This window comes from Platalea leucorodia (assembly GCF_965183815.1).
Source record: "Platalea leucorodia genome assembly, chromosome: 4".
Classification (NCBI taxonomy): Eukaryota; Metazoa; Chordata; class Aves; order Pelecaniformes; family Threskiornithidae; genus Platalea; species Platalea leucorodia.
Window position 1 is genome coordinate 93,908,447 of NC_138826.1, and position 265,541 is coordinate 94,173,987.

The 265,541-nt window shown below is 41.1% G+C and overlaps 3 protein-coding genes across 3 annotated transcripts; 2 read left to right on the plus strand and 1 right to left on the minus strand.

Annotated features, from left to right (window-relative positions):
• Nucleotides 1-1,769: 1,769 nt before the first annotated feature.
• DBX2 (developing brain homeobox 2) lies at nucleotides 1,770-23,058 on the plus strand (the record flags this gene model as incomplete). The annotated part of the gene is made up of 4 exons (XM_082308121.1): nucleotides 1,770-2,121; nucleotides 14,880-14,975; nucleotides 19,629-19,816; nucleotides 22,738-23,058. The coding sequence occupies exons 1-4, from the start codon at nucleotides 1,785-1,787 to the stop codon at nucleotides 23,056-23,058; spliced, it is 942 nt and encodes a 313-aa protein (XP_082164247.1). The 5' UTR covers nucleotides 1,770-1,784.
• Nucleotides 23,059-30,957: 7,899 nt separating this feature from the next.
• LOC309589971 (prolactin-like) lies at nucleotides 30,958-35,078 on the minus strand (the record flags this gene model as incomplete). Its single annotated transcript, XM_082310745.1, has 5 exons — nucleotides 30,958-31,152; nucleotides 32,903-33,082; nucleotides 34,516-34,623; nucleotides 34,737-34,888; nucleotides 35,048-35,078. 5 exons carry the CDS (start codon nucleotides 35,076-35,078, stop codon nucleotides 30,958-30,960), a joined length of 666 nt encoding a protein of 221 aa, XP_082166871.1.
• Nucleotides 35,079-83,825: 48,747 nt separating this feature from the next.
• Nucleotides 83,826-239,704, plus strand: NELL2 (neural EGFL like 2; the record flags this gene model as incomplete). Its single annotated transcript, XM_082308552.1, has 20 exons — nucleotides 83,826-83,880; nucleotides 84,057-84,185; nucleotides 106,316-106,466; nucleotides 119,871-120,044; nucleotides 120,153-120,249; nucleotides 124,782-124,854; nucleotides 125,032-125,114; nucleotides 126,171-126,299; nucleotides 127,580-127,682; nucleotides 146,995-147,086; nucleotides 149,850-149,952; nucleotides 153,003-153,131; nucleotides 171,134-171,259; nucleotides 197,091-197,213; nucleotides 199,761-199,856; nucleotides 223,104-223,244; nucleotides 233,220-233,413; nucleotides 234,369-234,545; nucleotides 236,690-236,914; nucleotides 239,654-239,704. The coding sequence occupies 20 exons, from the start codon at nucleotides 83,826-83,828 to the stop codon at nucleotides 239,702-239,704; spliced, it is 2,451 nt and encodes an 816-aa protein (XP_082164678.1).
• Nucleotides 239,705-265,541: the final 25,837 nt, after the last annotated feature.

Below are 265,541 nucleotides of genomic sequence, written 5' to 3' on the forward strand. Positions count from 1 at the left end.
CGAGGGGTAATTGGAAAGGCAGCTACTTGCAATGCTCAAAAGCAGGTGCCCTCCTGGGAAGACTCGCTTCCTTTCCTTAGAAACATGATAAATATATATTTCTGCCTCTTAATATTACAATGATGTATATTACCTTCAGATGTACTCTGGGATCCACCAGGCTAGATTCTGTCCTTTTCTATGGCAAGAGGCAACTCCAGTCTCAAAATGCTCACAGGTAAAATACTTGCATTAATATCCTCAGTTTATAAAGATGAAGGCCTTCAGATCTGTAAACATAAGTGCTTAAGCTGTAGAAATCCTTTAAGCTGAGAACAGTTTAAGAATGGGAGTGTATCAGGGCAAAACTATCAGATACGCTCGCCTTGGTCTTATTCTTCCTTGTACTTACAGCCACTGTCGAAGACAGAATATCAGACTATGTGGGCCCCTGGCGTGAAGCATTCTTATCAACTCTCAGGTTCCCCTTCACCAGAGGTAATAACATCTTGGTGCCAATGGAGTAAGTGCCCAAACTCTGGCAGGGCCAATCTACCCAAGGACTTGAAGGAAAGCTTGGAACATCCAACCGCTTAATTCACATCTCCCAACGTATTACTTAGCACTGCAGCAGTTAAACCATCTTTCGCATCTGCTGTCTGAGGACATGGATGATTCCACTTCTCCAGCTGGTTTTAGCTATGAACTACCCTGATGTCCAAGGGGTTATGTCCCTACTGCTATACAGAAATAAGGGGCACACCTGCTCCAGAGGATTTTGCAAGGAATATCCCCGAGATGAGACTGGCGAACAGCTGCTTTGAAATGCAAGGATTTCTCTCCAAAACAAGGAGATGCTTTCAGGTCTTTGGAACAGCATCCAATTTTAACTTTCTGCATGTGTGTCTTAACTGGAAAATGAGACATCTTTGCCACATTACGTGGTTTGTAAGAAAATAAATAAGAATACATGCAAGGAAGTAGAAACGGACAGAGCCACCCCTGCCAAAGGATGTTTATGCCAACAGAAAGCATCGTCCTACATCTCCAGGAAAACATGATTAACAATGCCGCGCTGATCTTAATCAGATTTATTGAGACAAATGTTGAAAATCCAGCATGCGTGTGTATCGGGGGTAACTACAGGAGAGAAAAAAAAAAAAAAACAAAAAGGGCCAGATAAAAATGCCCAGAGGGAGTGAGCTAATGACTATCTTCCCATTACCTCATGGGATCATTAGGTCGACATGATCTCGCCGCGGCCAGCACCGGAGCCACCTCCCCGCCGGGAGGGAGGCCTTTCCCTTCCCCTCCACACAGGTGCAGCCTCACAGCGGGAGGCGCGGGCCCGCCGCCATGTCGGGAGGCCGGGGGCGCCCCCTGAGGGGGCGCCCCCGGCCTCCCGACATGGCGGCGGGCCCGGGGGGGCGGGCGGGTAACGCGGGGCAGCCACCCCCGCGGCAGGACGCGGCCGGGGCCGCTGAGCTTCCCCGCCCTACCCCCCTTCCCCCGGGGGGCTGCCGGGCGAGGCGGCATTGTTGGCCGCGTCCATCACTCCCCGTCCCCCGGCTGACATAATGAATGCGTTTGGACACACCTTCCAGCCCGGCGAAGAGGCGCGCTGCGTCTCCACGGACAGCCCCGCCGAGTTCTCCGCTCCGGTTCCCCTCAGCCCTCGGGGAGGCGTCCCGCAAGCCCGCCCGGCCCCATAGCCCGGCGCCCCGTCCCAGCCCAGTGAGGGGCCGCGGCGGCCGGGCTGGGCTGGGCCGGGCCGGGCAGGACGAAGGGGGTTAAGAGCCCTCGCTATGCTGCCCAGCGCCCTGTACTGGGACCTGGTGGGCTCCTCGGCTCTCCTCAACCTGCCGGCGGCGCCGGGCTTCGGCAACCTGGGCAAAAGTTTCCTCATCGAGAACTTGCTGCGGGCCGGGGCGCCGCCGAGCCCTGCCCAGCTCCGTCCCCTCCCCGCCAGCCCCGTCCCTCTCAAGCTGTGCCCCGCGGCGGAACAAATCAGCCCCTCAGGGGGTCCCTACCCGACAAGATGGGCTTTTCAAGTGCTTAACCCCTCCGCGGCGGACAGCGGCCGCCCGCCAGCGCGGGCTCCGGCGGCGGAGAGAGGCGGCGTCTTCCCGCCGGCGGCCACAGGTGAGCGCCGGCCCCTTCCCGCGTCCCGCCGCCGGGGAGACGCGACAGAAGGGGCTTTGCGAGAGCTCGGCCCCGCGCCTCCGCACGGCGGGGAAGGCGGCGGGGGGAGCCGCGGCCCGTCCCCTCCGCCCCGAGGAGCCCGGAGGCGGCGGCGGGACGCCGTGCCCCGCTGGGTGCCGTACCGCCGGGGCGCCCTCCCCGCGGCGGGGTGCTGCCGGCGGCGGGACTCTGGTCCTGCCGCTGGCGACGGGACCCCGAGGCGCGGGCGAGGGACCGGTCGTGAGGGCAGCCGGGCGGCGGCTTTCAGCTGCGCGGGCCGGCGCACCTGTGGGTGTAGCGAGTGCGGCAGAGCCCTGTGCCGGCAGTGACGGGTGCTTTTAACGGCCCTTAATCGGAGTTCTTCCAGGTCTAGTAGCTCTTCGTAGCCTGAAGGGGTGGTAAAAGCGCGTTACCGCGGCCGGGCGCTCCGGGAAGGTCTGAAATTCCGAGTTTTGGGAGAAAGACGCGCGGTGCCGACCCCCTCGGTAGCGACGGCGCGGGAGGCGGGAGGCAGCAGCCGCCTCCCCAGGTGCCCCGTCCCTGGGGGACACCAAGGGGCGAGGGGCCGGGCTCTTCCTACCAAGAGGAAAATTAATTCAAGCAAAGCAGGCAATTTGCGGGAAGTTTCGACAAAACCAGGGGCAAAACAAACAAACAAACCAAAACCCAAAACGAAGGTGTGTAATTAGCCGCTCGGTGCGGTGTTGCAGTAAAAGCCGGCGCTTTCCGAGGCGGTGAGAGACTGGCGTCGCTGGTGCCGGCCTGACCGGTTCCCCGGCCTCCGCGGGCGAGGCTGCGGCCTCTGCGGAGCGGGCCCGCAGCGAGCTGCGTCCCTGCGCTGGAGACGCGCGGCTATACAAAACAGGTTTTGTTTCCTGAATGTGCCGGTTTTCATATAAATATAATCTGTCTGGACGTGAACAGCGTTTTAAAGCACTTTTAGGAACGCGCACTTTGTCAGTCATGGAACTGTTTGAAGTTGAATTCGAAGTTAATTCATAAAATCCGGTATTAGACTCACCGTGTATATTGTATTTTGCCTTTCCGTTATAATATATCAATTTATTTCAGCCTTGTGTGCTGTCTTCGGATTTTTTGTATATGATCATGCAGTTTTAAATGTACTTAAAATGAAATAAGACAAACAGAATCCTATTTACTGAAGTAAGGCTTTAAGGTATGATGCCAAAAGGCTCGTTTTAGAACCAGAACCAATAACAGTTGTTTTCTTCTCAAGCATAATTTTACTTCAGTTAAATCCTACAAACTGTTCTGCAAAATCCAAGAGTTTTTGATCCTTTAGCATGATGTATTTTAAAGGTAGGCAGGAGAGAGTCAAAGAAGTGTACATTAACATTTATGAATATTCCAGACCTCAGCTGCCATAAGTGTTATCTTAAGCATATCAGTTATTTAAACATGTTTATTTTAACTAACTACAGGCCAGGCCAGGAAAAAGGACAAGTATCATATTTCTGGAATTAGGGGCATGTTCTCCCCCCCCCCAAAAAAAAAAGCTCTAGAGGAAATGCTACATTTATGTGTACAGAGCACGCATAGAAGGAGATAGCAGATGCCCCAGCACTCCTCTCTACAGGTAAACTTTTTCTAAGTATTATAGAAGTTCCTAAGTGCCGAGTTTTTCAAATGCTTGCTTCCAGGATTAGTTCTTTCTTTGATTGGCCTACAGTGGTACTTGTGAACTTAGCAAAGTGTTGCAGGTCTGCCTAGTGATTGGGAGTCCGATCCTACGTTTCTTCGGATCCCACAGCTCCCAGGGATTTCAGAGGGAGCTTTGGGCAAAAGCACCAGGCTCTTCCATTTGAGCAGCAAGAAATAGTAGGTTTCCTCATCCATTATGCACTCAGGAAAAAAGTCTCCTGCAAATGTAGATAATGTACAACAAAGATGTATATATTCTAACAGGGATCTGTTGATTCTGATCTGACTTATGTGTCTTAAAGTGATAAGGGCTCTTAGGTGTCTGAACTTGCATAAATGTAAATTAGATTGGAACTGTCCTGCTGAGCCAGGTTTTTTGGTTTCTGAGGAGTCTCTGCTCTCTAGTGTAAGTGTACGCTGGGGGAACTGTTCGGACTGGACACTTGCATTTGTGAGTTAAGGCTGGGGTAGTCAGGCTGTGTGTTATGTTTCTTGTTTACGCAGTGACAGGGCAAGAGAGTGTTTTGTCAGAATAAGAATTTTAGCCTTCAGGGACTAATGAAGGTATTTTAGCTAAGGAATCCATACTATGTAGGGTTTTTTAATTTACTGATTTTTGTGAGTATTCACTGATTATTGTGAGTTTTTGGAGGAATGAACTCTTTCCTATTTGGACCCCTCAAATCCCATGGCATTTTGGAAAATTTTGGTCTAAGTCTTTAATAAGGCTATTGAACATGATAAAGCAAAATGTTTTTTTAATCTTTCTGAACTAGCAAGTAGTTTATAGATCATGTGGGGACTAAAAGTGCTCTAGCAAACTAGCTTGGCATAATCCAGGATTTTTCAAATTAAAAAAAAAATGCCAAAGAAGAGAGAACTGAAAAATATCAGATTTTAGGAATCAGTAATCTGTATTGCTCATGTAGTCCTAAATCCTGGTGAGGTCAGCAAAAGTTCTCAGAAAGGAAGGAATATAAAATCACACCGGGGACTGAACTGAACAAGCTGAACCTTTTTACAGTTCCAAAACCAACATGTGTCCACAGCACCTATCAAGGAAAGACATGAAGAAAGCACTCTATTTTAGGGTACCTTTTAACACTCCATAAAAGTGCTAAAGAATGAAAATCCTGTATCCTTTCTGTAATAAACTGAAAAACTCTGTGGCTGCAAAAGAGACCGAGTGAGATGGCACTCCTGATCTGTGACATCTGGTCATGGTAGCTTTTCCCTTTGTAACTCCTCGGCAGCAGTTTTATCAGCAAGTTTCCATTCCCATAATCTAAAAGTTTCAAAGGATTTAGTTTGACCATTTAAAGTGCTTGTCTGCATACGTATTTTGAGTTCTCCTCCAAAATTATCATAAATGAAAAACTTAAAAATGTACTTTCAAAGTATCACACCATAAGATATATCATCTAATGAGTAGGTTTGAAAGAAATATATTTGTTGTCTGTAAAAGATTAACTTACACAGATTTTAAAAAATGAAATGTAATTAAATCATAGGTTTTTAGCATTAATTTTGTTTATTTTGACTTAAGAGTACAACTGCATGAACAAGCAGCGTATTACATAAAACTTCAGAAGGAAAAGCAGAAGGAGCATTATTGCTAGACGATAAACTCACTTGCCTTCTGCAGTGGTATGCCGGTTTATACCAGCTTGGGATTCCCGCAGGCTTTCTGGCATCTTGGTCTGAAGCCCCAGTGCTGGTGATGAAACCACTGAACTGGGCTCACCGGCTCCAGCGGGCATGGTGAGCCCTGTGTTTCTGTCTAGCTGAACTCAATTTCTCCTAACCCGTGTGCTATGGGCCTGATTCTTCTCTTTTAAGACCTTTTGTCTTGATAAAATAAATGCGTAATACTGTCTTCTGCTTTGTGAGAACTTTGCATACAACATGTATTTGTAGCCCTGACTAGGTAAAGCATTGCAGAATCTGGTTCTGCTTTTTAAACACTGGATGCCCAGACTGTGTTCTTCCTGGCTAAAAACTTAAAAAAATGCGCTGTTGTAAAGCAGTGTTTTCCAGTGAAACATCTTACAGCTATGCAGCTTATACTTGCACTGCCTCTTAAAGGATGAGGGAAGCTCCAGATAAAAGTTCTCTGCAAACTAATAGACTCTTACGTGTGGAGGAAGGCCTCAATTTCTGCTTGCTAATCTGGGATTTGGTCCCTCTCCTTGTGTTCCAGTTCTGTCATTATCTTCTGGATAAATGAGAACACTTGCCAGTTTTCCTCAGTGTTTTCTGACATAGGAAAACTATGCAGAGGATGCTGAGATGGAATCTGTTGTAGCACAGGTGCTTTAAAGAGGTCCACTCCACATCTTTCCTCATGACTTGGTTTCCAGAAGTATTGGCTGACACCAGGTCAGTGTGACCTCCTTGAGAAATGCGAAGTTACTCTGCTACCTGAAATTAGTTTCTGAAAATCTCTGCTCTTCTCAAGTAGTTTGCCCTGGAGGAGGATGACAGTAAGTGCTTTACAGTCTGGATGTGGTCATTAGTGGTATGACCATGAATACAGTCATACGTGGCAAGAATCTGGCTTTCTGCTTTAATCTTGGCATTTTGATAGGTTGACAGAGAAAGGAAACTGAAGAGTGCAATGAAACAAATAAATGTAACAGTGAGATACTTCCATTGCAAAACTTGCTGAAAAATTGAGCTTATGGGATTTTTGCCTAAAGCATCAGAATACAAGAGAGCAGAATAAAGTACAGTACCTGCAACACAAAAGAAAGCAATTAGAACAAGTGTATCATAAACATAAATTTGACTTAGAATAATAAACATCCATCTGTGATATCGATGTAGGTTTTCTTTCTGTGACATCTGAGTACTTTACATTTTAATGCATTTATCATCACAATGTGCCAGTGAGATAGGAGAGATTTCTACTGTGTAGAGGAGGAGCTGGAACAAAAAGAAGTGAGGTGACTTGCCTAAGGTCATACAGAAAACCAGTAGCATTGCAGGGAAATAAAACTAAGCCTACCTCTGCAGGCTAACTCTTTGGACCAGTGTCAGTTTTTCCCCCCTCAGGTGATGGCAGCGATTCTATCCTGTAACACTCTTATTTTAACCAATATACCTTATTGCCCATTTTTAGTAGAATCTCTTGTGTTTCTTTATGACAACCAGGAGATACTTGAATTACTAATGATTTTTTCCCTTAATTTTTCCCTTAATTTTGGACCCCCTCTTAGTGAATAAATGCCTATCGATTACTGATTTCAAATCAACTAGCAGCCAGAGTGTGTCCTCAAGCGACATGTAACACTAACTTTCAGTAAAATAAAAGGCAGGAAAGAGCTGAGTGTTTCCTCTCAGCTCCCTCTAGGCTTGCACTAACCTCTGGAAAGTGCTACCTTCGCTCAGGCAACAAGTTGACTAACAAGTCTCAGGATTGTCCCGTTTTGTTGGTGTTTTCTGGGGATAGAAAGTTCTTTAGGGTAGGGAGATCTATTTCTCGTCTTTCTTATGCCCTGATTGCCAGGAGCACTGAGACACCTTCATTGTTTTAAAAGTTTGTCTTTGGAGACAGAGAAGTTCCTGTAAGTATCAGAAATCACAGATGGTGTGCAGCATCTTTTCCTGCTTCCAGTTAACTTTGTGAGCCATTTAATAGAATCATTTTGGGGTGCCCAGCATACCTTAAAAGAGTGGCTGCAAAATGGCTTTTAAAGGACAAATCTCTGTTCTCATTGTAAGGTTGCCAGAGCCAGACGAGTGCCAGCTACACTCCAACCCTGCCACTAGTCTGGCAGTCCGGGCTCAGCAGGGCATAGGAGCATTGGCTGGACAGTGCTCTTCCCTCTGGCAACTCTTGCTGTGCCGTCCCTGAGAAAGGACGATGATGCCGAGTTTGGTCCTTAGTAAGGTTTAAGCACTGCCAGAAGATCTCAAAGCTGCACTAGGAAGACCAGAGGTGAGGGTTTGTAGAAAAGCAGTTCACCAAGGGGAAACTGTGGAATCAGTCATGCCTTCAGTTAATGCACTAACTTATGTAAAATGTATTTTGTATTGCAGAATGAGCTGGTCTTCTGAAATCTTGTAGTATATTCTTCATGTTTTTGGAAGACACATGAATGTGATAAGGATTAATCTCATCAGGCAGGTTCTCTACTTGAGTGCAGATTTCAGGTTTCATTGTACTGTGATTTTTTTGCATTAACAAATGCCTCTGAGCTTTGGAAGGCAAGTTCTCTGCCTCCATTGCCTACCAAAGATGTTACGCATTCTTGTATAATGCAGCAGTAATAGCTCTTACTCTAATTTTTCTAAATGGTACTTTTGTGGTCAGTCATGACCCATAGCAGAATTGGGTAGGTAATTTTTTCAAAATGAAAACAAGTGCGGTATATAAAGCAGTAGGAGGCTGTTTCAAATGTCAGATACGTAGACCCTGATCCTTATAAAGTGAGGCATCTAAATATTTTTGGTAACTTGGGCTGTGTTTCTTTGAGGTGAGTCATCATGTTGGAGGATAAGTGGCCTTTGCTTTGTCCTGAAAAGCTCATGAAAGTTTCCTTTGAGAGGCTGCCTTTTTCTGAAGTTATACCACACAATTCCATTGAGGTGTTTGGTATGTATGTTGAGGATTTTACCTCTTCTGCATGAATCTTGGACAATTTGGTGTTGCTGAAGTCCCCGCCCCTGGAATCTTGTGACTTCCCTTGTACAAATGTAAAAAGACTAAAAACCTCATTTGTTTATTAAAAAAAAAAAAAAAAGAGAGAGAAGAATCTACTGTTTGTTATTTTTTCATTCTAACAATGTTAAGCTGATCTTAAGACTTTTGTCTGGCTGGAGCTGGCAATACTGCAACAAGTAGAGATTGATCCAGGCAGGAAATTTTAGCTAATCAGTGCATGCCACTGCAATAATTGGTGCATTTTGGCCTATGGTAAGATTTCTAATTAGGGCTGCAACAATGAAAAAACAGTGACTTCTCCTCTTCCAGCATATGACCCTAATTTTGCCTTGCTTGAGGAAATTATTTCTGCACAAATTGTAATACGTTTAAAATCAAAGAAAATTAACTTTAGTGCCTTTATGGCTGAATTTTATAATTTTTTACAGAGTCTTTATGGCTGTACAGAGGATTGTTTTCTTTTGTTGTTACCTATGAAGGATAAGAGGAATGTCACAGTAATTCAGCTGTTTAATAAAAAATAGGTGTCTTGTCTAATCTAGTTGTCTGAATACCTTGTCTAATCCATAGTCAAGACAGATGCCTCCAGAGGATGACACAATTTATCTTCTTAGATGTCTATTTTAAGGTTATATTATTATTTATATTATCATTATATAGAGCTACTTATCTCTTCTCATTGACGGTACAGGAGTCCCATTCAAGGAGCTTAGACAACACACTGAGCTTGTAAACAGAGAAGTGACAGTAATGCCCCTTTTGACAAGAACTGGTAAGCAGAAAGTGCTGGGGCACGCTAGCGCGTGGGCATCTCCTTCAGGTGAAAGACAAAGCCGGAGACGAAGCTGGTAAATCCACAGCTTTGCAGAACCCCATCTTTCTTCTCAATAGCAAGGCTGTGTACAACGCATGGAGAGGGTGGAATCCACCTTTACTGCTGACACCAGGAGACCCATGGAGTCTTTGGCAAATGGTGTGGGGTTTGGTTGTTGCTTTGGGTTGTCACAGAGGTGAAATCTGACCATGCATTGTCAGCAGTCTGAGGCACCCATGTTTCCCCAGACGGAGAAAAACCAGTAATACATGTACAGCAAATTAATAAGGCATGTGAGAGATGCCTCTGAAAATTGACAGTGATTCGCGTGATCTCAGCTAATCCGCAGCGTGACTCTGTCAGCCACTGCATTGCTATAGATGTAAGGAAATTATGATCATGCTGTTAGCACATTTCAAGCCCTTTTTGGTGTGACTGCTTTTCTGATTTTTGAAAGCCCCGCTGAGACCCAACATAAAAATGCAAGCCCACTTCTCGCATCCGCCTCTTGTGTAGGATTTAAAAATATATATTTAGAATTTCAAAACCCTTTCTATGAAGGTTTGCCAGTATTTTAAAACTGATCTGTGTATCCTGCTTTGGTCTGCCCTTTTGGCTTGACTTCCTTTGAGCGTTCATGCGGTTGTGTTTTACAGGAATGAATGGGAAGCGAATAGACAGTGACTTTGGGAGTGCAGGAAAGCCAGCTCTGAGGGATGCTGTACCAAAGGCTCTTGCAGTAAGTTTTGCCAGGTCCATGTGGTGGTGACTGCCTTTGGTGGTATATTGCAGTGGCTGTTGCTTCCTTCTCATGGCCAGGGGCTCCCCTTCAGCTGGCTTTGGGGGTGCACAACTGCTGCTAGAACATTGCACTCAAACACAGCAACTGCTGGGGACAGAGCCATCATTCATTGTGAGGCCCAGGGCTTGTGGTTCAGGAGCAGAAATGGTGCCATGTGGCTCAGCTGGAACACTAACCTGGCAGAGCCACTGCTGGACTGTTTGCAGGGAGCAATTCATGACATGAAACTTTCCTGCAGCTTTGCAAAAGCCTGCTTTAATCATTGCCAAGAACGGATGTAGGTTGGAAATTGCAGTTTACTTGTGCCCACTTCATGGGCACAAACCATCCAAGGTTCTCAGATGAAATGGGATCATTTTACTGATAACATTTTTAATTTGCCTGCCAGGGCTGGGGCCTGGGCATCACTGTGGAAAGCAGTTCATGTGGGCTTAGCAATACTTGGAGATTAAAGTGTTCATGCAGCTTGAGGTCTGTCTGTTCCTGTGCTTAGTTTGTTGTCAGCTGGCTCTAGGCAGCTTTCTGAATCATTCTTTGGAGGTGTTTCAGCTCTCTTGACAGGTTTATACCACATTTTTATCAGTTAGCTTTAAAAAACCCCAACAAACTAACAGCATGTGGAGGCTTGTATGGGTAATACCAGAAGTTGACCGTCGGTTCACTTCTCCTCAATAGCCATTTTTCCTTTACCCCTTCCCTCTTTCCTGATGGCTAACGGCCTACACTATTTCCTGAGTCATTTCACAACACTAGGATTAGGAAAAGCAAACAGTATCTTTAATAATAAGCCCTTTTAAAATTACATATCCATTTGAATGGAATTGTACTTAGTAACCTTACTCTCAAAATGGTGGATAGTTGGAAGGAAAACTTCTGGTCCCACAGTCAGCATGACTTTTTAGTATGGGAGGGCGTTTGAATTTAGAATCTCTTCAGAGCTGGCAGTATATTTTAAAATGTAGGTATCTGAACTAATCTCTTGAGTTTTAGCGCTAGATGAACTTGAGGTCCATTTGCATGTTTAGTATAATTTTATTGTCTGTAAAATGCTTTTTATTCATAAAGCTGAATGTAAATGAGCATTATTACTAAAATTTTGCATGCAGCAACAGTGTCAAAAGAATTTATGTTTTGTGGGAAAAAAAAAAGTATTTAATTTTAGCTATTTCATCCTTTTATATTTATGACCTGATAAATTGTTTTTAAAGCATATAGTACAATTTTTGGAGTGCCAAAAGACATGTAGACCATACTCTGATATTTTATTTTCATGCATCTGTAAAGCTAAACCTGTAAAATCTGACTCCTGTGAAATGCTTCGTTCCACACAGTCTCCATGTTTATGAAATGGGAATGCAAAGCAGAAAAAGAATTATGTATCTTGAATACAAATTATTAGGATTTGGCCCCTGGTTAATGTGTACTCCACATGGCTGAAAGCAACAGCTGCCTTTTGGTTAGTCTGTACTTCACTCTGGCCAATGAATACAGAACTAATATTCTTCCATTTCAGCAATTTTTAGCCTTATGTGAATAGCAAACAATGTTTGCTTCAGATCGCTTGACCAGCACATATTGGTGGAGTGGCCATGATACATATGAACAGAAAATAAAAACATAGGCAATGCTTTCTGTATATTGTCTTCAGCACTGATAGGTATTGTGTCATTCCTACAGGTACAATCACAGTATAATTCTGAAATACATAGACGTTAAATACATCATTTTTCTCTGAGCCATTTTCATTCTGTTAATGCAGTTTCATGCAGACAGTGGAAGCCATTTAATGTGATGAATATTTTCTGTTGTTTCTATCAAAGACAAAAAATATACTTGGATATGTTAGGTTGAAGCATTAACATTTTTCTCTACAAAGAGCTCCCAAGGTAGAGTTGAGTATCCCTGTATTATGCCAGATTTTTTTACTGATGTAACTCTGTCTAACTGCTACACATTGGTTTGAGTGCAGTGGCTTCAGTAGGCGTGACCTGGGGATGTGGTTTGATATACTTAACATAGAATTCATTTGTGCATCAGTGTAGTTGGAGCACATTAAAGAAGTTTATAAACTAGACGTATGTGTTGGCTATGGGCTTAAGGAGACATAATGCCATTTGTTATTCCACAGGATCTAGAATAAATCAGTCTTGAGAAATGGTCTCGGGAACCACTTGGTTCAGATTTGTATGAAGATATCACCTGCATCTTATTTCTTAAGCAAATGTTCTGCCTTAAAGGGGTATACACCATGCAGGCAGAAAAGACAGCAGTTGGTTGAGGGAATTAAGTAAAATGCCCAAGAAAGCCAGAAGCATGATTTCCAGTGACTTGAGCAGAATTAATGCCAAGATCTCTACTGTTTGCATCATGGTGCTGTGCTAGTGCATTAAATCATTGCCAGCAACATCTATGGAAATATGTGGCTTGTTTGGAGTTTTCTTAAGCAAAATGACTCATGTTTTGACCCTGATCCATCTCATGACCTTTATGCGTGCAGCTCGCTTGTTGAGAGATTTAGTGAATGGAGAAAATCTATCCTTTCGTATTCCTCTATCTTTATTTGCAGGAGCATGCTATCTATCTGAAGCAATAGCTTACTCGATTCTGATTTATCCAGATATCTCCTGGCTGTTTCACATATCATTATGAGCACCACATTATCAAAAAAGAGCAAGGAACTGGAGAGAGTTAAGAAACTATAACAGGGAATATCAAGGACAGGCCAACATGTCTGACAAAAATTCTATGGCATGAATAAGGTGCTGGGGCAATGATTAAAGGGAATAGGGCATTATGGCAGCCAAGGAATATTTGAGACGTGTAAAGGAAGCAAAGGAATTGAGTGCGGCACCTTCTGTATACTAAGTTGTATTTTTAGAAGTGGAAAGTTTTACCTGACTGTATGGGAAACTTGCTAATGGCATGAGGAATGTGGCTCCCAAGGATGGGAGGAAAAGCTCATCACCTGGGAGTTTGGGAACTGCAGCGGATAAAACATGAGCAGCAGATAAAATATATTGTCAAGAACAAGTTCTCATGTCCAGGAGGATGGCTGAGATTATCTGGCAGGTCTTTACCTTCTCCATCTCCTGTGCTTCTTCAGTTAGTCAAAGCCCTTCCAACTTAAGACACCCCACCAGTTGCACTGAAGCCCCTTTAAGCTCCTTAGGACCCAATTCCACAGTTGATGGTCTCGTGTGGAAGAGAAGCTTTAGAATACTAATGCCTGATGTAAATCATTCCTTTTTGTAAATAGTTTGCAAGCATACACCTCAAATATAGGCAATTAGCTCCTCTTGGAGTATATTTATATTTCATTAGAAACAGCAAAGTGTTGATGAAAAGCTGTAGTAATAAAACGCTTATCAATTTGTAATTGCAGTTGAAGAAATTTTCACCTAAGCTTGTATGAATTCAGAAAGAAATAGAGGTAAATATTTTTAAAATGTTTAGAGTTAGGCTTCTGCAGCCTAGTTTGTTGCTTTGGAAGATCAGCAGATTTGATGTTCAGAAAACTTATTATGATGCCCTAAAATGTACTTGGGAACCTAATTTTGAATGATCTTTGTTTTTAATTCCAGTGGAAAAACCTTTAATAACATGGCTTAGATACATTTATCTATTTATCTATCTTCCTGATTATTGATTTCTTAATTTTTTTAATCTACGTGTGCAGTTACTTTTTTTTTTTTTTAATTAACCAGGTTATTTCTACAGATTTGGACAAACTACAGTACAGGCTATAGAGCTGTGTATTTTCTACCTAAACCAAAACAGGAAAGTGACATAAATGTTTTGATGCTGACTGCATTTTACAAGTGTACAGTTCAAGCAAGCATATATCTATTTTCAAAAGAAAAAAATATTCCAAGTTTAATAGTTGACCAGTATGAGCAGAAATTAAAAGGTAATTAAGATTAATGGAAAAGCCCATGGGCTTTATGGAAAAAAAATAAGGGATTATTAGATAATTAAGACCTTTCTAAGATTTGGAAACACTTTTTAGACATAACAGAAACTTGTGATTCATTGGTTCAAAAAATTCTACAGAAATTTTACCAAATATTACCTAATTCTGTGGGATGATCTTGCAATTTTTTCTTGTATTAAGCAGAACCTTCTTCACCAAGTGCCTTAGTTAAGTTCAGAGCACTTTCCCAGCAAGAACGAGTTTACCGTCAGGCTAGCAGAATCAGGCCCTGTAGTTTGTGCCTGTAGAGCTCAGCTGGATCGTTTTACTGCATTTTATAGAATTTATTTATAAAGGTTTCTTATTTTTTGAAGTCCTTACTGGTTTGATAATAACTAAAAACAGCATTGGAGTACAATCAGAGGAAACAGGATTCACTTTTAGATTCTGTTTTTCTAGGATATCACGCTTACTAGAGTTATTTAAAATAACTTTTTCAGATGCATTATACTCATTATTTTGACAATATATTATTTAAACAATGTGTTCAATCCCAATATTGAGGAAAAAACCCATAAGTATAGCAATTAGGGAAGTAAATTTCAAATCTGCAAAGTTTCAGTCTTATGATAAATATATTGAGAGTTTTGCATATTATATTGAAGCTACACATGTAAAATAACCTTGCTAAATTAAAGAGCAATTACTTGGTTTATCATTGTTTGCCTTAAAAATATCACCATCTTGAAAAAAGGAAAAAGAACTTGTGGGGCAGGACTTTACACACTGACTTTTTGGAGGACTGTTGTTATGAATATCACCGAAGCTCAATGGATAATCAATTAGATCTATGCTTTCTTTGCAGCTCTTTCCAAACACTTTTTTCTCCGAGCCCCGCCATTCTACTCAGCATGCTGCGGTGGGTCCTGTCAGCACCCTGCATCCCCCACTGCTTTTCCAAGTAAGTTTTTATGCTTCATCAGTAATGCTTGAGTTATTCTGTAAACCAAAGCAGCAGGATTTAATGTGTTCTGGAAAACTAATTGGTGATGCAATGGCAGCAGCTAATTCCTTAGTAAAATCACAGCAATCCTATTCAGAGGGTTTCCAAAGATTTATCAAACTTAAGTACACTGAGCAATTGTGAGAGGTTTCTAATGGCATTGAGACCCCCAGACAGAGCTAACCTAGGAAAGCTCCTTGTTTTCAGTTTGCTAGAAAAGACTCTTTAAAATCAGTAACTCTTCTAAAAACCTGTCTCAATAAACATTTACAAATAGGAAAAGAAAAGAGCTGAAAGATCTTAAAATGGATGCTGCATTTTAATGTCTGCTAGGGATAAATTATGATTCATGAAGCCCTAGCATTATTTAAATAAAACAGTCATTCTTTTTGTAGCAGTCAAATGCATGCATGTTTAATTTGTTTTTCTTTTTTATTTATAATGTAAAAAAATGAAGAAGTAAGTTGAAGAGAATTTTGGCCAATATACACCCTACATTCAGGATTAAGACCTAGCACATGCCTCCATTTAACCAAATCTAAATTTAACCTTGATTGTGAAGTTTGCGTGCCATAGTGTAAGAGTGGATATTCACAATTTTATGCATTTATGGCTCAGGAATGCAAACGGAAGAGGCATCTCCTAGTCCTTCAAAATGGAGAAAAAGCACAAATCGCCTTGCAAATCCAAATGAAAATTGGAGCGTCTGTGTGCTCTAGCATATACTTTTTTATCACAGTTGCATTCAATCCCTTCCTGACTACGTGCATGCGTTTTATGAATGTTTCAGAAGGGCAGTTGCTAAGTTGAATGATTCTTGACAAGTGAGGCAGCAAATGCTGGCAGTTTAATGAGCTGCAAGTTTCTGAGCACCTCTTTAGGGGGCTGACACTTTCCCACAGAGCGTTTTACATGGCCCTGGCTCTCCCACAATGGCTGACAGCACCATGACCAATCACCACTTTCACTTTACTCATCCACACGCGACCTCACCACAATTTTTCACTGTGCAGATGAACTTTAGGAACCATTTCACATTGAAAGGGCCTGGGCAAGGGTCAGTTGCCCTTTTGTATGGCCATAAAGCAATACTCTATGTGCCAGTCTTTTCTCCTGTCTCACATTCCAAGAGATTTTCTGGACACCATTTAAAGCACTTGACTGAAAAATAAAGCAGTGAATGAAACTGACTTTTATAGACTCATTCTAGCTCATCTTCCCATATAACCCTGTCTACCTGAAAAGGGATTTAGTGGATGAGCTGAGTGTATACAGGGACTTGCTGAATACATAGGCCCATTATCAACTGTGGGGATTGTTTATTAACCAGGACTGATACACTACTATTTTGGAAGTGACCTATTAATTGTCCATTTAACTAGAATGTATTGAATTCAAATGAAAAAATGGAAACCATGACTAAAGCTTTTACTTGCTCCTTCAAGGTGGTCTCTGCCATGAAGGCAAACGAAGATTGTTCCACAGATTAAGAGGACATTTATCACTATATATTAGGATACAAAGGAAAGACTTTAAAAAAAAAAAAAAAAGGCAAAACAAAAATCAAACCAGCAACATAGGAAATAGTTGGTAACAGATTCACATTTATGTCAGCGGAACACTAAACCTTTTCATGCACATTCAGAGCGACAGGCTGCAAACTGACTCATTTCATTTTGGTAGAATTGTTGTAATGTATGAACGAGTGCCTATCCTGAAGTACTGAAAATTCTTTTAATCCACAAACCGAAATTTAGGTTTTGTGTGAACAGTTGGAATGCACTTTGCAATATGGGGTATTCTTAAAAAAAATCTCTAGGCTAGTCAATTGGGGGTGAGTATTCATTATCCCAAACACGAGTTTCAAATTTTTTGACCCAGTGGCTGTTTGCTAATGCTTGTGAGCGTTCTGCTCATCATTAAATTTTGTTTAGTTAATCTTTTAAAATCAGTCACATGTTGTGCCTTAGAGTGTGTAGATTCTTCACTATTAAGTTAGTCTAATACAGGTGTTAAGCTGTACTCTACATACTGCCTGTACGGGAATTAACTGGCGCCTGGGGGCTCCGGCAGGAGGTTGTTTCTTTGCTGATTGACTGTTAACAACCAGTCAGGCAAGACAAATTTTAAGGGGTCACGTAATCTGGCGTCCTCTGTCCTTGGCTGACAACTCCATTGTGGAATGGAGGCCAGGAGGCAAAGACCAGCCCTGTTACGCCTCTTCCCTCGCTGGTGTCTCGTCCCATGGTGGGGATGAGAGAAGATACCAGCTCTTCTGATGTCAGACTATACCTTCCAGTAAACTTGAGAATAGCTGATCATTCATCAGAAACTGCTAGGAGGCTACCTGGAAAAAGGTACCTAAATTCACCAAATTCGAGCAAGAAGGAGAGAAAACATGCTTGAGGAAGAAGGGCCAGTGTTTGCCCCCAGCTTCATGGGCAGGATGGGAGCTCGGGGTGAGGGTCGTGAGGGGGCTACGCACTCCTCAGAGAAATATGAACCTGGCTTGCCCTTTGCAAAAACCTCCATTGTGGCATTTTGACTTTTGTTCTGCAGATAGTTTATTTTGGTTTGGATGGAGTCTGACTGTGTCTCACTGTGTCATAAATATCAGGATAGTAGCCAGTAGGCTATGATTTTTCTATCTGGTCTCAGATATAATTTTGAAAATGAAATACATCTGTATAAATTTAGACTTATTTATACTGTAACATTTTAAATCATAATAATTACTTTTTGCCACAGGCTGTTATGGGGGACAAATATAAAGATGGGTTCTTGAAGTTCAGAAAAATTCAAGAAAGGCACGTCTAGCAGAATGCAACGGTCCCTAAATCAGTAATGTTTGACAGCAGCAGTGTATTTTAGGGAAGGATCATTGTACACTTGCTCAGCTTCTGATATTCTTCCTCTACTGGTCAGAGCTGGAGGCAGGATACAGGGGTAATGTATGTAATATCAAACCAGTCACACACGCACCACAAAAGTATTTAGTCAACTTTGCAAGACATACACATATACACTTTAGTTTCTCATTACATACACACACTTCTACACTATCCTCTGTATATGTTTGTTTGTTTCTCTGTGGGTGTTTGAAGATACACATACCCATGTGTATATATGTAAAATACACAGAAGTTGAAATGTGGTATAGCCCCAAGAAACAGTTTGTGACAGCTGCATCTGGATTTGATTAGTATTTTCAAGACCATTATATCTATTGAACAAATGTATTTACACCCCCCTCGCCCCCCCCGGCTACAGCTGACTAGAATACATAGACTTTTTCATGAAAGAATATGCAATCTTTTAGAAAATCTGCTTTACATGGGAATTTTGCCATTGGCTTTGATATGAAAATGATCCTTGACAGAAATCAAACAGCAGCACACCTTTGCAGCTGTTGTAACTATAAACTGGGACGGCAGTCTTGGCCCATGTAGATGGAAAGGTGGACAACAGGAGGACAGCTCGCACCTGTAGAGTCTAACTTGCACGTGGTACACACTAACGCTATCTTCGTGGCTGCCCTCTCACAGAAAGATGGTAGGTGTCAGTGGCTATATAGCCACGGCACAGGTTTCTGAATCAAAGGGCAGCTCTTCCCTGGCCTGCTTGCAACTGCCCTGTGCAAGCAGCACATCCAGTGCTTGGTGACAGGCCCTATTCAACTGGCCTCTGGTACTGCTCCCTGGGCAAGGAGTTGGGGAAGCCGGGAGTGCTGGAGGCGTACCGAGCCTCACCAGGGACTGCTCCCCATACACCGCATTCTTCTAGGGAAGAGGGAGCATGGGAAAGCACTATGGCTTTAGGCTTTATTGGGTGTGAGGAAGGTGACAGATTTGGGTTTTCTGTGCTCTTTGTGAGGCCCATGAAGGGACAATGCAAACACTTCTACTTCTGCACTGCAGAATTTCCCCCCAAATTTGAGGCTGTAAGGTTCCCTCTAGGCAAGGATCAAGGGGATGTGATTGGATTCAGTGAAAACTGCCCTCCCAGGACTTGCTATGAGATGTCAAAGGCTTAGAAACCAGGCTGAAAGGAGTAAGTTCAAGTACTCCCCAAATCCTGTAATAAAGAAATTGCTGCGGTTTCCAAATGAGTAAGTGAATGGCCAGGGATCTTCTGAGAAATAGTTCACTCTGAAAGCCTTTCGTTAGTAAACAAAACTAAAGAAAGCCTATTTAGTTTCTTTGAATCAGACCACTTTTATCTGGTTCTACATTTCACACAAGGAGAAAATAAACTCCTAGGAAAACTTACTGCAGTTTACTCAGTGATGATAACGTGCAAAGGAAAGTGGAAAAGTTTCTCCCTGACTATATTTGAATTTTACAGTAGCATGGGCCCTGTGTTAATGTTCCTCTATGAACTCATCTGATTTACTTTTTACCATGTCAAGGGGAGACTTTTGACCACTGACAACACCTCTAGATCCAAGTAAGGATTTAGTCCTTAATGAACATGACTGAAGCATTACGACACACTTATAACACCAACAAATCAAAAGTGGGACAGTAGTCTGCTAGCATTATAATTAACAGCACTTAATATTTCTCTGATATGTGTTAGATATTATGTGAAACTCTCATCCATTTCCACTAGGAGAGGAAAGTGTCCTCCCTCTTCTGACCCAGGAGTCTAACTCCAAAGCCCGGAGAGGAATATTAAGAAGAGCTGTCTTTTCCGAAGACCAGAGGAAAGCTTTGGAGAAAATGTTTCAGAAGCAGAAGTATATCAGTAAAACAGACAGGAAGAAACTGGCCATTAACCTGGGTCTAAAGGAGTCTCAGGTAAGGAATGACAGAACATCCGTGAATTTGTGTCTTTTTGAGGAAAAATCTTTAAAATGGCTTTGAAGGAGGAAGATTGAGCAGCACAGGGGCAGCCCTGAGCTGCTTCACTGAGCAAAGACCTCAGTAAACCAATGGCAGTTTTAACCAAGGAATGCTTGAACGGGTACCTGGTTTATTTCCTGAAGGTGTACATTCAAAAGTTGATCGCTCCATTTTCACAGAAACTGGTAGAAACATGACCGCTGCGTTTCATTTCCAGCTCCCATTTTGGTGTCTGACAGAGGCCCCTCAGGAGCTTTGGCGTAGGGAACTATGCTCCATCCCACTGCCTGACAGGCAGTGATCCAGGCAGAAAACAGCAGAGCATAGAGCCCTCCTGCATTCCTCTGAGCACCCTTTGCACTTGCAGGTGACCAGCTAGTGACAATGCAATCAACAGCACTATGAAACCATTCTGCCCCAAGAGACAGGCAACCATCCCTAGAGAAACAAAGTTATCTGGACAAGGAGGGAGATCCTCAGAGCTGAGAGAAACTCTAGAAGGAAAAACTTTGTGCGTTGACCTTCTAAAATGCTCCCACTTTACTTACCAATTCACATTTCATAGGATTTTTCACATGAGTGTGAGTTGGCCTGCTGCAGGACTTTAGAGTTTAGCTGAGGGTCTAATACCTCCAGTGAGCTGTTCTAACTGAACAAGTATGTTAATGGTGGTGGTGAATGGCAGTAGCCCAATTGGGAATCTCAGGCCCTGACCTAGCTGCAGATAAAAACAAAGGAAAAGTGCCTGGCTTGAAGAACACAAAACCTGAAAGAAACTGGAAAAAATGTTTGTGAGGGCATGTAACAGCAGAAAATGAACGTGGTGGCTGCTGGCAGGTAGGATTCTTAAGGTGCTGGAGTAGAGGCAGATCTCTAGAGTACAGCTGAAAGAGAGTAAGAGAGTGACAGTACAGTTTTATTTCTTTGCATCAGCAGGAGTGAAAGTGCTTAAGATATGTATGGCAGAAGCTGTTGGGGGCAGAAAAGCCTGGGAATGGCAATGGGAGCTCTCATCATCTTTATCTTGGAGATTTTCAGAACTTGACAAGACCCTCAACAATTTGATGCACCTTCGCAGTTGGCCCCACTTTGCGTGGGAGTTTAGATTTTGTGGTCTGTAGTGGTTCCTTGCAACCTGAATGATTCTGACTCCATCGCAAGCACTGCAACTATAAACAAAAAAAGCAGCACAGTGTGGTGCGTCTCAGTGTGATGAACAGAGCTGTAATCTCTGCAGGATAAACTACTTCAATGAAAATGTGCAATTGCACTCACCAGTGCGCTGCCTAAAAAATTCCCATTATGTAGTCAAATTCCTTACATTACAATTATTTCCTTGAGTTTTTCTTCTGTGTTCTTGATATTCAAGAGAGCCTGGGGGAGTAAAAAATAATGGAACAATACATAGATAACAACTACCACCGCAGGAAAATAATTTCATGATAATGATAAACCAGATGATACCTGTGTCTTTTTTTTTTTTTTTTTTTTTTTTTTTTTTCCCCTTCATGAAAGGAAGAGCTGTTGCTGTGAAGGTTACTTCTTCAATTTTATGACGAGTTATGCTGGAGAACCTGCCATCTAGGCAATGATTCTCAAACCTTTCGTAGAATCATAGAATCGTTTAAGGTGGAAAAGACCTTTAAGACCATCAAGTCCAACCGTTAACGTAGCACTGCCAAGTCGACCACTAAACCCTATCCCTAAGCACCACTTCTATGCATCTTTTAAATACCTCCAGGAATGGAGACTCAACCACTTCCCGGGGCAGCCTATTCCAGTCCCTGACTACCCTTTCAGTGAAGAAGTTTTTCCTAATATCCAATCTAAACCTCCCCTGGCGCAGCTTGAGGCCGTTTCCTCTTGTCCTATCGCTTGTTACTTGGGAGAAGAGACTGACCCCCACCTCGCTACAACCTCCTTTCAGGTAGTTGTAGAGAGCAATAAGGTCTCCCCTCAGCCTCCTTTCCTCCAGAATGAACAACCCCAGTTCCCTCAGCTGCTCCTCGTAAGACTTGTGCTCTAGGCCCTTCATCAGGTTCGTTGTCCTTCTTTGGACACGCTCCAGCACCTCGATGTCCTTTGAAAGCATAGCCCCTTTGTCTTCCTATCAAGTATCTGAATACTAAAACTAAAAGCAAATATTTAAGGGAAAATAGAACACAATATGAATAATTTGATTGATCCCCCCCATTTCTTCTCTTTATGTAAAACCAATTCCTAGATGTATATTTCCCCAAGCTTTTTCCAGCATTTCATAAATGCCTTTCAACGCTCGTGATCAAGCTTTGCAACTCAAAGATTTTGATTTTATCTCAAAAACACATGGATTTTAGTAAACTCCTGCAAAACAGTAGTCAGGCAGACAAAATGTCTTTAAATCCTCACTACTGTGTCATATGTCACAACATGCATTTTGAAGCTATATGGCTAAGCTGGTTTTAGCTATGCTTGTGAATGGGACAGTCACAGTTCTGAGAGCCTCTTTTAAATAGAAGGCTTCACATCGCCAGTAATATCACTTAGTTTTGTTAATGACGATGCTAATTTACTTTTAGAATCCTTTTCTGTCTAGAAGGATGTTACTATAGGAAATTGCTTTATCCCTAGCCACTGGGCTGTCCTTTTTCCAGTCTAAGCCAAATAATCACTTGTTTGAGGTGGTGAAAGTCAAGGAGAGTATTTGGCCCAGCTGTAGTAAATAGTGATGGGAAAATCCTCAGGTAATGTCAATCAGTCAGCTTCACTGGATCTACTATAACAATGAATAAGGAAGGAACATGAAACTAAGGGGATGGAAATTTAAAAAAACCCTTCTTAGAGCAAAGTTGTTTAAAGAAAAGAATGATAATAAACTCTCATTAACTTGCAAACAGGTGAAAATTTGGTTTCAGAATCGAAGGATGAAATGGCGAAACTCCAAAGAAAAAGAAGTGCTTTCAAATAGGTGCCTCCAAGAAGAAGGTCTTCAGGAGAACTACCTCTCACGATCCACCATGAATTTTACCTCCCCGTGCCCATCTGCGTGGGAAGTGTCTCAGGAGCAGGCAAGTCCAAGGTGGAGGGAGAATTCTCCAGGAAATTCTGACAGACTGACTAGTACACAACCACCTCCAAGAGCAAATTCATCACAGAGCCCACTGTATTTGTATCCTGATCAAGACACTGCAAATAAGGCAGTTACATCATCAGCCTAAGGAAATAGGGGCAGTTTGTAAATTGAGTGGAGAGCACAGGCTTCGAACGAGCAGTCTTCTAAGACTAACAATATTTGGACATTGTAAAGCTAACTAGTTTATGTCTCATAAATTTGCTAAAGTCTAACACCATTAAAATGACAAACAACTAATGATTTAAGAAGTATTCTTCAATACTCAGTCTTTTCTTGTGTCTTTTCCAGTCTTGTACTGACCTTAAAAGTGAAGTAGGAACTGATGGTAAGTAAAATGAAGTGAAGAGCATGAAGCTGAAGTTGTGCTCTGATTTATACATCTGCATTGTATACGATATTCATTAAAAACACACTGATAGAGAATCACTTTTATCTCTCCTTGCAGTCAGACATTAATTTCTTTTCTGCACAAGATAAGAATAACCCTGTTTCCCTCAAGATAGTAAGTTGCTTTGGGTTCTTTTTGAAATTCATTAAATGACACAATAGGTTCATATTAGACAAACACAAGCATTTTTAGTATGTTTTCTCTATCTGTCCTCACCTACATCAGTATTCAGTTAGTTTTAAATAGCATGGTCACAGGTCAGTTCATAAGCCTAGTAAAGTATGCAATAGTAAAAGACAGCCAACCAACCCTATAAAATATTCCATGTTTAAATCACTTTGATTTGAATGCGTACTGGGAAACGCAATTCACTAACTCCTGTCTTTTCTCCTGTGGATGAACCTTCCGGCATTCTTAACTCTGAATTTCAGTGGCTTTTGTCAGACTGTTAGTGCAATCTCTTGTAATCTCTTCTGTATTTCAAAACTGTAATGGCGATATGCAGAATTGTAGCACAAATGCACTAAGCAACAGAACTATAATTGGAAAAACTGCCATTACAGCCATTTCAGAGAAGTACTTGCGGAGATGGCATACCATAGTAGCCTTATTCCTGACTTACTCCTATTTATACTGGTGCCAAAAGTACACGTGAGCATATGTCTGTATCAAAGACAGGACGGTATTCTGTGTAATACAAGTAGCCTGAAATGATAATATTAAAACTGCTTAAAATGATTTGCTTGCTTCATCCACTTTAAGGAATTTAAGTATCATTTTTTGTTTATTTGCAAGGCTTTATAGCTCAAAACATGAGCAGAACTTTTTTTTCTTTATCATACATTTAAGAATGCAGTTGTTGAAAAGAAAGACTAAAGGTATTTTATGTTACAGGCAAAACCTTTTGGAGAACATGATGGTTTTATAGGGACTATTTCATTTCTGGCAGATTCGTACATTTTACAGTCAAAAGAGATGATTATGATAATCTACTCTGGCTTTCCACATCACACATGCCATGGATGTTTCTAATTATTCTTGCCTTGAGCTCCAAAGCTTTTTGAACTGTATTGTACATCTTTCAAAAAGCCATACAATTGTTACTTAATGTTTTACCTTTTGGTAGATGATCTACTATTCCCCTTGTTGCGTTGTATTATCTGGGAGGTGAAGTTTAGATACATTTGCAGCTAAAAAAACTTGAGATTGCAGTGATGAAGCTTTTATCATACATTTTATGCATGATCAGGCGAGTTTTGTATCCCGCCTTGTGTATGTCCTGCCTTCTAAGTGGTCAACTGTGCAGTCCTAGTCTTGCACTATATGTCATTCTGTGCATGTGATTTCCTATGCTTGTTTTAAAGAAAAAAGAAATTACAGAAAAATTAAGAAGTCATCTCTTCCTGTGGTTACAAACCCTCATTAGTGTAAGCTGCCTAGATACCTACCCTCAGAAGGCACTTTTAGGCATACATTTAGTATGCCATGTGTTACATACTATTCAGTGACGTGAGAAGTTTATTCCTATCCTGCAATTGAAGTCTCATATTCTGCCTAAAACCTTTAGGGGTGGATGGACAGATTGTGTTCACATGGGGATGAATTTACATTCTAATTGTCCTGTTGAAGTCATAGTCCTGCTCTGTTTGACTAACTTCTACCTGAAGGACCAACAAGTGTTGGTGGCTCAGATACTTCTGAAATGGCATTTGCTACTGTGCCTACAATGAAAGGCATGCAGGCATTTCCAAATTACCATCAAATGATCGAGTGGAGGTACATGTAGGGGGGTATTCATCAGTGCTTCCCGTTTTGGAGGAAATCGGCATATGGCGGGGGTGACTGGGGTTTTCCCATCTCACCTTTCAGGGAAAGGGGCTTTTCACAGCTGCTCATATTTTTTACTGCAAGTCAGTCGAGCGTCGGTGTTAGAAGCAACACTTCTGGAGAGGGGAGACGGGATTCAGAGCGCTCCCTGGGAAATTCTTTCAGTTGGTGGTGTTGCAAGCACCGAATGTGAACTGTTGTCAAAACTCTGAGCTGATGTGCCAAACAGAATACATCTGAAGGATGTCTCACTGAGGCAAAGATCAAGCAAGGGTCATGCAGAATTTGTTTTACAGCTATAATGTTATATGTGTTTTAAATTGAGCAAGTTCTGGTTTCACTGTAGCCTATTAAAACTTAAAGCATTTCACGGCCCTCCAAATCTCTTAACATCTCCTACCAGTATTCTTATTCCACAGCTAGAATAGTTTCAATATGCCAGATAAAACATTCTTTACTTGAACATGCTGATCAAGCTTTCTTAAAAACCCTAAAAGTATACATGTGAATTTTGAATTATACCTAAAATAGTCTGATTCAATTAGGCAAAATGTATTTAGGCCCATGACACAGATAACCTTGATTCCTCTCATTTTAAGCTATTGAAAGGAGACGTTTCCCTTCAGTCCATACTGTGAAAACTTGGTAAATGAGAAACAGCACCCAGTATGAATACAAAAATGTTATATACTTACAGTGCCAGTCTTTTGTATGTGAAGGATCTAGTAAGCGTTTTCTTCAAATAATGTATGCACACTAGTTACAAAAGAACAAAGCACAAATTGCACGCAGAATCCTCAGCAGGTGTTTGAAGTGCTTCGTGACGGGCATAGTGCAGAGGTGTAAGGCATAGAACGCATCTGGTATTACGGAGTGACATGATGGATACCCATGGCATCTCACAGTTAAAACCAGCAACGTACCGGCTTTGACTCCAAATACATGATCTGGTGGATGACCTTGCAGCATGGTTGTAGGGTATCTATCTGAGGCATTTCCTATGTGTGGCATTTTCAGACTATAGTTCCAGGCTGTAGAATATTATGAAGGACATCTGTTGGGATCCTGGGGCTGGGCAGAGTTCAGGTACCTCAAATTCCAAACTACAATTAAAAAACCGAGTCTTTAGAGGCCATTAACAATGCAGATACTTATACACGCTGGGCACCTCTCTGTTTAGTCTGGCAACTGATCAATGCTAATGTAATACAGAATACAAGAGGGAAAAGGAGAAAGGGCCGAGACTCGGTACTGGCTTTGTTACCTGAGCTGCAGACTCCCGTGCCCTCAGGCTGTGCTGCTGACCTAGGGATCTCCCTGCGCAACCCAGCAGCCTCAGGAACCCGAGAGGCTTCTCTCGCCCCACCTATTGGAGATCCTCCAGACGGGTCTGAATGTGGGTCTCGAACGTCTTTTGTTAAGGTCAGGCACTCCAAGGAGCTTCTCTGATACCTAACAAGAAGGTGCCGATTTCCATTTCTAGGTCTGGCTCTTGGTCTTTTAAAAGGTACCGCAAGTGATGCAGATCATGCCAGTCTACATCAGGCACAGCCACAGTCACGTTTTATTGTGTGTAAACAACCGTGAGACTGTGACCACGAGAGGCCAGCTAGCTCCTCCACAGACCTTGTATAACATTGCTAAAAGCTGCATTCGCTGACCACGCCTGTGTCAGCACTTACACTTCGGTTGTGCAGATTGATAGTATAAAATAATTGTCTAAAAGTTCTCTTGTTTTTATTGATTCTTTGCCAAACAGGAATTAATTGTTACGATCTGCTTAGCAGAACAGGACTGCTTTAAGGCACAAAACTGCATTACTAACTTCAGTGTCAGAACAATAGTACAGCGGTCAAATGTCACTCCTGAGCCGCAGTAATACATCAGATTTGTTTTATCCTCTGTGATTTACTGGTACTGGGTTTTAAATACCAGTTGCCATCACTGTAGCCACACAGCTCCTCTGACGAATATATGTTCCACAGTCAAAAGACCGACATAAATTAAGTACATTCACATGCTTCAGCACCCTCTTGCCAACAAGACCGTTACTGATTTTCACAAACCAGAAGGGAAGACAAACCAATTTCAAGCAAGTTAGCTGTAAATTCAGTACCCTAAAAAAGACCTGGAGAGAAATTAGGGCCAAATTAACTTGAGATTTATTTTTGGGCCATGGGGAGACCAAAAGGCCCCTGCAGAGAAAGGTTCACAGTGGCCAGGATTGCCATGGACTGTAGAAGTCTTTCGTGACCGTGCTTCTAAGTTGTGTGCCCAACGGCTGCTGCTGTATAAGGTAAACCGAGGTACGTAAGCCTGGATCTGAGATGCTCCCCACGTGGGCTTGCACCTAAATTAGCTGCCAGAAAACAGCAGCTCCTACACCTTGGTTTCCTATGGATACTGGTTGTATTTCTAAGCAATGAAGCTGGGCATGGTGGACGGAAATGTCACAAGACATCTCAAGAGTGATCCTCCAGCACTCACCCAAACACACAGACATCTCGCCTTCTATAAACATCCAGCCCTTGAGGAATTCTTAAGTTTTTCCAAGTCTTTTTTTTCTTTGCATGTCAACATTTGAATGTGATATGAAGTAGCTGAAAGTTAATGCATATCGTTCACAGAAGTCTGTTTCCATTTGTTTCTGCTTTGCTATCATGGTTTTAGAGAAGAGTTAAACTACGAGTCTCTCTTGTGACATCAGTCACTTAATCTATCATGCAAACATCAGCACATACCAGATTCAGTCTAAATGGAAGATACACTATCAAAGTAATTTAGCACATTATGAAAGAAAATGAATTTTCAGTCACGGAGAGTGTCTTTGTCATATCCTTAATCGTCCTGAAAAAAATGGAAAAGTTACGACAAGGAAATCTACAAAAGCAGCTTCTAATAACTGAAAAAATGAATTGGACTGTACAAAAATGTCAATATTCTGGGGCTGTCCTGCAACATTTCATGTAATAAGGTCTGAAGAACAATGGAGATATTTTTAATTCTTACATTTGTTTGACTGACAAGGGAAGTTAATGGAAGCATGTTGTTCCACAAACTGAAATTAAACCGTGACTTACCTATAACGTTCATGGTTACAGATTGTTGCACATGAGCCCAGCACTTCACTGGAAGCCAATCCTGATTTTCTGATTTTCCATTCATTTGCAAAGTTGTTTCTCTGAATATTCTCAGATGCAAATGATGCATTCTTAAACTCCAAAGCATTTTATTGTAGCGCACAATTTTACATTTTCAAATACTCCTAACTAGTTTCGCTGCTGTCTTGGAGAGAAATCCTGCAGGAGATGAAGTATTCCCCTGGGGTAAAAAGCAACCATCGGTGGTATTTCGGTTTGAGGCATCGGTGGCCACAGAGAAAACCGTGCCCGTTTCGGCCTGCGGCTCAGCCGTTTTCTCAATCAAAAGAGGAAGCAAGGCGATGTCGACAATATAGGAAGGCTTCCGCTTTACCAACACGCCTCGCTTCAGCCAAAGGCAAATCTTGAAACGTAACAGTAATGCGTATGAGCGACTACGGGTGATAGGTGGGTGCGCTGTTATGCCTCCTGTGGCGCCTGCTTCCGCGTTTTCTCTATTTTTGCCTTTTTCTACAGCAAAACGTTCCCAGGGTTTTTGCTCTTTGAAGACGAGAATTACTTTTATGATCCGCTCCATTTGCAACAGGTATTGCACCTGACCCTCAACCGCAACCCCTGGGGTGTCTTCCCAGCTGGGGAAGTTCCCGGTAGCCATTCCGGTCGGTTTCCGAGTCACCTTGCAACCGGCCCTGAGAGCCACCCCCACCCCCCCCCCCCCGCCCCGGCCACCGCCCGCCCGCGGGCGCCGCGGCGCCCCCTTGTGGCAGCGCGGGGCGCAGCGCGGCAGCCCCGGCGGGGCCGCGGCGGGCGGTACCGGTCCCCGAGGCAGCGGCCCTCGCCAGCCCGGTTTGGCCCGGTAACCCCCCCCCCCCCCGCCCCGTGTCTGTCGCCGTTCCTCTCCGGTGTAGGGTGGCTGGTGCGGGCCTGCTGTGCGCAACGCCGGCTTTGCCGGGATGTAGAGGGATTACACCCTAACACCGGTTTTCTCCTTAATTAATGCACGCTCGCCCAGTTTCAGCGTTGCAGAGACAGGAATAATCCCTTGCTGGCACAGGAGACACACATCAGCGTGCTGCTGAGCTCTGGGGCTATCTACACTAGGTGACGGGATAAATACTAAAACCATTAATAGCTACTGCATCTTCTGTGACTGCGGATGGACGAAGGCAGAGTGGGCAACCCTCTCTGCTTCTCTCCAACCATTTGGAGCCTTTCCTTTACTCTCACGGGAGCTCTGTTTTGTTTCCAGAATGTCTTCAAAATTTGTACACGAATGCTGCTCTTTCCTTAGGTGTTTGTAGTACTTACTGCTTAAGGAACCGCAGCTCGTCACTTCTTCAGGGCAGGCGCTATGTAACCCCTTGCATTTCTACCACACCTGGCACAACGGGGACCAGATGTGCATTGTGAACACTCCTAGCTTCTCGCTGAGAAAGTCCATCAGCTGCCTGCTAGACAGTAGATCTCTGAGGATAGTGGCAGTTACGGTGGTTACGGAGATGTAACTGAAAAAGTTGTTCCTCTGTTCTGCATAAATGTTTCTTTGAAACATTTTCCTGCTGAGTTTCTCAAGCCCAAATCCAGTATCATTATTAAATAATCATCAGCATTTTGCTCTCTGTTCTTGGCAGCCCGAGCTCCCACTACTGTCAACAACCATCAAGATCAGGGAAGGCCAGAAAAGAGCATTCAGGGATGAAATAGTCGAGAATATTAAAGATAAATCCATGTTGATTATAAATGCTCATTCAAACGGCTCATTTAGGATCTGAATGCAAAGCTGTTTTGCTCTATGGCCAGCCATCAGCACCGTCCCACTGCTAGGAAAATGTGATTGCTATAAAATATCTAACAGCTTTCAGATTTTTATTTGACATGGCGTTTGTCATCATTACTGTAAAACCCAAGCCCTGGCTCAGCATGTGTTATGGGAAAGAGACTTGCTGCTACCTCAGCCATACTCAGCCTGAAATACCCTCAGACTGAAATGATATTTGGACCAGAATTCTGACTTACCTTTCATACAGAAACTTTTTCTTTAGGTGTTTCCACTGAAATCAGTGAAGCCATTACAGGTATAAAAGAGCATTCAAAATGAGTAAAAGTACTAGAAACTAAAACTTATGGGGCACATGGGAAAGCCCATAGAAATTCGTAAGAAGCATGATGTGAACATAAAAGTCTCCATGGACCCTGCAGTTCCATAAACTGATCAACACCAATACTACTCCTCAGTGTTTAGCAATATTCTGCAGGTATGCATGTATGTAGAAATGGGGGGAAACATTTTTTTTTACATAAAAATATACTTCCTTTATCGTATGTAGATGTATTTGTACCAAGGGTAAACAAACGGAATTTCACTTTCAATCATGTATATAGCTAAACTGTGTGAATCAGCTATAATATGATCTGTCACAGTCTAACGTGCAAGGACATTTATTTATCTGCTACTAGAGTACTCCTTTTTATCTGGTGCGTTAACCCACATACACACATGATGCTTTATTTAATATTTCAGCTGCATAGGTCAACCGTGTCACATAGGTGCCAAAGAATTTCAAAACCACTTTCCTATTAAAATTACTGTAAATGTGATAATTTATAAATTCTATTTCTCCATCTTTATAAACAACATGCTGAAGACTACTTGTCAAGAGATTACAACTCAACAACTATTTTCTGGCATAATCCTACATTTAAGAATTTTTAAGTAGCTTTGTACTTTATTGGAGTCTCTCCTGAAACAGTGAATAAAGTCAGAGTCACTCATCATGTTTGCTTCATTACTAATTGATAAACCAGTGGCTTCAGAAGATGCCATTCCATTTAATGAATTGCTGATGATCCCCATTGACTGCATCTGTATTGAAAACAGGAAAAGAAGTACACCTCGTAACTGCGCATACAACAAATCTTTAAAATACTAGTGCAGATGGCAACCGAGGCATCACTATGTTGGGCTGTTCAACTCCAGCCCTTTCATGCACATATTGACGATATGTGTGACGCTCCCTTACAGAGAATAACATCATTACCTTTTTATCTTAACGGTGTCCATACAACCTAAAGACTAGCCTGAAATGATCTGATATACTAGTAATGCAACAATACTGGAGTATAACGCCATCTGAGTTTAAGCAGAGGAACCCCTGTTTGGTAATTGTTATTTCCTCTTGAACTAATATCGCAAATTAGTCTTGAGATTTGTAGCCATGTATTTTAATAAATTTTGTCAAGGAAAGCTTCTAACGTGAGCACTCGCAGTGCTGTTTAACCTGGTGAACTCTGATGGCTGTTACCGCCTCTCAGAGGTAAGAGCTTCACAACAGAACCAAGCTTAAAATTATGTCTCACAGAAAAACACAGCTGCAAAATAAAGGGATGCATTTGCATTGTTTGCTTCTTTTTAAAAATTATATGCCTACTGTGTGGTATGTCCATAGTACAGAGAGGTCAAAACTTCAAAGCTTTCCTTCTTAGTAATTCCTTCAAAGGTGTTTTAAAGAAATAAAATCAGGTAAATATACCAGAAGTATGTAGCTAGTTTAGAGCTGGATGGCTTGCTTCAGTTACAGAATGAAGCAAAGGTCAAGCTTTGAGGTTGAATACCTCTGAACTTTAAGGCCATTTTAACCCAGAATCGTGCCTGCACTTGGAAGAGGGACTTCCCATTTGTAACTCTGAGTCACCCTCATCAGGGCTGCATTTTAGAGCAGGGTGCAATTCCTCCGTTCTAGCGATGAGCTGCTTCTCATTTTAAAACTTGTATTCCCCACATGTGTTCCTAAAGCTGAAAGGTGGTCTACTAGTGTAAGAAAGATATTAGTTTATTATTCACTTTTCAGTGAAACAGGCACCTTGGCAGTGTAGGCATTTCAGGGAATGGACACACAGCCCTCATTTGCTTAGCCAAAACTACAAATAAGTTTAGATATGAATGCACAAGAAATACAAAGATCAGGACTTCTAGCTAGTAATGAGAAGACAGAAATGGAAATAACAAAAAATTACATCCAATAATTTATATATGATCTGCCAGAATTTGGAATGGAGTTTTGAAATTGTTTTGTGACTGGCATCTAACTTAAGCAATGCCACTGTTGTCTCGAAGAACTTATCCCAGCATAAAATTGTTGCCTTAGGAAGGAGTTCTTTGCTGCAGACAGCAGTCATACTTGAACTAGTTAGAATGTAAATCCAAATAAAACTGAAAACAATAATTAAGTATTTGTCACAGTCTACCCACATCTCCTCTACTGCCCTAGAAAAGTCAAGTCATTACTGGCTCATATATGAAGCTGTAAATGGCTCTAGTCTTTGTACTTGTGTCTTTCTTCCCTATATTTCATATTAATAAAATATTGCTCTACACATATGGGCATATATAATGCCATCTACGTATCTGCCAATCTGTAAACTAAGTCACATCCTTTGGCTGAAATATTGCTGGATCTGTAACAAAGTCCACCGTTGCTGGATCAGAGCCTCTCTTGGCACTAAGGCTACAGCCCAAGTGAGAGCAGACATTGCGCCCCCCCCTCCCCCCCCCCCCCCCCCCGTCACTCACGCCACATGGCTGGTATAAATAAAAGCTACATTGAAAATCTTGCCTTTTCTGTTACTTTTTCAACTCCAGTCTTCAGCTCATGTACCATGTTGCTGATTTGCTTAGCTTTGCTAAGACTGTCATCAGGCAGCTCTTGATGGTGCTCAATATGCTGGTTAAAGTGGGAAAGCGGTTCTTTCCAGGCTTGCAAAAGTTTCAGTATCAGGTGAGTTAGTTCTTCTCTCTTATAAGTTAAAACAGTAAATAATTTCTCCGTTAGTTTGCAGCAGATCGTAAGAACACTGTTAGACAGTCTCACTGTGAAATCTCAGTGGGATTTAGATTCACATCTTCAATTCAGTAGTTTTCAAATATTCAGAACTTAAGGGCCACTCTGTCTTATTTGCTTAGATTATTTGCTTAGATGTAAGCAACACCCAAAAGTTGTATTTGCCTTGTTTTCAGCTTTCTTAGACTCCTAAGCTCTGTAATACCTGAAAGCATGGAGTACAGCATTGGCAAAATGGTGGCATTCCTGTCAAACTTACTTTGTACTGAAAAAGTTTTTGGGAACTCGTAGATGTCTCAAGAGCCCAAGGAGCCTCACCTGGATATCTCTGTTTGCTGGTATGGAAGTGCAGGTGTTTCCTCCCACCTGCCGTGGTTAGAGCTGTGTCGGTTAGGGGTTCGCTGCAGACACACTTCCAAGAAGGTGCCCGGTGGTCACGGCGGTTGCTTCTCTAACAGAAACTCAATGGCCATAAGACCTCTCTTGCAATGTAAGTTCAGAAATACCGCTGACTGGTTAAAGCCTTCTAAAGCAGGCAGGGCCTCATTCCCTATTGCCCTTCAAGGGAGGAAAGTGGTTTTCTAAACGTCTTGGGGGAAGCCCCTCACTCCATCACAACCAAAGAGCAAAACGTTCACATTTGTCTCTGTCTGCCTCCTCCTAGAGGCAAAAGTTTCTTCCGCTGCTGTATCCTCGACTTCACAATCTGCTTTTTCTCTGTCTAAAGAAACTCTTCCTGCTCTTCTCTAAACTAATAACGATTTTTTTCTCTTGCCATTACATCTGTCTAAAACAATTTGCTGTTCTTTTCTCCTTACCTAGCTACCGATTCAGAGATAATGACTGTTATTTCTTTCTCCTGATTGCTTTTTGTACTTTGCAGTGACGCTGATTAATTTATCTGTCACATGCACAGTTTTCTAAGTTTCTGTTCCACAGAGCGTGCCACAACAAAATCAAAAGGATGTCTGTCTGTCAGTCATTTGGACGAAGTACTACTGCAATACCTCTACTATAACTATGATTTAAGCATATGGAACCATATACAGGTTTTTTAACAGAACAAACTAATGATTCATACACAATATCTCTGTGATGTGTACGTGTTTGGGGTCAGAACTTACCAGCTTCTTCAATCCAACTGTTGATGAAGCACCGGGGGCATAAAATCCTCTCTGCCTGCCTCCAGCCTGACTGGGGTGGGGGACAACCGCAGCGCGATGGGTGAGACATTTGGGGGCTCTGATGGGACGGGGGGTATCTTCCCCTTTCTTCAGGCGGGGGAGAGGAGGCGGTGTGACCCGCGGAGCCCCCTCCCAGCCCCCCGACCCGGCGGGGGCCCGCGATGCCCCCTGCCCGCCCCGTCTCCGCCCGCCGCCCAGCCTTACCGGGATTTTTTGGGCGTATTCTTTGCCGTTGGGGGTCAGCATCCCCGACGTGTGGCACTTCCGAGCGGGCTTCCCCAGCTCGTTGTCACGGGGAGGAAAGTGTTTTTCCTACGGGGCAAGAAAACCTAAAGAGACACCGAGAGCACCCCCCGCCCCGCCGGCAGCCGCTCCCACGGCGGCGGGCGCCCGGTCCGCGGCGGCGGGGCCGGCCTGGCACTCACCATTTCGGCGTAGAGCGCCGTGGAGAGGCTGTGGATCCTGCCCGAGTGCCGGATCACCCGGTCGAAGAGATCGGCCACGGTCAGGAGGCGGCTGCCGGCGTCCCCCGGGGCGCAAACCAGCAGCCACAGCAGCGCCAGCGCCGCGGCGGCACCTGCGGGGACACCGGCGGCGTCGGGGGGCGAGGGGCGTCGGGGGGCGGCCCGCCCCGGCCCTCTCCTCTCTCTTTCCTTCTCCTCTCTCTTCCCCTCTCCCTCTCCTCCTTCTCCTCTCCCCTCCTCTCCCTCCGCCCCGCTCCGGCGGCCGCCCTCACCTGCTGGCCCCGCCGCCCGGGCGGGGGCCATGGCGCCGCGGAGCCCGCTAGCCGGCGCGGAGCGGCTGGGATCGCCCGGCGCTGCCCCCGCATCCCCTATATATGCCGGGTGGGGATGTGCGTGGCGGGGGGGGGTCTCCCGGTCATGGCGGGTCCCTCCCTGACGTGCCCAGCCGGCGGCCACCGTGAGCAAGCCGCCCGGAGCGGGGCTGCCGGCTCGGCGGGCGGGCGGGAGCGGCCCTCGCACCGACGGGACCGGTCCCCGCCCTCGGCAACCCGCAGGACCCAGCAGAAATAGGGTCCGGGGCTCCGGGGGGGGCTGCTGCTGACCCCCGCAGCGCCCGCCCGCCGTGGGGCCAGGGCTGCCCGGGTGTCGGTGTCACAGCCCCCACCCGTGGCGCGGCCAGGTCTACACCAGCGTGTCCGCTGCCCTCGGAGGGGGTGAGGGTGTGGGAACTGAGACCAGGCGAATTGGCTAATCCTGTCGGTGATAATGGGGGCGTTATACAAGGACAGCAATGGGCAACATGAGGGGTAGGAGAGAAGCCTGGCGTGATGACATGCGTCTCTTAGCCATCTCTTCTAATCACATGGTTAAGATCAGATCTGCTTTCCCTGCTCCCTAGCAGCTGGTCAGAGGTAAGACCACTGAAGGTGTGATAGCTGGTGACTGCGTGCTTGGTGGTACAAGCGTGCCTGAAGACGGTTGCTGATGCCCCATATGGCTAAAAGCTTAAGGGAGTGACACAGCAAAGCACTCAGATCAGGATCCCCAAAGGGGTGCAAGTCCTATGGACTCAGTGGCTGTCCTCAATTTATGGGTGTGAGATTCTCAGCAACCTTGCAAGACATATGAGGAAAGTCGAGATGTTTGTCATGAGGCTTACAAAGGACAGGTCAAACCAGAAGCTGCTTCAAGCTGACTAACAGGGGAACCTGAGCACAGGGTCTTTCTGCTGTATTTTCTGGCTCTTGGCAACCTACCTCTTGGAATTCAATGGGAACAGCTCAGGGTCTGGTAGAGCTGGAATCAGGCACCTTCTCTGCCTGTGGGTATTCAAATCTGAGGTTGGCCAGGGGACTGCCATAACTGGTGGCTCTTACGACATGGGGAATGAGTCAGCTCTGCCCTTCTTGTTGAAGTTTTTTCACTGCCAAGGGAGCAGTCTGCTTAGAAATGAGGAAACGTCTCCCATGAAATTGTTGTCTTTCCTCTGCGACTACCCCAGCCACTATGCTGGTCATGTATCTGTTTTCTAGCCCCCCAATCCCCATTTCCTTTATGGAAAATGTGATGACCATACCTCCACCAGAATATTGAAGAACGTCCCTCTCCCCCACCTTTTAAGGACAGCTGGGTGACTAGGACCCCTTCTGGAGGTGGAAGACGTGAGTTTGACTAGCTCTCAGCCAAGGAAGAAATTACCTTGGTCACCTATAGTCTGTGGGGATGCTAAAAAATTGGTACAAAACAAGTAGAGGCAGCTACTTCGCTAGCCAAATCTTAGAAGTAATTGTCACCTGCCACTGCATTCTGCATGAAGTCAAGGGGCATTGCCAAAGGATTCACATTTTGAAAATAAGAGCTTCTGCAAGGAGTTAGGTGTCAGTTTCTAGAGTCTGAGTATGTGTTTGCATGGCTATTTGCTGAACTCCAAGGCCTGTCAAAGCTGACACATTTTGCGATGTGCACAGATTCAAAACATTGGGAGGTGAAGACCTTGAGTGCCGAAAATGCCAGCAGGAGTCACTGCTAAGTAGGGGCCCTCGTTTGCCTGCTTGCGGTCTCTGCCTGGGCTCTGTTTTCCTTGTTTGCATCTGTTTAAGGATTTGGCTTTTTGTTAACGAGACAGATTTTTAAGGAGGAAAAAAAGAGATTTACATGTCCTTTCGCCAAAAGGAAGATTGAAAAGATAGCACATGAGAAGGAATATTCAAATGTCTCTCTCACACAATCTACATCACCTTCATTCATACAGACATCTCAAAGGAAAGTTATTCCTCTCTGAGAGCTACCCACAAATCTTGTGTCCTTCCAGGGAGCTTGTCTTACCATGATGTGCACTGAGCTAGCTAGATTTGATTTAGTTAAGTGAGTGCAATCTCCAAAAAGAATTTACTTTTTTTTCTTGACAGAGTTGGATCAATATAAGCAAATACTAGAAATCTCACTACTGAGCTAGTCCACATGCTCCTCAGCCTCTACCAGCAATACAGCTTAGCCAGCCCTTCCAACCAGTACATCTCTGAACCCAACAGACCAAACTCACTGCTCTAAAATTCCTCAAAGTCACTTCTAAAGTTTGATAGCACCATGGGTCCATAAGATACTTTTCAGCCCTCATTTTTTGGAATTTCTAAAATTAGTTTTAAAAGCAGTTCATTAAGATGTGCTTAATGGTCTACACTATTCAGCAGAGGTTGTTCTCATTCTCTTACCTCTGCTTTATCTCTAATGAATAAAACAATGCAGTTAATTTCAGGGGTTAGAGCTGCTGAGCCAGTTCTTAATGGGGATCATACAGGAAGCCTTGGCAATAGTTCTGAGCTCTTTGGTAGCTGATAAAATACTTCTGACCTGTGGTCCAACTGAAGGCTTGAAATATTAGTATTATTTCTGATAACTATTAGAAAACGACCAATCATGCATATGACAGGATCTGAAAAACACTGGTAGCATGCATATGGGCAGCACATAGATCAATGACTTATTTTTATTGGCCAATAGCCATTTTCTTTTGATTTTCACATGTCTAGGAGAAATTCTGACATATGCAAAGCTTATCCTAGAAGAGGTGCCTTAAAATGTTAAGGCAATTTTTGAGTTATGAAGGAGCTGTGAACTTGTGCTGTGTAAAATGTAAATGACTTGCACAGCAAAAAATGCAGTGCAACTTAGAGGAAAGAATCCACAGTAAATTATGAACTTTTATTTAAGGTTCCAGTTTCTAAAGTGAATGATGTTTTCTTAACCAGTGATATATCTATGTTCAAAGCATTGTTTTTTCCCTGGCTCTTCACTGATATTTTGAGTTTGTAGATGACACCAAACAGGAAGAAGTCAGTTGCATTTTAGAATTTAATGTGATCTTGAAAATTAAAGAAATGGCCTGAAGAAAGTAGGGTACAGTTCAGTAAAGAAAAATGCAAAGTACTATACTTAGACAGAAACTTAGACTGCCCAAATACAGAACCAAGCAGCTGTTGCACAGAAGGGGATCACAACTTGTAAGAAATAACAAGCTGAACTTAAGTCAGTAGTATCTTACTGTTGCTTTGCGTTGTTTATTTATTAATTTGTTTTGCAATCTGGGGTATGTACTTTGAAGAAGAGTTCTTCTGCCTTATGTTGCGTTTGGAAGGTGTCCGCTAGAATACTGTGCTCAGTATTGGACATCCCATTTCAAGAGAGATATGAGCCAGATGGGAAGACCCCAGAGGAGAAAACCAAGAATGATCAAAGTTTAACCCCGCCACCATGGCCTACAAGAGAAGACTGAACAAAATGAGGCCGTTTACTCTCTAGCAGGGATAGACAAGGCAAGGATACAGTTTTCAGATGTGCAGAAGGTAGCAGCAAAGAGGAAGGGAATCAATTATTCACCACATTCATTATGGATACAAGATATAATGGGATTAAACTGCAATAACGGAGATTGAAATTAGACATTAGAAAGAACTTCTTAATGGTTAAGAGAGTTAAGGACTGGAACAGATTGCTCAGGGACACCGTGAAATCTCTGTCATTATCTAACCTTTCTTATAAACTTTCCACCAGTTTTCAGACAGTCAGCAGTGGTGTTCATCCTGCCGTGGGCAGGGGGCTGAGCGGGCAACATCAGACCTCTCCCCCTTCCAGCCTGCCAAAGTTTTATAGTGCAAGACCAACTGGAGTTCATTATGCATTCAAAATCACTCCTAAATTTGCATCATGAAGCAGTAAAAGCTAAAATGAAAATGTTTGTTTCAACCAAATACTGTCCACTGTTGATTTGCTCTTTTCCTATAACATCGCGACAGGCACATTTTATGGGACAAGAAGGGGCAAGTCACACGCTTTTGCTCTAAAAGTGAATAAAGCAATATGGAAATTATATAAACTGGATCTTAGAAGTGAAATGAAAAAAGAGCTGAGTACCCACTTGAAGGAGTCAGCCATTTTCTGAAGGCTGGATCACAGAACTATGGTTTTTCCTAGTTCTGTAAAGAAAAATGGCATACTTCTGCTTTTACCACTTCACATACAAGCATTTGGCTTTTCTCTTCTCACTTCTAGTTTCTCTGCTCTTCTTTCCCACACTGCAGTGGTATACTAATCACTAAACTTACTGGGTTTGTCTTGATTTGCATTACTCTTGATTGTTGCAGCCTTGAAAATCCAGAGATACAGATAATACAATGTAAGTAGGAGCAGATATGTTTAATTGGATCAATGATATAGCTGGAAAAAATGGAAACCAGCTTTTGGGCAAACATGACCTTTTTCAGAGTGAATCTGAAAAATTGTCCATTTGTCCAACTATCCATTTTTTAAAAATGAACTGTTAGCAAACCTTGTCTTGCTTTTGGTTGCATATTTCTTGCCTTTATATCTTTCTTCTCCTCCTTCCTCTCCCTCTTTCTTCACAATATAAACATTCTTTCATCCCCTCATCTTAAGACAACAATCCTTGATTCCATTCATCTCTCTGGGCAAAATCCTTCTCCACCCTCCATCTCTCTGAATAACTCTTCACTCACTGAAAAGTTGTTTACATTCATCAAATAGATTTCTCTCCCTTTTATGCTTTTTTCAGTTGTGTTCCTCTATTTTGATCTCCACTGAATCTGTTTTTGTTTATATCTATAATGACTATTTATAATCAGAGGTCTCAATTGTCATCTCCTATAAAGCCTCCTGCTTTCCTTGTCTTCTCTTGGCTTCTACAACTATACCCTTTACTGTTTCTTCTGCTGCTTCTGTAATTTCTTACACAGAGAACCCTCCCCATCTCTTCTCCAGTTTTATGTGAAGGCTTTACAGGATTCTCTCTCACCTTTTACAATCTCATCAGCAAAGGCAAAAATTCAGCTACTGCTTCTTACTGCCACTTGGAGGCCCGCCTTCCTGCTCCATATTGGTCTCCTTAGGTCTGAACAGAAATCTCAGCTTGCCTATTCAACATGTGCTTTTGGGTGCTTGGCTTTCAGCTCAAATGTAAAAGAGCTAAAGGAAACCACAGCTCCTCTTTTCTTCTCTATAAAGCATTTTATTTTGATTCTCTGTGCACCTCAGAGAGCTTGAACCAGAGATGTGCATGTGTTTGGCACGTATGCTGATGCCGCAGATCCATGGCATTCCAGAAAAGGAGTTTGGTTGAAGATGGGCCTAGGCTGTTGGAGCTGCTTTATGCATTTGCCATGTTAATTTATTTGAGGAAGATGGTTCAACAGAATCAAGTGTAGCGCTGTCAGCTCTCCATCCACAGTCCCGCCTTGTTCTCTCCTGCATTCTCTTTCTTATGCCCTTACTCTGACCCAAGGAATAACATCCATAAAAGATCTGATCCTCCTTTCAGCACTCTGGAAAACCAGGTATTGAAATAAGGATTTTTCCTGGGGAGGGCCAGGCCTTTATGGGACAAACTTCTAGAGGGAAGGATCTTGTCATCCTTCATTTGGAAAATACTGAAGAGAAATGTGTTTTCAGAGCATGCAATGCAATTCTCTTCCAGTCATTCAGGAGAGGATTTCTCTCCTCCAATTTTAGGCATCTAGAGTTTAGAAATGGGCATTTTCTGAGGTTCTGAGACAGGTGCCCATCAGTAATCTCTAGTGGTGCCTGGTTTTGTGTGTTGATTGCCAGAAGAGCTTAGGGTGATGAGTATAGACTAAGTTAGGGCAGAGGAATCTCATTTTCTGTTTGCAAATGTGGACTAGAGCTGGTGGAGCATGTGCTTGACACATCAAGTGCAGCAGAAGTGCTGCTTCTCCTGCTACCCCTCTCTTGGACAACCTGTTACAGATGTTGCATGTTTACCTCCTCCAGGGCTAAAAAGATTATCCTTAGCATCCAGGAAAACATCCTTCTTACTGTTTATGACAGTGACAGTAGCACTCAAGTAGGGAGAAACACGTTTTTTGAAATATCTGCGGTATTCCAACTCTCCAGAGAAGATTAGTTCCTTAGCTGATCTTCTGACTACTCATCAGAATGAACTGCTGAGATGAGATGTCATATTTTACCCGCTACGGATTTTGCAAAATGTTTCAATGGTACTTCAATTTCCTCTAAACTGCTATAAAAGAAGGCAGCCGTCTCAGAACAAGCTGCACCCTAACTATAAAGGTGCATCACCCTCCTTTCTACTCCTTACAGTGCTCATATAGGATAGTCTGTATAGTACATCTGATGTGCCGTAACAATATTAAATATTTCAAGCTTAGTCATGTGTCTCATGATATGAAAAGTGTCACTGCTGTGTCAGTAGGATCAGTAGTAGCATAATAAAGAGGTGTGTTAAATTTTAAAGCAGATGGACTTGTATTTGAGGTAACCTTTTTTGAACATAAAGATAAAATTATACATTTAATGTTTGTAAGTGCATCAAGCAAAAAAGCATTCTTTAGCTCATGATCAGAAATTATTTGGAGATAAATTTCAGGCAAGGCCATTACCCCAGATCTGAGGTTTTTAAGGGTATAAAGATATCTCCATCATACACTGGAGGCAATCTCAACGCGATACCCCAGTGCCCACTGAAATCTCTAGTAGGCTTTGGCTGACTGTAATAAATGCTGGGTTAGACCATCATGCTGGTATAGCTCCACTAAATTTGATGAATTTACTTTGGGTTCACACTGGTGTTACAGAGATGGGGTTCAGGTCCTGAGTCTGTATTATTGATAATCATGCACAGCTGAAAATTAACTGTAACCCCTGGGGTTAGTTCTGTAATACCCATCTGGAGAAAATACATGCCATGTTCTCTGTTTAGGAAATCGAATTATTTAGAGCATTTAGTTAAGTAGGAAAGAAGACACTAGCATTACCCTCTGCACATCTTGTTTTTTCCAGACTGTCCACAGATTTGAAATGATGCTTCATTTAAATTGTGACTTCCCATCTGCCACCATATTGAAATCATCATTGTAGAAGAGAAGCTGTCAGAGGTACCAAAGGTCCAAATTTTTATGAGTGTAGTATGGACATAAGTTAACTGCAGTTCATTTAACATCTGGCTAATGTCAGGTGTTGCCAAGCTGTGTCTTCCCCACTGGCATAATAATATTTAACAGCATAGAGTAGTTGGCAAGATCTCAAGCTTTGCTTTTTTATAGTAGGACTCATGGGAAAAATGACATAAATATACGAGTCCTCCATTTTGTCAAATACTTTGTAATTTCTGCTACGTTATTTTCATGTTCTCAAACATTATAAAGAAATTTGTTATTATAAAATGCTCCTATTATAAAATCCATTCTGAATGCATAATCATTTTCCTCCTGTATTCTCTCTATTGCTGTTGAATATCTGGCTGTTCACAAGCATGCATTTATTATCACAGCATATTCCTGACATGAGGGGATGTATCATACCCATTTTACAGATAAGTGAAGAGGCACAGTGAAATTACATACTTATTTGGATAGTCACTTTGCAATGCAAAGGACATGATCAGTACTTGAGAAATAGCCTCACATCAGATTATGAAAAACTTCATGTAGAAGTACTACCTTTACTGAATTCAGATATAAAAATCTTTTGTTTAGGACCTAGCTCTGCTGTTCTCAAGATTCTTTCTCTCCCCCACTACCATAGGGAAAAAAATATGTAGCTTCACCCAGCTCTGCTTGGAACCCTGAGGTCTGTTTTCAGACTTTTTTATTTTAAGGTGAGAAATAGATAGCAGTGGAAACTTGTCATCCATTTGTGGCGAAAGGGTAAAGATATTTGCTGATGTTAAGAGCTTAGTGACACCTGAGAACATTTTGTTCCATCTCAAGTTGTAAAGGGGCTGTGCTGTAGTTGGATACAATTGATCTCTGTTTCAGTCTTGTCTCTTTGGCACTGAGACACAGACACAATATGACCAACTATGCCTAGCAGCTGGATATTTTCCCCAGTTCTCCCCTGCCTTCTTGTTTTGAGATACCTGTTCAACCTGTTGCATCCTTTCTTCCTACCTCTTCTAGCAGTCATCTCTTCAAACTTAGCTTCTAGTTATCCTGTCTGCCCCATAACCTGTCTTCATTAACCCCTAATCTTAGAATCATAGAATCGTTAAGGTTGGAAAAGACCCTTAAGATCATCGAGTCCAACAGTTAACCTATCACTGCCAAGTCCATCACTATATCATGTCCTTGAGCACCACATCTATCCGTTCTTTAAATACCTCCAGGGATAGAGACTCAACCACTTCCCTGGGCAGCCTGTTCCAATGCTTGACCACCCTTTTGGTGAAGAAGTTTTTCCTAATATCCAACCTAAACTTCCCCTGGCGCAGCTTGAGGCCATTTCCTCTCGTCCTATCACTCGTTACTAGGGAGAAGAGACCGACCCCCACCTCGCTACAACCTCCTTTCAGGTAGTTTCATTCCCTTCCTTGCACCAGACTGTTGGCCCCATTCTATTTGCCTTCTCCCTAGCCAGGCCTGAAGCTTGGTAAGACATACCTGAAGCTTGGTAGGACAAATTCAGGTCCTGCTTTCCGCCACCTGTGCTTCGCAAACTGCTCTACGTGAGACCAGTCCGTATCCTCTCTGTATTTGAATCAGGCAAATTCCTCTTCAGGGTTTCACAGCACAGCATAGAAGCAGAGGCAATGCGGATGAGATGTTGCATATTCTGAATTCAAGTGCCATGGCCAAGGTCTTTAATCCTGTAGTAGCTTAGAGCTGCATCATATCTGTGACAGAGGATGCTGAATGGAGGTGGGATTGCTTGGAAAGTTTGCAGGTAACACCAAGAAGGTTATATTGCATGTATAAAAAGTGTTTTCCTTTTCCAAAGGGTTTACATTTTGGCCGTGTGAGGGTGGATTTGCACAAGAATAAAAAATACCTATCCCAGATATGAAATTAACTCCTGATACCATGTGTCCAATCTCAGTTTTGAAAGAGAAGTGTGGAAGGAGGGTACTGGAATTTCATAAAGCAAATGTTGCCCAATCTCATTGGAACATAAACCAACCTTTTCCCCCCATCTCTTTAGTTGGAAACAGGCCCAACAATTCAGGCTGAAGTCTTTCAGAAAATCAATAAACCTTCACTAGAATTTTGATCATTTCACCTGAATTTTGATCATTTCCATCTAAAAAAGCAAGGCTTGGGAAATTATAAGGAGTCAGGAAACAGGAAAGTACATAGCCTCCTTTGTGATAGGCACTGTTATCTGCCTAGATTACAATTAAAAAATAACAGAAAAAGATGAGAAGTAATTTTTAATATGCAGTTTCCTAAGCATCTTTGAAGGCTGTTGATCCCAGATGCTCTTCAGTCATGACACCTTCCCCACTTTTCCTTTGTTTAAGAGATGGTGGTTGAGGATTTTCTGAGCTGCTTCCATGAGTGGTATTTCCTTATTTAGCCCCACTAAGATGTCAGTATGTGCCCAGTGAGCATGGGTGTAGTGAAAACAAGGTGCAGAAACAATTTCCTCTTTCATGTTCTCCAGTTCTTTCATTCCAAGGAGGAATGCAAGCGAGGTAGCAGGCAGCTGGCCCTTTTATACCTGCAGAACGAAAACCAAGGTGAAAACTGACTTTTTTTTTTTTTTTTTTTTTTAATTTTCCCCAATGTGGGTGGACTAGCCAGGAGTTCATACCTGCATATGTGACAGGAACAGTCTTTCCTATTTTCCTCGAGAAATGTTTTTCCTGGATTTGCATTAATGCTAAGATTCCCTGTCCTGAAGCTTACAGGCCACTTGCGCAGGACAGCTTATAGCTTATAGATGTGCTGTATGTGATTTTTGCTGAACAAATTCTGTTCCCTTAGCTCAAAGGCTTTTCTAGTCCCTGCTCACCCCACTAGCAGTACTCAGGGGTTGGGGGAGGCAGAGAACCAGATCTCTTTCTCTTAGGAAGTACTAACAGTATGCACTATCCTGCTTAGGGGCTAGGAGGTGGGGTTTGGTTATTTACAGATGAAAGAAACACTGAGCCACACAAGTGGCTTATCCAAGGTGGTGCAAATTTTCCTGGCTAGGAATAAAATCCCTGCTTTTCAATTCCTGTGCTCTAACCTCAGGAATCCTTCCCTGAAGAGACTGGGTGCTCCTTGCTGAGGCAGGACTGGTGCATGTGCTTCTAACATTTCTGTTCTGTGCTCTGTAGGAAGTTCCAAATTATACTCTTGTAGCTTATTAATAAATATTGTATAAAGTGACAAATTATTCAGTATCAAAAAAGAAAAATTGCTCCCTCTTGTTCTCTTAATGTTGTTTTTCTAGAAGTTTTTTTGTGTGTTTCCAAATCACTGACTTGTACTTCCATTTATACTCACATGCTTATGGGCTTTATTCTTCTGTCATTCCCTGACCGCAGCCACGTGACAGCATAACGATAGTGAGAAAGCCTGCAGGTTTTCTTACCAAACTGCTGCAAACCATTTAATAGATTGGAATAAGTGGCTAACCTTCCACTTCCTTATGTAAGATGATGAACATAGATTATTTATAGAGGCTGCTGTCTCTAAATTTGTTTACTGTCACATGGAATATGTGTCTGTCTTTCACGTGTCTCTGTCAAAACTCCTTGGGAAAATTCAACCTACCACCAAATGTTAAGAACCCACTGGTCCTGCTGTGTGTTGTAGTTGACAAGGATGAAAAATGACATACAAATTCCAACAAATTGGAATGAGTAATTGTGTGTGTATATATTTAATTATCATGCTCATATGTTTACATCTAACTCATGCCAAAGGAAATCATTAAATATCAAATTACTGTAATGTAAGTTAAGGCTTCGTTTCAGTGTTTCCTAATAATCCTTTATGTTCCCAGGACAGGAATTATTTAAAATGGGTGGTCAGAATATCCTTCCAAAAAGGAGAAGCAGTCATGCAAGGTAGAATTTGCTTTCCCCAGTGTATCTGCTGTAACTGACCTTTGTGTGAAAGTACAGAGAAGTAAAAATCCTCCTACCCTGAACTGGGCAGGAATACAAGATTCTTCCAGTCTGCTCTCCTCATCTTCTTGTGTTTCTGAGAGAAGGAGTAATCATCTTTACTACACTCCATACTGGAACCATAGGATCTGTGCCACTGCAGGGTTCTTCTGGACGGTGCTGCGGGGACCAGTGTGCCACTTGCCAAGATCTCCACAGCTCTTGGAAGCAGCCCTTCTTGCTCCAGCCAAGCCCAGGATGCAACAGGAGTAGGAGGCCAAGCACTGCTCTTTGTTGTGCACCAGTCCTCACCTGGTGCTCCTCATGCTCCATTGGTGCTACGGCCCTGTGTGTATCAGTGTGCCTGGTCCTGTCAGGAGCCAGTGGTATTTGAATGACAGAGTTTAAATCACAAGTGGTGGGAAGAGTTCTTACCCAGAAAATGTTTCTGAAAATGCCTGCTGACATCCCTGATTTATATACCAGACACCCTATCACCTCTTAGTCCATATCTGCTGCCAGGGTTGAGTTGTTCCAGCTGCAAGTAGGCAGGGTAGAGACTGTCAGAAGAAAGGGGAATTGCAGCTTCAAGCAGTCCACAGCCAAGTGCAACACTGGCATGGAGAAGACTTTTCCTCCTCCTGACTCCTCTCTTGGCCTCCCTGACCACAAGACGGAATAGAAGGAAGAATGATGTGAGCAGAGACAAAGTGACCAAGGAAAGGACTGCTATGGAGTGTAATGGTTTGTGTTTCTGATTAACTCCATGATATTACAAGACTCCAAGCCTAACCGGTCTTGTGGTGTTGTGTGGCATGCGGTCTGACCACCCCATTCAGCCACATCCCTTTCTGAGGGGTTTATAAGTCTATCTATCTAAGGTGTAGGTGACTGGCCGTTCAGTAGCCTTAAGGCATATCTGAGTAACACTGAACTCTTTTCTTATTGGGTGTCCAACATAGTAAAGTATATGGTGTTCAAAGAAGGAAAAAAGTGGAAAAAATGGTCTGGAAAAAATTGGCTTGGGCCAAGAGAAAATCTGAGAAGGAAAAAGTAAACAGTGTTACAAAAAATGTAAACCCAGCTGGAAGGAACTAATGGACGTTCCTGCAAAAATGGCTCTAATTGCTTTTCCCTGCAATGACAAAGAAAAATGTGAAGCCTGGAAGGAATGAGAGAAATAGGAAGGGAAGCAATTCTGAGAGTTAGCTACCTTGGTGAAAGGAGGAAGATCCCGAGGGGGGGCAAAATGTTCAGCATTTCAAGCTCACTGTACAGACTGGTCTGTCACTCAGCAGGTGAGAAGTGAGCAAAGTTTTCCTCAGCTCTTAGATAGACCAGAGAAAGCTTTGTGTTCCCATCCCTTGTGATTTACATTTCCCATTTCCTTGACAAGTAGATTGTTAATAGTGTTGGGTTGTGGTTTTTTTTTTTTTTCCAAATCTCAGCTGAGAAGAATTTTATAGGAAGAAAAAAGAGAAGAAACCCCAAGACTATGCTTTTCTCAGCATTGTCCAATGGATGTGTCGTGGGAGTTTTCCGTTGTTCTCAGGTATGCAGGTATTTTAGTTCATGTTTGTACAAAAATGAATGAACCATCACATGATCACGTAGAAAACTGCATGTGGCATTAAGAAATAAGTTATAATTGTGTGTGACCAGCTATCAATGGTCTTTAAGAAGTAACAATTCCTATCAGTGAAAAATTGTCCTAAAGTTTGTAGTGGAACATGTGAACCCTGAAGGAACCATTACAGGCAGACTCATTAGCAAATGCTCATTTCTTTAAACTACAGACAGAATATGTTGACAGTGAAACTTAATTGCCAAGAATGTATTTGGTTTAGAATTACTGAACCAAGTACTAGGAGGCTTTTCCAGGGAAGTACGTTGTCACACCATCTTTCTTATTTAAATGGGGCCATTCATCATCATACTACAAATCTAAAGCTTTAGCAAGAACAGTTGCTTTTTTTTTAAATGTGTATAGATTTTGAACTATAGCTATTTCATCATTCTTCTTTCCTAATGTGTCATCAATATTTTCCTCTCTATCTGCCACTGTCAGGTCTATCATGTAAGTGCATGTAAGTGTACAAGGCACTGAGTGTGAGATTAAGTAGCCATACTGAGTTATAATAACTATTTGCTTGAATAGCAGTATAGGTAAGCTTGTAATAATGTAACTAAAATGGTGCGGTTGTCTGTTTCTTTGTCAGTGGCAGGGTATGTCTTTAGAAGGGAAAAACTGTCAAAGAAAATGACTATAAAGACATCAGCTCTGCAGAGTATGAAAATATATGTGTGACTATGAATGTATGCTAGTTGAACTGATCAGTCTGACAGCTGCAGGATTACTCAAAGTTACACCTGAATACCTTTTGGAATTGAAGCCTGAAATCTTAAGGGCTAGATCCAGATATGACCTTCTGCAGCTGTGGAGAATCCAGCCCCAATACGGTGGTGTGAAGGACCGACAGCAACAAAGAAGTTCTGCGGAACCACCTCTGATATTTTAGGAAATGGCCGCTGAAATGACAGCTGAGATTTTCCTTTTACTTGGGATTCTCATTCACATCCAGAGCTGATATAAAACTAACTCCAGGTGAGATTTTAAAGGAGTTCTTAATTTGAAGTAATGACTATTTATAATACCAGTGATGTGACAAATAATATTAACTAGAATAAGGATTATTAAAGTCTATAGTGCTAGTGAACAGGTTGATTTGCTATGTTCCCTGTAGTGTGCATTGCATATCCTTTAATGGGAGAGATCTGTGTTTTGGATTCACATTGTTGCCTAAGTAGTCTGGCATTTATCAGATGATTTTTCAAAGGCACAGAAAAACAGAACAACAAAGAGATGGGAAAGTCAGTGGGAGTTGGAGTCAGGGTCTTTGAAAATGTTCTGTTTAATTGTTTTTTAGGTAATGTGTAAATATTGTCTGTGAAGTTCAGTCTATTGTTTAACAAGTTAATATTTTGTCTTTGCCCATTAGCAAATATTTGACTCATACAATTCAAATCATTAAAAGTGTGCTTCAAGCATGAACACGTGTGGAACTAATTTTTGACTGGTGTCCTTATCATGTGGTAGATTTTCAGTGATTAGGAGGCATTGAATGAGTCACTTCATAATGCAAGGTTAAATAAGGATGACCTTTACTAGGGTTTATTCTGTCTGGAAGGGAAGGAGGTAACATAACGGATTTTCTTCCATTGCTCTGTAAATTCACTTTAATTTTGACCTACAACAGTAGCCTCTAGTTAGGCAACAGGGAATTTTAGTTTCATACATAATTAATTTTTAGTCGTCCTTTGACGTTGGATGCTGGCCTTACTGCTTTTGTCATAATTTGTGGTATTTGTCAGTTACATGACAAAGTGAAGTTGATTTGAATTAAAGGCTACCAAAGGCCACCAAACTCAAGTCAATTATAAGCAATAAATCCAAAGGCAGTATAGTATTAGTGGTTTTTCTGGTTATAACTAGATTTTTTTTTTCAAAAGCAAACATGCTTCATATCTATTGCACATGGTATGTGTTGCCTTTACTGTTAGTTCGGTTTTTTTATCATAGTTATTTGACACAGCATCACTGACCTCTGTGGGGCTGTATTTGCTTATAGCAGCAGATCTTCCAGCTCTAACGGGAAAGTTTGATACTTTTGCCTTGCCGATTAGAGTTTCTTTCTCTCTTCTGCAAATACTCCATAGCACTTCTGAAACGAGAAAATCAAGGAGGAGATCAGTGAACTGAGCAGAGGTGGGTGTTGGACAGCAGAAAAGTACTTCCACGGAGCTATGGCTATGTATTAGATAGCAGCTAAATCCTGGCCTCCTGTTATCCACACCCCAGTAAGCCCTTGCATCTGGGGGCAAAAAGTGGTGGCATAGCATTTTACACTCAATTTGAAGAACTTAAGGAGGATCAAGGACCAGGATGGCAAGGCTGAAGGTGATGACAAAGTGTCGCTGATGAATCTCGTGTTGGTACTGAGCAACTTGACGGATACAGTGACACTGAAGCTGATGAAAGGCAGCATCAGGAAGATCAAAAACAAAGGGATGCAGAAAACTATAGTGGGAATGGGGAAGGGAGGATGACAAAGTATGACCAGCCCTGGGGAACAGTGTGACTGACTGCCCTGTGGCACCACTTAGCAATCAGGATGCCCTGACACAGGACAGGAGTGCAGGCAGATCTCCTCAGCATGGCCTCTGGTAAGTGGATGGAGGGGACATGATTCAATGGAAACCTGAGGAGGGAAGATGGGGCCATTCAGTCAATTTGTGAGGATATTTGTGGACCGAGTTGGAGAGAAGAGCACTATTAAGAGAGAGCAAACGGAGAAGAGAAGTGCAGGGCTGGCTCACTTATGAGCAGAGCGGGTCACTGAGGGTGTCAGAATTACTAGAGGTGGACAGATAATGTTTGTTTTGGCCTGCTGAAGTCAGTAGGCCATCCGCTTTGATGGAAGTTGCATGACGTATTAATACAAGTGTAAAGCTAACTGAAATTACATGGAATTCAACAGCTGAAAGCAAAATAATTTTTCAGTCCTTCTGGGAGGAATAAATAAAACCCAAATAAATGTGGCAGTTTCCTGATGCAAAGGAAAGATGAGGTCAGTATGATTTCTAAACATCCAAAGATTCATCTGGCAAAAGCAAAAAGCCATTCAAACAATGGGCCCTCAACTGAATGTAAGCGTGCCACGCCTCCATGATATTTGGAGAAGATGTTTTAGTTTAATGTGCATATATATTCTTTTTTTTTCTATAGAAACGTAAAAGGTATGGAGGTAAAGAATTACTTCAAAATAAACACTCTTATTGTTAGAAGAGTTTAGCGTTTATTCAATTAAGAAAAATATTTAAAATTATACTTACAGTCATAAGGCAGTTACTGAAGAAAATATTTTGCAGCTTCCTAAAAACTTCACAAAGCTCCACACTTTCTTCCCTTATCAATTCTATAACCTGTCATTCACTGGAAAATGTCAGGTTTTGGAGGGGCAGCTTTTCCAGCAGTGTGTGTAATAGGGGAAATAACCTGAAATACTTTAAAACATTTGCAGACAGTATTATTACAAGCTGTAAATTGTATGAAATGTTTCTAGAGGAAAAAATTCTTAAACAGTTCAGTGCTCATGTTTCAGTTCAGCTGAATGGCAAAAGAAACAGCGTTTTGATATCTAACTCTGCATTGTGGTCACAGGCAACACTTGCGTTTGCAATCAAGGAGCTAAATGTCAGCACTCTGCTTTTTATTCAGATATGAATGCAGAGGTCCTGGTGAGGGCTCTTTGGAGATGTGACCTACATGTCTAGCATGTTACTGATAATACATTTTTAAAGACAGAAAGGTAAAGGAGAAATTGAGATTCAAACCTATCTATAGCAGTTAAAGCAAGATGGCTGTTGGGAAAAGGGTCATGGCTTCAGGAGCTGCTTCACTGCAAATTTATGCCCCCTGTCTATATATAAAGACATATGTAGATAGTTAACAGAGGGTTGGTAAAAGTACAATATATCCCAGAGTAAAGAAAAAAAACCCAACCTCCCGAACAAGCAAACCCTTCTTTAATGTTGAGGCTTTTTTCTTTGCTGAGGTGAACACTGAAGAGTATTGCATTTCAATCCTCTTTTCTCTCCTTCTTCCTCTAAAAAGATATTGAAAAGAAAAGGAGACAGGTTAATTTTTCATTTGGAAAAAAACTCCAGAAAATTCAGAGCAGAACTTTTTTCCCCCTAAAAGCTGTATTTCTATTAAGACATTCAGTTTTATTTACTTTGGTCTGATAGTTGAATTATGCAAAGTGTTAGGAATATATGTAAATATTTGAAGGGCTGGAGCTTTACTCATTGTCTTTGATTTCTGTTGGACCAACTGGATATCAGAGCGTGAGTCTTTAGACCACTGTTGGTGATGAGAAAATTTGTACTGAAAGAAAGCTTTCCAGGAGAGCCTCTCAACTTTGTTATTACCTTGTTTATCCACCTGTTCTTTCCCCAAATTTCAGTTTTACTCTTTTTTTTCTAGACATGTTTTTTGTCATTAACAAGCTTTCTGCATTACTGATCTTTTAATTCTGACCTGCTCAAGGCATTCATTAATCCAAACGTACTTCTATTCCATGACCAGATGATATACCCTACATCTCCCAAGTCAATGGTTGTAACTGTTGTAAAGTATCAGCAATTTTATCCTCTTGCCCAATTCGTGTTAGTCTAGTCCTGCGATGTTACACTTAGTTTTCACATTTTCCACATTTCCTACCTCTGTTTTGTTTCTTTTCTTTTTTTCTTTTTTCCTTTTCATTATCAGGTATTGCAAATATCTCTGTCTCCAGCACATGTTTAGCCAGCATCATCACATATGCCGCCCTCTTTCATGAAATACCTGTAAGAGGAACTAAGACTGATCTAAACAACTAACATATTGTATAATACTTTTTATCTGGTTGTGAGCATGCTAGAATTAGATCTGACAGCAATTAAATGTTCTCAGATTGTCACACGTGTAAGTTGAACCTAATCTGCTCTGCAATACTTTGTCTCTGCCTTTGAAAATTGATTGTTACTGACTGTAGTGGGCTGGGCAGCTCTCGCTGGTTGGAGCACTCAAAAAAAGCATGGTGTCTCCAGCTACCTGAGTAAAGCTACTGAATATGTAAAGAAAATTTATGATCCTTTAAAACAAAGGATTCAACAACTTGCTTTAATGATTTTTCCACTTTATGCATCAGAACTAATAGTCTGTGCAAACTAATAAGTGACTTTTGTTTCCTTTCTCTCTCATTGGGACTGACTCTTGTTGAGAATATCTACAGAATGGTGACTACTTTATTGAAGCACTGATACGACATATATACTGATATGTGAGATTTTCTAGCCTGTTATGATTAGGTACGGGAACACATACTAGGGGAGCTCAGCAGGGATTTCCAGAGCCTGAATCTATTGAGAGAGATGGGAGGGCCTCTAAACTAAAGATTTGCAAGGAAAGGTTTCCAGATTTCTTCCTGGTGCCAGGGTGGGTTCAAGTGGTAGCTGTTGTAGCAGTATTTCTGAAATAGATAGAATGCTTATTCAGCAAAAAGAAACATTCTTACTAGAAGGAAATGCAACTACAATATAATAGTCAATTTTTCGTGGTTCTTTGCATAACACTCTGTGCAAGCAACTCTATGAGATGTACATTATGGAAATATCATGGAACTTAAGCATATCATCAACATAACCTACCTAAACCAATGCATATATCTGCATCTGTGTGAGGGAAAGAGACGTGGAAATGCTGGGACTAAGGCATGAAGACAGGTTGGTGTCAGGATCACCACACAGAAAAAGATGCTGAGGAGTTTCTGGGCTGGTGTCAGGGACAGATATCAGGTGCTGGGCGCATATGGGGTTGCTTACGGGGCTCTGAAAGCAGCCAGGTTTTCTGAGGGTGCCATGAATGCCAAAAGCACCCTGAAATTGTGCAGTTGGGACTGTTAGTTTAGGGGATGGTACCTCAAGCTACTGATATTGTCAAGAAGTTTGAGTGCTTCCACTGCTTAAAGTATTGAAGATCTTTTATTGGTGGGTTTGACATCACAACTCAATGGAGGAAGCTCTTGCCAAGAAGAGATCACCTTTAAGCACTTGGGAAACCCTTAGTGGAAATGTGGTGAAGAGTGGAGAGAATTACTACCTTCTACCAATTTTTAGAAAACCTCTAACATAGGACAGTTATTCCTTAAATCAGCTCCTCTGCTTAATTTTTAAGGCTTTTTATTTCATTTCCCTCTTAGCCACAAACTGTAGCCTATTAGCAATTTTAGATGGATTTTTCTGCCACACGATGGCACTGCAATCCTTTAGATAACAACGAGGGATGGTGGCAAACCTTATTTTCGCTTTCTAGACACAAACTTTTCAGACCATCCGCACAAAACAACGCTTTGAAGAGACTGTTTCCAGCAGCTTTTAGAGTTTAAGGAAAAAGGGCATGATAGTAGTTTTAACTGTTATTATTCAAAATTATGGCCAAAATAATTCCCCTTATGCCTGAACGCACACAACTGCTGTTTAATTATTGGGCACATAAAACCAGTGCCATTAAATAGATTTGTACAGCAAATGGGGGATTTTTGTGGTGATACACTTTATATGCATCCCAGATGGCTGCAATATATGGATGGCTTATTATAGTACATTTCTTTTGCGTGTGCCTAAATGCAATCTCCTGCTGCCTGGAAGAAAGTTGGATCTCGGAGTGTGCCTAAGTGCTTTGCGGAAACAAGATCTGAGACCACTTTGTAGCTTGATGTCTGGCACTTCTTTAGCTTCCCCAACCTCCCTGCTGCAGTGTAAAATTAACTGCAAGAGCACTGTTGGGATTTATTTTTCTTTTGTCCATGGCCCAGAAGTTTCCATCTAGGGATGAATTCTGTGAAGAAATGAAGAATCCCAGCTCAGAGAATGAATCAAAGATGGCAAGGTAAGAAAATAAGATGAGCCAAGGACCACAGTTCACTCTTCCAAATGCTTCCTCCATAGAGCTGTGGTAAGCTGTATGATTTGGAAAGTTCCTTGAAGGAATTTTCCATTCTTTTGACATACAGCCAAAGGGGCTCAAAGATAGTTTGAAAAGGTTAACTTGAAAACCTGCTTTGTTGTTAAGGATTTAAAAGACAATGCCTGCCATCAGTATATAGTCAGCATATAATAAAGGCAATTAAGGAGACACAAATTTGTCTAATTAAGTATAATAAGATATGCCAAAATGTCTCATTTTTGTTGTTGCATTGACTTGCAAAAGCTGCTTTAGGTAGGACATGGTTAAAGTCTGGGCTTGGCACTCAAAAGCAGCTGAGTGCAATTCTGCTCACTGCCTTGCTTCTGCGTGACCTTGGAGTCAAGGAGATGCAGAGAACAGGGAGAGCAGTTTTTCTCTCGGTGTCTCAGTCCTCATCCTTGAAAGCAGAATTACAATTCATCCCTGCTTTCTCATCTGGATATCCCACCTATTTTGAACATAAGCGCTTTAAGTGCTTCTGTTTCTCTACATTTGCAAAATTTACTCAACTAAATTGTATCTTCCAGCTACTACTGTGATACAGCTAACACTGTAATTAAATGCACTATCACTGTAAGAATTAAACTTGGGTGTAACTTGGCAATCTTGTGATATAAGACATTTTGTAACTTGGCAATCTTGTGAATAAGACATTTTCTCATGGATTTATTATACCAGTTCAGTGTTATACACTGTCCTTATTTAGGTGCTTGCTAATGCGGAGATTTTTTTTCCCCTCAGAATACTTCAACTCACCATTTTTCTCTAACAACAACACATTTCTCTGGCAGTATAAAGTGTTACAAACAGGCTTTTTATTTAGCTGAATTACTATCAACAGTCAGGACAGGTGTAAGCGAGGTTAACAGGAGCTGTGGTGACATGTGCATGAAGGATTTCAGTGTACTACATGCCCTATACTTGATAAAACAGTTCAGCTTTTGGGGAATTGCTTTCATAAAGTTTATCTTTGTTCATAAAAATAATGCACTGTTGATGCATGAGAGCCACAATTTTTTCTAGTTTAAACCTTTCCAGGCAAGCAGGCCACAAAGCTGCCTTTAGTGGCTGGTGAGGGCCAGATGCCGCAGTCCCTGCCACGTGGTCTGCCTCCACCTCCTTGACATATACCCTACAGCTGCCTGGTGCAGTGTTCACTGCTTCTGGATCCACTGTGGGTATGTGCAGGTAAACCCCAGCTGCTGCCACAAGACCAGCCCTGGCAAAGGAGGCAGACAGCAGTGACCTGTTAGTGGCAGAATAATCATAGGGTTCCCTCCCAGCTTTACCCAGTCCACCGGTTTGGGCAGGTTGGAGGCTGTGGGCTGGATGAATTGGTTCAGCTGTGCCTTCCTGGGGACTCCACGCCACAACAGGAGGTGGACAGGACACAGGGAAGACAAGACTCAGGAGAGGCAGCGACCCAGTGCTGCCTCCAGAACAAGGTGTTTGCTCTGGGAGAGCTGCTGGGGAGCATCCAAGGAAGGTCTGGAGGGAGGAGGGATGTGGTTGCTGGAAACACTGGGTTGGCTGGTTGCAGGCTGACCATCTCCACCTTAAGGAAATTGCCAAGTTGGGAATGGTGTATTTGTAAACAGAAACTAAAAATTCTCAGGCTTACAGGTAATAAATGATGCCCCCGTTTTCTTAACAGTCACCTTGTCTCCCTGGTTTGCACTGTATGAGGAAGACCATGAATGCATGAGACCTAGTTGGAAAGAGCTGAGTTAGTGTCAAGAACACCTACATTTGTTAATGAAGCATGAAATAAAACTGTGTGTTGTAGCAAAAGAAAATTAATATTGACCATGAAGCTTTCTGTTTTATAAATTGGAATGCGTGTATCTGGTGCAATATATCACTTTTAATAGATTACATTGCTTCAGTAATTTTAGAGAACTGACTCTTCAGTATATCTGGGGCCTGTAGCACTACGTACCACTAAGCCTGCTTGATTATAAAAGACCATTTTAACCAATTTTTATGATCAAGCTGAAGTCTGTTTTGTTTGAAATTCTCCATATTGAGATTATAGCCTCTCAGCAGAATTATTTTAACAGTTTCAGCTAAAGCAGCCCAGCCATTCATTGAGAAAGAGATTGCTTTGCCCAGCAGCCTAGGGAAGGAGGCCAGAGACTGGGGAGGAAGCAGGAAATCACTGGGCAAGGACATGAAGAGTCTGGATGACTCTAATGTGAAGACAGAGACTGGGTATTACTTGGCAGGAGGAGACAGACTGGAGAGAAATTGAAGGACTGGACTCTTCTAGAAAGAGAATTAGCACTGAGATAAGAAACTTGAGATGTGGAAATACAGATTTTCTATAAAAGAAAACACGATTGTACTGAATGGAGAGGAAAGAGACTGATAAAGAATCTTGAGAGCAAATTAGAAAGAGCTACAGAAATAGCAAAAGCATTTGCACTTGTTAAAGTGAAGAGCTGGAAGGGAAATAGTCTGAGGATAAGGATAGGAGAGCAACCGCTCAGAAGCAAGCTTGGAGGAAATAGTCAATGAAGGTCACATATCCCTCTCTGCTGGAAAGGCAATCTTAAGATTAACAGCAAACATCTTTAGACTACATGTATATGTTACCTGAAACCTGCTACTAATTTTCTAATGTACAGGTTCTTGTTGCACAATATTAATTTCCCTCTTTTTTTTTTTTTAAACAAGAACATAAATACCATACTCCAAAGGAGAGGTTTCTCAGGTTAGGGAAAGAATGCTTAATCAGGGAAGGAGAAATACATGCACGCAGATGAGGTCTAATGCCTGATTTCTTGCACACTCTGAACCTATCTTGGACAACAATTAGTCATGTCCATCTTGGCTTTTATTATCACATCAGAATGTCCCAAACATGGAAAGAGATCTTCACAGAAGTCCTGTGAGATGTGTGGGGGGGAGGTAATCAGGATCCTTTTCCTCAGATGAAGACTGGTACAAAAAGTACCCTCTGGTTCTGAGATGTTTAGGAACTGGTTTTCAGAGAACAAGAGCTTTTCTGTCTGGCAGAGTTTCCACTCAAGAATTTGCCTTATGTTTAGGCTGGGGCATCAAGAAGTTCCCCACGGCCCTGATATTTATGCAGCTCAATTCACAAAACACAGTCCTACCCCTATCAGAACTGTAAACCTTGTTCTTTGGTAAGCCCACACGTCCTAATGCCTGACAGAAGAGGGAAAATTTGGATCCAAGCTTCAGGAGTCTGACCCAAATGTATGAGGTTGCTCATGGCATTTCCTCCCCTCATATTCATAGCTTTCTCTGTGGTTTCCTCACTCTCCAGGTACTCTGACTTTTCTGTTCCTGAAGTATTAGTTGCTACAAATCACTTCAAGATGGTGTTACCTGTGTTTTCTGAGACTTGTCCCCCCTTTCTGACATTTCCTTCTACGTGATTTGTAGGATGCACAGAGCAGCGCGTGTTGTGTATGAACTGCCCATAGATGCTTGGCAGCACCTCACACCCCCTCAACCAACCCGAAGTTCCTTGTCAGGCACTTGAATCAATATCCAGGCATCCCAAATACACCTCTCCTCAGATTGCTCTGTGATTTTCTCAAAAATCCCCTGTGTATATACATTATATGCAGATGATTGAGTCTAAGCAGATGTAAAGAACGGTCATATTCAGAAACTTACTGAGCTTTGAAGATATCTGTTTACTGTGCAGGAAAACACACGCAGAGAAGAGCATTTGATTTAAATAATGTACATTTGTTTTCACTAATGACTTTTCTTCCCTTATGCTTCTACTAAATGTTTGCCAGGCAATAACCGTAAGTTCACCAGGGCCCAGACCACCCCCATGCATGTGATATGATGATCCTTACTAGTTACTGGCCTTTTGTCTTCTCCTCCTTTACTGGCCAGCCTGGGCTGTAAGCTGTGATGCCACCCATCAAACCTTGTACTCTTTCAACATAGCTCTGTGTCACTGGAGCCACACAGATTAAGAAGTGCCTGAAAAGCTCTTGTTCCATTTTGTTTCTTGTCAATCTCTGCTTAAAGTTCCTATAGCCCTAAACCTACATTAAACAAGGTTATTATGACTGGAGGCTGAAAATTCACACTTGGTGACCTGAGTCAGGTTGTTATTGCTTCTCTCACCTGTGAGCGCCTTCTGTGCTAGCAGATGAACTTTTTACCAGGAGCTTCTGGTACCATGATATAAACATGCAGAGACAGTGAGTAAATGTTTCTAAAATTACAAGAGTGTTTTATTGTGCGTCCAGTCATAAAATGGCTTCAGCAATTAATGAACGTGTTTGCATCACTTGGACAGATTTTGCAGGAAATGGATAATTCTTGCTTTAATTTTTCTTTGCATTGTTTCTGCTTCAGTCCAGGAATGTCATTAATTCAGCTTAGCCAATTAAATTCCAAGGAATTGCATCTTTCCTCCCTGAACAAGAGTAATTACACTGCTGCAGCATCGGCTGTGGTCGCCCCTGCTAATAAAAGCCTGGAAAAGGCAGTCACAAAATCCTTGTTGATTATACAATACTTGGGAATCCAGCAATTAATACATACAGCTTTTTTAAATAGGAGGGGGTTGTAAAGAAGAGCGTATTCACCAGCATAATGGAGAAACATATATTTACTTCTGCTTTGCTTTTGCTTAAGCTAGTTTAAAAAAACCCAACAAAATCCATATCTGCAAGCCCTCCCCTTGCATCAGGGCAGCAAAACAAAACTAGGCTCATGGTTAACCATCAGAATGATTTAAAGCAAAAGGCAAAAGCTGGAGAAAACACATCTGACCACTTCACTTTTCCTTTTCTGCACCACTTCACTGTTTCTTTTCTTCAACTACTCTCTTCTCCCATCTCCTTTTGGGATACATTGGGAAATGCATAAAAACCAAAAGGACTGAAATGAGCACAAGTATAGAAAGAAAAGGCAGCTGCAAGCGTACAAATCAGTCAAAGTAAATACACCAGAAGGCAAAGAATTCAAAGAGCATATTAGAAATTATGACATGAATTCAGCTGACAAAGTGATTTATCATTTGGGGCCTTTCACCATTGCAGCTGAGAGTCCTTCACTGAATGAATTATAAGTGTTTGGGTACAGTAGCTGTTACCATTTCTATGGGAAAGGAGATCTTCTGAAAATGGGCCTAGTTAGTTCACAGACGATATTTTCAGTGCAATAAAAATAGCTGGTGTGGGGGAAGGGATCATGGAGAGTGGTAAAAAGCAGGGACTCGTGGGTGTAAGCCTGAAGGACTGGTGGAGAAGCTGCTCTCTCTGCTGCAGCAACCTCCTTCCAAGGTGAACATATGCTGTACAGCCCCCAGAAAAGCAAACAGTTTGTGGGAGATGGTTTTTAAGTCAGATTAAAAGAAGCTTTAGCAAACCTTCCCTGCCAGCAGTATGGTGCACAACCTCCCCATTGGTCTATGACCCAAAAGGCTCCTCAGTGAATCACCACCCAAGGCTAAGAGAAGCTGCAGGCTCTGGCTGAGGCTTTAGCAAGTTGGGTTAGAAGAAGCTGAGGTCTCCAGATGACCTGTCTTTGAAGTGCAGTGTGTATGTATGTGCTCAAGTTTAGTCAGGATTTGACTTACTCACCTTCTTTGCTGAGCCTTGCTTCTACCAGTGCTCTGTGTAGCCAGGTTAATGTTGCCTTTGGTTCAACTAAATGCCCTGCCATTTCATCTCTGACACACTACGGACATACCCTTTGCGAGGTATGATTTCTTATTTATTTCTAAAAGCACTTCTTCGGGAAAGTAGAGCTTTTGGAGATTCATCAGTGTCTAGTGAGAGAAATCTAGTTTCACTTTATCTTCTCTAGAGCTGCAGGGACTTTAATCCTTTAGTTTGCCTGGAAAACTTTGGAGATTTCATGTTAAGAATAACAGAGAGAATGGTTTCACAAAGGTAACTGGGCTGCAGAAGTGACTGTCCAGATCATGGTGCAAAACTGAACAGAATAAGCTCTCATACAGGATCTTTTTGAACTATCACTTGTTACCCAAACTCCAGAGAGATAACAGAAGTTGATACTTGGAAATGAAACTTAGTACTATACTGCTCGTTGACCTCAGTTTAAGGAAATACTATTTCTTAAGACAATTCAGTGTGCTTGATAAAGGTTCCATTTAAGCACTTTAAAATGACTAAGTCTTTCAGAACAGACCCATACATCTCTGGCAAGTACAGATGTCTCATTGCATAAGGCAAAGATGGTGGTAGAACTTGGATCAATTTTCTAACTTGCTTTATGCTGTGAAAAACTTGCTCTGCCTGATAATGAATTGGTACGCATCTAGGTCTCAGCTGGTCATCTAGACTTCTTTTATAGAGAGGAATGGGGTCTTCTATGATACTATTAATCTGACCCTGAAGCCGATACCTAAAGTGGGTCAGATGAATCAACACCTAGAAGCGTGTCCTTCAGATTAAGGGAATTTAACGTGATAAGCTCAGAGAGAAGCATTTGTATTGCAAAGGTCTCAAGTGAGGTGAAATGAATCTACCTATCCATCTTTCTCTCCTGGACTGTCCTGTAGAAGACTGAGAAGCTTTCTCAAGAAGAATTCAATCCGTACCTTACTTCTAATTTCTTTAGTTCTATTGGGCAATGTTTCCTGGACTGTCTGTCCAGGTTGTCAAAGCAATAAGATCTTAATTCTCTAGAGTGTTCAAATCTCAGATATCTTAAATTATTTTCTGCAAGAAACATGATACAGTTTATCCTGAAAAATACCTTGTTGAATTGTAAATCGTTGTCCATATTAATAAAAATCTAGTCACATTAGCAGCTCTTCTGTGACAAAAGAATTGAAGAAAATTAGATGCTTTCCTCCATAGGAAGATAAAGCCACAATCTAATCAAGTGCAGGCGGGGAGGTTGTGTTATGTCACAGTATCTTATGCCCTGGGATGAGGGACATATGTGCTATAGTAGGTCATATGATGGTGAAGTAGGGTGGTTACAGGCCCTCTGAACTTTCCCTTCTCTCCACCCAATAAATCCACACCTGCCTTACTCTCATCAATGGGAAGTCAATCTGAATGAGAGCTGATACCAAAATACAGTGTGCTATTCATCAGTCGCAATGGGGGAAATATTCCTGCCTTCCGGGAAGGAATAATGTCTGTCACCCACTTGTCTTTATACATAACCTATTCACCCCATACTCATACAAACGAAGTGCCAGTCTACCTGTTTCAACTTCCAAGGAGCGCCCCTGTGGCACTCTGGTACCCATCACCCTATTGCATGCAGTGATTATAATCTGATATGAAACATTATAATCTTATACAAGAATACTAACTTTCCCCCCAGGTTTTTAATCAGTTCTATGTCATTTTCCAAGGCACATACTTATTCTCTTTTCTCACATGCAGCCTTTGTATGACTCAGAAGTCTAAGCAAGTAGAAAGCTGGCACAAACAATGGATAATTGTATAGACACTTAGCTGTCAGACAGAAGATCTAAGATGCAAAACTGGACATTCAGGAGATACTGTGATGTGGTTTTCTGAATATTTTTAGAAACAAGTGTACAGCATGTAGAATATATACAAGAAGATGAAACAAAGCTCTGCCTTCCTGAAGAAAATAGAAGTCGTGGAATGTTAACTAAATTGTTCTTGCTTTCTTTTTTTTCTCTTCTGCAAAGGAAAAAAGAGCTTTTTTTCCTGCTCTCCTAAAAATAAAAGATTGATGAAAACGATGCATGACATGCACATCAGGAAAATGCACCCTGACATTTTTGCACAGAATATGCGGTGCATGTTGACAGATTTTTGCTATAAAACTGACAGTTTTGGTGCAAGCTGTTCCTGCCATGACTATAGGGAATAGATAGCAAAAGGGAAAAGTATAATTTACACTATGCACACTTGAAATGAACCTGACAGGCTACAAGGTGGCTCAGTTGTTCCATGTGAAGGTACCATAAGGTATCTAAAACTAGTTCCCTTGCCCTTTATAGAACATCCCTAAACATTATACTTGTAATGTGGTGAACTGATTACAGAAAAATCACAGGTCTCTTTACAGATTTTCGCACGTATTTTGGAAGTATTGGTGTGGTGTGGACCAGTGAATTGAAGTCTTTGTGAGATGCCATCTCTTCCCCCAAACGTTTATAGTGCAAGACCAAATTTCCTTTAAAAATTTGCATGAAACAAGACTGCTTATTTATCAAAAGATTAACAAAGGTGACCATGCTGTGTCTGCGTATTTCTAAAGACTTTACAAGAAATAAAATGGTAGCACTCCTTGTAGCAAATTAAACATTTGGCTGCACAGAATGTATATCTATTAATTTTAAATGAGAGTACAACTAAAAAAAGCTTTCTTGTTGTATAAAGGTTATCATCAAAGCTATAATATATTCAAATTCAATACAAAATGTCATTTTACTAATAAAATCTTATGCTTTGAAATTTCAAAGAAGTGGAAGGATCTTTAAAAAGCAATGATTAAATATGCAAATGCAATCCTTGCAGCCTTTTTTTAAGAGAAATGTACCTTTTAGAAACCTATCTGCAGAGAAATCTTACTTTTTTCTCATCTTATTTTTCTTCTCCGCCTCTTCTATTTTTAATGATGGATTGTTGTACAGTAGGCTGAACACCATATAGCTTCAGTCTTCCCTATTTAGATTAATCTAGGGAGAACATTAGATTTCTAATCTTGGGCAGTCTCACTTCCAATCTCCCATTGCTTGAGGGCTTACCTCCTGTCACCTCAAGCTAAATCCTTCTCATTTATTCACATGAACCATCAACTTTCATGAGAATGCCAAAATAAATAAGACCAGCAGGATATGGCCCCATATTTATTTCAGTAACAGCTTTCTTCAGTGTAACTGCTACACAGAATGACACTAGGGCTCTGCTCTTCACACCCACTAGTTTCTAGGAGAACGGCTTGATTTTTGTTTTCTTACAGCGTGAACTATTTAGTAAAGTTGTAAGAAATGGGTAAGTTAGGCTTATCCTCCAAACCCAACTCAATTTTGAGGTATTTTTGTTTTCCTTGGCATTATGGTCTGCTGCTCTTCTGGACGATACCTCTCAAGGCTCTCTTTTTTTGACTTTTATATGCCTGTTCTAGGTTTGGCTTCTTTCTAGAACTATTTCAACAGGCTATGTTTGGAAAGACACATGATTGATAGAGCTAGTCTGGTGAAGTACTGGGGGATCAAGGCTGAAATTTTAAAGCTCACCCAGGTGAATGATATGATCCTTCAGATGAAGAAGAAGAAGAAGAAGAAGAAGAAGAAGAAGAAGAAGAAGAACAAGAACAAGCAGAAGCAGAAGAAGAAGAAGAAGAAGAAGAAGAAGAAAAAGAAGAACAAGAACAAGAACAAGAACAAGAAGCATCCTTCATATTCAGAGAAGCTGCTGCACACCGGCTAGTGTCAGAGACCCATAAAACAGCTGCAGCTCAGCTGCATCCTTTGGTGCTCATCCCACCTGAGTGCAGGAAATGAGTCCTGGAGTTACGTAGGAGAAAGCTGGGATTAGAGCCATAAAATAATTTAAATGCCCCTATAACAGCTTGTGATCCTCAAGACATCACCTTTTGGGGTCTTTTTATTGGAAATTAACATTTCTCTGGACCGTGAACTGTATGCGTACTCTACTAATCCAGAGATCCTCCTGCACCTAGGTGGCCCAGCAGGCTACTGCGGTCAAGACATGCGACTGTGACCAGCAGCATTGAAGGAAGTGATGTGGCTGGCATATCTGGCCACCTTTCGCTTTCCACCTTTATAGACCCTAAGTCTAAATAGTAAAGGCAGCTACTGCCCAGGGCATGAGGGAAGGCTGAAATGGGGCAGAAAGATATTCTGGGTCAAGCAATAGCAGAGACTCCTGGCATCCCATCTGGTTGTTTTGTTTAATCCCAGAGCAGTGGTTCTCAGTTTCTTTAAACAGCCCATATAGGGTCTGCCTTCCCCTTGCTGAAAGGAACACAGGGCATAATCAGTCTCCCCACGCTTTCTCTCCTCCCCTTCGCACTTTACTGGAGCTGCTGTGCTAAGTCTCCCAGCATTGATGCTGCCTCTCTCTACCTCCCTCGCAATCAGCAGCAGAGCAACTGGACCTGGGCTGCAAGGTGGGGACACAGCAGAAGAGGGAGGAGGTGGGGGAGATGGTGCAGCTGGTCCAGAGTGTGCGAGGAGAGACTTACGCTGAGAAAAATGCATCCTTGACTTTTGCCTTTTCCTTATGTGTCTGGTCACTGTGTAGTGCTGCATCTTGTTAAAAAGGCAGAAGTAGGGCTAGAAAAGCTGCTGCTGCTGTCTATCCCCATTTCTACATTCAGTGTCAGGGTGTCTCACTGCTAGGGGAGACCCTCTGCCAAGGAAGCTGCTGCTAGCTTCGTAAAAGCAACAGCAGTGGGAATGCAAATTCTCTCCCAGTCTATCCCTCTCCCACAGGAGATGATACAATTTGGGGGCAGCTGAAACTTTAGATCTACCATCTGCTTCCACAGAGCTGTAAGAAAGAGACTACTGCTGGTCAAAAACACAGATGACAGATCAGTACAAGACAGAAATGTGCTGAGCAATCCAAAAGAAGACAAGTTTCTCTCCTAAAACCAGAATACAATAATGATTCTGGAGAAAGCAACGCTGTGTAGTAAGCTGTTAAAAAATGATGTGCTGAATGATATTGAACTATGGGATAGTTGGAGAGCTAGAAGTTCATTCCTCACTTTTCTGAGCTCAGCCATTACAGTAGTTTCATCTTGGATACCTTCTCCAAGAGGACTAGAGATCCTCCATGGTTGCCTGCCTCCCCCACAGCATGTCACCTGGAGAGCGAAGTTATCATGTCTCATAGGCTAGTATCCAAATGCATCTTCAATGTGCTACTGATTTGTTGCAGAGCAATCTATCATGGATGCAAGCCAGGAGGAGGTAGGAAGAAGTAGGAGTGGAGGGGAGAGGAAGGAGTGATGCTTATTGTCATGGAAACATTTCCCCACTGTATTGTTGGCCAGCACTTACAGATGTGGCTTACCAAACAGCAGGGCAGACCTACAGAATCCATCAGCAGTGGTACATGTGACCTGGTGTGTGGTGGACAGTTTTGCTATCACTGCATAGCTACTTGTACATTGCAATCAATAAACTACTTGAGCCCGGTACTCCAAGACACTTGCAGTAACCTGGATACTATGCTACTGATGAAGACAAATGTAGGATATCTGCAGACAGCAAAATCTGCTGTGGGGCTCTTCTGCATTCTAATGGTTGATTCTAAGTAATGTATTTTCTGACCTTGAGCTCTGCATTTATTTTTGAAGAAGCTTGAGAATCAGTTTCAAATTATTGGAAGGATCGTTGTAATCTCCATTTTCTTCCAAGTGCATTGCTTTCAATTCCCATCTGTCCTTTCAGACACCTCCTCTATTAAATGGTCACAGAAGATGAATAACAGTGGTGTGAATTCTTCAAAATTGCATTACATGTTACTCTGCCCCTTATTAATGTTCTATGTTGTTTTATTTACGATAACCTTGTGAACGGTGTCATGGTTTAACCCCAGCCGGGAACTAAGCACCACACAGCCGCTTGCTCACTCCTCCTGAGTGGGATGGGGGAGAGAATCAGAAGCGTAAAAGTGAGAAAACTTGTGGGTTGAGATAAAGACAGTTTAACAGATAAAGCAAAAGCCATGTGCGCAAGCAAAGTGAAACAAGGAATTCACTCACTACTTCCCATCGGCAGGCAGGTGTTCAGCCATCTCCAGGAAAGCAGGGCACCATCGTGCGTAATGGTTACTTGAGAAGACACATTCCATCACTCCAAATGTCCCCTCCTTCCTTCTTCTTCCCCCAGCTTTTATTGCTGAGCATGATGTCATATGGCATGGAATAGCTCTTGGGTCAGTTGGGGTCAGCTGTGCCGGCTGTGTCCTTACCCAGCTTCTTGTGCACCCCCAGCCCACTCGCTGGTGGGTGGTGTGAGAAGCAGAAAAGGCCTTGACTCTGTGTAAGCACTGCTTAGCAATAACAAAAATGTCTCTGTATTATCAACACTGTTTTCAGCACAAATGCAAAACACAGCCCCATACTAGCCACTATGAAGAAAACTAACTCTATCCCAGCCAAAACCAGCACATTCTCCACCCCTTATTCCATACCATAAGGCTTGTAAGGCTTGTCCTCCATTGGTTCAGGTGGTTCCTCCTATAATATGCAACTCAAATCATGGGTTACAACAATTTAAAGGTATATCCATTACAATCTCCACCCCGGTCCCTTTGGACCAGATTATAGGGTTTAACATTGCAATGAACTCCTCCCCTTCCTCCTTGCCTGGCTAGCAACAAGGGGTTCCTGCTATAGTAATTCCCATAACATGCAACTCAAGTCCTGGGTTACAACAATTTAAAGGTATTTCGATTACAGTCTCCACCCCTGGTCCCTTTGGACCAGGCCATAGGTTTAACATTGCAATGAACTCCTCCCCTTGCCCCTGCTCCAGCTTGGACTTATTCACAGACTGCAGTCTCTTAGGGGTTTACCTGCTCCAAGTGGAGGCTTATCTATGAGCCACAGTCTCTCCAGGGGTATACCTGCTGCGGCATAGACTTATCCACAGCCACGGTCACTTTGAGGTGCACCTGTTCCAGCACGGCCTTCTCCATTGGCCACAATGCCTTCAGAGATATACCTGCTTCAGCGTGGCCTTACCCATGGCTGCAGTCCCTCCAGGGCTGTATACCTGCTCTGTTGTGGGCTTATCCATGGCCACATGCTTTGAGGTGCTCCAGCACAACCTTCATGCACAGCCACTGATGCTTCAAGGTGTACCTGCTGCAGCATGGACTTATCCACAGCCACAGATGCTTCGAGGTGTACCTTCTCCAGTGTGGAGTTGTCATTGGGCCACAGTCCCGTCAGAGGTACACCTGCTGTGGCACAGACACAATAGTAAGATGAGATGGCAACCACATGGTCTCTACATCCAGCTGAAAAATGACACAAGTGTATTATTCACATCCAAGGATGGGAAAAACAATAGAAAGCAGGAACAAAGGAGAGAAATTAAAGGAAGACTGTTACTGCTATGTGTTTGGATGAGCTCTTTCTTAGTTGCCAAGGTTTTAAAGATCTATTTGTGTAATTCATTTAATTGTCAGAAGTTCACATGCTTCTCTTGTAACACCTACTGTATGCTAATGCGTCTTTTTCTAACAGATTTTATTCAGGGTTATTTAATACACACAAAAATGAACACTGCAAATTTTGTATTGCCTTTACTGGCTCCAAATACAGTGTATCACAGAGAACTTTGAGATCAAGGGAAGAAAGGTTTTGCTTCTACTATATATGTGCTTCATAGATTGCACTGTTCCAGCATTTTCACTATTAAGATGACATGGTCCATGTGGCTTATTTGAAGTATCTTAACAGTATGGTAAACATTCCCTAGATAAGGAGTATATGGTAGTTGATTAAACCATCTTCTACATCATTGCATCTATAATAAAATATTTTAAAGTCTATTACATGTGAAACTATGTTCTGTACCACTTTCCTGGCTGCTTGAGAACAATTTCAGTTTATGAAATCTGCTTCACCTCATGTTTCCTGGTGGCAATGATAGAAGGATATGTTCAGTTTTAATGCAAGAATTGTGAGTCTGCAGGTCCATTCGGTGAGCAGGTTCCCCTTTCTTTCCCACAGTGTGCACAGGCATTGAGCCGGCTCCAGTTCTCTCTCCCTCCATTTAGCACGGTATTGCCACCAAGCTCAATGCTCAAAAACCATGGCTCAGACGCCAAAATTCTTCACACTGCTTACATTGGGATTTTCTGAAAATTCATTTCAGGTATCTCCTCATTTCCTTTCTTAGCTTCAGAGTGTTTAGGTGCATCTGAGTCATAATTTCAAGCTTTTACCTACAAACATGAGTGACGAACGCTTTTCTTTTTTTTTTCTTTAATGAAAGCTGATAGTCTCATGCAATTGCTTGCTGCTAGCTGTGGCCTTCAGAAAAACAGCAAACATCCCAAGAGTCAAAGTAAAATATGAGTGTTGCCGAGATAGCCATCAAAACTTCCCTGCTTTTTAGGCTTTTTATGGGGAAGCTGCATAATCATGAAGGGCAAGAAAAGGTGTTAGTAAGTTGTGCGGGGCTTTATGGTGGGAATAAGAGGTACAGGAACAGAAGCTTTCTGATGAACAGAAGGCACAGAGTAGAAAATATGTTTCTGTCAGAGCCATCTGTTGTGGATCTCCCTAGGCTCAGCTGTGGATACGGGTGGAGATCTCTGTAAGATGATGGAAGAATTATCTGTTGGTAGGAGTTCTTAATGTTTATATATAGATTGGAAAGTTACGCTAGCAGTAATTGTAAAATCCTGGCATTCTTAGATGAGAAGGTCTGCATGTTCTGCTATAGGGTCACTATATCAACCAGAGATGATCGTGCTTTAAACTCAGATCCTTACAGAGTTACAAAGGAACTGGCTGTCAAAAATCATCTTTGATCAGGTGATTATAAATCAGTTAAAACAGGTCTGTAACTAAGGTTTTGGATTCAGAATGGCAATTTTTTGTGTGCATAAAATAAGGCTCAGTGGAGTAAGGAGCTCAAGAATTTTAATGTGAAGGAGGGTTGGAGTTAATTTAAGTCAGAAGTGTGTATTATTTAAGAGTTTTCTTGTGTATCACAAGCACAAGGGGAAAATGGTAGGAAAGGAAACTTGACCCGCCTAGCAAAAATAAGCACCCACAGAAAATGTTTAAGAGTGAGAAGAAACCTGCTTCTAATGGAAAAGGAACTGACAGTTAGGAGAGCTAGGTCTCAAAGGCCAGAAAATCAAAAATGTTCAAAAGCCTTGCTGAGGTGCACCTTATGAAGAAAATTAAAATAAATAGCAGGAGACACTATATCCTCTGAAATAAAAAGAGAACAAGAAGGCAAGAACTGTAGGAACTGCTGACTGACAGATAGCAAGGAAAGGTTAATCCAGGTATGGCCAAACAGTGAATGAATCCCATTCCCAGGATCTGCGAAGGAGATAGTGCTGGGATGTGAATGAGGATGGCAGGGTGATGGAAGTCATCCTTTCCCAAGGCGAAAGCAAAACGGAGGGCACATTTGCACAGCATGTTGCAGTCAGGCGTGAAGCAGCTCTGCCGCTGCTGTGACCTGGCCAGGTGGGAGCCAGCTCCGGAGCAGGCACTGCCGAGCTGCATCAGTGCAGCGCTGGCAGCGAGCTAACATGCCCCACTGCCAAGGCGTATGACTGTGGAAAAGCAAACATAGCTCACATGCAGCCCTTCCACCCAGCACTGTTTGGCAGCTTGAAAGGCCTCATCCAGTTTTGAGCCATCTTTAGTAAAGACCTGAAGTAAGGCTGGCTTCATCGCCCACTCGGAAATGTGGGAAATTCAGTTCCAGCCTGGGCAACCAGCGAGTGACACTTCCCTGCTCCCAAACTGCAAGTTAGGCAGATGGCCTTAAGCAAACAGAAATTTTATTGTAGGGTTTAAACATATTGAGAGGGAAAACCTGAGCAATCTGCCATGAGCAGGGCAATCACTTCAAATAATTTACTGACAATAATCCTGACCACATCTTCTCCTCCACTGTCGAGTGTTGGGTGAGGTGAGAAGTGCTCGCTGGCTGCCAGGCTGATACATAAAATGGGGTAGTGAGGGGCCTGGAGAGCTGGTGCTTCCTGCTCTATAGAAACTAAGGCAGCTGCATATATATTAAAAACTTCACAAGTCCTGAGCTGTCAGAGCCCTGCATGTGTATCTGAAAGGCAACCCAGTTGACTCCCTCGTCCAGCTGAGAAGCCAACGGATGTGGGAGCTGGTCCCTTTGAGCTGCTCCTGCTCATTTTTTGGTGGATGAGCATATCTGTTATTGCTCAGCAGTCCTGCCCTCTGTGCTCTCTAAGTCCATCCTCAGGCTGCAGTTTTACCCCACTTCTGGCATGACCTGGCCTTCAGCCCTGCCTTTTCCAAGAACCCTCCCCTCCATGCCCCAGCATTCATTTTGGAAAAGCTGCAAGGACAGGCAGGATCTATATAGAGCCCTTGCCAGTACAGGGAGATTTTTCTGAATGTTCTTTTGCTTCATTAAGAGTCTCTCAGGCTTTTTGACAGAGATGCCCCCAATACTATTGAACCTGCATGTTTGTTAAACCTATTAAAGATTTAGTGAAAAAAAAACCCAAACCAAAAGTAGGACTGGGTGTTGTGCCAAACATGACCTCTCTATCCTGACACTTCACCTGCTCCCCAGGAGATGCTGGCAGAATGCTTGCCTTCTGCTGGCACCTCTCCTCCTGCCACCTCCAGGGAGAAACATGCTGCTTCATGGCATGAGCAAAAGAAAAAAAAAGAAGTGGAGGAGGGAGATATAGATAATCACAGCTCAGTTGGGTTTTGTCCTATATGGACCCCAGAAAAGATTTTAGGGAATAAATAACAATGCAAAAGCATAAAAAGTGGACTGAATCTATCTAGATTTAAGGAAAATGTTGAGACAGAGTGTGCTTCACGGTAACTAATATTTGAGTAAGAGATGACAGAGGATTAATTCTGACATTGTAGAATAGAGGAGGTTGCTGGATTACAGGAGTAGAGAGCAATAGCTACGTTCCTTGTGAGGGCAGCCTTGGGCCCAGTCTGGTTTGATGTTTTCCTTCGTGACCTTGGTGCAAGAGCTAGACATGCGTTTACAAAATCTGCAGATGACACAAAGCTGGTACGTACAGCTAATACAGACCAGAGGAAGACTTGATTATTATGCAGGAAAAATTAGATGACCTTGTGGAACAGCAGAATAGAAACAGCATGAAATTTAATAATCCAAAGTGCAAAATCATGCCCTTGAAGACTAACCACCAGAACTTTTGCTGGAAAGGGATTCATGAACCGGAGGAAGGAGAGACGAACAAACTGATTGACCATAGGATGGCCATGAGCCCCTCTGTGCTATATGGCTGTGAAAATAGCTAATGTTGCTTCAAAATGTACCTGGCAAGAATTTGCAGCAGACTTGGGAAGGAATAAGTAGCAGGGTAAAAGGTATAGGGCTCAGAAGATCATAGGCATTTCTGCTCACCTGTGTTCAAAAGATACTTTAAACTGTAATAAATGCAGAGAAAGGCAGGTATGTACAAGTGGGAAAGGTCAGACAGGGTAGCAGTGATTACCATTTCTGTGTGCCCTTTATTCTCCTTCCTCCCCCTAAGCTTTCATACAAGATTTGCTGCTCTGTGTTTATGTTGTCCTTATTGAGTTATTCCCATCCCCTAAGGGATATTCCAGTCACCTGAACAGGTGAATAAGTGAATTCCCCTTTCCACTGATGTATAACTTCATTATGGGGGAAGGCGAAATGTTTACCTTCCTTTCATTCATTAGAGGTTGGCTACAGTAGGATATCAAGGCAAGCATGTAGAGTCTTCTCGTAGTCCTGGGAAATCAGCCTGTGCCTGTCAGCTGTACCCTCTTCACCTGCTCAGGGCTGCACTGACCCACAGGGCTGAGCAGGGGTGATGGAGATGCCAGCAGCATCCACATTGTGGGGCTGGGTGCCGCCAACGATGGCTTGGTACCCAAGTGCTGGGCCATCCCCATGCTACTCTCTCTCGCAGCCCTGTTGCTGAGTCATCTCTTTGCTGGGCTTTGCTGAGCTACTCCACATTTACATCAGTGCAAGGAAAAAAAGAGGCTCGACCTCAGCGTAAGGTTTTCAGTGCACCTCTGGCATTTTCCTCCTCTTCCTTCTGCCTTTCATGTTTCCTGGACCCATTTGGGGTGAGAAGGAGGAAAGGAAATGCTTCAGTGGATTGGCCAATGGGAGCTTTCAGCAAACCCCCTTCCATCAGCACTGTAATCTGTGAAAAATATCTTGCAATAAGGACAGGCTGTTCATTTTCCTCTGTGCACAGTCTGGCTCGCCCCGTGTAAGCAGAGGCTATCTTTAGCATGTCGTCGGTCTTTTTTATGAAGAGATATAAAAGCTCCCGCAGCAGGAGTCCTCTGGCTCTGAGACTGGGTGAAGGAATGAGGCTATGACAGGCTGCTTAGCTGGCCCCACTGTTCAGAGCCATCTGCTTGCCAGGATTTCTCAGCTATGAACAGAGAGGCAGACACTGCCCTTCTCAGTGGTGGTATGTCACTGTATGTATTGAGCACTACTCAGAGATTAGGAAGGCTTCAGATAAAATGAAACCCAAACAATTGAAATAGACGAACAGAAGTTACTTTGTACTATCCATTATTTTAAAATAATCCCTCTGGTTGTAAATAAGCAACAAAATGTTCTCCTCTCCCAAATGCAAATCAGCAAGGCTCTCCCATAATTCGTTCAGACCCCATTAATGAGTATAAGCAGTTTAAGCAGTTTGTTTTATAGCCATATCTCTGCAGTTGCTTATGCTGAACATCATTTCCTTTCCTGTTGCTAGCTTTGCAACAAGTCCCGAGAGTTATTTACAGACACCTTAGTTTTATCTAATTTAACAGCTTTGTGTTGTCAGCAGTTTTGCCATCTCATTGTATTCCCTCTCTTCCTGGTCATTAATAAATAGATGGGTCTGGAGAAAGAGTGGAATTAATCCTAGCAGTGATCCTCTGGTACAGTCCCTGTGGCATCACACTCTTACCATCTTTTCATCCCAGTCATCTGCCATTCATCCCCATCCTTTTCTCTCTCTTTAACCCGTAGCAAAGACCTTATCTCCTGCCCCAGAGTTACTGAGTTTCCTTAAAAGCCTCATGTGAATGATATTATCAAATATCTCTGTAAATGCATATCCTGTGATTCTCTTTTAGTCAATATTTTGCTAACTCTTTATAACATTTGAACAGGTTAGGAAAGCACAATTTGTCCTCACTGATAAGTATATCCATTTATCTCTTCTGATCTGTGCTGACTTGCAATTTATTCATCCTGATTTTTTCTCTCTCTCCTACATATCACCTGTAGGTGTTTTATAACTATTTCAAACGATTTTCTCGACTATTTTCCCTGTTAATGAATTAAGATTCTCTAGATTTCAGTTCTGAGGTCAGTCTTAAGAGCTATTTTAAAGATTGCTACAGTGTTGGCCATTTTCCAGTTATCTAGCAGAGTGGTTGTTTTAATGATGAATTACAGATCTTTAATGATAAATTATGGTAGGCTGGAATTGTGCTTAATTTTTAGGATTTCCTCAGAATCTCCAATGAATTCCATTTGGTACCATGAATTATTGGGACATATATTTCTGGAGTTGTTACAGCACTGATATTTTTAATATCTTTTATCCAACAGGGCTTTCAAGTCATTACATGTAACTTCAGAGGAAAGATTCCCCCCAGCCCTTCTTTTCTGACACCCAAATAAATCATTTACCTTCACTGCAATCTTTTCTCACCCTGTGCTTTCTTGCTTTAGACTTATCAATCTAGTAAGCCTACGTATAATAGTCAGCTTTCCATATGTGATTTACTTGCATCACTTACTATTTGTCGTCGTGTATTTGACTGTTTGTGTACTTCCTGAGCTTCATCTTACTACATGAGTTGTATCATCTTACCTGCCAAATCTTCTATTTTATTTGCGCTCCTTTAACTGGGTATCCATTCCAGAAAGATGCTTTGGAGATCAAAATTAATCCTTGAATTTTACCATTTAATTATCCTGTGCCTTCCCTTGTTTCTTTGTTCTGAACTGTGGAGATCTGCTAAAGCACAGGTTATAAATAGCTTCCATTCTAAAGTTAAGAATCACATTTTTAAAATAATTATTTCTCTGGAAGAAAAAGTCCTGTTTTAAATAGGGATATTTTATTTTAAAAATGCTGATATTTTGCATATAGATTCAATTATTTAGCCTGAATGGTATTCTATTCACCCATACTTGTAATTCTATCAGCTTCAAGGGAAATATTCACGTAAATAGGGATATCATAATTATTCTCATCTTAATTATTGTACTTGGGACCATACCCTCTGAACCAAACCCTGTTGTTACTAAGCTAATGAACTCCATTACACATAGTATTTCTTTATGCTTACTCATTTTGATCCACAGGTATGTGGTGTGTTTACAGCCCTGGATTTGTTTTTCTAGGATCTAGAATTTGTGTGCTAACAGTCAGATTCTCCTACACACCCTGAGTGCCCCTCAATGGTTTAGGTGACACACCTTAACTTCTACCTTTTTCCCCCTCTAAAAAACCTGATCGTCATTGAACATCTTTTTATATTCCCTTCTAATAAAAGTTACTTATTCACAGTTGCTTCATTTCTTCTCAACTTGGTACTGGTTTCTCAACCACCAGTAACCCTCTCCTCCTGTATCTCTGTACCTTTCTGTTACTTACACACCTGTGATATAGCATGCCTGGCTCCTTATCCTGGTTTCGGCTAGGATAGAGTTAATTTTCTTCCTAGTAGCTGGTATGGTGCTGCGGTTTGGATTTAGGATGAGAATAATGTTGGTAACACACTGATGTTTTAGTTGTTGCTAAGGAGTGCTTACACCAGTCAAGGACTTTCCAGCTTCCCGTGCTCTGCCCGGTGCACAAGAAGCTGGGAGGGGGCACAGCCAGGACAGCTGACCCCGACTGGCCACAGGGCTACTCCATACCGTATGGCGTCATGCTCAGTGTATAAACTGGGGGAAGTTGGCTGGGCGGCAGTGATCGCTGCTTGGGGTGGGGCTGGGCATTGGTCAGCGGGTGGTGAGCAATTGCATTGTGCATCACTTGTTTTGTATAGTCTATTATAATTACTACTACTACTACTACTACTACTACTACTACTACTACTACTACTACTACTATTATTATTTCCTCTTCCTCTGCTGTCCTATTAAACTGTCTTTATCTCAACCCACGGGTTTTACATTTTTTTTTTTATTCTCTCCCCCATCCCACTGCAGGGGTGGAGGGGAGGGCGAGTGAGCAGCTGTGTGGTGCTTAGTTGCTGACTGGGGTTAAACCACAACACTCCTGAATCCTCCTCCCCATCCAAGAAGAAACCACTGATGTTATTTTAGATGTTTAATTTATTTCTCAGGGTTACATTGTTGTTATATTTCAAAGCCAAGAATGTAAGGATTTCCCAGCTTCTAAAATTGTTTTTCCATCACTGGTTAAGCACCGAAGCTATTGACTGCCACCTGTCCCCATTAACACTCTAACTCCCATAGCCAAGCAGGTATGTTAAAATACAGGATCTCTAGCTTTACATGTGTTTGAACAAGTAAGGAGTAAAACTGCAAGTGATGTTCATAAGAAATGTCTAGTGCTCAGACGTTTGAAAAACAGACCACTTAGATAGGACTAATCAAGCATTTTATGGTGAAATAATTTTCTGCTAGAAATAACTCAAGAGTTGGGTGCTCACTAGCAATAGAGATAAACCAGGATGAAGCATATGTTGTAATCAGACGAAGCAGGTACTTGAACCTGTTCCTCCTAGGCCTATGTGCATTTTTGCTATTAGGGGGACAAGGAGTGGGATCTAAAATATGTGTTATAATTTGTCTATAGATGCTAATTTTTAAGAAAATATGGGCCCAAATCTTTCTCTTCCTTTTGTTTGTTCAAAAAAAGGGAATAATGAAATTTATTTAGTATCATGCTTACTAATGAGTTATCTATATTAATTAATGCAGAATTTTAATTTTGTGGCTTAAAAAGCAATGCTAAAATGATACAAATTTTAAAATACGTGATGTACATGCACACTCTGGAATTGCTGATCAAATTTATTATCAGACTGTTGGTTCCGGCTCTTTGGAATTGGGGTTTCTTTTATTACATCTGTAGGACCCAATGAAGTGTGGTCCAAGGCGCAGCGTGCATTTCTTCTTCCTGATGACGCAAGTCAGGAGGCCTCCCGTCAGCTGCGGGAAGATTTGGTGAGACTGGCACTGGGCATGCTTAGTCAGGGCAGTGAAGCAGGGTTCAGAAATCCCCAGACGTTGCCGCGCCAGAGCGCAGCACTGTTCAGGCTTGCCTCCTCGGGTCCAGAAGCCACCCAGCATGTCCCAGCACCACAGCATCTAAGCTAACAAGTCTTTACGGATCTTCCAGCAAAAGAAGCTGATATGGCTTAGGTGTCTGCACCAGAGTGTAGACAGGCCCCTCACCACCCAGGCTGTTGCCTTTCTTCTACATTTTTCTCTCTAAGCAGTAGAAATCCATGGTCCTTTAAGAATTGCAGTTTGATGATGTGTTAAGGCTACTACACAATGCTACACTACTTAAAGGCCTTCCTAATTACCTGATAGACTGATAGAACCATTGAAGCTATTCCAGTTTGCCCAATAAATATGCCTTTGGGTATGAAAACTGTACAGATCAAGTTTGAAAAGCCTATTATTTGTCAGGCAGTGGAAGAGATCCTGTGATACTTTCCCTGTAGATATTGAAGAAGTAATTAGACTATACTAGGAACTGTTAAATTTGTACCTTTGAGGTCACAAGCACATTTTAAACTATTTTTTCCTCTCTCTACAATGCAAGAGCCAAAATCTGGCTTTGCTCAACTGAAAACTAAATGGATGTATGACAGGTATTAATATTCTGTTCCACTGCAGTCCCACTCATGACACACCAGGCAGACTGGATTTCTTTGAAATTATCTGTGCTGGATATGGGGAATTTGTTGATATGGCAGCTTGTGCACACGAGAAGGAAAGCAGAGCCCAGTACCACAAATGTCTGCCATGCTTTCCGGGTGAGCAGGGCCTGGATCTGCTCCCTGATCCAAAGTTGCCTGGAATCTCTCCACTGACTCCGACCACCACAGCAAGCTGTAAATGTCATCCCCTAACGTCTGTGTCAAACCTGTAAGAACAGCATGTTCTCTAAAATGGCGTCTGCTTTTAATGAAAATAAAGCCTGGAGAATTCATTGAGCCCCTTGCGGTCATTAACAAATTCTGCTGTCAAGTATGGATTTGTTCTGATTTGATTCTCAGCTACTGGATTTTGTTTCCCCTTTGTTTTCTGCAGTAGAGTTTTCTACTGTCAGAAGTCCTCTGTTCACTTTGTTACTTGCAGATGGAATTACCATCTTACATTAGGTGGTGGAAGAAGAAAAATTTGCACCCACTCTCTTTCAGGGACTCATACTCCAGCCAGTGTCTGGCTCCAGTGTGGGCTGCGTAGATTTTTTTTCTTTATTACAAGAGTAAAACATACCAGATTAAAGTCTTTCCATGCCAGCTTTGTTATCACAAATATTTGTGATGGATATGCTGATCCATTTTTTAATAGGGCATAATACTTCAGATGGCAAAATGATCAAAACACAGAGCACGCTAAGGTCAAGGTAATTTAACTCTAATCTTGCCTAATTGTTATTGTGGTCTGGACTGACAGAACTGAGATAATTAAATCCTGATCATGAACTATCCTCTTCTTACTTTGTATGGTTCCAAGTGCCAAATACAACGCCAGCACTCCTAGCTGACATTTTTAGGCATCATAATGTGTGAAGGCTGCCAGCAGGGCAGTCTATCACTTCCACCTTACATCAAAGGGATGTGCACCCTCTTGGAGGAAAAAAATAAAGCTAGTATAAAAAACAAGACTCTAGCAAGGAAGGTTAATGTGGGCACCTTGCAACTTCAAAGATTCAAGGTTCAAATTTGGGAAAAAGAGAGTGCAGCCTGCACTTCCAGCCTTTCTTCCTCACCCTTGAATCAAACAAGAATCTTTGGGAAAACTTCTGAAAAAGACCTTCATCTCTACCTCTCAAGAATGTAATTGCCTCCATTTCTCTTTCTGCCCCCAGAAGAATGTGGTTGTAAAAACAACCTTGTAATTTCCACCACTCCTGGTGCTGCTTCTCCGCTGCTGACTGCACCAGTCCACTTGCCAAAGCTGCAACTTGAGGCGCAAGACGTGAAGTATCCTCAAGTGAAGATGGTATAAAAAAACAGGAAGACATGAAACTTAAAGAGATGTAAAGTGTGTTCCTTAAATAGCTATAGCCTTTGTTTCACAGCTCTGTTTTCTGATGGTAAGTAATTTTTGGAATTACAAGTAGGGCAATATGAAATCTGTATGAAACATTCATAACTGTAACTAAAATGGGTGATGTCTTTTCAGCTGATGCGTGCTTGAGAGGAACGTCTTTGATGCCACGGCATTTTAACTGGGATGGTACTGTCATGGTCGGGTGTGTAGCTTAGTCATTTTGACAGTCTCTGCTGGGTCTTAGCCAAGTGCTGTATTTAAATCCCAAGTTCTTTGAGGCTTTCCTGGTCAGAAAGGCAGAGTGCATTTCTGAGACGGGAAACCTGCAGCGTGCAGGACGCTAACACAGATACCAGCTCTCACCTAGGGGAGGCTGCAAGACTGACAAATTGCAAAGAGACGATGAGCAAAGGAGTGGGTGTGCATGCACGTCTGTGTGTGAGAAAGGGGGAAAGAGAGAGAGCACCTGCGTGAGGGAAAGCTGCTAAAGGGCAGAAAGCATTTGGGGAATCAGGAAGAGAAGACTATGCCGGGGGAGCTGTGAGGAGGCTAACGAAGCAGCAAAAGCAAATCGCCTGCTTTATAGAAACAAATAGACGCGTGTACATGTTGGAGGGAGAGGGTGCCACAGGAGAAGTTCCCAGATCTGGTCAGGAAGCTGGCAAGAAAAAACTACCTAATAAACACCTGAGGTTTATTCAAGAACGGCACCTGAGCTTTGCTCCTCACTGTTGAAGCCATCATTTAGAAAACAAGTGAAAATGAGTTTGGTGGTCTCACCTTAGTCCCACATGGCATTTTACACATCACACAACAACTGTACGGTCTTTACACACGACTGTTTTCGTAGAAGGAAAATCTGGATCATAATGATATAATGGTGCAGACAGAAGTCCACATTGAAGGGTATTAACAGAAACTGCTGCAGCTTAATTTGTCTGCATTTTCCCTGACTGTAACTAATAAAAGCCCTCATCCCCAGCAGTATCAAATTTACTCAAATTAAAAAGCTGCTTCTCTATGACAACAGACTATTCTCCTTGTTCCACTTCAAAAAGTATTAATTATGGAACATCATGTTTTACAAATATTTTTCTGTATAAATGCTGCATTAAAGCACTGTAATGTTGAGTAAACAACTATGTGTGTTTTGCAATATAAGGAAGATTGTTTTCTATACTCTCAGAAAAGAAGTTGCATCAGTGTTTTATAAGTAGGTCAGTGACAATTCCTTATGTATTTCTTAAATTCACATGGACTCTCCAGGTTCCAGCATAGGAATACATGGGTAAGACTACTGTGAATAAAATATTAATGTTTTTCTTTAAAAATAAATAGACCCAGATAAGCTGCAATAAGAGAGGTAATGCTTTCCCAGTGCAGGATTGCCATCTGCATGCTTTAAGAGCTTTACTTGGTTCAGTTTATTAGCATATAATTAATATGAGCGTAATTAATATGAGATTCCCTTTGCAATGAAATCATTCATGAATTTGGGGCTTGTAGCACAGCCCTTAACTCTTCAATTAGCACAAAAATTGTTGTGAATATTAGTCATTATTCAGAAGACCTACTTATGTTTTAGGATCTAGTTGGGTTTTTGGTGAGGGGGGGTGTGCCAATATCATGATATCTATTTAATCCAAAAATCTCATTGGAATTGAAACACTGATGACCAAAAGACTGTTTATAAGTCAGTTGTATTACGGAGCATGAAAGTTGTGTTACAGAGTGTGCTCCTGCTAGTGTGACTAAAGCATGGCGGGCTCACCTGCCTGTCAGGCAGGGACATCACCGCCAAGGCCATTCCCCCTTCCAGGAGATTTGGTGGCTGAGTCCAAGGTCAGCTCCTCAGAAAGCCTTTTCACTTGGACGAACTGTATGTGTGGTACTGTTGACATATCCATTGCTGTGGAATTACAGGATGTCATGTCATCCTAGAGGTTTCGTAAAGAGAAGGCTGTTTCACTGTAGATGTGGTAATACCTATGTCCAAGTGGCATTCTGAAGAAAGTCACGGGAGAAGTCCCACAATCAGTGCAAAAGATGAGCCTTGTCTCCTACAGATGTTTCCTTGAGCAATCCTACCTCTGATGTTTGTAGAGATCAGAACTATCTTAGTAGGGATCAGAAATATCCTAGCTCACAAAAAAAAAAAAAAAAGATACCTCTGAGACATCTAGACTCTGGAGAGCCTTGAAACTTGCTGAGAGCCTTAAAGGTTAGTATCTGGAATGGGCTGCTTCAGACAGAGACCTTGCTTAATATAGAAAGCACTGGAATATTATGCTTTCACCAAAACATGGTTCTTACACGCTGTACCACTTTCTTAGGTCTGTCACCCCTTGCCATGTGTGGAGTAGATTATGGTGAGCCTCAGTGGGATGTGTATGTAGATCTCCTGGCTAAAAGGCATGGTTTCCATCAAAGGGAAGAGCATTCCAGCCAACTGAAGGCATAAACCCCATTTTCTTTTAGATATTTGCATATATCCAGGTTTGAGTAAGGACACGCTCAGAAAGACTGCAAAACTGTGTGTTTCTAGAGTGATAAGAAAGTGATTCCACAGGCAGAAATACATCTTAGGTTTAGCCAGCTATTTGAAAGATCTAATCATCAATATCGTGGTCCTTGTACTGGTAGAAATTCTCATTTTGCTGTTCACTTACTTCTTGGTTAGCTAAAATACGTCACTATTGACATCTCACATAGCAGAAACACAGCTCTGTGTAATGTGTATAATGTCTGTCCTGGGCTCCACGTGGATAAGAGGGAATAGATAAAGCAGGTTGGATGGCTTTTTGAGTCATTTTTCATGTATGCGACATGAAGATGAGTGGCCACTCCCTGGAGATCTGTTGAGAGAGAAATGGATTATCAAAGGGGCGGACTCCACCTGATTTACACGCTTACTCCACTCTGGCAGCCCCAGCGAATGGGAATTGTCAGCGGCTGCTGGCAGATGCAAAGAATTCAAGGCAGATGTTTGCCTCTTTTGGTTTGTTCACTGGCATGCCTGACTCAACTGGCGTGGGGCTCATTATGCACCATTATTGCTCTAGATTTTGAACCTATTTCTTCCCAAATTAATTGCTTCTGGTTCAGTTATCTGTAACCAATGTGATTGAAATAGCATGAAAACAATCACCGACGTGTGGCTGCTGTCCATTAACTCCCCCAAGGAAACACATCGTCCCTTAGACTGCTCTGGCAGCCACTGGGTTTCATGGGTTCAGAAGCACAATTCCACGTCACCAACAGCCTGGAGACAAAGCTTTGGTGCAGAAGAGGTGCTCGGCTGATTAGGATGGGGGTGGGATGTCACTGTCTCCTCTGCCTATGCAAGATATAACACCAGGGACACTGTGTGACCAGTTACACAGCTGGTAGCAGCAGCAGGACTCCTTTTTTTGGTTTTCAGACGAGTTGCAAGCACCTCTCACGGGGCTGTACTTGCTCCACCACCTGGAGAAGCCTGTAGCTCTTGCGAGGGTGACGTGGGTGGTGGGGCACACTGGAGCTGTGTTCTAACACCCCTGTTGTGGATTTGGGTTGAGGGATGGACTGCATTTTCCCGCTTTCATCTTTAGACACTCCTCTCTCCTTTTTTCTTATAGGAAAGAAGGTGTTTGCTTTGTATGTTGCTTAGGATCTCAGTTGGTTAATCTAACCTGGAAAGGACATTTACCATTGACTCCCATGGTCGTCTTTGAAAAAAAAAAAAAAGAAAGGGAAAAACCCCCTCTTCCTTTTAGCCTTTGGAATTATTATTGGGAAATATTTGTAAAGGTGACTTGTAAAGATTTTATTATTTGTAAAGATCATAGAGGATGAATTTGAGGGAGGTCTATAAACAATATTGGAATCATCAGCTGACATCAGGGTCTTACTGACATGCATGAGAAGCTAGAAAAAAAATTTAAAAACCCAATCCTTTATTCCACAGAATTTGACAAACTGGCAACAAGACATTTCTGCCTTGCACATTGGGAGTCTATGAAAGGGAAGGGAAGAATAAGGCTATTCTTAGCCCCCTTTATAGGCACACGAAGTAAGGCACAGAAATGTCACTTGCTGGGCGGAGGAGGGTTTGTTCAGGAACCGAGGACAGGGCTGCTGTGTTACTGTAAAATCGTCCTTCACGACAGGGCGAACGGGAACCTGCGGCTGACAGAGCCCTGTGCTTGCGGCTGTGCCTCCGCACACTCCCATCTTAGTCAACTCCTGGAAACGTCCTGGTTTCTTTTTCACCCCCGAATTATTTTTATTCCCGCTCAAGGACCAGGCTGAGGTTTCGCCAGAGCCTGGACGGCGTTACCTCGGGATGGGAATTCAAGCGGTGACTTCAGCACGGGCGGACGACAACGAAGCGCGGAGGCCGCACCGCCGGGAGGCCGGGGAGCGCCCCGAGGGCTCGTTGCCAGCGCCGCCCGGCCGCTGCCTCCCGCGGGACAGCCCGGCCCTCCCCGCCGCCCCGACCCTCCCCGCCGCCCCCGGCCCTCCCCGCCGCCGCCCCCGGCCCTCCCGCGGCGAAGCTCCCCGGCGGCTCCCCTCGAACTTCCCAGCCCGGAGCCCCCGGACGGCGGGTCCCTCTCCCCTCCGCTCCCGGCGATCCCCCGGCGCACGGGGCGGCGGGGCGGTGCCTCCCCCGGCCCGGCCCTGCCCGGCCCTGCCCGGCCCGGCGGAGGCGGTGGGCGGCTCCTGCGGCCGCTGCATAAACCGGCGGCCCCTCCCGCCAGCCCCGCTGGACGGCGGGGAGGAGACCGGCGCTCCCGCGGGAGCCGGGCGGAGGCTGCGGCGGCTCCTCTCCAGCCGCGGGGCTGCGCCGGGTGGCAGCGGCGGGGCGGGGAGCTGCGGGGCACGGGCGCGCCGCCTCCGCCTCCCGGCTGCCGCGGCCTCGCTCGCACGGTAGCGGCAGCGGCGGGCTCCGGCGGGCTCCCCCCATTGTCTGCCCGCGGGCGGAGGGCTGCGCTGCCCGCCCGCCCCCCGCCCTCGCCTTTGTGTGCTCCGGCCGGCGGCGGGGCGGCGCGGCGCCCGCCGTGATGCGCGCTGCGGGGCGGCGGGGAGTCCGCTCCTCCCGGTGAGAGGCGGGGAGGGACCCAGCCTCTGCCCCGGAGGTTTTTCACCCGCAGCAGCCGGAGGAGGGGGACTATGGACTGAGCGCATCGGGGTACCATGGAGTCGGGCATCCGCTTGAGCACGCTCTGCCTTCTCTTCTGCCTGGGGCCAGGTAGGCGGATGCCGGACCCGCCGGGCGGGCACCCGGGAGCGGGGCCGGGGGAGCTTCGCGGCGGCGATGTCCCGGTCCCCGGGCGGCCGCAGGTGCGGGGCGCGGCGGCGGCGAGGAGGGGGATGCTCGGAAAGTTGCAGTGCCGGCGGGTGGGGTAACGGCACTTTCTGGGTCAGTTACAGGCTTTGGCGTGGACCCCTCGCTGCAGATCGACGTGTTGTCCGAGCTACAGCTGGGAGGCTCTGCGGAGGGCGTGCGCCAGGTGCCGGGGCTGCACAACGGGAGCAAAGCCTTCCTCTTCCCAGGTACGGCAGCCCCCGGCCCGCCCGGCCCCGCTCAACTTCGGCCGCCGCGGTCGGGCCCCGGCGCCGCGCACAGGGGGCTCCCCCGCCGCTCCCTCAGCCCGGGGTTTGCCCGCTCCTGAAGCACCCGGGGTCCTTTCCCTTCCCTTCCTGCCCGCTTTTCTTCCACTCTTCTTCTCCCCCAACACCCCCGCTTTTTTTTTTTTTTTTTCTTTTCTCCTCTCTCACCCCTTTTTTTTCTCTGACTGGTAGACGCTTAATTAAAGTACAGCAGGAACGGGGATGGCAGGTGGCTTATTTTGTGAGTCGTGGGGTGCAGTGATGAATAATAGCACCACCCACTCTTCTGCTTCACTGGGGAAACGCTAAACATACCCCAGTTCCAGCTAAGGAAATGCTCACTGAAAGTTTCATGCGAATCGAGCAAAATGCTGAAATGAAGTGCCCCGGAGGAGTGAGGCAGATGGCTGAAAATAAGACGACTGTTTTTTTACCAAGGGAAAGCGGCCCTTGTGAGCTTCTATGTCATACCCCTCGTGAGAAACAAAGAATGAGTTTTAGTCTCTTTTGGTACTTGTGATTGTTTTTTCTGTTCAGATTGGGAATAGAAATAAAATAGTAGTCTTGTTCCATCTTTCAAAAAATACATTTAGGAGGTTTATTAAAAATAATTAAACTTCCTTATATTGTAATTTGTAAAGAACTGTAAAATAACTCTCAATGGCCAGTTGAATTTATTGGCATAGGTTACATTGCTTACACTTGCTCGTTATCGGTGTATTTTTGAATTACACCTTAATAATGTACTGATACCTTAAATGAAACTGGAGTCAAGAATGTTTTCAGGAAAAAACGATCTTAATTTAAAAAAAGCCTTAAAAATAGCCTTGAAAAGCAAGTCTCTTCTCTGAAAGGTGATTAAATGCTCCTTAGAAACATGACTAAACAAGAGCAAGGAATATGGCTCAACATCTGGTGGAGGAAAAGCAAACCTCCGCATCAGCCTGTAGTTTTAAAATAAGGAGACTTGATTGCTGGCTTCTTGTGTCATGCCAGGAGTTTCAGCTCGGATCTGAAAGCATTGCTAGTGCAACAGGCAAGAGGCTGTGTTTCCCATACAGAAGAGTTATAATTCAAGGGAGATAAGGTCTGGAAAGGGAATTTCTTTTTCATGTTTGCATTAACGAGATAATTTATCAGAAGCTAATAGTTGCCAAAGGCTTTTTTTTTAAGGTGATCTCTCTAGCGGTGTTCTTCCCCGGTACAGCCAGCGTGTGTCACTATGGACATTAATGTGGAGACGTATGGGCATATGCGTTCAGAAACACCGGCACATGCTGGTTTTAAACACCCGTGGTGGGCTTGCGACTGCAGAACAGGGTCCTCCGTCAAGGGGGCGACTGCTTAGAATGGTGACACGATTGCGTGGCTCTGGGGTTCGTGTCCTAAAATAGCTGTGATTTTTAAGGTACGGTTCCGAGTTGAGGCCCCATTGTGCTACAGTGGGTTGGGGTGAGGGGGAAGTCAAAACTCCCTTTGACTTCAGTGGTAACAGGATTAGAGGTTTGTAAGAATAAGTCTTTTTATTGTATATTTTCCCAGTGTTGGGACAAAAAAATTACTGGGTTACTAAAGAATTTTTTCAGGTTGTTCCCTCTTTCTTTGTAATTATGAGAGTACATAGTTCCCCAATGGGTTACCAGTTTAGTTGTAACAAAAGGAGATAAGAGTTGAAACTTTCACACCCACGTTTTCATTTTGTTGAGAGGGATTGGGGGAATAACAAGGACGAAAACACTTGGGTCTAAACGGTGGTTGAAGTCACTCAGTATCCCTGGGGAAGTCTTCAGCGCCCCGCAGGACTGGAGACTTTTTTCCTGCTACTGCATAAAATGACTGCTGATTTTCTTATAGTAAATGGGGTCCTTACTGGGCAGACAGATTTTCATTTTCGAACTTGCCTTTAGAATTAGAGAAATTTCCTTCCTTGATCAGACCACTGGGTTCACTTAGTCATTTTTGTTCTGCTCATAGAGCTCACACTGTAGGAACATTGCTGCAATGTATGCCTCTTAACATATGTATTTGCAGTGTGTGAATTTTCAAATATGTACGTGCTGACTTTAAATTTGGTTTTTGCCTATGTCTTTTTTTCCTTATTCCAGCTAAAGCCTTAGTCCTAGGCACAAATGATTTTGTGAAAAAGACACAAATGACTTTAAATGATCTGTGACCTTATTCTGGAAGCTTTAACTTGTGATCCTTAGCCTTTTGGTTTCTTAAGATATTGAATCTTTTCCTGTACCGTATACATATTTATGACACTTTAGTATATTCCCTTTTTTGATAGGCCACATTCTCAACTGGTGTAAAGCCTTACTTTACATTATGCTTAAGACATACAGAAAGCCTAAATGCTGTTCTTTATTTTAGAAAGAAATTATGAAAGTGGCAAGTTGAACTGCCAACAGGTAACAGACAATTAAAGATATATGATGGGAAAATTGTACATACAGCTAAAGCAGAATAGTCTCTTTCCTTCTGTTCCTAGATGAAAAGTCAGTTTTGACTGCTTAATTAGTTGTAGCATCAATTTTCAATACAAGGGTTTTAGCATCTAATTGGCTGTTCTGACATTCTTCTTTGCGTAATTGATTTTCAAAGGTACTTATATTTCTAGGCCATAGAACACAGTAAGCGGTTACTCTCTGACGGTAGTTTTAGTCTGTTATAGTCTATTCAAGAGCATTTACATTGCTTCTTTTATGGTTCCTGATTTAGAAATAACTCTAGCCATTTGAAATTTGCAGTCACTTGGACTTTCTTTTTGTGTACCAACCTGCTCTGTCACTGTACAAATCTTATAGAAAGTATCAGACTTGGGAAACAGAACTCTTCCCACTGACTTGGGCTGAGGCCAACTGTATGAGGTTCAACAAGGCCAAGTGCCGGGTCCTGCACTTGGGTCACAACAACCCCATGCAATGCTACAGGCTTGGGGAAGAGTACCTGGAAAGCTGCCTGGCAGAAAAGGACCTGGGGGTGTTGGTCAACAGCTGGCTGAATATGAGCTGGCAGTGTGCCCAGGTGGCCAGGAAGGCCAGTAGCATCCTGGCTTCTATCAGAAATAGTGTGGCCAGCAGGACTAGGGAAGCGATTGTCCCCGTGTACTCAGCACTGGTGAGGCTGCACCAGGGAAGGTTTAGATTGGATATCAGAAAAAACTTCTTCACCAAAAGGGTTGTCAGGCACTGGAACAGGCTGCCCAGGGAAGTGGTTGAGTCCCCATCCCTGGAGGTATTTAAAAGACAGGTAGATGTGGTGCTTAGGGACATGGTTTAATGGTGGACTTGGCAGTGCTACGTTAACGGTTGGTCTTGATGATCTTAAAGGTCTTTTCCAACCGAAACAATTCTATGATTCTATGACTTCAGCAGGATTAGATGCTGTGGTCTTGAATTTAAAGCTTTTTAGGTGCCTGATGCTCCTTGGTTGTAGTGGATGGTAGCACCTGAATGCCACTGTAATCTGGCTCGAGTTAGCTGCAGGGACTTCTCTTTCTGGAAAAGTGTGATTTGCAAAGTAATTGTAAAAATGTTCCAGTGTAGCTTGTGGGAAGATACAATTATGAACAGAAAACAGGAGGAAGTCTTCCAAAATGTTAGTGTTGCTCTATGTGAACATCTGCCAGCACTTCCTAGCCAGCAGCAGATATTATTATGTCAAAATATGTTGAGAGGAAAATTATTCCTCTTCTGGTCAGAGCAGCAGAACAGAAGTCAGAATATCTACACCACAAACTTCTCTCTGTTGGTGACTGTTTACATAAGTGAGCGAAATTTTCAATACCTTAGTTTTCCTTTTGCAAAACAGGAATGACACTAAAGGTGAAGCCCAAATTAGGTGGGTGGATTGAAGTGTAATTAATGTGTTTGAAGAAGGCTTTTGGAGAAATACCAGTTGTCATTCTTATAATTGTTTCTCTGTAAATATACTGCATTAATACAATTTGAGGAAGTCAGTAGAGATGAAAGTCAATGTGGCCGTTTTCCTATGCAAACATGAACATCATACTGCTGCGAGAGCCCTTGTTGCGTATGTAACTGCATGGAAATTTGAAAAAGCAGACAAGACCACCAACAACAGAGGCTGGAGGGTGTTGAGGGTTTTCAATGGGTCAGACATATCTGACTTAAGTCTGTGCTCAGGAGACTTAATGTTAAGCACATCCAAGGTCCCAATGAAGCCAGGTATTTCAGCTTGCAATAGGAAATGGTGTTCAGAGGTGTGAGAATCTAAATAAAGGCTGAATGTATATAAATTATATATATACACTTATAAATATGTCCATTAAAAGGTGTATATATGCCTCGAAGAGGAGGCTAAATGGTGGGCAGAAGAGTGCAGTTGATGGTTACAAGCACAGGAATATGTATTTAAGGAAAAGATGAAAAAGGGCATGGCAGTCACGAAAATGTGGGAGCTTGTGTATCTGAATGCAGAACTTGGAATATATTCAGAGGATAAGCTTTTTCTCTGCCAGTTAGGATATGTAACTCTTAATGTGGTTATAAACAATATTTGGATAATTCTCATGAGGAGGGACAGTTCTAGAGGCAAGATATGGTATATTCTGGTGGGGAACAAGATGTGCTGTAAAACACCAAAGAAAGTATTTAATCTGTCAGTGTGATGCGTGAAAGGACTCAGCACTGCTGTTCTTTGAATTGGAGCTTGCTGGCACAAACTGCTGGCAGAAAAAAAAACCCTAAAATAGGCCTCGTGGTGTAAATGATTTGTTACATATTGCTGCATGACTGGATCATTAGCCCACTATTTTAAAATGCTGGCAAGACTATACACACACGATATATGATATGTATCTTGTATCCCTTTGGAAAGATCACTGGTTTTGGCCCATGACATAATCTCTGGACATTACTAAATTAAGGAGCTAAAAATAAAGCTGTAAAACTAGATGCAAGTAAACTTTCTTTCATTATAGGAATAGGATTTACGTTGCCTATGCACTTCACACACTCTTTTTCCTTGCCACCTGTCACTGAAACTATGGACAGATGCTTTCTCCAGGTTCCAGCTGAGCCTGCTGAAAATATTACTGTTCCCAGCTGCTTGTCAGTGCCTGGGAGCTAGAGGTTACTGTCCCCACAACTTTTCCAAAGCAAGAGATCATATGAGCATTCCCATCTCTGCTGATGGCGAAGTCAGCCAGCTTAAGGAGTGAACCTGGCTGACTGCAGTGACATGGATTAGAGAGTCCCGTAAAATCCGCTTTCTCCAGCTGTACTTGAGACTCGAATTGTCTCCCAGAGGAGCAGTAACAGACAGCTGGGGGAGAGGATGCTAATGTTGCCAACTGGCATGCCTGACTGCAGAGTGAATACCTATCTGCAGCTTTTTTTTGTCTTGGAAGCAAGCTGGTTTCTCTCTCAGAATCACTTGAGTCCTCAAAATGTGGGACCTCCAGCATAGAGATCACCTGTAGATAATAAAAATTCCCACATTTTTTTTGTGAGACAAAGAAAACCCCTCACACCTTAGTTTTGGGGAAGGCTGAAATAATAGAGTTTCATTTCAGTAAGTACTGGAGTGTTTTTCAGTGTTAGAAAAGCCTAGTATAAGCAATTACTCTGTGACAATGGGGTAGCCAGAGAGGTCCAGATTTTTGGCGTGCCTGGAACAACAGGTATGGCTTTCCCTCCACTGGCCCCATCCCCTTCCACCTCTGGCACATTCCAAAGTCACCTCTGCACCTGTGCAAGCAGAAACCCTTGTGGTACGGCACTGCCAGGGTGGTGATGGGTGCTGCTGGGGAGCTGGGCTGGATGTTAGAGAGCCCCGAAGAGCTGGGCTGCTTTTGCTGGGGCCTGCAGAGCAGGGACTGCTGCTGCAAGGCATCCCCTCCCTCTAGATGAGCTGAATATTCAGCATCCCCCGCCTCCTGTCAGCAGCGTTAGCAAGAGGAGGTATTTGGAAAGTGTCTGCTGCTTCAAGAGCCTGCCCTAAAAAAAGTAGGAGGTAGTATGTGAGAATCCTGCATCCAGTTCCCATCCTGAACCATGCTGAGTTACCATGCATGGAGAACTAGATGCGCTTACCCACTGCATAACCATACACTGCTGAATAATCATGAATGTACATATTACTGGAGGCTGCGTTGCTTGCTAACTACTGCCACACTGGCTTATCTGTAAAATGGAAGGGGAAAAAGTTGTGGGAAGAAAAAAACCTGAAATATTATGGACTTGAGATTGATGCTTGTAATGGCACAGCAGAGGGTAGAACTAGGAAATGGAAAGTGAATGGGGACCTAATATACTGGAGATACCAAGGAAGCTCAGGTTTCTAGAGAAGAAAAGCTTGTAGTCCCCTGTAGTCATTAGTGCGTAGTTGATACAAACTAATGTTAAGGAATGACAGAAAACTTGTCCTGTGGCATTTGGGGATTGTAACTGTCTTAATGCTGAAAGTTTCAAATAAATAATGCTGCTCAGAGTGTGTATTAGGCATATAAAGCATCAAAAAGGCATAAGTGCAGAGCAATAAAGTTGTTTTAATTATGGCTCTAAAAATGATATCATTGTTTATTGCAAGAAAAGGTATTTTACATAAAATTTTATTTTTTGTCTTTTATCTTTTTTGTTTTTCTACAATGGGCTTTTTGAGGGGAGGGAAAAGAAATAAGCAAAAATTAAACATTCCCTCCATAGACTTTTTTTTTTTTGTACTTGCATCTCTTGCCATGTGTCTTGATATGGGCTCTAGTCACCTTTCAGTCTGTTAAATTCTGAAGAGCATGGATTCTGGAAGACGCTACAGTGTGGGGAGATAAATGATACCTGCTCGCCAGTGTAGGCACCGTACCTTACCTGCCCAGACCCCCTCGGGAGACTGTGCCAAGCAGCATGGCTTCCGTGGCTTTGCCTGGGCTTGGTGGGACAGCTAACACCTCCAGCCTCTGCTACTTCAACCTTTGCAGTGAATTAGTACCTGCATTTATTAGTCAGTGAGGGTTTGACTCCATTTAGAGTAATGTCATATTTTATTGTGTTCTCATGGCCTTGACCTGGTGCTTTTCACAGCCAGGTTGCATCTACTATCTGCAATAAATTGAAGTCCCTGGGGATCTGTTTTCTGTTGGGGCAGTGCTGAGTGTCTAAGGCTTTTTTTTAACAACAGTTTGGTGGTTCAGGTTAATTCAAGTAACCATGCTCTATTTCTACATTCAGTATTGCCCAAAACAATTTATACTGATTAATAACAGACAGAATTGCATTTGCTTGTACCTACCTTTACAATCAGGCCTCTTCTAAAATACTGCAAGTACAAAGCCCTTGTTGATGCTAGTATTATCTCAGGGCTCAGCTTGGCATATTTGTTGGAAAGCTGAACACGAGTATGATGTGCAGCTCTGTGGCGTGTATGGAAGGAGAATACATGAAGACAGTGTCAGTATGGTGATGTGGGGCAGAGCCCTAGTTGGTGCCATGAGAAGGGTGAGGATGGTCAGAGGAGTGGAGGCCTTTCTCCATATCAACATCCCCATCAGGAGCAGCCAAGTGCAGATGGCTTCTCACCAGAGAGCCTCTCCTGGCAGCGTAGCAAGGTGCAGTGGTCTTGGTTGAAGTCAAAGATGTGACGGTGACAGCAGGACAGCATCTGTCCTGCATGCCGGAATGAACCTAGCACCTGCAGCATGGGTGCCCTGAGAAGGGGGGGACAGTGACTTTTCTGGCTAGCTGTCAAGCACATCTTTCCACATTGCTGGGGGAGGATTGCATTAGCAAGGGGTAGTGACGTGGGAAAATGAGGTCTTGCTACCCTTATGTAATTGCTTTTGCTGTGGCATCGTTCTGTAGTCATGAAGCGTGGCTGAGACTAGCTAGGTTAATGGGTTTTTTGTGTTTTTTTTTCCCCCCACTGCAGCACGGTTCGTTCTCCAGTGAGATTTCAGAGAGGACAGCAGCATTTCCTACACATCCCTTCGTCTAGATCAGTCTTAATGTCAGTTTTCCCTCCCATTTTCTCCTTACTGTTTGCTTATATGATCTGGGTTGTGACTGACGTTTCCTACTCTCACCCCCTTGCTTCCATTCTCCCAGTCTGTATCCTCCAGGGCATGTAGGTGCCGGCTTGGAAAAATAACTCCAAGAATGGTTAACTTCACTGCTTCCACAGAGTCTTAAGGGAGGTACAGAACTGAGCTTATAAGTTATTTAAAACCAGTGGATAAGAGCTGGAGATTATATATAGCTGTCACGGGAAACTGTACTTCCATGTAGTTGCTCTTCAGTTCCCTATATTTTGTCCCGTTTGGTTGTGTGCCAAGGGGCAGATCCACAGAGCAGCTCTATTCTCCTGCTTGCACTGCTAAGGTAGAGCTGAATAAGGGGTGAAGAATTATTTTTCGCTGATCTTTTTCTGTCCCTCTGTTTTGGATAAATTCCTCTAATTTTGTCTCAATGTTTAAGGAATACTAATTTTTCCATCTCAGTGTTGTCCAAAAGATTTCTTCTAAGGAAAATCTGAGAAGAAATATGGTAAGAAAGGGTACTTCAGTTTTTCATTTTTTTGCCTGGTCGTGTTTTCCATGATAAATACTCATTATGAATGTTCACTCAGATATTTTAGGTAGCTGTTACTGAACTTTAAAAACTTAAAACAAACTTGTAGCAAATATGTTATTTAAGTTATGGTCCCGTTTAGCGAGTAAATTTCTTTTTTTTTCTCTTTTCCTTTTCTTTAAGCCATGCTTGGATGGAAAAAAATGCTGTAGCCATTTTCAACACGGAAAAATTTTACAGCAAAAATTTCTCATTATTTGTTATGTTAAACAATATTTTGTTTGCTTTTCTTTTTTTAGTGCATACTTTTTGGGGGATGTGTGATCCTGATGACTTCAGAGAGAAATAAGAGTTTAGAAAACTGACTTTTGTGTTGAGCTGTCTTGGGAGCTGCTACTCACCTCTGTGCTGTTGCAAGGTGCTAAACCAATGGGCATGGTATAAAAGAATGAGCAGACTAAGAAAGACTTCTGAAGACAGTGTTCAAAAGAATTTTAGCAGATTAACATATTTGCAGCAGTAACAACATTGCTACGATAGACTGTAATGTTTCCAAAGGAGCCATTACAATCAATACTGCTAGCGATCCATAACTGAGAACTCTTTTAGTGGAATTTGAGTGGCAATTTACCTCTCTAAAAACATAGAGGGAGTATAATAAGAAAAAGACCTCCAGTTGGAGAGTTGGTTTCTCTGTTAGACAGGGCAATGTTTATAAGGTTTCCCCAGCATAAATGCTTATTTAAGTATAATTAGATGGTGGTAACATCCGTATTGTTTATGCTACCAAGAGAAGAAGACACGTGCCAGCCTTGACTCCATGGCTGGAAGTCTACCAGTCTCTAAATACAGCTGCATAATGTTCCAGAAGGGTTCCAAAGGAACTTTTGTGGTTTTGAGGTTGATAATCTGGGTTTTAATAACTCCTAAAATATGCATTTGCGTATTGGGCCACGGCTGTTCCAAAGGCACTCTTAAGATTTCCTCTAACATTGGCTAATGTCCCTTGAACTTGAAACGGGCCCAGCTTTGCTCAGCACCCATTCAAGGAGTGGGGTAGACTTGAGGAAAACACTGTGTACCCTGCTCAGTGATGCTCTTTTTAAGAATCCCTGCATACACCGTTAGCACTTGAAGCATCAGCAAAGTGTACTGTAGGAGGAGATGTGGGAGCTTGAATTTTTTTTAAGCTCAGATTGTATCTGGGTTATTGCATTCACTCTGGGTTTCTCCATTTCAGAAAAATATCAATGAATTGCAGGGAGTGAAGAGAACAACAGCAAACCTGATTATACAGTAAAAAGGACTGGCTTACTAACAAAGCTTTTAAAGAACTTGAGTATGTACAGCTTGTCCAGGCAATGACAAAAGTGTTGTATGGTAAGTGTCTAGTATTAGAAGATTCTAAGAGGTTTAAGATGAAGGAATTATTTAGTATTCAAAGAGCTAGAGGTAAGAGTAATGTAATGATATTGTAAGTGGAGAGGATTTAAGATAAAAGGAGACTTTCACAGTGAACTATTTTAGATTGTGGAATAGCTACCAAAAAGTAGTGGTGGAAATCTCCAGACTTTTGATATTGTAGAAGATAGCATGAAATAAAAAAATCTAGGAAACATTAGCTGTGTTGTAGTCATTGTGTGACATTCAGTTAATATGCTAAGGATGGGGTGGATGACCCTGTAAGTCTTTCTATACTCTGCAAATCTGGAGTGTTGGTGGAATTGTTCCAGTATAGGGAAAGATTTTCAAAGACACAAAGGGGCATTGAACACCTAATACTCATTAAAATCAAACTGGTGCCTTTGCATTCTCCCTAAAACTGTTCTTTGGTGCATTTAAGTATATTTTAATAGTACTCGGTTAAAAGAAGCCTGCAAGAGCCAGGAAATAAGGGTTTGGAAGCATTTCTAATTTTAACTCATCCAAGCTTGTATATTGGGCATGTGTTTAAAACCTGTAGCTGATTCACCGGGGCTAACAGACACGTTCTTAGAAGCATGGACTCCATTAATACCTGATTTAAAAGAAATTTTCTTGCAGGAGAATCTGAAGTCTGGTCCTCCTCAGCTTCCTTGGGACCTCTGGTAACGGTAGCTTGAGTCCCCCGCGTACTTTCTGTCTGTCCGCCCCGCTTATAGCTGAGCTGTGTGTATGGTATTCCTTGGTATAACTTCTCTTTGATATTCCCATTTCAAAATCCTTCTAACGTTTTCTTTTCCTGGCATTAAAACATATCAAGTGAGTAGAGATTTTTCTGAGAATGCCAGTACGGCTGGTGGCTTGGGTGTCCCTCCTTTCTCCTCGGGTGTGGTCCCTCTGGCACGCCCACCTCATTTCTGCTGGTACCTGAATTCTCTTCATGGTTCAATCTCCTGCCTTCTCCTCCCATCTGCTGCTGTTTGCTCAGCTGTTTTCTCACTGCTGGAGAACTGTGGCTAGCAGCAGCGTTGTCGGATGTGTCTGGCATGCTTCAGATGTAATTTTTTTCCAGTGGTGGCCTTCCTCCCACTGCCTTGCTGTGCTGCTTTTGCTGTTGGGATGAAGGTTTGGGTTTTCTGGAGCTCTCTAAGTTGGTGACTGTTGACCATTCTTTAGTGTCAGAAGTTAATCTTCCATGCAGACCACATCATTATGGTCATCTGGGAAATTAAGATGGATCTCATATTAATGATTTCTTAAGCTCACCATTGTGTTGTATGAAAATAAATCATCCTTAACACTTAGAAGTTTGGTGAGGTGAAGGCAATTAACCCTAATGTGGGCACAAAAGCAATTACACCCCAGAAAGCCAGAGGTGAAGGAAAAGCTAGGATGAGAGGTGCAAACCATTGCAAAGAGGGAGAAACAGATTCTTAATGGGGGGAAAAAGCTAAACCCTCCAGGGCATCCACAAATGATTGGGGTTGGGCTAGATGATCTCAAGAGGTCCCTTCCAGCCTAAGGGATTCTGTGAAACAGAGGCTGCAGGTGGTAGGTCCTCAGGAGCAGCATATGGGTCACAGGGAAAGGAGCTTTTGAGAGAAAATGACCAAGCAGAGATCATGAGTGGGTCTTACTGACACTTGCACAGTGAGAACCAAGTGAGGGAGAGATGTGGTCTATTGCTCAGAAGATATAGGAGTATCTACACCCAGCATGATCCTAATCCGGCAGTGGCATGGTGGGTGCTGATCTTCTACTGTCTGTCATCATATGACCCAGTTCACTGCTGGAATATGATATATTTGAGAAGCCTGAATTGTGTCATATCTTCTGGGAGAAGGGTAGTTCATGTAATCCGGCTTGAGCTACACCTAGCATAATCTGCTTGCGTGGTTTATTATTGCCATTAAGTTTGTACTTTATTGTTTTTAATTGATTGGACTTTGTTTACTTTTGGTAGCTTGCTTTTTCATTTGGAAAAGGCTGACAACAGTGCTTCCTCCTCTTGTCCTCCCTCTCAGTGTGACTTGCATAACTTTTTAGATCCTGACCATGCTGTACAACTAGGGACTGGAAATAAATTCAGTCTTTTAGCAGTTCTCGTGTGTGTCATGCCCTTATTACAGTACCAGTAGGGCTGGAAGGCAACGCATTATTTTTCTTGTGCTCTTCAGTCTGTGTCCCAGTGTTAACAGCATTTCTTGGTGTGATATTTTTCTCTGTTGTTAGGTCAGTTTGACACAAAGTGCTCATATGACAGTATGCAGCCAAGCATAACTAGGTGCATATGCCACAGATGGCAGTAGCAAGGAAAACAAGACAGGCTTGATTTTCTCCACAGATTTCAAGGTGTTCTCAAAGCAGCTTCTAGAAAACTACTTTGTGCCTAAAGGAGTGTGAGTGTGTGCATGTATATATACACATATATATTTATAAAGCTACAGTAGCTGCAACCTTTTAAATGTAGCTGGAACCTGTCTTGAAATGAAGAAGCAGACAGAAATCCCACTCTACGCTACCTCTGCATCCTTGTTCAAACATAATAGGTTTTATAGTGGCATTGGCCATGGAGAAACCTAAACAACATCATTTTAAGTAGCAGCACTTAGTACTACCTATGAGGAAGCAAACACAAAGAGTCTTCAGAATTTAAAGAGGAATTGATAATAGTGGTGCAATATAGACTAGGGAAAACTAGTAATCAAAAAAGCTATTGCATGGCATAATTGATAACCTGGAACCTATCAATCACCAGAAAGAATTACAATAATAAATACCTGGGGCAGAGCATGCCATACAGCACACATTTTAATTTCCTAGGAGTGGAATTTCTATAACAAGAACAGAGGTTGTCTTTTATCTTCGTCATTTTGTTGACATGTAATAGGTCCCCACTGAGTAGCACCCTCTCTCCTGGTGATAGTATCTTGCATGATGACATAGTTACAGTGAAAGGGGTAGTATTTCTTGTGGGCAAGGAACAGTAGTTTTCTGTATCATGTATGCATGTAAAAACTCCTGATAGTACTTTTGTGTGGTGCTCCCCCCCGCGCTAGATGCACACATTCCTTATATTCCTTTCAAATGTTCAGGAGCGCATGTTCACATTTTCTTTGGCAGTTTGGTGGGAGTTGTTTCAGTAACAATCTAGTGTGGTGAGATCTGTATTGTTTATTAAGCAAATCATCTGTTTCAGCCTCCTGTGCTAAGAATACTGACTTATAATCTGGAGCCCTACACATTTAAAGTTCAGGTTTTCCTACAATTAGGTTTCTTATCCTTTCATTTGCAAAAGATTTGAAAAATTGTCAGAAATATGCTATTGTAGATAGAGTCACTAGAACCTTTACTGCATTTATTTACCTCTACTTATTTACTTTTTGCCTACTGAGTCCAAAAGTCATGAAACCCTCCGTCATGGACCCTACATATTTTTGGAAGAGTGCACCTGGCTTGTTGCAGTGCAGCCGGGCTGCTTTACCTTACAGTAGATGGCTCCCACTTGTAATCCTGGTGTAAATTCCTTCTTTGCCAAAGGGACCACAGCCAAAGGGAGGATAAGAGATGTCCAAGTGTCAGCATTGTGGTCTGGCAAATTAAGCCTGAGATTGAGACAGCTGTGATACCTAGTCCTAATGCTCAAATGGGTGTTTGTAGTGGTGTAAACCCGCTGCTCGTTCTCTCTGCATCTATTTCTCTGTGTTGTATGGATCTACTAACCGAGCAAAGGTGCTGTCTGTGGCTGTTTGTATTGTGCTACTGATGCACACCACCATTGAAAGGACCTTTCCCTGATCTGTAATCCAGGTGAGGAAATCATGCCGAGCAGCTGTACCGTTCATTTGACAGCTTCACCGAAACAGTTGGATTCTGCTTGTGTAGTAGGTGGCTGGGCTGGAAGGAGAGATCCACCTTCCCCATTCCACACAATGTGATCTAGTTAAGTTAGGTGTGTGCCACAAAGAATTGTTTCACAGCTGAAATCCCAGGATCATCTCAGGGGTTTGGCCATGTTTTGAAGGAGCATGATTGTATTTTAGTGGCTAGCACCCGAACAATTGTTTTGTAGACTCACAGGGACGCAAAGGAGGCTGTTTCAGCAGGCAAAATCAGTAGTCGGGCTGTGGGAAGGTAAGCTTAGCATTACAGAAAGATTCAGCTTGATGTGACTTTCCTTGGTTTCTAGAAGCAGCCAGTACATAAGCTGAGAGGCTTAACCCAGCCGCTAGTATACTCGCTCTCAAACTAGCATTGTATCATCTCTTTTGCAGAATGCTCCTAGACAGAAACAGATTTTTTGGTGCTATAATTGTCAATTTACAGTGAATGCACAATATATTACAGCCGTAGTTTGCCCCAGAGAGTCTTGGGTTTGCAAACTCTTTCCTAAAGAGTCATCCAAGTCAGTGCCAGGAGCTGGCAGAAATGGTTGAAGGCTTGCTGCCACTCACTTATCCCATTCTGCCATGTCGAGTGGAGGGTTTTCCCCCTATTAAATATGTTCTGTTTTAATTTAATTTGCATAGTTGACAATTTTTAATATTCCTTTAAAAAGTGTTAAAAAAGGAAACAAGCTTAGCAGACCAAGCAAAAATTCCCTTGGGACTTTGACCATGGAGATCAAACCATTACAAACAAAGCACTTTGCAATCATAATTACTTAGGCAAATGCACAAACTACACAGGCAAGTTAGGTTCTTAATAATGGTTTAGTTATTTCAGATCAGAAACATTGCAGCTATATTCAAGCATACGTGTCCAGGCTCTCAGTACCTTTCCCCCCTCTTCTTCCACTGTGGATTTGTGTTCTCAGCTATGCCAAAATGACTTCAAACACACAAGTATGTAGCTTGTAGATGAGCCAGAGTTTTGGCCAGAAGTGATATGATTAACATTTTTTTAGAATATGAGTATGAACAGTCGATATAATTGGGGAACAAATGTGTCTGTTCAGAGACAGGTCCTTCTTCTAGTCTCCTGCGTCAGTCCATTGTGACTCCTGGGACTTGGCATATGGTTTGAGCTGGAGGAAGGCCCTTGCTGGATGACACACCAAAGCTGTAGCTGACATTCAGAATAGAGAAAGCTACAAAGCAAAGGCAATTGGAACCTCCCCAAATGCTGCAAGAACAAACTGTGACATTTTTCCCCTTGTTTTTATTTGATTTAATGATTTGGCTTCAAGTCAGTTTTTGTTTCGATTGTTTAGTTTCAGCTGAAGTGCATTTTGCCCTCCTCCTTTTCTCCTTCCCATCCGTTGCAGTTCTTTCTGCATACATCCTTCTTGAGCCATTTCTTTAAGGGAAATAAGAAGGGAAGCACACAGAATTGGTGGTCGGTGTGGTGGTGCCTAAACTACAAGGGCAGTTTGTGGGGTATCCCCCCTAAACCATCTGTAGGGTATCCCAAGGTCCTGATCATTCAACTTGGGAGATTACTAGAGTCCTTGCTCCCAGCATTCGTGAGTTTTTGTTCTGGTGAGACCAGGTTGTACCCAGTTTATAAGGAGCACGTGGGTGCATAAAGGTCTAGATGTACCTGGTTGGATCCTGACGTATGATTAGATTGTAGTCCCAGTGTTCACCCAGACTTGGGAACTGGGCAGTGCTCCTGGACCCTGCAGGTCACGCACACCCTTTGGGAATAGCTCCAGTGGGAGTCTGACAGGGTCAATGTTTACCCTATATCTTGTAGTCTTGTAAACTTGAGGTGGAACTGCAACACATTCCCCCAGACTCCCATGGAGCTCCTTCCTACGGCCTTGGAGAAACCAAGTCAGGTTCGTGTGGGTTTGGAAAATTGTAGATGATCCTGTTTTGCTATTCTCTCTGAAACCATTGGGAATCTATGAGAAGGGAATGAACAAATGTATAGGAAGCATAGCTCAAAATGTTTTATCAACCAGTATCTTATGTATCAGTTCAAATGAAGTGTCAGGTGTGTTTAAAAAAAAAAAAAGGGGCAAACCAATCAACCTTCCCACTGAAGCATCTAAAGCATAACATGTCTGGCAGGGTTTTGATCTAATAAAGGTTGTTTTACTTCTTTCTATCTTCAGTTTTCATTGAGGAATGCAACTCCTGAATTTGAATGCATCGTGCTTCACTTAAAATCCTGCTGTACCTTTCAACTTTGTAAAGATTCTGCTTTTGGATTGGCTTTGCATGCTGCCCCGTTTGCTGGGAGCAGCTTAGCCCACGGTGGTTACTTAAATAAAAGAACAATATAAAGTAAACAGTCTCAGATATTGTTGCCCTTTGTAGGCTGTGTGAAATACCTAGTTAAGAAAAAGATTAGCCAAAAAATGTTAATATGGGGAAGTGACACAATGTGAATATATGCTTGTGACACTGATCCCAACTAGTGTAGGAAAATGAAACAAAATTGAGTTAGCCTTATTATATTTTTCAGACTCTTTTTAGCCTGCAGTCCTTCTCCTTTTTCTCACAAACCACTAGAATTTAATTTGGGTAGTTCAGCAAACCTGCAGACAGATGCAGAATTGATTTATAGATGCTGCTATTAAAAGCTGATTATGTGCACACGAAACAAACTGTGGAGCTCAATTAATTAGAATGCCTCCTTCAGAGGCTCTTCTGCAGGAGTTTGTTTTATAATTCAGCTCATACTGTATGTTTAGCTTTAGATGCACTTCAGAAACTCAAGAGCACACCCTTTGCTAAGACAAGTTATCCATTCCACTTAATAACTCTTTGTTTTTATTGTGAACTGGAAAACATCTGTAATGAACGGCTTGTCCTAAACTGTACTTGCATGTATTCTTTTCACTGTGCAATTTAGTATGCTGCTGGTGCTGTGTATGGAAGTTTTCCTGCTTACCTCCAGGAGCTTGTTCATGGCTGCTTCCAACACCTTTTTTTTTTTTTTCCAGGGGGGAGCTCAGCTAGTAATAGCTGGATCAGTTGCCTGATACGGTTCCTCGTATGTTTGCATGAATGCAGTTGTCACCATAGGGATGAGGAGAAGGAATTAAAGGCTGGTGGCAGAGTAAAGGGTAGAACCACCTCTTTCTGCAGCACCAGTTTAGACTGGTGGAAGTGCCTTTGGGCCTGTGGAGTGAGTACTGTTGAAAGTTAGACTTATTGTCTTGGTTATAGTGTAGTAATTATCTTATGAGCATGACTGAAATAACAATGTCTACACTTGACACCTCCAGGAGACACTTGTGGCTTTGGTGTTTGCTGCAAAGCTCTGACTGCAGATTGTCTCTGAGAGGGAAAACGTGTCCCAGTTCTGATGGCTGTTGCAAGTGCAGGGTAGAGGCAGCCACTAAGTTTGTCCTCTGAAGGGCTGAGTTCCTGCAGGTCTTACGGTCAGCGGTTTTCTTCACTAGGTTTTCAGATTGCTTTGCAATGCTAGATCTTAAAAGACTCGGTTTTCTGTGCCTGTGGCCAGCTGATCACCTCATAACTAGGTGTAGCAGCTGAAGGTTGACCACCACCTGCTGTTTGTCTGTGTCCTTATAAATCGTTATCATTGTCAACCACAGTATGAGTTAATTCTCCCTTCCTCCAGCCTCCTTCCCCCAGTCTGCTGTGTTGTTTTCAGTAATTTTGCTAACTTGCGTGTCTCAAACCAGCCATGTGTGTTATCACATGAGCGTTTGTGTTACCACATGAGCGTTATTATTCCTTCTAAAGGCGTTTCCATGCTATAACCTTTGACTTGAACAAGGAGTGCGACATGCTTTGAGTTTGGATTTTTATTTCTTTCATTGTCACTTTGCACGTCATTCTTCTATAAATTAAAGATGCAGTGTTGACACTATGGGTTTGTGAGTTGTCATGGCGTGGTCAAACCAAACACATGCAATATTCTACAAAAGTAAACCCAATCAATAGGTATCGTGGCTAGAGGCAAATTTCTCATTCAAACTAATAGTTCTCTCCTTATTTTTGCACTGTAATATCACAAGATTTATGCCTTTGGTTTTGTGTGTTAGAAATGTTCACGGTATGAGGTTTCATGTAACTGTTGAGAAACCACAAATTATTATCTGAGATATACCAGTTTGATTTTCCAAGCTATTATGCAAGAAGTCCAGTTCCAGTAAAGTATTTTCCTCAGGTCTTAAAATGATTACTAGAAGCCAAATGTCAAGAACAAGCCTGAATCAGTATTTATTGAGCACAGCTGGTGATCGATCAAGTACCTACCACTAGTGTTCAAAGCCAACCGGAACGAGGGATTTGCACTGTTGTGTTAATGTAAAAAGAATGGATCTAATGGATCACAGACCTTTCAGTGGTCTTTCTTTAAGAAGTCCACCTGATGCCTGCCCTGAGCAAAGGGTACTATGCTTCATCAGAGTAGTAATAATTCAAAAGGCTGTGTAGCTCTTTGGTACAGCAAGTATGAACTGACCTATTTGCAATACCAAAAGTGAGTGGGCATGTGTTTTGGCAATTTAATACTCTAGCAGTTAATGTGATGATAATCTTAATATACAGGCCTCCAGCATGATCTAATCAGGTCTTGATACTTTCAACTATATACAAGAAGGTAGTGTAAGGGCATGGTGAATGATTATAGGGTACCCAGATAAGATTTTATAGATAAAAGGATGGAAAACTCTTGTCCAACCTAGTGATCGGGTAATGATTCACGGGGGTGACATGAGTAGACTTCAAAACTGATTCATCTGTTGCAGGTGTAGAGGCAGCTCTGTCTTTCCCTCCCTGTCTCAGTGCAGCAATTAGGACGGGGAGGGCTCTGGAGAGCTCCACTTGACTGTGAGGTTTTGTTTCCTTGCTAAAGCACAGGCCATCTGTAGCACAGTGTTTGCATCCCAATAGCTCCCATTAGAATAAAAGTGCATGTAGGAGGGGGAGATAATTATTTATGTGTGATTGGAACTGGCCTTGTATAATGGTAGGGGTGTTATGCATATACTTTCTTTCATCAGTTGCTAATGAGAATATCATAGGAATTTGGTAAAATTGATATTTCTTTCTAATTGAAAAGCTGTGGATTTTATTTTTGTTAAGTAAGCATAGTCTCCATGGACTATTTTCCACGTCAAGCACAGAGCGTTTATGATTTCCACTGGTAGGGTGTGATAGTAGTTAAAACTAGAAACAGTGCAGAGGGATAAACCAGACCGTAACTGGGATGGAGAGGCACCCTAGCATCTTCCAGGGTTCAGAGCTGTGCAGGGAAAATCTGGATTCTCGGAAAAAGGTGGTAGTTCTGCATTTCTCATCTTCTTTCTTACTGCCATTTCATTGTCTTGAGGGAAACCTGAACGAAGTCCATTGGAGACAATGGGAACAGAACAAGAACAGCCAGGGAATTTTCTGCAATTCTACTATTTCCCACAATTCTGACATGACTTTATCTTTTTTTGTCTTGCTTGACTTTTTTTCCCCTCCAACCCTCTTCCTATCTCCTGTCTTCCCATCGAATTCACATTTGATATGTATACCTCCTATCTTTTTCCTGCTGCCATATTAAACCATAAATACTCTGTGTCTTAACTCCAATATACATCCATGGAAATTGATAGTATCTATTCAGTACCTTAATGCCTCTATAGATTCCTGTGTGCTCACTCTCTAAATCAGAGTGAGACTGAAGTGAGCAGACACAGAAGCTGTTGGATGAAGGACCTATGCAGCTTCTTCACTATCACATTCACATGGATGTGTACCCTGTATAGGTGGCAGGGAGGTGGGAGATGATGATGTGGCAATCAGCTTCATAGCCCTTTGTCTCCACCCTTCCCTTTTCTCCTAGCAGCTCCTGCAGTGTTTCAGGTGAGGGGGAATCAGCCTGAATTTACGTGGCTGAAAAAGCATGGAGTGTTCATGGTGTATACTCTATAGGCTTGGTTTCTATAATCTCATAGTCTACTGAAGTAAAAGTGAAATATCACTACCAAGAAAGTTTAAAAGTAGTTTAAAAGGTTGTTGGAGGGACAAGGGTGTTGTTACAAAGCAATAACAATTATTAATATGTAAGCGAGATGACTTCCCACATTCCAGTGGTCTCAGCTTGCTCTGGGTTTTGTTCTCCTACTTTTATTTAGTTTAAGTTGCACTGCTGATCCTGACTGAGGCTTCTGAGGCTGCAAGCCCTTCAGGCAGGGGAGCTCCGCCCCTCAGGGCAGGCACTCTTTTGACTACGTACACAAGCATGCAAATATAGTTTGATTATACTTCATCAGCTCATCTGTCATTAATCAAAATGAGATTGTTCTCATTTCAGTGTAAACATGTAATATGTTTGTGGGCCCCAAAGCAGACTCTGTAGATGCTCTAATGATAATGAACTTGCAATAGAAGAGGATGTCGGCTGGGCTTTCTAAGCTGAGAAACCCAGCTCCCCCTCTATGGCAAACAGGGTTGGAGGATGTGCTTTGCATCTAGGAATCCGACTCTATAGGCTTTTAAGTGAGTTCCGCATCTGTATTTTCCCGTATTCTTCTGTATCTTGGTAGGAAAGCTGCTACTGAGAGCTGCAGTGCATGAGGATCCTGTGATCATGATTAGAGAATATGTTCCTTGTGTGTCCTTCCTCTGCTCTGTCTCTTGGGAGTAGATTGTTTATATTGCTAGAAATTGTTGATGCAGTTAAACTATCTTCCAGCATGCAAACCTATGTCATTCCACTCTCTTCGTGTCCCTTGGCTAAAAATGAACGCTTTGATGTAATTGTATTTGAGTTGCCTTATGATTTATTAACAATTCCATTAAAATACCATGGATGTCTGCTACAGTGAGGGAGTTACGCAATCCACAGTAGAAAAGACCTGAAGTTTCACAAAAAAAGCTTTAAATGATCTTTTCTTTCCCCCCCCCCCCCCCCCCCCCCCCCCCCCCATGTTTGTCTTTTGGATTCACCTTTGTAAAAAATGAATCAAATTCAGCTTGGTGTGACACTGTGCAGGAGCTTGGTTAGGACTTCAGGGTTGTACAGGTTGTTGCATTTCTTAAACACATATTAAAAAATAGTCCCGGTCCATAAACTACAATAAACTGTTTGCTGTTAATACAGAGTAGCATCTTCATAGGTACAGCTTAAAGAATAAACCTGTTTTTAAGAACAGCAGTGTAAGTTTACTGGAGAGTTCAGCTCCAGCGCTGCCAAAAGAAATCCCAGTTTCTATTGCAGTTAGCTCTCTGCTGCTGTTGCTGTCCTTGAATTAGTGTCCCTGAGTTAGAGCAGGGTGGTCAAATTGCAATGACAAGAAGCTTGTGAATTGATTTAGTTCTTACACAGTTGATTACACACGCTAATGAATTGATTTTGTGCATTAAAAATATATATTAATTTTTCTAGTATAATGTATTATGGAAAACCTTGGGAATTGTTTTTTCTAGCATTTGACATCTTATTTTGTAAACTATCTCTCTAGAGGACTTAAGGTTAGGCCTTTTTATTTTCTATGCATGTTCCATTCAAATTCAGCAGAAACATTGCTTCAGTCTTGGTTGCGTGTGGGTTTTTAAAAGCAAAATCTTTATTGTGTGTGTGCAGTTACTCTAACAAATGTTCATGACATCCTGCGCAAGAAGCAGCAGCAACATACTGCACAACTGGAGTATGTAGTGATTAATTAGCAACAATATATTTTGAAAGATGGTGAGTTTTTAAGTTAATTTATAACTATTGCTTAAAGCTGAGTAAATTGTCCCTAAAGAGATGCTGCCCTTTTTTTAAATTAATTGTGCATAGCTATTAAGCATAACATTTTTGTAGAAGTCATTAAGAAGTTACTCAGGTCGCGCTTCACAACTTAGGCTCATATCCAGTGTTGTCACTCTGTGCTTCACTGCTAGTGAGTCCATATTTTGGACGAGACATTAAAGGTACCATCTGGCCATCCATGGTGAAAGTTATGACCCTGTCTTAAAAACAAAACCAAACCCCCCCACCCAGAATAGAATGTGTGTCCTAGAAAATGTGTTCTCTTTCATTGAAGTAGCTCTCATTGCATGTGGAAGCTGGGGTTTAAAATACTTTGGTCCCTGCTTTTGCCTGTCTGTTCAATTGTGCTCCCCAGAAGTACCTTGTCATTTTGTGAACTCTTTGAGTTGAGGATGTAAAGCAAAATAAGATTTTATACTGAGTGTTTTTCTGTTTGTTTTTTTTTTTTTTTAGATACTTCAAGAAGTGTAAAGGCATCTCCAGAAACAGCTGAAATTTTTTTTCAGAAATTAAGAAATAAATATGAATTCACAATCCTGGTGACCTTAAAACAAGCCCATTTGAATTCAGGGGTTATTCTCTCTATTCATCATTTAGATCACAGGTAAGTGCTGCTACCTGTATGCTAGTTAATAAAAGTAGATGTATTTATGCAGTCAAAATTTGAACATAAATTAGGGTAAAATTGTTGTATAGCGGGTAATTTGCAAATATTTATAGTGTTTGGGTAGGCAAATTGTGCAGATTCATAAAAAAAAATCACAAGTCCAAATTGGCCAAGGGAAAGTGGAACAGCTGTTACTCTTTAAATGTCTCTTGCCATGAAGGGCATGAAAAGCCAGTTCTCTCTTGTCATGCATAACCATAAGGACCAGATGCTCAGCGGGTGTAAAACTGTCATGTCAATATAGCTACACTGATTCACAAAGCCTGGTCCTATATGTCCACCTCTTCACCAGTTGGTTTTTAACACTGCAAGCAGTTTAAAAAAAGGCAGAAAAATCCTCCAGTCATGGGCTTACACCTCCCATGAATGGCAGAGCGTTTTACTCAAAATGTTGTCAACCTTAAAAAACTAAAGTGAATGACATGGAGCATTTAAGGATTATTCCTTTGATAGGATAACGACTGCTAGAGAAATAAGATATTCTTTATATATCTGGCTGAGTAATGGCTATTAAAGATAACGGCCCTATGATTCCGTGACAGAATAAAAAGGAGTTTTAAAATGTGCACTTTCTAGGCAGTTATTAGCACAAGCAACAGATGATCTCTGCTTTAGCTTCATAGTCCTTTTTATTTTCCTGTGTGCAATCCCATAATTCTTTCTTGACAGTCTCACTACAAAATAAGAGAAAAAAAAAAAAAAGAAGAGGTAAAGAGAGATGTTCAGGCAAAGCAAAATATCTGTTTCTTTTTTGTGAGTGTACAAGTTTTCATTAGCAGGCATGGCATCAATTTTGTGCTGGAAGATGGTCCAATTCTACTTTTATTCTATTTCCCAGAGGCCCCATCTTCTGCAATTCATCTATTTAAAAAAACAAACAAACAAACCAACCAAACAACCCCAAGAAGAAGAAGCAAGAAAGGGAAAACATTCCAAGGATCATTATACCAAGTTTATAAAAGCATCTTTAAACGTTGCAGAGGGGTGTTTGAATGCCTCCTAGATGATGCTTACTGATGTTATATCAGAGACGAGCCAAGGGGCTTCTCTGTTAACTGTTACCTACTTCTCATCTGCAGGAGTGAACACTGTGCAAGGGGCAGAACTGGGCAGCTGTGATTGTTGAGTTTTGAACTCAGACTGTACCATCATATCTGCAAATCATCCCAGATGGAAAAGTTTATTCTGTCTCGAATGAGAGAGTAGGTCTGCAGAGCCAGCTGTGCCCTGACAAAGCTTATTTCTAAATTTACAGGAAGAACTTGGATTGCATGGGCTGGTGATAGGGCTTATTCAACTATATTTGAAATTTCAAAATGAGAGATGAAACCTTCGTGTGCCAAAATAGTTGCAGAGGTGGGCAAAGAGGTCACCAATGTGAAACTCTCAGACTCTGGAAAAGAGAATAACCATAGCCTTTCTGAAAGGAGGCAATGTTTGCTAGAAGACCTTTCCTGGCCTCAGGAATGGCATGAAGAAAGAGACATGCCATAGAAGATCAAAAAAATGGGTAGTGTATAACAGCAAAACTTGACAAACATTAACTTGGAGAGTGGCCAACTGGGAGAAAACACCAAAACACCGCCACTTAGTGAATACAGGGGGATAAATAAAAGTACAAAAAATAATGTGTAACGAACTTTCATTGAAGGGTTCCAGAAGAACTTGAAATATTCTTTGGGAAAAGAATTAATTCTTGAAGTGAGTAAGGCTGGGCAAGCAGACCTGCTGTTGGTCTTATGGGAACAAGAATGCATTAAATTGATTCTACCCAGCCATAGCAAAGAAAAGGAAAGGTTAGAGCAGTTCTGGTGTCCAGGTCACATGGCCGTACAAACATAATGCTGCTTATCTCATTTGAATCTGGTTCATCCATGTCATCTGCCTATGACTATATAAAATATGGTTGTAAAAGGGTGACAAACAGGACTCTGAAAATCCTATTATTTTATATTGGTATATTTTTAGGGATGGGTGATTAGCTTTTTAACAATATATTGATAGCATTTATACTTTTTCAAGAAATTTCTCTCATACCTTAAATATTTCCAGGTTTTATTGTTACATTTTTACCACCTTCTGTTTATCTGCATATCGGAATCTGAACTAACTGCAATGGAAAGCATTTGTCAAGGTTTCTAGCTGAAATCAGGTTTGCATTATGTGTGTAGGTAGTTTAACTACGGATGCCTAGCTTAGTGGCATTGCTGAGCGTTTTTGAGGCCCTTTTTCTCTTAACCGTGGAAATCTTTAGTACTCTTACTCTAATGTTACAATGTTAGAGGTATGAAAAATGAAGATAATACCCAGTTCACGCCTTGCTGAAAAAAACTCCTACCACCATTTTAGCCAGTGTGACCTCTTTTTCTTACTATGTCCTCTTTAGTGATGTGTCTAGTGTTTACAATTTTTCTGTAGGGATGTATGCTTTATGTTTGTTTTTGGGGTCCCCTTGTAAGCCTCTGGATAATCAAAGAGGAAGAAAAAAAGCCTTCTAGGTTATTTAAGCAAATAGTCACTCATCAGGTCAGCTTTGGATGAAGCAGCTGAAGAACAATCTACTTGTGAATATTTCATCACTTTCTTTGGAAGAATATTAGGTAATCTATTTAAAAAGAAACTTGAGGAATTTGTTTTAAAAATGTTAGGCCTAATCTGATCCCCTTATAGTCAGAGAAAATCTTTATCTTCAGCGGATGTAAAATCAGTCTCAACAAAAGTATGGCCAGAAAGAACTTGTGGCTATTAAATTAGATGTGCCCACAAGCTTTTAGTAAACACATTCTGGTCTATCCTGTGCTAGGATGTACAGAAAGATGTCTGTGTGCCATAGTAGTATTTGTTCAGTTTAATTGTGCTAAAATGAGGGTGACTTAGGTGTGGATAATACTGGAATTAGGCTAGCATCTCCGAGTCTCTTATAGTATCTCTTATCGTTTTCATTTTCTTTTATGATGAATGACAAGAAAGACAAGAGAATGTAGAAGTTAAAAGGAAGCATTTGGATGGGTTACATTAAATAACTGCTTCTTCAGTGCTGGATTTCCATCTCTCTCTGACCTTGCCCACGTCTGACCAGGGACTTGTCTGTAACAATCCTTTAGTTCTTAAACAACTCCTTGTGAGCTCTCTGTCACAGCAGTCATCATAGCTGGTAGGAGAAGTAGCAATGCCAGACCTGACTCCACTCCTTTGCACTAGCTTTAGCCTTGTATAGCTCCCCTGATGTCAAAAAAGTCGTGCTAGTATTGAACTGCTGCCTTGTGGGATAGAATCACACCTGGCTATATTCTTAATTTACAGAAGTCAGTACAAGCTTTTACTTTTCTGCAGTGAGGAGTGGAATGGTGGTGAGGAAGGCTGGAGGTGGCAGTAACTGAAGGATATAATGAGTCATCACACAAGTAACTTTTCGTATGTTTTATTTTACAGAGGTTTCATAACAACTAGTGGTTCTAGGGTAAAAGAATTTCTAGGGTACAAGAAAATCAAAATGTTTATTTAAAACATAGAAAAAGGTATGCTCATTTATTCAGTGGCTTGGGAAATATTTTATGCATTTTTGAAAATAAATAAGAGTAAAAACTCATCCTCTCTGTGTAGGTCTAGGGACTTTGGTGCAAATATGCTAATGTACAACAATTGAGGATGTTTCCTAAATGGCAGTTACTTTTTAAATTTTATAATTTTCTTTAAAACTATATAGTTAAAATAGCTTACATGATTTAGAGTTTACAGATTCAGTTTGTGTTGTCTAGTTTTATGGGGTTTTTGTTTGTTGTTGTTTGTTTTTTTTTTTTGCTTGTTTCCTTATGAGGAACATCAAAAATGAATACTTCCACTGAGATATGGTCATGCAACTACTTAAGGCTTTGAGTCTTAAGAAGTTGACAGGACTGCTCTCCCAAAGTTTCCTCTCTAACGTCATGTGGTGAATGCTGTCCCTGGGCTATCAGATAGATGCAGAAGTTGTCCATGTCAATCTGAGGCTTGGGCATTTGCTGAGCCTGGGCTGTTGCTGTCACCACAAAAAGTAGCTCCTGAATGGATTTTCTGCAGATATAGTCACCTTTCTCTACTCTATTAAATGCTTTTATTTTTTTTTTTTTTCCTAGTTGGGTATCAAAGCTGTCTTCCCCTTTTATAATGATGATGCTTTTCTCTAGTATTTAATATATTCAAATCTTTTAAAACTGATCTTAAAGTGAAAGAATCTAAAACGATACCTGTAACTATCCCTTCCTAGTTTGCTCATATTCTTCCACAGAGATTGCTTTTTTCCCCCGTGACTAGAGCAGCCGAGGAGTTCAGGCAGTAGTAGTTCTGGGTACAGCTTGGAAGTGATACTTTCAAGAAAACTCTTCTGGTGTCAGGGAAATTGCACATCAACTCGTTCAGATGAGTTTCAGGCAGCTGAATGCAGATTTATGTATGGCATATATCTGAAAGGTAGAAGTCACAAATGTTTTCTTGACTTAAGAGGATCGCCTTGACCACATAGAGTACCCTGCCTAAAAAGCATTGTACTTTACAGTAACAAGGTAAAAATTTTGAATGATGTTAATGAAGTGATGCCTTAAGTCCGAGTGGAAGCACTGTTAAACACTGATTGCTGTGTGCTTGCACTCAGCCTTCAGTTTAAGCTGTATTATCCTCCTCATTTCACTTCTGAATTTGTCTCAGCTTCTACTTGATGGAAGAATCAGCAGAGAGATGATTTTAATCTGCGATGGGGTTGTAATATATGTTAGGTCTCACTATTCCATCATATATTTTCATTTAATTGGCAACAGTGGAGTGATGTAATAAAGCTTTTTTCTCCCTTCATGGTTAGATGGCTTTATGCAACTAATGTTATATTCGTATCTCTTGAGATACTGTGTATTAGGGCCCTTAAGGGATGAAATCACTGGATTGTAGTTTAACTATTCTTTCCTTTGGTTAATGCTTCTTATATCCTGAAACGGAGCACTGAAATCAAAAGAATATTGTGGACAGGCATTCCCTACACTTAATTGTGTATCTCTACTAATTTATTCAATTTCTGCCTTATTTAGCATTTGTTTTCACAGCTGCTGGTGTCTTGTGATTATCTGCCGTCAAACGGGCTGTACTGTACAGCAGTTTCAGACCTCTTTTGGTGTCTAGGAGGAAATTATCTGCAGCAATTTCTCTCTTACAGATTTAGCTGGACAAGGAGAGAAGTTGCCAGAGGTGAACTCCTGATGCATGAATTTTGTTCTATCATTTGACCATTGTATTAAAATAGAGGTGGAACTGTACGTTCCCTGCTTTTGATGTATGAGTATGTGTATTTCTGGACTGCAGTGTGAAGTCTCCTCTTCTCTCCAACACCACAAAATCTGCTGCAAACACATTACACTGAGAAAAACTTCCAGTATTTACCACTTAAGCCAATACTGTAGAGTTATGTTGGTTTTGTTTGAGGGGTGCTCTCCCCCTCCCCATCAATAACTTGCAGAGTAGGTGTTAGGTAAGAATAACATGGGATTCATTTTCAAGCATTAAAGCTGTATGTGGCTGTTCCCTGTGCCAAAAGAAGTAGTAGCTTACTTCTGCTTTTTAAACCACTTTGTGCTATTCTTTGCTGGAAGAGTGGACGGTTGTAATGTTCTGTATGTTTGTTGTTTTTTTTTGGTGGTTAATCTTAGTTGCTGTTTCTTACTACTCTGACAATCATTGTGAACCCTCTTAAATTTGTTCATAACAATCAATTGCTTTTGAATTGACTTCCCCTAGTGATTTAAATCTACTCTGGTGTCAGCTGCCTTTTGATGCAGTTTGCATGTTTCATCAAAGGTATAAAAAAAAAAAAAAGATATTTTCTTACATTCATTCACTGCTTTTCTAGTTCATGAGAAGATTCTGTGGGACAAAGGATTGTCTGTGTAGCCACTGACCATTTGGCTGGGCTCTTGCCTTTGCCCCAAAAGCAAAAGATTCCTTGCTTCTGTTGGTTTGGGAGATTAACTTCTATCCCCGAGTGTGTGGTTGCAGGGGAATATTTGTAAAGCAGCAATTTTGTGTTATACTCAGTTTAATGTCTTCATAACGTTGGGAATGACCTGTTTCTTTAAGTGTTGGTTATAAGGGATGTTATTAAATTGATTGATGCCTTGTCACTATTGCCTGGATTTTTTTGCTTCAGTTTAGTTTATACTTTGTGACCAGAAAAAAAGAAAACAAAAATTGCCAATAGGGTGTAAATTCTTGTAATGCACCCACCTTTAAACCACCTTCCTGTAACTTCTGTTAAATCAAGTCAGGTTATCCTGTCTGCTGATATAAATCATTGCAGTGCCAACTAATCCAGGGTGATTTGGTTGAGAACTTATGAGCCCAGAGTTTGAGTTGAGCCTAGTGGCAGATCTACTTGAATAAGAGACAAAAGATTTGTCCCTGCCTATGACACTGAAAATCACCACTGAAATAGTTGAAATGTGAGTTTTGACAAATATAGTTATTCTTCTCCTATTGTTCGAAAGGGTTTCTATTAACAAATAAATTACAAAGAAATCTGTATTCTGTCAGGGTGGGAAACGAGAAGAGTTAAGTTGAAACTGACTTTTGCTTTTACTAATATATATATTTGGGAGTTGTTTATTGTATTTGCAGTCCTCTTGCTCTCTGTGGAGAACTTCTGTCAAGAAAGGGAGTGAGAGGGATGGTTTATGCCATTTGTTTTTACTATGTTTCATCTGGGAAAGTTTCTTCCCTCCTTGATTTTTAGCAGAAAAGGAAGCTTCAGGTAGGCAAGATTGATATTAGCAGGCCTGTGTGATAGTGAGAACAAAATGGGAATAAATATATTGATAAATGGGGTTAGTGAGAGAGATGGGAGGCATGAGAGCAACTGCTCAAAGGCAAGAATTGTGTTTCAAAAAGTATTTCCGGTTTTGGGAATTTGATTTCATATTCATAACTCAAACAGGGATGGCACAGACAATGTGCCAAACACCAGGTTTGAATTTTTGCAAGGCCAAGCCAGCACCTTTTGGGAGAATAGCTCTTCTCAGAGTGCTTCGGGGAGCTTGGTGGGACCTCAGCTCTTGCTTCTAGCTCCTGCTGAGCTCTCGCAAGCACTGCAGGAGGGCTGGCTGGGAGCCTCGCCTTGTCATCAGCACTGTTATTAGAGGGTCTGGGATATCTTGCTCCTGTGATGGTCAGGGGTTCTTGGATCATAGCACTAAGCTCAGCAGAAGCTGTGCAGACTCTGCAGGTGGGGGAGGCAAGATTTTGCTACCCTGATTTAGGGACATAGCTGAGCTGAAAGTCTGGGAGGTGAGCAGAGAGATCTCTCAGGTGAGAGGCAAGTTTTTGCCTTCAAAGCCAGCAAAGTCTTCCAGATCACAGCAGCCCCACTGAAGTCAGATGAGAAGCTGCAAGATGTTGAGAGAAACAAGATCTTATTGACATATATTTTTCTCCCACATGCCTTATTAGTTTGAGTTGGGTACAGACATGGTGTCTCTCTGCTCCTCCAGTCATCTGTTGCCTGGCTGTTCTCTCCCATGAACATCCTGATGTGGAGGGCGTTCCTCGCTGCATGTCACAGCATGGGGCTCTTTCTCTGGTGCACATCAGGAACGCACCTTCCTCCTTGCCAGCTGTCCTCCATAGCTGTCCAGTGCGATGACCAGTTGTCATGCTGGAACAATGCTGAAATGGTTGACCTTTTTTGTGGTAGAAGAAAATAAACAGCAGAAGAGATGTAAATGCCAGAATGATCAGTAGCTCGCTGGCTGGGGTACTTCAGAGGCATTTTCCTTGCACCATTAATCTGCCTGATTTGGAGCAGGGACTTGAACTTGGTTCTTTTCCATCTGAGACAAGTGTCCTGAGGAGTGTCATTCTCTCCCCACCCCCTGCGCCTTGATGCAGTAAAAAGCTTTGTTGGCAGTGCCTGGCCAGGGCTATGCTAGTAAACCAAACAGCGCCCAGACTGGAGCACTGGCTTGCTGTTGTCCATTCTGCATAATTGTTAGCATCTTCCTTGGCATGCTTTTGTCTCCTGCAATTAGCACGGTTGCAGATGATGTGAGGGCAGGGCTTGTGGAGTAGCATTGGCCAGGGACTGTTCCCAACAGGCAGCATGGAAAAAAACCACCCATTTTGGGGGAAAAAGTGGGAGAGAGCACCCATATGGGCGTGAATTGTAGTGGAGCACCACTGTTAATCTTTGTCTTCAGGGCCAGGGAATGGGCCTTGCTGGCCTTTATTTGTTAGTATAGACATAGGACTTGAGATCAACTTATTGAATTTACGTTGTTCTTGTACCTGACTTACTCTTTTTGATTGATGAATTCTACGTAATGGAAGAGCCTCATCAGGTCGACGTGAGAGACTGGTTTTACTGTCTCGTTGTTTGTGCAATCTGTTTTGATATGGGAAACACCCTCTTCTGATTTCGACCTCTCTTCACTTGGGATCTCTGCTTTCAAATAGGTAATAAGTGTGGTATTAAAGAGTATTTGAGAAGATCTTTTGGAGAATCTTAGATTCCTCTCTCTGTCCCTCATTTTAACAAGCATTTCATCCTGGACCCCACAAGCCTTGCTGTGAGAATGTTTGTTTCTATCAAAAGATTTGGTTTTAATGAACAGACTAGCATTTTTTAAACAAAAATTGTTCTGTTGGAAAATTCTTATCTGGCTCTAAAACTGTATTCAGCAAACGAAAGGGACAGAAATGGAATTGGTGGCTTTCCTGCCCACTGTGCACTTGCACTAAGTGCTACCAACTTCTCTAGAAAAGTAAAGACCATTTCTTTCTTTATCACCCCCTGGCAAAACTGCCAGTTATCTCTTGCCTAGGTAGAGCTCTAGATAGTCAGGGAAGAGGGTAAAGCCAGTAAGGCCAAGCAGTAGTGTAAATGAGAAGCGGGGACTAGTTTTTTACAGGTATAGTGCAGTTGCCATTTGGCATTTAGAATCCATCTGGGGATATTTTAATGCCGTATTGTTCTAGGGCATGCACCAAGCAGTAAAACCTCCCAGTTAATGTTTCAGAACATTTTAAGTGTTACTTCCAAATAGAAGAATAAGGTTCACATTCCTGACTGCCCAGTCATCATACCATGGAAAATAGCAAATAATGCATTGCTGAATGTGGCGGCTGTGTGGCGTGAATTGCTTTTACGTATTCATAATCTACACCCAGCAGAATTGCTTAATGCTATTGTAGCCATAGTTTGTAATGAATATGGTCTACTGAGTAGGATCTCTTCTTTTTTATGTTTTATGTAATTATACCTAACAAAAAAGCCAGAACTTTTTATCTGAAGATTTTTGATGCAAGATTTTTATAAGTAATGGAGGTAAGGATTTTGATTTTTTTTTTTCTAAGTACATACTCCTCTTTAACTTTGTTGGTTTTCTTTTTCTTCTTAGTGTAGATCAAAGAGCCATGAAGAACTCTTTTAACACTATACCTATAAATGTGAGTAGTAAAAGTTTGAAAAATACCCCACCCTGTAATAAATTCGTAAGCAGCAGACATGATATCTTGCCTTTAGCTTCCAAAATATTTGTCTACATGCTGTAAATTGAAGTCAATTTTTATTAGTTGCCTGGAGCAAGAGTGGGCAACTACAGTGTGTTTGCTGTGTGAGCAGGGATGCCAAATGAGCGAGTGAGCCATCAAAGACTTGGCGTTACCAATGCTGGCCCTTAGCTGGAAGGACCGTACCTCCCTCTTCTCAAAGACTGCTACTGCATATACCAGGACCACTTGGCGTTTCACGCCCTAAATCTCCAGCTTTTTGCTGTACATCCTGACTTCTTGTTCCACAGTCTCCCCCGCGCTGGTTTGTCGCAGCCTGAAGAGCAGGTCCTGTGCAGGCTCGTGCAGACCACGTGCCCTTCGCCAGGATGGGCGGTAGCAGCTCCGCAGCTGAGCAGATCTGCTGACTCTCAGCTCTTATCCAGCAGTTACAATGGATCAGTGCTGGATAGCAGAGAAAATAACGCTGCTTTCTGTCTCAAATTCCTCTGGGGCGTTTGAGACAAATTTCTTCCTCTTACAAAAATAAGCTCAGCCTTAGTCAGTACATAAGGGATCACTGTTTGGCTGGTTTCCAAGCAGAGCAACTGATCTTATGGTGGCCTTGGCTGTTGCCTTTGCAATGATTGTGCATGCACAGAGTGATCTGCGGAGATGTAACAACCTTTTTTCAGGTTGGTATTTTCTTCTCTGTATGGCAAACATAGTAAACCTAAGCACGTATCGTCTCCCTACTAAGTTAAATCAATCCATTTGACCCAAAGTGTGTAGGCTGGTATTGATTAAACAACCACAGAGATCATGGACATTAGTAAAGGCAGAAACAGCTTCTCCTGTTATACTGTGTTTCTCATTGTGGTTTATTTTTTACTTGGAGCCATTTGCCTTTCACAGCATAGACAAGTGCCTTGGAGCTGTTGGGAGAAGCGGTAGTGATGTTAGTAATGGGAATTTGTCTGATGCTCTCTCTGCGATGGATGGGCTGGGCTGGGCTGGTGTAAACAAGAAACCAGTGATTCAGCTGATGAGGTTCCCCTGAAACTTTTCAATAATGAGTTTCTTGGTTAGGAGAGGACTGCAGTACGATGCAGTTATTGTTTCCTTTGGGAGTAAGTCCTTTAGGAAACGAGATCATCCTCTTTTCTCTCTCAAAAGATGAGTAATCCTGAGCATATAGAGAAGTGTAGAGTATTTTTGTCACTAGAAATGAGTTTTTAAAATCCAGGTGTATTTGTTAATGCTTAGCTTACTTTCTCAAAGATGTGTACCCAGATGTGTGCTTTATTACAGCCTCACAGACAGCACGAGAAGCCTCACTGCAGGCAGATTTTGCATTTCCACCCATACCTGTTTGTCAGTTCTGAGACTTTGTCCCATTTTCTGAAGCTCACGAGACTAAGCCAGAGCTGTTTAAGTCCAGGCAGTTAAGCAAATACAGAAAAGTGGAATAGCAAGCACAGTATTTTGTAAAAAATGAAGTGAAAGTGATTAACTTTTGCTTCCCTGTGTTTCAGTGTCATGGCGTTAGTTCAAGCTGAAGGGAATATTGTTCCAGCTATCATTCTACTTGCTTTTCCAATTGTGTTTTCCTGCTGCCTCTACAGATTATTAGTAAACCGTAAATTATTCTCCAATAATTCTCCTAATGGCTATTATTTTCTTTTTCATTTTGATGCACGTTTTCTCTAGCAATCATCAAGCCTTTTAGAAGGTAGATGTACTTGTTAGTTTACCAAATGGAAGAACAAAAGAGATTGCTTGTGGATCTCAAAACAGTTAATCACAGTTAAAACGAAAACCCAAGTGTCCACAATTTTTGCACAGCTTTGTGTAGGAAGATTTCCTTGCTTATTGCAGTGTCATCGAATGTCAGCATCCTCTCTGAGCACTTGTTAATTCCTGAAATTTTTAGAGATGTCTTTTTTTTTTTTTTATTGGGAAATCCATGTTTCATTCTCAGAGATTTCATTATCTCACCTGCAAAAGGGGCAACGTGAGTGTTCATTTTATACCTTCTGTACTGACTGTCTGTCTGCTGTTGTAGTTTGTTCTGTGCCTGCCTGCATCTCTGTGTGCTGGCATCGGTTCTGCCACTGACTTTGAAGAGAGTAGGAGCTAGCCGTTGGTTCTACCAGGACATAATGGTTCAACATATCCATCCCTTTCTTTTTTCCAGATTGTATCTGTAACTGAGTGGAGATACTTGAAAGTTGCTGGAGGAGTCCAGTTCTGCAATGTTCCTCTTCTCTGTTAGGTTGAGAGTGACCTTATTTTTATCCTTGAAGCTTTAGTTATGAAGGAGGTTATTAAGTTGACTGATGTCCTGCTGCTATTGCCCAATTTTTTTCCAGCCAGGCCTTCAATTAGTTTACACTTCTTGCCAATGCAGAAGTATTTTTGGGCTATGAGGAGGTAAATTATCTCAGATTATAAAATTTACTGCTGACTCTAGTTAACTGCTTTGTTAATACTGGGGAGGAAGAAGAAATTGCCCTTTGCCAGTTTTGCAAAAGGATAATTGTTTTTGTGCTGTTGCTAGGCATGTTCCTCCGTGAAACACCCTGAAGGAATGAGAGATGTGCAGTGAGCCCAACCTCCTCCTAGGCATAATGATTGTACAAGATGGTTTTGATTTGGTCTCATCTTCACCCTTGAGAACTGCAATCATTGTCTTGTCTGTTCTTTAATATAGATAGCCTGTTAAAATAAACGACATCACCCAAAACACATGTGCACTCAGATTACAAACCACTGTCATGCCTGATTGCAGATGTAGCAGCAAAAACAGACAAAAATGGATTGTCTGTTCTCCCAGTTGTTGTGCATCTCACCACACACTATGTTATTTTCCTTGCTCTTTAGCTGTAGGTTGCATGTGGTTATTAGAGAATCTCCATTTCTGTTTTTCTTTCCTGTTTTAAAAGCATTTTAGGGGGGGGACTTTAAAATGAGAAACTTAGTACTTAGAGGACACATGGTTTGTCAAGCTTGTTCCCAGAAGAGGTCCAATATGCAAGAAATAGGCTTGTCTGACTAAGTACCATGTTTGGTTATGGGCTGCTTTTTAAATTGATCTGCTGGAATTTCACCAGCAAAGCTTGTGTTTGCAATCTGCAAATCTGGTGTATGGTGCACTTATCTTGGTACAGCTGCAATGCTGTTTTTTTACCATGTATGTACATATATGTGCATACATATACATACATGTGTATATACACACACACACCATAAATACACATAATTTAACAAAGCAAATATGTACACACATATAAAGTGTTGGGAAGAGTTAGCATTTCTTGATTTTGTATTTCTTTGGACAAATTTCAATATGAAAAATGGAAGGAGATGTTAACAGTACATCCGAAAGCTAACAAAGCAGTGTCCAGTCTCAGTTCTTGCTTACTTCCCTGGTTGGTAATGGCTAATGATGTCCCTATCACAGAACTTGGTGTTGTCTTTTGTGAATTCATGCCTTCAGAGTATCCTTACTGTGCTTTTAGGATATGAGGCAATTATTCATAATAGAGTAATTATATTTCCAATCAGATCGTGTTATGGAAAATAGTGTTCCTAGAGGAAAAAAATATTTGGCTTGGGATCTTGTGTACTTACATGAAAGTTGGAATCTGCTATTCTGTGTTATTGAGAAGAAGAATGCAGTGCAAATCTGGAAAGTGTCTACTTTCATCTTTGTATCTCCTTGCTTGTCTTTCCCCTTCTTTTAAACAGTTCCTGCATGATAATGAGAAGTTGTGTTATGTAAAATGTTGCTGTGCTGATAAAAATGGTTCGTGACATGATGGTGCATTTATGGTACAGGTACCTGGAGCTGGAAAGCAGTGGTCATCGAAATGAAATCAGGTTGCATTATCGTTCAGGCAGTCATCGCTCCCACACAGAAGTATTCCCATACATTTTGGCAGATGATAAATGGCACAGGCTTTCCTTAGCAATCAGTGCCTCTCACTTGATTTTACATGTGGACTGCAATAAGTAAGTAAAGAGTGTTGTTTTGTAAGAAGTTTTCACATTTGAAACATTCCAGCTCTGAGTAAATGAAATGATAACAACTTGGGACTTTATTTTTCCCTTCCTTTTCAGAATTTATGAAAGAGTTGTGGAGAAGCCCTTCATGGACTTACCTTTGGGTACAACCTTTTGGCTAGGACAGAGGAATAATGCACATGGTTATTTTAAGGTATGCATTCCCTGCAAGGAAAAGAGTGAACGTAAATAAAAATTATGAAGGGATTGGAGCATCTTTCATATGAGGAGACACTGAGAGAGCTGGGATTGTTCAGCCTAGAGAAGAGGAGGTTCAGGGGGGATGTTATCAATGTGTATAAACACCTGAATGTGTGGGGGAAATGAAGATGAGGGATCCAGACTCTTCTCAGTAGTGCCCACTGACTGGGCAAGAAGCAGTGGGCAAAAACGGAAACACCTGAAATTCCATCCGAACATAAGAAAACAGTTCTACTGTGAGGTTGGTCAGAGTAAGACTGCTATGGAGATATTCAAAAGCCATTCAGACACAGTCCTGGGCAACCTGCTGTGGCTGATCCTGCTTGAACAGGGGAGTTAGACTAGATGATCTCAGGAGGTGCCTCCCAACCTCAACCAGTCTGTGCTTCTGCAATCATAACACAGTTCTTAGGGCCATGGTGTGTTGTGTATCAGCATACTTGATGCAGTGAGCTGTGTTTCCATCAAACTGGACTTCAATAAATAAAGTTGCAGAGCCAGATGCGTAGGGCTCAGTATCACCAAATGGCACAGGTAACAGCAGCCTAATAGAGGGAAAGGTAAATGCCCAAGTGCAAAGAATTCCAGGAAAGAAATGATCAGGTTATTGTCTGTTTCATAGCTAGATGCATTTTTGGTGTGTCACAGAACACTACAGTCTAGGGAACTCCAATTTCATTGCCTCTGTAGGATTTAGATTTCATCACAGTATCTTCTCAGCTCAGAAATGAGCGAGATGACTAGCATCAATGAAAAGAATGCTTTTACCCCCAGAGGAAGAATATTGTACATGCTTTTTGCTTACTGCTTCTGCTTTAACGTATATATATAGCAAGCGCCTGGTGGTATAGCAAGATTGAAAAAGTGAATATGTTAAACTGGAGTGTAAATTTTGATTCCTTTGAGTCCATTAGGTGGTACTCATTGGTCACAGCCACTGTCTGTGGTTTGGCCTTGGTCTTCTCTGGAGCTGCTTTAACAAATGATGGCATCCCTGTGAATGCCTTCCACACTGCAGTCCCATTTTCTTCCCAGTAGGCATCTTTTTACTTGAGCTGCAAAACAGAATTGAAGAAGTTGATCACAGACCAAATCACTTTTTAAAATATGGCCTGCTAAATCTTTTTTTTTCAGTGTAAAACGCTTTGACTGTGGTTTTCACAGCAAGTTCTGTGCTTTTGTGCTAAAATCAGTTTTTGGGTGTTGAAATACTGTTTGCTATACTTAAATGCTAATTTATATCCTTGTGTATGAAGTATGGAGGTCCAGTGGGGCAGTCAGATTTGAAAACTGAAGCATGACTTTGTTTTTATTTTTCAATTCAATGTATGTTTCCTTTTCCTCCAGAAGACTAAGATGATGTCTGCTAAACAAGCTGCAAAGTTATACTTCTGGCTTAAACAGTTGACTCCAAGAATAAAATCAGAAAATATTAATGCATTGCTTAAACTGATCTCAGATACACTTCATTTATTCTGTGTGCTCATAATTAATACTTTTTAAAATATTCCTGTTCTTTTTTTGTGCCTTCTCAGTTTTTGACTTGATTCTATTCTACTTTTTGCCAAATCATAGTCACCGTGAAGAAGCTCATTAGGTGTAGAAAAATAAATACTCCAGTAGTGGACTGTATTTTTTTTTTTGTTTCTTTCTTTTCAAGGGAGATAAAATTAAACAAAATACATGGAGAATTTTGCCTCGGTTACAAATATAAACCAGCTTAACAGAAATACAGAAATGGATAGCTGTTGAAAGAGCATCAGTATAGCCAATATATACTGTGCTAAGTGATTTCTCCAGCATAATATAGTACCAGTGGTGAAACTGCATCTGAAAATGAAAATAACACTGTTGTACAGGAGATTTATCGGTTTAGAACATAAGGATTTTCAATGCTGCTTAGTGTTTTGGAGAACCTACATTTTTAGACACTCACTGTGGGACAACTCCTACTGATCTGATTTTGAGAGGTCCAGGTGCTTAGCTATTTCTGAAAATCAGGCTGCTTTGAGTGGATTAAATGGATTTTCCAGAGGGGTCAAGGTACTCAAAATCATTAATCACTCTGAAAAAGATTTTATTTGGCTATATTTGATTTTGAACCTAATATTGCTGCAATAAACCAATGTGCCAGTAGGCATATTCACACTGGGATATATTTGTACCTGTTTCACTTTCAAGTCTGAAGTCTGAGAGAGTAATTCTGGCTATCTGATTTATGGTACTGTTGTGGTTTAACCCCAGCCAGCAACTAAGCACGACATAGCTGCTCGCTCACTCCCCCGCCCCTGGTGGGATGGGGGAGTGAAATGGAAAAGTGAGAAAACTCATGGGTTGAGATAAGAACAGTTTAATAATTGGAATAAAATAAAGTAAAAGAGTAGTTGTGATGATAATAATAATAATACACAAAGCAAGTGATGCACGATGCAACTGCTCACCACCTGCTGACTGATGCCCATCCCATCCCTGAGCAGCGGTCCCCCCCTCCTGGACAACTCCCCCCAGCTTATATGCTGAGCATGATGCCATATGGTATGTAATAGTCCTTTGGCCAGTCTGGGTCAGCTGTTCTGGCTGTGCCTCCTCCCAGCTTGTGCACCGGGCAGAGCAAGGGAAGATGGAAAGTCCTTGACTAATATAAGCACTACTGAGCAACAACTAAAACATCAGTGTGTTATCAACATTATGTTCATCCTAAATCCAAACCACAGCACCATACCAGCTACTAGGATGAAAATTAACTCTGTCCCAGCTGAAACCAGGACAGGTACCATGTAACTTCTCTTGGTACCTAGCATCCAGCAGTGTGTTAATTTGAACTACTAGGTTCTTCAGGAGCCCATATAAAGCCTCTTGTGTACTGTCAGGAGGTCCTGATTTGGGAGCCCAGGTGGGCTAGATGTCACAGCTCCCTGTTGTTATTTTGGGAGAATGAGAAGGAACCTGAATTCCTGGCAAGTGGCAGAGTCAGCTTGTATCACAGCTGATGTATGATGTATAAAGTTCCTCAAATAGTTGGAGGAGCTTTACTGTTGATTAATAGCAAAATGATTTGAATACTGTGTGTTCAGTGAAGCGTGTTTTAAACTTGAATGGGTTGGACCCTCCCATTCCTCCTTTTCATGAAAATGCCATAACTTGGGTTGACATGAGTTTGAAGTTGACACTGAGGAAGGAAAGGAGGAGAAATTAGTACAGCAAGCTTTTTGGTGTGCTCTTCAAAGAGGTCTTTGCTCCTGACTTCCAGAACACATGCTGTGGGAGGTCCTGATGTGGAGCCCTGTCTCAGGCACACCTCTTTTTTCACTGTTAGCTAATCACTGCAGCTCCTCATGCAGCATGGGGGAGCATCCGGTTGTCCTAGATCGTAGCTTTGTTGTTAAGGGAGAAAGGTAAGCATGGTGCTTAAGTACGCTCTTAGCTGTCCTCCAGTGACATCTGCTCTTCTCTGTAGGTTACTTAGGTTGCTAAATCACCGTATCATTCCCTTGAGGTCAAAATTCTGGTTCTTTGACTTCACAGCATCTATATTGAATGCCCTGTGTATGTGGGTGAAATGTGGACTTTTGCATTTAGTTTGCATTGTGTTCTTGGTGTCGTGAAACATTCTTTTCATAAACACACTGAAGCATGTTGTAATTATTTTGCTTTTCCTCCTAAGAAGGAGTTTTGGAGATGCAGGGAGGGAGTCATGGATGAAAGGGACATCTGGAGCGAATATGATAGGACGGCTCACTTTGAAATTGTTATTTGGCCTTTGCTTTTGGAAAGCAGCAGAGTGGCTGCTAATTATATCTTAATGACTAAGGATGCAGGTAAATTCTGCCTGCAAGCATGGGATCTATTCTTCTGGGTGAAACTGGCCCTTTCCAGATGGCATAGTTGAATTTCACACTAAGCTTCCCCTTCACCTAACTTCTTGCCAACTTGCAACTGCGTAACAGACATGTAGTTTCTCGTCATTCTGCATGCTTTATGAAAAGATCTCCATTGAAATCATAAAGGGTTTGCATGAATGTGTTTTTCCTGACTCAAATTTCTTTAATCTTCTCTTCTATTTGACAGTTATAGCTTAGTGAAAAATTTGCATTTTATTTAAAGGAGTGTTTCAAAGTAACTGAAACTGCAACTGTTTTTCAAATTACTTTTAAAGGTCATTTTCAAGCTTTTCTGCAATGGCTAACTAAAAATAATGATGAATTCAAAACAACCAAACTCTTGCCACATAATTACATCTTGACATTTAATCTTATGTCTTTAAAAATGATTCAGTATGCCTGTATTTGTACATCTATCTATTTTACTTTCTCTTTATTCTTCTATCACTACATTGGGTCCAGGCAAGAAGCTGTGTATTCAGAAATATTGTTTTTATCAGGCAGTTTTTCTGTGTGGGCTTTAATGTTTTACATGGTGAATGGAAAACATAATTTTGACAGGTAAAAATAATGTATCCTTTTTTTCCTCTCTACTCACACGTAGGGCATAATGCAAGATGTGCAGTTACTTGTCATGCCTCAAGGATTTATTTCTCAATGCCCAGATCTTAATCGCAGTAAGTCTATTAATTCTTATACCATAAAATGAAAGGTGTGCTTTATACCTACTTTCTGTCCTACAAGCTTTCTTAAAACCTTGAGTTTCAGTGTATTGGTTGTCAACTTTGACATGATTGAACCTATTGTGAATACATGGGATTTTTAAAATTAATATACATATTTTGTTATTCTAGCATGCCCAACTTGTAATGACTTCCATGGACTTGTGCAGAAAATTATGGAACTGCAAGACATTTTAGCCAAAACATCAGCTAAGGTAATGTTTGCTAGGAGTCATGACATGGGAGAAATGAGGACTCTAAGGCTTTAATTGCTGTCTTTTTAGATTATTTGTGAATATGTGGGAATGTGCACGTGGGTGCATGCGGAACATCCTTGCATGGTATGTTTATATGTTTGTATTTATATATCCGTGCCTCGTGTCTATACATACAAATTCCCAATTCAGAGAGCTTTCTTGTATTTTAATATTTTTATAGAATCATGTCTTTTAATAGTAAACAGAATGCAAATCCCTGAGCAAGAAAAGGGCTTATGGATATTCAAGCTCTATCTATTAGGCTAAAAAGTAAATCAACCTAGAATCAAATAGGTTACTGTGCTTATAGTGCTTATTGCAGCAAGACTTACTGGTCTAAGAGTTTTCTAGACCCGAGCTGGCAAAGGCGTGTTCAGACAAAATATATGCAAGACAAGGAATTAAGAATCCAAAGCAGCATTTTCTTTTTTTTTTTTTTCCCTAGAATATCACACCAAAAGCATTCATGTCTGCCAGTGAACATAGACTAGTCTTCTGGTTTTAAATGTCGGTTCTTTAGATGTCTGCAGGAATGCTGTTACCTGGCTGATTTGATGTTAAAAATGCCTTGATTGAAGTGGAGGAACAATTGCTAACGTTGGTTTTGAGCTTTACTTCCAATTTTGCCTCTGTACTCAGATGCAGGTCTTTTTTGCATAACATAATATCTACAAGTAGTTTATGTAGAGCAAGATTCTCAGTCAGTTCCCACATACAAAGATGAGAAATCAGGGGCTATACCCATCTTGACCTACTCACTTTGTTTCATGATGTCCCTGATGTCAGATAAAGCTGAAATGCATTGTGTCTTGCTTCTTAATTTCCATGTCTGAATGACTGATGGTTTAATCATATTGTATTTGACAATAATTGTTTTATTATCTCTGACTGCATTTTCCTACATGTATTCTCTCATCTGCATGCTTGATGATAAGAGGGACAGTTTCAATCATGTTTATACTAATGTGCAAACTGCTTACAAATTCAAAATGTTTTTGTGAACTGTAAATACAGTTGTCCCAAGCTGAGCAGAGGATGAACAAGTTGGATCAGTGCTACTGTGAAAGGACCTGCACAATGAAAGGCATGACTTACAGAGAGTTTGAATCCTGGACAGATGGCTGTAAGAACTGCACTTGCATGGTATGGCTACAGTTTGAGTGGAGACTCAGCAACTCTAGTGCTTCCTTTGGTTACAGTTTTATTGAGGCAGATAATGAGAAAACTTCCAGGTGTATGCTAGGTAGTGTTTCTACAACAAGTGCTAGAAAACCTGTTCTAAATCTAAGGAATAGTATTAATATATACATTTTCCTATTGTTTCAGCAGTGCCAGCATGTGTAGCTCTCCTATATTTCATGTCACCAAAGGCAGATGCTATGCGATATACTTAGCTGTCATGTTATTCCCATGCACTGAGTTGCAGACGGTTTCTCTGGATAATTAATTCCCTGCTTTTTATCTCTATAAACACAGACTTTTTTTTAGCAAATGATTTAATAGATCCCTTGTGCCTGATTCCCTTTAGTTGCCTTTGGTTACATCTCAGTAAGTAATAAAGAGCAAAGTGTCAGGGTCATATGCACGCTCTGTTATATCACAAATGAAAAAGATTTGTTAGGTGGATGGAAGATTCCCAAAGGTATCACAACTCCAGAACCAATTGCAAGTATCCTTTCAGGTACCAAACCATGGCATCTTTGTTATTGTCTGTTCATTTAAAACTCATAAATGCTATTTGAACTCATTAAATGCCTAATCCAAAGGCCATTAGAAATTGGTGAAAAAGACTGCTGTTGTCTGTACTGCACCTTTGATTTGCTGCTATCTATAATTTGCCAAATGGTTCTCCTTAAGCTTAGTATGATTTTGATCTTTATATTTCTGGAGGAATGTTAGTTTTGCTTTTAGAGTTTTGTGGTTGACAAGAAGAAGACTTAGTCCATGGTATTAAATTTGGCTGATAGCTATTTAAAATGCCTTGAATTTAGTGTTAAATGCATTATGTATTTTTGTCTTAAGTTTTTCTTGCAGCTATATTATTACCTTTTAGAAATGTAGTGTCTTTTATGTAAAAATCACAAGGTAGAGTATTGTTCTGTGAGGTTGTTATTTCACACTAATCTGTCAGTTTGCTGCTGATTGGCAGAATGTTTTACCTCCAAATAGATTTGCCTCTAAAAAAATCTTAGATCATTATCATCTCAAAGAACACATCATACGTGTCTGAAAGATTGCATGGATGATGTTCTAAAGGTATAGTTTCTGTTCTTGTAGTTATTAAAAGAACGATGTTAAAGTGTCTTTTTGGGTATTGTTAGAGAGTTCATTGCATTTAAAAATAGATTTTGAGTTTCTGTGTGTGAGAACATCTCTGCTCTTGCTAAATATAACTACTAGTTAAGCACCTTTTATTCTTCTAGAACGGTACTGTGCAGTGCGAGGCTTTGATTTGCCCCCTCCCTGACTGCCCGCTTAACTCTGCCCTGGCGTATGTGGATGGCAAGTGCTGCAAAGAATGTCAATGTAAGTCTTCCTGCAGTGCTTCCTTCTAATGAATATTTTGAAATCTGTAAAGAAAATGAACCTTTCTGTAAACGTGTCAGTGAAAGAACTGGTCAGGGAATGAAATATTTGGGCTAAGGAATGAGGGAATTTAGACTTTCCTGAAATATTTTGGGAAATCAAGAACGAGAAAGTTTTCTTTTTTCAGTTGTGGGTATTTTTGTTTAATTTTAGTTGTGGGTTTTTTTAAACATAGTATTTCTTATCAATGTTTAAAAAGAAAAAGTTACTTAAAAAACTTTCTGCAGGCTTCCATAGTCTATCTTTTAGACCAAACTGCTAGAAATTCAAGAACGATTGCTTGGTGTTTGTTTTGACCAGTGTTTCTAACACGTCTGTTGCAAGAAGAATGTACTTTCAACCTTATGTTGTAGTGCTAGAAATGGAGGTTCAGATTTATGATTCTTCTTCTGTAATTAAGGGAAGAGAAAACTCATAGTAGACCCAAGAGACCAGCAAAAACCAGATACCTAGAAATGTTCTTTCACAAAAGGTCAGGCAGAATTATACAGGAAACTGGATAGAGGTAATTTAATATTGTCATTTAAGACAGGTGATTACCTTTTGGTTTTATAGTATTCTGGTTTTGTTGCAAATAGGGCCAGAGAAGGGGAATTTTAGGTTAATCACTGTCTAGATGGACTATATATAATATTTCAGGTTGATTCTGGACATGTCTCGCATATGTGATGGTTATTTATTTTAGGATATGGTGGAATCCATTCTTGAAATTGAGCATGAGATGCACACACTTCTTTATTCTGTAAATGCTGAGATTTTTCTGTGTGGTTTCATCACTCTTCTACTGCTGCATAAAACTTCTTACAGAGTATAGAGAAATATATAACTGGTTAAAATGACATGTTGTAAGATAAAATTCAGGAAGATGTTTTGTACTTCATTGATCTTGCTCCCACAGGAGTTTATTAATATTTAATTGTGTTAGAAGTTACACAAACCATCCCATTTTGTGAAACCTTATTAACTTACTCAAGTAGATTAATTCTAATTGAGAGGAAATGAGAATTCAAATACTTCTTTTTTTATGCATTTCCATGCATATTAGATGGCACAGGGAATTGGTAAGTCAGGGATGTGAGATGTGTGGAATTCAAGCCTCTATTTGAATCTTTGACCATGTTGGCAGAGTTTTAAAATCTGATCCTCTGAAGTATGTTTTTGTAATGTACTGCCTGTGAATTGAGTTGCGAGTTCTCCACCCAGATGTTAATGGGCAAGCGCTCACATCATAAGACTTCTTAAGAAGTTGTTTTTCTTGGGAGTCTTGACAAAGGTCAAGAAATGTCAATGAGCATATGGACACTGACCTTGTCATACAGCATTACTACTTCTCCTTCCAATTAAGATACAGTTCTGGTACAGCATACTGTGAAGTTTACTCTGATATTGCCTTTTTGATATTCTTAATATTATCAAAAGCCTTTTTAGCTTCCAGTGTTGCTAATTTGATGCCAGTACATAATTCAACTTGTAAATAACATGCACATATATAACTCTATTGACAAACTACCAGAAAAATGATTAGATCAAAAAATAAAAATTTCTTTTGAAAAATTATTCCTAATTTCATCTAGGTTATTTAAAGTGCCATTGAAAAAAAATGAAACAACTTTTTAAGTGGCCAACTCCCTGGAACCAAAGGACAGAGTGTGTAAATTGGAGTCCCATTAACAAGGTAGTTACATACCAATGAAGGAGTGTAAAAAGTGGAAGTTAGAGGCAATGGAGACTGCAGAACCCTCACTTACTCTCCAGGCCAGTTTGGGGGAAATGCTGAGTTGTCACTAAGTTCATATATATGTGCCAGCTGTACCGTGTCATCTTGGTGTCTTCAGCTCAACGTCTGAGTTGATTGAGGTCAGTGTGCTCGTTGACCACGGTTCTTGCTCAAGGGGTAAAAGCTGAGTTCCTCCATTTGGATAGGTTCTGAGAATAACTTTTTTGTTCTCAATTCTTAGAGTAATATCAGGGGATGTGGCATCTGACTAGATTATGTAGAGCAAACACAGATGGTTTATAATTGGGAAAGCAGCTAATTAGGGTGTGTTGCTCAAGGAGCCACTATCGTTAGTATTGAACAGTCATAAATGCTGAGAAAAAGTGATGCCTAATACGCTGTTCTTTAGCTGAGTTCGCTATTTGTTTCAAGACAGAACATAGAATCATAGAAGCATAGAATGGTTTGGATTGGAAGGGACCTCTAAAGGTCATCTAGTCCAACCCTCCTGCAATGTGCCGGGACATCTTCAACTAGATCAGGTTGCTCAGAGCCCTGTTCAGCCTGACCTTGAATGTTTCCAGGGATGGGGCATCTACAACCTCCCTGGGCAACCTGTTCCAGTTTTTCACCACCCTCATTGTAAAAAATTTCTTCCTTATGTCTCGGAAATGAACTTCAGCCCAGCGCAGCATTTAAATATTGGATTGTGCAGCTTTGTTGTGTCTCGTTTGATGACATTTTGAACACTTGAGGAATTTCAGCACAACTGACTCTTCCTGTTTTTTCTTAAATATTTAGCTCAGGGAAGAACACTTAATAAGGAATGCTGTGTTGTGTTTTGTTTTGTTTTTTACCAATATTGCTTTGACTTTGGTTCTTCTTGTGAGCCAAAAGAAAACAATAGTAACAAACCCTGACCTTCTTCCCTAACTCTGTACCTTTGTTTGAGGACATTCAGACAACTTGTTCTGTTTTGTCTTGTGTGAAGGTTGATGCTGCTAGCATAAGGAATGGCAATACATGCAAATTATCATTTTGTTTTCTATTAGCCGTAATGGGCTAAAAGAAGCAGCGATCTTCCAAGGCACATAAATTGGCCAATGTGTTGGATATATGTGTCAGCTACAGGCAAGCTATTCAACATAAAATTCAGTCAAGCTACCAGAGCATACATCTTAGATCAATGGGAGCTTCCTGTGGAGAATTGTTTGGAGCTGGAAAGCAGAGACCACTTTCTTTTCTATTTACAATGCAATTTTAAACCTATCCAAGAAGGTATGTGCAAGAGGTCATTAAATTCTTTTCTCCTCTGCAGAGACAAATGCATTGTGTGGTGATAGGCACTGATACAAACTGGGGAGAGATTAAGCTCCCCTACTGACCCTGTAAAGTATTGCTTTAGACGACGGACTTGGCTTAAGAAGTACAAGGATGAGTTCATTTATTTTAAGTGAATTGTGGAAGGACTGCCAATGTCTTAGTAGCTGAGACAATTCCTACTTGGTCAGCAAATCTTTTTATGGTAACTTTTTTATTAGTTGGTGTATTAACACTAAGGCATCATTTCCAATAGCTATGTGATATATGTACTTTTTTAAATGGAGCCAGTGTATTTTTAACAAAAACTAGCTGATTTTCATTTTTTAAAGGCCCAAAGTGATATTTGTACCAGTATCTGGTGCAGTAATAATTCCCATCATCAAAGACTGATCGCCAGGAGGAAATTGCTCTCTTCTCATCACTGTCCTCCTCCCAGTGACATTGCAGATACTTATAGACCTAATCCCAAACTATATACATTTATCCCAACAGATTTCAGTGGAGGTTAAAGTCTGAGTTGTTATGTTCAAATCTACAGGCTGTGATTTTTCCATGCACTTGTTTTTTTCTGAAACAGGACATTGTTGGTTTTCTGGTGCATTGTAGCCAAATCCACACTCTAACACAAGTATTTTAAGCAACTGTGAGAAGCATAGGGCTGTATTGGATCAGCTCACACTTCTGTTGCTAGCAAGCGCGGAGAGAGAGCATATAGAGGGGTTATATAACTCGGGAAGGATTTTTGAACAAAATAATTAAAACTCAAATACGGATGTGGTAGCTCTTATGCATGGGTTTCTGATGCAGTGATCTGTCTTGCTAGCTTACAGAAACTTTTAATTTTTTAATGAAAATTAAGAAGATTCTCCCTTTTGCTCTTCATGATGCATTGATTTTTCCCCAAAGCTACACACTCTTCTGCAAGCCTCAGCACTTGTAGCCCTACTGACAGAGAGAGAAGGAGCTGTGAAAGCCCATCTGCTGCTCATTTGCACAGCAATTGACCATCAGCAAGAGTGCAAAATTTTTATCTAGAAACTTACGGAATATTGATTAAGCGTCCTCTGAAATTCATCATTTATCCAGGTGGACTGAAGCATTATGGACTTAAGCCTGTGCTGCTCACTAAGTTTCATCTTTTCACAAAATCGCCACCTTTACTCCGGGCTGAAGGAGTGGCACTGTCTTGCCTTAGGTGATGTGCATCGGTGGCAGCGTGGCACGGCAGCCCCCGCCTCATTCGCCCGAGTGCCATAGGAGGTTCTCCTGCATTCAGTGTGGCACAGAGAAGAGGCTGCAGCTCAAAGAAATGATCGAATGACAGAATTAGCGAGCGCTGACTGAACAGGCCATCTTATCCTTGCAGTAAATCAGAAGAAGGGGCAGTCTGGAAACCGAAGAGCAGCTCCAGCAGGCTGGCTGGGACACAGCATGGGTCTCAGGGCTGCGGGGCAGCCAGAAGGCTCAGGGTGACAGAGCAAGCATTGGTGCTGGAGGAAGAAGAGGCAGTTTTTAGCAGTGAAGTAATGGTTAGTCATTTATTATAGCTTTTTTTTTAAATGCACACTTTAGAATATAAAGGAGAAGCAACATTCTAGCTAATGAAAAGGATTAGTTGCTTTTTGATTATAAATATTTATATGTGGCTTTTTAAAGATACAAGTGAAAATAGAGCATAAATTCTGTTATTTTGAGTTTTTTTTTAATATGAAAAATCAGATACATTAGCCTACTTTAGAATAGTACTGAAAGATACCTGGAATGTAGCTGGCACTGGATTATTTCCTAGAGCCATGTTATTTATTAGAACCTCCTGTAGTCAGCATGCAGAACTCCTGAATTTTATTTAGCATTTAGCAGAATAGTGTCTGTTCAGCCTCCGCTTTCTGAATTTTCTATGGTGAAATGATTCACATCAACCTTATTTCTCAGGCTTTTGAATCACATACAATGATAGTATCACATTATAATGACAGATAAAAAGCATTATATACACACTTGTAATACAGAGATGAATTGCACTGTACTTTACTGCCTGTTTACACCATTTTATTACTTTGGCAACTCTGTGTCTTCAAAAGAAAGGCAGTACTTTTACTCATTTAGAAATACAATACAAATAATTTTTCTAAAGAAATATTTTTGAAGGGATAAAAATGTGTCCTTGAACTCATGTGGGTCAATAAAATCAGTGGAGCTATTTTAGATTTACAAAGCTGTAGCGGAAAAGCATAATTGATGCATGTATCATTTGTGAATCCAGCATAGCTCCTGCAATCTCAGAGTCTCACGGAATGGTTGAGGCTGGAAGGGACCTCTGGAGGTCATCTGGTCCAACCCCCAAGCTCAAGCAGGGCCATCTATAGCAGGTTGCCCAGGACCGTGTCCAGATGACTTTTGAATATTTACACAGATGGAGACTCCACAACCTCTCTGGGCAACCTGTGCCAGTGCTTGGTCACCCTCACGGTAAAAAAAGTCCAAGTGGAATTTCATGTGTTTTAATTCATGCCCATTGTCTCTTGTTCTGTCACTGGGCACCACTGAGGACAGTCTGGCTCCCTCTTCTTCACTCCCTTCCATCAGGTGTTTGCACACTTTGTGAAGATCTCCTCAGAGCCTTCTCTTCTCTGGGAAGCGTAACACCTCAGGAAGTTGAGCATTGAGACATTCTAAGAATGTTTTGGGGTCTTTCCTGTGATGAACTCAAAGGCAACTGAAGACAGTGGAAAGACTCCCCTTGGCTTTGGTAGGCAGGGCCAGTCTCACCCTTGACCCTAGCTGCTCAGTCTCTGCTATATTTTCCATGGTAAAGCTATAGAAATTTTCAAACTACTCTTATACCATAGCAATATATTTGGTTTATATCTGTTATATATCCAATGGCAGAATTGTCAGGGGCTTTTCGGTGCAGAGGTTGTAGTCTCCAATGACCTTTGTTCTTTGTAAGCTGGGCAGTATGCCTCCATCAGAAGGGAAACGTTGAGTCTTTTCACTTGCAGTTCCCTTCTGAGCAGGAAACTCACTCCTCATATGGCTGTTGTTCTGTGTAAATTAAAATACAGCTTACGGTAATTGGACTTCTCAGAATATTTTGCTTCTACGTTTCCTTTCTTCCTTCCCCACGTCCTTTGAATTTCATTGTTCCACATTAGCAGAGGAGGACTGGGGGAGACGGTTCACTGTGCCTCACTTGGACTTTTCATGCATCAAAGTGCGGCTCCCTGCTAGGTGAGTGGCTTTTTAGCTATTCTGGTCCCCATGCATTATGGAACTCCACTGGAAGACTCTAGATCTGGAGGCAATGTATCAGTAGATGAGGAGAATTCCAGTTAATGGTAAAGTCATCTAGTTTTAGTCTTACTGTGTGCCTGAGGAATGAATTATAAAATAAAGTATGCTTAAGAAAATCCTTATTCATTAAAATATATTACACTGAGTGTATAGCAATCTGCACTAAAGAAGAAATTGGAAACATAATATTGGTAATTTTATTGGTAGAGAATTAAAAATATTTTTTTTACATGGGAAATTTTGCTGTAGGCCATGCTCTGTTCTCCCCTGCTCTTCTTATAACCTATTTTGTCGAGGCTGTCTGGGAAAAGAACCTATTCTTTTCCATTCCTTTTTCATTATGTTCTTACCAGGGAGTTCACAAAATATCAAATACCTGCAGCATATTATTATTTTAGTTTATTTCCGATGCAAATAAAATATTAACATATGTTAGATATGAATATTTTGGTTTTCAGACAGCTGGGAGTGGACAGATTGGCAGTGTTCCAGTCTCTAATAAGTTACTACCCTGATTTTAGTAATGCTGATTTCACCAGAATTCGCTTAGTCAGGTGGCTATGAAATAATAATTTAAAAAAATTCTGCTTCCATTTATAATTACAAAAATCACCTAGGATATGTGGGTGTTCACATGGCTATGTGTTGATTTCAATATGTTTGTTCTCACCAGTGATGTGCTAATGTCACTCTGCAGCTGCATCATTGGAGTGTGTGTGTGTAGGTTGGGGTTTTTTTGTTTGTTTTGGTTTTTTTTTTTTTTTTTTTTTTTTTTTTTTTTTTTTTTTTTGTTCCATAACCAGGAGCACATTGCCAAATCAACAGCTTGTAGCTGATGTTCTAGTTTCTGCCTGGAGCTTTTCCTCTGTAGATCTTGCAAATTTCTGTAGTACCAGTAACAATGATCTTTAATGGGCACGTGTTCTGAAAAGAGCAGAACTTGTCTTTAGCTAAAAATCCCAAAACTGCAGTTTTTGGACAAAGTCACAGGATAATAACAAGTTGGAGGCAGAGAGCACTTCATGGAGCTGGATAGAGCAAAATGCCAAAACCCAAACCAACCAAATGAGATTCATGGCTTGTTGAGTCCTGTGCAGTTTTCAAAGACCAATTTGCACCTGACATACTCATTCATAACAGGATTGCCACATTGATGAGGGTCATCTGGGTGGAAAGCTGGCCTAGGGGAGACACTGGTAGGAGCCATGGGAGTGTAAAAGAAGGCACACGTACAGTTTCTGACAGTGCCTATGTCATGTGAAAAAATGGGAAGGCCGTGAAGGCTGAAACTCAATGAATAAAATACTGAAAAACCACACCACAAAACCGTCAATAACGTGATCTTATTTCCCTGGCAGTCTAAGGAAGGGATGGTAAAATATGCGTGAAGTTGATTAAGTGAGATTAATATAAAATGATGTATCCTGCTATCCTTTTTTTTTGTCTTTTTGTAAAAATAATGATATAAACCAGTGGCTTTCAGTCTTTTGGACTGCAGAAGTTTGAAATTTTTTCAGTGGAAACGTGTAGTGAATAATGCCTTCTACTGCTTGGTTAATTCTCTTAGCCGTTACTTGCAGATATCTGAAGTGTGAATGTATAGACCTCTAGGCTGTTATTGATCACTGTTTCTACATCTGTCAGCTCATAAAATATATTCAGCTTCAAATAACGGCCACTTTGTCCCATGTGAGAGACAACTTTAAAACTGAAATCTCAGCAGATATCGTGTAACAGCCCTTTCTCATACTTTCCTCATCTGTTCTTTTCAAAACAATCATTGCAGTCCTCTTTATTTGAAGAGTTCCTGCTACTTGCTTTCTTCACTGTACCAGGCACAGCACTGTATCTACAGTGATTCTCATGTTTTTGTATCACTGTTCTGCATCTTTGACAATATAGAGAGTGTTTTTACTAATTTTGCCTTTTGCCTTGTCAGATTTGTTTGTTTGTTTGTTTGTTTGGGATTTTTTGCTATCCTGAAAGCAAAGCAAGAAAATATGCTTAACTCATCTGGGAAATAGGCACATACCTGTTATTTCTAGTGAGGGAGTACTTCAATACTCTGAAAGTAGGGAAGATGAACTGGCATGATTCTCCCTATTTCATTATTACTTTGACAAAGAGACATAAGTTCAGGTATTATTTCCTTAAGATGTTTCGTCAGGTTATATTCATATTCACCAAAGTGCAGCATCATCTCTAGGCACATTTTCCAGGCTTCTGAAGAGGTAGTTTGTTTTGTAGATATTTCCATTATGCCATATGATGTCTCAAGGGCCTTAAATGAGAAATCAAATCTGAGTATAGCATAGGAGAGATAACAATCTTGCATATGGTTGTTGTGAAGTTCTCAGACAGGCTTCTTAATAGTAGTGAGAATAGAATATGACTTCAGAATGCTTAAATCTTGTTCATGGTCTTCTGTACCTCTGTATGTATAGAGTTGGTGGTAAGGTTTAAGCACCTAACCACAAATTTTTCATTTCACTAATTTTGCAGTATTTGATTGCAGAGTTGCTATGAAGAAATGTGGGAATAAGTGAATACATTTTAAAAATAGGAAGTGAAAATAGAGATATAGATAAATAAAGGAGTCACATCCTTATTTTCATGCATCAGTTCAACCACCTTGATTCACACATTTGGACCTTTGCTCCTGTTTCCAGTGTGACATCTTGAGTCTCGTGAAAACTCAATGGAAGTAGCAGGTTAATTCGTACAGTGTGGGCAAACAGATTAAAAATCTTCACCTTGGCTTCTGCTGTACTCTGAAACTGGTCTGTGTGTACCTTGGATCTTTCATCATCTGGGAAGCTATTTACCAGTACTGTTTAAGGCACGTCCCAATCATTCTTCTTTCTTGGTGACAATTGATCATGGATGCCAAGAGCCCTCTCCTTCATTCTTTCCAATAAAACTCCATGTTTTGAAGTCTAACCTCTTTTAAACTTATGTGGACAGATATCAAGGTCTGTTAAATAAAATCCTAAGGTGGCTGTTGAAATGAAACATTTTGTTTTCAACTCTCTCCCTTGGAGAATGACAGCCCTTTGCATTTGCTGCCCCCTCCCCCTCCCAAAAGCTTGAAGGTCATATTGCGAAACAAACTGTATGTTGCCATTTAGAGTGCAGTTCTTAGCAATGGTTGACTTGGAAGTAGGTAGATGCAGTGAGCAAATTTATTTAAGTGGCTGTACTTGTTATCACTATTAATTATTTGTATTAAGGTACCTTTAAAACCGTGCTATTATGAAGAGCCATCAGTCTAGTTACTGTACACACAAAAGACTCTGTTCTACAGGATTTGACAATTTAAGTGTAAGAGAAGAGATAAGACACTGGATATAGAGCCAAAGATGTGGGGAGAGTAAGGGAAAACTAAAATAAATGAGTCATTGTCCTGTCAGGCTTCTCTCTTGGGTGTGTCTCTGCGCTTCTGGCTAGATGTTCATGAGCTCTGACCTGGAGCTGTTGGCACTGTGGGCTATGCCTTGTTTTCATAGTCAGGATTGTGTCCTACAGGAAAAGTACATACTGAGTTACTGACATTTATTCAAGATTTGAGGGCAAATTTTTTCTTTTTTCTTTCTCTCAAGATATTTGCTCCCACTGTTTTAGCTCTTAGAATAACAGAATTTAGACGGAGGGGGAAAGAGAAACTAATTTGACTTTTCAATATAATTTGGTATTATAATAAAGTTATCTTATGTCTTCAAAGCATATTTCTAGCATTATGGTTATTTGATCCTCTCATTTCTTGTGAAAATACTGAAGTATTTCCCATGTATTGAGGTGATGTGATCACAGGCAATGTGATCACAGCTGGATTCATTTTCTCAATCCCAGTAAAGTTCCCTCTAATAAAACTAGGTTGTTCCACAGGAAAGACAGTACTTGTTCTTGCCAGGGCAACACCCCAAATTTCTTATCTGTCAAGTTTGATCATCATAAGTCCATTTTTCCTTTATAATTCTACTAAATATCCATACTAGATCTCCACAGCTAACAAAAACAAGGTCTTTGCTAATAATATGTTGCAAACAAATTCAAGAATTCGTCAATGCAAACTGGTATTTTTCTCTCAGGTTTTCAAGAGCTTGAAAAAAATGAAAAACACCGAGAACAGGTTTCCTAAGATTCATTAAGCATTTTGTCTTAATGCTGTTTAACCCATTCCAGTCATTTCTGAGATTCTTGGTAGTAAAATAAATTACATTTAAAGAGGTACCTGTTTTTTTTCCATGCCATTGAAATTTAAGAATTGTACTTTGCCTTATGCAGGTTTGATGCCAATGGGTGATAATTAAAAATGAAATCTTTTTTTAAACTGTACTTTCTGATTCTTAGTTTCCATAAAAAGGTAGTGGTAGACAAAGGAAGAGGAAAAAAAGTGGGTTGGCTGACATATCAGTAAGATGAAGGTATTGCAGCTTTCCTAGCGACTGCATACACTGCAGCCCCATATAGACAAAGACACTTGATTGCACAAGCATGCAAAATCTGAGTCCAATGTCTGGAAAGGTCCCCCTGAAGACAATAGGAGTGTTAACATAGATATATAATTTTTTGTTGTTGTTGTTATCAGCGACTCTAAGGCTTTCCCTCATTGATGTAGTTCCCAAACAAAAATGGAATAGTCCCATTAACAGTTGCTATGAACTCCAGCTTACTCTTTTTCTGTGACTGAGTTGTAGCATCAACAGATGCACTCTGGAGAAATTAGCTACAACCAAGCAGAATCTGTGAACATCTGCTCCAGCTACTTTTACATTTTTAATTATTTCAAATCCTGAACTGACTTTAGACATGAAGTACTGTATTGTTTGGGAGTGCACAATGGATAATAGTAAATTCTGGCAGCCTTGAGAAACAGAGGCGTGATGTTAGGTGTATATAGGTTTCTATTTAAAGTTGTCTTTTGAAAATTTCCAACTCTATTGGTAGCACCTGATTTTTTTTAGATTAGTTTTTGATTAAATGCTATTTGATAATGAATGTTGAGAGTGAGTATATAACAAATTTGGAAAGCCGATTTGCATAACTGACTTTAATCAAGATTTCCAAAAATGTGTTTACCTTGCTGTCTGTATTAAAAACCTTTTGCTGAACTAATGCTAAGGACTTCGCTTAAGAACATTAAGTAGAGTTCTCTGGAGTGTTTGTGATTATGCCAACTAATCCTGTCATTCCGGCTGAAGTGAGGGAGGAAGATGATGGATCTCTGAAGAGGGCTGGGAGGATGGGCAGATTCCTTATGTGGGAATGAAAACGGGAGGAGGAAAAGTTGTGAGTGTGAAACTCTGCTCAGTTCCTGTACAGACCTAGATGCAGATACTTTGAAAGAACTGAGTGAGATCTAATGACAGCTATAGATGTGATGCTCCATCTGTGCACTAATCCACTCCTGGAAATGTCTAACCACATTAGACTGGCCTGTGTCATTATGCAAATAAGGCATATGTGATTATTACTGTAATATCCAAGTTAACAAGGGGCTGCCATTTGTAGGGGAAGTGAAAGCAGTTGGATTTGGGAGGACAGTACATACAGTGAAATGGAGCTACATGATGCCAGGTCACAAGAAGTCATGCCATCACCAAGGAGGTGCATGCAGCAAAGTCACAGTGCAGAATTTCTAGCTAAAGTGTTTGTGGAAATTGTTCTGGGCCAAGGAAAGTCTGGTTGAGAATGGGAGCATCAGCAGGGGTCCCTGATAGTCACTCAGATATGGGTGTAGTCTGTGGGTGCTTAAATAATGTGGCAAATTTTTGGAGCAGAAGCTGTTTGCAACATCTATGGCTTGGGAGCATGGAAATGTCACTTCCAAGTTATTTTCACCCAAATAAATGCTAGATTTACTATTTTGCGGTGAACTGAGTAGTTTTGCTGTTTGCATAGGATGTTTTTTAATGCTGTCAAATGAAACACTGTCAGAATCTCTGAAGGTGATCTGTGTCCACAAGGCTGCAGAAAGCAACCATCTCACTAGTCAGGTGCAAAAATGCATCTTTGAAAGTTATGCATAACTGGTGCACACTATTTTTTCATGGCAAATCTGGGCAAAAATGGGGGTAGTATCCCAAAATGCTTTATTTCAACCCCCCTCCCTGTTTGAAGTCTCTGGGGAGCAGAGTAACAGTTACCCGTGTAAGGGCTGTTGCAGGAATAGCTGTCCTCCCTTGTCGTGTCCACGGGTGGTCTTAACTTACGACATGGTAGTGGAGAATGCAACCTGTTTTTTATATAGTAAATTAATGGGTGATAACTGTTTACCTCTCATAGATTTAAAATAGTGATTCAGAAGTGTGCCGGTCTTTAGCAGTTCTTCGTTACTTTCAGAAATTCCTAACACTCAGTCCTAATCAATGAATCAGATTTAATCCTGCATATGGATCCCTGTGACTTGAGGCTTTCTGATGGGTGTATGTGCAAGTTTAAGCATGCCATGAATTATAAAGTGTTTTAGGGAGGTATCTATTTATTTTTTTTACACTGCACCATTTTTCTCTTAACAAAGTTTTCAGAAAAGCTCCTTTTACAGTTAGCCCAGCAGTCCAGCTGAGAGAAGGTAGAACTGAAGCAGAAATTTTCCAGTCCTTAGTAGCTGCCAGCATTTGATAAAATATCTGTTTGCACCTTTACTAAGATATAACTATGTCACTACTATTGCGAATAGCTTACGTAAGGAGTCCATCAGAGTGTCTAATCCCACTTTTATGGGGACTGAGTGGGCATGTAATGTTTGCATTGGAGTTCTTCTGGTCTTGCAGACTGTTGTGCTATTTATAAACCTTTAATATAATTGTAATACAGTGGTCATATAATTAATATTAGCCTTAATTGCCTTTCTTCTCTTGACACCCTCCAAGGCTTTTGTCTTGGTATTTGATTTTATTGTTTGAGATTTTGCTGCAAAAGTTGTTTGAGTATCGGATGGCCAACATGGTTAATTCGGCATAAAATGGACGAGCATTTTGATCACCTTAGTAATGCCGGAGTTTTCAAAATCCTATTTTTAGAGTCCAAAATATTCCAGTTCTGTTTGACAAGCAGAATATGGTCCATTGCTCTAAAGCCGAAGTTGTGCATGTCTGTCAGTAGAAATGTTTTGGCTACCATATTTAACCAAGCTAAAGTTGCAGTGTGGATAGCGATAATGCCATTTTTAAGAGAAGCTGACATCAAACACATTGTCCAGATTGGATCTTTGCTTAACTGGAGACGGCCACATGCTCACTTTGTGCTATGTGATGTCCATTGGCTTTGATCAGTTGCGAACTCTTTCGCAGACTCCCTGTCCTGCAGCCTACTTTAGAAATTTTACTTCATCTGTCAGGTCTATTTGCCTCAGCTGAACTGCTATCAACAGAGTTTTTAGTCACATTATGATGTTCTTTTTCAGTGTTCAGATTGCTTTTTTAGACTTTAAGGATGCCTCAAGGAGCCCTCATTCTAGGGCTCAGATGAATTCTGCAGAATACTTCCCAGCAAGAACACATGGGATAGATGAATTATGTCATTTCCCCATAGTAGTTAATGGAAATATAGGAAACATGAGAAGTAGGTGAAAGAATTTATAATTTTAGATTGACTCCTTGCCAATGTGACTAAACAGCCCGTTAGTGTTGTTGGAGGTGGCTCCCACCACAGATGCTCTTAAATGATCATAAAAGTACTGTAGAACAATGACTTTGTGTTTTCAGTGTAATAGAGACATTTAGCTTTTCCGACCAACAAGAAATAGGATACAAATAGTAATTGATTCCTTATCATTAGGAAATTTCAAATTGGATTTTCTTTTTTCAGTTGAGGAAGCTGAAGCATATACATGCAGCTTTTCAACAGTGATTGGCTGGAAAAATTAGCAATATATTTTCCAGCTTGAAATCTGGAATCGTTTTGAATTGTTGAGGGAGACAGCATGAAATGAAGCAAGTCTCCAGTCTCACTGACTGCAGTAACAGAGGAACTTGTGCTCTCCACAAAATGAGCAAAGAAGAAATAACGCCCAAAGATAAATGAGAAAGGGATGAGAGCAGTGCCTACTAATGGTGTGGCAGTCAAGAGAGAGAAATTTATGAAAGGTGACCATTATGTCTGTGTGTTTTTCTAAGGATAAAGCGACTCGGAGGTTTTGCACTATGTAAGCTTGCAAAGTAGGATTAATGGGACTTAAACAATGCCTAAGCCTTGATCTCTGAACAGTGGAAAATGTAATCAAGGAGATTCCAAGGAGGAGTTTGGAAAATTAAATGAACAAAACGGGGTTTTTTTGTATGCTAATTTTGGGTGTTTCCCCCCCACCCCTCAAACCAGCATGTGTGAACAAAGAATGCAGCAACATAGAATTAATTACCAGATTTAAAGTTACATTCATAATTACTGAAAAATTTCACAAAACTTTGAGTCACATCTGCCACTCATTGGGCAATTATGAATACAAGAAACTAAAGCCGTTTGAGGAGTTCACCAATGTCCTAAACTTTCTGCTTTCACTTGGTGATAAGTCTGAATCCAAATCAGCTTAGATACCACGGGGAAGTGTACGTGTATTCCTCAGAGGAAGGCATACGCAATCGAGATAGCGAAGGTGATAAATAAAGAAGTGAGAAAATGTACTAAATGACATCTTGTGAACTCAGTGAACAGAAGGCAGGAGTTAGCTGGGTCATGGATTTTGCGTGGACATTTTAAGAAATGCAAAAGGAAAGTGTCATCTGGAGGCCAGTGGGAAGAAAAAAAGAGTTGTGAAAGAGAAGTGATGGTTTGACAAACTGTTGATAATTCACTGAGTGAACACAACAGCCAGCAGGCTCCTGAAAGATTCCTTTAGCTGGATGAATATGGAGAAGATGCCATGCTATCACAATGTGCTAAATGGTACTACAGGGAATAGTTGTATTATCACTACACCTGCGTAAATTAGTGGTGGGGATACAAGCAGACCTTGCTAATAATTTTTTAGACCCTCTATTGATGCCTATCAATGTAATATTTGATCGCCTTCTGTATAAAAACATATCAAGAGTAGTGAAACTTCCTAGTAGGTTTTGTAGACTGCCTGTTTCATCTTCTTAGAAAACCGTGCTTTGAATAATATACATTGGTTTAGGTACTGGGGGGCATACGGAGGTTTGATGGCAAGAGGAAATGGTTGATGTAATTCATCTGTAGATGAAATCAAGTTCTGGAACAACTAATCATCAGGTAATTTCTTGACTGTGACTCAGTCTGTCGAATGAAAGGACTTAGGGAGATGAAAGATGATATGTTTCCCCAGAGAGATACCAATCACAAACTAATCACAGTATCCTGGGAAGCATCTAGCCAAGCAGAAATTAAATCTTCACTGGACTTTCCAATTACACAGTTCTACTCCAGATGTTCATGTTGTTGAAATATCTTTATTTCTGAAGGAAAACAAAGACATGAAACACCACAATCATGGGATGAGTACTGGCTGTGACAGTTGCTGGCAGGAGGCAGGAGAAACTGTGTTCCGTTCCCCACTGCCTGGGATGTGGGTCCCACTCTCTTAGGAGGAAAGTGGGGCAGAAAAAGTTAGCTTTGTCTTACTAGAAATCTTTCCAAGTGTGCTCAATGCTCACCTAACCAGACAACCTTAGAGTAAAGTTTTTAGAAGCCTTCAGGTGGCTTGATCAAAATCTGCCCTTTGATGTCTGGCAGGATGCCTCCTCTGTGGGCAGCAGCAGATACCCATTGGTATGTCTTGTTAAATAAACATGGAGCCGGTGGCACAGGTGTAGATGAAGTGCCCATGTGTTTTTTGTAAGCTCATTTGGCTAATTTAGCATAGGTGAGAAGAGAAGACTTAAGTGGTAGTGCTCTGAATTAGAGCTTCAGAGTGTACCTTATTTCTTGCTGCTTTTTAATGGAAGGAACTGTCTAGGTATAGTGGAATCCTTCAGGTTTTAGAGATCACTAGTAGGAAAGAAATAATCCAGATGAGGTTGATTTTGATGATTTCAAGAAGAAATGTCCCTTTTGAAAATAATCAGTAAGAGCAGCAGTCTATAAGAAGACGTGCTTGGGCTTGTGTTCAGATTATTCAGGTTAACACATTTTCAATTTGGTTTCAATTTAGTTTTTCAGTTGGGCATTTATTGTTTTTTGGTTTTTCTCTTTTCTTAAACATAGTTTGGTCACTCTGTATAGGCAGGTTCCTGATACCCGAGGGCTTTATAACCTTGCTGACAAGGCCACAGCAAAATCCAATAGTTGGAAATGTTTATTTAGGGGAATTCAATGAATGAGATGTAATTTTGTTAGCTGCATGATGGCCAGGTGTTGTGTTGATACGTGAGGACGTGGAGGTGGGGAAGTCAGCACTGCTTGTAATTTCTGGGACCCACACAAGCAAGTGTCTTGAAACATGCACTCTGCTGCCACTTTCTAGCCTTTGAGAAACAATCTTCAAGTGTATGAAGGGGCAAGGGCTGTCTGGGCAGAGTGATCTCTCACAGCCCCAGAATTTTAAAGTTTTTCTTTTTTTCAAGGCTTTACGGAGAAGAGTTGATTTTTCTTGCAGAAAGCAAGTGTTTGCGATACTGCATCACTGCATTACAATAATTTTGTATGCCAAGACTTCAGAGGGCTGTTGGTGGAATCAAGAAATAATGTCCTGATTTCACACTAGGCTGGATGTCTTCTTTTGATGTTTTTGCTATGTATATTATTTTCTAAGTTTCTCTGAAGAATCAGAGGTTTGTTATTGTTGACAAGGAGACTGGATTCAGTGGACTATGATCCATGGTAGTATCCATACTATGAAAGTATGGATACTTCTTTTTAAGATGCCTGGGTGGTCTTATTCATATGTTAAGAGTATTTTGGCTTCAGGAGAGGGTTTTCTTCCAAGACAGAATGACAGTGATCTTGATGTCTTTTGCCTTTCCTGTGAACAGGCATAGTCTGCCTGTTGGAAACATGAGGATGTGTTAAGTTATCAGTCCATTGCCATTGTGTGGTCCTCAGGCACTGCTATACTTCATCTTTTCCGGTCACATGTGGTTCTTTGAAGCTTGAAATGTGTGGGGCAAGGGAAAGGGCTTAATATATGAGTATTTCAGTTTAGTGTCATGGCCTGTAATATATAGGAGGTGATATATATGACTGGGTGATTGCCTTGTCCTGTCTGGATTCAAGATCTGCTAGTGCCCAGTAAAGATTTATATAGATTTTTTTTTTTTCCCCCCACATACTTCCTTCTAGAAGATCTTGTTTTCTGGGAGAGGAGAGAGGCATGTATTGAGCTTTTTTGACTCTTTGTGACATTTCTTTGTGGATGTTGCACAAACTTGCTCCTTCTGTTAGCCCCAGGACTCTCCCCTGCACTCTCTCCCGTGGCTCTTTTCTGTACTTCTTTTATTAAGTCTGACTGCAAACTCTGCCATTCATGGGATTTGGGGTGCTGCAATGTGCTGTAATATTACTTCCTGAAAGTGCTGTGCAGGTGTATCTCACGCAAGATACTTTATATTTTATAAGATGTTACAACTCATATTTTGAATGTGAAAAAAACCTTTTTTGTCACTATGCCCATCACTTCTTTTTCAACATCAGTTCCAAGAGTTGACTTTTTACATGCTGACAAACGAATAAGAAGGTTGTAAAATCAAGGAGCTGCAAGTTAAAAAAAAAAAGTGAAGGACAAGTGAAAATAACAGTGGTAATGGTAATTAATACAGGTCATGCAATAAAAACTCTCGTACTTTTAGGTATTTTAAAATCGTCTACAAACTGTAGTCTATTTAAACAGAATAGATAAATCTCTCTGTGACTGAATTGTAGTAGAATTGATTTACAGCTCCAAATCAATGATTAGCAATTTAGGCCTCTAACGTGTAATCTGGAACTTGAAAGTGGTAACCTACTCCTGTTATTTCATGATTATGCTTACTTGCTGAGCCCTGACTGTGTCCTAAGCAACAGAGACAGACATCTGATTTTCTACAGCAGTTTTCTAGCAGTTACATTACTTAGCCTTCATACTTCGCATAATGTAATTGCAGTAATGGACCCATTTAAAAAAAAGGAAGACAGTTTGCTGGGAAGATATTTTATGTAACCCTTAAATACTGAGTAAGAACTTTAGTGAGCAATCCAGCATGAGCTGTGTCAGCACGCTGCTGTAAAACCTGGTACTGCCAGGGCGCAGGAGTGGCACCAGGCCAGGTTGTGGTATAACAAACACCAAGCCTGGGGGCATCGTTCTGTCATTTGATCATCAGAGACTTGATCCTACTTCTGTTGGGAAAAAAAAGAAAAAAACAGTCATGGAAGGTCAGTTCCTGTACAATAAAATTCATATGCTCTAATATATTTCAGCAGTAACAGTAAATAACCGGATAATCAAGATACAAATACATGAATACCTGTGTGGGGTGATGAAACATCAAAGGGCTGTGATAACAACTAAGTATGTGGCTTCAGTGATCACCCTCTGTCATACAACATTCCTCTTCAAGAAACTGATTATCTATTAATGCCGCTCGCACTGCTCTCACAGCTCCGTTTTCCTTTTCGCCCCTGAGCTGTGTTGCAGGCAGTCACAGCTTCCTTGGCGTGACCTGAGACACGTCTCTTCTGCCCTCTCAGTAGCCATCAGTACTCCATATTGCTTCAACATCCTTCACCTTCTACTTATGCGCGCTTTTCTGGTTCTTTCGTGGTTTTTTTTTCTCCTGATTTTTTTTTTTCTTGTGATATCCAGACTCCTACAGGTGGGTTTAGAATATTCTTGCAGCTGATTCAATCTTTTCATTTTGAAATGCAGTTATCTTTAAGAAAATGTATCTGTTCTATAAGCAGAGTACTAACACATTTTTACAAAGTCATTGTGTCATTGTGTTTTGTTTTTGTTTTTTTTTTTTTTTTTTTTCTTTCCTCCTGAAGCGGTGTGCGTATTTGAAGGCAGAACCTACTTTGAAGGACAAAGAGAAACTGTGTACTCAAGCTCAGGGGACTGTGTTCTGTTTGAGTGCAAGGTAAGAATACTGTTGATGGAAAAAATAATTCTTGCATGTTAGAAATATCAAAGTCCCACTGAAAGAAACTGTTGAAATACAGACAGGTCTACCTTAGGAAGTGGCAACAGAAAAAGCATCTAAGGGGTCCTGTGTTTATTTTGTCTTACTGAGTTCCACATCAAATTTTGCAAATAAATTTACTTTGCATAGCTGCAAGCTTTGATTACGCAGCTTGGCAATCAAGCTGCATTCTTCCCTCCTTAGGTATCTTCTCCATCATCAGTAATAAAAATGAGCAGACTACCATATGTTTCCATTGACACATGTGCAATGTTATTGTTCAAAATTATGTGCTCAGGTACGAGAGATGCACAAATGTGATGCGGGGCATAATTTGGAATTCAAGATAATTCTTAGAGGAAAAGCAAGATGAAAAAAGCAAAAGAGCTGGCATACCAGGTGTCTTTTTTTCTAGTGATGGTAGAGTCGTTTTATTTGTAACCAGAACATGCCTGATACTGAGTCAGTCTTGTCCTGCTGCATGAACAGAGTTGCTCTTCAGGGCACAAATGCACTTTAAGGGCAAAATATACCCCAGGGACGGCTGCGGGTTGAGAACTACACAAACTGCTGCAGTGAGTCCCGCAATGCCTCTGCCGGGGAGGGATGGGGAGGAGTTCCCTCCAGTTAGAGCGCTGCATGCTGTGGCGTGGAGTTGAAAACCTGAGCGCCCATTTCTAGGGCAGAGAAAGAGAGGGGAGCAACTCCTCTGGCCACTCTGCAGCTATCTATTGGACCAGTTTCTGGAAATCTCAAAACATCTTCATACAGTTGTGAAAAAGTGTGTTTTACAAAGTAGGAATGGGGACCGTTGTCTTACTGCCGTTGATTTTAATCTTTGTGAGCTTAATTCCTGGAGTAGGTGCTTTGAAACCCTTTTGAGGAAGGAAAGGAGAAGCTGACCAGAAATAATTTTGGATTCAGTCGTATGCTTTTCAGGACTGTGAGCTTGTGTTTTCAACATGACACTTGGGACATGAATTCTGTGATTAGTCAATGGATATAATTAACAACCATCAAAAGTTATGTGATGTTGCCTCATGTTTCATGCAGCTGGCAAGTGCGATACTGTACGAACAGGACACCTCTGTTGGCTGTGCTAGTCTGTATTTTGTCGATTATACTTGTTTGCTGGTGGGCTGCCTGGCTGTCCTGGTAGAAATATTAAGCAGCAACTTTGGCTGATTCAAATGCTACTTTTTCAAGGACCGAAGTATATACAGTTTCTGCTGAACAGCCTTGTGAATGATAATTCAGAGCAGAAAATCCACATACTGTAAACTGTGTTGGTCAGTTAGGAAGTCATAGGTGGGCACTATTTTATTACTACCAGAGTTCTCATAAAAGTGTATAATTAATGACCCCAGCTCAAGAGAGGCTTAATAGGAATGGTACAAGTACTGATTTCATGCTTGAAGGCTTATAATGTTATCAAGGCAATGTAGAGAATTTCTTCTTTTTGTCTGCATGTAATTCTAAACATCATTTTTCATTTTGTTTGGCTGCTGCAGTTGTGCCTGCTATAGGCACACACTTCTCTGTTTGAATATTATAAAACAGGTGAATGAAAAATTCTCTTTCAAATTAGAATTTGTAAAGGAATTAAAAGCAATCCAGACTACTCTGATATTATTTCTATCAAATGCTTTTTTTTTTTCTTTATTTTGTGGGATTGCTGGGTTTTGCTTGTCCTGGCATACAACACATCTGTGGCGGGTTTGCTTTACTCTATTACCAGGTTAGGGTTGGTTTCTCTGTCAAGATTGTTTAAGGTAAAGTTTGAGCAGTAGTTTTGATATTGGCCATTGTGTTCATGTTTCATCTTTATATTTCATGCTTAAAGAGGATTTAAAATTAAATGCTAGACCCATAATAGTAATAATAAGTGCAATGGCATATGCATGATTTTAGGCACTTTTCTTGCACGCAGAAATACAGGGTCCTGAGTTCAGTGAGCTCATATTTTAACCAGATTGCTGATTTTAAGGCAGATGCCTCTGAGGAACATCTTGTTTGCCTTGTTTTCTGTCTTTGCCATATCATGGCTAGAGCACTGCAAGACACATTAATTAGCACCCGAGGGAGACTAAAGGTGGTACATCTGCGGTAGCCGGATTGCTAAGGCAGGCATTTCATGTGGTCATACTGCAATGATTGCGTGTGACCTGCGCTAAGTGCCTGAAGATATTCTGATACTGTCTTGGCACTGGGCATTTCCAGATGCCTGATCCAAACTTAGCTGAGAAACCCACTCTTTCCTAATAGGGAATCAGTGCCAGTTTCCTTCAGTGTTACTACCACAACATTGAGATCAGAGATGTTCAAGTTTGATTTTTACTTGCTGTATAAATAACAAGCTGCTTTAGAGTATTCATTATGAGGGCCCTTGATTCTGGAATCTGTTGCCTCAGTTACAGAGTAACTGTTACTCTTTCAGGCATAATTTTAAGAGAAACTTCTGAGTCAAGTTGCTTGACAGCTAAGAGAAGAGAAGAATGAGAGCTATTGCCACACTTTTGCTTGCTTGAAAAGTTTTGAGTATAGAGAAGTTCCTGATGTTTTTACTGTGCTACATTGTCCTTTCAGATGGTTCTCAAAGGTACCCGAAGTTTGGCATAGGCAGTTTTTTGTTTATACATTATAGTGCTAAAACTCCACTGAAGTTATAATTTATCTTTATTTCTTCTCTCACAATATTAATCAATTACCTCAATTTAACAGGACCACAAAATGCAGCGTATTCCAAAAGACAGTTGTACAGCTTTGAACTGCCCACAATCTCAACAGATCCCCTTATCTCACAGTTGCTGCAAAATCTGTAAAGGTAAGGTAAAAGCTGGATATATATAAGCTCAGTGTAATGTTCCATTCTTATAGGTTATATAGACTTTTTTCTTCTAATTTTGAGTAGGACACTCCTACGCATGTTAATCACTATACATCTTGGGAAGCTGAATAGATAACATCTGCATCGTGACATCTGAAAATTGTTTGTAAAATGTCTAATAGTGTAAATTCTGTGAAATGTTTACTGACACTTGTGTTTTTCATTCTAGCCAAAAGTGGGTGAAAAGTCAAAGAAATCCTAATTGGTGATTTTCTACCCTTCACCCACTCCTGTGTCCAAACAAAATGAGATTGGAGAAATGTCCGTGTTTCCCAGCATCTTTCTGAGATGCTTTGAGATGTCTTTTTTAGAGAATTTTTCATGCTATGCAGTTGTTCAAAGACTGGAGTAACTCGTTTACCTGTTTGTGATTGTAGTCTGAATCTAGATGCGGAATCTTCAGGAAATATTTTTGTATGCTATGTACCTTTGTGTGTTACACCCAGGCTGATCCTTACCAAAGAGGAGAGGTGGATGAAGTGCTCTGTGTCTTGAGCCCACTCTTTTGATCTGGACTAATACTGGTATCTTCAAAGCTATGAGCAATTGCATCTCCAAGTGGCTACATCTGTTTCTTCTATAGCTAAATAATGATAAATTGATACCAGGCATGAAAGAAGATGTTAGAGTCTTGGGCTGATTTTAGGTATACTTCAGTGAAAAGAAGAGTGCAGCTATACTTGTTTCTGTGCTACTCGGCGCAAACACGAAGGATATGATTAATGACATCAAGCAGAGAGATAAGAAAGTAGAAGAAAAGAACTTAAGAAAAGTTGATAGGTCTTGAAGTCTATCCCAGCCAAATAGCATTTTTTTAATGATAATTTTCTATAAAATCTTCAGTGGCTTAGAGAAAAGAATTCTGTGTTTCTTGTGCCTGGTAGAGCTAGAAAATTTTAATATATGTCAGATGAGTGCTTTCTGAATGTATTCAATCCTACCTGAACCATGCTAGCTTGGCCTCTCATGAGCTATGGAGCTTATTCTTTAAGAAGCTGCTGTATGCTATTATTCAGCAGCATGTATTTTATTTAGTGATACAGTTGATATAGGTAAGTGTTAAGAATCTTAAGAAAAACAAAAAATCGGTATAAAAGCCATCACCCTTTCTGGATAACGTGCATTTTTATTTATTTAATACCAAAGTCTGATACAGCTAATCCAGGCCAGGAAATCCAAAAATAAGACTATTGCGTTGTCATTAACAGAATGAGGAGGACAACAAAAAGGCAAAGAGTAGATGTTGCCATGGCCAGAGGCTGCTCTTGACACACACACTTCTGCTGTCATCAATGAGTATTGAAGACCCGCTAACGCTAGTAAAAGTGTAGAACTTTTTGCTTCTTAATGTCCTGTGTTAGATAACAGCACTGTGGTAGCTACAGTGAATTATAATATTTAAGTAACATTACCTAAACATATCGCTAGGTTACAGGGAGACAAACCATGACAGGAAAGAAAGCGAGAAAGAAAAACATCTGCCTCTCATACCATAGTAGGACTCTGATGTTTGCACCACGACCATGTCACTGGGTCTCAGTACTAAAACATTCTGCCTTTACAGGCTCTTCTGTTGTCTTGTTTTACTTGGTTTGTGTTGCTTCACACTGTTCATGAGCTGCCCAGGTGCAAAAGACCTCTCTGACCTGACCTCCAAGCAGACGCTGCCGTTGTTCTGCTTGAAGTGCTCATTTAACTTAGCTTCTGTGAAGCTCGGGGTAGAAGCTCTTTCATAGCAAAATATGAAGCAGAAGCCAGGTGGAGTGATAAAATTAATAATCTTTACTGCCAACAAATACTTGGTTGTTATTTTGTAAGAGGCCTGTGTTGCAGCCTGATTCCAGCTTGCATTCTGGAGCTGTTGCTGTTACACCAGTCCTGGTCACCTGAGCCTGACCCACATTCCCCAGTTCTCCTGTGGGAGATTTCAAGACAAGAAAATAGTTACTGGAAAATAACAGTGAAGTACTGCTGCTTGATCAATTCTAATGCTTCAGTTAAAGAAAACTTTAAACAAATGAAATTGTTGAGAAGGCAATGAAGGAGACAAGCTCCACACCTTTATAGGCAGATGTGGAAATTGTGGAAGCTTCAAGTCAGTTACTACAACCAGCTTGAATTCAGCATAATAAAGGATGATTTAATGGTGTTCAGCAACACAGCAGCATTAGATTTCATGAGAGCAAACAGAAGGAATTTAAAAAAAAACTACTGAGTTGAAAGGTTCAATCTAAATTTTCCAGTCTGGAAAAAAACTTCAGAATCTGAAAAAATTGTAATTAAGGTTCAATGGAGAACAGTCACACTCAGGAAAAATGGAAGGGAAAAAATAGGAAAATAGGAAATAGGGATGGCTAAAAGGTGAGATTTTAAAAATAAATTTCTCTGAAATGGAAGGGATGATGCAATCAGGGAAGAGTATTCAGTCAGTGGAGCTTGAGAGGATGAGAATAAGGGGAAGAGAAAAGCAAAACAAGTCAATGTTAATCAAAGACTTTCAGTTAAATGTGGAAGGATTTTATAAATACACCTGGGAACAAAAAGTGCCAGAAAAAAAAGTAATACCACTAGTAAATGAGCTACTGTTTGTCTAAGCTATTGAACTCTTTTATAAATGTCCAAACAAAAAAAAAAAAAAAAAAAAAAAAAGAAAATGGAGAAAAATCTATAATTAAGAAATGTCCTGTAAAAGTACTTAACAACAACAAGGAGACAGTAAGGGGATTTAAGCAAACCTCCTATCCAGCTGCCTTAGATCAATGCCATAACCTGAAATTGAATCAAAGACTTAGAGACAGTCTGTTCTTGTGGCCTTTACTACTCCTTTCATCCGTTTCATGCTTGGTACAATTCATTTTTCTCTATCTCATGGACAATAGAAAGGTATTCTTTGACCTAACTGAAAAAAAGATAGGACTGTCTTTGACAGGGATGTTTTATAATCCCTGAATTCTTTTTAACCCTCAATCATATTTGTTTCTGTACAGGCCATGACTTTTGCACTGAAGGACATAACTGTATGGAGCATTCTGTCTGCCGAAACCTAGATGACAGAGCTGTCTGTAGCTGCCGAGATGGCTTCCGAGCCCTTCGGGAGGACAATGCCTACTGTGAAGGTAATACCTTGTAAAGATGCGTAGCTTCACTGTAGAAATTACTGTGGGAAGAATGTATTGATTCACAAGTTGTCAAAGGGATAGGCCTATTAAATGCAATGAATTAGATATGCAGCATATTAATCAACTAAAATAATTATCTCTCCAATTAAATTCTTTAAAAAACAAAAAATTCTGATCAGTGTTGAAGTTCCAAGTTAGTACGGCTGAGGTCTTGAATTTAGAAACATGATTTCATAGGAAAGTTTTCCTTTTTTTTCATGGTATTCAGATATTCAGGCAACCTAAAAGTCAACCATTTGAATAGCATATTAGTATAACATTTAGCTTCTCTTTTCACTGCTGCCTGTTCCCATTCTTTCTCCCCAGGAAGTAAGTAAGTGCTATAGACTAGATACTAGTATTAATCATACTGAGTAATGATTTATTATTTGAGCTGCTCTTTTGTTATCAGGGAGCAACAAGTTACTTAATCAGAGAAGCCTCTATAATTTGTGTCTTTACAGTTTAGCGTAAACCTGTGAAAAATAAAAAACAAAACATCCCCGCTCCAGCAGCAAGAGCCAAAGTCTTCTGCACAATCTCTCAGCTTTTGTGCTGGCTGTTGCTCTTCCTCTTGAAAACCCTGGTTCTGCAAACACATACTACTAGTGTACTATCAGGCCATTTGTACCGTAAAGCTTACGTGTTGGCAGCAGGATGGCCTTGGACTAATAAGCATTTTGGTTCAGATTTAGCCTGCTAAATTGAAAGTTAAGCATCTGTGAGTAGAGCCTAAGGTACTCTGCAGTCCCACCTAATACCTGGATTGTTCTCTGATGATGCACAATTACATGGGATGAATCAAGACCTTTTAAGACTACTCCTTTGGCTGAACTCTGCAAAAGTTAATGCGTGCAGCTTACTTGAGTTAGTAGCTGCATTAACATCAGTGGGAATGCTCATCTGTAGATTTAGATTTGAGATTTCATGACTGTTCTCCTGAAAGGAGCATATAATTAATTCAGCTTTGCATACCTCTCTGCTTAATGTTTATGGTAAGCCTTCTCATGGAAGCCTGTTTTGAGAAGTAGAACTAAAAATCATGCAGAAACAAATCCCTTGCCCCTCATCATGTCCCAGCAGGCACCTGACATCAGAACCTGCTGTATAGCTTGTTCTGTGTTGCAGCATCAGCCACTTTCTGTCTCGTAGTCCCTGGAGACTATGCCAAGACTTAGGCTGCGGATCTGTATTTCTGGGAACTCATCGGTCATTTCCTTTTCGAGGGGGCCACTGGAGCAAAGGAGTTATGGTGAAATCAGGTGCTTTAAGAAGGTTTTTTCTGCGAGACTATTGTTACTCTGTTGAATGAAAATAGAAAAACAAGTTATGCTTTCTTAGTGATCTCCACATCACTCAAATTAGAGTCTGTTGCTATGTGTGGAACTTGCCAGGCATGTCATAAGCAAAAAAAACAAAAGAAGCTTTTTGATCAGCATTAGTGGTGAAATGTTTAGATGAGGACACAGTAGATTATCATATATGAGACTGATGCATTCGTATTATAAGTGGATTTACCAGTTTGTGCAGTACCTGAATTCAGTATGATGATTTTTTGAGAAGATTTCTTGGCCCGATTGCTTCTGTGCGGGCAAATGACATTGGTTCTGGGTGGGGATTATCAATCTGCTTAAGTGCTTTCAAAAAACTTGCATAAGTGAATAAAGAGTTGGGACACATTATTTACATAAAAATAATAATTGTATTACTATGTTTGGATGCATTAAATTCTCTCTTAAAAATGTATATGATTTAAGGTCTGATCCAGGAACACTTGCTCACATCGAAGATAGTGCGAGTAAGTCCCATTAGGAAGATGTGCCCCTGTGAGCAAAGCTCATGAGATTGGGTCCCTGCCAGTTGAGGTTCTCCCAGCCAAGGACGAAGCTAACTCAGCAGGCAAAACAGTCTAGCTTTGCTGCTGGTTATGTACTGCAGCTGCAGCGTAGGCACCATGCTTGAACTAAGCACACTTGGTACATGAGTCCAGAACGGGCCTTGGCTGGCCATTCCTGACTGAGTGTGCAGGTCATATGCTGGAAGGAGGGGACATAAGGTTACAGACTGAAACTTTAGGATTGGTTTTGTGGAAGGGGAGGGGCAGGGGACTGAAATACCCGTGTTTCTTCAGAGTTATGCTTTTAGTATTGTATCCCCTTTTCCAGCCCAAATGTCTCTTTGAGCACTGAGGTTTTTATTTCTGGAAAGAGACTCTTACCTTAATATTAAACAATGTAATAGCAAAGGGCACAATAGCAATAGTGTAACACCACGTCTTTTCAGAGTCCTGTTCCTCATCTTGAAAGGCTAAAATGATCCCAACCTTTCTTTCTCAGCACATACCCTTTCTTCACTGTGCCATTATTGTGGCTTTAATTACGAGCAATGCCAAGTGTAGAAATGTCGAGTTAACACAAAGCCTTTCAGAGAAGGCTTTTTGTAATGGCTGGAGCCCATGAGTATGATAGCTGTTTCTATGTTCGCGCTTCACAAACTTCAGATATACTGCAAAATTGGATGTCATTGATTCTGTGTTAGAGCCAAACTTCACTAAATACAATCCTGATTTGTGCCTCAGCACTGTCAAAGTTCAAAGAATAAACGGAAGTAATGATGCTCCCATTGTTAGAGCTTCTCCTTAAGGTAGAAGAATAAAAATAAAAATATTCAAAGCTGGTTTCAGTGTGGGTCTGGAAAAGCTGCATAAATTTCATCTGACTGATGGAAGAGTTTGGCTTCTGTCCTAGAAAGAACTAGTGCTTTTCCAAAGCTGTGTGATGTCTCTAGATACTGTTATAGTGGATACCTTTCTGTTTTATAATAATAATATTTGTTAATATTTATGCCACATTTAGCTTTCCCTTGGAGGACTGTTTAAAGCAATAGTTAAAGAGTTGGGATTTCTTCATTTACGTGCTGTAAGCCTTATTCCAGGTACTCTGAAATCTATTTTCTGCCTCAGGTTATTATGCAGTTTGAGATGCCTTGTGGGCAGGTTGGGTATGAATTATGCTGTGCTGCCCAGGTGTAAGTGCTTTTGAATACAGCATCCTTGGTGTATAGCCTACCTAACATCAACGTTTTAGAAACACAGATGTTCTGATGAAGTGTAATTAGTTTTTCCCAAAGCAACACCTGCAGTGCTCTCAAACTGATGATCTTCCTCCGGGATATGTTTCACATAGTGTTCAATGCCCACTACATTTGTGGTGGTGGAGTTAGGCTGAAAAAGTTTTTAAAGATAAAGTTTGTGACTCTTGGCTATCAAGACATTCCGATGCATCTAGAGGAGTGAAATATACCCATATTTCAAATTAGATGGGTTTGCAAATACTCTGCTGGTGGCAGCTTTAGGTGTTCTTCTCAGATCCTTGAACCTAAGCTTTTTGATGCCCCGTGTCATGCACTTGTGGTGGTCCTCAAAAGATGTGTTTGGGGAGGAGGTGTTACTTGTACCCTTTGGAGACTGCACTTGGAAGGATTGCTTGAAGTCCGATTTTCTGATTTAATCATAGCATTCAACTATCTCTGTGCAAAATCTGATTTCACTTCAGAAGCGTTGCCAAGGATGGCTGATTAAATAGAGAGGAGAGTAGGCTCAAGAAAGAAGACAGGAGCATGCAGTAATCTTTTGTAAGCACTAGGACTGAACATGATCTGAGAAAAACAGGTTATTTGCTTCTTTATCAAGAGGATTTTGCTGATGCAGAGGCTGTTTTACATCATGTACTGATTTTGGCCAGGATGGAGTTAATTTTTTTCAGAGCAGCCTGTGTGGTGCTGTAGTTTAGATTTGTGACTGGAACAGTGTTGGTAACACAGGGATGTTTTAGCTATTGCTGAACAGTGCTTGCACAGTGTCAAGGCCGTCTCTGTTTCTCACTTCCCCCACAGCCAGTAGGCTGGGGGTGGGCAGGATATTGGGAGGGGACACAGCCAGGACAGCTGAACCTAACAGACCAAAGGGATATCCCAGACCATATGATATTATACTCAGCAGTAAAAATGGGGGTACTCTTTCTAAGGTGGCTGTTGCTTGAAGACTGGCTGGGCATCAGTCTGCTGGTGGGAGCTGGAGAGTGATTGCCTTTGAATCACTTTTTTTCCCTCTTTTTCCCCTTCACTTATTAAATGGTTGTTATCTCAACCCATGAGTTTTTTCTCACTTCCGCTCTTTTGATTCTCTCCCCCATCCCACTGGAGGGGAGAGCGAGTGAGCAGCTGGTGGGTGCTGAATTGCTGACCCAGGTCAACCCTCCACACGTCACAAATTTACCTTATGGGTGTGTGGACCATAGTGTTTATTTTCTGACATTTGGGAATTTAGTTGTACTAGTTGCACAGTACCCAACCTAGCTAACTTATCTTAAGAATTTGGAATCATTTAATATTATTAAACAAATTTTTGTGTAACCATTTTCCATTTCTATTCTAATTTATCCTTTTTCCTCAGTAACTCTCCTAGTTTCTCTGCTGTTGCTATGTTTGTCCCAATTTCAAGTGCAGCAGCTGAAATGAGACCAAAGACTGAGTGACTTAGTCTACGTTTGAGAATTGCATCAGCAGCTTCACTGATGATTGTCCCTCAAGGGAAGAAGGTCTTCAGTTTAGAAATCTGCTTTTGAATAAGCTGGGTTGATTTGAGTCATCATCAGTGGAGGGAAGTAAGCAGTCTTAGAGGATGAATTGTCTCTTTCCAGAGTAGATGTCTGAAGCATGGTGGAAGCGCCACTTGGTTGGACCTCAGCAGGTTTCCCTTAGCTCAGAGTTGTATGTTCCCATTCTGCTTGGAAAGATTTATTAATTTATCCCTGTGTTTGGGTAAAAATACTAACACATTATTCAACCCTCTTCCCCAACAAGAAAAACATTACAGTTCTTCACTTAATTAGTACAATCTGTTGTTAATCTTACTGTTAATCTTGTTTTTAACTACTGGATTACAAAAATAAAGTACATTTCAGAATGAGGCTGATTTCTACAGATTGCAGTGAAGAGAAGAAATCTTACAAAAGATAAAAAGTAATCATGAAATTGAAGTAGGATACGTGTTGCATCATATTGGCCAAGTGCAGTAATCAACAGCACATTTTTTTCTTTTGATAAGTGTAATGTTGAGAAAAGCGTAAGTAAGATAGAGACCTCTGTAATGGAAATAAATGCCAGTGTATTAAAATATATTCTGTTAAGTCCTGTGCATCTTTTGTAACCAATATTGGGCTATTTGCTAGCTTTGCTGTCTTCACAGTATGGGCCATATTTGTTGGGTGAGAGTCTTAGGAGCTCTGCAGTACTGTCTGTTTTGTGGAACTGGGAAGCTTACCCAACCTTCTCTCTTCCTACATAATTTTTTTTCCTAAGTGAGATGTGGCAATAGTATCCCATATAGCTAAGAAATAAAGATTTCAATCTCCATCAACTGGCAGTGTTGAGTCATTACCTTGTCATTTTGGCTTGGGTTAGAAAACTAATCAAGCAGAAAGAAAAACTTTCACTCCGGAAGGGCAGAATGTTATTTCCAAATCTCTATTAAAAAGTAATTAAACATTATTAATATTAAAATTAAACATTAATATTAAACAGTATTAATATATTATCAATTATTAATACCTTTTTCCTAAGCCAAAGCAGTAAGTGTCATCTTATTTTCATCATTATGTTACTGAGAAATCTGAATATGAAGAATTATCAGGCCAGTTCTAATGTGTTAGTGTGTCAGGGTGGGCCAAATCGTTCTTGTCTGCCATAGCTCTTACTCAGGAAGATAGTAAAGCAAATTCCTAATTTAAAGCGTACAAGTAGTATCCCTGACACCAGTTCATAAAGTGTGGTGCATACTGGGGTACAGATAGTCCCGCTGCCTGTAGCAGTGGAATGGTTTGTACACGGACAAATTGCAGGATGTGATTCAGTGTTATTTGATTTTAATTACTTCTACAAGAAGGATGTTCAGACTCATTCTATCATCCACCCATAGCCAGGACTGACAGTGATATTATTACACTTAAAAAACCCCCTGAAACTAGTCATATAAGGGGAGCCTCTTGGAGACTTTTAAAAAGTCTTCTGTGTTAGCATTGTCTGGTAAGGAGATGCTTTATTTTACTGAGAGCAGCCCTTTTGCACCAGCAGTGTTGCATTTTGGTTTTGAATGAGAAATTAAGGTGTAAGTTTTCGTACAAATTGCTGAAATCTGCAACCTCAAAGCAAAAGAGAAAAGAAACTAAAGCCTTCATTTTGTTCTTGTTTTCCTTTCTCTCCAGTTTTCACTAGTAGCTGGGAGGTGATTGCTGAAAGAATTAGATGCTGTCACTGTGCTGAAAAGTACCCACAGCCAGTTGGTTGGTTTCCTTATGTAACTTTTAAAACCTCAGTCTAAAAGTGCAACACCTCTTAACGATACGTAGAGGTTGGATCCCCAAGAGCTGTAACAAAGACGCAGAAATGCCTCACATTAAACCAAACTGAATTCAAAATAAATATTCTTTTATGAAGAGTGCAAAGCAATAACAGCCACAGTGATTGTATCTGTTATGGTACTCTGACTAGTGTGGCATCGTTTGAGAGACAGCTGAGTTGCAATATTGCCACTTGTTTCTGTAGAATGGACAATAATCTACTGGATAGCTTGCAGGAATGTACTGCGTGCTTTAGACCCTACCAAAACCCCGAATAGAATCATAGAATCATAGAATAGTTTGGGTTGGAAGGGACCTTTCAAGGTCATCTTGTTCAACCCCCCCTGCAATGAGCAGGGACGTCTTCAACTAGATCAGGTTGCTCAGAGCCCCATCCAACCTGACCTTGAATGTTTCCAGGGATGGCGCATCTACCACCTCTCTGGGCAACCTGTTCCAATTTTTCACCACCCTCATCGTAAAAAATTTCATCCTTACATCTAGTCTGAATGTAGCGTCTTTTAGTTTAAAACCATTACCCCTTGTCCTATTGCAATAGGGTCTGCTAAAAAGTTTGTCCCCGTCTTTCTTATAAGCCCCCTTTAAGTACTGGGAGGCCGCAATGAGGTCTCCCTGGAGCCTTCTCTTCTCCAGGGTGAACAACCCCAGCTCTTTCAGCCTTTCCTCATAGGAGAGGTGTTCCATCCCTCTGATCATTTTTGTGGCCCTCCTCTGGACCCGCTCCAACAGGTCCATGTCCTTCCTGTGTTGAGGACCCCAGAGCTGGACGCAGTACTGCAGGTGGGGTCTCACCAGCGCAGAGTAGAGGGGCAGAATCACGTCTCTTGACCTCCTGGCCACGCTTCTTTTGATGCAGCCCAGGATACGGTTGGCTTTCTGGGCTGTGAGCACACATTTTTGGCTCATATCGAGCTTTTCATCTACCAGTATGCCCAAGTCCTTCTCTGCAGGGCTCCTCTCAATCTCTTCATCCCTCAGCCTGTACTGATACTGGGGATTGTCCCGACCCAGGAGCAGGACCTTGCGCTTGGCCTTGTTGAACCTTATGAGGTTCACGTGGGCCCACTTCTTGAGCTTGTCCTGGTCCCTCTGCATGGCATCCCATCCCGCAGGCCTGTCAACTGCACCACTCAGCTTGGTGTGGTCAGCAAACTTGCTGAGGTTGCACTTGATCCCACTGTCTATGTCATTGATGAAGATATTAAAGAGTACTGGTCCCAATACGGACCCCTGAGGGATACCACTCGTTACTGATCTCCACCTGGACATTGAGCCATTGACCACTACCCTCTGGATGCGACCATCCAACCAATTCCTCATCCACTGAACAGTCCACCCATCAAATCCATGTCTCTCCAATTAAGAAAGAAGAATGTTGTAGGGGACCGTGTCAAAGGCCTTACAGAAGTCCAGATAGATGACATCTGTAACTCTTCCCTTGTCCACTGATGTAGTCACTCCATCACAGAAGGCCACTAGGTTGTTCAGGCAGGATTTGCCCTTGGTGAAGCCATGCTGGCTGTCTCGAATCACCTCCCTGTCCTCCATGTGCCTTAGCATAGCTTCTAGGATGATCTGTTCCATGATCTTCCCAGGCACAGAAGTGAGGCTGACAGGTCAGTATTTCCCAGGGTCCTCCTTTCCATCCTTTTTAGAAATGGGTGCAATGTTTTCCTTTTTCCCATCCCCGGGGACTTTACCTGACTGCCATGACTTTTCAAATATCATAGTGAGTGGCTTGGGAACTACATCAGCCAGTTCCCTCAGGAATCTGGGATGCATCTCGCCAGGTCCCATAGACTGATGTATGTTTACGTTCCTCAGGTGGTCATGAACCTGATCTTCTCTTACAGTGTGAGGGACTTTGCTCCCCCAGTCCCTGTCTTGTGGTCCATCCACTTCAGAGTTGTAGGAAGAGACGTTGCCGGTGAAGACTGAGGCAAAAAAATTGTTAAATACCTCAGCCTTCTCCTCATCTATTGTTACCAGTTTGCCAGTCTTGTTCGTCAGGGGGATATGCTTTCTTTGACCTTCCTTTTCTGGTTGACATACCTGTAGAAGCCCTTCTTACTATTCCTTGCATCCCTTGCCAAGTTCAGCTCCAGCTGTGCCTTGGCCTTCCTGGCCCCATCCCTACACAACCAGGCAGCATCCCTGTACTCTTCCCAGGATACCTGTCCCTGCTTCCACTGCCTGTGCATTTCCTTCTTGCCCTTTAGTTTGACTCAGCCATGCCGGTCTCTTGCCTTCCTTTCCTGATTTCTTACACCTGGGTATCAAGAGCTCTTTCACTCTATGGAAAGCATCCTTAAAGATTTGCCAGCTCTGTTCTGCTCCCTTGTGCCTGAGGGCAGTTTCCCAGGGGGTCCTGTTGACTAACTCCTTGAACAGCTGGAAGTTTGCTTTCCTAAAATTCAGGGTCCTGACTTTACTCTTCACCTGACCCTCAGGACCGTGGACTCCACCAGTGCACAATCACTGCCACCAGTGCACCAGGCTGCCTCCAATCTTGACGTCACTAATTAGCTCACTTGCGTTGATGACCAACAGGTCCAGTATCACATCCCCTATGGTATGGCTGTCTATTACGTGGCTTAAGAAGTTATCCTCAATGCATTCCAGGAGTCTCCTGGCTTGCCTACAGCTTGCCGTGCTACTTTTCCAGCAGATTTCAGGGTGGTTGAAGTCCCCCAGCAGGACGAGAGCCTGTGAGCTTGATGCCTCCTGTAGCTGGAGAAGGAAGTCTTCATCAATAGGCTCTCCTTGATTGGGCAGTCTGTAGTAGACACCAACCACAAGGTTCCCTTTGTTGCCTCGGTCTCTAATTCTTACCCATAAAGTTTCAACCTGCTTGTGGCTATTCTTCAGAGACAGCTCTTCACAATCTATCCATTTCTTGATGTAGAGTGCAACCCCTCCACCCCTCCTTCCATACGTGTCCCTTCTGAACAGCCTGTAGCCTTTGATAGCAGCACTCCAGTCATGGGATTTGTCCCACCAAGTTTCACTAATGGCAACCAGGTCGTAGCTTTCTAGCAGCATGGTGGCTTCCAGCTCCTCCTCTTTATTGCCCATGCTGTGTGCATTGGTGTAGAGGCACTTCAGCTGGGCTGTTGGCTGTCTCCTTCTTAGAGGAACATCTCTTAATTCCTTTGAGGTGTTTCACTGGTGTTTCCCTTTTGGCTCCTATTACCTCAGGAACCCCTGGGTCATCTCCATAAGACTTCAAGTGTGCTGCAGTGTACCCAGCATGTCTCAGAGCAACAGGCTGGGGGCCCTCGCTAGCACCCCATCCCTCTAACCTTGGCATGTCATCCCACAGCTTGTTATTATCCCCCTCGCCCTTTAAGCCTAGTTTAAAGCTCTGTCAGTGAGCCCCACCAGCTTGTGAGCAAAGACCTTCTTCCCCCTTTGAGAAAGGTGAATCCCATCTGATGCCAGCAGGCCTGGTGCTGTGTAGACTATCCCATTATTGAAAAACCCCAAATTGTGGTGATGATACGAGCCACGGAGCCATGTATTAATAGACTGGATCCGTCTGTTTCTTCCAATGTTGCTGCCTGCAACTGGAAGGAGAGAGGAAAAAATAACCCGATTCCCTTACCGGAGGCCCTGAAGTCTCTTTTGATCACCCTTGGACTACGTGTTGCAGCTTCATTGCCACCCACATGGAAGAGCAGTAATGAGTAATAGTCTGAGGGCTGTACCAGGCTAGGAGGTTTCCTAGTGATGTCCTTAACCCGGGCTGAAGGGAGGCAGCAGACTTCCTTAAGAGGAGGGTCTGTCTGGCATATTGGACCCTCTGTTCCCCTTAGAAGGGAGTCACCTACAACTATAACCCGTCTTTTTTCCTTTTCTTCCCCTTGTCGTGATACACGGTGTAGGCCTTTCTGACCTTGGCGACACCTCTGGTGTAAATGGACTGTCATCCGCATCATCCATTGACTGGCCTTCCACCTCCAGAGCCTCATACCTGTTGTACAGAGGCACCTGGGAAGGCGAGGTGGGGAAGGAGGGCGTTTACCTGCTGCCCTGAGCATGGGCTTGCTTCCATTCACTCCTTTCCTTTAAGCTACTGCCTTAAGCCTGGCAGGGGGAGGATACAGGATCCCCTTAATCTTGTTTTTTTTCTGGTGGCTGTTCATGTTTCTGTCTCAGAGAGGACAGAGCATAGTTCCACTAGTCTATCTCTTCCTCAGACTCTCAAATACCATCTAACCCACCCACAGGGGCCTTATTGCAGCCTACAGGTACTATCGTGTTATACGTGTACCTGTCTTGCAACAAGGAGTTTTAAAATACACACGTGCAGTACAGTCTGTGCTGTCTCTTCCTGAGAAGAATCTGATGTATATTTGTAGTTTCTATATAAAGATATTAACACTCCTTACTCCTGTTTTAAAATAGGGGAAAACAAAAACACTAACAGTGGCAAGAATTTCTAAATTCTTGACATTCACAGTTCAAAATGATGGAGAAGCTGTCATACATTAAAAAAAAGATTATTTTGCAATTCAAATTCAAAGACCTATTTCTAACCGAGTGCAGTGCTGAAGAGGGATGGATCATGAACTGGAGTCTCAGTAAGTTGTTCTGATATTTAGAATTCACTAATTAATCATATACAACATCCTTTTTATTCTCAGTATGCAGCTACATCAGACTAGTTATTTGGTGCCTAAGGAAAGGCCCCCCGGGATGCTTTCATGTCTGACAGATAACTATATATAATTACTTGTTTTATCGTGTATACACTACCATATGAATTAATTATAAGATATTAAATAGTAAGAAGATGCAGTTTGCCAAGTAAAACATTACATGATGGCAGACAATATTTGTTTTCAAAAAGTTCCTATGATATATATTTTTTAAACTACATAATGTATGTGGAGTCCAGTGATGTTTTCATGAGACTGAGATGAAGATTTCATTTTCTTCCAAGAGTCTCACTTGGATGGGTAGCTGTTGAACAATATCTCCTACTGCATGTTTAACAAGGAGGGTTTTATCTCAATGGTCTGTCTTCCTTTCCAAAAACTGGGGCAAGTTGAAATAAAAACAACTCTTTGTACTGTTAAAAATGATATTTCTGAAATGCTGTAATGTTGTATTGTGTCATTTCAAAGCTGTATACAGCTTCTGTCAAGGAATGTAGACCTTGAGTGACTTTGCCTTTAAGTGTATTTTCTGTCCCAATAACCCCCTCTCAGGCTGCAAGAGATGGACAGAGGAATCATGAACTTAAGCAAAGATCAGAGATTTAAAATAACGGGAAGGGAAGAGCACCGAGGTGTGTACAGTATGTGTGTGTGTTATCAATGTAGTTTAATTATGGGCGAGGAAAGAACACACCTTGTGTGAGGATCCAATAATTAGAATTTATTTTTAGTCTAATCGATGCTTTAGCAGGCTAGTCAAGATACAACAACCTCTTATGAGTTCAGTTACCGCAGTGCTAACACTTATAATCCAACTCACCCAGTTTCTCTTAAGGTCCATTAATAATTCAATAAAAATCAATAAACACAAATAGCTGCCCTTTTCCTCTTACCCTCCCTATGCATTGCTACAGTGAGTTGTCAGTGGCCCAGGTTCTTTGCTAGGAGCAGCATGCTGGGGATGGTGGGAAGGTTGTTTTATTTTCTATGTTTGGTCTTTGTGTACGCTTGAAGTTATTTTTGTATGTTTTAACTCAATATGTGGGGTGTGTTCTTGTAGTTGGTACACGAGGTTAGTTATATTGTGATTCCTTAGGTTTTGTTACTTTTCTGTTTTGGGGGAGGATAGACTCATAACTGCAGAAAGGTAAGCAAAAATAAAAATAAAAAAAAACCCAACAGCAAAAAAAACAGTTTCAGAGGTCAATCATATCTGTGTGACCACTTGGTAATTTTGCTGTTGGAGCTAGGCCTTTTACTGCCTGTTGGTAACACCAAAGGCACAGGAGAAGAAAAAGTCAAAGATTATCTGCAGAGGCTAAGAGTGATGACAACTATGGTGGTGCAGTTAGCTGGGATAAATAACGTGGGAGATTGTGAGAAAATACACAATTTTGATTGAAGTTGATGTTAACATCCTTTGTGGAATACATCAGTTGGAAAAACTGCTGCACTGGGTTTGGTAGAGCAAAGCAAAACAAAAGTGCAGTGATTTGTTTGTGACTGACTGGAGTAACAGTAGTAGTTAAACCATTGGCTTCCCTGGTGATGAAGAGCCTAGAAAGAGTAGTGGGAGGAGAAGGAGCAAGGGCTGTGCCAGAGCCCTGAGATATTTTGTCCTCTTAGTGGGTGAGAAAGGGTATATGCAAGAAGAGACACATAGGAGCATAGTGTTGTGAAAACCAAAGTATGCGAGATGCTGAAGCTAGGTTGTAGCTGAAAGCGAAGGGAGGTGGAGAGAATAGGAGCTCGAAATATGGTCGGGGGAAGTGGGAGAGACCCTACTAAGGGCATTTTTATTGGAGCAATGGACTGGGAAGTTTTAATGTACTAAACAGTCGAGCAAGTTGGAAGGAAAAGTTTGAGGATGAGTTAGTGTGTTTGGTGGTGAAAGGAAAAAACCCAATGCTTTCACAGATCGTTAAGCTGGTGGGAGCTTGCTTCAAAGTTAAGGAAGTTGTGGTCTATCCTTTTTCTTTTAAGGAGGAGGAGCTGGTGAGGGGATGGGTTGAAGACAGCAGGAGAGACAAGGTAAGCAAGATCGGGAGACAGGACCGAACTTACTCAGGTAGAAAGTGGGCGAGGGAGGAAAACAGCAGAGAAGCTTGATGTTGGAGGTAGAAGGTGAGAAAAGAAGTGCTATCGCTGGTGGAGGGACGACAAAGAGAAAGAAAAAGGACAGAACTTTTTTTCCTTTGTGACCCTGTCCAGGATGCAGGACAGGTTGTGTTGGTTTTAAATCTATGTTTACCTTTTCCAATGGTATTGATTGCTGTGATGGGTCACTCTTCATTCTCCTCTTCCGTAGTCCCTTAATTGGTTAGTAACACCTGCTGATCTTGTGGTGCCCTTTTTCTAGGTCAGGGACCAGATGAGGAAGTCTCAACCTTTCCCAGCTTGTCTATTTCTGTACGAGTCAGGTCAGTAGTGATAAAAATAAGGGCCTGAAGGCCCTTTATGGTGACCGTCATTACTGGCATCCATCCTTGGGATTCTCAGCAGAGAGGCACACGATTCGCAGGAATCGTGGGTAAATGATGCCTCTGTTCTTAGCAGTGGAGCCTTCATGTCAGGGTGGAGGTTTGCTGATGAAGTTGTGTGGGAGAGGTGAAAAAGCATTACCGTCTTCAGCATGTAAATGTGGGCCTTCATATTTCTGGGCTGTGAAGACAGAACCTTTCATTAACACAAAACATGTTTTTTTGTTTGTTTTGTTTTTAAATTGTAGGTCTAATCTACTCTGGTCTTGTGTTCAGGGAAATTTTTGATGCACTTATGAAATAAATTTTTATAAATAAAGCTTTTTATGCTCCTGTTTGCTGTCTTCCTAGGTACTTAATACTATTTGTTGCAAAAATCCTTCAAGAGCATCTCCCTGCCCACCATATGTCTCCATAAGTGTGACCAGGGAGATCACTGATGCTAGATGCCATTGAGTTTTAAAGGGAATGGCTGGAGGCAGGACACTATCCATAAAGGATCCTCAGTTCTGGAAATAGCCTCCTCTCTTTACAGCCCAGATTTACTGACTTAGTACCAGACTCATTTGTTCTGGCAGGCTTTTGTGGTGGATAAAGGCAATGATGGATAGTGAGGCCTAAGGAGAGGCTTTGTTTGTTAGTGTGAGGCTTTGGTCAACAATGATTTATAGATTGCAGGTCAAGTTTTCTTCTTATTAATGGGATTATAAAACATAACTGGGAATTTCACGCTGGGGAAGCAATCCTCCTTAGGGTACAGGAGGAAGGGATACAGGGAAACTTTTCCTGGGTTATATATTTTGCATAAATTTCATTTGAGTGCTTGGGGGCGATAAAGAAAGTAATTTTTTTTTTGGTCTTCATGTGTTTGCAAATATAAATAAATCATTGAAGTGCAGATTCCAAACATTTTTGCACTAACCAGTTTTCCCAGAGATACCTCTTTTATCTGTTCCACTGGGAACAGAGCAGGTTGATGATCTCCATGACTACATTGTTGTCAGTACATCACAGCTGGTGGCTCAGTGTCACATCACAGACTTCAATCACAGAAGTCTTTATTGTTGAGTGTGTAGAGCCATTGGAGTGGTGCATTCACCCTATTGAACTGACTGACTTCAGCATCTTACTGGCTAAACAGTAAGACATTAAAGTGCATTAATATGCTAACTAGGCTTTTTGGCAGGGGAAAATTAAGATAAATGTTGTAGGCTTTCTTAGATATTGAAATGCATCAGGTTTTCTGTTGTACTTAGTGCATTTGTGTCTAAAGGTGAATAAAAGGCTACACCAGTGTTTCAACCAGTAAGCAGGATGAAAAGGCTTTTATTTTGGTAGCTTTGAAAGAGAACAGATGTTGGGCTCTTTCCCTGCCCCAGTTCAGTCTTCCTTGATCTGTAATACCTTACCCTAACGTATACAAAGCTTGCATATGCATTGCTAAAAGTGGAATGGAATTGTGTGTTTTTAGTGTGGTCTATCTCTTTGTGACTAGTTGTCATTCGACTGTTACATTATCCTTTTTGTATTAATTATCTTTTGTGTCCAGTGGTGATGTAATTAAGTGCTAAAGTTGCAAACTGTTTGTAAAAGCAACTTCTTATAAGCTGTGTGTCCATGGTGTAGAGCAATGGAGTTTTGACACTTGATTAGGGTCTTTAGGTGCCAATGTAATATAATAATGTGATAGTAGCAATAATAATAACAACTTTATTTCCTTTGCATTCTGTATAGGTTCTCTAGTGAGCTGGGTGGGAAGGAGTTGTGTTTTCCAGTCAGTGTTTAAAAAATGTGGACAGTATCTTTGTAAATCAGTTTGAAAAAAAAATCAGATTTGTTCCAATGAAACACTTCAATCCAAAGTTAACCTGAGCACTTGTGGGTGGTGGTTTTTTTTTTTTTTTTTTTTTTTGTAACAATTGAACAAGCAAGGTTTTGAAATAAAGGCAATTATAAATAAAACATTTTGCAAAATCTCAGTATGTGGTATGTTGGCAAAATGAAAGCTTTTATTTAGAACACTTCTAAATTAGGAGGTTTGAATCAAAGTAGCTCTGGCTTTAAGTTTTTCACTGCAAAATGAAAACCATTAATGTTTTAGGTCTCCTGTGGCTATTTACCTGCCAAAGCAATCATTAATATAGTTTTCAGAAAGTTCTATTTAATATTTTTGAGGCTTTGGATCTTTAAGTAGAATTTTTCAAGGGTGCCAAAGCCAGCTCCTAGGCAGTCTGTTGACGCCAAGAGCATAAGGTCTCTAATTACTCGAAGACTGATGTTACTTAAATACAAATCAACACCATTAATTTAATATGGAACTGGAACTATGAAAGACACAAGTTGCATCATTTGTGGTAGTAGCTGAGGCATATGTTGTAACTGCTGGCTGGTTTCGGGAACTGCAAATTTATGTTTCTGCAGAACATCTGTATGTCAGGAGATCTGTGCCATTTTCTACTTTCCGTGCAAAACCAGCTGCCTCTGCCGTACTCTTGTGATAGCTTCACTTTTCTTTTTCTTTCTTAGGTGCCTTTCACAAAATGCATTTTGAGCCTTAGTATGCTCACTGTGCTCTCTGTAAATACACATTTATTTGTGTGTGTATGTATGTCCATGAAAATTACAAAATTAGCTTTTCCAAACCAACACCCTAATGGAGGTATGATTCTTCCAAGCCTGCAGACCTTACAGGGAAAGGAAGGGAAGAAAAGCAGCTGAAGTATATTGGCCGTGAAACTCTTAGGAACTGAATTTGTGCAAAGCAGGCTGGGCTCACCACCCTGAGCATTCGCAGTGAACACCTTCATGGTTTGTAGTCAGCTGGCCCCAGCTTCTCCAGCAGAATCTAGCAGAACAGTTGCACTGGGCAGAGAAACTGGGGAAAAGAGAAGTTTTTTTTAAAATTGAATGAAACTAGGAAATCACTACAGAATCGCTAATATTCAGTGTGTCGCATTGTTTTGTTCTGGAAGGCAAATTTTCTTCTGGGAATGCAAAGGGGAAAAAAAAAAGCAGGCAATGAGTGCAGTTGGTAAGTAGCTATTGATTTAAAGGCACTGGGAAGAGGAGGAAGAATTGGGAGATAAGCATACAACCTAAAAAGGAGTAAAGTACAGTAGTTAACAGTGTTGACATTTAGCATCACAGCATTAAGAAGTCAACCCTGATTTGAGTTTATATATCCAGTCTATTGTTTTGAACTGTCGTCAGACTCTGGAACACAACACTGTTTTCCATCCAGAGATTTTATTTTCAACTCTGAAAGCTGTAAATAGCATTGAAAACAGGGAGGAAATCAAAAGTGATGACTAGGAAGAAAAACAAGCCAACAATCCACCCCTTTGATTTTTAACATACTTTTGTAGGAAGGTTCAGTGGCACATTGCATGACAATATAACTAGACATACAGAACGTCTCAGTAATGCTGTCTTTATCATTAGTATTACAGGAACAGCGTGCTACTAATCACTTCCAAATTAATATAGCTTTTCTTCTTTGCAGCATAATAATAGTGCGCAGAAGGTTTTTTTGTTATTTGCGGTGCTTTGCCTGTCTTACCACTGTAGTATAACTTGCTACAAGAAATAGGTCTAATTTTGCAGCCCAAGGGAGTACCAAAACCAATCAGGTTTTGAAGTCCATGCCTACAGTGATTTATGTCTGGAGTTTGCTCTAGGACTTAATACTGCAGCAGGTATTCCACGCCAGCAAGTATTTTATCAAGTTGTAATTTTTTCTGTCAGAGGTGGTCTTTATATAAATCAGATTCTTTCAGGTTCCTTTGATATGGTGTGTGTATATGTATCTATATACATACGTTGGTAGGTATGTATAGATATAGATTTATGTGTTTATATATATTAAAATTACCGATTGGCTACTTCATAGTTCTAAGAGGAACTTATAGTAAGTTCTGGTGTCTTTTCAGATCTTACCATGTGCCTTACAGTTCCTTCCCAAACAACAATACCTGTTAGAACAAAGGCATATAGTATGCATATAGTAGTGTATTCATAAACTGATGACTATACAGGTACAGTGATTGATGACATTGCAGTGCTGAGGCAGTTGGTCTGCTCTATGGGACCCCAGTTATTCTTTTGCTCTTATTTAAATCATAGGAATAACATCATAGGCACCTCAAAAGGAAAGATGTAAGCCAATGTAATCTTTGTAACTCCACTAACAACTATTCACAGAAAGCTCCTGCTACTTCTCTTGTTTGAACACTTCAAGCAGTTGTTTTAAAGGAGAAAGCCAAAAATCTTTCCAAAATGCATTGCTGCTCAAGTAACTTTCTAGTCTAACCCACTACTGATGGAAGTGAATAGCAGCGTATCGAGAGACTGTAAAGAACACCTCTGAATTTGACTCGTGTTCCTCTTTGCCTTATTCACAGATATTGATGAGTGTGCTGAAGGACGGCACTACTGTCGTGAGAATACCATGTGTGTAAATACACCAGGATCCTTTATGTGCATCTGCAAAACAGGATATATACGCATCGATGATTATTCATGTACAGGTAAGAGCTGTATATTCATGAAAGGAAATAACAGGATGATGGTATTTAGGAGCACTGATATGATTCTTCTAAAGTTAATCTTTGTTAGAGTCACAGAATGTCTACGTGAAATGTTAAACAGAATAAACACGAAAATAATTACAAGGATACACTGCAGAAAAGCTAATGCATTTTACAGATTATGTGTATGTTGTATCATTTGCCTGAAATTGTAAGGCAGTCTGGATTGCCTTACAGGTCTGCATGGCTTTGGGTACTGTTAGAAAAGGTGAAGGGAGAAGGCTGAAGGGAAAAATAAGAGAGCAAAAGTAGTGTTATGGGTTAACTCGGTTTCCATGTGGCATACCAGTACAACTTCACTTGGAGTATAATGACTCTTCTGCCAACTTTTGATGGAGTTAAATTTGCTGCTTATTAGAAGTGGCTGTTTCCTCATTTTGAATTCTCTTGCATGGGGGAAGTTCCCCAGCTGAATCCTGAGTTCAAAGGGCAGGAGCTCTGCCTGCCTTGGGCCACTGGACAACAGGGTCGGTCTTATCTCTGTCTCTTCCCCCTTGCTCTACTGCCAGTGGATGCTCTAGAGGAGCTGTTGGGTTCATACTGACTTTCTGTCTTCTAGTCATATTTTACTGCAAGGTATTTGAGGGTTATGGAATGAACACTGAACATTTGAAACAGCCTTCCATATCAGAGCCAGGCTGACTGTAAGTGTTCCTGGGAGGAATGTGTTTTTTCCTACTAGACAGATAAAGCAAATATGATTCAAAGATGTGGCATGCTCAGTGAAGAAAAATGTGTGTGAACAAAATAGTACCACTATTTTGTGTGCACAGGGGAACGCATTAGCTCTTTCTATAGCAGGATATATTTGTTCAGTAAAACTCTCTTGGAGTTTATATTCTCTAACGGTAAAGCTGGCTATAACTGGATGAGAGTATTCAGGATGTGGAGAAGTTAATTTATAAATTTGATTCTGTCCATTATGTCTTGGCATTTTTGAGCATCAATGATATGTCTTGGTACCGAAACAGCTTCTTCGTAAACTGTCAAAATTTGCTTGCCCAAACATGCACAGCACTCAGGGACATGGATTTGAAAACACATGCATGTGATTTTTGTGTGTATTGTCTTACCTGTACTTGACATTCCTCTCACATACGCTGGCAAGCGCAGTAAGCCAGTTCTTAAAGGACCAAGTTATAGGCTGCTAGCAGCAGGTCCTTTCTGAAGCAACCAGTATGTTTCTGATCACGCTTTCATGTTTCCATGCTCTCAGCTGAGTAAAGCAATTGTTTCACTACCTACCGAGTGTGAATGTTGGGATTATTTTAGGACTGACTTCGTCTAAATCACTGTGATAATTTTTCCGCTTTGCTTCCCTTAACTTGCTGTTCTGATTGAACTCTGCAAATGGTAAACCATCACAAACAACTTCACAGGGGCATTTGGTGCCTATAAATATAATAAAGGTATTTCTCGGTACTCTGCACATTGCATTCCGCATATTTGCTGAAATGTACTGTTGTGAAATTCAGTGTAGTTCAAGAGCTCTGGAGAGTCAAACTGGTGAAAAACTCGCTCGAAATTCATTACAGATCTCACATTCCAAATTGAGTTTGGCTCCACATTTGTAAATAATAGTTTCCCGTGAAATCAGCCTGATGGGTAACAAAATGAATCATTTCTTTTCCACCTTTCCCTTGATAAAGCTGGGAAAAGTTAATGCAAAAGGAATCTAAGTAGCTGAAATAGTTTTGTAAGATTTCAAATCTTAAGACTCACTAGGCCAGATGAACTGTAAGTCACGCAGTGACTTTCTGTATGTCTGAGCAATGCCACTTGCTGTCATTTGGGACCTGGAGTTTTTCTGGAGTTAAATTATAGTGCATTTTGGATACTGAGAGGCAACCATGAGGATGCAGTGCCTGTTGGGTGGTAGAATTTCCACGAATGGCAAGCTAAGATCATTAAGTGTATATGTCGCTTTTTTTTTTTTGGTTCCACAACGAGTGTGAGCACCTCCAGTGGAGGCACTGGTCAGTTACTGGTCAGTATGTAGACTTACGAGACTCTTGCATGACATTTCCATCAAGCAACTAGTGAGTGAAAGGTTAATTATATTTTAAAAATTGAAGGAAACACAGGATACATTTAAAGTCATGTGCTTTGATCAGTAAATGGCATTTTGTGCTTGTTTTAGTCTATGTGAGTGACATTGAGAGCATTTACATTATAGCACTGTATTAAAGCAGGTGACAAGCATATATATTTGTACATGAGACTGCTATAGTTTTTTCACCCCTCAGCATGTTCTTTGCTCTTTGCTGGTTTTGCAATATATTAACGCTCCTAATTTTGGAGACTTTCATGTGCACCTGTTTGCCCAGATATAAATCTAAGAGGTAAAGTGAACAGAAGTAGGGAGGATATGTTGCTGTGGCTTTAACATCGAGTCTGTGGAAGTTTTAAACTACTAGATTGCTTAGCATTGTCTCTCCCGAAGAAACTCGCTGTGTTCTGAGAACCAGCAAAAGCTTGGTGTAGTAGAAACACTGACCATGTTTACAGGACATTGGTGAAAGATGTGTATGTTAATAAATCAGTGCAAAGTAACGGTGGGAAGGAGTTTATGATGCTAATGACAGTACTTTGCTGTCCTGCAGGAAGACCAACAGGTTTAGCTGTGCTTGGGTATAGCTGACTTTTCATAAGTATGATTTTCTCTTACAGCATACTGTGGTATTTTAAAGCAAGTAGTTTACAAGAAAAACTCATTATACTTCCCTTTATTGTCTTTTTTTGGTTTGTTTGTTCATTTGTTTTTAATGTAAGTGGAGCCTTAATGACATTCAGCTAAACAAAGGATATCTAGGACTTGAGAAGGAAAAGTATTTTCCATGTAAGTTTTGTTTAGAGAATCGAGGCAGTAAAGTGTGTTAGGGATCTCAGCCTTTCTCAGCCACTCTTGCGTTTGCTCTATTTAAGTCCATCAATTTAATCTGCCCTTTATTATTGTAGAAAGCAGCAAGTAAAAATCTTTGCTCTTTGAGAATCCAGATACCAACTTGTCCGTGCCCAGCACACCTCACTGTGCATCACGAGCTCATGGCCCGTTCACTGCAGCTGGGAATTATTTTGGTTAAGCTCAATTTTCCTGTCATGACGGTGCTAGTTCTTGAAGTTAAGGGCATAAACCAAGCCTTTTTATCTGGCAGAAAAGCAGGACAGTAAGGAGAAAAGCAATCATGATAGACCAGAGAGACAGAGTTTTGCAAATTAAGGAGCTATTTTTGAAAGGTTTTGTGAAGAGTACCCTGTTTAATTTGGCGTATCTGTGAAAGTAAGGCTGCGCACTGTCCTTAAGAGAATTTTCTGGGTTTTCCATATTTCTTTTTTGTTCTAATAATAAGATTTATTGTAGAAGCTACACAGAATAGTTCATGTATTCCATAGTCTGTACAAAAACCTGGTGTTTACATCTGTCAGAAATGAAAAGTGGGAAAGAGGTCTGTGAAAGGAATGGTATTTTAAAACCAATTCAAACACTGGTATGCAAAATACCTTTACATTCATACCAGTGGATAGACTCTGTTTTATGTAATTCATGCAAAAAGTGGGCATTGTACGATATAATTTCTGCACTGCTCCTTTCTTTTTTCCTCGAGATAGCTGGAAGCATCAGCTTTGATAGCATCAGTTCTCAGCTACTGCAGAAGGGTATTATAAAGATGCCTGTTGCCAACTACTCATGAGAGCCCTGCTGCAGAAGCCTCACACAGACATCTCTTGTGTGCAAAAGCAATCCCGAGTATCTTAGGGGCACCTTGCTACTGCAAGCATACTACAAAAACTACTAAAGGCCCAGGCTCCAGGACTTACGTTGGTGTGGTTGCATAGTATGCAATTCTGTTCAAATCTCTCAGTACTTGTGTACAGTGTCCGTTGCACTTTGTTTTTTTGCCAGTGTTTGCAACTAAATTTATTCATTCAACCCTCTGTTGTCTTCTGCAGAATTTAAAGTTTTTGGTAAGTCTTTATTTGCCTCATTGGGTTTAACTTGCCGGCTAAAATATCAATGAAACTGAGGAGGAGGCAGATTTTTAATCCAGTTCAGAAATAACAAGAATAGGGCAAACAAGTGACAACTGACCCTGTGTGTTACTAAATGTTAAATTTTTAAAATATGTTTCAGGTCACACTGTTGCTTGTAATGCTGTGTAATCGAATCCAGTTGTGGAACCGTAGCTGTGCATAAAATAGCTGACTTACTGTAAGCTGCGCCAGAAGCTCTGGTAGCACATTCTTGGGCATGTTACTAAGCAGTAAGAAAATGTTCTGTAGCTTGGCATTAATATGTCATTGTTTGCACAGGATAGCTGAAGCACAGGAAGGAGATGTTGAAAAATTATACCTGAACCTTGATTAGGCAGGTTATGATGTGAGCGATGTCCACGCAGCTTGCTGGCAGGCTAACGTAAAATGCCTTATTGTTCCATTCTATGCACACATATATAATTTAGCAATCATTGGTCAAAATAGAAGAGAGACATAAAATCAGTGACATTGAAGGGTTTTTACTCCTGAATGAGACATTTGAAAAGAAATCTGTGCTATCTATCTCTGTCAGAGTCCTGGGCACAAAAGACTGATTTAGACAGCACATAGCTGCTTCCAAAACAGCTCCAGTCTCTTTCTTCCTGGCATGTTTATTGCAAGTTTTACAATAGATTCTGAATTACATTTTGATTTTCACAACAAAGGATGTAATGAAGACATCAATTTCAGATTTTTTTTTATTTGTATTCATCTTGGAAGCAAGATCTGCAGGGTTAGATTGAGTTAGTCACAACCATATTTACACAGAAATCTGTTGTTCGTGACTGACTTTATGTTCAGAAATCAATCATAGCTATGAGAAGGGGAGATGAGTCCTAAGCTGCACCCATATGCCAAATGGGTGCACAAACTGCAAATTAAAGGCATAAAAAATATGCCCTAGGCTACCATGCTTTCCCTACTTTGGTATCATCTCATTCCCCTTCCACTTGCTTCACAGAACCTGAAATGTAATGGTGGTGTGCTGGGGGAAGGAAGGCAGAAAATGGCATGAGTCTCCGCTGGGGTAATTTTATATGTGTAGTGGTATGGTTCACCATCGCTGTTAGATAGGATTAAATCTGAACGCCTTAGTATTTTTCTGGAATAGTAACACTTGCATCCTAACTCTGCCTGGGATTACAAAAATGCATGGGCTGTTTTCTTGACTGAAAAAAAGAAAGTTTTCCTTCTAGAAACGAGGATGCAGCCAATGTCACCTCTAGTCTTTCAGGCTGCTGTGTAATCTGCAGCTGGTAACTGTGCTCTGAACAGCGCAATACATATCCTTTCCTGCACCTTTTTTTTATTTTTTTCCAATGGAAAAGGGAGAAGTTAGGAAATGAGAAATGAGAGCGCTCTCTTTTTCACACTTGGCTCTAACAGTGAGGAGTTCTGGCTACACACAGTAGATGGTTAATCACATTTAGTCTGAACAGATGTCTTTAGTTTCCTGCCTTGGGACCACTCACCTATCTAAGTAACCCATCAAAAATGAAACAGAAGAAAGAACACCCTGTGAGATTTAGTGCATCCTCCCTAGATCGTATTAAGGCAGAGGAAAATGCATGCCATGGCCTGGAGAAGCATGCATTTTCTGAGCCCCAGATGATGTTTAAGGCTCTGTTTCTGTGCAATCTCATGGGCCACCTTGTCTTATTTTTTTTGCTTTCCAGTCAGCATAAAAGGGGGAAGTGACTTTGATGGAAGTGCTGGTGACACAGAGTGCTCAGCCTCTCCTGTGGGTGGGAGTCCCCGAGGCCATGTGCGGAAGGTAACGCAGTTGATGTTACCCTCCCAGAGAATTCCTGTCATGTTTCACACTTAGTGGTACCGGAGAGGGAGGTGTTGGGGCTCTCCATGAGTACCCTAGAATGGTATCTTCAGTTGACTCTCCCTGTACGTGTGGTCTGGGTAAGATGATAAATGACCAAATGTAAGGTGGACATATGAAATATGGACTGTGTTAGTGTATAGACCAGACTCTTTGAATTAATGTTTATACATGCTGTCATCTATGGGGTTTAGTAAATTATCTATTACATGTTTCTTTTTTTTTTCTTTTTTTTTCTTTTTTGTGAGAGAGAAGGTGAGTGATCTACAACTTTGCACCCTGACAGCAGTAAGATTTTACAATTGCACTGTACTTTGGCAGGAAGTACATGTGAATTCTTGACTGATTAATTATTAAAAGCATATCAGGAGTGTTGCAAATCATGGCCTACTTCTTCCAAGCATGGTCCGGCCACATGAGGAGCCATGTCCATTCCTGCAGCAGTGCTGAGCTGCGTGGGACAGCTCCCATGTGCGGAGCTTGGCACTCACATCCATGTTTTAAATGCATGCAGACCTTGTAACTTTTTTTCATGACCATTTTGGTAAATCCATTCCAGATGATTTTGTCTTTCCTTTTCATTTTCACTTAAGCCAAGTCATGCTGATTTTTTTGCTACTGCTTGCTTTTAGAAAGAAATAGCTTAGAAACCAAAGGAGATGACAAAATAGTTGGAGATTCTAAGTCTGTGAGGCTGTTATTGTGCATTACAGCCTGGTACCATCGTATTTGTGTTCCTGGGTTTGTTTTCTGACTTCTAAAGAAAATTATGAAGGATTTTTATATAACATACCATGACTGTGATGGGAACATTTGCAGGGTTTATTGTTCCTCAGTGAGGCATGGTTGCAGGATCTAAATAGACGGAAGGGATGAAGTACTTCTTCAGAAATGAAAGCAATGAATGGAATAGATGGATGGCTTTGGTCTTGGGGCATTTTGACTTGGCCATATGGAAGGCCTACTTAAAGCAATGAAAGATGTGTTAGACTCACTGGGCTTTAACTAGGTGTATCCAGCTGGACCTTGCTAGGCCTCTTCCCCTCCACCCCAGCATATCTAAGCCTTTATGAATCTTGGAGATTCTTCTAACAACATTTTTCCCAAAATGCTGTCAATGCATTCAGCAGCATTTAGATTTTTTTTTTCAATAGCCTCTCACATTAAACTGAAGTCTAATAATTGTTTCTGCGTAAATTGCCAAGAAGCATGGCAGTAGCAAGTTGAGTGACACCTGAAATGTTAATTTTTTGGAATACTGGAAGCTCTGCATATTTTTCAAATCAAATTAAATCACAAATCTGTTGCAAATTGGAAAGGAATTCCAAGACCAGCATTAAAATAATTAAGGGTCTGGGGAGATTGACTTGACATATGGGAAAGATTTAAGGAGAAAACTACACACTTAGCTGCATAATGATGATGAATGTGCAAAAAGTAGGAATTGTGATATCAATAATACTAATTAATAATTACTTGAGGGGTGTTAATAGCAAAGGGGAAAATGTAGGGGAAAGGCCTGCACCACTGCAAATCAGTGGCCAGTAGTTTTTGACATTTACGTTTGACCCATATACTCCGCTCTTTAATGATATCATGGGATGACTTTGAAACAAATGCACCTCATCATAATGTATAGAAAACAGATTGTCACATTTAGCCCATCCATTGCTCATGCATCTGATACTATTTCACCTATCTTTGTGCTTTTTTTCGCATGCAGCCGTTAATGTTTTCTCACTTTGGTTTTCCAACAGGCCACACCATTGTGACTTATTTTATATTTGCTCTGCTCATAGTAATCGAAGTTATATTCTTCCTAAGCCCTCCTGTTTGGTTCCATTCTTGTAGATAGCTGTGGCTTATAAACAACCTACACATCTGCTTGGATTTCAGCTAATGTCACTGGCGATGTCTCCACTTAAGAAAGATACTTGTTGGTTTGGTATTTTGCTAACCATTGATACATGGTGGGGTTTTTGAGTGCGTGTTTCTGTGTGTATGAAAAAGGATTTTAAAGAAGCATCTCTGGAATACTTCTGTCACCATGCTGGCGCTCAGTCAGGAGACGATGGGCTAATGTTATTCTCTAGAGAGTGGGAGACTTTTCTTTTAGAACTGGCAAATTTCCTCCACTGTGTTTGAACATGAAGTGTTAAAGGTATAGTTATAGTCCTCAGTAGAAATTGAAGTTACCTTTAGAGGCTTCTCTTCTCTCCCCATCTTTGGAAGTCTCAGTATTAGTTTTGTACACCTGATAAAAAAAATCTGCTTTATATGTGCCAGTGCCCAGTTTTCACTATCCTATCAGTCAGGAAATAAACACATCTGTGGTTTGTTTTTTTTTTTTTGTATAGTGTATAGCCAAAGGTTGGGTCTTGCCTCCTTTTCCTTCATTAATGCTTTGTTTACAATGTAAGTCTCCTGAGGAGGCTTATGAGGACACAGAAGCAGTGTCTTTGCAATGCTAATGGAGCCCATCCTTATCCCCCAAGCGCAGATGCCCCCACTATGGGAACCATCAGTCTGGCATCTGGATGAACTTGAAATATCAGTAACAGGGACCTCTGATTTTGTTGAAATAACACAGCTAAATACTGTTTACGATTCAGATCTCCAGATTATCAGGGGATTTGTGGGCTGCCCAGTTGTCACCCTCTGCTTCTTGCAAGATACAGCTATTTTTGAGGGGGGAATAGACTCCCTGTCACATGTTTTTTTTATTACCGTAGTACTCTGACACACTTTGGATGAATGATTCCTCTTGGCATCTAGAAACTCAAGTTCATAAAAGTGCATCTGCCTGTGGGCTTCTGTGCAGATTTCACTGGTTTATTTTTGACTTGTAAATCCATCAATTGTTTGGGACATGATCAGTCTGAGAAATCACCTCTTCTTCCTATACTGTGCAGCAGAAAAGACATTTAATGGCAGGGATACTTGAGAAAAAGTTTCGTTGAATTGCTTGTGAGACTGCTGAAGGTAAAATCCATCTTTAATCCCTAGGGCACAGGCCAGGTTAAATTCCAGCTTTGCAATACATTCCTTCCAGATATTCAGGAAAAGTTCATTGATGGGTTCTGACGTGGGGCTGGAAACGAGTTTACACCAGTATACATTGGTAGGAGATAGACTCCAGCTAGCTGTGAAGTGTGGGTATTGTGCAATGTCATGTATTACTAGTTATTTTTGTTCCAACTGTACATTTCAGTTCCCACAAATGAGTTCTGAGAACTGAAAGGGAATGCCTCTCCTTATTTGAAATGAAGAATAAAATCTAGCTTACATGCGAGGAATGTGGGCTATGTTTTAGCACCTGCACCAACCTCTTCTAAGAGTGGTATAGTTGCCTGGGTTTCCATAGAGGAAAGCTGCTGTAAGACTGATGTAATCCAGAGTTGAATGAAGTCATCCAGCTTCTGTGTTTAAAGCTGCATGCTTGTCCTCAGTTAATTAATGGTATAAAATTGGCCTGCTTTTTCACACACACAAGAGCATCCACAAGTCATCCTGAAGATAGTAAGAGCTGATAGTGCTTAGTACATTGGTAAATGAGTCCACATTTTAATAAGTGACTAAATATGGCCACAAGATGCAACTTTATTCAGCACTGCTGTATACCCTTTGCTCTTCACTGCTGCAAAAAAGTTAAAAAAAAAGTCTGTGACCTCAGATGAGTCATATGCTTATAGTATACCAGCTTTGTTACTTGAAAATGCAGTAATGTGAGACAGGATGACAATAAAAGCTAATTTCTTCCTGTTTATTTCCCTTGACTTATTTTGATGAATTCAGCAACATTTCAAGTTTTCCTCAAGTTCTGCAGCTTGTACAACAGCTGAGCTCGTTGACTGTGCTTAAATAAAGACAGAATAATTGCGCAGTATGGTGCAAGGGACAGAGCAATAAACAAGCATCCTGACAGGGGCTTGTTGTAACATCACTGGAGTGACATACTGTGGCTTGAGTAACGAAATGTTGTAGTCAGCAAAGCACCAGAGAAGACATGCAGTTCTGGATTTATAATGATGTGGGCAAGATGAACCATCTGTCTTTTCCATCTCTGATTTTGGTGACATCCCCTGCTCCCCAGTTATATTAGAAGTAACGTGCATGCAGATGCATTATCACACAATGTAGTCCAAACTCCACTGAGGCGATGGTGTCCAGCTATACTGTCAGGGTTGCTGTTTGTATTAAACACTCTAGAAGTCAGCTTGTATGCACAGACCATTTTTAACTCAAAACCTGTTTGATTCTGATTTCCATTACTTGGCCCAGTTTCCATTCTGCTTTATAGTATGTCAGCCTACATGAAGCTCTCAATCCTGTTTCAGGATAAATTTTCTCCAATATCCACTTTCGAGCTGTAAGATAATTCACAAAGCTAATAAAGGAATGATCATTCAGACTGAGCTTGTTGCTATGCGACTGCATTACTAAGATAACAACACGAGTAATTTTTATATATCTGCTATATCTTATACAATGGAACTCATTTATGCTTTATTTGGATTGAATCGGGTTATCGTTGACAACTTAGTTTGGAGGCTGTTTTAACTTGAAATGAGACCTTTTTTTTTTCTTCCTAGAGGATACTTTTTAGGTCCCATTCCCTCCTTGGTTACTGACCCAGTTCATAACAACTGTTCATCTGGCTATGCAATTATAGCAGGATTGACTTCTCAGCTGATCAAAACCCAACACATTTTTAAAGGGTCTTTGGTAGAATATGATTTAGAGTTGATAAATAGCAAATGTATTCCCTTGACAAAGATAGGAATGTATGATCTTCATTATTGAATACTTAATTCTGTTACAGAAATAATTCTTTTACCAAATATATACATATTTGGTATATTTGGGGGGGTGTGTGTGTATATAGATATATACATATCAATGTGTTAGAGAGCTGGGTTTCCTATTGGCCTTAGGAATAGAGGATGGTAAAGGTATTATATCAAAAGCAATTCTGTAACTATTTTGCATTTCTACATTTTCTGTATGTACATATGCTGTTTAAAAGCTGTCTGCAGAAACAGACATCAGAATTTATTATTTTGTTTTACAAAGAATATATTTTGCATTCTTAGGGTGATGAGGAAGTTTTCAATATATAAAAGGAGGTACAGGTGTCGGCTTGAGAATATACTCAGTCTGAAGCAGTAACTCAGAAAAGAGTGAGATCTTTCATGAAATTACAATATTTTCAAACATTAACATTGCTTAATATTTCTCTCACAGTATTACAATGGACATCCAGTGTACATCCCATTTCTCAGTGTTCTGAACCCCTCTGCAGCTTCCAAGCGCCCAGCGTCCCTTGACAGCTTCTCCAATGTAGTGATGTGCTGTGTCAGTAAAATATGATTGGAAATTAGAAATGAAGGGGTATAGCGAAATTAACAGAGTGTATTGTAAAAACAGACAATCTAACAAACCATACAGCAGTGAATGAATTATTCATTTCCATAGCTAATTACATTGACTCTTCATGTTAGAATTTTACTGAAGTTGACAGAGGAGGTGGAATTCAGTTCGCAATTTAGACACCCCAATGTAGATGTCTTCATCTAAGTTCACACTGTTGTCATCAGAGGTCAAGGATTCAGCTGGCCCCAACTCAGTTGTCTACTTCCATGTTCCTGCAGCAGCAGGAAATTTGAAATGATCTAGGCAGTTGTCATCATGGGATTAGGCCATGTAGGTCCTATGCTCCCTTGAGTAACAGCTGGATGCAAGCAGAGGAAGTTGCCCCTCTCCATGCATTCGAGCCCCTTATATGTGGGCAAGTCAGTCCCATGTTAGGTATCTATTTTACATTTGTTGAGTTCTCTAGGTTGCACTGACTGAAATGGGAACTTAGATGTTTATAGCAAGATCTGGTTGCCCAGTCATAGGTCTAGTGCCTTTTTAGGTGCTGTAGTGTGTCCTACTTGGTCTCCAGCTGCTGTTACAGTCTTCCTGCAGAGCCTTCCATTACGCCTAACAACCTTTGCTGATGTCTTGGATACCCAGGAGGAGCCAGGCTAGATGTCACTTTTTAGCTAAGTGTGTGTTTATGCAGTGGAATCCTGCCCAGTAACACGCATTTAGGCACCTGAATTTAGGTACCTTAATCTAGAGCTGAATTGCACCCAGAATTGCCAGCAGCCAAGCAGCTGCAGTGGAGTTTTCTTTAGAAGAGTTTAAATGCAAGAGACTGAAGAGTACATGGGGTATTGTCTGGTCAAAACTTCTTCATCTGTTCATCCCAGTACTGGTAGTTGTGGACTGTAGGAATTAGGATGATGGTAGCGAGAGGATGGCCGGTATTAATTAACTGCAACATGGCATCCTCTCACAGCTGGACCTCCCCTGGCCCATCCTTCTGTGGATGATCACAGACTGTGAAAGATAGACTGCAAAGATCAGGAAACATGGTAGGTAGCCTTGAGGACAGTTTCTTTGAAGTTGTAAGGATCTTTCTGGCTCAGGAGATGGGAATCTGCTGCTGTCTTATTGAGTGAGCCAGAAAGTGAAGGAAGTTGGATAGCTCACATCTATCATGTCTGAGCCAGCTGGTGATTGCCTCGTGCCAGGAGAGTGTAGCCTGTGCTCAGAGGGACTCCAGCCAAGGTCAGTGAGAGACTGGAGCTACTGTATGAAGCAAGACAGTTTTTAAAAAAGGAACAGTGGAGTTATTTAAGGTTATGTGGTCATGCTATATTGAAGTCAGCAGTTTTCTACACATTCACAGTAAAATCAAGGTGACTATAATCATGATATAAATTATCCAGGTTCTGAGGGTAGTGGATAGAGCTGGCAGTATACGGTTATAAAGTCTGTCAGTCTGTTGGCATTCTACTGTTGAAAAGCATTTCCAATCCTAAGATAACACAGTTGTAAGAAAAGGCAGAGGGTAAGAAAGATAACGGTCTGTCAAGACTCATAAGAGGAGACATAAGATTTTTTCATTTTGTCCAGGGCTTCAGAAGCCTTTTCTTTTAATTTTATAGCTGCAAGTGTTTTCTTTGAATTAATATGGAAGTTTCCTGTTTGGACAGATATATATCCCTGAATTATTTCTGTTCAGACAATCTGTGAGCGTGGGAACTTTTAATTCTTTATAATTTGATTCCCACTGCGTGCTACATGGCTTGTCCAGTAATGAGTGATTCCTGAAACAACTTAGAAGTGTCCTTTGTTTTTCATGTAATGTTTATAAGAGATTAACCTGCTTTATGCTAAATGGCAGACTGTTTCCTTAACTCATGTTTTATACTGTCAGTCATTATAATTTAGTATTCGTCATCTTCTTTGACAAATCCTTCCTAAGTTGTCTCTGCGATAAATCTTTATCAGTATTACTCCCTTTTGTCAGTCTTTTGGACTGATGATTCTTGACTTACAAAAACAGATGTACCTCGCTGCATCAAAATGCTTCTTCAAACTAGAAATGCGTTTCTACAGCCAGAAATATTTCAGAAATAGCCTTTTGGGTTGCAACCCTCTGTTCCAGCTGTGTGCTTGAGTAGTGGCCTTACTTGTGGCACAAACCCCTCGACCACAGCAGGAGTTGTGTACTTGCTAGTCCTTCATTGCACGTAGAATTATGCTGAAATGTACCCTGAAATGTGTTGGTGTACAAAGTAAACATATTGGGCTTATCCACTTCACTGACTCATCTGGTGTCTGTGTTCCTATGCGTAATCCCAAAGAAAGGTTTATATTTTTAGTTCTGCATGTAACTTCTGATTCACACTGAAATGTGCTGCTGATTCTGCAGGCAGGCTGTGGCTGATCCTGCATGAGCACAGTGTGGAAGCTAAACTGGCACTTTTTCTGCCCTTCTAATTCTGTCTAAAACTAGTTTCAGTTCCAGAATTTGCTCAGTCTGTGTTTTCCAGTTCACCTAAATGAACAAAGAAGTGATTGGCAGGACCTCTCTGTGGCAGTCAGAAATAGTGGGCCAACAAGAAGGAACAAATACCACCTACTGACAAAATATATTGGAACTCATCCTGAGGGTTTTGTTCTGCCAATGCCCCAAGGAAGACTGGCCAAACCATCATCATTAATTTGAAAAGTCACACTGATGCAAAGGGAAGCATCACTGTCTATGCTGTGCTCTGGTACAACATAATCCTAGGGTTCTTGGGTGAAATTTCACTTTTGCTAGTGAAGATACATATTGTGAGGCAGTATTTCTGAAAGTACTGTGTCTATAAAAGATACTTGACATTCCTCCTGAGGACATTCTCAAAATACAGAACTGTTCTGTCTTGTCTTTTTTTTTTTTTTTTTTTTTTTTTTTTAATGAAAATACTAGTGGTTTTGAGGCATCTTCAAGACTGAACTAGAAAACTGAAAACAGAAATTATTTTGGAAATGGTAATCAATTTACTTTCTTGAAATCAGTACCCTTTACAATGTATGTGGTCAGATGTGCAAAAATTGAGGCCCTCCCCATCAAATAACAAAAAGCTTTGAAAATCTTGATGTTTCTCTTGTGAACCAAGAACTCTGTCAACAAGCTTAGCAATAAAATAGGAGACTGCTCTACCTAAATGGCTTGTAGGAGTTTTTGTAGGAATATTTTTTCTTTCTGTCAAGCTTCCAAATCATCTTAAAAAGGCTATATCTGTTTCCTACTGTCATTATACTCTGCAATCTTTTCACATTATCTTAAGTATATTCTTAGGAGAAATGGTGCAAGGAATTGTATCTATTTTATATTTTAAAAGTGAAAGATATTCCAGGGAAATGCTTATGGTCAGGTAGCTTGGTTAGCCTGTAACTCACATTGCTTTAAATCAAAAGTCACTGTTGTCTCCTGTAGGTGTTCTTAAAATTGTTCCAAGAAGGTAATGAGAATTAAGTATCTTAATGTTTTATAACTTTTTTTTTTTTTACCTCATGTTTTGCTCTGGGAATGAGCATTTTCTGAAAATGTTGATGTACTTATTTGCATTTTATTCCTTCATTTTATTTACCTGTTTGAGTGTGTTTCCCTTCCAATATATTAATAAAAGAAATGAGCATTTTATTTAAATGGGGAACAGAATTTCATTGTGAATACTTATTTTCTAATGCAAAATAATATTTGAGTGGTAGACTGTTTAATCATGCAATAAAAGATGAATTTATACTATCCCAAATATCTGTCTTGGCAGATATTGGAACTAATTTGTAAATACTTCCTAAGTTAATGTCCAAGTCACATGGAAATGGAGATTTGGACTGGACTGACAAAGATAAGCAGCTATGAGTCACACAGACCAATCACCAGGGAAAATATATTGTCAGCAACAGTAATTACAGCAGGTAATTGTATCATTTACCCTGTTACAGACCACTAAATGTGATGAGTTTGGAACATACCAGTTGTCACACAGTGTTAACTTTGACGTTCAGGGTTTGGAAGCCTGTAGTAGAATCTTTTAATGATGGTAAATTTTAAAAAAAAAGAAGATAAAGCTTTTACACTGTTCAAAGTGAGCATAAATGACCAGTTCTTTTCAAGATAAGAGGACTGATTTCTGGAAAGGTGGGGGTACATCAAGAATAATCTGTTTTAATTATTTTTCTGTATTTTTAATAAGTTTGGAGTGTGCACATGCTTGGTAAGAAGAATTTATTGCCTTATTTCTAGCTCTTCAGAAGGTGGAAGTGGATGTAGAATTCAACTTAACTTCTGTCTACATCATTTCAATGTTTGGGAGGCAAATAGAGATTGTGGTTGGTGGTAGCCTGAACAGATATTCCAATCTGCTTTGAATACGCTGTGTTTATTCACTTAGTACACCTTCCATGGAGTGGGCTTCATCTTAGTTTGAAGTCCTCCAAAGTTGTTCACAGCATCTCAGCTTAAATCCTAACTTTTCCGAAGAGGAGACATGTGAAGGAAGTAGGATTACAAAGGTGAAGTCATCCTGGGATGACAGTAGTATTAGGAAAATGGATTATCTGGTCAAAAGTTTTGCTTTTTTCTTAACTCTGTGGTTTGATTCTAAATTCCTATTTTGAGTATTTGAGACCTGGACAATACTGAAGACTTAATGTCATCCATGGTTCTGCTTATTAGAGCAATTCATGGTGTTCTTAAATAGGACAGCGGATTTGATGGCAGAATTTTTCAAATATGTAAAGTTTGCTAAGATGTGCTTATGCAAATATTTATTTAGCAATATAAAATGCATATAAGTATCCACATATGTAAGTACAGAAATAATTATTTGTAAGCTTGATTGGCACTAGGAGTTGAACTGTGGCAACAAAAGCATGGTCTGGGCTAGAAAATCTACCCATGAAACAAGCAAGTTAGCCAGCGTCAAGTTTCATACCATTGCAGGGGGGGAAAGGAAGATGAAAGCTAGTTTCATTGCATCTCCATTACTGTGCTGTTTTTGTTAGAAGCAGTGCAGACGGCTCTGCAGGGTATCTCCTGGCATCAAGGGCTATTATGTCTGAACTGCGGAAGCCAGGAGCACTTCCTGGCTTCCAAGGCTGGGTATGTGTGTTAGCTCTTCCCTGACGCTATGCTATGGTGAGAACTGGCTGTACCATTCTCCCCAAGTGTTTTTGTTTCCAGGGAAGGCAGCTCACGTGCAGTGTTTGTGAAGGATACATTTGCTGTGCTGTTTTGGTGCGCCTCCATAAACTGTCAGGGAGGATGTGCCCGAGGGAAAATCGGGAGCATCGCTAGAGATGGTATCAAGGCTGACCTAAGGGCAAAGCATCAATATTGTTGTGCTTTACCATGAATGAAGCATATCTTTGTCCCCGTTTTCAAGTAGAGAACTCTCTTCAAAATCAGGTGAGCAACACTGGAGGAAGGCCTCCTCTCTCCATAGAGCTCAAGCACTACAGTTGTTTTATCAAAAATAGTACTGTCCTACTTGATATCCAGTGAGACATCTGAGTGCCTGTGTCACAGTACCACCAGGGAAATAAGAGGAACCATCTCATGCATTAAGAAATCTCCCTGCTGCATAAAAGGACAGAAGAACCATTTGTTCCCTAATATTTATGATTAGATAAGTTGCTCCAGATTTCTGCAGACAAGAGCAGGATCAAAGCAACGGCAGCATTTCATCCACCACTGTGATGCCTCTCATTTTCTTCACCTGGCAAGCACTGTCCTTGGTAATGGTGCTATGTGTTGTAGCTGTAATTTCCCCAGGAGCCCCCAGAACAATGAGTTCGCAAACTCTGGTCACAGTGCTATCCCAAAAAGAATAGGAGAGGGGCACCAGCTGTCTCCAGAGAGCCTTGAGTACGTCTATAATTTATTAACCCAACTTCGGCCGGTACTTGATTGCTGAGACATCTTTCTCCTGTCCAGTTGTATTTCCATCCTTCTCTTATCTCCGTGGTGAAAAACAGCATTGCTCGGGGGTGTTTCTGTGGAGCCCTCTGGTTATGTAGATGGCCTGTAAGTTGTTACTAGTGAAATATGAGAACAGGCAGCAAGTTAGGAGCCTCAGCAGCAGTCAGAGTGCCTCTTTTCTGCTTTCTTTGTATAACAGAAATGTGTAGGATGGAGGCCAAGTATCCAATACATGTATCTGTTGCTGGTGGCAGACTTGTATAACATGGAGCCTTTTAGTAAGGAAACAGTAAATTAAAAGGGTTGGCACTAGGAGAAGAAGTAAAATAAACATTTTTTCAGTTGGCTGAGGAAGTTGGAGTGGAATATTTACAACTCTAGTCTGGCTATTCTACTAGCAATAAAGTAGGGAGCACTACTATAGATGCAGAATTTGCTATCATTGTTGCTTTTGACAACATAATAGAAGATTTTGAAAGCATCAGTTTATCATAAGTGCCTGGGAGGTTTTGTATACAATACAAGTTGAATTTAAAAAGATTTACCTAGGAACAAATAATGCATCTGGCTAGATTAAAAAAATAAAATAATAAAATGAATTTATGGAGAAAGTCTAAATGATGAAATACCTTTTAAAAGATAGAAACCTTATTTTAAAATGTCAGTGATAAAAGAGACAAGATACCAAGAGATCAGTTTGAATTAAGGCAAGAAAGAAGTGGGTGACAAGGTCACAGACCTTATGTCTAGACTGAAATCTCTTAAGGTGAGATTTTCCAAATCATTTCACATTTGCATTACAGTCCTGCCATTGAAATCAGTGGGAGTTACAGATTTTCCTTTAGGGGAAATTTTCCTTTAGAAAATCCCTCCCTTAAACTTTTCTGTTCAAGAAGGAATATAGAAAATGACAGACATGAAAGAAAGTGAAGATAAATTAAAGCTTATCCAACTTTAGCTGTCATTCTAAATATTCTTCAATATATTTCCTATGCCTAACTGGTTAAAAAGTGTAAAAATTCAGAGGACATTACATGAAGTAACACTGATTAATATTACAGTAGAAGCCTCCACAAGAGGAGTGTGAGTATTTTGCAAAAATATGTCTTGTTCCATGAAATCAGAAATCACAATTATAACACACATTTTGAAGATGATGAAACTTAGGTGGGTTTAGGAAGGTTTAAATGATTTGCTCAAGAGCTGTGGAGGAAGAGGGAGGGCGTAATGGTAGGCCTGCCTTGAAATATGTATTTTACCCATCAATTTGTCTATTGTGGCTGAGACCAACAGTATCTTTGTCTTCCCTGAGTTCAAGGAGATCCTGGCATGGACTTCTTAGTGTGCAGATACCACAGGAAGGGTGGACTGGTTGACATTCAATTCATGTTAGGCTTTTCAAGCTGAGTCCTGGGGGAGAATATACCCTGCATAGAGCCGTAAAATCCATTATTAGAGCTACAGAATTTGGGATTACTAGTGGACAATTCAAAGGGACTTACAGCTAAGAGTTATGTATTCCTTCAATCTCGGAGGAAAACTGAGAACAGGAATAACCAAAAAATAAAGAAAAGAGATTTTGTGCAAAGAAAAAAGTCTTAAAGTTGAAGTAAGGGAGTGAGGAAAAAAGTATATGCCTCTTACAGGCTTTGGTGTATGAAAGTTTTCTCTAGATGAAAGTCTGTTGTGAAATAAAACATAAAATTGAAAATCTGCTTAGAATATGTTTTCAAAAAACTAATGTTTACTAGAATTTAAATGTCCCATATTTTTGGAAGTTATATTTGCCTATAAATATGCAGTATTTCTCTAGGGTTATTTGGTCCAAGGATCTTTCTTGTGTTCTCCACATTGGTAAATAACAGGGCACATGTTAAAAGTTTTGGTTCTCCTAGAAAGAAGAGAACTTCATGATTGGAAGTGGGAGGTATTTTAGGGATGGATCTCATCATCACATTCAGTGTCAGGATTTCTCTTTTTGTGAAACAAATTATACCAGTTCTGAAAGTCCAGCTCAGTCTCATCAGAACCACAGCCACCTTGGAGCCTTCTCCAAAGCGCTCGTAGCTTCACAAGCAGACGCAAGGAGAATGGGTGTGTGTTCTTAGTAATGCCATCTCTTGGTCAAGTGTTTTTTGGCTGCTTTTAATCCTTCATCAATAATTGCCATTAATATAGGTTCCCTGTTATATCTTCCTAGTAGTATAACTATGATACAGTCCGGAGATTTCTCATAATAGATATGAAAAGGAATACTGGATTTTGGCCGTATCCCCAAGTGGATTTTCTTCCTAAGGTTTCATTATAGTTTTCTTGTTTTTCCTTTTTTATTGTATTAAAACCAAATATAGAATAAGTAAATAAGCTAGTAGATAAAAGAGAGAAATAGACATCTGGATGAGGCAATGGCAGCTGTTCTCCCTGAAGAACAGCAATGGACTAAGTAATTACAGACAGAAACATCATTTCAGAAAGCAGGATGGTCTCTGGACAGACCTTGAAAATAGAACATGCACATGCCAGAGCTATTTTTACTATCAACACAATTAAGAGAAGAAAGTAGGAAAATTCTGGACATAGATATACAGAAATTGTTGTTAATGGCTGCACTGAAGAAAGAATTAGAAAATGAGGACCAAGAGCAGCATGGATATATGGGAGTACATGAAGGTGAAAATCAATCAAGTAACAGGATTAGCAGTGAATAGACTATTGTAGGAAGACCTGGCTTTTCATATCCCCAGCTTTGAACTGAGGACAGCTGCTGGTGGTCATTAATTAATGATTAATGACTTCAGTGTTAACTAAGGATGAACTGTGTGATGGTAACTCTATGCGTAATTAAAGCATGGGTTCCATTTTGCATTTGAATTAGGGAGTACCTATAGAAAAATGAATTGGACATACTTGAATTGGAGAATATCAATACAAAAATTTAACATAAATATATGGAAAACATAGCATAATCATCAATAAATTTACAGCATTTGGTCTTTGAAAACAGTGTGTATATACGGAGACTAAGTAACCCTGCCAATTAAACTAGTTAATATGAAGTGTTGAAGAAATTAAGCATCTGTCATTTCCCAAATGATCTTAATGGAATAAGTCTTCCAAACTACCCATATAATTACTACAAATTTTTGTCTTGTACATGAACTATATGAGGGAAAAAAGCTTGTAATTAAGATAAACTGTAAGTGGGCATTTAAGTGTGTCGGCTATTGATAATTCAAGTAACTCTTATCTGTTGTCACTGCTGTGACTGTTACTGTCATGTCAGATTGCCAGCTGGTCACGAAGGCTCTATAGATCTATACTGAACCAATGGGAAGGAGACAGGAGGCTGAAAGTAATTTGAGTTCAAGAATTCAGAGGCATCGAAAGGAGAAAATACCTAATATATTCTTTTTATTTAAATTCTTTTAATTTAATCCTGGTCCACAAGTTCCTCACTCAGAAATGAACATGTTGCATGGTATTACAAGACTATGATTGGAGGGGTGTATTTTATTTATATATTTGGGAACTTCTATGCATTTCTGTGCCTTAAGTGTGATCTCAGCTCTTATTTTCCAATGTTGGTAATGGATGGTTCAGGAAAACTGCTAGCATAATATTCTTTACCCATAAGTAAGTCATTCAACTTGGTCATCATCCCTTTTTGCTGCTGGATTGGATTCTGTTTGTTGTTTTTTTTTTTTTTTTTTCTTAGACGTTTGCAGAATTTGGATGTGCCAGGCAAATATTGGGAAGGCTTGCAGTATGCAAGTAGGAAATGCTCTACAGATTTTTTGTTTATTTTTAATAATGAAATACACAGTAGGAAGGATAGGGACTGATGTTGCATAGTGCTAGGAAAATAAAAGGAGGAGGAGGTGGGTGACACACCTTGTAGACCACATGTTAAATTTTACTAGGCTCCGCAAGAATCTCTGCACAGATAATAAACTTGGTAAGACAGATCCCCCAGCTGTTATTGCATTGTCATACATCACAGGATCTAGTGGGTCCCAGTCACTTTATGCCAGCAGTCTCTAGGATGTACTGGGTGAAGTACTAGGATGTAGTACTTCACCCTAGATATCCTGAAGTAGCAACATTTTTGTCAAGAAAACCATATGGAATATTCTAGAGTACTATTTCAAAATGAACCAAAGTAAAATAAAGTACATCACCTTTACGGTATGTGTATATATGTATGTACGTATGTGTATACCTATTTGTGTGATGTGTGTGTATATGTATTTGTGTGTGTGTATATAATCTATTTGCTGCACACTCAAATGTGCATAAGTGAATTAATTGCATTGTCACATAATTTTTTGCATCTCTAAGTCATCTCAGTCATAAAGACTATTTAATGGAACATTCATACGCACTTACTGTTGCTGTTGTTATTACTGTGGAGCAATAGCAAAGTTTAGAGTTGAAATTTTTTTTCTGTCTAGAAGGACCTCATTCCAGAGATATTTTAGTCAATATAAATACTGTATTTAAAACTTTAGTTGATTCTAACTCAGAACAGAGATTTTATGAACTTTTAACACTGTTGAGCATAGAGTCCTGAACAGCACAAAATGGAATTTAGATATATTAGATAATAAAGCTTTAGAAGTAGTCATTGAAACCAGTGCATTTGGTCTTTATAGAATATGTTTATGCAAATTCAGGTGTGTTAATCATTAAAATCTCTTTGCAAAAGTAATTTTTATTTCCTTTCCTCTGTAATACTGTTGTATCTGGCCTGTCCCCATCATCGTTATGGTGTGCAGTGAAATAAGTACAGGACTTTGGTTAAATGTGCCACATGATTTCTAAAGATGCTTGAAATAAGTAGCCTCAGTGTTGCTTCTTGCAGCATCAGAAATATATTTGGGCAGTACTGAAATTTCTAAATAATGCAAATAATGTTTCTATACTAGTTTTTGAACTTAACAACCGTATTAATGGTTCTCTTTAAATGATCCTTTTAAAAATTGCGTTTTTGGTTGTTTGTAATGCAGAGTCCTGTCTGCTTCTACAGTTCCTTGTTTGATATTTAAGATTGCTGAACGCAGTCTCTGCAATGTCCTCCTTATTTAAGGTGACTTTCCAAGTGTGATTAAAAAAAGAAACCAAAGCAATAAACATGAATTAATGAAGAATTATCAACAGACCACCACACTTTTTATTACAAATAAGTATTTCTAGCTTTAGTAAAGCTGGACAGTCTGCCTTGTTATGAATAGAGAATTCTGGAAGAAACTGTTTATGATGGTCCCTTTAATTGGTGTGGATAGTGTGCCATGTGCTGAAAGAGTGAATGTAGTAAGATACTCTATGTACAGGATTTTTTCAGGTGTAGTTTAACCATTTGTAATCAGTCCATAAAAGAGCCAGTCCTGAAGTGTAAGCTGACTGCTCTGTTAGGTGCCACTGTAAGAAGGAATATGAAGAAGTACTATGTTTAAATGGTTTTAAGTGTGTTACTGAAGCTAAGCTCAGGTGATACAGAACAACAAATCTAGATGGACTGTAAAACATCCTGATTCTTTTTTTCTGATTTTTTTCCATTCCTATTGTTTTAAAATCTCTGCTCCTTTAATTGAATCACAAAATTTCCTCTTACGCTGAGGCATTTTCTTCCTAAAAAAATGACATGTAAACTTCAATCCAAGAGTCATTTATCAGACCCATGAATTTTTCATGAGTCGCTAATATTTGATTTAAATAAAAATAGACCTGAAGTTTGAGCAGATAACCATAGAAGTAGAAGTGATGGCTGTTTTGGTACAGTTTTGGTTATGTGCTGGACCCTCCTCCTGAAATGTTAGCAAGCATCCTCCATGAACTTTCTTACAGGAGGATATGAAACACTGAAGTTTCTTATGGAAAGAGTAGGAAAGCAGGCATATTATCTTTGAATCCAAGCTCCCTTACTTAGCTGACAGAAAGTTAATTTTATTGATACTGTACGCTTTAAGAAAAATCCATCTTAAAAGACTTGGTAGTTTTTCTTAGCCCAGAGAGTAAACGTTAGGAAGACACACTCAAGTGTGACAGTCATCTTTTCATATGAAGGACGTACATCTGTACAAATGGTCTTCAAGGCCCCAGTATGGCAAGATGGTGTTATAAATACGGTTAATACCTTGTTGTACTGGAATACCAATAGCAAGTTTGCTTGGCATAGGGACCACAGCACTTGCCCTGCCTGTGGGTGCCTTGATGGGCTTTCAGAGCTGCTCAAGTCATGCATGTAGAGACATTCCTCTTAGTGTGACCGTCTGTGATCGCCTGCTTTCCGCTAATATACTCTTATCCATAGTAAAGAGCTGCTGTACGTGCCAGGGATTCTTCTGCATTCCTAAGGCATGGGGTGGATGGCTACACTTCCTTATTGAGGATGACACTTAATTTGTCAAATTCAGTGATTTGAGCTGAGTTTACCAGTGTGATGTATTGTTGTATGGTTCCTACCTCCTGAGATACCGAGATAATGGCTTTGCAAGATATTTTGGCCTGCTGAGTGCATAATGTTTCACACATTTCCATAGTTATTTTCCTATTGTAAGTTATACAGAACCTTTTAAAATGATAAAATAATATATATTTAATATTTAAATAGCATACCATATTTAAATAATATCATAATATTAACACAAACTAAGAAAGCCAGGATATTACAGTGCAGATAACACTTTTTGCCTAATTTGCATGGTCATTTATTTTTCTTTTATTTTATGGACTGATTTAGCATAAATACTGTTTCAGCCAACATGAGAAATTTCACTATGTTAGGAGGTTGGAGTCAAATATTGTAACTGCATTTTAGAGGGGCTGGATCATTTGGTGAACAATAACAATTTTAGTTATTCATGCTGAGAGCAAAGTAATTAAATCTCATGCTTGGGGCAGAGGCCTGCAGCCCGTGCTCTGCTGCATCCAGCGAGGGACTCGGCTCAGTAAGTGCTGGTGCCTCGGTGCTCAGGGTTGAGCAGACCGTTGTTGGTGATACAAGAGACACGTAAGTCCTTGTTTAGAAGAGGGATATTAGGGTTAGTGTTATTAAAAATCAAACACATAAACACTCAACAACAACAACAAACCCACCCCCCCAAAAAAAAATCTAAACCTGTGTAGTGTTTAAAATTGATTAGTTACATTGTGGTGAATTTTTCCCCCCTTTTAAACAACAGGTACTTGCCATGACTAGAGGGCAATTTACATCTACTGATGGATTAGAGATGTGCCATTCTGCCAGTTTTATACTCCTACAGTTTATGACCAGTATTGAAATAGCAAGTTGAACATTTCCATAGTGATTTGCAAATGTTAACAAATTAATTTTCCTGACAACTCTGTGGGGTATGAGCAGACTTCAGCTCTTTATTTATGAAGGGGAAGATTCAGAGCAGTGTGACATACTCAAAATTGGGGAAGAAAGAGCATCCAATTCAAGATTTAAGACTTGTGTCAGATAGCCAGAACTGGCATAAGATGCACTAATAAAATTTGCTAAAACCTGGGCAGAATGATGGCTATGAAAACCTCACATGCAGACTAGTCCATGTGTGCTGATTGAAATTAAGTGCCTTTATGTTCCCCAAACAGTTGGTTTTCCTGAAATTAAAATTTCAGGGGTCTGAAATTATTTATGGATAGATGAATACTGTTTATTTAAAGAAAATGCAAGGAATATTTCCAGAAGACAGAAACATTTCATTTTGATGCCTACAGACTAAGATATTGCCTTTTGAGAATAGTAGAGCATTTCATGTAGCATTTTGAAATGATGCTTTAGAGCATCTTATTTTGAAATTGCATTTTGCATTTCTTAAAAATCACAAAGTAAAACATTAAAACGTTCAGGAACCTGAACATTTATACAATACTTTTTTTGTTTCAGATTAAACAGTGTGTTGCAAGTTAACACAAAATCATATTGTCCAGACTTTTCATTTATTCCCAAAAGGTGTATTTCCCAGTACGTCTAAGTCTAGTCACCAGACTGACGAGTCTTATCCATTGCATTCCGGTGCTAGGACGCACCGTGCTGAAAGTCCCTTGAATAGCAGGCAGACCTTTGTTTTCAGGTTACTTACTCTATCTACATAAAGTGCTGCGTACGCACCGAAGGGAAGGAAAACACGGGCTACGTTTTGAAGTCCTGCCTTCTGCTAACCGTATCTTTTGCAGTTTGGAGCGTGTGTCTCGCACCATGAGTCAGCTTTCTGAAGGAAACCCTATGAATCCCGCATAAGATAAACCTGCATGAATAAATTATACAGTAGAACTAGCATATGGATTTTCAGTATGTTAGCCGGCTCTTTGGCAAATGTTTACGAGAACACTGTAGCCCACGTGGAAAGTATAATGATGGTGGCTCCCTGTTAATGAAACTGGAGTTACGCTGCAGTACAGTTACCACGTACTAGTATGTGCTAAAAATATATACCCTGGCTATCCCACAGTTATGTGTTCAGGTAGCCCTATTGTCAGTAACTACTACCATGTTTATCTCTTTTTAACGTGGAATCCTATACAAAGCTTTTATTTTGTTGTGTTTTAAAAATTCAGGACCATCCCACTCTTGTTTCCCTTTTCAGAGCATGACGAATGTACAACAAACCAGCACAACTGTGATGAAAACGCGCTCTGTTTCAACACGGTGGGTGGGCACAACTGTGTCTGCAAGCCAGGTTACACGGGAAATGGTACTATCTGCAAAGGTAAGCCGCTGAAAACTCGGGAGTACGGCAGTCTTTGAACTGGATGAGATGCTTTGTCGTAGTTGATGCAAATCTGTTCACGTACCTCGAAGAAGACAGATAAAATGCTAGGCTAGGCATTTAGGTCCTGCACCTATAAGAAGATCTTCATAGGCAGATATACACTGACTTTGCATTTGGCAGAGTTCACAGTAATTTGAGGAAGATGCATACATAAGTTAGTATGCTCTAAAATGTGAAGTAATTATGTTTCATTTCTGCCTCCGGTTAACAGTGTCTATACATGCTACACCATTCAAGAAAGCCCACAGTTACCAACAAAGTTACAGCTGTGAAAACATTGTCAGGTCTACATTGTCCACGGTCAATCACTTGCTATTTTGCTTGGATGAACTGAAAGTTGTTTGGTATGCTGTGTCTTTTTATTGCAAATGAGAAAAGCAATAGACATGCATGCACAAAACCTTTGCTAGGTGGTGCCTTGTCTTCTAACGTTCTCGTTCACAGGTAAACATTAGAAGTTATATTACTAGTCTTAGAAGGATGCTTTCCCAGACATAACAATGTTGCTTTTATTTCTGTTGCATTTCACATCAGAGGAGATGATACTTGGTACTAAATCCTTGGAAGTCCTCAGGCTCTGAGCATAGGATTTAGAGGATGCTTGAAAATAAAAGTAGTGTAGCTGTAGAGGAACTGACGCAGACGCGAGAAGTGGTCTAGCTGTGCCTACCCAGCATTCCTTGAAATTGTGCCTCAGTCCTCTTGATCTATTAGGTGTCAGAACCTAAGGGGCTGGAGTTAACATTGGTAATATCCCATAGATACATTCTACTACTGTGTATTATCAAGGCTAAGCAACTCAGAATTTCTTTAATTGCTAAGCCTGATTAAGATCTTAGTGCTAGTTATTCCTTCACCTGAGTCACGGTATGATTTTTCTGAATATTCCTAACATAAACGAGCTCTTTGTAAAACATGGCAACCTAGTCCACTTCCAGTCAAACACAGGCGCAGAGGGAGAGATGTCAGCAAATACGGCCTTTTATGCTGGGTCCCCTCCTCACGTGAATGGGAAAAAAGGCTTAGCCTGAGGAAGTTCAAACCCAGAGCTGCTCCTCTCAGAAGAGAGCTCTGTCTGCGCAGCTCACTTCTGTGCTATGCTTGGGAGTATTCCCCAATCCTTCTGCTGGAGGTGTGTCAGCTTCCAAAAAGATAATTGAGATTTCTTCGAGTCAAAGAGAAGGTACATAACCCTAGAGCTCTGTGTTTGGCTCTTCTGTTCCCTGAATAAGAGCTCTGACTGCAGGTCTGGCATTTCAGAGGGCACCTGGCCCCACTGTGAAAGAAAAGTGCATCCCTCCCTCCCTTCTCAATATTGAAAAGACAGTATGCAGAAGACACTGAGCCTGTGTATCACAATCTGAGCAATGTACTTCTCTGCAGCCCTGGCTTGGATGCCAGCATCCTTCAGAGAGACCCGGATGCACCTCTTGTCCCCATGGCTTTGGCAGCTTGTCACGCGCTGTGCTGCTAGCCGTGCTGCCGTGCACCGTGTCATCCTGCACCGGGAAGCTTGGATGTCTCACTCGGTGCCGGGGGTCTCACACCACAAGGCTGGTGCCTGGAAACTGAGAGCTGGAAAGTTCAAATCAATAACACTCATGTTCTCTCTCAGATGAGCCTTAAGACCTCATCAGTGGTGCTTACACAGAGCAGCTGGCATCTCTGGTGGCTAGTTACAAGTGCAGGGCTAGACCAGCGCCCTGGAGCAACTCTTTATGTTGGTGATAACCTCCATCTGCCTAGTTTCACCTACAGTTTCTTGTGACCAGAGCATTTCTGATTCCATATTGCAGATACAATCAGAGCAATTAACAGCTGCCATGTTTTCTATCAGAGCTGGTTGCATTTCTGTGTCTGCAGAAGGGACTCTTTAATGCATACACATATTCACAACTGTATTGGAAAATGCTGCACCTAAATGCATGAGCACAGCTTCTCAGATTGCAGTGTGCCAAAGAACAAATCCAGGGATCAACTTCAAACTATAAATGGTAAAAGTTTTTAAGTTCTTCAGAATCTCTTGAGGAAAAATTATTATTTTTATTGTTTCAGTCTAATTGCTTAATCAAGGAATAAGGTAGCCAGAGAATTTAGTGTTCAATTGTGCCTGTTATGCCCAGGCCTTTATTTGGGCAGCAGGGAAGACCAGCACTGCCCTAGGAAGAGTCTGTTCCTGGGGAAGATATTGCTTTTTACCGCTTCCCAGTGCATACGAAGGAGCACATATGTGAGCTGTTGTCTTCAGATGATTTACTTTAATCTCCTTCTGTAGCTTGTCAGCCCATCTGGCCAGTGAGGCAGGGGGGCCATAAACCATCTCTTCGTGACCTCTATCTTTCGGAGAAGGCAGCCTCTGCACTCCGTGCCGCAGAGACCGCGTTTTGTGCCAGCCTGCCAGTGGCCTGTGGCCACCTGCGTGGTTGCTGAGTGTAGTTATGTTAATTCTTTCTTAACCTTATATTGTGATTTTGCATTTTGTAGCCTTTTGCAAAGACGGGTGTAGGAACGGAGGAGCCTGTATTGCTTCCAATGTGTGTGCCTGCCCACAAGGCTTCACTGGGCCCAGCTGTGAAACTGGTAAGATTATAATTGAATTTACAATGAAGGTAATCCAAGGAGGATGTTTGAGGTAATCCAAGAATAAAGGATTATTTAAGCTTGTGCCCTGAAAGAGGAAGCTGCTACTAAAAAGTTACTCACTTTTCTTATATGCCTCCCAAGCGAATATATTACAGCAGTTCTAATTAGAAGCACATGGACTGCAAAAATGAGAACATGAATTAAGACATCTTGGGTTTTGATGTTTCATAATTAATAAGATTATTATAGACTTGCTTTTCACCTCAAATGGCCTTTGGTATCTCTTATAAATGGCAGATAATCTGACATCTAGAAATAAATTCCAATAATTGATTACTTCTGTGCTGTAAATGCGTGACTGATTCAGTAGCCTGCCTTCCCTTGCAACCTTATTTGAAGACTTCTGATTAACTCAGTTTTCTGACTCAGTGTTAAGGCAGGTTTCGGTGTTCCTACTGCTTTTACCTCTTTTCACAGGCATTCCTTTCTCTTCCTACTGCCCCTGAGGATGGCAGTACCACAAAGCCTTGTTTTAGAACTTTATTTTTTAAGTCTTGGATCTAGTCAAATTACATTGCCCAGCAAAATATTTAGAATGTTTATACTTAGCATCTCAAGTGCCTGTAAATAATTTCTCAAAGTTCAAATGAATGGTTTCAGCACCTTTATTTATTGCTGCAGAATTTTTAAATGCAGTCTAACCGTACATGCCTCCAGGAGGTAAAGGGAGAAAGCTCACTTAGATTAATTGGCTTCAGTATGCCTAATAAAAGGGCAGTCTGCCACCTATGATTGACTATTGTTGCTGTTCTATATTGCCTTCAATAAATCTTCCAAACAGAGGAAAGGAGGTAATTTGAGCAAGTATTGCTTTCATCTGAGTTGTAAACATGTCCAGTTTAATGAAAAACACAGACTGATCTGAATTCTGTATTATCTGGTCCATTTGAGAGGTGAGAAATGTGATTGTTTTCATTCTTCTGTATTTGAGCGGATATTACCACAGTGCACAAGAGGGATGCTGTGTGAAAAGCAGTATCCTCATTGTTCATCTGTTTCTAGAAAAATGTTGAAAGAGCAAGTTTTCAAGTATTCCTCATTGTTTCACAGACTGCAGATAATGTGATACAGGATATCAAGGTCTCTTCAGTGTAACAGTGTTGTGGTTTTGCTTGGAACAGTTTGTGTACTAAGATAATGCTCAAGTATTAAAACAGTTTGTTTTAGTAGTATTTGTCTTACATGCTCCTTGCAGCATTCTGCTGTTATCAACTAAAGATAATATGTATAGTTTCAAGGCCCACATTCATCTTTTCCAGCTTTATACTCCTATCTGAAGTGTGTAGACTTGAAGCATATTTGCTTTAGTCTCCTTGTATAGTCAATATTAATAGCCATTATGAAAGAGAGATCTTACTGGCTTTTCAGAATTGCCCCTGGAAGTGCTGTCTCTGCTCCCTTCTTTAGAGGAGAACCCAGGTACACTCTGTTCCCAATTGAGAAAGTTCAGGCACCTTAAGCTGACTTGACTTAAGTTAGCTTAACTGCATTCAGCCCCAAATGTCCTTCGAAAGCAGCCGGACTGCTGGCCTTACCGCCTGTCCTTCCTGCCCTTCAGGAAACATATAGGAGGGCAGGCAGAGACTTGGACCAGATCTGAATGCCTTTCTGAATATCTGATCTCAATATTTAACATAAGGTCAGTATGGTAGTTTTCACCTGATACCTCAGAGCTAGTGATACTGTTGTTATGATTCGGAGCCAGTTTGCCAGCCACAAACCAGTTTCATAGGTCAGCTTTGCAAGGGGAAGCCCCTTTGTCCTGGTGGACCTCCACTGGACATCATATTTTTTCTTACTGTTGAAATGAGTAATGCTAGAGATCAGCCACAGCAGTATGGGTCTGGTCACCTCATTTGGATATTCTTGTGCAAGAGTAGGATTGTAATCTACCTGCACGTGGCTTTGAAACGTACAGTCTGAAATACCGTTAGAGTGGCAAATGGAAAAGCTGTCCTGTCAATAAGGAGAAAAAGCTGGTTCATTCTGAGACTGCATTGTCAGAAAAACAGTGCCATAAAAGAAAACCTGAGCTTCAGACAATACATATTCATTCCCAGGGAATGCAACAGTTTCCTAAAGGTACTTCTTGTTAGGCTTGAAGTGATTCAAGACATTCATGCTACAAGTAATTTATGCTGGAAGCTTCCCTTTTTGAACAGTCACTTTATCTACAAAGGTGATGTAATCTTTTCTAGGCAGACATCTTTAGTTGCAATCACATACAAGGAAAGAGGAGGATTGATGTAAAGATGCCAAATCTATTTTTGAGTCACGTTACTTATTTCTGTTTGTGCTACATATATTTAAAAACTGCTTATTGAAGAATCTTGGCATTTTTAACTTAAAATAAAACATATAGTTATATAGAAATTGTCGGCAGCTGCTGAACCTATGAATTAATTAACAGGAGATTGAATCCACACCCCAGCAATAACCTAGAAAAACACAATCACCAGTTCTTACTGTTTCCTTCTGTAAAAGGTGGTTTAACAGCTCTGTTTAAATAATTTCTCAGAATCATAGAAAGGATGAGGTTGGAAGGAACCCCCGGAGATCATCTTGTCTAATCCCCCTGCTCAGAGCAGGGTCAAGTAGAGCTGGTTTCTCAGGACTGCGCCCAGTTGGATTCGGAGTGTTTTCAGGGTTGGAGACTGCACAAGCTCTCTGGGCAACCAATTCCAGTGTTCAATCACCCTCACAGAAAAATAATTTCTTTTCGTTATGAAATGCAATTTCCCATCCCTCTAGTCCCTTTCCTGGGCATGACTGAGACGTGCCTGGCTTCCCCCAACACCATCAGGTATTTATACACATTGATAAGATCCCCCTCAGCCTTTTAATTTCCAGGATGAACATCTCAGCTCTATCAGCCTCTCCTTGTATGACAGATCCTCTGGAGCCTTAATTATCTTCACAGCACTATGCTGGATTTGCTCCACGTCTCTCTTGTACTGGGGAGCCCAGCACTGGACCCAGCACCCCAGATGTGCTCTCAACAGCATGAAATAGAGAGGAAGGATCACCTCCCTTGACCTGCTGGCAACGCTCTTCCTAACACAGCCCAGGAGGCTGTTGGCCTTCTTTGCTGCAAGGGCACATTGCTGGCTCATGTTCAACTTGGTGTCCACCAAGACCTCCAGATCCTTTTCTGCAAAGCTGCTTTCCCATTGGCCGGTCCCCAACCTGTATTGGTGCCTGGGGTTTTTCCTTAATATCTGTAGTACTTGGCATTTCCTTCTGAACTTGATGACATTCCTGTTGGCCCATTTCTCCAGCCTGTTGAGGTCCCTGTGAATGGCAGCACAACTACCTAGTGTAGCAACCCCTCCTCCAAATTTTGTGTCATCTGCAAACATGCTGAGGGTGTACTCTGCCTTATTGTCCAGATGTTAAACAGTAGTGGCCCAGTACCCAGTATTTACCCAGGTGTACACTGCTAAGTCACTAGCCTCCAACTCGGCATTGTACAGCTGATCACAGCCCTCTGAACCCAGCTGTCAGCAAGTTCTCAATACACCTCACTGTCCATTTATTTAGCCTGCACTTTTTAGCTTGTCTAAGGATGTTTTGAGAGCATCAAAAGCCTTACTAAAGTCAAGATAAACAACACCCACTGCTCTCCTCCCATTCGTCAACCTAGTTATCTTATTTTAGAAGGCCATCAGGTTGGTCAGGCTTGATTTCCTCTTCTTAAATCAATGCTGACTATTCCCAATCACCTTCTTGTCTTCAATATGTTTGGAAATGGTATCCAGGAGGATACCATAAGCTTCCCAGGGATGGAGGTGAGGCTGACTGATCTGTATTTCCCTGGATCCTTGCCCTTCTCAAAGATAGGAGGGGCATTTGCTTTCTTCCAGTTCTCAGGAGCTTCTCTCAGTCGCCATGACCTTTCAAAGATAATTGAGATTGGCTTTGCAATGACATCAGCCAGCTCCCTCAGCACTCCTGGGTGCATCCCATCAGGTTTGATCGGACTGTGTTTTTTCCAATTTATTTAGAATTGATCCTCCTCCACCAAGGGTAAATTTTTCTTGCTCCAGACTTTCACACTGGTCTTGGCAACCTGGGACTCCTGAAGGGAAGTCTTACCAGTAAAGACCAAGGTGAAGAAGGCATTGAGTACCTCACCGTTTTCCACGTCCTTTCCAAACCCCATTCCTGCACACTCCATCAGCGTATCTATATTCCTCCCAAAGCCTGAGAGGGATGATGCTCTCCATGCTTAGGTCCTGCCTATGGACCCAGGCTCATGTTGTGGAACAGGCCATTGACCAAGAACAAGAATAAACTAGAGCAGAAATAGCTGTGATTGTTGGTGTCTGGAGCATCCCCCTAAATTTTTGATGAGGCTGTCTGCTGTGTGGCAAAGACCTGGCCTGTTTCCTTGGTGCCCATGTTGGTTCGGGAGATATCCTGTTCCACGTGATGGGACTAACAGCTTCTCCAAGCCTTCCAACAGAGCGGAGAGGAGCAGAGGCAGTGACTGGCAGGGCACTGCTGAGTAGGAAGCAGACAGCCTGCTTCTCATGGGAGAGGTCAGAAGTCTTCTGATAAAATTATCCTGAGATTGAAACATGGTTTCAGGGTAAACCCATTCACCCATAACTCAAAGTGGCTTTCCCAGTTCTGGTGGATTAGCACCAGAAGCTTGCTTGTGTTTATGGGCACAGCTGGAACTCTTTTCACCTGTCAGCTGCCATGGAAAGGCTATGTCAGATTCCTAAACTCAATGCAGCTTTTGCAAAGAGAAGTGAAGCCCTGTGTAATTAAGCACTGTAATGAGTTTCATAAAATTTTTTGCTTCCAAGTGCGTGCTTCTGGGGTGTCAGTAGGAGCCACGTCTCTTTCAGAAACATAAGAAGGAGAATCAACTAATACTGCTAGTCAGGTATTCCCATGAGAAGAGGTATTGACTGTGGAGTGCCTTGCAGTTAACAGAGCTATTGCAAGGCCTTAGAATGATCTGTTGGAAGCCTTTTAGATTAATCGTGGCCTGTGCCCTGTGGAAATGGATCAGTGGAATGAGGAAACAGATGTAAGAATCATGTGCAGATATATCAGCCTCCAGCCCTTCTTTTTAATTGGTAACAGAACATAAAAATGAAACGTGGGAGAATTCCCGTTTCTCTTCCCAAAGGACGTGGATTGAGGCATTGTTAATGTTGGGGTTGCGTTCATTGGCTTAGGGAGGTGGGGTATAGTGTTGAAAGATTTTCAAGTCTTACAAGGCACAGTAGTAGTTAACCCAGTAGAGCAGCCTTCTGCAGTGTAGAGAGCTGAGACTACCAAGGGAATCTAAAAATATTTGTGCCTGTTAAACTCTTTCAAAATATCTGACTTAATACTGTCTTGTTTGATTGCAAAATTATGAATTCTTCAATGGGAACCTTTAAATGCAATCCTAAATTGTGTTTGAAAAGTGTTTTATTTTAGAATCCAGCACAGGATGACTTTGTTAGATATGCTTGATGTTACTGTAACTCCCCTTAAATTTGATGACAGTGCTTTAAGACTGGATTTGTTCTCGTACTATGTATGCATATCTGCTAGTGCCTGTATACAAAATTACTGCATTTTTGCTGCTTGTCAGCTTATTTTTTAAGTTCCCACACTCCTTCTGTGCTTTGAGTATTCCCCTGGACTGCTTTTGATTATGCATGAGATCAAATAGCAGAGTTTCACTACTAGTAGTGTTTTGATGTAGTTTTTGTTAACAGGTTGGCTGGAAGTATATGGCTTTTTAATGGATGATTGGCTGTAACTTGCATTTCCTGATAATGAACTAACTTTGGATATCATGGGAATCATGTCCCCCTGTTATTAAACAGTCCATGGCAAACTGCTGAAAGTAAACTGGCACACAAAGCTGTTACCTTTGAAAGAACTGTTGAGAAAAAGTTTAACTTACAGATTCTACATTAATTCAGCCATACATTATTACTAACGGTTGGCTTAATTAAATGTGTAACTGAATTTATGAAAAAAATGGTGAGCATCAGGTATGTGTGATCACCCTCTCTTATCTGATCTCTTATCAGAAAGAGCCAAATAGGAAAATATATTATTTGGCTCTTCTCTGTATTTTTTCCCTTTTTTCCCACATATGGAAAGCTCAGACAAAAATAGTGTAAGCGTTGTGAGTGCTTCATGGAGAAGGAAAAAAGTTTTGGTGTCACTAAACCAAATTTTTGCAAATTTGTGCTTAACGTTTGTAGTTCAAAATACTGAAATACAACTCAAACGAGTGATTTGGGTAAATAATTGTTATAGACCAGATCTCTTTAGAGTTTTGTGCCACTTTCTGTATAAGCTAAATTATTAACATGCGTGACTGTTGCTCTTTTCAGCAAATCCAAGTTAATTTGTTCATGTGCACTGACCATAATAATTGCAGGCTTCAGATTATTGAAGACTATTATTATTCCTGTTCCAAAGGAAGCTTGTGAAAATCTTTTAATTCTGATACCCCAGTTATTACGAAAATAATTTTACTGGTACTGGAATAAAAGGCTTTGTCAAAGTAACCAGAAAGCTTGTTAACTTTGCCGATTTTGCAAAAATGAAGTATTTTAGTACTTTTGGCATCACAAGAGAACTGCTTCCATTTCAGCCCTTGATCCCTGGTGTCCAGCTAAAACAACCACAATCAGCTTGTGGCCTTGTAGGCTCTGAAACTAAAACTGTGACACAAATGGCATTTGAAGCCCATAGACCATTGAACCAAATCTGTAAGAACTGGAATTACTCTTGGCAGAAGTCTTAAAAATTCTTGGCTTGAGTCTAATGAAAACTCTTTGTAAGCTATGAAAGTATCACAGTCGGAACTTTCCAAAGAACTCAGGAATCTGCCATTTCCTCAGTTTTACTTTTACAATGAAGATTTAAATTACTGATAGTCGGATTGAGATTTACAACAATAATACTAAAAGGCTCAAATTTGTGGTACAAGTATGCAAGGTCTGGCACAAACCTAGAGTAATAGGAGTGCCCTTCAACAGTTCATAGTCTAACCAAGGGAAGTGGTTGCATGCTGGGATAAATGAGTATAACGTACAAACTCCTTGAGCAAAAAACATATGGGGGTTAATCATTTTATTCTCTGAAATCCTTAAGGAGTTACTGGGCTTTTTAATGAAGGAGGAAACACAAGCAGGGAGCAAGAGGAAAGTGGTGGAGCGAACATGAAGGCAGCACAGGCGTGGACTGTCCAGAGCAATAGCTGTAGGAAGAAGCGATGCCTCCCATAGTTTATTAGTTTTCATAGCCCACCTGGCTTGCTTGGATCCTAGTGTCGTGAGAATTCAGGCTCCTGTTTTTGGGGAGGCTCCCAAGTTTGAGACTTAGAGTATGCTTCGACAGGAGATGTTTTAATTACATTAAAGGGCTGACTTCGATTCACAGAAATAAGAAAATGTTGAGTTAATCTATAGAGCCTGGATACAATTTTTAAAAACAAATAGCACTTGAGCATGATTTGCAGGGTAAAACATTTTAATAGATCCCAGTGTGCAGTAGGAATTCATATTCTGAAATTCAGGCCTTTAGGAGTCACTCGAGTCTGGCATTTCAACATCAGTAATTTTCAAACTTCATAGGCTATTAAAAATTTTTCCCTTGGTGCAAGCAAAAAAAAAAAAAAAATCACCCAGGACAAAACCCAAAGAAGCTAAATTGTGGTTTGCAAGCAGCTGAGATCTGGCTTGCCTGCTGGGCTGCATGCTGCTCTAGCCCTGCAGCTGTGCTGAGGCTGTGGTGTCAGGTCCTGTGTAACCCAGAGCCCCGGCCGTGAGAGGAGGTGAGCGAGGAGAGATGCTGGAGCTGGTGTGCCCAGCTCCTCACTGGCCATAGCTGCCTGCACACCCTAGCCCTGGCGTGTCACTGCCATTTCTTCTCTTTGAGTCATTCCAAGTGCTCCCCATTTCCTTGGCAAGTCTCCTGGCTTCGTGCCCTGTGGAAATGTTGGTATGTAGTATGTTGGGTTGGGAAATTTGGCCTTTCCAGCCATAGCTCAAATGTAGATGGAGACACAGAGTTCTCAGTATCCTGTTTAAACTGGTTTAGCTTAAACTTGTAACAGTAAATATCTAACTGTACTTCCTATTCACAGGAGCTGAATCTCTGAAATGAAAACACTTCTGAATTACTGGATGCACCTGCATTTAATTTATATTTTCTGTGGTTTCCATTTCAGCAGAAAGAGGCATGACCCAGATGCTAAAGATAATGTAATGATTTTGCTGAGGATGCTGAAACATGTTGCTTTATAACTTGCATCTTTGCTGTTGTCCTGGTTTTGGCTGGGATAGAGTTAATTCTCCTCCTAGTAGCTGGTATAGTGCTGTGTTTTGGATTTAGCATAAGAATAATGTTGATAACGCACTGAGATTTTAGTTGTTGCTAAGTAGTGCTTACACTGGTTAAGGACTTTACAGCTTCTGCCAGTGAGGAGGTGCACGAGAAGCTGGGAGGGGGCACAGCCAGGACTGGCCACAGGGCTATTCCATACCATATGGCGTCATGCTCAGTATATAAACTGGGGGAGCTGGCTGGGGGGCAGCGATCGCTGCTCGGGGACTGGTTGGGTGTCCATCAGCAGGTGGTGAGCAGTTGCATCACTTGTTTTTCCTGGGTTTTGTTTCTCTCTTTTTGTTGTTTTTCTTTTCATTACAATTTTTTATTATTGTTATTAATTATTATTAATTATTAATAGTAATAATATAGTAAAATGATACTATATAAAATGTGGATAGTAGCAGATAGTAAAATGATGGACAAATTATGGGAAGCATCCTATAACATCAACTTCTATGTCTTCTTTAAACATAACAGCTAATTCTACCTAAAAAGACTAATATGTCACTATGATAATTTTTCAATATCTTCATACAGAACCCTAATAATGAATTTTGAAATACATAATTTGTGTTTTGCAGTCCTACTGAACTACAGTTATGCACTGTGAAACAAGCATCTTCACACAGAATTTTTTGATGACTTGAGAAGTTAGCAGGAAATAACTATATGAGTTATTTCCTTACAAAGCCCTATCAGTATATCAGTCATCCGATTAACAACATTTCTGCTCTTGGTTATAAAATTTTTAACGTCAAAATATAAGGTGACTTTTGAGATTTGAACAAGCACTAGTAAGGAGTAGGCTAAAATCAACACAGTAATTTGCATGGTCAACTTAATGTAATTTTCCTGTTGCCCAGGGTGAAAGCTATTAAATTTTACCTCCTGAGCTACTCTAGGCAAATAGTGCCTAAGAGCAACGATTCAAATACTGAACTGTGCCCCAGTGAACTATCTAATCCAGTACCTTGGTGGTGTCCCCAGGTCCTTTCAGTACTTGGAAAGTGTATCCATTCTTTTTTTTTTTTTTTTTTTTTTCCTTTTACCTTGCCCCAGTTTCAAATAAATAGTATTGAGAACAGTAATTCTAGGAATTTGGACCTCCACGCTGCTTACATTTTTCTGCATTGTTTTGTTTGGTTAATATAGTTTTCTGATGTACTGCTTGGGGCACAATATATTGTATCTACTTCTGACTGGTGATTAATAGGGAGAAATATCCTCATTAATAGAGGGAGACTGTTCCAGGCAGTCAGGCCTAATTTATACTGTGAAATCTGAAATTCATGGAAAGTCTCTAAAACTCTTGTTTGGCTGCTCTAGAGCAGAGAGTGCAAAGCAACTTTTGAATCCTATGTTTTTATTCTTGCACACCTGTGATATGCTTTACAGAAAATCATGAGGTTAGGAGCCATCATCTTCACAGCTTCTGTTCTGGTCAGGAGCTTTGTTCATACGATATGTCTGGTGAAACAGGAGGAAAAGAAAGCAAGCAAATTATGGCCTTGATATTTGTGCATTTTCAGCTCCCAAAGACTGACTGGGGCGGGGGGGGATTTTTTCTGTACCTCAGAGCTTGAAGCTATATGGGTATTACTGAAAAGCTGATACTGAAAGTCCTATAGAGTTCTGCTGATTAAATGTTTTATTTTCCTTAGTTGTGGTCTTCTGTAGTCAGCCAAAGGTATTGTATTAAAAGTATAGAGTATTATATTTTCAAACCATCTTCCAGTAATTCAAAATTAGTGACTATTTTGTGTTTATTTTTTGCCATACTCCTCCTCTGATTAATTTCTAGGCAAACCTGATAAAAATAACTGTTTTCCTTACTGATCTCCTTCTCATGCTTTCATCTCACCAAAACTGGGCCTTGTATTCAACTGACATAAATTGATACAGGTCTCTTGGCATACAGGGCAATGTGCTTTTAATGAGCTGCCTTTGCATGTGATCCAAGTTCTCTTGTTTATTGCTATTAAGGAACAATAATAACAAGTTGTAATGAGTCATTCTAAAATGTCCATTTGTGTGGATGCAAAAATGACTCTTTGCCATTGATGGTCAAGACCATTTTGGTATCTCTGACCAACCCTAAGGAAAAGAAGGACTGTGCAGCGTACTGTTGTAATGCTAACTCTTTAGTATATTTCTGAAGTCAGGCCTTGGGTGAGCAGGAATCCCATTAAGTTAGAGTCTAGCTGAAGGAATGCAATGCATTCATAGCTTTATTCGTAAGTCGACTGCTTCCCCCACAACTAATTAATATTCTAGGTGAATAGCTGCCCAGTCCAACATTTGTAAAAATAAAACAAGTTGCTAGTAATGCTTGTACGTTTAGAAGTAAATAGGTGTACTGTGGTTTAAACATGTAAAGATAGGGTTGATTTCAAAAGAGGCTTTACCCCCATAAGGATCTCAAGCGTGATGCATTTTTCTAAGCTATTTAAATGAGTTCATGAAAAATATGTTGACTCTGCCTAAGTCTAAAGTCACTGCAAAGCATTTGATATATTACATCTTAAGGAATGCTGAGCGCTAAAGAGGCAAATACTGCAATCTCCGCTTTCTTAACTGGGCTTCAGTTGCTCTTATGAACATAGGCAGACAGACAAGAGCAAACACTGGCAGAAACAAAGTAGAGGCAAAAGTTTTAACTCTCTCCTGACTGTACCTCTCTTTTAACTGGCATCTTCTTTAATGACGATGTCCCACAGAGTCAGGGAGAGAGCAGCGTGTGGAATGCATGATGCAGTAGCAGCTTTGCTCCCAGGGACTGTAGGTGGCAAAGGGCATGTCCCTCACTCCCTCTGAAACAAATATTCTCAAACGAAGAGGTGAAGGTTGAAGGAAGGGGGAGAACTCATCCAGACGCAAGACAAAAGCTCATGAATGATTACATTCTGCGGGAGGAACAACCCAGATTTGATGGGGATCTTAATCAGTTGGGAAAGCAGTAAACTACAAACCCTACGTGGAGTCTGAGCAATAATCTGGTAGGAATTAGCTTACAAATGCAGGTTGTCCAGGCTGCCATCACATCTCTGTCCCCTTTGACTTGTCTGAGATTTCTCCATTCATTTGTATAAAGGGTATAAAGTGGCTAAAGTTTCTTTTTCATCCCTCAGCCCAAAAGAATTTGGAAGATCCTTTCAGTGGGAAGAACAAGAAACTCTAGCACAGAGTTTCTGCAGAAACTTTTCTCCAAGAGCCTCTGCATGAGATTTTTTTTTCCCTCAGGAAAAAAGTTAACTTATTTGCAGGATTTTAGTTATAAATAAACTTATGAATCCTGGGCATGTGATGTTTACAGTCTAAATGTAACTTCAGACTCAGAAAGGACTGTTGCTGAAAAGAGAAATAGTACTGCATATTCCACAATTCTGATAAAAATCTAGCAAAGAATTAGTGTCGTTTGAATTGTTATTGTAATCAATAATTCCATCAAATTTCAGCTAACTATGTGCCAGTAAAAGCCAAGTCTTCATATTTACTATTACAAGGAAGTTCAAATCAGAAAAAGAAAACATGATTGGCAGTCTCAGAAACTGTAGTTAGAGAGTTATTCAGCTAACCTGTGGAGAACGAGCCATTCATGCAAAGAATGCTCCATTTTAAGAATGCTCCAAGTGCTAATTCAGGCTACAGAAAATACACATATGCAGCCAGCAGATGGGTTGCAAAGATGGCATATATGATATAGATAAGCTGTTTGTAAGTGAGATTCTGCAATTCACCATGCTGGTGTACAAAATAGCTTACTGCTCCTCCCTTTCTCCAAATATTTCCCCTGAACACATATAATAATACGAAGTTAATTACATGTGCTGGTGCTATAATCAACCACTCTTGCAAATATCCATAACAATTAAAGATCCTTAGAGTGCAGCAGAACTGTACAGGAGACTTGTATTTTTACAAAAAAACAACACTTGTGGTCTATATTGTGAGATCTGTTTGAAACAAATGATGCAAGACTTAAATTACTATCAGTGAGTGTCCTTGTGACTTCTATGATCTGACTGTGCTACCAAATAAAGCAGGCAGGGGAGTAAAGGCAGGGGTGCAGCTTTCATCTCTGCAGCTCAGTGCTCTTCCTCTCACCTCTTCCCGAAACACATTGGCCTCTTCTGTACTTCCTGTTCCTCGGTGTGTTACTGTTCCCCAAACCGTGCGTTGCATCGTCACATGTGGTACTTACCAAATCTGCGCTGTAAAACTTAAAATTCTTCACCCAGAGTTCTTCATGTACAAAAAAAGAGAGCTGGTAGAAGCAGTTTCTCTCCATTTTACAAATGTGGAAATCAAGACACGTGGGGAAAGTTGAGTAGGTGACAAGGTTTGCATAAGAAGGCAGTGGCAAAAGGCCAGATAAGATAAAGGTCATCTCATTTCTGCTCCCCTTGGTTCTTTGTTCAAATACATCAATATCTGAGAGAAGACATGGTGGGGTTTATATCATATTTTTACAAGGGGGAAGTGCAGCCAGTTCATAAAATCTAAGAAAATACTTTTCCTTTGACTTTCAGAAAGGACATATTCTAAAATCACTAGCTCAATAAATTGCAGAAAAAGGTTTAGAAGTTGTTTATGAGAGTAAACAAATGAGATCTGCAGCAAGCCAAGAGAAAGCTGGGGTTCTGCAGATGAGATGCTTTTTGCTTGGCTGCAGTGTCTGGAAGGGAGGTCACCCTAATCCCTGTTATCACCTGAATTTTTCTTAGATATGAAAAATTAGCTCAAAAATGAGCAGTGAGACAAAGGCTGGTGACTTCAGAAACTTGGGAAGTTTTACTTTGCTTTACATTTTTACTTATTCACAAAGTAAATCTTTGACAGAAATTAAGGAAAAAATGCCTATATTGAGTTTGGTGAGCATTCTGGATTTAGGCATGGACCCTACTTGCCTAATCCTTTCTGTTTTGTAGCTTAAGATGCTTTGCTGCTTCATCCTTCTGTGCCTTTTTCTCCCTTCATTTTCCTTGCCTGACACAGTTTCTTGGGTGCATATTATTTCTTTCCTCCCTCAGAGTCCTTGTCAGTTTTAAATAACAAAAGATTTTTTATCTGCTGAAGAGCCAAATACTAGTACTTATCTTTTTCTCTTTATATTTTCTTTAGCTTGTTGCAACACTACAATCCTATATGTAGCAGCTTAAAAAAAAAAAAAAAAGAGAAACCAGGGAAGGGGAGTGCTACCAAAGAGCTTTGAGGAGATGGGATTTTTTGTTATTTGTTAAAAACATCAAAATGCATCCACTACTTAGCTATTATTTGCTATGGGAAAGAACCTTCTTTACTAAACATGAAAACTAAAATTTCAATTAGGTTCTTAAAATACAGGGGGCTATAAATAGAATGTGAATAGTGCAGCTGGGCAGCATTATAACAGAATTTCCTTCTGTTCTGTAAGGGAGATAGGGATGACCTTCATCACTCACTGTAAGCTCTGTCTTTTATGAATTACGAGCCATTCAGCTGTTAGTGGAATTAAAATCTATAACACTGCCAATCATTGCCCTGTATCCCTGTGGAGCCCTTCCTCTTGCTGTCAACGTGAGGGAGTCTGCAGTTTCTGCAGATATATGCCAATGATATGTTTATAGCCCAAACGAAGGAATAGTGCGGTTTGTTTCTTTTCTGTGCTTCAGCAATTTTGTACAGTCTCTACATGATTTTATGCTTAAGGAGCAGCAACGTGAATTGATGGTCACCGGTATATGGACTGAGAGTCATGGTAACAAGTCACTGGTAAGAAAATGTAGGCAAGAATGTTTTAAACTTAAGCACAGGTATAACGTGTGGTACCCTGACCAAAGGGTAGAAGACCATAGCAGAAGACTAAGTTCAAATCAGGGTGTAAAATCAATTCCTAGCCAAAACTTTGTCTGAGTTGCTTTGTGGGTTCTTTTGTTTTCCTTAAATATCCTCTGAACTGAATCATTGGAAATTTACTGTAATTCATACCAGAGCTGATCTGAAACAACGTTCTACAAAGCTGAACCCAAACTAAGCTGAGAATGTCCTTTTTGCATCCTTGATTCAAATATGTAAAAGTCATAACTCATGGTTATGACTGACTTGACTCCTCACTGGAGGAAACTCAAGATCTTCAGTGAGTACATCGTGCAAGTAAAGCCTTCCTTCCCACCTGTTACAAAAGAGCTGGCCAAACTACTCTTCTCTTTTCAGACAAATTAATTCTTTTTTTTTTAGGACCTGGCTACTGTTACCCAACAACTGACACATTTAGTGATAGCACCAGCGTGTCAGTCCTATTTCTAACACGTGCAAATGGAGCTACGGAAATTTCAGACACTAGTAGGTGTCTCAAATGGGTTTGTCAGTGTATTTCAAGGTATAAAAGTGCTTTTTCTGTCTTGAAGGAAATAATTACTTCTCTTTTTCAAGATAGGGCTAACGAGAAAACAGAAGCATGTGTTACAGTTAAGATGAGGTGCTGTACTGAGAGTGATGGACAAAGTGAAAGCAAAACCACATCTTTGTCAACGATTAGAAAGAGAAGCCCAATACCTGTCAATTAGTCTTTCTAATGGGGATTGGCACAATCGTTTTCACAGAAACTTGTTGAAAAATATATTGTCTTTTTTTTTTTACACTATTCATGGATGCACCTACTTCACCATGGCTAATTAGGTGTTCTGAATTATTGCTTTCAGTTGTTACAAATATCATGTCCTTTGATGATATTGGGTGTGTAATGAGAGACTGTGATAGTTTCAGTTATCGGTGGGGCCTGTGATTGATCAATTTTTGACAACAAAGAGTTGTTAACAGGGCTGCATGGTGAGGCAGTCAGTGGAAAATTCCCTTTCATAACATTTCTATCTAATTTTGGAGCACCGCCACTGCCACACATGAAATAACAACACGATTGAATTTCTTTTTGCTGGCATTTAGCAGGACCTATGGGGGTGTGCAGAAATCAATGGGGGATCAGGAGTCTGGAAAATTACATACTTGAAGAATTAATGAACTATAATTCCGTATTACATCCTCAATCACATTTTGCTTCCTTTTCATTAATGGAACTAAATTAGTTTTCCATGGACAGGGTACTTTAAAAAATGCAATCATGCTCATGCTAGGATTTAAAAAAAAAAAAAAAAAAAAAAAAAAAAAGACCTGTTTTAACAATAGTTATTTTTTCATGCAACATGACAGTTGGAAGTTTTTAGTGAAGAACATATCTGCAGCACTGACTCAACCTGTTGAAGCAATTTTTAACATGACATTTATAGCACCAGTTCTAGTTTCCTGCCTTTTGAGCCAGATTATGGTTTCAAGGTGACTCAGCCAGAATTTCTACTAGATCTGGGAGGTGTAGAGATAGAAGCAGCAACTCCAAAGGCATTCAAAACACTTTTTTTTCCAACACGGATCTAATTCATTATCTAGGGGAGCAGGGAGAGGAAAGGCCATGGTCTTCACTCTTCTCTGAAGCCTGTATCTGAGATACCTGATGTTTCTAATGCTGTGTAGTCTTTTTGCTCACAGACCTATGTTATGCTAGGGTAAAATTGTGTGTGACTCTTCTCTTTGCTGTGCCCCACAGGCCAGCTGTAATCTGGCCCTTCATGATTTAAACTTGTAACTGAATGAAATGTTGGGATGCAAATGCAGTTAAAATCAAGAATATTCTATGGTTTAATGGAGACTTTGATGTGAGAATCCATACAGTGAAAAGCATGTCCTAGTACTCACGATATGATGTCGTATCTTTAAAGAGTTACTGGAGGCTGAACAAATCAGAGTGAGACTGTAAACCGAATCACGCTCTAGGATTTTTATTGACCAAGGAAGAAAGTTCCTTTGAGAATCAGCAGCAGTGTTAGAAAAAAGGAGCTGATGAGACTTTACAAAACAGATTTAAAAGGAATTCCAAACAACTTTGGTATTGTAGCATAACTGATATCTTCCTGGTTTATTTCAGCAGTCTCAGCTTCTATATTTGCCCTAGTTTCAGCTGAGGTAGAGTTAATTTTCTTCTTAGTAGCTGGTATAGTGCTGTGTTTTGGATTTAGGATGAGAATAATGTTGATAACACACTGATGTTTTAGTTGTTGCTCAGTAGTGTTTATACCAGTCAAGGACTTTCCAGCTTCCCATGCGCTGCCCAGTGCACAAGAAGCTGGGAGGGGGCACAGCCAGGGGGAGTGCTGACCCAGACTGGCCACAGGGCTATGCCATACCGTACGGCGTCATGCTCAGTATATAAACTAGGGGAAGAAGGAAGCAGGGGGGGATGTTTGGAGTGATGGTGTTTGTCTTCCCAAGTAATGGTTACACGTGACGGAGCCCTGCTTTCCTGGAGATGGCTGAACGCCTGCCTGCCGATGGGAAGTAATGAATGAATTCCTTGTTACGCTTTGCTTGCGTGCGTGGCTTTTGCTTTACCTATTAAACTGCCTTTATCTCAACCCACGAGTTTTCTCACTTTTAGTCTTCCGATTCTCTCCCCGATCCCACTGGAGGGAGTGAGCGAGTGGTGCTGTGTGGTGCTTGATTGCTGGCTGGGGTTAAACCACAGCAGTATTCTTGGGGTTTTTTATTCCTTTGTATGATATTACATGCATGTGGTATATGGGAATGTAGTGGGATGGAAATCCCAAAAGCTGATATTTTGTTTTAAGAACAAGATAGCTCCAGTATATTGAACTAGTTTCAGGCTCTTATATTTCTCCACTGGGACCTGTTTTTTGCATAAGATCTCAAATCAAAGGTCTGATTGAACAGCAGGGTCTTCTCAAGTATCATCATATTAGAAATCTGCTGTCACAAGAAAACCAACACAAACGCTTTTCTCTTCTTAAATGCGAGAGATGGGACTCTAGAACTTGCAGTAGAGATAATGAACCCTTTTCAAAACTACTCTAGAAAATTGAGTTTTGACAGCAGATACATTATGCAGTATAGTGAATTTCATTTTCTCCTACTGAATAAGGCCTTTTCGCCCTTGCATACATATTTACTAAAATCAGATAACCCACACGTCATCTTAATCCTACTGGGCATTCTGTTATCTGAGCATAAGTCTGAATAGCTGGGACATGGTCTTTTATATCCAAGTGAGACATAATATGCTTGAAAATGTATTGACATATGCAAAGACATATCAGAGTCTTACTGTTCCAAATGTACCCATGAAAAAAAAAATTGAAGATTTATCTTTTTAAACAGCTTCATAGTCCCCTAAAACACTTGTTCAGTGATCTGCTTCTGAAATTATTTTTCTTTCAGTGTTTGCACTTCATTTATACTGTATACGGGTCTGGGACCTGGGTGGCTCTGGAGGTTAGCATTAGGCTGGAAAGGCTGTTGCCTTTGAAATGAGATCTCAAATTTAGCCTAAGTCAGTAGTGACTGAACATTATGGAAGTTGCTGGCTGCTCATTAATCTTTATAAATATATCCAATGATAATAACCCAGTTAGCATTGGGACAGATTGTTGCAATTGGGAGTCTCTATTAATTGGCAGTCTTAGCTAAGTGCCATGTATTATACTGTCCTAGAAAAACTTCCAGGATGGAAATAACTAAATTCTAAGTATTAACAGCTGCCAGTCTGTGGTGTTGCCTTCTCGACAGGAGAGAGCTACTGGGGCTTTGGTTTGTATTGACCTGGATTAAGCAGTTTATGAAAGAAAGGCTTTTTGGACTAAGTTGTGCTCTGTGTCTCTGTAACTTTGTGCTTGATGGTGGCATACAGGCTTTTCTGAGAGGAGGATTTGATGATTAATATTTCAGTCTTGAAGTGAGTGATATAAAATAGTATAACCCCCCTCCTCTTCCCCCACGCCATCGTTCTTTGTTGAGTGCAGCTTGACCACATTAGAGAGCTTGGTCCTATTGCTGGATGAAAGAACACTGCTATCTTTCAAATTGGCAATTTTATACCACTTTCAATCTTCAAAAGCTCTTATTATACAGAAATTCTCTAATAATATTCATCAGACAGCTAGCTTTCCTTTTTTCTTAGTGTACCAGTGAATAATTTGCTAATGATCTTATTTTACTCTTCAGGGAGCAGAATTTTCTCAGTGTCCCCAAGAGCAAGGGGTATAATAACTGAAACTGTTGCCACAGTTGAGGAAATGAGTGATTCTGAGGTATAAAGAAGGTGATTTGGGAGAGCAAGTTTTTTTCATGTCAAGGGGAGCTAGGGGTATAAAGTACTAACTTTCAAAACGCTTGTGACTGTGTGTCTATTTTATTAGAGTGGAGCTTCAGTTAGCTAAAAAAAAAGAAAACAACTGAAGTTTTTTTGCAGTTGAAAAATGGGTAACAAAATATGGAAATAACCAGGCTGACTGATTTCAGTTTAAGAAAAACGCACAGGAGAAATGCCGAATATTTGAAAACCAAATCGTGTGCCACACAAGTGTGTAATCATCAGTTACTCTGTTTTGTGGCAATAGGGTATGTACAGTATTGCCATGAGTGCGTCCATGAATTGCATGGGGTAGAGAGAGTCCCCATATTCCTGGTGTTTTGTGGGCTTATCAGTCTCACAGGTGTGTGTTCTCCAGCCACAGTGTTTCAAGAGCCAAAATCGCAAATCTTCTGCCATGCAGCTATAGGGTGGAAGCACAGCTAGAGCAGGCGGTGCCTAAGTGCTGCGGTACAGCTGTGTAGCTGCTCTCCAGCTTGGGGTGAGGGTTACTTCCAGCGACTGCCTTCGTATTACTTTCTGTTCCAAACATGGCCACTTTTATCAATGGGGTGGCAGATTTGGTATATGCAGTTGTGCTGTTTATTTGAAAAGGAGAGAGGAAAATAGAGGAAATGCCACCTCCATGATAGTCAGTGGGGGTTCTGCCATAAATTGGAGCAGGGCCAGGATTAAGCCAGTTGCTCTGGTCCATCCCACATACAAAACTCTATTTTACTTTCTGGATGGGGATGCTTTCCTTTCCTTTTCTTTTTTTTTTTTTTTTTTTTTTTTTCCTTTTCTTCTCCCCCCACTTTGCTGCAGCTTTTTATAGCCAGTTAAAGAGCGGAACTTGCATACTCAGAATAAGATGTCTGTTTTGTCTATTCATTTAAAAATGTCATCACCTGCCATTGAAAAAAAGACATCCCTCCTTTCCTTGTACTTAAACGTTTTGTTTAATTTTTTATAAGTGAAAATATAAAGCCTTTCAGTAACTTCCTTCTACAGAGTAATATTTCATTCTTTGTGCCTTTCTAGTACAGCATCAAACAGGACTTCATTAGTGCTGTTAATGTTCCATATAGCCCACTGATATACCATAGCCACTGGCCAAGCAAAACTTCAATCAGTTTTTCTTCTCTTGTCAGCTCACACCTCTGACTGAGCAGCTGCAAGATGATTCATCGGAGAATGTTTCACCATAGGACAGAGAAAAATTATTTCTGGCTGCTTTTCCCATACTAATAAGATAATTTCAGTTGTAGATACTTTTGCAGCACTTCCTGAGCCATGCTATGCCCATTTGAAAATAGAAATCCTTTTATCCAAACGTCAAGAAAATTTTCCATGAAATCAGGGCTTTGGCTCGGCAAAACACATTTCTGCTGCGTTTTCTTCTTTAACAAAGTTGCAACAGTTACATTTTGTCCCATTACGGAGCAAGTCTCTGCTAGAATTAACGATCAGCATTAGCTGAGAGATTTAGAACAAAATTCTGTGCATAAGGAACATCTATAGTCTGAAACCCACTGGCACGTGCTGTTGTTTGCCTAAAAAGTTAGTGGTGAGAATTGTTTTGGATTTCTTTTCTTTGCTGCAAAATCATGTAAGGAGTAATGGATTACTCAGCATTGGTGCAGCAATGGTGTTCCAATGCAATGGTTTCAGGCAAACAATCTATCAAGAACAGGACATTTCTTAAAGACCACCAGTGTCTTCTGTCCACGCTTTTTATGATAGGCTTTCTTACATAACTCCACTCAACTTTGCATGCAGCCATAACAAAACCAGAAGAATGTATTTCTTTGTTTATTGGCATCTGTAAAAGCATTTCATCCCAAGTAATATTTCTTGTGATATAGGTTTGTCAGCTAGTTTGCAAATAAATACAGAAAAGCTCCTTTTGTTGTCAGTTTACCAATACTGACGTGACATTCAAGGCTTGTTTTTCTTGAATAATCAGTGAGTTCATCAGAATGCACTCAGCCTGTGCCTGCAATACTGTGCTTATAATTATAAGGCTTACAGATTCACAAATAAATTGTTCAGAAGAGAGGAACACAGGCTATCTTTAATTCATATCTGCTACTTTGACCTAAATAACACTCTTTTCTCCAGCTCATCACCAATAAATACATTCCACTTTCCCAGAGAAGAAATATATGCCATCCAGTGTCTTAACGCATGTTATTAAGTAACAAGTATGAAGATTCGGATCGAGTCTGAACAACAGCTCTTCTCTTTCAGCCTCTCAGTTTACATGCTTCGTTGATTCTCTAGGGCTTGTAGCTTTGGCCAAGCCCAACAAGTTATCTTGTACTGACCAGGTGATCCCAAGCGTTTAGCACGGTCACTTAGATTCTGTTCTGCCAGGCAAGCTGTCTCCCAGGCAACATATTCCCCAGTGGTAAGGGAACTCCTAGACTGTCGTCCTTTCTTTTCCTTTCCTTTTTCTTAAGTAATCTGTGGGTATGTGAGTGAATAGCAGTAGATAAGGCACAGACTGCAAACCAACCTTTTCTCACTACGGTAACATAATTTTCATTGATCTTCCTCTGATCTCTCAAACACCTCTGAGGTCTCACTGGCTTCTGGCTGCTCACAAGAAAAAGGCCAGAGTTTACACTGATTTAGAGAGAGACACACTGAACAGCGGACGGTTGTAAAGGTTTGGCATTTCTCAGTCCTGCAGCAGGACTACTTAGATGATTATTCTGAAATCCGTAGTGAAGTTGAAAATTCTGTGTTTTAAACCAATAGAGACTTATGACTTAATTTGTGGTACACAAAGCAGCAAAATATATGCTTCGTGCAATATTCCAGCAGGAGTACTGGTAATTTTCATCATCATAAATACTGGTAATGTACACCAGGCACGCCCAGTCAGAGAGACTGTTGATAGAAAATCAGACTGAGATGTAATAATGAAAATTTCTAATGAAATTTCCTCAAGACTCTGTAAAGCTTTTAAAAACCAATGCACTCATGATATGGTAGTACGGTTATTCCAAAGAGATTCCAAAGAGATGTACTTGGCATGTCAATATAGTACCCAGAGCACATCCCACCTACCCCCTGGCATGTGTAAGAAAAATGCAACTCAAAACCAAATGTGGGTGACTGAGTGATACCTTATAGTTCATAGTTTTCGATGGGTAAGGAAGCCTTGGGTTTTTTTAAAGTTTGTGTTTGAATAGATTTCATAAGAGACTAGAGTAAATGTATCTTTATCTATGTGCACATTAGTATTCTCAGAAAAGAGATTTATTACCTTATTGAAACTCACAGTTGATTTTCTTAGGCAGTTTACACTTTCTCCTATGAAAATAACAGGTGACATAAATGGGAGTTAACAGGGACTGTGGGCAGAATTTTGACATATTTTACATGTATCCCAGTGGTCACATCACACCTCTTCTTCATGTCTGCATTGCGGAGGATACTAGATCAAGTGCTGAGGTACTTTTAAGCATTTGAGTCTTAATTTGTTATTTTACTTTGGCCAGAATGGCTAGTACGTTGAGGATTTATTCACTATTCAAACTCATGGCAGGGGGCGGGGAGGTTAGAGCTTTTTGTTTCTGAAGGCAGTTTGTGCGTGTTGTGTCTCCCTCTGCGCCAGTTCCATAGGCACCTCCTGATCAACGTGCTGCTCAAATAGATATGCTACCCCTGGTATAAAACACAGTCATAATGTGATGAATTTGATAAGGAAGGACACATTTTTATCCTTGTTTGACTCCATGCTCCTGATATTCCCTAACTGTTAATAACACTCACATGCTGGGACCTATTCCTTAATACGGCCTACTGCGTAACTGATGGCACGGGAAATGAACATGTCGCAAAGTTCTCTGCATCTCTGCTGAGTCCATGAGTTCAGGTGTCTGCAGAATGTGCTTTGGTGGATTTTGGATCGAGCGAGCGTGTCCAGAAATCCATTCCATGGTGAGTTGTTACTGTAAAGTTTAGTCAGTGGAAATTTTTCTTTTAAGAAACACACTTCCCAAAGGAATTATCAGGAGGAGGAGAATGTGTTGCATTTCATCTTCAGGGTCTAAGTATTTGTTTGGAATCCTAGGTGCTCTTTTTGATGGTGAGGGAGGAGACTGCAGTTAGATTCACTGAGAGTCAGAGATACTGGTATAAGTCAACAGGAACTCCACGAGACGGAGAAGCCCTACTAACCTAAAATAGGTGTCACCAAGAGCATAAGCAAGGACCAGAGTGAATATTTAATATTTTTATATGCCCCTAGAAACAATCTTTGTTTATCAGGCAGCCTACAATACTCGAAGGGTTAACATCTTATTATTTGAAGTGGGATCCAATTCCTTTCTTTTTACTGTGGGCAACTTACACAGATGTCAGATTACCCATCACGTATTGTGACAAAATGAGTTGCTAATATGTAAACAGTAAATTGGGATTAGCAGAACCTCCACTGTTAGCACAGCCAACACCGTTAGCAAAAGTCCTTTTATGGAAATGATTCAAAACTTTTTCTCTGGATAAATCTGGAAATTAAAGTGTCAGTAATCAAAATACTTCTGTGAAACCCAGGAATACCAGGGACCTTGTTCTTCCATCAGATGAATATAGGAATTTCCTCTGACTGAATTTTCTCCTTTTTTGTTGTTTTTACTACACAGACATTGATGAATGCTCAGATGGCTTTGTTCAGTGTGACAGCCGTGCTAACTGCATCAACCTGCCTGGTTGGTACCACTGCGAATGCAGAGAGGGCTACCATGACAATGGAATGTTTTCACCAAGTGGAGAATCCTGTGAAGGTCAGTATCTAAAAAAGGTGGGGTAGTGTTATGACTTGCATTACAGTAATGTCTAGTACCTCTGACTGTACTGGTCAAGTATTGTCTTGGATGCTGTATCAGTGAAAGTTAAACCTTGACCCAAAGCAATCGTAATAAGCATCACAAACAAAGGCAAAAGAAAATAAAGTATGAATATTCCTAACATAGAGGTGGAGCATTAGTGGCCATTTCTATGATTTGCTAAGATAATATGTGAAGTCAGGCATGGTGCTTGAAACACAGTTTCTCTGGCCCTACATCTGCTTCTGTGCATGGTCCTTGCATAAGTGATTTCCCGTGGGCTGATAGCATGCACTGTAATCTGTCACTCCATGGTAATCTGTGTATATGTCACATTCTTTATATGTAGAAATGGGCCTCAATCCAGACCTCAGTTCCTCCACTTCATTCCTCATACACTGAAATAGTCTGTGATGAAAATACTTCCCGTTGCAAACAATGATTTTGCAGCCCTGACACCCTTACCTGCACCTGGGTTAATACTGCAGTGCTTCTGCATAGGCATACTGCTTGTAAAAAGTTGCGATTTGAAGAACAGCCTTACAAACTGGGAAGCTCTGTGGACTTATGGCTGGGGCAAGGTGCAGGGGACAAGGGAGTGACGGGGGGACAAGGAGATTTATTTGTTTATGAATGATGTTAGAACAGCAGGTTAATAAGAACAGTTATTTTCAGATGCACATCTCTTAGTGTGGAATGTTATTCAGCCCTTAAGGTACTGCATACTGCTGCTCTTAAATAAGAGAAGAAACCAGTCTGTTTTGCCGTGGAGTACTTAGGGCAAAATTAGGAGAAGGGAGAACCCATCTGTCTCTGAGTGCTGAAATATTCAGTGCTCACACAGTGTAAGCTTTCCTACCTTGCTGTTTAAACTCACATTGGTGGGCTGCATCGGTCCCAAAGGGAAGCAATTGAATTAATTTCACTAAGGCAGACACACAGACAGTTCTCCAGGAGTGAGAATGACCTTTTCAGTATCCCCATCATCAATACTTTATTTCAACACATTTTCACCACAGCTGAAAGCCTGTATTCCCAGGAGGAATCAGTGGTTTGAGTAAGCCACTGCTTTCATAAGTCGAGCTTTCTTTGTCAAGAGCTAACGAAATGTCAGTGTTAGCTGGCCAGGTGTTAGGACAAGAAGGTGCAAAGAAGTTGTGATCCCTCTGATTATAACATTGCCCTTCTGTCACTTGCGGCACAGGTAATACTCTAGCCAGGCATTTATGGAAATATTCTCAATACCCCAAGTTTTATCTTCAATGTCAATATAACATTTGTCTCATGGGTTAAAGATAGCGGTTTGGTGTGTGATATCTCAAGAGATATAAGTGATACAAAGTGACTCTGTTAAGATGTGTGCAAACAAGCAACAATTAAGCAGCAATTTCCAAGCAAATGAAAAGCCAAGGAAAAAGAAACATGGGGATTGCTACATGTACGCAGAAGTGGCAATTATTAGAATGTTTTGACCTTTTTCTACAAAGCACCATCAGCTCTTTATTAAACATACACAGAGGATAACAAGTAATTAGAATTAAATCACAGATGCCAGGAAACTATCTTCATTGCTGATAACCCTAGTCACTAACAGTGGAACACTTTCAGTTTGATTGATTCTAGCTGCAAATTTTGGAATACACAGCAACTTGAGATGGGGAGGAAGGTTATATATTTTATTAGTCTTACTACATCACTTTTTATTGGATTGAAGCCTGTGACATTGTGTCTCAGACAGAAGATAAAACCTGAAAAAGGTATGAAGAGACAGCTTAAAATCCATTGCAGTATGGAAAGTTGAACTGCCAGTAGCAGACCGCAGTAGCGCAAAAGCAATTGGTTTCTCTGCTGTCAGATCTTTCCACTGTGAGAGATTCCCCTACTGGGTTTAAAGACATAAGCAAATGGATTTCTTCTGTCACTTCTTCAGTATCGCCTAGTTAGAGGTGATTAAATTGAACTGTTGGTGGATGTTTTTTAGACACTCACTGTAATGGGGGAGCAGCTTCCAGGCTATACTAATCTCAGATTTCAAATCTCAGTTCTCCACTTCCCACTTGCAGCTGTATGAGCTTCTTGCTGCATCCAGGACAAATGTCCAACCTTTCTGGCTTCTGCAAGTGCTACAGCTTGCAGAACTGTAGAAGGAACAGTGCTGAATTACACGGAAGAGAAACTGGGCCTGCCTTGATTTCTTTCTTGGGGGAACAAAGAATTTAAACCTCATGGGGATTAGGAAATGTTCTTCGAGGGCTTGTCCATTTTGCTTTCTAAGAGGACTACTTCAAAGTAGTGTTGATATGGAGTGCGTAATAGCCTTGTCTTTGGCTCATCTTTTGTAAGTTTTATTTGCTTTGAAGAAAGTTCCCTCTTTCAGTGGAGAAAACCTTTAAAAGCCAAGGAAGTGTGGGTTCAAATCTTTTCTTTTTTGTTTGTTCTATATGGTCTGCCTCAAGTCTCAGTCTGTCTGTGTCCCCTGGACATGTGTTGATAGTACTACAGAAAGCATTTCTGTGGTCAGTGTTAGTCAGAAACTTGTTTCCTTCAGCAAAGGCTCCAGTTTTAAAGATTCAGGTGGAAACACCTCTGTTAGGATCGCAGAACCACAGGAGCATTTCCTTAAAAACCTTATTTTAACAGAATACCAAAACTGCACCTACCCCTTTTGCAGGAAATGGTCCCATTAGGACATTGTACTAAAAATTCCTAGCTAGAGGTGGACTCCTTGGTAGCATTAGACTTTGTCAGTGCTTGATAATGAAATAACAGTTGCTGAATTGCCTGTTTTACACATATATTGACCTTGGCTACTGCTGCTGCTTTGGCACGACTGAGAATATTGAGTATTTTGACTAATGTACTTGAACACAGAAATTCATAATCCCATTTTATTGTACCTACAGGCAATGGAAGACCTAGAGATTACTTTGCTATTAGTTTTGCTTCACATTATACTCCTGGGTAGACCTGTGGTCTCTATAACAATTACCGAGAGAAATGATGGGAAATGCAGCTGTAGGGCTTCAACCTCTTAGCAGCACTTGCTGTTTTTCCCTTGGAAATAGAATTATGTTATGCATCATCTTATTTCCAGAAAAGTGGTGAAAGATCAGCCGCTTAGTCTTTGAGAACTGCATGGCTTTGGGAAGTCTTAAATTTTATATATATTTAAATATAGCGTTCAGCATGGGGTATAGTACCTGATACCTTCCTCTTTGCCCCCCTACAGCTTTTCTTTATAGTTTCTTTACACAGTCTTATTGGTGCTCTGAAGGTTGTCTCTCATGTGCCATTTCATAAAAGAGAGCTAGGCTAAGATAGTAGATATTGCAGCCTCAAGCTTCATTGCCTTAAAAAACTGGAACCACCGAGGGCAAAATCCTAAAATAAGAACGTTCAGGCCCAGTTAATATTTGCTCTGCAGTTCTGTGTAAGATCCTGATTCCTTTGAATTTGTCCCCTGCAATATTTAAAAGCTTCCAAAATCAGTTGAAGAGAAAAGCTGTGTTGGTTTGTACCGGAATAGTGCGCGTTAGACGTCATCAGCTGTTGGACACTTTGCATGCTTCCACGTCTGAAGAATAGCTCACCTAATTAATGCAGCCCCTTAGGACTTACCAAAAGTATCTGGCAGGTACCAGCTGTTGTTGATACAGAATATGAGATCAACATACTTTCACTCTCAGCAGGTACCACATTCTTTAAATGAGACAGGTGCAAATGAAAGGATTGGAAAGCATCAATCCAGAATGCCCAATTCAAAAAGGATCTTTTTGGTTGCAAGGGTTTATTTGTACCTGTATGGTCTGAGATGTCATTATGTTCTTCTTCTGCTGTCCTGCTTGCAGAAGTAGAATCACTTCCTTCTCTGTGTGATACAGCAGGCTGCCTGACAACACAGGGGGCTGGGGCTCTACTTGAACAATATTTTCCACAATCCAGAATAATGAGGGATGGAGGCATATTACAAGCCTTGGGATGCTCCCCAGCCTTAATGAATGAACAAAGTCCAAAATGGTTACTTCAGCATCGATGTGTCTGGATCTGGAAGGCAGAGGAATTGCTGTCTGTCAGGATGTCTGAATTTATCTCACAGTATATCCAGTATTTTAACTAGTACATGAAATTTCTTGTAGTTGAAAAACTGCTGTCAGTTTGGAGTCCTACACTTAGATCTTTCTACAGTCCTGGTAATGTTTAACAGAAGCTTTGTTACTGATAGCACTTAAGAAGACAGGAAATAAAGAATCACTACTCTTCTACAGGAAATCTTACTAGCACTCACAAAGCTCTATCGAAATCCTTTCGCCTTTATTCATGATCATAAAAGGTCAACAAATAAAACCATAAAGTGACTTTTTTTTCCATCCATCCCAAACAGAGCTATAGGCATTAAGGCTTCATTATTGAGTTTGGGAATGCAACTTAAACATCACTGGACAGAAGGCAGATATGGAGACACATTGGTATTTAAATATTCTGGAGTGTGGGCAGAGTACAAAATTGGCAGAGTTTCTCTTCTTTTATAAAAGGACTAATAAAACAGAAACTCGACTACTACATTTTATAAGACAGTAATTTGAACACATTTACTGTATCAGGAAACAACATTTCTGTGAAGCTGGTGTTACCGGCATCTGAAGTCTCAGCTCTTCATCTTCCACATCTGCTAAGCACTCTGACAGCTGGCTTGCATGAAATCACAAATAAATTATTCACATTTCACTTGCTCTTTGAAGAATGATTACATCAGTCAATAGATTTACTTAGGACAGAGAAGAACAGAAACCAAACTTTCTGCTCAGAAGAGCTTGGGCTTCCTATCAAATGCACTCCTTCCTGTTTTGCCTTAAGCAAAAAGTATTCAGGTATCCTCATGTTGTCACCTTGCTGAGCTACTGCTACTCCTCAAGGCTAAGGTAACTGAGAAACTTCTCTTGCTTCAGAGCAAAGGAACTGTCCACCCTCCCAACTCATCTCTTCCAACAGCATATTTCTCAGTGATACAAATGATCATCTTTTCTTTACACAGATGACAGTCTAACTGATGTCAGAATGATTCTGGTAGGAAATCAGGTCTGAGGGAGACCTTTTGGGGCTTTATGTGAACGTTCTGCACGTAAGTCTGAGTAGCTCATCAGAGGAGGGAAAGTTGCAGCTTTCCATCAGCTGCATCAGAATGCATTTCTGAGCCCTTTGTCACGACCTAGCAAGTTGTACACAGGTTATTTTCTAATCGTGCCTTGTTCCTTGTGAGTTTTCTCATCTGTCGTTATCAATATTTTATTTGTGTTTTTTCACCCAAAATATTATTGAGCTGTCATTATTTAGAGCTATCCACAGTAGCTCCAAGATCTCTTTCCAGAATAGATCTAAAAGACTGATTTGATTTTTGAATGGATATTTCCCCATGCACCTTACAATTGAATCTCATCTGACATATTATTGTTTACTCAGTCAATATCATGAAATACTTCTATATTTCACTGTCAATTTTTTGTTTTTAATACTTTCTTATCAAGAGCCTTTTTCATCTTACTGTTGATCCACTCCTCCAGATGACTAAGTATATTGAGCAGCACACGTTCTGGCACAGATTCTTGGGGGACTTCCCTGGGACACCTCTCCACTGTGACAGCCTGACCATTTATTCCTGCCTTTTATTACTTACTAATTATCCCGCTATTAATCTGTGAGTCAATGACCTCTTTTATTCCATGGCACATAGTTCCTTTAAGAGTGTGTATTATGCAAAGGAGTTCATGAAGTTTTCAAATAAAAATAGTACATTAAATGCAATGTATCCCGCCTTTAAAGTCTTCTTCATTCATACAGTATACGTTTACTCTGAATCTATAATATAGTATCTTTGAACAATCTTCTTTCTATCTGAAAACATTTTATCCTTTTGGCTGCCTAGTTTTAATTAATCTTTAAAACTTCATAATTTTAGCATAATTCCCCCTTTGAAAATAAAAGCACCACCACAAAGATTTTTTTGCAGCCTTTTAAATTCCTTTTAGGATGTTGAACTTTCGTACATTGTGGTCACTGTTGGTAACAAATACCAAATAGTTGTTCAGTAGAGGCATTTTGAATCAGAGCCTGCACACTGCTCAGGGCCAATTCAAATGGTGCTTTGTCCCTTTGGGATTCTTTGACTATCTGTTCCAAGAAACAGTCAGTAAATCTGTTAAATACATCCTTGGGTCACAGCCTAGTTGGACAATTGAAATTCCTGTATTTCTGGAGTTTTCTGCCCTTGCAGTCTGTCAAATATTACAAATGGAGTTTAGTCATTCCAGGTAGCGTCACCATTTTGTATAGCTTTAGTCCAGTATTTTTACTGTGTAGGCATGAAATTACTTGTAATACAATTAAGTCTTATCGTTCTTTAACATGTATCACTACTTCTTCATCCATGGTACTCCTTTGTCATTGCAACATTAAGTGGTACCCAGGGATGATGGTAAGAAAAGGAAAATCCTTAAAAGTGTGCCAGATCAAAGCTGCTGCATTTTTTTGTGTAAATTAGTTAGTAAGAACTGGTCCTCAACTTAGCACTACATAACTAGTTACACTTTGTTTCTGTTTTTTTTCTGAGGCAAACCTCCAAGTCTTTTGAGACTTAATGTTCTAATGTCATAACATTCGAGCTGCTTGATTCCTAAGCAGTGTGTTGTAAATAGCCTGAAGTGAATTATTTGTTGTTTGTTGGGTTTTTGTTTTAAAAAACAATATGGGAGAAAGAATAACATGCCTCTGTGGCTGGATTTACTGGAAATACGCAACATGTAATCCTCCCCTCTCCTCTTTTCAGACACAAAAGATGCAGGGGCCAGTGTACCCTGTCCATGTGGTTATGGAAATTGGAGAGCTGGTTATGGCTGTAAACAAAATGTCAGTAACATAATTCACCATCCATTATAAATTCAAAGTAAAAAAGCTGAACAAAGTTTTGTTTGGTATGGATGATTTGTGTGCAAGTTCTTTGTAGATAATGCCTGAAGTTTGATGTGGATGAATAATGCAGGTGAGAATTTCATGCATGCAAAGTTTGTGTTCCTCTTGCTGCGTTATAAACACACTGCTGTTTCTGATTAGGTTAGAATCAAAACCTAAATACCTCCTGCTTTGACCAGCGATATTTAAATTACCCTATCCAGAATATTTATTTTCATGAATCAAACAGCTGAAAAAAACAAGGTTGGGATTTTTCATAAGTTCTCAACATTGGATAAGCTCAGCTCAATACCAGAGTCAATGATGAAACCTCAATTATTTTCAGTAACAGTGCACTAACTGTTACCATGTTGAAAAACAAACCCCAGAAGCCTTTTCCTCATGGGAAAATTGTGAAATACACTTGTACATAAGTGCCAAATGCAGACTTGGTGTTTATAGGGTTGCCATTTGTTGTTTAAAGGAAGCTGTTCTTATTTACATGACAGCTGAACTTCGTCCAAGTGTCTCATTAAATATGGCTACTTTCAGTTAAGTGGCCAGGTTGTTGAGAAGTGATATTACTCCTTTATGACACTAGCTACGTGAAAGCTTTGTACAAAAGAATGTTTTAAACAAATGAACACAAGTCTTGTAAAGTAATTTATTAAAAATTACTTCAGTGATAAAGAGAATACTGCTGTTAATCTTAATCATTATATTTAAAGAGGATTTGTATTTGTTCTCTTTACTGCATAACTTGAAACCAGTTAGACTGAGTATATGGAGATCTTAAATTGCCAGATTGTATTACTTTCAGTATGGATTTAAGAGAAAACAGAGGAAGGAGAGAGCAGCTCTTCCATCCCTCTGCTCTGCCCGTACCAGCGTCACTCAAATGATTCCTGTTAGCTAGTTGTCTAAAAAACTTCAAGGCTGGAGATTGCACAGCCTCCGCAGGGCCGTCTGTTCCGCGAGTTATGTATCCTTGCTGTTCAGATGGGTTTCTCTGTCTGATGTGCCTGTGACATTTCAGCTGCTCAGGGCCATGCAAACAGCCAAGCTGAATTAGGTTCATGATCCCAACTGCCTTCTGCCCTATTGCAACAGTGGCTGACGCCAGATGCTTCAGAAGATAGCGAGGTAGAAGATGTGGAGATCTGAGATGATTTGCCTGTTCTGGATTATCTGATACATAAATAAGGGCACCATAGACGGTAATGCATGAAATGTAATCTCCCTTCCAAAATCTGTTAGCATTGCAAATTGAATTTGAGCAGCCTGATCTAGTGGAAGATACCCCTGCCCGTGGCAGCAGGGTTGGAACTAGATGATCTTTAAGGTTCCTTCCAACCCAAAGCATTCTATGACTCTGTGAATATTCTTGCTAGCTTTATAGATTTTTGGCTACACTATTTTTTTCCCCTCTTGCCAGTCTGTGGCAGTGAGTGTCATGGTTTGTTTATGCATTATATGAAAAATTATTTCCTTTTATCAGACTTAAATTTCTTGTCTTTCAGTTTCATTCACTGTCCCCTGTCTTGTATGTTAGGCAATATGGAGAACAAAAGCTCTCAACATGTCTTCTCTGGAGGATTCATTATTTTTTTTATTATATCCCTTCTTGCTGATGTTCTTTTAGAGGTGAAGAATCCATTTCTTTTCAGTTCTTCTCAAGTGACATTTTCCTCATCCTCCCCAGAAGGCCTAGTAATTTTGCAATACTTTTTTTTGAGATGGTGCCACTGTTACTGCACACAGTATTTGAAGGAAACGCACAATGCTGCTTATTTATACAATGGAATTCTAATAATTTCCCTGCTGTTTTTCATCCCAATTCATATTCATGTTAGCAACTTGTTTACTTTTTTTTTTGACTGCAGCCACACTTGGAGTTGAAATGATAATTGAGTTATTTTGCATTAAACTGAATGTGCTTGAGGTGAATTGGAGGTTTCATTTCCACTGTTGAACCCAAAGCTGAGTGTTTTATTAACTTTTTATGCTGATGGTGAAAGATACATACATGACCATATTGCTTATTTTGTCTTGTACTGATCTGTTGGACAGTTAAATATCACAATGCTACTTTTTAATGAACTCTAATTGAGAGCTTGGGCCAGACTGTTGTGAAATTGTATGTAGAACTGAACTCTTCTAGTGTTTTCCACGTTTTGTCGCATATAGCTCTTTACTTCATGTCCTTTCAAAGCTTTTTTTCCAGATAACTTTTCTCCATATGGACAGCTGAAAAAGCTAAATAAAGACTATTCAAGTAGAAGGCAGTGTGTGCTGCTAGTTTGCCCTTGCAAAATAATTGTGTGTGCCTTGATGAAAGTACTCTTGAATTCTTTGAGATACGATTGTTTTGAAGTCATTTACCTGTATTCACTGGAGACATTAATTTTTTTTCTTTATTTTCTATGCTAGACACGAGGGCTATAGATGTCACTGCAGCTTGAATAATTAAAATATTCTAGTTTGCACACCCTAATAAATGATGCAACTTAAAGCATGGTGTGCTTGCTTAAATGAGCTTACAAGTCAGACATCACCTTTCACATTAACTTCTCAGCAAGGGAACTCAAATGTGCTAGACAGAGCCACCAAAAGGATTTGAAGAGACGATTCTGCAGCTTTTCTTGTTTAACTGCACGTCTCATGAACGGTTGCCACAAGCAAATGCTCTTTAGGGAGTTAAGAATTATTTTTGCTTGTATGTTTCCCGTGATTTCTTCATTCTAACCACCTTACTTAATATCATTCACTTAGAAAGATGTATAGGAAAACTCAAATATCATGTTTTAAAAGTTGATGTGACTTGAAAAATATTTTTGTGAACTCATGAGTTATTTCTCCCCATTCTGGTGAAGTGCAAATTAATTTTCAGCTGAAGGCTTTAATGGCCAAGAATCATTTATATTGACTGCCGCAAGAACATTTTTGTTAATTGAATGTGGTCTAAGAGCATTACATGGCATGTTTTTGCAGACATTGATGAATGTGGAACTGGAAGGCATAGCTGTGCCAATGACACTGTTTGCTTTAACTTGGATGGTGGGTACGACTGTCGATGTCCCCATGGCAAGAACTGCACAGGAGACTGTATCCATGAAGACAAAATCAAGCACAATGGTCAGATTTGGGTGCTGGAGAATGACAGATGCTCTGTCTGCTCGTGCCAGGTCAGTAGAAATAGAACTAGCTGCTTCTGCAAGATGGTGGTAGGGCTGAAGGGAAGAGTGTCATGATTCAAGTGAAATTCCTGTTTTAGCTGCCTTCTCAGGTGTGCATGTGGTGCTGCAGAGAAATGGAATTATGTATTACATATGGCTTTGGGGAGAGCTTCTCTCTCCGATCTGCAAGAGCAGAACTTCGAGGGAAGGTTTGTTATATAATACTGGGAGAAGGACGATAGTACTATTTTCTTAGCAGAGATGCCACCTGTGTTTTCTGGGTGGGAGTAACGGCATTTTCATGCAAAGAAACTGTGTGTCTAGACACATATTGGTGTTGGTGACTGACGCCAGTATCTCTAGCAGATGGCTATAAATAGTGGTAGCTTCTGTAGCTGCAGAGTAATTCAGCTTAGCTTTCTCAAATGTTTGCTGTGGGAACCTTAATCCCAAGCTAAATGCTGATGGAGAATGAAGGCCCAATACACTGCTGACAAAGTCCTGAGCATTTCAGCAGCTCAAGTTTCATGGGGATGAATTTAATTTCAGACTACCTATCATCTTCTTTATGTGAATAATTACAGAAGAGAGGGACTGATCTGGAAATTTAAGGCAAGACTCGACTAGCATCCGCATGAGAATGACATAAACTTAGTGCAATTCATTAAAATTTGACCCTTGGGAAAGACACCCTTCGGTTTCATCAACTTAGGTGAGAGCTGTCTGAAGGTTGGTTGTATGAAGGATGTATATAAGACAACAGGGGAACTTTCTTGTAGTTACTGAGCGTGTATTGTGGTCTCTGCCTCTGTTTGAATTGTATTTTGGCAAAGATATCATATAGTGGAAAAACTCGTGAGCTGCTAGTTAGTTAGAATCATGCCAAAAAATCAAATTTTGCTACAAGTACTGCTGGAGTTGGTCACGTTTCTGCCATCGCTCTATGCCTGTCTTCCAACAACAGAGTGGATATGTGATGTGTCGGCGAATGGTCTGTGACTGTGAAAATCCCACTGTTGACCTGTTTTGCTGTCCTGAATGTGACCCAAGGCTCAGCAGTCAGTGTTTACATCAGAGCGGGGAGCTGTCCTACAACAGTGGTGACTCCTGGATACAGAACTGTCAACAGTGTCGCTGTTTGGTAAGGCTCCTGATTACAGCAGCAGAGACAGGAGGGAAAAGGAGATGAGATATTCTGATCTGTGAATAGTTATTTTTCATGCATTAGCATCCATTTAATTTCCTCTGGAGTATGTGTATAATTGAAATCTGGTTTTCATGGATATTTGTCAGTATTGTCAAGTTCCAGTCAAAAATGCATTTTGCCACAATAGACGTAATAGAAATTATTTAATCATGAAGATCGTTTTAGCAAAGAGTGGAGGTCATTTGGATATGGCACCTACACAGCAACACTCGTGTTCACTCAAAGACCAATGTAGCTGTATAAGGGAATTCTAAATATGTATTTATTATCACGGTTGATAATTTCAAATATGCCAATAGGCTAAAATTTGTTTATTCATTCAGACTTTCTGAGTAACAGAAAAATAATAAGACTGGATGCATTTTTTGAAACAGTGAAATGAGTTTTGGAAAAAAAAAAAAAAAATCTTTTAAAGCTTGTGATCTTTCTCCTAGGCATGTATTTCAGAGTCTGAGCAAAAACTATTCTGCATAATGCCACTCAGGAAGTTTCTGTGACAGAAAAAATCCCAAGATAAAAACAACTAGCTTTTATCACAGGTTATCTCCAAATGTAAAGCCTAGTCCATGTAGCAGCTTTCCCTTGTCAGGGTATCATGAATAACAGCCAGAAACCAATTTCTATAGGCATTGTGCTTTCAGTGTTACTACTGCAAAAATCCGATGAAATAGGTTCCCAGGTGCTTCATTAAATGTCTTAAAAACAAAACAAAACAACCTGCAGTTTGGGATCTCAATAGATGTTTCTTTTTTTTCAAGATTCTACTTCTGTAACTAAAGCCTGCTTTCTTTCAGTTGTCAGGGATTTTTTGGGGGTGACAACATATTGTCTGCTCCTTGTACAGTCCATCACTACAAAATTAAATTAAAATATCAAAATTAGTGACAGGTTTTGAGATTGCTTTCATTCTTACCATCATGTGATTCAAAATGAGGAAAATTGAACCAGATGAAAATTTTGTAAAAGAGTAACTTCTTAATACTTTCTGCAACAAGAGGAGTAAATTTGGAGCTATGGCAAATCCCTGGGAATTTTTTTTTCAGTTTTTGCTCTGGAGATATTGAATTCATCATTCTCAAAGCCTTAGATACAGTTTTAGTGAATAAACTCCTTCCCTAGGGCCAAATGCTATTATCTTTGCCCTCCTTAAATCCAGACTACTCAATCTGTGTTTCAAATGAGCTGAGTAAGCTGGAGATCAGAGATGGACCTGCTCCAGAAGAAATATGCATTAATGACTTCTGTGAAGTATTTTCTTTGACCTGAAACTTTGGCCCTTGTCCAGAGTTGAAGGGAAGCTGACCCCCACTTCTAGTAACTGAAGTGAATAATTAGACATCTTTAGGTTTGTGTATAGGCATACAGTAACTTCCCCTGAGAATATTCTGGCCCAACACCAGTCTCTCTTTTGAGCTTTTCATACCCTGACTGTACTGAACTCATCATGCAGAAAGCATGATGAAGTCTGGAAGTTCAGATATTCTGATCGTAACATCCCAAATGGATGGTAAGTGGGTGGAGGTCCGCTCACTGCAAATGCACTGGCGTTCCCTGCTACATTGGGCTGCTGCTAGCTTGACACCTGTAGTTCAGCCAGTGCATTTGTAACTGTGGCAAAGATAAAGTCTAGCCCATCCAGAGCTGAATTTGAGGACTTTGTATGGCAAATCAACAGTCCAAACAGAAGTAAGAACTAGGTGAAACAGGAGATTTCAAAGCACTTTTGCAGTACAGCCCTGTTATGGCTTCTGTCACTTGCAGAAGTAGGACTTCACAAGGACAGATCCATATTCTGATTGCATGATGTTTATGGAGAATTTTCAGCTGCAACTTGATGCAGAGTGTGTTGAAATGAGTTAAAACTAATACATTTCCTGAATAGCATGCAGAAAAAAAGCACCCAACTTGCTGCATCTCCCACAGGCAGTGAATATCAGTGTTCTCTGCACTGATTTCTGAATAGGACCAGAGCGATAAAATTAGCCAGTGAAGAAACATAATGCTGAGTCAGAGGACTGGGTAATGAAACAACGTAAGAGCTAATAATCTTTTCTTGTTCTCGTAATATTTGTGAACAGCAAGGTGAAGTTGACTGCTGGCCCTTGCCATGCCCAGAGGTGGATTGTGAATTCAGCGTCCTCCCCGAGAATGAGTGCTGCCCGCGCTGTGTCGCTGACCCCTGCCAAGCGGACACCATTCGCAATGACATCACTAAAACCTGCCTGGATGAAACCAATGTCGTTCGCTTCACTGGATCCTCTTGGATTAAGCACGGCACAGAGTGCACCCTCTGCCAGTGCAAGGTAAAGAGCATAAAAGTTAATCTGAGGTGCCTCTTTCCCAGCTTGTTCTGTGGCATATAAATATTAATGCACTGAGTCTGGTCAGTGACTAGTTGGTGCCTACGCTTGTTTTAAAGCAGCAGAGATTACAGTAAAAGTGTTCAGCTTTGTTAACTTCACTCTTGCATGTGCTAGAAGGATGGTTTAATGTCCTAGCAGGCCAGAAGCAGGACAACAGCCTGTGCTGAAGTGTACTGTGGACAAGTTAGTGGGCTTGGCTTTTCCACCAGGATAGCTCAGTTCAAGTTTGATTGCAGTTTTTACCATATAGCTCCATGCTATCTTGGAAACATATACAGTAATGAATAGGTATGTAAGACTAGACTTCACACATGAAATTTGTTCTGTGTGATACCATAGCGTTATCAGAACCAACTGAATTGCTTTTTGAGAATACTAATTGTTTTGAGAATAAAAGAACTAGTTATACAGTTACATAGCTTTCTTGCTTTAAAATTAGTAGTAGAATCAACATAATGTTTAGAGCATTTAATAGTTTTTGTAGTCAAAGGAATTAATTGCCTGAGGATAAAAATTAATGGTTAAGGGCTTATGTGAATTCTGGCATCTGTTTTTAAAGATGCAAAGGAAAGGAGGTTAAAGTAAGTTTTTCCATTCAAAATAAGCCTATAAAGTGAATTGTATTTTCTACCATCCAGTACTGAAGAATGGCAAAAAATGTTTCCACAGTAGTCAAGGAGAGACAGCAGGATTCATCCATAGATCTTTAATTATTACTGAAATTCACAGTTGATTTTGGTCTTTATTCCGTGTCATTTCCAAGCAAGATACTTCCCAAGCTCCAGTACATGGTACAACTAACTACTTTGAAAAGGTGCTCAAAAAAAATAATCTAACTTCAACACCTCCTTCTGGAAGAGATGGGGAGTAACTGATCATGTAGCAGAAGCTGTTGAGTACCACCCTCTTCCTCCACTTTGCCTGATGCAATACTGTGTGCAACGGTAGTTGTTGCTGTCGAGGCATAGTCCTTTTACGAGGGAAGTGGTATGTGCCAAGTAAGCGTAGGCATTTGTCTTGATGTCAGAACAGGTTGGTGGTGAGAAGAAAATGATGTGATCTGAAAGAGTGGCTAATGGTTAGAAAGCCAGCTGCTGTCCAAAGGATGTTGAAACAGGCTTACACGCAGAAACCTGTGCTTCTGGGGTCTGTAGCTGGTGGCATACACCAACTCCAATGCTAGAAGTTGCTTTTTGCTTGGGCGAGTTGCTGAGGTTTATGTGCCTCGGTTTCCTCATCTGTAAAACAAAGAATTATGTGTCATTCTTCTCTAAAGCACTTTTGAGATTCAGTGATGGGAAATGTGTTCTCATTGTTGTACTGCTAATCAATGGCAATGCAGAAGTTCTGCTGATGGCCACCTGTGTGCTGCTCCTATCTGCCCTTTTCTCTTAAGCAAAGACTGAACCTTAAGCATCAACTAATTTGTATTCAGTGTAAACACATACATAGACTAATAAAATCCATTGCTGCATTGTGAACATATATAAGATTAAAGCAGATACTCTGCCAAACCTTGTAGTTTTAATACGGCTGAAGTGTGAATTTGCATAACAGTGAAGATGTCCCACTTTGTCCCTCAGCAAGCCAAATCTTACTCAATTTTCTTTACAGAGCAGTTTTCTTTTTGAAATACACTATCTGCTCATATTGGCAGCATTTTAATGTTGTAGTTCTGCATGCAAGCAGCCTACTCCCTCCAGATCAGGTTAATGCTGTGTCCACTTTGTATAGTTCTCCGTCTCGTTCGTCCTGTGTCACCCCACTCTTTTCTTGCAGAGCATCACATGGAAGGTCAACGCTCCAGTCTAAGCCCCTCTAAGCAAGCTATAGCAAAATAGGTTTACACAAATCCTTTAAGAATTCAGAAACCTGGGCATCAGCTAAAGCTGACTTAGCCACAAAGCCATTTCAAATCACAAGTAAAGAAGGCGGACAGTAGGATTGTCTAACCTCCTGTAACAGAAGCAGTGAAACAAAATATTTGAATGATTCAGACCTTGGTCTTTAATCAGTCCTGGGAGTTTAGTTAACTGAATGTACTTGGAGTAATTTAAAAATAATACACATTTTTTATTTGCATTGTAAAAATCAGACTTAAGAAAAGAAGTAGTAGAGATGCAGAAAACAATTTCTCCAGTACTTTAATGATGTCCATAGGCAATCTGTTCCCTTAATTGCTAATATTCTCAGAAGAATGTGTGGACTATCAGGAAACACTTTATGGATTAATGTTTGCTGGTGTTACAACCAGGATGTATTAACTTGAAGCACTCGGGACTAAATAAAACCCAGAGTCCCTTCTGCCTGATCTAAATAAAACTCCCAAGTGCCCTGTCTTGTTCAGCAGCTTTGTGCACTTGAGGAGATGCCTGATACCTTTGTCGGGAGCGTTTCTTCCACTGAGCACAGTTTCTTTCAGTTTGACTGTTGTAGCTCTGGGATACAGACCACAGCAAACCAAACAATTAGAGGAATCATAATAGCCCATTCCCTTGGGCAAGGGAAAGATGATGACAATGTCATTAATCCAGTCAAAACCTGTAGATGTCTTGTATTTTACAAATCTGTACATTCAGATCTGATGGGTGCTTGCAAATGGCTGAGCTTGTTAAATTGACTTGGTTTGTACAAAATGCTAATTGTTTCAACTCTTCTTTCTGTGTTTCCTTCCTTTAGAATGGCCACGTCTGTTGCTCAGTGGACCCACAGTGCCTTCAGGAACTGTGACACCAACAACCATCTCCCACAAGCAGTTTCTGGTTAAAGAATTTTTCTTCACAAAAAAGACCTTTAGACCAAAAATTGTACAAAATTAAAACTAAAATTAGATTGATTTTGTCCATCTAAAGTGCAGATATGTGATGAACTCAGTTACCTGAATCAGAGTGAAATTTATGGGACTCAAGACAAGCTCGGATGTGTAAACCTTTGTATGAGGTTAGGCTCAAATCTTCTGGCTATTTGTCTGACATCATTATGCAGAATATTTAGGTTAGTGTAAAGTGACACATTGTAATGCTGTACATAACGATGTCAAGATCCAAAATCAACTAGGAGCTCTTACAGGGTCTTCCGAAGCTTTGGGAGTCCAACACTTACTTACTAGATGCAGAGATTTTTACCTAATCATATTTGGATCTGCACAAATGTGTTTGATTGCTCACTGCAGAATTTAGCAGATGTTTAAGTAAAAGGATGAAGCCTTCAGGAATAAAGAACCTAGCAGCTACGATGTGATATGTACAGTATGTGCGCTGAAAAAAAAAAAGATAGAAGTTATTGTAAAAACAAATAAAAAAAACCCAAAAAAAAACCAAAAAAGAAAAACCGTGATGCACAGGCATGGCTTCTTAATGTTTTCTGATGGGAAAAGTCATCAATATTTCCTTGTTTTACTGCACTTACTATGATTTCTTGATTGGATTTGTTCAGTATAAGCTCGTTATTGTGCAAATTTAAATAAATATTTCTCTTACCTTAAGTTTCTGTTTCTGCCATCTTTCCTTTTCAGGGATGTCATTTTCATGCGTGTTGCTACTGTTCCTTCTTTGCCGGCATGCCTAGGCAGCTGGGCAATACAGGTGGAGTATCGCCAGCCTGGCTCCTCCACGTATGGGAGTTTCTGCCCAGTGCAATCTTATGCCTATAATTTCTTATCTTTGTTACTCTTCTGGGAATGTATAAATAACTTCATACATCTGAGCCACTGCAGTGGATTGAACAGAAAAATTCATGTGCCTAAAGATCAGACCCTACGTGCCAGCAGGATCCTGTCACTCAGAGTGGGTACAGACCATTTGCGTGTGACTTGCATCTGTTCACATTTACAGGGGGTCTTCTCCAGATTCCTCCTCTCTCCAGCCGCCCTGGGTTGGTTTGTCTTTCTGTAAGCTCCACAGCTGTTTTAGTTGTTTGTGTAAAGTACCTTAATGCATGAGGATCACTTCAATGTGCAAAACCTATTTTCACTACTGTACTGTTGGGACAATAAATAAAAGAGGCTACATGACGAAAGCAATGTTATTCTGGGAGAGAAGTAAAGAATAAATCGGTGCTTAGAAATTACAGGCTGACAAGGCTGAATTTGTAAGGAATGTATCACAAACAGTGGAGGCACAACAGGAGAGGAAGAACTGCCCAAGATGGCAGCATCCTTTAAATACTGCTCCAGTAGTCACGTTCTTTTCAAAGTGCCTTGCTTCTCTTCAGCATCTCTCTTACCAGTTCAGTAGATTGTCATGCAACCTGGACAGGCAAAACTTCCATTAACTTTACCCCTGTGTATTATTAAGTTACAAGATAAGTCCGTGTATATGTTTCTTACAAAACAATTATTTTCCCGCAAACAGATGCTACTTCACAGTACTGTTTCATGTACAGCAGGAGATCAAAGGAATGCCATGCAACTGCATGTATCTGGTAGGTATTCCCCCGAGCCCTAGTGTCCACTGAGTACTGCATGTTTTTGGAGCAGGGAATACAAGAGATGTTAGGCCACTGAATGCAAATAATACAAACAAAACCAAGAAACTAAAAAAAAAACAAACACCAAAACCTGGAAAAAACCTGGAATTGATAGCCTACATTGGACCATTAAAGCTGTGAAGATTTTCAGACCAAATAAACCTTTTTCTTCACCTAGTTCATAAATAACAGGTACTCAAGGGTTTTACTGTATTGTCCAGTTCCTGGCAAGCTGCAATCGAAGTTTTTAAAGAAGAGTGTTGGCTCCTTGGAAAAGAAGCTGCTTTCTGTACACTGTTTTCTTGCCTGCTAGTAACTGTCAGGAGGTCACGTTTTCCCCTTAGATGCGGAGGCACATCTGCAGTGGATTTCAGTGGCAGCTGCATGCCTATTTCTGAGAGAAGGTTTAGCAGGAGGTGTCACTCTCTAAGAATTGTACAGTGCAATACACTACAAACAGGCTAAAAAGCCAAGAATTAAGACATAACGTAATAGCTAAACCTTGAATCAAATCCTTGGAGAGACAGTCAGTGTTACATGTATGTAAAGAGCAGAAGTCATACTGCTGAACAAAGCTGGAATTCTCTGCTAAATAAAAAATGAGAACGGGTTGAGTGAATATTATCTAATTTATCAATGTTCAAGGTTACTAATCAGTTGGGAGTTCTTCTAAAGGTCAGCAAACTCCAATGAGACATCTCAGTGACCCTCATTTTCTTCCCTTTCACCCCCTCTTCCCCATCTCCCTCCTGTTCAGTCAAGCCAGTAATTAGTAGCTCATGTTTTTAATTTTCCTTGAAAAGTAAATTTAAATATTATTAAAAATTGATGTCTAATTTCCAGGCCTAAATTATCTGTCAGACGATATAGTCCATAAAAAAAAATTATATTTCTGAACGATGCAGGTACATTGTGCTCCCTTACTGGCCTTTCATTATTGATGCACTGTTTGCAGTGTTTGCAGTACCAGGATTCAATAACTTCCATAAAGGAATTGTCACCTCTCTGCAGAGTAATTGCCCTAAGTTAATAGACCTACAGATATAAAGGCAGAGATGTCTTCAGTTACAATGCTGAATTCAATGCTACGGTGAAACAAGCTGACAAAAAGCAGCAGTGTTGTAAACTGTGGAAAAGGGAGCTAACTGTGCCGATGCAAATTTCCGGTACTCACAGATTTACCATGGGCAAGAACAGCGGGCTGGCTGCCTCGGTCCTCCTTATGGTTAAGCACATCTTTGCCTAGTGTGAGAGCTCCACTTTTAACAACACAACTGGTGAAATGTGGTCATTAAGCATAGGGAAATACAAGCCAGTGCTTTTTTCTAGGATGCCTAGAAGTGGGTATTTATGCAGGGAGTGCTGTAAAACTGCCCTCCTTCAGTGCCAGCATAGGGTCTTGCCATTAACTGCGTTGGGCTACAGCAGATTCACCCTGGGGCGCCTCAGGGAAGCACAACCTCATCAGCCACAGAGCCCAGAGCTCGGATCCTGCTGACTTCAAATGCAGCATGTGTATGGGGTGGCATCTCCTCCTCCACAGACACGGTGAGTGTCACCTTGGAGGGATAGCCTGTGTCCCTGCTGTGGGGCGGTGCTCCGCTGAGGGGCAGGGTGCACGGGCCAGACAGCACTTGTGGGTCTGCTCCAGAGCGCGCGGCTCCCACTGCAGCACAGTGATGGTGCTCAGCTCACGTGGCCTCTCAACAGGCGGGGAGTCCCTTGATTTCTCAGATAAAAATAGCAACAGCTTTAAAGTAGGGCTCAGCTAGTTATTTTTTAATGGTGATCCTTACTTACAGGCAAATGCAGTTTAACTTGTCCCCAAACCAGTTAACAATTTAAGTTAAAAATCACCAGATAGATAGCTTTTGCCAACTATATAAAGAAAATCCAAGTAAGAAGACTAGAGCAGCTCTGGCATGTCCTGTGTGGGTGACCTGTGGAGAAGCGTCTCTTCTGAAGTAAAGCCCGCTGCAGCCACGTCTTCTGCCCAAGTCACAGCTGTATTTGCCAAGTCACAGTCCTGGCCATCTCTTCTGTTGCTATTTTAATTTCTAATTAAAAATTTAAAACTTCTTGTTGCTTTAGCATGGTGGCCAAATCTTTGTCCTGGGAGAAAAGACAAAGCTGGATTTTTAAGTAAGAAGCAGCATTTTAGAGAGGGCTTGGAAAGAAAAAGACGGTGTTGCAAACCCCGTTTCTCAGATCTCTGTGCCCTGGCTGTTCATCAGCCATGTGAATGGCCACTAGCATGTCAGTGTATTTCACTTTTTTTGTTTTTGTCAGTATGGTGCTAATGCAAAATGATAAAAATAAAAAAAAAATCAATTGTTACAATCAATTACTCATCTAGGTCTGCACTAATCACTGTTTTCTTATTGCCAGAGTTTGCACAGTCTATAAAATGCCAAATAGGCATTGTTTACTATAACAGGAGATTTGCAACCCTATATTCTACTAATCTGTTCATAGATTATTTCTATAACATGAACCTTTAACTACTACAAACTGTAATAATCTATTGATCACATAATATTTCATCCATAGGAGAGCCAGACCCAATTACTATGCTTCATCTTAAAATCTGTTTTTATCAGTAACCTCATTTGACTCCCAGGATGTCATTTATATATCAGCAGTATCGCTCGGAACTGTAAAATAAAATTGTTTAAGGGCTTATTTTAGGACTGAGTCATATTTGAAAACTAAAATAACTAGAACTGCATCACCACAGCTAGAGCATCCGTCTAAGTAGAACAGTAGAAATAAAAAGTACTGACTCAAGTACAATTTCGTGGTGGGGAGGAAGGGCAATTTCATTGAAGGGAGAGGGGAACAAAACAGAAAAACAGCCAGCAATCGCACCAATGCTAACTTGGTCCTGCCCCTCTTTTAATGACTGCTGATCTGAACAAGAAGAGGGATGCAGTGTTTGCATGACTACTTTAGTTCTTGCGAGAAGCTCTTCAGCTGATGCTGCTTTTGAATATTTCATCTGACTGAGTGGGCCGCAGCCCTTTCCTGTTTATTTTCTTAGTACCTTGGTAAAAATGTAAAAAATGCTTAGGACCATCACAATGAAAACGTTTTTTTTCCCAAGGTTGGGACTGGCCCACTTTGAAGCCAGGCACTGCACCACAGCTGGAGCACCCTGCTCCCAGGCAAGCTGTGGGCACCAGTCTGGTGGCAGGGGGAGCAGCACCCTAACTAAAGGTGTCTTTGTGCAGTTCTGCTATTTTATTAGCTATGTGTAGTTGGGTTCTCCATAAGCTGTGGCCAGAATGACCGAGCTCAAACTGGTTCCTCTTGCCACCTTGCAAGGCAAAACCTCCCCTTTTGGCTGCTATACATGGATTTTGCAAGTCGTCAGTGCAGAGGGGTGCAGGGTAAGACTGGGACCGTCCTCGGAGCTCCCATATCACCCCAACATGTGCAGCCCACAGCCCAGGAAAGCTAACGTCTGCCTTCAAGTCAGGAACAAAAAGTTCTTATTGTCTGAAAAATATTTTTCCATGGGAAGAGGTAAAAAACCAGGCCCCTTATTTGCCTTCCAAGGCAAAAAAATCCTTTGTTTTTCTCATCCACACTGGCCATGGACAAAATGTGGGTGCTCACAAACACCCCTCAAAGTGCAGTCCTCTCCCCGTTTTGATGCTTTGTGGTCATATTGCTCTGTAGAAGTTACCCCAGGCAACTGAGCGAGAGCTCCCTCCTGCAGCCAGTTTTCCTTCCACAGGGCCTTTTGGCCTGTGGATGCCACTTTGCAGCCGGTGCCTTTGTCCAGCTGCGTGGACAGGGCAGCCCCCTTCCCCTGCCCAGCCAGGTTGGGCTGGTGACAAAGGGATGTCAATGTCCAGCTAATGCAGATGGTGTGAAAATTTGGCCTTGCAGACATTGCCAGTGGCAAGGTGAGGGGGTAATATTGATACTGTTTAAATGATCTTTTTTAAATTAGTCTGTTTTGCCTTTTTAAGTTTCCATTGGGTAATAACTACGTTTGATGGGCCCTTATGCTCCTGTGAAGAACACAGCAGGTGAGGAAGAAATAATTCACTTTCCTCACTTGGTAAATTTGAGAGGCTGCTCAGCTGCTGCTGCCTTCAAAGGAAGGAGCGATACAACCCACAGAGCCTGTGATCCCACTGAAACCAGCACAACTCAGCAGAAACACACACTGCACCTAGACCCCATCCCTGCCTGCTCCAGGCACTTGCTTTTAACATCCCTGTCACAACACATTAACTCCTTCACCACAAAGCTATGGGCTCAGCTTCCTCTGACTGGAAATAGAGTGGGGAAAGGGCAATATATTGAGTTTTGCAACTGCATTACCCCCTGCTTGGTATTTTATTCAGAAAATGATGTGCTACTCCCGCCTACGTCTCCTCTACGGGCACCAATATCAGTACCTGGCAGATCACTTTCAGTGCTGGCCTATCTCAGCAGGACACTCATGGTTCCCATAACAGATCATTTTATTCTGCCATGTCTTCAAACTTTCTTACATGGAATTTGTCACTCCTTGGGCTAGAGATCACTTGTGTTGCTTTAGAGGTTTCAGCCAGTGTTAACCATCCCTTTACAAAAACTAAAATATATACATTCTCACTGTGCATTTTATATGTTCCTAAGAAGCTGTACAATTAACGTCACTGAATTTGGATAAATTTGGAGTCAGATTCTTACTTTAGTCCCAGTTTTCACAGTTCAGACTCATCTGTATTTCCTACTGCTTTGGGACTTGAACCACACTGAGAAAGCAGTTGCTGAAATCCTAATTATCTTTGTTTTTCTTCTGAATGAGGATTAAAGCAAACTAAGAATCCAGTTGTGGTTGTGTTTGTTTGTTTTTTTTTTAACAGAAGCAACTTCCAAAACCTGCAGCCCAAAAAGGAACTTTGCACCCCCATGCTCACAGGTCTAAATTCTTGAATCACCTTACACCAAAACTTAAAATGCTTCATCAATTCCCAGCAAAGCTATAGATATTCAGACATTTATACAGCCCATTTAAGTGATCTTTTTATTTCTTATGTAGCAGTTTTTCGTCATTTGTGTAGGTTTCAAATGATTTTTGCATGCTTCATGTATTTGAATTGCTTCTTGTGGGTAATATCCATTTGCACATAAAGCTTCTCAGCTGTTGCATTTGGCTTTCTTGAGCTATTAGAATCTAAGGTTCATATATGAAATATATCCTTGTGTACACCTGGTCAGCAGAGGCAAATCCTACAGAGTGCTGAATTTGGTGCATAGTAGTGAAGCCGAACTTGTGTTTGATTTAGTATTAGTTTCTATGTTTTATTGTGTTCTTCAGCTGTGTTCCAGCAGTTTTGCATTAATCAAGTTTATAAGTATAAACCCGGATTTCTGAACAATCAGTCAGTACAAGGTCAACGGCAGCCATTGCCTGCATGGTGTGAATCAAAATTTAAGACACATGGACATTTGTAATACTATAGAGACACATAGATTTGTCTGTAACCAAAATGCTTTTCTTTTACAAAAATAAATATACAGAATGGTTTCAAGTGAATAAGGTAATACATTTTCCCCAGGTTTAGTGAGAGCAAGATCAGAGGAAAGCTTAGGTGTAAATTTATAGTGTATTTACTGAGTGCTGTACTGCTCTACACCAGAAAATCGTGAGACGGCACCAACTGAATAGTGTAGATATTGGTCAGCTGTTAGAAAACTTCCTCAGGATGAAGAAGTGTCCTGGACTGAAAAACTTCTGGTGCTGAGCTTTAGACACATTGCACAACTGGTTAACAGCACCTGAACACGTGGTCAGATGATAATGGAGGAGCAGTTTAGGGACACTGTCACCTCCTCTCTGCTGTGGTACAACTAAATCCTCTGTAGCTCCCCTTACAGTGGGTTAGGAGCACGCACGCAACAGCTACTGCGCTGTGGCCGAAGGTCTTCAGGAGGTGGTCAACCTGTATTACTGTCACTGCTTGTGGCTGTCAATCCATACCCTTAGTACTGGTTTAGGTTAAATGCACCTAGTTTTGAAAGAAACCTCCTGTCATGGAGACCTCGCAGCAGTAGGAGAGCTGACAAAAAGGCTGCCAACCGTTAGCTCGCTGTCTTGAGGGGAGATGACCTCTGGCCAAGGAGACACCAAACAGACATCAGGGACTGGATCCAAGACCCACGGAAGTCAGCAGAGATTTTTCCCTCATCTTAGGACCTGAGCCCTGAAATATTTATGCACATGCTAAATGAAAGAGTGCTATTAACCGATGTTTTTTGGTAGGATTGGAGCACTTACGCATCGTATCTGGCACAGTGCAGACGTGCTCTTCCATCACTTTCTCTGCAGGGATGAAGTTCAAAGAGGCTATAAATATATATAAAGCTGAAAATTATGTTGACTAGAAATAAAGTTAGTCTATTTTGTTTGTCTGAGGCAAAAAGAAAAAAGTCGAATCTGTTTTAAAGCTACTCTGGTTTCTGAGAGGGAGCTGGGGCTGGTAACATCAGGAAGGCCAGGAAAGGATCCATTCGATAGAGGGCAGCTTTTCAAAGGGTGCACAATTAGGGGCAGCGATGCAAAACATTACAGACACAATGGCTGTGAAAAGAGGGGTCCGGTCTGTGCAATTGTGCGTCTTGGTGCCCCCAATTACAGATGCAACCTGTTGGCGTATCTTCAATGGCTTAGCAAGAAGATTACTTTCACAGTGTTTCCCTGATAAATGTCTGCTTGCTCATTAACATAGCTGACATTTCCTAACTCTGCTCAGATTTGCAGCCTGAGCTAATCCGCATCCTTTTTAGTTCATAGGCTAAAGTTCAAATGGAACAAATTTTTTATCCTATTTGTATGACTGCATATAATTTCCCTTCCTCCTTTATGGTCAGAATAATAGATTCAAACCCAGAAAAAAAACCCAAAACCCTGAAGCAGTGGAAAGTTCATTTATATTTATTCCTGGACAAAACTGCTTTTTAACTCTGAATACAATTTCTTCTTAATCACTTTCACCTTTAGTTCTGCACAGTAGCAGTTCCTCAAATCTGTATTTCTTTCATACTTGACCTATGCTATAGTTTTACATATGTACCCCATTAAAGCAACAAACATTTTTTCAATGTGTTTAATGAAAATAGATATAGATGCTCACCGGATAATGTGTATTGTTAGAACTGGCAATGTTTTTGACATGGGATGATGACATAATACGTCAAACCAAAGCCTGTCTTTAAAGAACGCCATTTATCATGGCCTGAATTTGTAAGGTGTATAGCAGAAAATGTTTAGCCTGAAGAAATGAACAGAACTTGAGATTTTTTCTGCTGAAATATTTGCTTCAACACTGTAAATTTTCAGAGAGCAGTAATGAATCAGGTGAATGCTTGATTTCAAGGGCTCCTTGGGACAAGCTAGAATTACTTGCCTAAATAAAAGCTGTACTCAGCCAAGCTGTCACAGCAGCACGTCTCAGTGCTCTTCTGGGATGGAGGAGCCTGGAGTGTAAGTCAGTCCCTTCTCTGCTCCACTTGCCCAGGAAGGAAGCGCCAAGCCATTACCCCCTGCTCCCTCCTGGTCCCATCCCTACCTTTTCCCTATGCTTCTTTTTTAATCCAATTAAAAAAGCCATCTATCCTCCTAGCTGAGTGCCGTAGCCTTGAGCCTAGCCATGCTGTCTTTAGCTCGGTCTCTTTTTCGCCTGGGACACTTGCATTCCTGGATGTGCAGTTACCACAAGGCATGGGGTGGGCGAGAGGAAGGACCCACCATCAACATGCCCTCCAGGCCCCGTGGTTTGGGTCTTTAAATGTCCTTTAGCAAGTGCCTCTTAGGAGACAGAATGCTGAATGCTACAGACCAAGGGCCCAGAGACAATAGGTTGTCAGCACTCACGACCCACACAGATTTAGAACTAATCAAATAACAGAATGACAGCTGATCATGAACTTGCCCATTTCATTTATGGACTGCTAAATCTTTTTGGAAATATTGTCTTACAGGAAAATAATAAGCATTTAATGAATGATTTTTAATAAAAAAAAAATTGTCCACATGGGATATAATCTCAGTGTCATTTTTTAACTTAGTAAGTAGCTTTCATTCACTGGACCGCACAGTCTTTTGTTAACATCCATGAAAATTTAGAAATGTCATATTAGTCACTGGAGCGCTCCCATTTTATTCCCCATCTACACTAGAAGCAAATACAGAATTACAAGGGAAACATTAATAAAAAATTGACACTAAGGGCTGCAAGGACTGATACAAAGTGCATTTCCTCGTGTACATCAAGAGCTAACAATATAACAAATTCCATACGACTCATGCTTAATATGTTGTAGTTTGATTTTTCAAAAAGAACAACATATTTTACACTAGACCTAAAATTGTTTCCATAAATAATAAACCATTCAAAAGCATAAGATCAGTGCAGATGAGCAGAAACAGTGGCATCCTGATGGCTTGTATTATGGTACAGTAGAGTCCCTCCCATGTTTAGGTGATAACAGATAGGTAAGGAACGTGGTCCTCCCTTTCTGATCACAAGTGATTTACATTGATATGGAAGAACTAAAGCCAGTGAACCCCACAGAGGGCATGAACTCACACAGGCAGCACAAGTGACCAAGAAGGGAGCTGATTCTGCACCACATTTAAACCAAAGGAACTTACTCCCTTCACTTCTGTGTGAAGGACTTCCCTGCTTTCTTTGAGGGCCATTAGTGGGACAGAAAAACAAACCAAAGGCTCAGCTTGGGCATTTTTCCTGCTCCGTTTTCCTTTCCCTGCTCTTGCTTTTCTGTGCTCCTGGGGTTGATCTGCTGAGGTTCCTGGCAATGTACGCACAATGATGTCACTCATTAGGCTTGTATTGCTTTTGTATTCTCTGACCACTAAACCCAAACCTAACCAAACAAGACACTGAGGAATATCCAGAATGTCTGGAAAAAACAATAGGGCTGTTAAAAGCCAAATATATAGACTATGCATTGCATGAATGAGCGGCAATCTAGAAGAACAACCTCATGTCTTCATAAGCAAAAAAGTGGCTCGTTTTCCATGTAGTGGCGTGCTTTTGAGCCTCTTTCTTGTCTCCCAATTATATGCTTGTCAAAGATAGAGCCAGAAGGTCACAACCACTTTACTCTCCTCACTATATAAATCAGCCAACCAAAACTACCACTTCTTAGTGCATTTCAATTATTTATGACCCCAAACCTAGTTGAACAAATACGCTTCTAGGCCTGGATCTGAAAGCTAGAAGAGAAAAAGCCAGCATCACAAATCAATAGAAGTGGGTAACACCAGGCTGGGGAATACAGGCTCTCTAAATAGCAAGAAATCTTCCTGGCATGCCTTCATTGGACCACAAGGCATGGGAGGTGTAAGGCATTTGGCTTTCTTTACATTGTTTGAAATGTTCATTTGAAACTGCACTGTCCTGATATATTTTTTAACATGCTGTTTGTATGTACGGCTGAGACACGTGTGCATTCATTCCAAACAAATAGACTGGGTTTAACTTGTGTCAGACTAGATGTGCCAGGCAGCTCAGCACCTAGCTCCTGCTGAAGCCTTGATGGGAGCCAAAACAAACATCTCATCAGTTGTCTGACCTCTTCTGTGTGCTCGGAAAATGTCTTTGCTCACCTCTCAAAAGCAAGGGCTGGAGTCAGTCCTCCCTGTTAGGGGTTTGCGGAATCCAGCAGCCTGAGAGGGGGGAGCCTGCCACAGCTCCCTGCCCCTGGACCATGCCTCCATGTGCCCTGCTCCCAGAGACATCGCCCCTGGGCCCCCAGGCCACGTGCCCACTCAGCAGCTGGTCCGGCTTAGGGCTAGCCAGGGCTGTGCACTGACAGTGCACCCTCATCACGCCCCATGCTGGCACCACGAGCACGTGGGACTCCCACCCCTGGTCCACCCCTGGCACTCAGCCCCTGCCCATACACACAGGCACACAGCCCAGAGAGCCCTGCACCCTGGAAAATCTCTAGATGTGGAGTTCAGGCAGAAGTCGGGACTGACTGCATCCTGGCCAGTGCCTCTTTGCACAGGACCAGCTCCTTTTCTCCCTTTCTCCCATTGTTTTCCCACACTTGTTGCTCCTCAAACCATTGTGATCCCTCCTGTTGCTTACCTCTGCTAAACATCCCATAATAAGTCCTGTGCAATCCCAAAATGCTCTTCCCTGCACCCCAGAGGAAGCCCTGTGCCCTTGGGCAGTGGCCTCAGTCTGCGGGGTGACCCAGGGAGTCTCTCTGCTGACTCTTGGTGCTGGGTGTCCCCAGACCCATGGGGCTGGGAAAGCCTTGGGATGAGCGGGGTCTCCTGTCCCTGAGTCCCCGCTGCCATCGTGCCTTCAGGGCTGTGGGGATGAGCCTTTCATGGGCTGGTGGCTCCTCTGAGGCCCCAGGAGGAGCTGGGCAGGGGGTATTGGGGTTCCCACAGCTGTGGTGTTCTTTGGGGAGGTGTGTGTGCAGCTTTTGTCATGTAACCCACCAGTCCCTACCGTCACCTGTCCGAGACCATGCTGGGTGACTGTTGGCTCAGAGGGACTTTCAGTTGGATCTCACATGGTTATCATGGCTATATCCCATAAGGCATTCTGGAGCAAAGAGCTCTCCTTGGAAGTCAGTTGTAATAAACTCTGTATTGACAAGGAATGGCACTGAAAATTAGCCAGAGAAGTCATTCTTGTGTACGTCTCATTGATGCAATGAGTATTTAAAGCGGACTGGAAAAGCTTCAGTAGAACAAATATGGTGTCAGGTCCTGTGAAGCTTCCAGGACAGAACAGGTTGTAGCTAAAGAGTTATACTCTCCTGGACAGCAAAACAGAGTAGAAGGGCTATTCATCGATGCAGTGAGTGTTTTGGACACAGTATTTCAGGTAAAAAACCGAGCAGCTCTATCCCCCTTTTCCCAGGAAAGCCCTCACTCCTCCTTGGCTTTGGCAGGAGGACCTATCTCCAAAAAAGACAACCCAACTGTGCAATCCAGCTAAGAAGAGGCCCTCAGCCCCCATGCCCACCTGCGACCTGCTGCAGAGATGGGTGGATACTCCCAGGGTGGGAGTCCCCATCTGCCTTCACGGGGCACAGACCAAATCGGGACCTGTAGGGTTCAGCACATAAAGGCACAGGGTTTGAATGGACTTTCTGATGACATTGCAGGGGACGGAAGTTCTTTTCATGATGTGCCCTGGAGGTACCCACAAACTCTGGTTAGGCAGCACAGGCCCCATCATGGGGTACACAGCCCTGACCAAAAACCTCTGGGACACAGAAAAGAGGGTTGCACACACTCCGCAGGCTCAGCTTAGTGCTGGTCACGGGCTGGACTCCGTCTTTTATGTTTTTCTCACATTAGATACCTGTATAGATGATCAGGCTCATTTCTTGAGCTTTCGTTATGAGGGCTGTTTGTGTTAATTGCTGGACTTGGGTTTTCCTTGTTTTATCTCCTCTCATTATGATTGCATAAGTAGCTTCACTCTGTGTTTCTGTTCACTTTTTGGGGGAATATTGAGGAACATATTCCCACTTCAGAACTGGCTGGCTTTGAAACAAACCCCAGAAAGCCGTTTGTCAGGAACGGCACCGTGTTCTCCTCTGTGCTCCTAACAAAGCCGCTCACAGCCTGCAGCACGTGAGATGGACAAGGTCTGTGGGCCTGGGGCATGCAGCTCCTCCTGGGCTTGTGCCTTTTGCTGTGGCTGTCCTACTGGTGTTTTGTCCATCTCACTGCTAACACTTTCTGAAATTGAAATAGGCCTATTTATCCACTTGCTTATTTAAATGCAGACAGGCAGAGTGGCTATTTAAAGTAATGGCAGTCAGCAGAACATATGCTTAGGACATGAGTGCTGGTCTATCATTAAAAGACCTCCTATGGGATACTGCAGCCCTCTGGAACTTTTTGGCTTATTAATAAAGAAGTTTTGAACTGCTGTGTCTCTCTAGCAGGGATAAAATAGTGCAAACTTGTTACTGATGCCAAGTATTGTAGCCAGAAGCATGTCTTTCTCATTCCCACTAATGCTTCTGGATCTTTAGACTTCTCTATTTTGGCTCTTGTAGGTAAGTGACTTTGAGCAAAAAGAATGAAATATCTTATGTTGTTGTATATTGAAATCTTAATTTCCTGCAAGTACCTACAGGTACTCTTGACTTTACCTTGTAATTTCTTAATTATAATAGATGAAATTTTCTACTCTGATTTTCTCATGTATACTATTTTCTAGATAAGAGATCATTCTGGGTGATTAGATCAATAATTTTAAGGATACAGAATGTATTTGGATGCACACATTTCCTTGAAATGAGCAGCAACTCTGTTTCTAATTTAATGGGGTGATTCTGAAAAATCAGACTTACAGCTTATTTTTAACAAAGAAATTAATTATTTCCTTTTAGTGAACAAATCATCTGTAACACGGAAAGCTGCAGCATGTAAGCCAGTTCCTTGCTACATTAATTTTCACCAAAAGCAAATCTAGCAGTGTGTGTTCTATATTTCTTTGGTTAATAATGTGAATTAAGTTGCATTTGGTAGATAGAAAGACATATGTTGCAAAAGTTTCCCAACATCTCACTTAGGGTGTAATAAACTGTGTGGCGTTTGCTAGCTTTGTGGCTCCTCTAAGTTTCTGAGCGTATGGTATAAGAAAAATCGATATCTCATTTCTCACATCAACCAGATGGATAGGCCAGGCAAGGGCTTCAGCCAAGGCTTTGTGCCATTCTGACAGGGAAAAAACATGTTTTCCCTATTTCAAGCTCTACTGTTTACAAGCAGCTATTGACAGCTTTGCAGTACTTTCTCCAGGTAAGATCTATCATGGTAGAGCTTTAAAGTATTGCTGGCTCTGCTGTATTTCTTACCCCCCTCAATTGCCAAGTGCAGTTATAAATTCTTAAAGTGGTTTTACTTTTGCATGTGCTCGCTAAATGTTGAGATTAGCCAAGGAATAAAGGAGATGATGTTCTGAATTTACGGTCAGCCTGACTTATGCTGATCCTCACAAAAAAAGGTGTCATGAGATTTTGGCTTACAAAAACATGGCAACTACACTTCCATGCCCTCTGATGAAATTAGTTTCCCTATATGGCGCAGCTCTTTCTCTCTGTTGCAGAAGAAGTTGGTGGAGAACCAACTGGCAGTAGAAACTGTGTTTTCCTGCTCTGTGGGTGTCATGGAACACATTAAAATAACAGGTAATTTTTAACACCAGGATTAGGGAGAATACCAGTATAGGTATAAAAAAACATCTTCAAAGTTAGAAGAGAGCTGAAAAAAGTTATATTTTGCAATGCACTCACTAATAAAATTAAAAGCATTATTAGTGAAAGCATTGATTTTCTACTTTTACACACAATATATCATAATTGCATCCAAAAAAGAGTATTAAAAGATAATTGGACCTTGTGATTGCCAAGTGAATCACTCATTGTATTGGAATGCCAAATAAGAATTATCCATTTAGCTGTGGTTGGCCATCCCACTCCCAGTGCTTATTACACATTATTTTTTTCCATAGAGAGACACTACTTGGCAAAAAAACCCCTGCATTCATTTGCCTGATTCATGCTCTCTTGTAAAACCTCTGTATTAACAGGGGCCGCGTGTATGAAGAATCCTCCACAACAGTTTCTTCATAGCTATGTCACTGCCTATGAGATGGTTGAGAAGTTGGCTTCAAGAAAGCTAGTGCTAGCATTTAGTGCATCTAAAGCACTATCAGTACAGCCTAATTCCTCTGTAATACAAGAAATTTAAAATTCAAATGCAGGTACTCCATTTTCCACATGTCACCATCAGAAGACCTACAGAGGCAGCTCAATTCTCAAAGGGAATTTGTGTGCTAATGCAGGCCCTTCATATACTGGTGGAAAGCAGCAGAATACAAATGAGATCTGTGCAACATTTTTATATGAAATCCTCTTAAAGTTCAGACCAGTCCAAGTTCTATGATGAACCCAAGAGCTCAGCCTAGGTCTTCCCTCTGCTTTGCCACATCCAGTTCCTTCAGACCGCGAGGTCTCTGGGGAAGCCAATCCTTGTGCAGACCCAGAGTGACAACAGCCGTACACTGATGTGTTTTATCACAGCGCAACACTGTAAGCTCACTGTAAGCCCTTCCTTTCCCCTTGAATTTTCAGGTTTAAAATTTTAAACTGAAACCAGGAGGCTCAAACCTAAGGCAAAGTTCATGTGAGTCTCAGAGAATGAAAACAGGAGCAAACAATGACACAGTCGTCCCTGATGCCTGGAGAAAACTATGAAACATAATGGGACTGCATAAAGCTTCTTAAATGGATGAGATAAAGCCATGGAAGCCAGCTTTTGGTTTGCAAAATGAAATATAGTGAGGTATGGCTCCACTTTCCTTTCATTTGTAACTTCTGATGTGTAGCTGATTCAGATGAAATGTTCTGTTTTGGCTGATATCAATTGAAAGCTCAAAATCAATGACATCACATATCAACATAGGCAAAGACAGAATATAATGCTCCCTATGGTACCTTTTGAAGCTTACTTTTTTAAAAAGTATACTGTACTGTTCTTCTGGAAATGGAATTTAAAGATCATTTTGTCAGAGACATCACAAAGTACAAAGAAACAACATTTGCACAACTCACTTTTAGGTGGTCTAACTTCAAGACAGAAATTGGAGTTAAGGAAGGAGCACAAACCATGACATAAAAGCAATGCTTCCTCCTTTCCTGGCTGATTGCATGTTCAGCTTGCACTTAAAATTCTCAGGGGTTGTACAGATTGAGATGAAATATTGGTTTGGTGTAATGACAGCATGGAGATCATAGCTATCAGCTATTTTTGTAAAGCATAAATCAGTGCCTGAGCACCAAACCGTGGGAATTTAGTATTAAATTCATATATTATCACTAATTATAATTTTTTACTTGATGATATATCATCACTCATGCAAGTAGCTATAAGCTATTTTTTTCCACCCATAACCACACAACTTGTGCACAAGGCAATGACTGCTGAAAACTGTCAAGTATAAATAAGAAAAAAGATATTTTTGTTATTGGTAATTCTGCGCCCAGTTGAGAAGCTGTTCCTTCTCACTACAACCCAGGGCATTGAACGGTTCCTTTCCCAAAGAGTTTGTTTTTTAACAAGGCAAGGCAAGCTGAGGCTCAGAGAATGAGATGCAGCAGCCAAGAATTGAGACTGAGTGACAGTTTGCAGTCAGCATGTTAATTCAATGCTTTTTTTTCCTTAAAAAAGAAACACCTGAAACACTGTAAGCAAGGATGGGGTACAGAGGTTGTGAGGGAGAATCTTGACAGCTTTGGAACAAGTGACTAATTAGTATGGAGGAGGAAAGGCTTAAAGTTCAACGTGCTGCTGTGACTTGTTTCCTAAAGTGTTGGCCATCTTGATTGGTGAATTTTCAGCATTTCTCAGCATGTGCCTTCATCCTCAACCTGCAGCTGAGAACATTGCCTCTGGAATTGGGTCCTGCAGAGCAGGTGCCAGCACTTTCACTCTGGGCTCACAGCTCATCAGTGGCTCACAGATGTCTGTTGGCATCAGCTGCAGACGTGATCCTCGCTGCAGCCTTTGCTGTAGCCGTCTTCATCCCTGCTCCCCTGGCTGAAGATGTCTTTCTGATCTCCCATGCTGCATCCTTTTTCTTCCTCTCCCACATCTATGTGGGTGAGAACATGGCACACTCATTCAGTCCAAGTGTCCAACAGCATCTGAGGTCTATCTCAGATCAGCCTTACAGTGTTTTGGGGTCGTTTTTGGAAGGAATATGTCTTTCCCCTTAATATTATAATTGAGTTGCAGCAGATGGAGCTAGCTGGAATTGCTCTGATATGACAAAGAGGATTTCAGGAGACAAAGTGGGCTGAGCTTCACCTCAGTCCCTTGCCTTTAGCCATGTTCACCAAAGCCTCCTAAATTACAATAAAATCTTGCCAATCATCCTGCATTGGTGACTGAGAGCCCACTGGCTTCAGCCAGACCTGCACGACCTCACTGCCCAGAGGGGCGGTGGGGGTCACTTGCCTGCCCCACTCTCCTCAGATCTCACTGACACTTGCTGTAGTCTTCTGGCCACCACTTATGCTGGCAGTATCAGCCACATCTACTACGCACCGCTAGTAGTTTGCTGTGGGGAAGTTTGCACAGCTGCCTCTTGGTAGCATGCCCAATAACAATGGCTGAAGTGGTGGTGAGGTGAGTGTGCACGATGGGTGTGAACACAATACACAGAACTGTGCATTCTGGAAAGGTGGTTGCCCAAAACTGGTAACACCACAAGGAAAGTAGGAATGGTGAAGTTTACCTGAGACAACCATCAGCTGAATTAACCAGTAGACAGGGGATTACCAGGAGATTTATGAGAGTAGAAAGAGTCAGCCTGGAAAGAAATCTCAAGGAAGTGTGAGAAGTTGTGACCGGGGACGAGACCCATGAGTGGGACGAGGGAAAAGACAGCCACCAAAGCCAGGGCTGGGGCTGCCAGGAGCAGCCAGCTGCTGCCAGATGGTGTCAGCAGCCTGTGTGCAGCCAGCACGCTGACCCCGATGGGGTGTAGTGCCGCAGGGTGTGTGGGGGCTTGTGGGGTGTGTTCTCACTGGTGGATGGGTTACTGGGTAGGGTACACGTAGAGCCGCCATGTCTCCCCAAGGAGAGGTGCATGAGTTGGGGAACCAGCAACCCAGAGGAGGTGGGTGTACCTAACCATGCATGTGTGCGTGTGTGCATGCTTACTTTTGGGGATTACTCATGGAAAGTGTGTTTAGAAATTTCTGGGTGTTTATCAACATTTGCTAAGTGTCTTGAATTGTGGTTTATCTGCTGTGTTGGTGATACCATTCTTAAACGTGTTGTTGAATGCTTGTCAGTTAGTTAGATGCTGCTAATAATCAGATAAATGGCTCTGATCCTCTCTGGCATAGCTTGGAGAGCTGAGCTCTCTCCCTGTGGGGCATGCTCCTTGCCTGTCCCCCATGCCACAACCTTACAAACCATGGTGTTATGGGCTGGGGTCGGAAATACGACCTTGTAATCCAACCTTCGGACCCCAGCAGCACCCAGCTCCTGGTCTTCCCTCATGTTGACAGTGAGAGCAATTAACCTGATGCTGGCTGAGACTGAGGTGTATTTGGCGGGCTCCAGCATAGACAGGCAACTGGTTCTGAACCTCAGGAGTACCCTGGTGGACCCTGTTGTGAAGGTGGAGCTTGTGGGAAGAGGCTTCCTGAGGTGGCTTGAGGAGGATAATCCTGAACTGGGCTACGACAAGAATATGGCTTGCACCAACCAGGCTGTCTACGTCTCCAAAGCTAAGAATTTCCACATAGAGGGTAAAACACTGGAACGAGGCGCTGGTTAACTGAACAGCATCTTAGCACTGGGCTTGGGAAGCTGCAGTCAGACCTCTTCCAGTGGGGAGGAAGTCTTTGTCTTGCCAATGTCCATGTGGTCTGTTTCTATCCCATGGCATACTCCTTTTCGCTACATCATATGGCAATCAGGGCTTCATGATGAACAGTAGCATTCTGGTACGATCAGCAGTATGTGAGAGTGGGAGCAGTCCCCCACGAGTTGATGACCTTATCTGTGAAGTGAACATTTGTTGCACAGAAATCTATCACAAGCTGTCTAGGAGCAGGTAGGAAACCTTTAGTCACAAGCACATCACTGAAACGTTCTTTGGTCATCTAAAATGCTTACCTTCAGCATTCTTGTTGACTTACGTGCCAGCAAGTATCCACTGGGTATACAGGCTTTGTTATATTTGCAACTGTAGTAAAGGCATTATTAGAGATACTGCTGTATCTTTACTGAGAGACAAGAAAAATGTGAGACATATACTGAAAACACCTGCAAAAGTGGGATTATTTCACTGACTCGCAGAATCACAGAATGGTTGAGGTTGGAAGGGGACTCTGGAGGACATCTGGTCCAAGCTCAAGCAGGACCACCTAGAGATGGTTGCCCAGGACCATATCCAGACGGCTTTTCAATTTCTCAAAGGAAGGAGACTCCACAACCTCTCAGGGCAACCTGCTTCCCAGTGAAAAAGTGTTTCCTGATGTTCAGAGTGAACCTCCTGTGTTTCAGTTTGTGCCTATTGCCTCTGGTCCTGTCACTCAAAAAGGCCTGACTCCCTCTTCTTTCACCTTCCCTTCAGATATTATACGACCCAACATGCACACACATAAATGCAGAGCTAACTATTAAAATGAACAGATTTATTACAAAGAGCAAAGTCAGTGGGATGCAGTGACCACCTGAAACAGTGAATTATTCCAGGGGATGCTTAAGCAAATGGAAGCCTCCTAGGAGGTGCACTCCCCTTTCTCAGCTCCTCTTTCTTAGGGTCTGTTGGGAATCCTGAAAATTTAGTCTACAGAGCATAGGTGTTCACTGCCCTAGGTTAGTATTGAAGTTAGACTGTGGCAATGTGTGGAAGCTGTGCTTTTGAGCTATGACCTGCAGTGGGTCAGGCTTCATTTCCTCCCAGACTTGAAGGCTCTACCTCGTCCAAAGGTCATTTTCCCCTTACACATGCATTACAGTCTTAGCCTTGACATATTCCTGTAGGCTACCAGATGTTACAGCCCTAACAGAAAAGAGGGAGAAAGGCTGAGTGCTGGAAAAATTATTTTTGCCATTGTAAGAACAAGTACCTGTAAAGCACCTCAGTTCTAGGTCTTTTTGGTTAAAGTTCAAATTGGTGTTTCTTAAAGACACACTTGAATGCATGTTCTGCCACCTACACATATATTCCTGTTTTCAAAAGAGTTGAGTACCCACATCCATCAAGACTTGCCAATGCAGTACAGTTTAATAACAGATTTTTACTACTGTAACTCAGTCTTTTTCCTCCTTTTCCAGTCTTGATTACGTCTCTGTAGAAGTGCTCTAACAAGTCCGAGAAAGCCATTTTAAAACATGAAAGAAGATACAGACCTGACCCTTCTTACCCCAAATACTCTGTGCCCCCCACTGATGTTGGCATACAAGGAATGTATATTTGAACAGATTGTTGCCTGTGTCAGCTTTTGACACTCAGCTGCTAATATGCTCTTGATAGCATGTTACTATCTGGTATTTGATCTTCCCACATGCCCTACTTGGGTCACATCTGATGTCTCTGTAAGAAGTGGATCCAGGTGCCTGCTGACATATTTCTTTTTAAGCCTGGTAAGCCCCGCCACCACACAAGAAACTCAGTATTGTCTCTCTGTGAGATAAAGACTGCTGGAGGAACTGATTCCTGGCAGTCATCGAATATGACTGATAACAGCTCTAGGATAATTAGATCCAGAAAAGAAAAAGATTAGTTTCAGTGCTACCTCTTTGCACTTTCCCCACAGCTGCAGCCATCATCTCCACTGAACACTTTTAAGACTCATTGAACACTTTTAAGACTCACTGAACACTTTTAAGACTCAGCTGGACAGGGTGCTGGGCCATCTCGTCTAGACTGTGCTCTTGCCTAGAAAGGTTAGATCAGATGATCCTTGAGGTCCCTTCTGACCTGATATTCTATGATTCTATAATTCTATGATCTCCCTTGATGGGAAGTACAAGATGGAGTACTTTTTGAATTAGGTAACAAAATAAATTATCTGGAATTGACTTAAATTTTTCAGTGTGACTGAAGTTCCCAGGTTCTGCTGACCTCCAAGACATGTGGTATCCCCGGCTGCCTCTGGGGAGCTAACTCTTGGGAGCACTCTCCCACCCCTGCAGCTGCTGGGAAACTTTCTATAGTGTAATTAATTCTGTTGCATGGTTTCAGGGGAACAAGGTTTCTGGAGCCCATGCAGAGGGCAGCTGCTTCTGTGCAACGGGACTCACATCCAGCAGCTGTGGGGAGCCAGGGAGAGCAAATGCACCTTTGCTTCCAAGGTGAAATCAGGGACATATTGTTTAAGGCCACCGTCTTTTTGAGTCTGAGGGCCTGTGCAGAAGGTTAAGCACAGCTTAGCAAGTGGGCACAATTCAAAGAAGTCTCTTTAGAAGTGATGCAAAACAAGCCAGAGAAAGTGGGATTAAAGCTGTACGTACAATGAAATAAGTATCTGCAAGCCTTTTTGCACCACAGGGCCTACTTCAGCCCTGCAGACAAAGCCAGGCTCTCAGGCCATACCTGCAGCAGGGACTGAGAAATGTGAACTCTTTCAGTAAATCCCTACTCTGTGCTGGGGCTGCAAAGCAGACCACTTACACCAGGGCGCAACTGCAGATCATTCCAGGAGGGGAACACTGATTTCTTTCAAGGTTAAACTGCAGATCTCCTCACAGTTCAAATTCCTTCCTTATACCAAAACAAGAACATTGCCAAAATAACTTAAAGACAACATTGTGTGAGTTAAGGCCCTGGGAATATCAGGTTTCTACAAAATGTCAGAATAGAGAACATGACTTTCTTATATTGCAGTTATCTAAGAGGCTGATGAATTTTAGTTTCCTCCCTTTCAGATTGTTTTAGGCATTTTTTTTTCCTTCAGAGTTACAACTCTGATTGATTGAAAATGCTGTTATGCCATCTGGTAAATCTCCCATGCTGTGAGGAATCAATATCCAGGCTCTTCTGCCAACAAGAATATCCAGTTTAGATTATTAAAACTTGAGGCATCGTTGAATTCATCTGCAAAAGGATGCAGTTAGCAGGACAAAATTCTAGCAGTCTCACGTCCCCTAATAGTGTTTTCAAAGTGAAGTTTTGGCACAAGCTACTAGGAGGAAGGAAAGCTTAAGTCTGGATGATAAACTGCCAGCAGATACATGTGTTTAAAATAAACAGGTCTTGGATGAAGAAAAAAGTCAAGAGCTGGTCTTATCTGGCCGAACTTATCCTTGCATAGGTGGGATAGTCTTTCATTACAGGCAGTGGGACGTCACCCACAAAAACTTGAGTTTGATTAAGAGGAAGTGGCACAGAAGCAAAGGCATTTAAAGGAACGAATGAGTTGGAAATCATATGAGTGAGTATGAAAATCATCATTTTCCTGTCTCACAGTTGTGCAGAGAAGGTGTCAAATATTATTTTTTTTGTGAGTGGGGGTCTTTTGCACAGGCAAAACAAAAGTTTCAGATCATATGCACAGGTGTTGTAGACAATGATAAAAGAGGAGTGAGAGTTATTACACTGCTTTACTCCCCAAAAGCCTATTAGTCCTTATTTGGAAAGTTAAAAGTCTGTGGTGTCCCATTTTGATAAGTGAAAATGCTAAACAGTTTATGAGGAGCTGCAGATTTGCTGACCTTGTGTTAAAATGAGGCAGATTAGCAGTTCTCAAGTCTGCCGATTGGTAGGGGTCCATGCATCCAGCAGATGACCTGCAGAGGCGATGCACAGTCCACCCCATACTATGCCTTTATGGCACTTTGGGTGCAATACCAGATGGTAAGGACACTTTGGATTCTGGGAGAAACATCAAGGTTTCCGTAAGGTACAAACATCCTAAAAATTTAAAAGGCTTCTGACAGCAGCATGGTGTTTGGCTTTCAGAGGGCTGGCCAGATTCTGGGCTCCACACCTTTGACTTCCACTTCAGCTTTCTTCCAAGTATTCCCTCCACATTCACCAGCAAAATTGGCTGCACCTCCTACTTTGTTCAAGGGACTTGCTGCAGCTGCCAAATTGTCTTGGCTAAAGAGGAGAGATGTTTACTGTTGCAAGGAACTGCTGGTGACCACAGAAGACATGTGAAAGACACGGTAAGGGGAACAAGCTATCTGAGTTGGAGACACAAAGACCTACCCTATCCTGATCCAGAGCTGTAACTGTTTGCTACTGAGTGTCTATGAACTTTTAGCTCTGAGCTTCCTCCTTTTAGCATTCAAATGACACTTCTATATCTTCTGCCATCTTTGTCCTAGGGCTTGCACCAAGATGTTTCTTTTCTAGTGTACAAGGTGCATTGTAAGACTTCAAGATTGACATGTAGGGAGCGCTTTGAGATCCAGGATGAGGGAAAAGGGAGGTTATTCTCTTGCTTTGGAGTCTAAGCCTTGGGCAAGCATCACCAAATAGGAGGTGCCTTTTTTACCGAACTCTACCTAGACCGGGACAGTCAGTCAAAGGTCATCAAGACAACTAGAACATGATGATTCTAATAATTTTGTGGCCTCCCTCTAAATTTGGTCATGGAGAGATAAGGGTGACCATGTTCACATGTGCACACATGAATTCTTTGCATAGATGCTCAGGAGGACTGTGATAATTCAACCATGTCACATTTGGTGCAGCAAGGAAGACTGTCCTCTGGGTTAATGGTGGGGCTTGTGGGGAGAGTTGAGCAGCCTCAGCTGTTGCGTTAGGAGTTTATGCATGTGGTGTTTGGGAATCACCCCGTATCCAGCAACAAGAACTCACTGTGCTTTGCCTTTCCACTTACCCTCTCCATGCAGGCCCCACTGGTGATGGAAGCTTGGAAGGATGTAGTTTATTTCTGCTGCTTCAGTCATGGCTCTGTGATCCTTTGGAGAAAAACATATTTTGCCCCGGTGACACCATTGTCTTCATGACACATATTGCCAACAGGACATGCAAGTGTGTTAGAAAGGTCATTTTTGCTGTACACTGCATTGTCCTGTATAGTAGCAGCAGGGGAGAACAACGCTCCTTGGAAGACTGAAGCGAAGTGATGAGGTTGGAGTCCTGGACAGACATGGCTTCCTTTGAGGCCATGAGAGTTACCAGTGCGCTGGTTCTGCTGAAACCCATGCCTGTCACCAGTGCTCCTATGGAAAATAAAATCAGGGCATTCAAGTACGAGCTGGTAGGCACCTCTGGCCTTCCTTGTACCACATCCACCATCGTGGGAAGGGTGCCCATCATCATAGCAGCCACACCGGAGCATTTCTCTGTAGAGTAGAATACCATGACTCTCCGTGAAAATGAAGGTGGCATCTCAAAGGGGGTGAGCCTTCACAGAGACATTTCTGAGATTGACCCAGGAGCATTTGCCAGCAGAGCCACGGAATAAAAGATTTTTCTGCAAAATTCATGCACACTAGCTGTGTGCTTTCACAGGAGGAGCCTGCTTTTGCAGAGAGGGACCAGTGATTCCCAAAACAGGAGGAGTAAAGCTAGCCAAAGCCCAAGGTCAGGAAGGTACATAAGGGGAGCCTGTAATTCTGTTAAACTGACTCCTGATAACTGGATAAGGAAGAGCAGGAGACTCAGCAGTGGCCTAGGCAGAGGGAGGACACTTTGCAGGCCCACAGGATGGCCATGCTCCTGTCCATGGGAAAACAGCCCACCGCAGCCTTATCTAAAGGTATGAGGTAAACACGCAGACCCTGGTGGGAGTGCAGAACAAGCTGTTTGAAAGCCAGCTGCAAGATGGGCCAGATGCCTGGCAGAAGGCAGACTGCTTGCCGCAAGGGGACCTGCGGGAGCTGCTCTCAGCGTGGCAGGGTGGGTGACTGGAGGGCCTGGGAGACCCCTGGGGTGAGGAGGGCAGCCAGGCAGCTAAGGGACGAGCAAGATCTGTGGCTGCTGAGGCAGAGGGAGGGCAGCTGGCTGAGAAAGCAACAGTTACGCAGCATCGCCCCTGCAATGAGAGGCAAAGAGCAGCCACCAGCTCTGCTCCACTGTCACCCGCAGGTGAAACTGTGGGTCAGCTCCATGCAGAGCACACCTTGAGCGAGCTGGCAGGTCGTGTGGTGCTCGGGGGAGGCTGAGACAGCAGGCGGTCATCCTGCCAAGCAGAGGGACTGGGGCAGGCCAGAGAAGCAGCTGGTCCCGGGGACATAATGTGCGTGTGGCCCACACTGCAACCACACGCGCGTGTATGTGTCAGTGTAGGTGACCAGAAGGTTTTGGGGTTAGAAGGGTGTTTAGGATTTTAGTGGTGTTCACTAACAATTGCTAAGTGTCTAGTAATGCGGTTTATCTGCTGCACTGCTGATAACGAACCTGAATGTGAAGTCCACCGATTGCTGGTTGGTTAGGTGCTGTTGAATAAATCACTCTGATCCTAATGTGATTTAAGCCATGTGAGTGGAGCAGCTTTGCCCTGTGGCAGGCTGTTGCTGTGGTTTACCCCAGTGGGTGCCACCCAGGGAGGGCTGCCCTGCCCGTGCCCCCCGTGGGCTCCCGCCGTG